The sequence below is a fragment of the Hyperolius riggenbachi genome, chromosome 2 (assembly GCF_040937935.1).
Source record: "Hyperolius riggenbachi isolate aHypRig1 chromosome 2, aHypRig1.pri, whole genome shotgun sequence".
In the NCBI taxonomy this organism is placed as follows: Eukaryota; Metazoa; Chordata; class Amphibia; order Anura; family Hyperoliidae; genus Hyperolius; species Hyperolius riggenbachi.
The window spans coordinates 428,078,088-428,366,445 of NC_090647.1; the positions used below are offsets into that span (position 1 = coordinate 428,078,088).

Sequence of the window (288,358 nt, forward strand, 5' to 3'; positions counted from 1 at the left end):
GAAGGCCTAGGGACAAAAAGCTCATCCGCCAAGCTATTATATTGCCCTCTGATGTATTTATACATGTTAATTAGATCTCCTCTAAGGCGTCTTTTCTCTAGACTAAATAAACCCAGTTTATCTAACCTTTCTTGGTAAGTGAGACCTTCCATCCCACGTATCAATTTTGTTGCTCGTCTCTGCACCTGCTCTAGAACTGCAATATCTTTTTTGTAATGTGGTGCCCAGAACTGAATTCCATATTCCAGATGTGGCCTTACTAGAGAGTTAAACAGGGGCAATATTATGCTAGCATCTCGAGTTTTTATTTCCCTTTTAATGCATCCCAAAATTTTGTTAGCTTTAGCTGCAGCGGCTTGGCAAAGTGTAAATGAGAGGTTGCTTTCCCAGCTTTCAGCATTCCACTGACGAGATCTCCCTTCAGCTGAGGGAACCTCTAGCTACCTAATACTTGGGGGCACCTGTAGCTACCTATGACGGGCAAGGGAATTAAAGGAGAAGTAACAGCTGGGACAGCCAGCACACTTGTGATGCAGTTCAACGGGGGTTCATGAAAGGCGAAGTCTAGGGTGCCAGGACATCTGTGCCTATAGGCTCCTGTGATGTAAATCCGGGCCTGATTTCATCTTTGCAGAGCAGCGTGCAGTGGGTAAAGACATACCAGAGCTCCAGGTGCTCCCTCTGTGCTCCTGCATAATCGGCGTGCCTCCTGTGACCTGATGCTGTGTCAGATGACACACATTGGGAGCCTACAGAGGGTGCTACAGCACAGCTGGCAGCAATAAAGATTGAAGAGGATGGTGCCTGAAACTCTGATATGTATTTTACACTGTGCTGCTTTACATAGCTGAAATAGAGGGAGAGAGGCAAGTTCCCATGACCCCTGAGTAATTGCTGGTTACTTAATAGTTGCTTGAGTTCTGGATAACCGGGACTCTGCTGTCATTGTCTATTTGGGGAGCACAAAAGTCAGTATGTTTTGTAGTAAAGCCAGGTCACCATATTTATTTATCTTTCAGATTTGTATTACCTACTGTAAGTTCATCAAAACTGGACTGATATAATTAAAATGATCTTTTATTAGTTTACAAGGGGGTGCAACTCTCACCTAGGTCATTCTGTACCATAACAACGGCTGGCAAATGTAATTGTTCTTTTGCAGCCCAGGTAGACACTCGCAAAAAGATTTTTTTTTAATTCTTGTAAACAAATTATTTATGAGGGAAAAAAAATGCTGTGTGTGGGTACATGACTGCTGATTCAATGCCCTTTCAACAAACTTTGTTATGGTCTGATATAGCCCACGTGAGGGTGGAAAGTTCGTGCCATCTTTAAACAGATATAATTAAAAACAAAAAAACAAACAAACAAAAGAAGAAACAAGATGTTTCCATATGACTTATGTGCTCCAATGACCACTAGCCCTGGTGAACCATGCAAATCAGGTTTTCTTGACATGCTATTTGTGGGTTAACCAGAGCAAAATATTTACACTTGATGCTTAATTGTTTTCTGCTACAGCATAGGAAGAAAGTGGATAGAGAGGGGAGCAACATGCATATCTCAGATAAGCCATGTTCAGAGATCAAGGGGATTGTTGCTTTGTGCAAAGACACCGTAATAATTTTGTATTGTAGAGAATATTTTGTCGCTAGTACAAATGATTTCTTCAGTTCAAATGAGGAGAAAAAATATCCACATATTTATATGTACAGATAAAGATTTTACTCCATGCAAAAAAATCTAACCTAATTGAAGTAGACTCGTTGGCCAATATTTAATTTCATTTACCTTTTACTCCTAGGTGTTATTTTCACACCCTAACAATAAAATCTCTTAAAGGACATCCGAGGTGACATGTGACATGATGAGATAGACATGTGTATGCACAGTGCAAAGCACACAAATACCTATGCTGAGCTCCTTTTTTTCTTTCTTTGCCTGAAGGAGTTAAACATCAGGAATGCAAGTGACAGTTTCTGTGCAATTGGACCTCATTGGGACCTGGTCAGACTATAAGTAACCCTCACTGATGAGGAATGACAGCCATAAAACATTCTCGTGGCAGAAAAAGTCTTCTGAGAGCATGAAAGAGCTAGAAAGGGTCAATAGTTAATAGAATTTTAGCTCTGGCACACTTCTGGGGCAAAGTGTTTGGCCTGCGCAGTACAGTGCATCTGATCGGGCTCGGCTATTTCCGCCTGAGCCCAAATAACAGCTGCAGATGCGCCTGTGCAAGTCTCTCACAGGATTGTTATGATCCTGGAGCCCGCACCGCCATTCAGGGGCTGTCAGTGCTGGATCATGGCTGCCGGAGAGGACAAGGGAAGCCTCATTAGGATCCAGAGGCATCCACCTCCCGAGGTAAGTATCCCCCAGGGGCTCTTTTATCATTACAAGTGTTCTTTAAAGGTTATTAAAGCTGTTGCTAATCTTTTAGAGCAGAAAGGAAGTTCTGAGGTTAGATCCAAATTAACCACAAAAGATATCCATCTGAAACCACCATTTTGTTAATAAATGAGGATCCCATACTTTCAGAACAAAAATCACCTTGTTTACCCTTTAAATGTTCCTCTCAGATAGGCTGTGTAACTCTCCTGACAGACTTACCTGAAAATGATGTTATATATTTTTGTACCGTAATTAAAGGTCAGGAATATGCATTGTATTCTGACAATCTTTGAAGACAATTTAGGTTCTTGGATTTCTCTGTTGTGCAAATTGTAGCGTATGTAACAAATTTATACCTGTTTAAAAAAAATGTTTTGCGAGGAATAGACTGTAGTGAGATATATTATTTAGACAATTGAAATCTGAAGCATCTGTTAGTGCTGACAGCCATATAATTACATAATAAAGAAAGAATACTTCACTAGTCCCATCAGTTGGTATTACAAGTAGAAATCCAAGTACCAGGCAATAGGGTAAATGCACTCCAAAGCAATTGATCTACATTTATTATGCATTAAGTTTACAGTGACTCCCTTAGTCTTGAGCTTGTGCCAAGTTTCTGACAAGCCCGCTGAACAAGATTTATTTCTTGTCTGTAGAAAAATAATTTGAGAGTTCTAATGGTAGAACCGAAGTCGACAAACATATTTATTTATTCACAACCTGATTTATTGTGAAGTTGCTTGCAGATCATTTAGATATATTATTTATTGTTTCTGAAAGTGTCAGTCATGAAGTAATGTGTGAAACAGAGATCTCGGCCTCTTAAAAATATCCTTCCACAAGAAGAATGAGATGTTGACAAAACTCTGCTGAACAAATTAATAAAATTGAGACATACAGAGATTTTCAAAAGTAATCCTGGTGACACCAAGCACTCCTATGGAAAAACAGACACTGCTCCATGGTTTGAATGAAACACAATGATGTAACTTATCATTTTCCTTTACATAGTGAAGCAATCTATAAATGGCATTTGGCCAACCAATTATGTGAGCCAATGCATAAGAAATAAATACACGATTTTCTGATGTCTTCACCTACAGGTGGAAATGGGCCACTTTGCTGCTTTCAGGTTGGAAGGGATCATCTGTGAACCCTAGGTGAAAATAAACTGGTGAGATAAACAATTATACAAAGTAGGTTGAATGTTTCTTACTGTCTCTAATCATTGGCAGCCTATTAAGTGTCCCAGAGTTAGAAAAAGGTCAATAGTTTATGTATTTTATCTCTCACTGCCCTCAAAAGTTATATTCTGCCAGGAAAGCTTTTATGGTTGTAATTTGCTTATCAGAGATGCTTACTATATTCCCGACAAGGTACCGACAAGACAGAAGCTGTCACTTCCGTGCCTAGAAATTAGCTCTTTCAAACAGCAAAATAAAACAAGTAAAACAGCCTGGTTATTAATATTTTTTATAGGTATATAGTTTTGTACTGTACATACACATGTTTATCTCATCATGTCACCTCGCGTACACTTTAAATCCTTAGGGGCCCTTTCACACTGAGGCGGTGTGGAAAGCCTGCAGTGTGAAGCCGACCTCAATCTACCGTACTTCTGTTTCTTGTGTCTTTCCATTGGGACAGAAAACATATTGATATATGAATACTTACAGTATAAATGTAATATATTTATCATGGGAGAAAACTACTGGTAGAGTATCAGAGAAACCAGTGCTATCAGTTGTTTTCAACCTTTTCATTATTAATCTGGTAGACCGAAATAGATATAAAGTAATACTGCCAGCTTTGCTGATGATGCAAATGCTGGAGAAAAGAAAGCAACAAAGCCAGATAAATGGCTAATGAATTTTCATTTTGATAAATGTGAGGTCATGCTCTTAAAGAGGAACTCCAGTGAACATTTTACTGTTGGCAGGTGATGTAGCTGCTACATGATTTTGGCAGTTGGAAACAGCTGTAAACAGCTACTTCCCACAATGCAGCAAGGTTCACAAACAGGAATCTGCCAAAAGTTCGAACTTTTCTTGTGGGAGGGGTTTCTTGTGGGAGGAGTTTCACCACAATATCAGTAATACAGCGCCCCCTGATGGTTTGTTTGTGAAAATTAATATATATTTCTCATGTAAAAGGGGGTATCAGCTACTGAATGGGATAAAAGTTCAATTTTTGGTCGTAGTTTCTCTTTAAGTCTTAGTAGTAATACTGTCCTTATGTATTGTATCAACTATGGTTAGGAAATCGAAGATGAAGAAGAACTTGGGAATATCAGTTAACAGTAATCAAAGCTGCAACACTCAACAAGTGGCAGTTCAATTAATATCTTGAGATACATAAAAACTTGTCTCAGGCACCTTAATGCATTTCTATAAGTGGTATGTTTTGTCACATCCTAAATATGAATGATAGTTTATTAATTTATATATTCAGTTTTCGAGGGAAATGTAATTATTCACATCAATGCGTGATTTCACAATCACAAACTAATGTACCTAACGTACTCTAGGATCAACTTTGGAGCAAAGCCAATTAAACAATTGTAGTTGAGTCTTCTTTGATCAATATAATGCAATCTAAATAGTAATAAGATAATATAATATACATCCAATAGGATTAATGGTGTATATCCCCAACATCTCATAATTATTTAGTATTAAAAATTATAGTAGACTTTGTTTTTTTCTACATACATAATTATTTAGTGAAAGAGACCAAAAACAAATGTGACTTTTAAGGGAAAAAAATATTAGGTACAAAATAAGTATGCCAAGAACATTTGATATACAGTATATAAAGATAAATATCTTACTTTTTATATGATATCCTATTTAAAAACAGAGGTTGCAAAAAAGGAAGATATTATTCCATAAATACATTGTTGAAAGTGGACAAATACACAAATGTTTATAAAGGGCTTTGCATAAGAAGGAAAAGAGCAAGAGACCCAGGATTCATTATCGTCTTGGCCATGTGCCTTCATTCCTGTTAGACTACAAGTTATTTATTATTATAGTATAGTATAGTATTTATATAGCAACGACATTTTCCCCATCACAGTACAAAGTATATTGTCTTGTCATTTAACTGTCCTTCAGAGGGGCTCACAATCTAGTCCCTACCAGTCATATGTATGTGTACTGTATGTATCGTGTAGTGTATGTATCGTAGTCTAGGGCCAATTTAGGGGGGAGCCGATTAACTTGTCTGTCTGATTTTGGGATGTGGGAGGAAACCTACACAGACACAGGGAGAACATAAAACTCCATGCAGATAGTTCCCTGGCTGGGATTCAAACCAGGGACCCATCGCTGCAAGAGTGCTAACCACTAAACCACTGTGCTATGAAACGGACTCCGAGCAGTGCAGTAACTATGGAAAGATGCATACCATTTTGAAGCTCTCTTTCTCCTCTTTCCAACGACATATAAACCACCGCCTTACACCTTTTAGTTTTCGATATTTTCGCAATCGAAATTGCGGTGGCCGCGATTTCGATTGCGGAAATAGCGAAAACTAAAAGGCGTAGGGCGTCGATTTATATATCGTTGTAAAGAGGAGAAAGAGAGCTTCAAAATGGTATGCATCTTTCCATAGTTTCTGCACTGCTCTGTGTCCCTTTAAGGATAAAGAAGAGCAGGAGGATGAAGGAGTCATAGCCCAAGAGAGGAGGAGGAAGGGGAGAAGGCCACACAAGGGACATTTCATCCATTGCTTGCACCAGCCATATAAGAGAAGCAGGCAGAGGGGTATTGTGGTGCATCCTGACCCAGTGAGATCTAGGTCCTGGCTGTCGTCAGCCATAAGAACTTTAAGAAATGAATGCTTTCATGTTGGAGTGCTTCAAGGAAGGCCCTCACATAGTACATATCAAAAGTTATGGCTACTAGATTGACACACTACTCAATCCAGGCTACAAGACCCACATGGGAGAACTTTTTTTTTTTAATCAGAGGAGAGGGAAGGCAAACGTATTCACCATAGGCATGTGACTGTAAAGCATTTGGGCAGAGCCTTCTCCTGCGACAACAAGGATAATGATAGGCATATATTCATTGAGCTCTGATTGATCTATAGAATAATCAATTTCTTTTACCAATAAATATATTGATCAAGAAGAAATTGATCAAAGCTTCACACACTGATAGTGATATTGGGTAATTTCATCCACATTATCAATAAAATATGTGTTTCAATCACTGAAAATGCAATGAGATCAAAGTTATAGCGCACTAAAATGTTCTGTCCGTTTGATGAACTGAATTTATATTTTCAGCCAGATATCAATCACTTTACATCGATCGAACAGCCAAAAGTGTATTTGATTTATCCTTGATTCAATTTAAGAACTGAATCTAGAAGTTGATCTACCAATAATATCAGTAAATGCATGGCAACTTAACTCTCACAGCTCCACAACCCATGTTATCCAGGCAACAGCAACAGAGGCATGTCAGCAATAAGGCTGAGGTGTCAGTGTTAAGTGACAAGCCTCATTTTTTAAGGACACTTTGGCAGCCTTCTGTTTCTGAGGCCTTTATACATTTTAAATAGAACTATTTAAGGACTTTCTGCCTTTAGACATGGGTATTTACTCAGGAAGGTCACTACAAGAGTCTTCTGTCTGTGCTCTGACCCACCTAATTTTTGATTAAAGGTGGCTATACACTGGTCGATTTGCCTCTCTGATCGAATCTTTAGCATGAAATCAATTCACCATCTTTAAAGCTGCCACTGCTGCCGCCCGCAATCCCCCCCCCCCCCCCCCCCCCGCATACATTACCTGATCCGGCCGGCGCGAGTCCCCTAGTCTCCACTGTCTTCTTCTCCGCTCTGGGCTTCAGCTTAACTGTACTTCCTGTCCGGGGAAGTTTAAACAGTAGAGGGCGCTCTACTGTTTAAACTTCCTGCCGGGACAGGAAAAAGTGAAGCCTGCCGGACTCGGAGCCCAGCGCGGAGAAGAAGCAGCGGTGACAGTGGGGACTGTGCGGCCAGATCAGGTAATGTATTGCCGCTGGCGTCGGTTGTCGGGCATTCGAACGCCGCTATCGACGCACTCCCAACCTGCCGGCGATCGAGTGAAATCTTCCGCACGGATAAATGGACGGGAATCGACGGGAACGATCGATTTCGGATGGAAATCGATCGTTCGTTCAGCGTTTGCGCAACAATTTCACAGCCGATTCGATCACAGTGATCGAATCGGCTGTATATCGGCGGGAAAATCGGTAAGTGTATGGGCCCCTTTAGACGTTCCCTCCAATGGCCTTTTGTCTTTACTCAGAAACCTAGAGAAATGTTTCCCAGTTGTTTAAAAACAACCTTGTTGCACACTGTCAAATTACAGATGTTGATTTTTTTCCCCCTGGGCGCACAACAATGCGCCGGCATCAGTTCCTAGAGTAATACCAGCAGGAGTTCATCCTACAAGAAAAAAAAAGCAAAAAAACTTGAAGTTAGACTAACATGATACTGGCTGCTGCAATCAAGATTTTTAAGCATCCTTGATCGGTCCTTTCAGAGACAGGAGGCACAGGGGGACAGGACGAGGCACAGAAGGAGGCACAGTAAGACAGAGGGATGCACAGGGGGGCAGAGGTAGCACAAGGGGACAGAAGGAGGCACAGTGGGACTGAAGGAGAAACAAAGAGGCACAGAGGGGCAGATATGGCACAGGGGGACTGTAGGAGGCACGAGGAGACATAAGGAGGCATAAGGGGACAGAAGGACACACGAAGCAGAGGTGGCACAGGGGACTGAAAGAGGCACGGGACAAAGGGCGGCACAAGGGGGAGGAGGTGGCACGGGGGGCTGAAGAAGGAACACGAGGACAGGACACACAGGGGGGCAGAGGTGGCATGAAGGACTGAAGGAGGCACAAGCCAAGAGGAGGCAAAGGGGGGAGGGGGAGAGGTGGAATGCCTTTGCTTAAAAATGACATTGTTTTCAAGGTTTTAGTTTTACAATATGATAAGGACTTATTTGGACTGCTTGATATCAGTACATTAGGTGCAATTCACCTGTACTAAATGAGCATTCAGAAACCTCACCAATATTTATTTTCTGTTTCAGCTTCTAGATAGAGGTCATTGCTAGGTCCTAGTGCACATCGCTGAAAGCCAAGTCTGACAATCTGTGTATTTGGCATCTGTTTCAGGGGATAAAAGTTTGTAGAAACCCTTGAAACTCACACATCCCTGGTATTTAGGGCTTGATGACATTTAGATCTGGTTCTGATCTTTTGAGTAAAAAGTGGTTCTCTGTGTTTTCTAAAGCCAGTACTCGGGGTGGACAGATGTTGGCCGTCAGGGATCAGGACCCAAACACTCGAGCGACACCACTGGGCCAACAGCTGTACAGATGCTGGGAGGTGGGCTGGCAGAGGGCCGATGGAGCAAAACAGATGTGATGTCACATGGCAGGCGGGGCCCGTGGTGGCACTAAGGGACCGCCCCTTGCTTGGCCAAATTGATCCACCTGGCAGGTCGCTTGCCGGGCGTCAATCTGGGGCTACTGTATACACGCCCTGTTATCAGCTGAGGCGGTCATTATTGCCTGCCCAAGCCTACTTTAATCAGGCCTGTGTATGGGGCTTTAAAGGACAACTGAAGTTAGAGCTGCATGGAGGCTGCCATATTTATTTCCTTTCAAACAATACCAGTTGCCTGGCAGCCCTGCTGGTCTATTTGACTGCAGTAGTCTCTGAATCACACCAGAAACAAGCATGCAGCTAATCTTGTCCGATCTACTGCATGCTTGTTCAGGGTCTATGGCGAAAAGTATTAGCAGACGATCAGCAGGGAAGCCAGGCAACTAGTATTTCTTAAAAGGAAGTAAATATGGCAGCCTCTATATACTTTTCACTACAGTTGTCCTTTAAGGGAACCTCTAGATTCTCACTTGGGGTGTCTAAGCTACATAGGCCCATACCTCTTTAGGTAATAACAATTATACCAATAATCTTTGAGTTAGGGCCGGTTTACATGGATGCTTGGCAGCGTTTACAACTAAGCATCTGGGACTCGTCGGCTAAACATTCCCATTCAAGTGAATGGGAGCGTTTAACATCGTGCGGTTACTGTTGATTACCTTCGATTGCACAAATGCAGAGATCCGATCTTGATTTTCCCCGTCGTTTCAGGCGACCCTGTACGCTACATGCAGCGTCCAGGGTTGATTCACCGTCGCATCTTTATGTCCCCTTGTGGGGAGAAAAACTGCCGATCGCGACGGACGCCGACTATTGCCTGCAGGAAAACCCGGCGCCACCCCCAAACGTGAGGACGCAGAACGGGGGGCTGGAGGACTCTGCCAAGTGTCAGTGTGAACCGGCCCTTTAGTAGTAGTGCTTAAACAAGGCCTGTTATTTAAGGCCAGTTATTTAGAAAAAATCCTGGTTTTGAGCACAAGTGCTTAGACAGTCCCTGCTTTTTGTGTAGAGGTAGCTGTCAGCAGATTATGGTGGAGTGTGGAGGGTTGATTTCTGGTGCTATGTTTGTTGCAGCACACTTACTATTGGGTATAACATTTCTGAGTGGAAAGCTCAGGCCATTTCATTTTCTTTTTTTTCCCAAGCAAATAATCAGACTATCCATTTAAAGATGACCTATACAGAGATATTTTGAAATCTTCAATTGTTGATCTCATTCTAGTAAATTCTAATTGGATGTCATGCTTATGTTTTGCTTTCAGTAGCTTGAGTCATACATCTGAAACGAGCAAGCCATTACATTTGGCATAGGTCAGCAGCATTAAGTCAGGACACCTGATCTGCATACACATTCTGGCCAGTGACTCAGAAAATATTACAAGCCGAGAATCAGCACAAGCAGCATGACAGGCAGCATATTTTAGAAGTAGGTGAGCAATTGCAGCTTCCACACCATCTCATTATAAATCCAATTTAACACCTTTAATCCAGGTTAGGAAAATAAGGGCAAATTAGGTTATGAGCAAAAAACAAACATTCTTTTAAATATTGTGAAAGATGAGACAGATGATATACTATATTAATACAGTGGTTCCATAGCATGAGGAAGGTTGAGAGGAGAAAGGGTGCCCCTCCATTACTTGATGTTGCGGCCTGATCAACCATCCATTTTGATTGAATTGGAAGGAAATCGGTGCCGCAACATGGCCATCCAATCGATCTTTCGAGTGATTTCAAGCTGAAATCAGTTGAACGGAACAATCTGGAATGCTGGTAAAATCTTGTTTGCAAGGGCTTGATTGGGTGCTCATTGGTAGCTTTCCATAGGCTTTCCGTATCGCAATGATCTAAGGACCCATGGTCGCCCCCCCCCCCCTCCCCCCAAGTGTCTTACTTGTCTACGGTTGCGACTCCTGGCTTCCTCTGGTGTCTGCCAATACCGCGAGCGCCAATACCACGTAAGACTGAGGCATGTGTAACAACACAACTTGTGCCGAGCCACATGCTAGGGTGCTCTCTGTGATGCTGAACACTGGAGGTGACCAAAAGTAATTCAGGCATGGGGGACACTTTACACTTGGGAGGGCACATCAGCGGCATGAAATCTATTGCAAATTGCAGTGCAGTGTATCAGCTGGCAATAAATCCTTCTCTGATCAGATTCATGCAGAGTGGGATTAATCTAATAACAGTATGTTGGCTATTTCATAGCCAACATAATGACCCATCTGCTACCTGATCGAACAATACATGGGTACCTTAAAGAAGCCGGGACAGCCATACTATCCCTGGAAAAAAAAACACATTTTGCTTTTGATTTCAGTGAATTTTATATAGTAAATGAAGAAAAAAACCTTTTAGGCATTTTCAGCCTTTACTGCTTCTGATTGAAGCCAATCCTGACGTAATTTCCTCCCTTACTCTTTTTTCTCATAGAAACTGCACTGTCATATCTAGCTTGCTTTGTAAACACATGTCAGCACAGCACATAGATCATATTTCAGCAACTTCTGCAGAGAGGTGAGGTGTACAGTATTTCCCTTCTCAGCCTTGTGTCACACTGAACTACCCTCAGCCAATTAGTGAGGAGCAGAAATGTGGGAGGGGAGACAAGAAGATTATTTCTCCTTGGCAATGTAACAAATAGAGCCAGGCTCACTGAGATGATATTTATTACAGCAGAAACATGTATGATTTATGCTTGCAATGCAGTGTCAGTAAATAGACTACATAATAAACAGAGCAGTGGATAAAAAGAATTTGATTTTAGGGCTGACAATCTCGCTTAAACAGTGTATGCCTGACCTAAGCACCAGAATGGTCAGGAACAGCTCTGCTTCTAAACCCAAGACAAGAAATAGATACACTTGCATATTTCTGGTCACGCTGAATATGTCCTCATGAATAATACATAGCATGCACTAGAATTAAACTTTATTTTCCCTTTAAAATGAACCCGATGTAACAAATTATATCTAAGTTAGTCCCTTGTGATTACAACCTATTTAGAATGAAAAAAAAAGATCCCTTTAGCATTTCTTCATTACACTCAGCGTGTCCTTATATTTTTTAATAGTCTTCAAGTGAAGAGGACTTGTAGTTAAAAGCTGTTTAACATGCAGATTTTCGCCCACAAGGAGTAATTAAGAGTTTCCTTCATAAATATCAGTAAATGGCAGAGCATTGCAGCCTAAACACCCACTGTCTTGCAGTTTCAAAGTCTCCAGCAAAAGTGGGGAAGGAAGTTTCACTCTGCAGACTGATACAGAAGATTACACTGACTCATAGAACAGGTGTCCAGTTGTAATGCTCATGCAAGCTGCAAATAAATCCAAGGCTGTATGTAGTCTGAAGACTGGAAGTAGATGAACAATTACACTGATAAATGTAAAATGTGATTTTCATTTCTGGATCACAGTTCAAAAGAAAAGTACACACAGGGCCGGATTTACCATAAGGCACTGTAGGCACATGCCTACAGGCGCCTGATGATGGAAAGGGGAATCACTACCCTCTCCTAGCGTCTCCCTCCCCCTCCTTCCCTATGCAGAGTCCCAAGCAGAATGTAAATGAGAGGTTACTCACGCTCAACTCTCAGCATTCCACTGATGAGATCTCCCTGTAGATAGGGGCATCACTAGGTACCTAATACTGAGGGTACCTCTGGCTAGGTAATGCTAAGGGACACCTGTAGTTACCTATAACAGGCAGGGAAACTAAGAGATAAGTGACAGCTGGGCCAACCAACACACTTGCAGTGCCGTTCGGTGGTGATTTGTAGGTTCATGGAGGGCAAGCCTACGGTGCCAGGACATCTGTGTCTATAGGCTCCTGTAATGTAAATCCGAGTACACACATACTTTTAATCTACTATGCAAACCTGTCATGATTTGCAGTATTCAGGACCAGTTCTGGATAAAATGGTGCTAGGGGAAAAAATTAATATGGGACCCCCTGATCCCGCCTGCCTCCATATAGCAGTAAACGGCCTGTTCACACTAGTCCACTCCGATCTAGCGATAATAGCAGCATCACATGGCTCCTTTTTTGCCCATCCCTGCAGGTAGAAGCACTAGGTGGCATTTGCTACCCCCCCCCCCCCCCCCCAAGATAGCATTAGGTCATGCCCCCTGTTTCACTGCAGAATGCTCCACCTTCTCCCTACTTCTCTCTAGTATTTCTAAAATGTAAACATCCAGTTTAGCTCAGTATTCTTGTTTATGAGTGTGATTGTTGTTGGTTGGCTTGGGGCATATTACCACTATATGCATCTCTGTCCAATTTTCAGAACATGTGTTTTGCTTGTCGAAAGGACACTTAGGCCCGGTTCACACTTGCGTTTTGAGTTCTGGATAAAATAGTGCTAGAGGAAAAAATTAATATGGGACCCCCTGATCCCGCCTGCCTCCATATAGCAGTAAACGGCCTGTTCACACTAGGCCACTCCGATCTAGCGATGTGGAACCACATGTGTAAGCGGATCCAATGGTAGGCATAGGATCCATTCACACTAGTCACCTGCAATGGAGTGAGAGCAGAACGGAGTGGAATGCATGTTCGACAGCATGATTTTTCCAAAGCCTGCATAGGCTGTGGCTGCTCATGGAATCAGTGCACACCTACAGGAAGGGACAATTTCCGTTCCCATTGGGCTGTTTTGCCCCTCTGTTCTGGATCTACTTACCATTCTTCTGCATCTTCGGTCGCCATGCACACTGACTGCTGCGGGGCTCAGGGACAAGCGCCAATATCGGTGTCCCGGCAGTGCCATAGGGCTATCATTGGATTGTAAAAGACCAATGGGAATCCTCCCTAGCACCACAGAGGATTTTCATTGGTTCACTGAGTGGTGGACTAATGACAGGGCTGTTTCTTGGGCAGTGCAGGCAGGACGACCGCCCCGGGCGCAGACTGGCAAGAAGTAGAAGGGGGGCGCAGGCAGAAGGACAAAACCGCTAGAGAGCTGGTGCAGCCAAAAGGAAGGAGAAAGAAGATCACCAGCGCAATCACCTTTCTTGACTCCTCCTGGGCTGTCTGCGTCAGACATCAAGTCATCACCACATCACCACCGCGTGATGACACCTGATGTTCTGTAGCGGTACTGCAGGCTGTCAGTGAGCGGCGCCCATAGAGCTTTCCGGGCTCTCTTCACCTGTGTGTTCTCCTGGTCCCTGCTTCCTCCTGGATGAGCGGCTGGTTACTAGTAAGTAGACAGATCTACTTGTGACCTGTGACTGTGTGACTGTCCCTGAAGAGTAAGGGTTCACAGGGGTGGGGGGAAGGGGGTGCAACTTTTACACCCTCGCCCTGGGTGCGATTTAGCCTAGAAACTGCCCTGACTAATGATAATCTTCCTTGCTGCGAAGTAGGATTCCCATCTATCTAATGGAAGCCCTGTGTTTCTGCTTGGGCTGTGAGCTTAGTGGCGCTTGTCCCCAAGCCCAGCAGCAGTGTCATCAGAGCGGAGGACTCGAATGGTGACCACAATGGTGGCAATGGCAGGCCGGATGCACAACAGTGCTGAGTGTGAATATTTCGCCAGATGCTGCAATGGGGAAGAGTGTATCTGCTCAGTATACGCTGTGAACTCACCATTGTTCATCCAGCATGAGTGTGAACCTAGCCTTAGTTGCCGAGAGACCCTCACCCTCAAGATAGCAGCATCACATGGCTTCATTTTTGCCCATCCCTGCAGGTAGAAGCACTGGGTGGCGTTTGCTACCCCCCCCCCCCCCCCCTCAAAGATAGCATTAGGTCATGCCCCCTGTTTCACTGCAGAATGCTCTACCTTCTCCCTACTTCTCTCTAGTATTTCTAAAACGTAAGCATCCAATTTAGCTCAGTATTCTTGTTTATGAGTGTGATTGTTGTTGGTTGGCTTAAGAGAAAATTACCACTATATGCATCTCTGTCCAATTTTCAGAACATGTGTTTTGCTAGTCATAAGGACACTTAGGCCCGGTTCACACTTGCGTTTTGAGCAAAAATGGTCAGTTGGAACAGATTCGTTCCGGTCCAAAAACATCTGTTTGCAATCAGGATCCGGTCCGTTTACGTTCCATTTCCATCCGGATTTTCATCCGTTCTGCACGCGTTTGTAATTAGCTTCCTTTTTTTAAAGAGATAAAGTACTGTATAAACACCTGGGGGTCTGGAAGGTCTGGAAAGCGCTAGGGTCATGTTTTGAGAGAGCCTGCTGTGTGGACATCATCCTTGGAGAGAGAGACTGCTGTGTGGACCATGGATCCAGTGATTGTATACAGCTTTTGGATTGGAGTAGCCTCGTTCCTGATATTTACCTACTACTATGTGGGAAGGAAGCGTGCTCGTATGAGGAGATGGTGGGTGCACCCTCTACTATCCAAGAGGCAGAGGAAGGGACAGTTCCAGACCCTGTACCGGGACCTGAGACGACACCCAGACAAGTTCTACAGCTACTGCCGGATGTCCGTAACCCTGTAAGTATCCATACCTAAACACCCCCCAACCCCTTCCATACCTAAACATTCCCACCCTACCACCACAACACCCTTGCTAAACACACCACCTACACCCTCCACACAACACCCATACCCCTCTATACACAGCTAAACACAAATTACCACTATATGCATCTCTGTCCAATTTTCAGAACATGTGTTTTGCTAGTCATAAGGACACTTAGGCCCGGTTCACACTTGTGTTTTGAGCAAAAACGGTCCGTTGGAACAGATTCGTTCCGGTCCAAAAACATCTGTTTGCAATCAGGATCCGGTCCGTTTACGTTCCATTTCCATCCGGATTTTCATCCGTTCTGCACGCGTTTGTAATTAGTTTCCTTTTTTTAAAGAGATAAAGTACTGTATAAACACCTGGGGGTCTGGAAGGTCTGGAAAGCGCTAGGGTCATGTTTTGAGAGAGCCTGCTGTGTGGACATCATCCTTGGAGAGAGAGACTGCTGTGTGGACCATGGATCCAGTGATTGTATACAGCTTTTGGATTGGAGTAGCCTCGTTCCTGATATTTACCTACTACTATGTGGGAAGGAAGCATGCTCGTATGAGGAGATGGTGGGTGCACCCTCTACTATCCAAGAGGCAGAGGAAGGGACAGTTCCAGACCCTGTACCGGGACCTGAGACGACACCCAGACAAGTTCTACAGCTACTGCCGGATGTCCGTAACCCTGTAAGTATCCATACCTAAACACCCCCCAACCCCTTCCATACCTAAACATTCCCACCCTACCACCACAACACCCCTGCTAAACACACCACCTACACCCTCCACACAACACCCATACCCCTCTATACACAGCTAAACACACCACGCCCACCCTCCACACAACACCTTGTCCCACAGCAAACTTTTCTTTCTTTTAGCAAGTTCTTCCTTTCCATCTCCTGTCAGGTTTTATGCCCTCTTGGAGATGGTGAAGGATGACCCAAGGAAGAAGGATACCCGGTTGAGCAGAGCTGTCCCACCCCAGGAACAACTAATGATCACTCTGAGGTATGTAAAAACATGTTTTTTTATTTTACAAGAAAAATATTCCAACATGGAAGACAACCAAAATGTTTTGCATTTTTCCAAAATACAATTTGGCCCCAATCTGGACAGTAACCGTGTGCCCATACTAGACATATGAGGGACAGTAGACCCTGGTATAGACTCCCTTGGGCATGGCCTTCAAATCCTGGGACACAGGAAAGTCAACATGACATGACAAGGCCTAGGTGTACTTTGGGCCATGCCATGTCATGTTGTAGGTTTCTTGCCTCACAGGTTCTGAAGGCCATGTCCAAGGGAGTGCTAAGCTTGTGTAGTGGATTGGTCACATAACTTGGCCCACTAAGGCCAACAAGTGCAAAACGTGGAGGTAACTTGGGCCATTGAGACCAACTAGTGCAAAACAATATTCAAAAAAGTGCAGGTAACTTGGGCCACTGAGGCCAACTAAAAACAGTCACAAAAGTGGAGTGAACTCAGGCCACTGAGGACAAAGCTAGTAGTGATTTGAGGGACACTAGGCCCTAAATACTATTACCGTATATACTCGCAAGCAAGCCGACCCGCATGTAAGCCGACCCCCCCACTTTTACCCCAAAAAACAGGAAAAAATGATTGACCCTCATGTAAGCCGGGGGTAGGAAACGCTGGCCGCGTGATCCCCCCAGTATGTCCCAGTATAGCTAGTATAGTGCCCAGTATAGGTAGGTAGTGCTCAGTATAGCAAGTAAAATGCCCCAGTATAGCTAGTATAGTGCTCAGTATAGCTAGTATAGTGCTCAGTATAGCTAGTATAGTGCTCATTATAGCTAGTATAGTGCTCAGTATAGCTAGTATAGTGCTCATTATAGCTAGTGAAGTGCCCCAGTTTAGCTAGTATAGTGCTCAGTATAGGTAGGTAGTACTCAGTATAGCTAGTAAAATGCCCCAGTATAGCTAGTATAGTGCTCAGTATAGCTAGTATAGTGCTCAGTATAGCTAGTATAGTGCTCAGTATAGCTAGTATAGTGCTCAGTATAGCTAGTGAAGTGCCCCAGTTTAGCTAGTATAGTGCTCAGTATAGTGCCCCATTATAGCTAGTATAGTGCCCCATTATAGCTAGTATAGTGCCCCCAGTATAGCTAGTATAGTGCCCCCAGTATAGCTAGTATAGTGCCCCCAGTATAGCTAGTATAGTGCCCCCAGTATAGCTAGTATAGTGCTCAGTATAGTGCCCCATTATAGCTAGTATAGTGCCCCATTATAGCTAGTATAGTGCCCCCAGTATAGCTAGTATAGTGCCCCCAGTATAGCTAGTATAGTGCCCCATTATAGCTAGTATAGTGCCCCCAGTATAGCTAGTATAGTGCCCCATTATAGCTAGTATAGTGCCCCATTATAGCTAGTATAGTGCCCCATTATAGCTAGTATAGTGCCCCATATAGCTAGCATAGTGCCCCATATAGCTAGCATAGTGCCCCAGTATGGGTGGGTGGGAGGGTAGGTGCTGTCCCTCCCCGCTCCCCCCGCGGCCGCCGCTGCTATTACCTTAGGCGGCGCCGCTTCCTCTATCCCCGTCCTCCTCCGGGCGGTAACTCATTCACAGCAGCGCGCCTCTCGCTGCTGTGATGACGAGGAAACCATAGAGAGCGGCTTCCTGTAGCGCGATGCCGTTACTATGGGAACCGCTCTCTATGGTTTCCTGCGTCATCACAGCAGCGGGGGGCGCGCTGCTGTGAATGAGTTACCGGAGGAGGACGGGGATAGAGGCAGCGGCGCCGCCTAAGGTAATAGCAGCGGTGGCCGCGGGGGGAGCGGGGAGGGACAGCACCTATCCACCCACCCATGACTCGCAAGCAAGCTGACCTCCCAACTTTTGGCCCACTTTTGGGGGGTCAAAAATTCGGCTTGCTTGCGAGTATATACGGTAAGTGGACAAATGTAGTTAGATAGCCACTTGGACATGCGCCTCTGAACCTGGGATGAAGGAAACAGGACAGTGCAAGACCCGTAAGCCAAGCCCTGTCCATAATGGGTCTCCTCCATCCCAGGTTCTGAGGACCATGTCCAAGGTTGAGGACCAAGAGTCAAGTTTGTGCAGATGCAGCAGACACAGAGCCCAAGACCCTAGATACTAAAGTGAACAAATGTTTGTAGATATCCTCTTGGACATAGCCCTCTGAACCTGGGATCGAGGAAACAGGAGATGGCAAGACCAGAGGCCAAGCCAGGTCCTCATACGTTTCCTTAATTCCAGGTTCTGAAGGCTATGTCCAAGGGGAATGACCAAGAGCTACATAGTCGTTTACTATTTGGGTTCTGCACCAGTTCCATGGAAAAGAAGGCTAGGTGAAGCTGGGAAATCTGAAGTGTCAGGGGTACTCACACTGGAAGTGCTTGACCCTCCTGTTGTCAACTGTGTGTATGTATCTCCTCTGTAACCCTGGTAGCTTTGGGACAATGATGTCCAGGTGACAGTTGCTGTTGCTCTGAACCCGGGCTGTTGACTGAATTGTTGTTCCATGTGCACTTTGACAGCCTCTAGTAAGCTGGAGTGGCATGCTAGCATGTTGATAGCTGGTACTTTGTCCAAAAACGTAATTAAGGACATTATGATTAGGGTATGGTAGCCGGGGTGTGTCTGCTGTCGCATCAGGTCACAATTTTGCTGCTGCATCTGCTGCATCTGCTGCTGCACCTGGGACACTTGTTGGTGGTGTTCAAGTCGCAATTGTTCGAACTGGGAACGATATTGTTCAGGCAAAAGTTTAAGCTGAGTCTCTAACTCTCTCTGCAGAGACTCAATATGTGCTCGATACTGCTCCATTAAATGCCCTCTGTCACCATCTGTCAGCTGCCTGGTCAGTATAGTCTCCTGGCTACGCAGAATGCCTAGTAGGCCTGAAACTGCCCCAGACATTTCTGCCTCCGTCTCTCTTCTGGTGGGGACAGGTCCAGGTCTACGCCTGCTTGGTGGTGTGTTGTCCTCAGTTCTGACTCTTCTTTGGGTGGGCATAGTGCGACGGGGCTGTTGCACCGGAATGTCCTCTGTTGGTGCTTCCTCACCTGGCTCATTGGTCTCAGCCACGTCAGGGGCTGGGGTATCCCCGACTTCTTGGTCTGCAGGACCAGGTTGGGAATAGTCCAACATACCACCAACAAACTCATCGCTAGACCTCCTTGAGTCGGAAGAGTCCTGTCTTCTTGTTGTTGGAACGTAGTCGGCATCTGTCACCGGATCGTCGATCGTCTCCTCCCCGCTTGTGTCTAGAAGCTCATGTGGTTCTTGGTCCTCAAAATTGTCTTCCGTCCTGTAGATAATACAAAGGAGAATGTTAACATCATATATTATGTTGTCAGTCATATCATATACAATGTCGATAAATGGTCAAAGTAGTGGTACTTACTCTCTCGCTTCCACCGAGTGTCGCAGGAAGGACAACTGTCTCGCATAGCAGTATGGTTGCCTTCTGGAGGACCCACTCCCGCTTCTCTGCTCCTTGTTGGTCAGCCTAAGGTCTTTGACGTAGGCGTCCCTGATGCTCCACCATCTTGTTTTGAATTTTTCCACTGCAAAGACAAAAAAATGAAATTTGATTTTTTCTCTCGTAGGTACATCGCAACTGGACAAACTTATGCATCGTTACATGTCACATTCCGGATTGGGAAGAGCACGGTGGCAGGCATTGTTGTTAGGACCTCCAGAATCCTATGGAGAAGGCTGAGGGCCAGATATATGCCAGTGCTGGACACCAAGAAATGGGAGGAGATCGCCCAGCTCTTCTTGACAGTGTGCAAGTTTCCGAATTGTGTTGGTGCGCTGGACGGCAAACACATCAGTATTCAAAAACCCTTGAGGAGTGGCAGCCATTACTTCAATTATAAAAAATACTTTAGCATTGTCCTAATGGCTGTGGCAGATGCGGACTATAAGTTTGTCTACGTGGATGCGTGGTCGTATGGAAGTTTCAATGACTCTGGAATATTCCAATGTACGACCCTGTGCCAGCGGATGGAGGAAGGAACACTGCAGCTACCCAGAGACAGACCGTGGCCTGGGAGAAGGGGACCCGCCTACCCCTTTGTGTTTGTCGGAGACGAGGCTTTCGCCTTGTCCGGCTATGTGAAGTGGCCATACCCAGACAGGGGCCTCAGTGCAAGGCAGACCCACTTCAACGCTGAGCCGTGCTCACAGAATGGTGGAGTGCACATTTGGGATCCTGGTGTCCAAATGGAGGATGTTCCACACGCCATTGCTGCTGAAACCGGCCAAAGCAGTCGACGTTGTGAAGGCAGCGTGCATCCTCCACAACTTTGTGCGCCAGGAGGAAGTGGACGTTCCAGATCCGCCAAATGCGCTTCCACTGCAGCCAATGAGGAGGTATGCTACAAGGGCCCGAACAGTCTGCCTCCAAAATAGGGACAGATTGGCAGACTACCTTGTGAGCCCTGAGGGACAAGCAATTTTGTAAATATGTATATACATGGTTTTATTTTATGTATACTTAGTTTTATTTTTGGTAATTTGTAATGTTCTTTTTAATATGGACAGATGAGGCCAAGCTTAAACTCCAGGCCTGTTTCGACTGTACCAATTGGGAGTCCCTGGAAGCGCCAAACCTGGATAAGTGGGCTGACAACATTGCCTCATACACTGGTTTCTGTGAGGACTCCTGCATACCAATCAAATCCTTCAAGGTCTACCCGAACAACAAGCCGTGGTTCACCAACAAGCTACGGAAACTCCGAAAGCGGAAGGAAGTCGCTCACAAGTCCGGCAACCAGGAGGACTACAGGAGGGCGAGGAACGACCTTAATCGAGAACTGAGGGCTGCAAAAAAGGACTATGCTGAGAGGATGGAGCAAAACCTGCGCTCAAATGATTCACGAGCTGTGTGGAGGGGGCTTAGGACTGCCACCAACTACAAGCCCCCCCATCAACACGCACCACCCAGCCCAGAACTAGCTGAAGAACTCGGAAAGTTCTACTGTAGGTTCGAGAGACAGGAAGAACAGGGGAAGCGCCTGGAACCTCTCACTCCCCCTCCACGCACCGAGGAGAACATCACGAGCACACACCCCTCTCTAGCGGTGGGAGAGGCCGATGTCCTGCAACTCCTGTCAACACTAAACATCAGGAAAGCCCCTGGCCCTGACAGCGTGACTCCAGCCTGCCTGAAAACTTGCGCCAGGCAACTCGCTCCCATCCTCTCCGCCATCTTCACCAAGTCATTAAGCGAAGGAAAGGTCCCCGCCTGCTTCAAGAGGTCGACCATCATCCCTGTCCCTAAGAAACAGGGGGTTTCCGAGCTTAACAACTTTAGACCAGTGGCCCTTACATCCGTCATAATGAAAACCCTGGAGTGTGCAGTTCTATCCAACCTCAAACTCTCCACTCTGCCCCTTCAGGATCCCTATCAATTCGCGTATAGGGCAAACAGGTCCACTGACGACACAGTAAACATCTGCCTTGAATCTATCTATGACCACCTGGACAAACCAGACACGTACGCCAGAATACTACTCTTGGACTTCAGCTCGGCATTCAACACCATCTGCCCACGCATTCTGCAGGAAGAACTAGCTGCACTGGGAGTGCACCCAAGCCTACGACTCTGGATCACAGACTTTCTCACCAACAGGACCCAAGTCGTCAGGCTGGGGGACATCAATTCACGAAGTATGACCACAAACACAGGTGCACCTCAAGGATGCGTCCTGTCGCCACTGCTGTTCTCCCTTTACACAAACAAATGCAGATCCAGGGCAGACTCAGTTAAGGTCATCAAGTTCGCCGACGATACTACTATCATTGGACTCATCACCAAGGACAATATCCAGGAGTACTGTCAGCAGGTGGAGAGAATCTCCCGCTGGTGCAAGGGGACCAGGTTGGTGCTTAACACCGCAAAAACTGTCAAGCTTATTGTCGACTTCAGAAGGTCCGCCTCCACCCCACCCCCAATTCACATTGATGGTACGGAGGTGACAAGAGTACCCTGCGCTCGCCTCCTGGGCACCACAATCTCCAGTGAGCTCACCTGGGGGCCCAACATCACTGTGTTACAGAGAAAAGCCCAGCAGAAACTATACTTCCTCCGCCAGCTGAGGAAGTTCGGCATGGCCCAAGAGATTCTGACCAATTTCTACTCCGCCACCATTGAGTCGATCCTCTGCTCATCCATCCTGTTCTGGTACGCTGGGGCATCCGTCAGCGACAGGCACTCACTTCAGAGGGTCATCAGGGCGGCGGAGAGGGTCATTGGGAGGCCTCTCCCCTCACTTGCCCTCCTACATAACAAAAGACTGAGATCGAGGGCACTGAAGATCGCTAACGACCCCTCTCACCCGGGCCACTGTTACTTTCGTCCGATGCCACTGGGACAGAGGCTTCGGGCCATCTCCACAAAGACGGCTAGGCATGGTAATGCTTTCTTCCCCTCAGCCGTCAGCCTTCTGAACTCCCTCCACATAACTCCCATCAGTGCACCCCTATGATATATAGCTCTGTTATGGACAGAGCTAACTGCCGCTATAGTATGTACAATGTAAATGCAAATGGTACGTACAATGTAAATGTATCTGTAATGTAAATGTAATCCTCTGCTACTGACATGTGTAACTGTAAACTTCTGCTCCTGCTGTTCTCTGCTACTGACATGTGTAACTGTAAACTTTTGCTCCTGCTGTTCTATGCTATCGATTGATGTCTCTTCTGAGCTGAATGTACTGTGCCAAACCCAAATCCAGGCATGACCCAGTCATGCTTGGCGAAATAAACTATTCCTGATAATAAATGTTGTTTTTTTTTTTAAAGTAGACATCCTGTATGTTGTGTGTGTGTGCGCAGAGCATGCGTGTCTAGGCCGCAGGACGATAGCCCTTGCACCTGCGGCCCAGACACACATGCATGATACAAAGGTGGCACTGAACGTGGGAGGGCCACGGGTGGCAGGGACACGGGTGGGTGGGCAAGGTGAAACACATCACAAGCAAACAAAACAGATGCAAAACCACAAGCCCCCCCCAAAACGGTGGTTGTACACCTACCATGTGAGGTTTTGTTGGCCCGACTCAGGTCGTCAAATCCCTCCACATACTCCTTGGCGATTTGATGCCATAGCTTCCTGCACAGCCATACATTACTGTGGTCTGGATGCCCCATGTCCCACAGGGCAGGTTTCCCCTGCACCTGGAAAATCAGGTCCTCAAAAGTATTCCCTGAGCTCTGCCATGTTCCCAAACAGCTCTATGAGAAACTGGGAGCTGTCCCACTCACACAACGCTGGGCACATGTGTCACTATCCAAGATGGCCGCCTGTACTATTGAAAACACACAGGAAGTGGGATAGAACGTCCGGCTTTTATCAGGCAGTGTGTTGTGACACTTCCGTTTTCTATTGGTTCCTGTTGTGCTGGGTTTTTGTCCGGATCCGTTCCGTCGGCGGTGGACAGAGGTACCGGTCAGGAAAAAGGCGCAGGTTGGAAAATTCCGGACTGCAGGCTGGACCGCAAAACGCATCCGGATCCGGTGGAACGGACAAGTGCGTACGGATCCATTGATTAACATTGGACCCTTTCTCATGCGCTCCATTTCCGTTGTATGCGGTCCAGGTGCGGTCTGCAAAATAACGCCAATGTGAACTGGGCCTTATTTTACAATGTAAATTGCATTGCTCTGTTCCCACTACTGCAACCTGATTCTCTGCAACTGAAAAAAGCACTGCATGCTATATTTTAGTGTATTTGCATTTCCATTAAAGGACACCTGAACTGAGAGGGATATGAAGAGTGCCATATTTATATCCTTTTAATAAGTACCAGTTGCCTTTCTTTCCCGCTGCAGTAGTAGGCAAATGCTGGTATGTTAGCCTCCATATCTTTCTCAGTTCAGGTGTCCTTTAAGTGAAACTGAATAAGACCTGCAAACATACTGCAAAAACACACATAAAATACATAGAAAAAATTGTGTGCGTTTGCATCTGCTTACAGAAAATGGCCCTAATTTCTGCAAGAATGACTTCTGAAATGTTGACATAAAAGTGCCTATTCAATACACGTCAGATAGCTCCTGTTTTCATAAAATCTGATCAGAGAGGGTTCTATTGCCTGCTTACAGATTTCTTACAGATTTCCAATAAATAATGCAATCTAATGAAAATTGTTTACACTAGCACTGCCCCTTTCCGGGCCCCCAGGTCTCCCCCTTGGTAATGCAAGCTGTACCCCCAAGCTCACCTACCAACCGACGTGCCTCTTTCAGTGTCCCAAATCTTCTCTGTATTGCTGCAGGGGTGGGTGGGGGCATCTGTACCTCTTGACCCGGTTGCACATGTGTGACCTTGTATATGCCATCAGGTCACATAGTACAGGTGCCTGGCATTGTTGTACAAAAAAATCAGGACACTCGGTGAGACATGCCGTTGGATAGGTGAGCCCCGGGTGTACACATTGCACATAGAGGGAGACCATCTGTGTCTTTCCAGCATGACAGATTGATCATTCTAATAATTTTGGACGGAAAACTATTGAAATTATGATCGGGTGGCCAAATTACGGCATTGATCTCTGGCAGATTTAATCATTATGATATTGATGCCACAAATCACGTAATGTATGGGCACATTTACTGCTAAAATAAAATAAATTAAGACAATTCTGTTTAATAAAAGGCAGTTGCAGCATTGTGCTCAGCTAAAATGTCAAAAACACTTGCGTAATATTGTGTAGGTCTCCTTTGTGCTGCTAAAACTGCTATGACTTGTCGAGATATTGACTCTACAAGATCTTTAAAGAGGCCCTGTGGTATCTGGCACAATGACATTTTTTAGATCCTGTAAGTTGTGATTTCCCAGAATAACTGCTCGATTGGACTGAGATCTAGGCAAGATTAGAGGCCAAATAAAATATGATTCATCAGACATGGCCAATCCAGTAGTGCAATAGTCTCTCTAGCCAATTAATCTTACCAGGGAGTTAACTAGAAGCATCTGGATCCAACAATGATGCAAAGTCCAATATTGATCAGCACAAAGAAAAACTGTGCTTGTCTGTACTTCTATGGTACTTTTATAAAAGCACACTGGGGAAATCCAGGTTGAGGACGAGATCTTTATTTGGTCATCAGACCAGGCCACCATTATTCATTGCTTCATGATCTAGTTCTGATGCTCATAGTATACCCTTTTGGCACTGGCCAAGAGTTAGAATACACAGTCCCACCGGTGGTGGCTATTTGACCACATGAACAGCCAGTTGTGATGCACTGTTTTATATGATAGAAGGTAATTTGCATACACACCTCTCGTGGGGTGCATGGCTGCATAAGACAACTCAAATAGTAAGGTAATAAAAAAACAGCACTCCAACAAATGAAGTAGATGAAATTTTAATCCATCACAAAGAAGATGCTAACATTTCGGTTCCACTTGGACCTCTTTTTCAAGGCAGTGTATGGACAGATTATGTAATGTACTTTTTTTCATCATTGATCCAACCGCACTAATGGACTGTTGCAGAGTCTCTGTATTTTTTTCTGGACAACAAAAACATATGTCAGATAATATATAAGGCATGCACTATCATCTGTATAGCCCAGAATGTGATTACTTTGCCCTTATCCGCTGGTTTAAACAATACGGACCAATCATCTTTGAGTGATTTGATTGACTATGATAAATTGACTTAGTGGTAGATTATGTGTGGTCTCAAATCAAATTGTACTAATGTATCAACCAATTGAAGAGTTGACCAGTGAGCGGCTGACTGGTAAACTAGAAGTTTATCATTAGAAGTTCTCCCAGCATGTTTGCCCAGCAATCTGCACCCATAGAAGTTCACCCATCACTTATCAACTGTTTTCCAGCATAGCATTTCAAAGTCCATTAACAAGGTGTCTGCTGTATCAGATCCAGAATCCATATCCAAGTTAGCTGAAAGAAAGAATTGCTTTGATTTGTTTGGGATTGTAGGTGATGGGATTGTTCAGGTTGTCTGGATGAAGATCTAACACACATGTTATATGTGTTTATAGCCCCTCCATGATGCCAGCGGCTAATTCGGAAGTAAGGGTCACCACATGTTTCTGTGACAGCCAGATTATCTTGAACAGTGGCGCTGAATGCTGCCCAGGAATCGGGACCCACCACAGAAATTAACACTACTGTGCCTTTTGAACTGGAACACCTTGGTCAGCACTACCAGATGTCAGCAATCGGGATACTCAGCAGTGTCAGCCATCACCGCAGGTGTCTATAAAGAACTGGGTCATCACTGCTGAGCCTTCACCTCCCTCTGCCTTCCCCCCCCCCCCCCCCCATGTCCTTAGGGACGACAGATGATTGGCAAGTGCGACTGGTGGCACCGTAGTATAGCAGCTTTGGCTCTTGACTTTCGGACATTATCCAGCCACCCAGTATGAGCCAAAAACAATTCCGGATACAACCCCCCGTTTGTACTTGGCGACATAAATGATTCTGATATACATTGATGAATTTTAGGAACTGTCCACCATCATTTACTGTAGCCCAATGATGGTTGTCCCTTAGACAAATCCAGTCGAGGGGTGCTGGATTAAAAATAAAACAAAAGTGCAATTGAGCTTTATGATTGGTGTAATTTGGGGCTAATGTGTAAAATCAATAATTGTATAGCATGGCACATTATATACACCACCATGATACTAATCAGGGTTGCCAACCCAATTTCTAATTTTTGACGGACAAAAGGCCCAAAAAAGCAGGACACTCAAAATTTTGGACGGACAGGGGGCGGAGTTGGGGGCGGAGTCAAAAGCGCACTTTTAAGTAGCTGTGGGTGGCGCTAAGCTCTGGGCATTATTATTTTTTGTATTTATATAGCCAGGGTTGTGGAGTCAGTCAGAGCAATTTTTGGGTACCTGGAGTTAGCAGTTTCATAAACTAAGGCGTCAGAGTTGGATGATTTTTGTACCAACTCTACAGTCCTGTATATTGCACTGACATCTTCTGCAGCACTTTACAGAGTACATGGTCATGTCACTGCAGTGGCGTAGCTAAGGAGCTGTGGGCCCTGTTGCAAGTTTTACAATAGGGCCCCCCAAGCACTCTATACATAACAATTGATACGGCGCACCAAAACCTGCCAATGGCAACTACAGTGTCTGAGGTGCAAAAAGGGGATGGGGAACAGTTTGTTAATGATTACTACTATTCAAAGTATCTATAGAAGTGATTATTATGAGCACAGGACCAATAGAGAGCGAATACTGTAGTTGAGGGAGGGCCTCTAGGGGCACCTCTGGCCCGGATGCGGTCTCTACCTCTGCACCCCCTATTGCTACGCCCCTGTATCACTGACTGTCCTCAGAGGAGCTCACAGTCTAATCCAGGAGTGGGTAAACTTTTTGACTTGAGGGCTACATTGGGTTCTTAAATTTGATTGGGGGGCTGGTGCAGAATAGGAGTGCAGTGCACGAAGCGTGCTGCGACAAAAAAAGGGCCTGACTGTAAGGTAACAGTGTAACGCAAAGACAGTGGGCCCAGGTTTTCTCCCAAACACGGGACATTTTTCCCCCACCCACAAACAACTAAGACAAGACAAGACAAATAACATTTATATCGCACTTTTCTCCTGGCGGACTCAAAGCACCAGAGCTGCAGCCACTAGGACGCGCTCTATAGGCAGTAGCAGTGTTAGGGAGACTTGCCTAAGGTCTCCTACTGAATAGGTGCTGGCTTACTGGCAAGACACGTAATGTGGCAGCTTTCCCCAGAAAATACAGATCATGGCAAGGCATTTACAAATATGGCAGCCTCCATATCCCTATTATATCTTACTACATCTATGTTGTACAAAGGCCATAGCAAAGTAAATTCAATCTGTAGGTCCTATCACATATAAAGTATGTTGCTAAGATTGTACTATACAATCTGACTGTAGTGTGTACAGTGTATGGCAAACTAGTTTCAAAACTGCTTTCTGGTCAACAATTAGTTTATGTAAGAAGCAGAGTGTGTGTGACATCTGGGCTGGGGATATACAGTAGTGTGTTCTCCCCCTGCCAGCCACTCTCTGTCCAGTTACAAGGCCAGTCCTTCTGCCAGACTGGCTGGGGGAAATATGCAGAGGGTTGCAGAGTGAGACATAAAGAAAGAACCAGTCTAGCAGAATGACTTGCCCTGTAACTGGACAGAGAGTGGCTGGCAGGGGGAGAACACACTACTGTATATGCCCAGCCCAGATGTCACACACACACTGGCCTAACAACTTCATACCTGGCTCTGGCTGCCATTATATTCTGGGGACAGGAAGACAGTGATGAACACGGTGGCTGCTCGGTGCTTGCTCTCTCTGTCCCCTGCAGTACAGCTGCTGCTTCCAGTTCCTGGACAAGAGTTGTGGACAAGAGTTGTGTGCTTCTACTCTTGCTCTCTCTTATTGGCTGGAGCGAGGCAGAAGCAGCAGAAAGAGCACTGCTGATTGGAGGGAGGGAAGAAGGACAGAGAAGCCCAGGGCAGTATGGGGCTTCATGCAGACCTACCTCACGTGCCGGCAAAGGGACCAGGCCCCAACCAGTCCCACAGACTCCCAGCCCTCAGGGGTGCCCCTCTCTCCCTCACAGAGAGAGACTCACAGTTAGTGTGCTGGCTGCTGGGTCGACTGTTTTTCTCCTTGGCCTGGTCACTCCTGGCAGCTTGCTGGGCTGTGGGTGGGGGGCGGGCTGCTGCTGTAGACTGCTTGGTCGGCTGTTTGTCTGCCTCCCCCTGTCCCGAACCAGTCAGTCTCTGTCCCACAGACTCCCAGCCCCCACTCCAAGCCAGGGTGCCTCTCTCTCCCTCACAGAGACTCACAGTAGTGTGCTGGGCTGGCTCCTCTGCTCCAGGCTCCTGTGCTCGGTCGGCTGTCAGCTGCTGCTGATCTGCTCCTGCCCTGGCTGCTCCTCGGCTCTGCTCTGCTGCGTGGCTCCGAGTGCTGTCTGTGCTCATGTGCCTGCGAGTCTGCGACCTCAGCTCCGACCTGACTCTGGCTGCAGTGCTGCCGCCCGTGTGACGTACTCCTCTCTCCTCGCCGGCGTCCTCTCCTCCTCGTCTCGCTGCTGTGCTCAGACTGAGTGGGCTGGGCCGGCTCCCTCCCTGCATCTCGTATTGGGCAGCGAGTGGCGCCGGTGCCAAAAAGAGGTTAGCTGATTGGAGGGGACACCCGGGGAGGAGAGCGGCGGCTGAGGGGAGACTGAGGGAGGGGGAAAAGAGCGTGCATAGCACAAGGCGCATGCGCAGAATACGTTGGAATAATATATGCACTTTTGGACGGACGACTGCCCAGGAAATACGGGCAGTACGGACAGCTCTTTTTTAAGAGCTTCTGTACGGACAGTCCGTCTTTTGACGGACGCTTGACTAATCAACTTTGCAGTTGAACCTCTATATAAAGTTATAAAGATACAATGTTTGTTTTGGCTGTGGACTGCAATGTTTAGTGTATCAGCATTAAAAATGTAGAGAAACTGTGTAAAAAATGTACAAAGAACTATGACTCTTATTCATGAAGTTGCGGTAAGATTGCTGTGCGCAAGCAGCTTTAGACCAATACAAGCTATGTACTTGTTTCAGATATCAGACATAGGGCTTGATTCACAAACCCGTGCTAACTGTTAGCAAGGGCGTGCTAAACAGTTAGCACGTGAAGTGCTGCTCGCGGACATTTGCGCGCGATAATGCGGGCTTTTGCACGCAATCGGCCGCCGTTCGCGTGCAAAAGTCTGCGTTATCATGCGCAAATGTCCGTGGATCACAAAGCTACAGTAAGGTTGTTGTGTGCAAAATAACTACCCAAGTTTAGTTTAGATTGATTTCCAGGCTGAATTAAATCAGCTATTGATTGCTCTGGACAAGATGATCTAGCTTGAAAGGGGACGGTCAGGTGGCGCGGCGGTAGATTTCGGGATGACTGACAGTCCCCCCTACTAAAATGTGATATTCTGGGGCCAGTGCAGAGTGTTGGTAGCTGAATGCACACTCACCTGTCCGCTGGCTTCCCCCTCCTGTGTCCTGTCTCCATTCCCGCTGTTGTATGTATGTTATGCAACTGCATACTGTACATGCTGCTGGGTCATGGGATAGAGTTGCCTGGCGAAGAGATGACAAAGGAGGAGCACACCAGCGGACAGGAGTGCGCTCCTCTGCCAACATTCTGTAAGGCACCCCGGGAGAGCAATAGATGGGTGGAAACCTGAGGGTTCAGCAGTCGAACCTTGAATGGCAGCGAAACCAGATTTTTTTTATTTCAAGGTCAAATCTATTAAAAGTATATTTGCAGTGTGTGGCAGTAATGGATACCTCCCTAATCAGATTTTGAAGAGAGAGGGATCTATCAATTGGTCTAATCTGGTGTCCATCTGTTAATGCATGACCACCTTAAAGTGTACAAGAGGATTTTTACTTCTTCAGCCCACTGTAGTCTGTCAGCTCCCACTGTGTCCTCCTGGTTGTGCTGTTGTCAGCGCTGTTATGGTCTGCAGCCCAGCTCAGTCACAGTCTACTGTGAATGCCCTATCCCACCATTGCACCTCCTCGATCACACTCCTATGGCAGGAGTGTCCTGCACATGCACAGTTCGTATAGACTTGTAACTGCACAAGGGAAGAACATTCCTGGTCACAAGAGCATGACTGTGGAGGCGTGTGGCCCAGAATAGTGTTTGTGCACTAGCAAGTGGTGAAATTGGCTGCAGCAGCACAACAAATTAACCCAAGAGGACTCCGAGGGAGCAGATAGGGATGAGTGAGAATTCTCTCGCTAAAAGCGAGAGCGTCCTGCAGAGAGCGGTAGGATAAGAAAGGGAAATGCAGGGGTTAACTCACCTGGCTTCTACCTGCATGCCGGTGCCTTCCATCAGCGTACGCTTACCCATTCAGAGATGGAACTTCTGGCTCTGAATGTGGAAGTGTATGTCCAAGGGAAGGGAACACACCAGAATGCAGGTGGAAGCCAGGTGAGTTATACTGGGCATACACAGCTCATTTTTGCCGCTCGATTCCCCCGTTCGATCGTTTCGGCGCTCGATTCTGCAGTCGATTCTATTATCCTCTGCTCGTTTTTCTTATCTTTTTTCATTCACTGCTATCACAAATCAAGCACGAAACGACAGGATGTTCTCGCTTTTTGGAAGAGCGTTCTCGCTTATCCCTACTGACAGACTACGGGGGCTTACTTGTCCCTACGAGTAGAGATGTGGCGAACGGTTCCCGAACAGTTCGCCGGCGAACATCTCCAAATCCCTGGGGCTTTTACTACTTCCGGGTCGCACTGACCCGGAGTAGTACGCCTGCGCTGCCCGGCGGAGCGCGTCCTCGATCGCGCTCCTGTTGCCGGGCACTTTCTGCGCGTGTGCGTGACGTCATGAACGACGTCACGCTCATGCACAGAGAGTGCCCGGCAACAGGAGCGCGATCGAGGACGCGCTCCGCCGGGCAGCGCAGGCGTACTACTCCGGGTCAGTGCGACCCGGAATAATATTTAATGTTGCCTGGAATTTCAGCAGCAGCAGGGTGAGGTGTCATTTGGCAAACCCTGTGCCTAACTGACCGCGTGCGCGATCTAATATGTGCTAGTGTTCGGATCATCGGATCTTTGATCCGAATCTCTTTTGTGAGTCGAATCATCCGAATCATCAAAATGAGTGATTCGGATCGCAAAAGGGGCGGGGCCAGGAGCGACACGCCCCCTCTCAGCGGGCAGCGGGGTCCTGGAAGCAGAGCAGAGATGGATCTCTCTGTTGGAGGGGAGCCAGGGACAGGTAGAGGAGAGAGAGGGGACATGGGTGCCACTGCCAGATATGTGTAGAGCACACATAGTGGCTGAAATGTGCTGCTCATTACAGGCTGTCTGTTCGTAGTTGTGCACAGTGAACACATGGGAAACGTTTGGCTCAGCACAGCTCAGTAACTTTGCAGGCACTGTGATTGCAGCGCAATATGATCCTCCCAGACTCTGCTCTAAACAGCTGCACTTATCTTCTGGGAATGCTTTGGGGAATGCTTTCTTTCACTGTGCGACGTTTGCATTCAAAGTGTACAGATGAACATATAGGTGAAATATATGTAAAGTATATGATTGCAGCATGTGGGTATTGTGTGCAAACAAACATTTCTGCTCTCTGCTCGTCCCTCCCCCCTTCTCTGTCCACTCCCTGCCCTCTGTCCATCTTCTCCCCTTCTCTGCGTGTCCGACCCCCCCTCCCCTTCTCCTGTCCTGCTAGTCATTTCACCCCGAATGCTTCCGTAGTAAAATGATCCGAGATTCGGATCAAAGATCCGGATCTTTTCAATGATCCGATTCGAATCATCCATATCATTGAAAAGATCCGAACTTCCCATCTCTAATATGTGCACTGGAAGAAGCCCCAGGTAGGTAAAAATCCTCTCCCTTCCAGGTTTACTTTAAAGAGAATCTGTATTGTTAAAATCCCACAAAAGTAAACATACCAGTGCGTTGGGGGAGATCTCCTATTACCCTCTGTCACAATTTCGCCGCTCCCCGCCGCATTCAAAGTGGTTAAAAACAGTTTTAAAAAGTTTGTTTATAAACAAACAAAATGGCCACCAAAAAAGAAGTAGGTTGATGTACATTATGTCCACACATAGAAAATACATCCATACACTAGCAGGCTGTATACAGCCTTCCTTTTGAATCTCAAGAGATCATTTGTTTGTTTCTTTCCCCCTGCATCTCTCATGCACTGAAGTTTCAGGCTGCTCTTTTCTTACTGCAATCAGCTTTGCCCTTGTCTGTAATTCCTCACTATGTGAAAGCCCAGCCAGCTCAGAGGACGATTTATCCAGCTTGTAAAAGATAAGAGAGAAGAGAGAAGCTGCTCTAATCTAAATAACACACAGGCAGTGTGCATAGAGGGGCCTGGAAGGGGGAGTTCATAGCAGAACCACAACACTGAAGAACTTGGCAGCCTTCCAGACACAGGCCTGACAAGTCTGACAAGAGAGAGATAAGTTGATTTATTACAGAGACTGTGATAGTACAAAGTGCTGCAGTAAGCCAGAACACATTAGAATAGCTTTTGGAACTTGTAGGATGATAAAAAACAGGATGCAATTTTTGTTACGGAGTCTCTTTAAGAATGATATAGGAGATAATAATCCTTTTATCTTGCAAATTCTTTTTTTTGCTTTTATAATACATATCCGTACATAAATAATCTAATATCATTATATGTATATAAACAGTGACTAAACGAAAAAAAAACATGAGACTCCAGAAACTGCTCCAAAGATGCAAATACATCAGTCACGCTTTCAGGAGCTGTCCAGCTACAACTTATAGCCCCACCTACTGACAAGATCGATCACGTGACCCTAACGTCCAGTTTAGCCTATGCCATGCCCTGCAGTGTGAGTAGGCGGCTCCCAGGACAGACTCCCCGCCCCTTATCGGCACTTTCGTTGTGTGAATGGCTGCAGTTTGAATCTAGAGGGAAGGGGAGGAGCTGGAGGCAATGTGCTAGACAAACACAGAATGAAGCACAGATTCTCGGTAGTACAAACTCTTTTGTCACACGTATTAACACAGCACTGTTTATCTTACTATAAATGTCATGTAATGGGGAGGTAAGACGCTAAAACACGCCTCATGTGATCTGCTAGTACGGAGCCCTAGGGGGACCCGAAACAGATAATATGGCATCCCCAGAGTCCCTTCAGACGTGCGAGGTCCTTGCCTGTCCTATTGTATTCGTTGAGCTCCGCATGAAGTACAGCGCTGACCACACAAAGCCGAGTCTTCTATTGTCATTTATGCACAAATGATACTATTTTAAAGGCTGATGGCTGTCAAGTATTTTTATATCACTAGACATTTTACAGCATTTTCTTTCATTTTTTTTTTCAGTATGTTATAGTATATGGGGAATAGTACATTTTGGTCCATTTTAGACAAGCATACTTTAAATAAAACTATATATATGCCTTGCTGTGCGCACTTTCAGCTATGCTTATGGTGTGCGACACTCAAGAACATCTGAAGTGCATAAGCTGCACTATTTCAAGTTCACACTTTATGCGCTGCCCGGCAGTGCGATGTGATATCGTACCGCTACACACATTTTTCGCCAAAACGTACACCCAGCAGTGCAACGGATGGCAATGCAGATGCACTGCGTTCCGATCACACAGTGATCTACATTTGCTAATGTGAACAAGGCCTAAAGTGTATCTGAAAAGAGCCAAAAGGAAAATGTTTGATGCCTCGTTAGAGGGAAAACTCTGGATAATCCGTATGGAGTCAGGTCAATCCGGCACTGCCATAGGCCATAATTTTGATTGCGATGCAGCTCGAATAACTGTAATTTGGGTGTCGACAATAGCTGGACTCCCAATTACGCTTCCTAAGGAATACAACAACAACAACAACAAATAACATTTGTAAAGCGCTTTTCTCCCGTGGGACTCAAAGCGCATAAGCATGGCTCCGACCATCGTGGTACAGAGGAAGAATTTTATAAATCTGGAAATGCCAGGCTAAACAGGTGGCTTTTCAGTCTGGATTTGAATAGCTCCAGGGATGGTGCTGTCTTTACTGGGTGTGGTAGGGAGTTCCAAAGAGTAGGGGCAGCATGACAGAAGGCTCTGTCTCCAGATTTTTTGAGGTGCACTCTGGGAGTGACCAAGTTTATAGAACTTGCTGATCTGAGGTTGTGAGAGGTGTGGTGCAGCTTCAGCAAGTCCTTCATGTATCCAGGGCCCAGATTGTGCAGGGATTTGAATGTCAGCAGTCCAATCTTGAAGAGTATTCTCCATTCTACTGGTAGCCAGTGCAGTGAGCGAAGGATCGGTGTAATGTGACAGTGGCGAGGCTGGTTTGTTAGCAATCTGGCAGCAGCATTCTGCACTAATTGCAGGCGACGCAGGTCCTTTTTGGGGAGGCCAGCATAAAGAGCATTGCAGTAGTCCAGCCGTGATGTGATGAAGGCGTGGACTAGGGTTTGAAGATCCTCTGGGGGAATCAGATGTTTAATCTTTGCAATGTTCTTCAGATGAAAGAAGGAAGATTTAACTACAGATGAAATTTGGTTTCTGAAACTCAATTCCCCATCGATTAGTACGCCAAGGCTGCGCACAAGGTTGGAGCTGTTTATGTCTGAATTCCCAATCCTGATTGGTGTTGCTTTAGGATAGAGCTGTTTTGATGGCGGGCACTGGCTTTGGACAAACAGGACCTCAGTTTTGTCAGCATTCAGTTTCAACCAGTTATCATTCATCCATGCCTGAAGCTCAGCTAAGCAAGAGTTTATTTTTGGGGTACATTAGCAATATATCTGATATATTACCCGAGATTACCTAGCGCAGGGGAGAGCTGTTCCTCTGCTTTTCCCTGCACCAAAATTACATGTGTTGGCCACAGTTCCAGTGCTGGAGCCTTGTGAACATAATCAACAAGAGCTTGTCTATTATGTTCGTGTACGATTGCCGCCAAATTGATCCTGTGTAAGTATGATCCATGTATGCCCAGTAGCATGGGCGTCTGCACATATGGGCAATGGGGCAGACACCACCCCTGGCCATCAGCTTCATTTTGGAATAAGGTGCTGTGGACTGATGGAACTAAAATTGAGTTATTTGGGCCATAAAAGGGGTGTTATGCATGGAGGAAAAATAACACAGCATTCCAAGGAAAACACCTGCTACCTACAGTCAAATATGGTGGTGGTCCCATCATGCTGTGGGGCTGTGTGGCCAGTGCAGGGACTGGGAATCTTGTCAAAGTTGAGGGATGCATGGATTCCACTCAGTATCATCAGATTCTAGGGACCAATGTCCAGGAATCAGCAACAAAGCTGAAGCTGCGCCGGGGCTGGATATTTCATTCATGCACAGGAACAAGTACAACATTCTGGAATGGCCATCTCAGTCCCCAGACCTGAATATAATTGAAAATCTGTGGTGTGAGTTAAAGAAAGCTGTTCATGCTCTGAAGCCATCAAACCTGAATGAACTAGAGATGTTTTGTAAATAGGAATGGTCCAAAATACCTTCAACCACAATCCAGACTCTCATTGAAACCTACAGAAAGCAATTAGAGGCTGCAATTTCTGCAAAAGGAGGATCTACTAAATATTCATTTAATTTCTTTTTTGTGGTGCTCAAATTTATGCACCTGCCTGCACACTTTCTGTTAATCCAATAAACTTCATTTGACTTCTCAAATATCACTGTGTGTGTCTCCTATATGATAAATTTAACTGACATTTTTTTTTATCATAACAACCAATGATTTATACAGGAAAATCATGATGATTAACAAGGTTGCCCAAACTTTCGCATCCCACTGTATTATGTGATCAGATCATCTGGTATGAGTATCTGTGTATATTGCTTTAAAGGGAATCTGAAGTGAAAATAAACATATGATATAATGACTTGTATGTTGTAGTACAGCTAAAAATAGAACATTAGTAGCAAAGATATGAGTCTCAGGCCTGGAACCCACTAGACCTTTTTTTTTAGCATTTAGAGAGGGTTTTCAATCGCTAGCGATTTCCCTAAACGCCCTGCCAATGTAAATGGGTGGGACAGATTCCACTAGAGCGATTGCGATTATGGAAATCACAAGACATGCAGGATTTTGGGAGCATTTACAATCTAATTAATTGTATAGGAGCAGGGCAATCGCTCCCAAAATCTCTTGCAAAACGCTATCACAAATCACTAGCGATTGCGATAGCGTTTTGCGCTTTCTAGTGGCCAGGCCTAATTTTGTTTCCAGTACAGGAAGAGTTAAGAAACTTCACTTGTTATCTATGCAAACAAGCTTCTCTGAGGGCTACAGTACAGTTTTCTGAAGCACTTATATATCAAAGAGACAGTAAAAGACAACTTTAGATAAGATTTTACTGGAAGGAAGGTGAAAGGGTCATTAGCTCTGTTCTGTTTCATAGTTTAAAATGCTGAGTGTAGTTTGTAAACTGCAAATATTAGAGAATGACACAATGTTATAAAAAAAAGCAATTGAAAATAAAAATATGAGATTCTTTTCTTTGCTACTAATGCTCTATTAATTTTCCGTACTACACATACAATTCATTATATCATACTTTTTTCACTTCAGTGTCACTTTAACCACTTCACCCCAAAGAGGTTTTTACCCTAACGCAGAGGTTCCCAACCGGTGTGCCGCGACACATTTATGTGTCGCGGCAGGACCAGCTATGTGTCGCCGCTCTCTGCTCCCCCTGCTCGTCTGGGCTCTCCCCTCCACAACATTGCGGCTGTGGCTGGCAGCGGCGGCGGTGGGCGGGACTTACCTCCTCCAGTGTACCGGCGAGTGGACGCTGTGCGTGCGTGCTTGCAGCTAGTCTGGTCTTCACTAGACCAGACTAGCTGCACGCATAGGCACAGCGTCCACCCGCCGAAACACTGGAGGAGGTAAGTCCCGCCCACCGCCGCCGCTGCCAGCCACTGCCGCCGCAATGTTATGGAGGGGAGAGCCAGGGAGAGGAGCCCCAAGGTGAGGGAACGTCCGCCCTTCCCCGCTGCTCTACCCAATGCTCCTCTCTGCTGCGCTGCTCCGCTCCAGCTGGGGGGCCACTATACACCTGGCTGCATATACTGGGGCCACTATACACCTGGCTGCATATACTGGGGCCACTATACACCTGGCTGCATGTACTGGGGCCACTATACACCTGGCTGCATGTACTGGGGCCACTATACACCTGGCTGCATGTACTGGGGCCACTATACACCTGGCTGCATGTACTGGGGCCACTATACACCTGGCTGCATGTACTGGGGCCACTATACACCTGGCTGCATGTACTGGGGCCACTATACACCTGGCTGCATGTACTGGGGCCACTATACACTGGCTGTATGTATTGGGGCCACTATACACCTGGCTACATGTACTGGGGCCACTATACACCTGGCTACATGTACTGGAGCCACTATACACCTGGCTACATGTACTGGGGCCACTATACACCTGGCTGCATATACTGGGGCCACTATACACCTGGCTGCATATACTGGGGCCACTATACACCTGGCTGCATGTACTGGGGCCACTATACACCTGGCTGCATATACTGGGGCCACTATACACCTGGCTGCATATACTGGGGCCACTATACACCTGGCTGCATATACTGGGGCCACTATACACCTGGCTGCATATACTGGGGCCACGATACACCTGGCAGCATATACTGGGGCCACTATACACCTGGCAGCATGTACTGGGGCCACTATACACCTGGCTGCATGTACTGGGGCCACTATACACCTGGCTGCATGTACTGGGGCCACTATACACCTGGCTGCATGTACTGGGGCCACTATACACCTGGCTGCATGTACTGGGGCCACTATACACCTGGCTGCATGTACTGGGGCCACTAAACACCTGGCTGCATGTACTGGGGCCACTATACACCTGGCTGCATGTACTGGGGCCACTATACACCTGGCTGCATGTACTGGGGCCACTAAACACCTGGCTGCATGTACTGGGGCCACTATACACCTGGCTGCATGTACTGGGGCCACTATACACCTGGCTGCATATACTGGGGCCACTATACACCTGGGTACATATACTGGGGCCACTATACACCTGAGCACCCCTCATTGTGCCTGCAGCATCATCAGATTGTTACTGAGCCCCTCATTGTGCCTGCAGCATCAGAAGATTGTTACTGAGCCCCTCATTGTGCCTGCGGCATCAGCAGATTGTTACTGAGCCCCTCATTGTGCCTGCTGCATCAGCAGATTGTTACTGAGGCCCTCAGTGTGCCTGCAGCATCAGCAGATTGTTACTGAGCCTCTCATTGTGCCTGCAGCATCAGCAGGTTAGTACTGAGCCCCTCAGTGTGCCTGCAGCATCAGCATATTGTTACTGAGCCTCTCATTGTGCCTGCAGCATCAGCAGATTGTTACTGAGCCCCTCACTGTGCCTGCAGCATCAGCAGACTGTTACTGAGCCCCTCATTGTGCCTGCAGCATCAGCAGATTGTTACTGAATCTTTTCTATCATACGGGACGTGTCATGTGTATCTGAATGTTTGGCATGATGTGACGTGTCACGGATATCTGAATGTTTGTCGTGATGTGTCACGACCTGGAAAAGGTTGGGAACCACTGCCCTAACGGATAAAAGCGATTTTCACCTTTCAGTGCTCATCCCTTTCTTTTGGCAATAGCTTAATCACTACTAATCACAATGAAATGATCTATATCTTGTTTTTTTCACCACCAATTAGGCTTTTTGGGGTTGATATTTGTTTTCAGTAATTTTTTTTATTTTCTATGCATTTCACAGCGGCAGCAGCGCTGCTTAACTTATAAAAACATCCTGGAGCCGTTAAGAGGCTCCAGCAGGACGTTTTAATACATCTGCTTGTCTGGAAGTGGTTAAGGAGTGCACTCCAATTATCACCAAGGTACCGACATCTCAAAAAGTTCTTGATTCCCTGATTTTCAAATAAACCACAAATGTATAACATCCACAGCAAGGATCTGTATCCAGCCTTCTGCCTACCCCGTGTGTCAAATAACACACCTCTCAGTATGCTGCTGATACATTATCATTACTGACATGTTGTAATAAGTGTCAAACATCTAACCATAACAGAGGCCACCATGTGATGATTAGTGTGCTGCTAATTTGGTGCATTCCTGATCATGACCCTCAGCAGCGCTAGCCAGATCCATCCCCTCGGACTTCTGATGGCTTAACCTTCATACTGCCACATGTGTAGAAGGAAGGGGGTCTCACGTGGCTCTCAGTAACGTGGCTGGAAGGCGAGGAAGAGAGTGGAGGCACGGGGGCAGGGGACACGCAGACCCAGCCTGGACGTCCAATTACGTGATGTGTTTCGTCCAAAAGGACTTCATCAGAGGTGTAACATAGGTGATTGTGGCAAGCCCTTTTATAGGCCAATTAACCTAGCTGTATGTTTTCTAGGATGTGGGAGGAAACTAGAGTGCCCAGAGGAGACACACACAGACACAGAGAACATACAAACTGTGCAGATACTGCCTTGGCCGGGATTCAGTGCTGCAATGTGAGAGTACAGTCCACTAGGCAGTGTTCCATTGTAAAAGATTTAGCATCTTTATTAGGACATTGTAAGAGTTAAAGGATACGAGAGCCGAATCAAGATGGAAAAACAGGGGGAGCAGCCATACACTGTCAGCTGTCCTGATGCCCACCGCTTCCCGTTCTCCTCTCTGCTCCCGCATCCAACCGAAATACCCTCCAGCAGCCTCTTCCGGGGCGCCGGAGCGGGCATTAATGATTTGGCCAGGCTGCACCCATCCTACAGTGCGCGACCGTAAGTGCACTGCACATGTCGTCATGACTACGTCATGAGCTGTGCACTCCCGACCACGGACACGCGCTGTAGCCCGACCAGCTTCTGCCTAGTAATGCTTAACTCTGGCAACCTGAAAGAGGCTGCCGGGGGGCATTTAGGTAGGATGCGGGGGCCGGACACAATTGATATTTTAATTGAAGCTATCAAAATTCATCATGTGCAAGCTGATATTAAAGGACCATTGTCACAAAAATTACTGTTCTCCTATGTTGCTGTCACAGTAAGTAGAAATCTGACAGAACCGACAGGTTTTGGACTAGCCTATCTCCTAATGGTGGATTTTCAGGGCTTTCTTTTCAAAAGCACTTAGTGAATGGCAGTTGCTCTGTCCAACTGCCAAACAGTGTAAAGCGAGCGAGGAGGCTGGCCAGCATCTCTGTATAAATCTTTTTTAAGAAGTGTTTTTATAAAGAATAAAGGCTATGCTGAGAATCCCCTATGGACAGATGGACTAGCTCAAAACCCGTCGGTATTGTCAGATTTCTACTACCTACTGTAAGTGACAGCAGCATAGGAGGAAAGTAATTTATGGCTCATTTTACTCTGGAAGAAACATGCTTCTTATTTGTATGTGTTTACATACTGTATGTAATGTTCATTTGAAGTTACCTCGTGTGTTTATTTTAAATAATTTTACTCAGTTCAGGTTCCCTTTAAGGAGAAAATATATCAGGCTCTATTGGTTATTGAATGCGTGTTAGTAGTCGTGTGGGTTTCCTGTATAGTTGACATGTTAGGGGTATATATCTTTTACTCAGCGAAAGCTTTATGCCATCTTCTGACACTAAGAGAAATAATTTTACCCATAATGATTATATGGACTTTCTCTCAGTGTACCTTGAATTATAGTATCTTTATGGCTTAGCTGCCTTTCCTGTAGAAATCAAGAGTGTCAAACTCAATCAATGGGCTAAAATCTAAAACAAAGTCTAAGCTGTGGGCCAAATTATTTAGTTTATAACCATGTAAAGTACCTCTGAACCAAGGGAAAAATAAATGAAGCCCTTGGTGGGCTGGATTGCCTCCTCCAGAGTGTCCTGACGCTGCTTGTTGTCTTCAGGGTCCCTCTCATCCGATTTCAAGTATTTGACGGGATCCTTCAGCTGTTCACCCAGGCAGTTCACCCAAGCAGCGCCGCGTAAGTCAGAACTGCAAAAAACAAATAGATCCAAGTGCATTGGGCACAGCTGAGATTTTATTTGCCAATTTGAGTAATTCAGCCACAAGCCAGCATGGCTGTGGTGGTTACAAGGAATAGGTTCCGGGTGCAGGTGGGAAGTGAGAGCACTAACCATATGCTGATGTTACTTGTAACCACCTAAGCCATGTTGGTTTGTGATTGTAATACACTGGGAAATAAAGTCACGGTTGTGCCCAATAACTTTTGAATTTATTTGTTTGAAGAATCCTCTTTCTTCTTGGATGGTGCATGCTGGACAGGATGCCTTGGATACTACATGATGGGTGAGATGCATATTGCTTTGTTGTCGTTCCTGACCTACTACTGAGTGATTCAGAATTGCGTAGGCACAGTTCCGAACCATTCCATGAACAAGTGCTTTCATTTACATAGCATGAGAAGTTTGAAACTCATGCCTGAGCAGATCAGAAACACTGTGCGCTGCTCAAAGCAACTTCTGGAAGGCTCAGAGGGTAAGAGGACTGGGAACGAGAGGTAACCCGAAGACAACGAACAACGTCAGGAAGCTGAGGAGGTAATCTAGCCCACCATGGGATTCATTCAATAATTTTTCCCCAGATTCAGGGGTACTAAAACTGAAATTTAAAACAGTCGCAAGCTAACAATGTATCCTTAGTAAACATTTCCTGTTGTGATTGCAGTCTGCATTGTAGCTCTTCAAAAATGTGGCAATTTTCTTGAAGGGTATAATTAGCATACTTGGCTCCATATTTAGTGTCAAAATTCCAACGTATAATGTACTCCTTCATCAGGAGCACTACTTCATAACCTCAAATGCATACAGGCTTATGTTCTTGAACATATATGGTGTATGCTTTCTCATTTTTCTTTAAATTGTCTTCCTTCTGTGTCAACTTGTTGGACATTTTGGAGTTGACTGTTGATATTTCTAATCTCCAGCTGTAAGGGTCGGTTCACACTTGCTTTAAAAACATATCCGTGAGATATGTTTTTAAAGCTCCTCAAAATAACACAGGAAGCGGATCCTAGGACCTGCTTCCACTTGTTAAAAATGTGGATTGTACACAGATCTGTGTGTCGCAGAACACAGAGTCGGGGTTTGGCACATTTTACCAGACCGGACTGAAAAATATGTCATCGCCGCCTCTCGGTCCCTTCTGAACAGCCTGGAGGCCGGGGGATTTTCCATTGGGCTGCAACAGACCAATGGGAATCCTCAGCAACAGGGAATTTTCATTGGTTCATGTTGCAGTCTATGTAGAGCCATACTTCTGCTGGCCTCAAGGCTGCTGAAGGGACCCAGCAGCGGGACGAGCGGCGGCAGAGAGACAGGTGAGCGGCGATGCGTACCAGTTAAGATGAACGACACTGCGGACGCTTAACGGTCGGGTATTTTGCACAATGCGGATGCAGAGTCTAGGGAATACATCTGCCTTACTTTTTCACGTTCCGTTTCCATTCTTCATCCTCACCAATGTGAACTGAGCCTAAAACACTGGAATACAAACACTTCACCCTAGCAGCGGGACACCCCTTCTCAAAATTGAAGTGCATTGCGGTAGAAATAGTTTATGGGCATTGTGTCCTTTGGATCAGCATAAACCTTAACCAAGGCAAGAATTTGCTTTTGAAGCTCTTGCGGGCCACATAAAATGGCGAAGTTGGACAGATTTGGCCGGTGGGCTTTGGGTTTGACACCTTGACACCTGTGCTGTAGATGTAGTATCAAAATAGCAGTTCAAGCATAACATTACAATGTGTCGTACTCCGGTCCTCCCCATGTCTCCTCCGCTCCTTGTATGTAAATTAAATTAGCGGCAGTGTGGCTCACCTAATCCACAGTTCCAGTGGCGAGTACAGACCTTTTCTCTTCCGCATGGCTCCTTTAGTGACGGCTTCTGTTGATCGCATCATCAACAGAAGCCGTTACTAGGGGAGCCGTGCAGGAGATGAGAGGTCTGTGTTCACTGCTGGAACTGTGGATTAGGTGAGCCATGCTGATGCTAATTGTATTTACAAATGGGGAGCAGAGGAGACATGGCGGGACCAGAGGATGACACAGGAGGACAATACAGGGAATCGCCGATGTCGCGGCGGGTCAGCAGCTCGTATCAGTGGGCGATCGCAAGTTGGGGACTCCCTGTATTTGGCTTATAAGACGCAGGGAATTCCTGCTTCTTGTATGCTGTGTTCCTGTCCATGTACGAGCACGGCTGTAATGTGCATGTGTAAGTAGTGGGCTGCCGAGGTGCAGCTGCATGACCTGCCTGCATGCATGCAGGAAAAAGCTGTGTGTTAGAAGCTTTGTGCTACTGCTCAGAATGTGCTCACATATGTGCAGTACAGTTGCGTTTGAACACAGATGGGTGCACGGCCACAAAAGAATATTCAATAAGCCCTTGCTGAATATGCTTAGAGGGACCATTTGCTGGAAGAGGGCTGTGTCAATATCATCCCCTCCTCAAATTGTCATAACTGCTTCTCTGCACAGGTGCATAACAGTTCTGCACCTGCACAGTTTGATCCCCAGCAACCACTCCATATCCCTTTGTAGCTTATCGATCTGCGCATCTTGGAGCTTGTGTAGCAGAGAAAAGTCATGTGGATGGTATTGCAGCCAGAGAAACCTCTTAGGCCTCTTTTCCATGTACGGTTGAACTACTTGTTTGTTGAGTAGGTCAGCCGCCTGGCTGCTAGCCACAAGCGCCATTCGGCTGCAATTACATGCAGAAGAATGGTAGCATTCGGTAACACCACTTGTCACGTTTGACACACAGCAGCATTAACCTGTGGCAAAAAAGTCTCATGTTGTGTCTGAGCATGGCAACTGCAGAACCACCGCTAGAAAGTGATTGGTCAGTGGACAGGAGCAGCTGACAGGTAGTAAAATCACCACCTTCAGCTGCTCATGGAAAAGAGGCCTTAAAGAGGAACTCCAGTGAAAATAATGTAGTAAAAAAAGTGCTTCATTTTTTACCATAATTATGTATAAATGATTTAGCCAGTGTTTGCTCATTGTAAAATCTTTCCTCTCCCTGATTTACATTCTGACATTTATTACATGGTGACATTTTTACTGTGGGCAGGTTATGTAGCTGCTCCTAGCTGTTTTGGCTGTTAGAGACAGCTGTAAACAGCTAATTCCTGTCTGTGAACATTGTTACATTGTGGCAGTTTGCCCAGAGTACTGCAATACTCAGAGCTTCTTGTGGGAGGGGTTTCAGCACAAAATCAGTCATACAGCGCCCCCTGATGGTCTGTTTGTGAAAAGCATTATATTTCTCATGTAAAAGGGGGTATCAGCTACTGATTGGGATAAAGTTCAATTCTAGGTTGGAGTTTCTCTTTAAAGTATACATCCAAGGAGAATAAAAAACAAAAATCCACTTACCTGGGGCTTCCTCCAGCCCCTGGCAGCCGTCCTGTGCTCTCGCCGCAGCTCCAGTGGCTCACGGTCTCCTCCGTTGCAGATGTCGACCTCGCGAGGTCGGCTTCCGGGTCAGCTTCTTCTGCGCTCCACTGTGCGAGTCCAGGGGCTGGAGGAAGCCCCAGGTAAGTGGATATTTGTTTTTTATTCTCCTTGGACGTATCCTTTTAAATATAAAGGTACGTTTTTAATATTTAAAAAATCAGATCTACTTACCTGAGGCTCCTTCCAGCCCCTGGAAGCGTATGTGTCCTTCGCCGCAGCTCCACTCCAAGCCAGTCTCTCGGGATCCCCTCCGTAGCAGCTGCTGACCCACGCCACTTGCGATCACACCTCCGTGGCCAGGGGCATTCTGCACAGGCAGAGAAGTACTGTGCCTGTGCAGAACGCTGCCGGCCACGGGAGTGTGATTGCGAGTGGTGCGGCCTTGTGCTCGCACATACGCAGAGGCTGCCGGCCTGGCCGGGTCGGCGGCTGCTACGGAGGGGACCCCAGGAGACCAACTTAGAGCGGAGCTGGGGCGAGGAAGACATAGGCTTTCAGGGGCTGGAGAAAGTCCCAGGTAAGTAGATCTGATCTTTAAAATATTCCCTGATGTTTCATTTAAGGGAATAAATAGCCCCTATAACTGCAATACAAGTCCCAGCCAACCCTACTATAGCTTGTCTGCTGCAATGTGGAGTAGAGATGGCCCGAACGGTTCGATCATGGAGAACTGCGAACTGTTCCGGAAGTTTGGTTCGCCCCCATAGTGCATCATGAGGGTCAACATTGACCCTTTACATCACAGTCAGCAGGCACATTGTAGCCAATGAGGCTACACTCCCTCCTGGAGCCCCCCCACCTTATAAAAGGCAGGCAGCATCAGGCATTGGACTCACTCGTGTGCCTGCAGTAATTAGAGAAGGGATAGATGCTGCAGACTCTCATAGGGAAAACTTAGTTAGGCTCTTGTAGGCTTGTTAGCTTGCTCCTTGCTGATTCCTATTGCTAAAAAAGCACCCCTCAACAGCTCTTTTGAGAGCTAATCTTGTTCTTGTGATTTTTTTTTTTTTGGTGTGGCCCACTTGCATTATATACAGCACTGTCAGTCAGTCGCAGCTGGCCTTTGGCCCCTTGGTGGTATAATTATTAGTACTGTGCCAGGTACACATTGTAATACCCATCACTGCATATACCTACCTGTTGTTCACAGTGCACCCACCTACCTACGTGAGCGCACGCCGTGTCACTGTGCCTGTCCAGTACCTGTCTGTGTGTGACAGGTGCACATTGTAATACCCATCTGTCAGGCCTGTAGGGATATCCACTCACAAATCATCTCCAATGCCCCAATCTACCTCCACACGCTTCACCCTATGTAGCGCGCCGCCGCTTGAATGAGAGGTGAGAGACAACACCTACCCGACTTCGGTTACACCCAGGCCTTTAGTGTGCAAGGTATTGGAGCTGAATGCAGGGTGAGCGAATAAACTTCCAGGCCAAACAAGGATTCAGAATTAGCAAAGTCCAGAAACAGTCCAGGGTCATACATGGGTAAACAGATATATTGCAGTACAGGAGGGGTAGGCAGGAGAGAGGTCAAGAACGGATCCGAGGTCAAACCAGGCAGCAGACAAGGAAGGTCCAATAACAAGCAGAGGTCGAAGTCCAGATAATCCAATATAACAAGAGCAGGAACACAGAGCAACCAGCAAGCTAGAGCTAGAAGCTATCATGAGCAATGACAGGAAGTGCTCAGCAAGTTTAAATACTACATGCAACCAATCAGTGGCCGGCCACATGCACACAACAGCCAATCACACGCAGGCATCAATCAGCTGACAGCAAGATCAGCTGACACAGATGACCACAACAGCATGATGACGCGGAGCGTCACCGTTCAGGAAGTGTTGGGCCGACACTTGGGTGTCACTGTTAATGAAGTCGCCAGGAGGATGCCAGGTAAGTACCGATTTCATTTTTATCTACTGTTCGTGGTCCCTTTAACCAAGTAGATTTGAGTGTTAAAATACATGTAGTTATTGTCAGCTCCTGTATCAATTCTACATGATTTTCAGACTCCCTTTGCTCAAAAAATCAGTTAATATAATATGTTTGTTAAATTTGGGGTTTGTGACTACAAATCCACCGTGATGACGCGCAATGGCCGGCATGATGATGCGGCCCGGATGTCGCTGGTAATGAGGTCGCCAGCGGGACCGGGAGAGTATTCAGGAGGCTGCCCGGGGATCTCCGCGGCCTACAGTGGGCTTCAGGAAGCCCCAGGTAAGTACCGATTTCATTTTTATCTACTGCTCAGGGTCCCTTTAAAGAGAGCCGGAGGTGGACCCCCAAAAAACTAGGCTACCTGATCAGGGGGGCTGGGGTACATTTTATTTCGGCGCCGCTCAGTTCGGCGCGGGGAATTCCGAATGACTGCTTACCCCACTGCTGCTAAACTCTGAGGCGGTGTTAAATACTATTCCCCCTCCGAGTTGTCGCAACTCGGAGGGAGATGTAATTCAGGGTCTGGCAGCCGCCAGAGCCCCAAATTACTGCTACGTGGGGCGCGCATCATAGCATTGCTGCTATCACGCACCCAGTTTCGGCGCTCAGCTCTTACAGCCGCACGCCGAAATGAACTGATCCGCGGGGGGCTGGGCAGATGAGGTAGCCACCATCCTCGCCGCTCTCTGCCACTCCGTTGGCCTGCAATGAAGCATTTTTGTTTTTGTGACCTCTGGATCACGACGCTGGAAGGAGAGAGATCTCTCTCTCACAGCATGCAGGGAGGCGGGGGAGCAGCTGGGGGCGTGACCAGGGAGAGAGAGCTGTCCAATGGCAGCTCTGGAAAGCCTGCAGGAAAGCCCCTAGTGGGGTTTTGAGCAGGGAATCCCTTTCCTCCCATTACCCTCCAAGATAGTGACAAATATTGTTGCTAATTTTGGAGGGCTACAGCACGGCAGTGGGGGGGACAGAGAGCGGCGGTCGGGAGACACAGGCATGTGATGAGGCAGAGAACATGCCTCTGTGTCTCATCTGCCCCCACCACCTCAGGTTCTCTTAAAACAAATTACAGCTCATATAAAACTTTTACTCTTTCATAATGTACTAAAATACATATTAAAACTATATTTGAATGTCAGTTTCCATAATAGCTGGGCATCGCAATAGTGACTATGGAATATCATTGAGATGCAAATAATTCTGAGTTGAAGCTGGATTATGCAAATTTTGTATGAAAATGTATGAAGCTTGAAAATAAACCAATCAGCTCCTGCAAAGGTGGAATTTGATTGGTCCATTTTCAAGCTGCATAAATTTGCATACAAATTTTGCACAAACCTACATCAATGCAAAATGATTTGCATCTTATTGACCATTCTTACTAGTGACGCAACTACTTATTGGGCTATATTCTTACAGCAGATATGTTCTTTATTATATATAAAAGATTCCTGTGTACATACACATAAATTATACAGTCACAATCAGATATGTAGAGATATAAAGATCTTCATTTAAAAATACAGGGACAGCTTTATTGCAGCAGCACAAATAACGTATTTTTTGATTGGTTTATCATTTCATTTTTTGTGGACTGAGCACTGATATTACTGTATATGAAAGTTATTTACGATGACTATTGTTTGAGAAGTAGAACATTTTTGTCACTTTTTGTTTTTATTACAGTTCAAACGTATTAGGAGTCGGTGCATTTTTGTAGAACTCCGACTCCAGATGCCCAAAACTTGTTCCTACTCCTCGACTCCGACTTCACAGCCCTGCTTTATGGTGGCACTATATGCACAAGCTGCCATTATTACTGCAACACAAGTCCTAGCAAACTCTCCTATAGCCTTTATGGTAGCACTACATGCCCCAACAGTCCTTATTGCTGACCACTAGAACACCAGGACATCTGTATGGGCGGGTAGAACTGGGGATGAAGGACTACTAGATCATCAAAGATACTTATACGTTAGTACAACTCGATGAACGAGAATATTTTGACATAGTACCCTGTCGATTGACTATACCACTTTAGTTTGGGTGGTATAACTTGGCAAAGTATAACTAGACACATCGCCGGCCGGTCTTTGGTACTCTTTGGAAGTACTCATGTCCCTGAGTACTGCTGAAGATGGGTGCATCCGTACTGCATATATGCGTGAGCCCAGACTTGCGCATGTTCAGTATAGAAAATTCGGCTTCAGAAGTACTTGGGGACACAACCTTCTGAAGGCTGCCTGGGAAGTGCCAAAGAGGTACTTCAATGGGGGAAGGAGCTTGAACAATGTCAAGGACAGAGGACCATAAATGCTCTATGGTATTCAGAGCTTCCCTGCTACATAGGGAAGTATCTAACCTGAAGACAAGGCAAATAACATTTATATTGCGCTTTTCTCCAGGCAGACTTAAAGTGCTTGAGCTGCAGCCATCAGGTCGTGCTCAGTAGGCAGTAGCAGTGTTAGGTCTCCTTGCTGTATAGGTGCTGGCTTACTGAACAGGAAGAGCCGAGATTTGAACCCAGGTCTCCAGTGTCAGAGGCAGAACCCTTAAAGAGGGTCAGAGACTAAATAAAGTACAACAAAAGTTTGCTTTCTTAAAACAGAAAGAATTTGCGATAATTCAGGTTGGAGTGAGCTTGAGATGTCTCCCAGTGCATCACTGCTGAATATATGCATATTAACGTGCTTCCTCCTGCCCCATAAACACGTCGAAGTCCCACGCCGTCCTCCCGCGGTTTGCCGTTCAGCCGCACTGTGCTCCGTTACCAGCCTCAGTGACGTCAGTCTGGGACTACTGCGCATGCGCGGGAGGTCAGTGCATGCGGAGTAGAGCCTGACTGGCATCGACTGAGGCTAGTAACGGAGAATGATCGCGGCTGCTAAACGGGAGGACAGTGTGGGACTTAGACATGTTTATGGGGCGGGAGGAAGCCCCGGGTAAGTATCAGAACTGTACTTTCTTTTGTCTCTGAGTCTCTTTAAAAAAGGACCCTGAACACAACTTATAAATGGAATTTGAATTTACCTGGGGCTTCCTCCGGCCCCCTGTAGTCTGTGAGTTTCCAACGCTCTGCGCTCCCTCCTTTCTTAACGATGGCAATTTCCTCCATGCAGCTGCCTAGCTCACGCACCTGTTGCCTTGAGCTTTCTGCGCATACGTGGTTCTTTCTTTCCAGAATCGGGCATGCGCAGAATGCTCACAGTGAATGGCCTGCTATTGCGCACGATTTGCCAGTGGAAGAATGGAGGGAGCCCAGAGGGTGCCAAAAGAATTCACCGACTGTGGGGGGAGGCTGGAGGAAGCCCCAGGTAAGTTCATATTCCATTTTTAAGTTGTTCAGGGTCCCTTTAACCATTACACTGTCAAGCCACTGTTACACTATCCAGCCTATTCTTACTTCAGATTCACTTTAATAATGAATAAAAGAAAGAATAACAAAAGTAGAAATCATTTTTGAGTAAAATAAGATAGCTTTCTTATGTTGGTCCTTAGTGGGGTGCAGCAGCCGAACATGCAGCATGTGCACATCCCAGCTCAGGGAGGAGCATGCACGTCTACAGGGAAGCCGGGGATTCCTCATCAATTCACAACGGCTGTGGAGAGACAAGAGAGCCCTCTTCCCCATTCCTTTCTGATACGTCAGCCGCCCATAGCCGTGGCTGAGCAGGCAGGGCCGGGTGACAGCGGGGCCGACACTCATGCTATAGGTCAGTTCAGGATAGTTGTGAGCGGGGCAGGCATGAGCTATACCGTGGATCCTGCCATTGTGCTATCTAATGACTAGCAGCAGCACCCCCCACTATTGTCAGTAGCGGCAATGTGCGCTCCTCCAGGCAGTAGCCAGACACAATGCCGGGGTACGGGTGCAGACTGATCAGCGCTGGCACTGCCCTCAGCCCACGCTGGAAGCGCTGCTCGTCTTCCGAACAGTAGCAGGACAGACTCGTAGCAACTCCGCTGCAGTTATCAGCACAACTATTCTCGGGTTACTCCACAGTGACTGGCTGCGGCTGTTATCAGACAGGGGCATCCTCAGATGGTGATCGTTACCTGCCACTGAAGTCTCAGCGAGGAGTCTTATATATGAGCTGCTCACACTCTCTCATCACTCCGGGCGTCAGGCTGTGATGGAGGCGGCTGCAGCCGGGGCAGTGAAAGCCAGATCTGGCTCCAGAAGTAACGGCAAGGGAAGCTGTGATGGGGGAGTCGCCAGCCCTAGCCCGGGGTGCCTGGGGCACAACTCGCCACCTTGCCCGGAGCACCAGCCGCACTACAAGTTGGATGACTTTGACACTGTAGCTACTGTGGGTGAGTGTTCATCATCATCACTAAACATCATTATGTAGTACAGCGCTCTGTATGGTGACATCTACATGCAATGTTGTGGTCTTTCATGTTAGTATTTATTATTTATATTATAGTAGTTATGTACAGCCCAGAAGTTTTGAATTAGCTTTCACAGACACCACAGGTCTAACATCACACCAAGTTCAAAGCAGTGGATGTACCTAACTTAATCTGCCAATAATGTGTGTTTGCTCCACAAATTATCATCCCCCCCCTTAATCTCTCCATCCCTGCCACATTGCCACCTCCTGCCCTCCACAATAATGGTCTGTGTGTCCTCCCGGTTCTGACGCAGCTCTCTGTGCTCTCCTGGAATTGCTGGTACTCTGTGTGCTTTCGTGACGGAACTTTGTGTGCCCTCCCGCTTGTGACAGAACTTTGTGTGCCCTCCCGCTTGTGACGGAACTTTGTGTGCCCTCCCGCTTGTGACGGAACTTTGTGTGCCCTCCCGCTTGTGACGGAACTTTGTGTGCCCTCCCGCTTGTGACGGAACTTTGTGTGCCCTCCCGCTTGTGACGGAACTTTGTGTGCCCTCCCGCTTGTGACGGAACTCTGTGTGCCCTCCCGCTTGTGGCGGAACTCTGTGTGCCCTCCCGCTTGTGGCGGAACTCTGTGTGCCCTCCCGCTTGTGGCGGAACTCTGTGTGCCCTCCCGCTTGTGGCGGAACTCTGTGTGCCCTCCCGCTTGTGGCGGAACTTTGTGTGCCCTCCCGCTTGTGGCGGAGCTCTGTGTGCCCTCCCGCTTGTGGCGGAGCTCTGTGTGCCCTCCCGCTTGTGGCGGAGCTCTGTGTGCCCTCCCGCTTGTGGCGGAGCTCTGTGTGCCCTCCCGCTTGTGGCGGAGCTCTGTGTGCCCTCCCGCTTGTGGCGGAGCTCTGTGTGCCCTCCCGCTTGTGGCGGAGCTCTGTGTGCCCTCCCGCTTGTGGCGGAGTTCTGTGTGCCCTCCCGCTTGTGGCGGAGCTCTGTGTGCCCTCCCGCTTGTGGCGGAGCTCTGTGTGCCCTCCCGCTTGTGGCGGAGCTCTGTGTGCCCTCCCGCTTGTGGCGGAGCTCTGTGTGCCCTCGTTCTTGTGGCGGAGCTCTGTGTGCCCTCGTTCTTGTGGCGGAGCTCTGTGTGCCCTCGTTCTTGTGGCGGCTCTATGGCTTGGTGAGGTTCTGTTTGCCCTCCTTCTAGTGATGGAACTGTGTGCCCTCTCACTTCTGGCAGAACTCAGTGCTCTCCTGCTAGTGGCAGGGTTCTGTGTGCCCTCCGGCTTGTGGTGGGGTTCTATGGCCTGGCGAGGCTCTGTGTACCCTCCTGATTGTGGCAGAGCTTTGTGTGCCCTGCCGCTTCAGGCAGAGCTTTGTGTGCCTTCCTTCTGGCGGTGCTCTGTTTGCCCTCCCGCTTGTGGTGGCTCTATTGCCGGGTGAGGATCTGTGTACCCTCCGGCTTGTGGTGGGGTTCTATGGCCTGACGAGGCTCTGTGTGCCCTCCTGATTGTGGCAGAGCTTTGTGTGCCCTGCCGCTTCAGGCAGAGCTTTGTGTGCCTTCCTTCTGGCGGTGCCCTGTTTGCCCTCCCGCTTGTGGCGGCTCTATGGCCTGGCGAGGCTCTGTTTGCCCTCCAGCATCAGCTGGTGCTCGGAGGGATAGAAAATTGGAACAGAACTGGTACAAAATTGGAGAGGATGGCCAGTCCTTGGACTGGTTGCTCTGAGCAACTGCTCCACTTGCACCAGATTTCTTCCAACTCTCCTTGCACTGGTTTTGATAAATCTGCTCCTGTGTGCCCTCCCACTTCTGCTGGTGCTTCATGTTCCCCCTACAATCTGCATATGCTTAAAGGATACCACAACTGAAATGTGACATAATGAGATAGACATGTGTATGTACAGTGCCTAGCACACAGATAACTATGCTGTGTTCCTTTTTTTCTTTCTCTGCCTGAAAGCGTTAAATATCAGGTATGTAAGTGGCTGACTAAGTCCTGACTCAGACAGGAAGTGACTACAGTGTGACCCTCACTGATAAGAAATTCCGCTTTTTTACCTCTTTCTTGCTCTCAGAAGCCATTTTCTGCTAGGAAAGTGTTTTATAGTTGGAATTTCTTATCAGTGAGGGTCACACTGTAGTCACTTCCTGTCTGAGTCAGGACTGAGTCAGCCACTTACATACCTGATATTTAACTCTTTCAGGCAGAGAAAGAAAAAAAGGAACACAGCATAGTTATCTGTGTGCTAGGCACTGTACATACACATGTCTATCTCATTATGTCACATTTCAGTTGTGGTATCCTTTAACCTCCTTAGCGGTAACCCCGTGTGTGACACGGGGTAAGCCGCCGGAGGGTGCCGCTCAGGCCCTGCTGGGCCGATTTGCTTAATTTTTTTTTTGCTGGACGCAGCTAGCACTTTGCTAGCTGCGCCAGCACCCCGATCGCCGCCGCCGCGCGCCCGATCGCCGCTATCCGGTGCGGCGCGCGGCCCCCCCCCCCCCCCAGACCCCGAGCGCTGCCTGGCCAATCAGTGCCAGGCAGCGCCGAGGGGTGGATCGGGTCTCCCAATGACGTCCCGACGTCGCTGACGTCATCCCGCCCCGTCGCCATGGCGACGGGGGAAGCCCTCCAGGAAATCCCGTTCTTTGAACGGGATTTCCTGATCGCCTATCGCCGGAGGCGATCGGCGGGGCTGGGGGGATGCCGCTGAGCAGCGGCTATCATGTAGCGAGCCCTCGGCTCGCTACATGATAAAAAAAAAAAAAAATTAAAAAAAACTGTTGCGCTTCCCCCTGGCGGTATTTTTCATACCGCCAAGGGGGTTAAAGTTCAGTCAACTCTCCCTTCAATCTGTCAGCAGTCTGTATAAGGTGGCCATACACTTATAGATGTATAGAAGATAGAAGATTCGACCATAGATTTGTCAGATGCATGTCAAGTCTAATCTGACAGGAATCTATCTGATGTGTGCCACACACTAGGAACAGATTTCCAATAGATTGGAATGAAATCTGTTGGAAATCTATTCAAAATCGAACTAAATGCATTATTGGATCCAATCAGCGGGAGGGAAGGGACGTGGGCGGGTAGCGCCGATACGGAGGAGGCGGGGGAGCGGCGCTAACAGACAGGCGAGAGGTAAATATTGTGCTGGCGACACGCTGCGTGTCGCCAGCACTGCGGGGGGTATAGCGGCGCGCAGGGGGGATCTTGGAGGCACACCATGGGGCAACAGAGGCTGGTGTTAGTGTGCACAACCAGCCTCTGTGCCCCACTAGCATAAGTAAATCCCACCTCGGGTTCTCTTTAAGGTCACATTCACAGTGGGATGTTACGTTGTGATGCGACCTTAAAGTTACATCGCAACGAGGAGAAAAAAGAAAAAAAAAGTGTTAACGCACATGAATGCTGCGTTACTGTCATATGCAGTAGGTACAGGAAAGCATACAGGCAATGAAAAGTATGCTTTTCTGTACCTGGTAACGTGTGAGTTACCATAACGATACACGTCACAATGCGATGCTAACGTTGCACTGTGACCGTCCCATAGGATTAGCATTGCACTGCGGTAAGCTGCTTTATAAGATATTATAACGCAGCGCCGCAACGTACCACTGTGAATGCGGCCTGAATGAGCATTAAAGAAACAACCGTGAATAAAGGAAAGCATGATAGTTGTGATTTATAACAACTCTCCACTGTTAGTCAATGTTTTGTGAGGGGCAATATGCGTATCCCAGCTTGCACCATCTATTGGCTGCCCGAAAGGGAGGAGCATCTATATCTGTAGGGTGAACCAACTTTTGCTCTGAAAATCTCAAATGTACTGCAATGCAGTTGCAATTTTTTTTTGACCCCCAGGTATTAACGTTCGGGTTTTCAGTGCAGTTCTGCTTTATTATTTATTGATTTCATTTTCGATGGCATGTGTGCGTGTTCTGATTTTGTTAGTTAAAAATAGCAACGTTTCGTGTGTGCATTTTTTTTGTTTTTGTTTGTTTGCATGTTATTTTTATTTGTGCTCTTGTTGACTTTAACCCAAATGCAATTGCAGAAAAAAACTGTAGCATGTATTTGGGGAACCATCACATCTCATATTAGTGACTGCAATGGAAATGGCGCACTGTGATTTCTAGTTTTCCAGTGGCGGCACTGTCGGCCAGCTGCGTGTGTTCCTTAAATCCGATTAAGACGCATGCAAGGGAAAGGGCTCCATTTCATTCTGCTATGTCAACTGCATAGTGTAGTCCTGGCTGAGCAGGCAGGGTCGGGGCACAGCGGTGCTGCCACTCACTCTCTGAAAGATGTTACAGGTCAATTCAGGATAGTAGTGGGGCAGACATGAGCCAAATGTGAATCCTTTTCATTGTGTTCTCTACTGATTAGGAGCAGCACCCACCTTTGTCATCAGCAGCTTCCTGTATGTAGTCCAGTCAGTCGCTAGACACGATGCCGGGCTACAGGTCCAGACTGATTAGTGCTGGGGCTGCCCTCAGCCCGTGTAGTAAATTGCATACATTTTGCGTGTACAGAAAATCCCTTACTTGCAAGCTGAGAAGAAACAGCAAATGTTATGCATAGTTTCCCCTAACTGTCCCAGTGTGGAAACTATGTAAAACTTGTGCAGAAGTGTCGTAGAAACAAGTGGCTGATGCTACATCTAAAGAGTGCATTGCTTTACAGCTGAGGTATTTATACAAAACTTGAATGCACCCACCTTGACAGTTTTTTCATGTGATGAATTCTTCCTATGTTGTGTATAACGGTTCCACACAGTCTTCCAGTAAAGCTCTGCCAGCAGCATTCATTTGTTTAAACAAGATTAACCCTGTAAAGCAGGTAGTGGAGCACCCCTCTGTAGTAGCAGTGGATGTGCCTTGGTATAGCCAGCTGCACCCTGGGTCGCTGTATAGTGAACTGAGAAGAACCGGCACCATCCAATATAATTAGCTCTTTTATTTGCTTGTAGTCAGCAAAATAGCAACGTTTCAGGGCAGCCGCCCCTTTATTAAGCTGTGCCGCCCCTTTATCAAGCTTTATCAAGCTGTGCTTCACACAACAAGATTAACCCTGTAATGCCTGGTTAGCATCCTTCTTTTTGAAGAGCTGTGTTCTTCATATCCGTACCACTTCCTCACTGCATTAATACCTTAACCTTGTAGTCTCTGGCCATTGCTGTACTATGTGTATCTCTATTGTACTTCCTGTAAATCTTTACATGCACCCTCCTGTACCCCCATCTCTCTTAGGGCCGGTTCACACTTGATCGGAGGCAGAACAAAGTTAAGCGCATCCACGAGGCGGATGTGTTCCGTCCATTCTGCAACCGCATGCAATGTTTAAACCCGTCCGCACCCCGTTTGTTCTGCATGACCGCCCCTGCTTCAATCCCATGCGCATCGCCACTCATCTGTCCCGCCAACGCCGCTCAGTCCTTTCTAAACACCCCGGAGGCCAGCAGAACCCTGAGGCTCTCCATACGCAGAATCAGGCCAATTCTCCCTAGCAACAACCTGAACCAATGAGAATTCTCCCTGTTGCTGAGGATTCCCATTGGTCTTTTGCAGCCCAATGGAGATCCCCTCCCAGCCACCGGACTGTTTTGAAGGAACCGAGCAGTGGTGATGGGCAGCGGGACACTTGAGTGTTGTGGTTGTTGGTGATGCAGATGCGGCGACTAGCCTAGTGAGAACAGACAGTGTCTGTTCTCATAGGCTATCATTGGACACATTTTCCCATCCAGTCCAGGAAAATGTGCTAAGTTGGTACTCTGCGTTCTATCTTGCAACACACGGATCCGTGTAGGATCTGTGGATTTGGATCCCTTTATCAACATAGGACCTGCTTCCTGCGTTTAACTGGAGCTTAAAGTACTCCTTCCCCTCCCCCCCCCTCCCCTTAAACTGTTAATATTGTTTTATTACTGGTGTTGCGACTAGCACACAGCACCAGCCTCCCCCCTCCTGTGCCCACTCTGACCCCCATTGTGCTCAAAGTCTTCGACTGAGGCAGAACGTCAGATATTTTCTGGGAGGTAGTGACAGTTCTTCCTCCCCACTGTGCGTACATAACGCCACCCCTTCACTTGCCGCTTTAGTTCCCTATGTGTTTCACTGCACACCGTGCGCAAGGGAGCAGCGCTGTGTTCGGACTTGTAATAATTGAGGCCGGATATTCTTCCGACCTCAATTAACATGAGCCCACACACAGCGCAGCTCCCCTGCGCACTGTGTGCAGTGAAACACATGGGGAACAAAAGCGGCAGGTGGAGGGGCGGAGTTATGTACGCACAGCGGGGAAGAAGAACTGTCACTTCCTCCCCGATCATAATGATCATATATGCTGCTGGAATGGGCCACAGGGAGGTGCTGGAGGGGGAAGGATGGTGCGGTGTGCTGTGAAAAAGTCACAGCACCAGTAATAAAATAATTTTAAGTTAGATCCAAACCAGTTCAGGGGTACTTTAAAGTCCCTTCATGGTACCCCCCTCGTTGTTTTTCCCTTTTTTAAAATGCATAGAAAATAAAGTAATTACTGAAAACAAATATCAACCCCAAAAAGCCCAATTGGTGGTGAAAAAAACAAGATATAGATCCTTTCATTGTGCTTTAGTAGTGGTTAAGCTATTGGCAAATGAAAGGGATGAGCACTGAACGGTGAAAATTGCTCTTGTCTGTTAAGGTAAAAACCGCTTTGGGGTGAAGTGGTTAAAGAGAACCCGAGGTGGATTCTAAGAATCCTAATAGCAGAAAGAGGCTGGCTGTGCATATCCTCACCAGCCTCTGTTGCTATATATCGTCCCTCCAGGGCCCCCCTGCGTTCTGCCCCCCATAAATCACAGCCGTGCGGTCAACATGCAGCGTGTCACCAGCCGACTGTTTACAATTGCCTATCAATCTCCGCCGCTCCCCCGCCTCCTCCATAGCTCCGGGTCCCCGCCCGCGTCCCTTCCCTCCCCCTCTTGTAGCCTCTATAGCAGGGGTGCCCACACTTTTTCGGCTCACAAGCTACTTTAAAATTTGCCAAGGCCAGGAGATCTACCGACGTTTTAAATGCCCCCCCCCCCCCCCCGAAAGGTAGTGAGATATATGTGCCTTCAGTATAGGTTATCTGGGTATATGTGCCTCAGTAGAGATGAGTTGTGCCTTTAGTATAGGGCGGGCAAGCTTACCTCCCTCCAGCGGTGGCGTCCTGGCTTCACTCCCTCAGCCGCAGCTGCTTGGGGAGGCTCCGGCGGGCAGCCTGAGTGGAGGTTGAAGTTTTGCTTCAGGTGCCTTCCCCAGCCATGACACTTCTCAGCCGCACCTTTCTCCTCCCACGCTATCAGCGACCAGCAGAATGTTATGGAAGACCGATTCGGATGTGCACCCGTGCTGATGCAAAAAAAGCAAATAGCTGTGCCAATGTACGTCAGTCTGGATTTGGATGCGATGTCTGAAAAAAATGCAGCAGGCCCACCTATTTTCCTGCAGGCAAATTCAAAAGCAACCAATTGATTTTAATGGGTTGTAAATGCACATCTGCATTTGGGTGAAGGGAAATAGAAACTTAGCCTAATTGTCCTATGTTGTTAAATAATTACTAGAACATGAACAAGGATAAGTTGAATACTGTGGGCATCATTCCTTCTTAATTTCTTCTAGCCGTTTCAAAATTACATCTTGGGTGTTTTTGACTTTTATTGTTTGACAGGCGTGGATGTATTTAGTGCAGTTGCTATTAATGGCTTAATTACGTTTGAGTATACTTCTCTGAAGGACTTGCCAACACCATTTTTTACTGTTGTATCTTTTAGTCCTGAACAGAGCTAAGGAAGCTAGCTAGCTAGCTAGATAGCTAGCTAGATAGCTAGATAGATCGATCGAGTTTTCAGACGATTTTCAAGGAGATCAATCGATCAATCTCCTTGAAAATCGTCTGAAAACCAGGGCTGTGGAGTCGGTCCAAAAATCCACCGACTCCGACTCCTCAGTTTAGGATTCCACCGACTCCGACTCCTCGACTCCGACTCCTCTAATTTGCATATTACAATTTTGTTGATTAAAAGTATGTAACATGAAATTAGTCTCTTAACTGCTAACGCTTAGGAATTTTATAAGACAACTGAAGTGAGAAGGATATGTAGACTACTATATTTATTCCCTTTAGACTAAAACTAGTCCTTGGTAAGAGTACTTGTAAAAGGTACAAACCCGGAACAAAGAACATTTATCAGGCCCTAGGCAATGTAATTGTGGATACATGTAAGAATGATGTGCAGGTACTCTGCAGGGGAATGAGGAGATTGTAAACAGACAACACCTCTGTGTTCAATGTGCACAGCATTCTCAGTGGATTCCCTGCAGCTCTGTGGGGAGTGCATATGTATAGTACTACTGTGTAACAAAGTAAACCTGAGACAGATGAAATTAAAGTTTTATACATACTGTACCTGGGGCTTCCTCCAGCCGCCTTCAGGATAATCAGTTCCTCGTTGTCCTCCTCCACCACCTGGATCTTCTGCTATGAGTCCAGGTACTTGAACCAGTCGGGCGTAGTGCGCATGCACACACTCCGCCGCCAGGAGCATACTACACCTGTGCAGCACTATTGCGCAGGTGCAGAATGTTCCTGGCTGTGGGAGCGGCATGCGGCCGGACAGCGCTGACTGGCTGAATTACCAGGACTCATAGCAGAAGATCCGGGAGGTGGAGGACAGCGAGGGACTGATTAGCCTGAAGGGGGCTGGAATAAGCCCCAGGTATGTATAAAACTTTACTTTTCATCCGTCTCAGTTACCCCTTAATTTGTAGTCACCAAACCAAATTTTAACAACATATCAAATTATTTGATTTCATCAGCAAAGAGAGTGCATACATTTGCATAAACCAGCATCAATGCAGAATTATTTCCATCTCATTGACCATCTCTATTAGTGACACAGCTACACATCAGGCTTTATTCTTACAGCATAGATGTTATTTAGTATATATAAGAGATTCCTGTGTACTCATCATATATACAGTCACAATCAGATATGTATATCTGACCTTAAAAATACGGGGACTGCTTTATTGAAGCAGCACAAGTAACTAATTTTGCTTGGTTTATTTCATTTTTGTGGACTAAGCACAGCTATTACTGTATATATACATTATTTTTAATGACTATTATCTGAGAAATAGAACATTTTATCATATTCTCTATTTTAATTACAGTTACAAATTCATTAGGAGTCGGAGTCGGTGCATTTTTTCCCGACACCGACTCCGACTCCAGGCACCCAAAATTGCCCGACTCCACGACTCCGACTCCACAGCCCTGCTGAAAACTCAGGGGTCGTCTCATACGCCGGGTGTCATTGCCGGTTGATCTGCCCTATCCTGTTACTGACTCTCGGATCTCGCTGCTGAGGACTGTAGTGAAGCGGCGCAGGTGCACGTGTGTGAGATCTGAGAGGCAGAGAAGGCAGAAAAGGAGGTAAATGGGATACAAGGGCGGGCCAGACGGGCGAAAGAGGCGTGTTTTTAATGGCACAGCGCAATCTATTCATACCGCTCTGATAAACGGGTAGACAAGGAGAGCTGACAATACATTTAGTCAGAGGGAGAGTTGATCAATCCAACTAGTCAATGGCCTATATACTGAGTAACACGTACAGCATCAGTATATGATTTCTTTATTTTAATTGGTGTGCGTTGGAAAAGGGGTATTCTTATGCCGCAAGTATATCCCAAACTCTATAGTTTAACTGGAAAAGTTGGGTAGTCGTCTTATATGCCGGAATATACGGTACTTTATATTATATGTATGTAATCCATCTCATTACGGCATGGATTTTTAGTTTATTTTGGATGTTAGTTTTGAGTAGATTGGCAGGGCCATGGAGAGGGTATAAAAATAATCTGACTCAGTTTATGAAACCTCCAACTCCAGGTACTCCCGACTCCCCAGCTCCCGCCTCCACATCTCTGGATAAAACTCAGATAAGCATGCCATACACACAACGATTTTCTTGTTTAATTCAAGTGTTTTGCAGTGGCTTTAATGATCGGACAGGACAGAAACTCTCCAGCAAATGGGGGCAGGTGTGATGGTAGATTGATGGCCCATAGCATTGCATCACTCTAGTCCAATTTTTCTTTTCTCTATATAATTCCATCTGAAATGTATTAAACTGAATATGCTGAGTATGGTAGAACTCAATCCCTCTCTGTTCAGATTCTGAACAGAGAGGAATTGATTGTTTTGCCACATTGGGTGGCAATCTGTGTGTATGGCCAATTTAATCAGCAGGACTCAAAACAGAAATTGTGATTGCTGCTCTACAATAGTTCAGATAGTGAAAGCTCTGCTGTGCTCTGCTGATTACTCCTACAGAAAGATGGGAACTTTGTAGATGGTCCATATTTCACAAAAACTATAGGTTCCAGGCTCGCAAAAGAATTGCCTATGGAAATGTCGCAACTGGCTGCAAATTCAAATGAAAAGATACTTTAAAACCATTCTATTATGACATTCTTGTGGAGCACTGATATGGTTGTAGCAATTTCTAGTGAAAGTGGAGTTTCACTATAGTTGTAATAGCTGACAAAAGAAAGTGTACTCTGGTTTATTGACATTAGTAGGAGGAAGTTATTTTACTGGTAGAACGTCAGACACAATTCCTCTTTCACTACAGAAAACGTGCCTGGTGTCTTGCCAGCAGTACCAGTATCGCTGCATACATAACTCTGGTAGATATTCAGTAGTCAAATCACAATAAAGAGGAACAGTAGTGACATAAAGTAGAATGTAGTAAATGTATTCAGGATGCCTACTTTTATGTTAATTTTTGTTTTGTATGTTTGACAGTGTACATGCACGTTTCTTATGTCACGTCAGCTCAGGTACTGTTTAAGCCACATACACACTTTAGATGGAACTCAGCTGAGGTGGGGCTTCAAAGCCATCTTGGGCATGTATGTTGTGTGTACAAGTGTCATTTGGAATGCAGCGCCCTGGATCTCTAAATGACACCAAGCAAGCATATTGTTCCCCACTTTACCCTACCTTCCAAAAGCTGTCATACCGTATCCTTTTCACCTCTCGCCCCTCTTCATAGAAGCAGTATTGGCTACTTGAGTATACCAGTTGCTTGTCAGTTCTGCAGATCTCTTTGGCTGCACTGGGGGCTGAATCACTCACCTGAAACAAGCGTGCAGGTAATCCAGTCTGACTTCAGTCAGCACCTGATCTGCATGCTTGTTGAGGAGCTGTGGCTAAAAGTATTAGACACAAGATCAGCAGGAGAGTCGGGCAACTGGTATTCTTTTAAAAGGGAAAATCCATATCCTTCTCAGTTTAGGTTCCCTTTAAGTGCCCATTGCTCACAGTGTTGAGCTAACAGTGCATGTGTATGCTTTTTAACCTTTTGGGGACTGCCTATATGAGATCCTACGCCGCACTTGTGGCTGTTTTAGCCTGATGCGGCGTAGGATCTACACCGCCTGCTGTTTCCGCTCCTGACGCGATCGTGCGCACCCGAGAGGGGAGATTAAGCTGTCATATGGCAGCTGACATCTCCCCTCAGTGATCAGAAGTCCTCGCGTATGGTTTCTGATCACGTGATCACTATGATCGCCGGCGGACCATAGTGATCGACAGCCGCGGCGGTAGGGGGAAAGAAGAGGATCCACTCGCCTCCCTAAAGTTCCCACGACGATCGGAGCTCCGCTCTGGCCGGCATCCCCGCTCGCTCTGACGTCAGTGCCATTTTATTTTTATTTTTTGTGTCCTTTTCACCCCTTTTTTATTTTGTATACTGTACATTTTCATTTCATTTATTTTTTTTTTTTGGTTGCAGGAATGCTTCAGGCTGATTTTTTTTTTTTTTTTTTTAGAGGATGAAAAGAGTGTATGTCCTGTCCACTTCAAGGTTCAATCGAGACCATTTAAAATGTTCCCCACACTGGCAAAATATGAATACATACTGTTCATGCCTCCCCCCCCCCCCCCCCCCCCTTTTTTTTTTCTTTTCTTATTTTTTTTTTTTCATTCATTCATTGTTTTCAAATGCAGAGGCTTTCTTTAGTGACTTCACTAATTACAGTATAGTTAAAGCTCTGATGTGAATAAAGAATCTTGGGTCAGGTGCAACAGAACCCCGTGTTTTTTGCATGTTATATCGTGGCATTTCTCAAAGACTATAGATTTTATTTAGCCTGACAGGTCATGCACTAAATTCTCATTTCACTTTTCTGACCTTTTATATAATAAGGTGACTGTGCAATGTGTAGCAAGCCATACAAGAAGTCACTTTTCATTCCTGATAAAAACAGAAATCTTTAAAGGACCATTATCACAAAAAATGTAAAATGCATGTAAACACATACAAATAAGAAGTACATTTCTCACAGAGTAAAATAAGCCATGAATTGCTTTTCTCCTATGTTGCTGTCACTTATAGTTATGTAGTAGAAATTTGACAAAACCGACAGGTTTTGGGCTAGTCCATCTCGTCATGGGGGATTCTTAGCATGGCCTTTAGTCTTTATAAAGACACAACCTGAAAAGGATCTATACAATGATGCTGGCTAGCCTCCTTGCTTGCTGCACACTATTTTGGTAGCTGGACGGAGCAACTGATATTTACAAAGTGCTTTTGAAAATAAAGAAAACCCTGAGAATCCCCCATGAAGACATGGACCAGTCTAAAACCTGTCGGTTCTGTCAGATCTCTACTACCTACTGTAAGTGACAGCAACATAGGAGAAAAGTAATTTATGGCTCATTTTACTCTGGACAAAAAAGTACTTCATATTTGAAGTACATGTACTTAAAAATGTTATGATTTTCACGATAGTGGTCCTGTAGGTAACAATAACATTTCTATAGCATTCTTCTCCCATAGGACTCAACGAGCTTAGGCTCTCTCAGATTCAGTAATTGGTAGTAGGATGAAGTATTAACACAACAGTAACAGCATATCACTGGTCTTTTATTCATCAAAGGCCCTATATTCCAGTAGTATAATTCTTACATACCTGCCTTTAGACCACAATAATCATCGCATATCCGCTTCTCAGGCCCGACTGCCAAGCTATTTCTGCATAGCCCACAATCTTTTGTAAAACTGACTCTCGATATTACTTTAGATTTCAAGGTAAACTTTAATTATCATTACTGCATTGGATATAATTATATTTTTTAGAGGCTCACAGGTCCCCGATTTCTCATAGCTGACAGTCTGTTACCTCCTCCAACCCCCTCACATGAAGGCCACAGTGACTTGTTACCCACAGCGACTTGTTACACAGAATGGCAGCAGCTTCATCTGCCCTTTCCACAGCTATTTTTCCCTGTGGCTATTGGCCAAAGTTTACCTTAGGCTGTGGATGTCATAGCAGTTTTTTTTTTTTTTTTTTAGAATAAAAGGCAGTTCAATATCCTGCTAGGTTTTGTGTTCCATGACTTTGGACATAAACTAGGCTTATTTCTAAAAGTATGATTGTCACTGGAACAGTAGTTTGATACTGTAACTCTCATGGGAAAACCTTTTCTGGTAATAACTATTGATGGGATACTCCAATCCCCCCCCCCCCCCCCATCTTTTTGGGGAGATGTCCCCTAAGTTCCTGATGAACTTCTGAGGATAAATCTTTTGTTCTTTTAAATAGATCATCAGGGATGTCTGCATGACTGACATTGTGGTGAAACCCCTCCCACAGTGTGATGTCATGACCATGGTCCTGACAGTTTGTTGTCTATGAACCTCGTTGCATTGTGGGAAAGAACGTCTTTTTCCAACTGCCAAGCAACCACTATCTCCCGCTGTGCATAGAGCTCTCAGTAGCAAACTTTCCATGCAGATCACCTGTCGGAACTAAATAATCTATGAATGAATATTGTAAAAAAGAAGCAATCGTTTTTCACTACAGTTCCTCTTTAAAATTAATGGGAATCTGATAAAAACAAAAAAACAGATGTTTAAGGAGAAGCAAGGCTCTGGGACCTATAGAGCCTACTCTCTCCTCTCCTGGTCTCATTGCTGCTGCGGCAGCTGCTGCGATTGAATCCCCTGCCACGGGGGACTTTGTAAGTCTTCAGGAGCCGAGTCCTCTTCAAAGCTGGCCACTAACGGTCCAATTTCTAGCGAAAAATCGTTCGAGCGATCAGAAATTCTGATCGGACGAAAAATCGTTCACTACACCATCAACTAACCAATCATTGCTTCCTATCTATCACGACCACCAAGAAAATCCAAATTTTCGTTCGACGAAAATTCATTCGGGCGACATTTTTTTCACTCGTTCATAATCGATTGTCCATCAATGGAGATTATTTACAACCAATCCGATCAGAATTTCTGATCGCTCTAACGATTTTTCGCTAGAAATTGGACAGTTAGTGGCCAGCTTAAGAAAGACTGCTCCATACTGCACATGCGAGTGCGCTTGCGCGAGCGCAGTGTGGTGCGACCCGTCTTCGGGAGCTTTCGGGCTCGTGAAGACTTCCAAAGCCTCCCTTCGGTGGCGGAGACAGCAGTATTTGATCATGAAGCGTGAATGACGGCACTCCTTCCCTTCAAAATTCTTCTAACTGCAAAGACACAAACTGCACTTAGTGTATTACTGTTATAATAACTCAGCCCAACACACACCACTAGTGACTAGTGATCCACACTTGTTCCACTCCGTGTACACAGCACTCCTTACCCCCTCAATATATCAGCTTACCATATGTTAACCACCTCAGGGTGCAGGTGGGTCTAGCCCACTATTTAATCCAGTTCAGATGCCAATCCACAAGGGGTAATGCAATTTTATCAAATTGGTTGAATATAATCTGCTTCTCATTCAATATAAGGGCTGATGCACACCAAGAGTGGTTCTGAGCTTTTTTTAAAATGCTTGGGGGGGTGAAAACCGCTTGGCTAATGAATGTGAATGGGATGGTGCACACCAGAGCTGTTTTTTTTTTTTTCCCCAAACGCAAACTCAGGTCCTGCAGTATTTTTATTTTAGATTTCTGAGGGTTTATGCCTCCATGCAAAGTATAGGAAAGTGGAAAATTGCTCTGGAAAAAGCTAGATCAGAGCGATTTTCTAAGTGTTTTTGTTACAGAAGCTGTTCAGTTACAGCTTTACTGTAACAAAATATAAAATCTGCTACACAAAAACACTAGGCATGTTTAGAAAATCTCTCTAAACATGCCTAGAATCGCTCTGAAAAAACCTTTTCAAAAACCACTAGCATTTGCGGATCCGCTAGCGGTTTTTGGAGTGCACTGGCCATAAGTCTGTATGGCAGAACAGGCTGCAAGGCCCCGTTCACACTGCACGCGTTTCCAGCCGCGTTTTGGAAACGCGTGCAGGTGGCCGACACGCACGACATCAGACATTGCATAGAGTGCAATGTCTGATGTTCACACTGCATGCATTCCGGACCTGTGCGGTCCGGGAACGCATGCTGCACGCATTTTTGCAAAAACGCATGGCTGTCCCATTCACTTTTCAGTGATGGGATCAGCCACGCAACGCCTACAAACGCGGATGGCGTGCGTTCGTACGCGTTGCGTTTCGTGTGCGTGCCCGTCCGCGTTTGTAATGTGAACGAGGCCTAAGGCTTTTTGTAGGAAGGGTGAATGGTTGCCTGAACTTGGACCTCTCCGGTAAGGTCTAGTAGAGAGAGGGGGAGTGGAAGATTGGGCTACTCCTCTTCTCTTCTTATAATAAAATACAGGATGTAACATATTTTCTTCTGTTGTGGTAGGGAGCATAGCAAGGTACTAGCCATTTGTTACGTGTTCATTAGTCATGCAAGGCAGAGGTGCACTGTTTTCAGCCTAAAAATGTACTAGTCAATTGAATTGTAATATTTTTTTTTTCTTTTAAAATGTTGTTCTGTATTGCCTTTGGGGAGTGTCATTTGCTCAAGTCTAGTTGGCTATCACTGCTACAGGAGATGAGCGCGAGTTGCTGTCATGACCTGATTGAAGGCTGGTTCTCTGCACGTTGTTTAGCGCCAAGATCCGCATTGTGATGAATGACAGCAGTCATGTCAATGTGTTTACTGGTGATTGTGCATGTGCCCTGGTCAATCGAATTTTCTGAGATGCTGCATGTAGCTTCTAGGGTCTGTTGCGTTCACGGTTTGTATCCCTTTAGGGGCTCAAAATGGAACGATGGAACTGATGCCAAATGCTTTCTGCACAATAGAAGAAAAGCGTTTAACATTTGCAAAACCAGCTGTCGGCAGTTGCCCATGTATACTGTTATCAATGTTATTCAAGACTTGACTGAAATGTTGACTAAAATTGTGGCTTCTAGTATTCAATAGATCATAATACCAGTGTTCTCCCCAGAATTTTTTTTCAGCCGGGTGGCATGAAAAAGTAGCCGGGTGGGGAAGTAAGGTCACAATGAATGGAGGAGGGGGGTCACGCGGGGGGGGGGGGGGGGGAGAGGGGACAAGGGTGTGTGTGTGTGTGTGTTCACGAAAAAAGTGTCAGGTGGGGTATTTTGATCACCCTGGGTAATAGGTATGAGAGAAGATTGTGCTGAGTGCTACTGGATATGGAGATACCACTGACAGCTATCAGGTGCGGAGGGAGATCTCACCCTTGGTGCAGCTGAGGGTGAGGGGTTCATACTAGATGCCTCACACTTTGTTGCTAGTGGATTGAGGGTACATGACTGGCTGCTGCTAATGGACAGGGAGCCATCTCCCTTTGGATTGTATGGAGGAGGGGTCTCGCACTGTGTGATATATATCAGCTCCTCCCTGGCTTGCATAGGCAGAACAGACCCATAGGAGTCCAGGAGAGATTTATTTATGAAGGATTGCAGTCTGGGCTTTCACAGGACACAGGACTTTCACGTCACAAGCACACATATAGAACAACATAGCCACTGGCTCTCACACAGTTAAGTCTGCAGTTTAAATTGCGGCTGACTCCAGACAGCATTCTATCTCTCACCGTGACCTGCCCGGGATCCTCCTGCTATAAATCACAGCCCACCACACTGCTCCGTCCTGCTGTCAGCTCCCCTATGACTCCAGCACGCACGTGTTTCTCCCCTGTGCTATAAATCATAGACCACTGCACTGCTCCGTCCCGCTTTATGCACTGAACTTCGTGCACATAAATTAACACGTTCAGCCGGTCAACGATTGCGTTCTGCCTGCCTCTAGTCTCTGCCCAGCACATCCCTGCACAGCTTACACTAAAACAGTCATGAGTCTGCAGTGACAGTCAGTAGCGCTATGGTCACACCTCTTACCATACGCTGAGCCAATCAGTGCAGGAGCTCGCCGGGAAGCACGAGATCTCGTGTGCAGAGGGGAAGAAGCACATCCTGACAGCCGAGCACTTGTCAGTGAAGAGTGCGACTAGAGGTGATAGCGATTTCATCAGCCGGGCGGTAACTTATCTTACCTGGGCGCTCCGCCCGGCTGATTGATCCTGGGGAGAACACTGTAATACCATATATATACTCTCATATAAGCCGACCCACGTATAAGCCGAGGTACCCACTTTTCCCTCAGTAACCAAGAAAAAGTGATTGACTCGGCTATAAGCCCCAGTATAGCTTTTTCCACAATAGCCATATGTGCCCCCAGTACAAGTCAGCCCCCCTCCCCATAGCCAGATGGGCCCCAAGGATGGTACAGCTGTGTCTCAAGCTGTTACTAGATGCTGCCATAGATAGACAGTGCTTGCCACACAGAAAGAACACTCGGATCATTGCACCCCTGACACGCTGCTCCACAAGCCAGGGCACACAGATAGTCCTGAGCAGTGCACTCTGCACACCATGTTGCAGGGGATGAGGGGCACGGACACAGCAGGGAGGCAGCTGGCAACAGAAGGTTCACTAGTGCACAATCTTTATGGTCCTCTGCCAGTAACAAAACCTGCTCCACCATCCATTCTTCTCCACTGACTCGCATATAAGCTGAGGGGATAACTTTTCAGCACATTTTTGTGCTGAAAAATTAGGCTTATACGATAGTATATACAGTAAGTTTGCTTAATAAGCATGTGAGGAAATCATGTGATCAAGTGAGCATTTCAGTTTGTTTTCACAGCTCATTGATTAGAAAACTCCTTAAAGTATACAGTGCAATAGCCATGCAATTGCCATGTTGCTATGATCAGTCAGGTCTCTGGATACTGGTAGAAAGGGGTGTCAAAGTTTGCTGTTAATAATTGGATTAATCCAGGTGTTAAATTGTGAGTGAAATACTTTTGCCATATGCAGATAGTCACTCCTGTAGCAAGGTTAGAGTTTGTGGATTCCTAATGCAACTGCATTCCTAATGGAGTACAGAGAGTACTGATGCTAATGCAGCAAAGAAGAGCAGATCAAACTTGCTGGGAATTTTGGAAATTCTTAGCTGGCTGAAGATTGAAATGGAAATATCTTCTTCTTTCCTCCCCCGCCCCCCTTCCCCATGGTCAGTTTGGGAGCCTTGTGAAAGCATATACACAGTGGTGTTCTCCCCTGGCTCTTTTAGCCAGGTGCTCCACCCGGCTAATTTTGGTGAGCACCCGGCTGTTATCGGCTCACCTCCTTATCCTTCTATACTGTAAGCAGAGTTGCTCCTACTGCATTCCCCTCCTTGCATCCCACTCTGCTACTTTTTCATGACACCCAGTTGGAAAAAAATTCCGGGGAGAACACTGTATACAGATGTCCCCAGTCCCCACCCAGTGCCTGCTAACTGCTTGTTAGTGATGAAAAGTGCTTGATAAGCCGTGGCCACTCCTTCTTGTCTCTCCATAGAGTAGAACGTGGTCTGGGTCGGATAACCGATCAGTATGTAGGCTTGGAGAAGGCTGCCTAAAATGGTCAAGAACCATCAGTCTGGGTGACCCTGTGTGGGCTTTTAGCTTTGTCGATTGCTGGAAAATACTTTGCAGTCTTTTGCTCTGAGTATAGTTTATCTGAAATATTGACCGTATGAATAATCAGTCCAGTTAAGCATTATATGGGCAATTAATAGTCATCACTCTGTTGTGTAATTTTTTTTTTTTTTCCAAACTGAATTTAACTTCCATGTTTTTAATATTTTAGATTAACTTTGTCACACATTCCTCTAAACATGAATTCTTGCAATGAAACCCTCGGGAAGCAGTGACCTGTAATAGTGTAAAGGAATATATTTTTCCCATCTGTAAAGGTCAGAACATACATGACGTCCCGTGTGGTTTGTTACATGCTGGAGTTTTCTACACCAGGAGCAGAAGAACGTGGGATTAACCATTTTGTGTTCTTGGTGATAATGTATGTTTGAGTAATACATGTGATTATTTGAAAGTTGAAGATTTAAGAAGGAGACGATAAGCCTTCCATTGATAGGCACATGCCTGAGATTAGAGGACCTAAAGTCAGTGTATAGTCATGTACATAAGCTGAAAGACTTTCAAAGGCTCTCCCCCCCCCCCCCCCCCCATATCCCCACGTGAATATTATGCCATTAATGGCTGGTTCTTAGGCCTTTGCCTGGGCATGTTATATTTATATACTGTGTGTGCGGTGATTGGTTTCATTCTGTACTGAAATAGCAATGTGACATTTGCTTCAGGTAATAAAATTGGTTACTTTTTTTCAGGGCTGTGGAGTCGGTCCAAAAATCCACCGACTCCGACTCTGACTCCACGACTCCGACTCCTCTAATTTGCATATTACAATTTTGTTGATTAAAAGTATGTAACATGAAATTCGTCTCTTAACTGCCAACGCTTAGGAATTTTACAAGACAACTGAAGTGAGAAGGATATGTAGACTACTATATTTATTCCCTTTAGACTAAAACTAGTCCTTGGTAAGAGTACTTGTAAAAGGTACAAACCGGAACAAAGAACATCTATCAGGCCCTAGGCAATGTAAGTGTGGGTACATGTAAGAATGATGTGCAGGTACTCTGCAGGGGAATGAGGAGATTGTAAACAGACAACACCTCTGTGTTCAATATGCACAGCATTCTCAGTGGATTCCCTGCAGCTCTGTGGGGAGTGCATATGTAGAGTATAGTACTACTGTGTAACAAAGTAAACCTGAGACAGATGAAATTAAAGTTTTATACATACCTGGGGCTTCCTCCAGCCGCCTTCAGGATAATCAGTCCCTCGTTGTCCTCCTCCACCACCTGGATCTTCTGCTATGAGTCCAGGTACTTGAGCCAGTCGGGCGTAGTGTGCATGCACACACTCCGCAGCCAGGAGCATACTACACCTGTGCAGCACTATTGCGCAGGTGCAGAATGTTCCTGGCTGTGGGAGCGGCATGCGGCCGGACAGTGCTGACTGGCTGAATTACCAGGACTCATAGCAGAAGATCCGGGTGGTGGAGGACAGCGAGGGACTGATTAGCCTGAAGGGGGCTGGAGGAAGCCCCAGGTATGTAAAAACTTTACTTTTCATCCGTCTCAGTTACCCTTTAATTTGTAGTCACCAAACCAAATTTTAATTACATATCATATTATTTGATTTCATCAGCAAAGGGAGTGCATACATTTGCATAAATCAGCATCAATGCAGAATTATTTCCATCTCGTTGACCATCTCTATTAGTGACACAGCTACACATCAGGCTTTATTCTTACAGCATAGATGTTATTTAGTATATATAAGAGATTCCTGTGTACACATCATATATACAGTCACAATCAGATATGTATATCTGACCTTAAAAATACGGGGACTGCTTTATTGAAGCAGCACAAGTAACTAATTTTGATTGGTTTATTTCATTTTTGTGGACTAAGCACAGCTATTACTGTATATATACACTGTATATATACATTATTTTTAATGACTATTATCTAAGAAATAGAACATTTTATCATATTTTCTATTTTAATTACAGTTACAAATTTATTAGGAGTCGGAGTCGGTGCATTTTTTCCCGACTCCGACTCCAGGCACCCAAAATTGCCCGACTCCACGACTCCGACTCCGACTCCACAGCCCTGCTTTTTTTGTGCCAGATGGTCTCCCTATTTATAGAGTTTGAACCTTTTATCTAAAGGTCTAGTTCAGAATTCTGTTTTTAATGTATATGGTGGTAAATCTACTTGAATTAGTAATGCATAATGTTTTTGCAGGAAGTACGGTATATGGAGATTTCCTGGCTAGTTAGGTCCTATAGTTCCCTTTTCTGTTAAAATGGTGGTTCAGTTTTACTGGACAGTAAGTTGCCCACACACCTTTTCCTATTCTGTCATCACCCACGTGAGATGGTCAGGGAGGGGTAAATCTAGCCTTTCCCTGCTGGCTTTAGGGATGCCGCGGTATGAGGGTAATCATACCATGCGCAATCTCGTTATACCGGTTTCCGCGGGGGGCTGTGACGCAGCGGTGGGGAGGCAATGCAATAGCGGGCGCACAAAGAGCAGCAGGGGGGAAACAGATACTTGCCGGGGATCCTGCACGTGTATCACTTACTAACTTCTTCCTGTTCTTGTGTTCCAGCTCCCTGTAACGGCTCCCTCAGCACCTATCCTAGCTACCTATACTGCGGCCACCTATTGCTGGCTACAGCTATTCCTGCGTACTTATAGTGGAGGCACCTATAACTGGCTACCATACGGAGGGAGTGGAGCTCTGTAAAAGCAGCGCCAAAGATTTGGGCACAGCCGGCGCTGTAATAGGAATTACGGCTATTGTGGTGTTCAGTGAGTAATTTGGGCGCCATTAAGACAGAGCACAAATGATTATAAAAACACTGTAATTCGGCTGCCAGCAACAACTGGAAGCTGAATTACATCTTTCCCCACTATCCATGGCAATCTGGATAGTATTTATCGCCACCAGGACCTTTGCAGGAGCAGGGTGAGCCGGTTTACAGCTTTACCCTGCACCCAAATCTCCCAGGCTTAACCATATGTATGCTGAGGGAGTGGGGTACATCTGGCTACCATACTGGTGTGGGGGGGTGGGTGTACACATTTAATGTAAGGGGGCGGTCTTGGTTGAAATAATTGTGTAATACCATATACCGTAATACAGTGGTGGTTTCTTTTTTGTTTTTTGTTTTTTTTTGTTGTTGCTTATCTCATACCGTGGAAATTCATACCGTTGCAACCCTAGCTGGCACTTATCTGGCCCAGCCCACCACTTCCCTCTGCTAGTCGCTAACATGTTGGGGGGGGTGTATTTTGCAACAAGCGAAATGGAGGGCTATTTTGCGACAAGCAAAAGGACGTGTGAGTGAAGTCACACCATGGGGTGAGTGGGGAGGAAAATTGGCCGAATCAATCTACCAGGCTGATCACTGGCTGAGGTGTTGAGGGGCTTCAGGGCTGCTGTACCTTCTGTGTTAAGAAGGCAAAATAATATTTAATAGTGCAGAGATGATCGTGTGTAAATTGTGGCATACATTTCATCATAGTGTCCATCTTTTAGACGCGTTCCCAGTGACACAACTGTTACAAAAATGTACAGCAATTGAAGAACTTTTTGTTAATTAGTGTAATGCTGGGAATACGCGGTACGTTTATTCCCGCATAATCGAGCCGCTGATGGCTCGATTGATAATTTCCGACGTGTCCGATACCCCGCCGGATCCATTCCGCGCTCAATACCGGCGGGCAGGACAAAAGAAGAAACAAGCGGAAGATAAGGAAGCGCCCGCGGGGACAAGTGGGAATCGATCCGGGCGCCTGCGGGGACGCGCCGGAATCGAGCCAGTGGCTCGATTATGCGGGAATAAACGTACCGTGTATTCCTAGCATTAGGGGGAGGGGGGGGGAGGCTAAATTCTGGCTTTTTTTTTTTAATTCTCAATTCTCATTCTTGTCTACCTCTTTATATAATTTTCCAAGACCATAACCACATAACCACCCTACTCTGTCTGGACCTCTAAAAAAACAATCTTTGATTAAATTTCTATTGTCACAGAGGAATGTGAAAGTCTGTAGTTGTTGTGGCCTATTTTTGCTGCTAGATAACATCTTTTGCTAATCTGTCCTGAGGAGATGTTTACCAATAAATATTCAAAACTTGCTGGAGCACATTTTGTAGGTTGTCCTCTGCAGGATTTTTAAGAACGTGGACTGATGTTCTAGACTAGAGAATGGTTACATAACCTACTACTAGTGAATTCCAGTTTTTGTTTTCAAACACTACAAAATGTCATTGCGAAAGCCTCCTTGCCTGGCTATTTCAGTTGTCACTGAGATCAGAGTGATTTGCTTTAAATTCCGGTATGTGTACATACCTGGGATAGGGATTAGATTGTGAGGCTCTCTGTGGGACAGTTAAGTGACAAGACAATATACTCTGTACAGTGCTGTGGAAGATGTCAGCGCTATATAAATATTAATTCTACCTTTTTATTTACCCAGTATCGTTGAGGACTTGTAGGATCTCTACTCCCTGTGGAGCAAATGTCTAATTTCTCTAAATCTAGCTATGCAGTTGGGGTGTGAAGAGATGCAACAAGGTTTACTTTTTTACCTCTACAGATTTGTGAACCAATAGCACAAACTGAGCATAATTCAGGATCTGTTCTACACCAAGCCATATACCGCTGCTGTGATTTCCAGCAAGTTGAGAGTAGAACCTAATGATAAAATTGCATGTGCTGTGCGATGAAATGTTCCTGCCCGTGTTACATCGCAAGGAATGGCAATGCACAGCTGTACTGTGATCTGTAGCATGAGTGCAAAGGCACCATTCACTCTTGTCTATTTTCTGTGTGTTTTACTGCATATTATGGCCCAGATGTAATTCATTTTTTTTCTCAGGATAATTTTTTTTCCTCTTCTGGATATCTTTTAGCATTTCATAATTGAAACTGTGCAATCAAAGTTATTGTGCTTGCTTGCTGATGGTTTAAGAGGCATTTTGTTGACAAGGTGTAAAAAATATCGCCCAGGAGAAAAATTGAATTGCATATGGGCCATCAGGTGTGTATTGTATGCAGTAAAACAGTGTGTGCGTATTCACAGCAGCTAATGTAACTGATAAGAAAAAATACAGTGTGTCGAAAATGGGCTTGCGTCACATTGCGTCTGCTTCAGTGGTGTTTTGTGTCTGGAGTAGATGCACTTTCACAGTAGACTTTCTATGGGAATTTAATATCCGGAAAAATAGTGCAGGTTGGATTTTTGGGTTTACTGAAATGGATCAAACATATCCATTCTGGACTGACAATGTGAATGGATCCTATTAATAAAATAGGACTTGTCGACTGTCAGTCTTTGCAATCTTTTGCGTTCCGGCAAAATGAGCCTTTTGCCTTCCAGTGTGAACTGAGCCTTAGGCCAGGAACCCACTAGCAGCATTTTCTAAGCACTTGCAAATTGTAAAGCTCTTGCTAATGTAATGCAATGAGTTATTTTTAGAAAATCACATCCCTTAAGTGGGAACACACACAGCATTACATTAGCAAGAGCTTTTCAAATCGGATGCTTAGAAAATCTCTGCTAGTGGGTCCCAGACCTTTTTTTTGCTTTTTTTTTTTTTTCTGCTGAGTTTCATCTAGCGTGTGTGAGAGGTTCAGGTCTGGATAGTGTACTGGTTAAGGGCACTGCCTTTGACATCGGAGACCAGGGTTTGAATCCTGGCTAGGGTTAGTACCTATTCAGTAAGGAGTTCAAGGCAAGACTCCCTAACCCTGCAGGGTGGCCTCTTGAGCGCGTCCCAGTGGCTGCAGCTCTTGAGCACTTTGAGTCCGACAGGAGAAAAGCGCTATATAAATGTTCGGATTATCAGGTCTGGGTTTTATTTGCCTGCACCCTTTTACCTAGGTTTCTCCTCACCCTAGTCCTAGAAAATTAACCATCTAAAGCGGAGGTGAGGTTTGATTGTTCCCTTTTCAAACTGAATAAATGTGCATAATTCTGCACCAACTCCAAATTATTTGCATCTCCTTGACCATCCTTTTTAGTCAAGCCTCCTACACTTGAAACCATTAAGACCCGGCAGGGATCCAGGACACAATCCCTCTGGCAATGAGGTGGAGACCGTACAGAAATGTCTTAGTTCAAAGGCTAGCTACACATTTTCACTTTGGAAGGACACACACACACACCTACACACACACGTTCACACACGCGCACACACACACACACACACGCACGCACACCTAAAAACACCTACACACGCACACCTACACACACCTACACACACACACACCTACACACACACCTACACACACACACCTACACACACCTACACACACCTACACACACACACCTACACACACCTACACACACCTACACACACACACACACACACACACACACACACACACACACACACACACACACCTACATACATACACACACACACCTACATACATACACTCACACACTCACACTCACACACACACCTACACCTACACACAACTACACCTACACCCTTACCTACACACACACACCTACACCCACACACACACACCTACACACACACCTACACACACACACACACACCTACACCCCTACCTGCACCGTTGTGCAGGGGACCCAGACAGCTCTGCTGTGCTGGGGGGCCTGCCAGGCTCTAGGTACACCCCTGAATACTATCATGTAAGTAGGCTGAAATTAGGCCTGCTACTAATCAGTGCAATGTGCACAGCTAAACTGAAGGGATTACTTTCTTCACAACAATAGTGGAATTTCACTTCTGGTTTGTTTCACACATAACTGATACATTTAAGGCTTTTTTATGTCTTTTCTCCATTACATAAATTGCATTAGTATGCATTTAAAATGTCTGTGAAGGGGGCCGCATAGAGTACATTAGGTAAACGATCACGGCTGACAATGCAGCAGGTTTTTTTTTTTTTTTTTTTTTTTTTTTTTACTACAGCAAATGTGAAAATATAATAAATGTGAACAGCCCATAATGCATTCCCACTTGGCAGTAAAACAAGAAGGGGAAAAAAATATAAAATGAAGAACAATCACCTCCTAAGTAAGGGTTTGTTGGAAACCATGGGTGATTCTGCCCAATATCACGCGCACAAGTCCGGGTCCATAATCAGTCTATTATAAATCAATAGCAATAGGCTGCTTCTAAATTTGCTTGTGTGAATAAAGAAAAACTTGAAGTATTGCTTTAGAATTCTGGACAACACATCCAAATCTCTTTAGCCGTGCATGGCACAGCTACAGGTATTCAAATGCGGACGTGTGCTGCACAAGTGCTGGCGTCCATCTCAGAGATTGACTCTTGGCCTGAAAGCGACACACTTTTGTGGATAGAAGTAACAAGTTTATAAAAAACATTTTTGACAAAGCGTTTTGTGGGTATTCTTCCCGATTCCTCAGGTCTTTAATGCGACAGTATTTGGTAAAAAATCCTCATGAGCCGAGAAGTTGCTCATCTTGCCATCCAGTTGTTAATGATTTTTAGAATGTTTATTAATAGTGGGCTCCTCCTTCCTAGTCTATTTTATGTTTTTTGTTCCTCATAGTGGTTGGTTTATTGGTTCTAACTGGTCCGCCGGTCCAGTTACTTAATCCATGGGGAGTGACAAACATCCAAAGGACATTATAAATGCTGACAATGTTGTTCTTTCCATCCAATTACACATTGGTGGTCTTGACAACAACCAGTGTTTGTGAGTCCCCTAATGTACCTTTTTGCAGACGTATTGCTCCATTGGTTCTTGGAATTTGACTCTTCTGTTTTGAGGTCATCCGTGTAGTGTGAAGAAGGTGTTTAAGGGGCCTTGATCCTTCTGCAATTCCTGACACTAAGAGAAGTCACCTCTAACAACTTGTTTGCGGTGTTAGTGTTACTATTCATAGAATTTCCAGGATATACACAGATGTAAACAGGGCTGACCTCATACATTTGTTGGCCTCAATCATTAAGTCTTGCATACAGATGACTGTAAAAATAGTAGATGAACTTGTACGCAATATTTTGTTAATTTCACAATGTCTCTGATTCATGGAGGAAGTAAAGCAACGGCTGTGATGAAAGCAAGTGATAAAGAACCAGCTGCACCACTTCCTGAATCACACAACCCTTCAATTGGAGAAGCAATTGCTGTTTTTATTTGCACAGGTTTACCATCTTCCTAAAAGAGATTACATGGCTGATTTTGGAAGTCGATGACAAATTGGCTTATGGCACGATTTAGAAAATATTTAACTTAATTACACCCTTGATTGTTGTTTTTGCAGCAGTGGTTGTGGCTCTTCCCTACACTTTATTGTATCTGGGAAATTGCAGATTGCGTACTTTATTGTTTTTACATAATAGGAAAATGATGTTCAAGGTGACTCTTAAGGTGTGAAGTAAACTCCCTGCAGGTCATTCAAAAATAGCACAAAACTCATTATAGATGTACCCATTTTATTTATTTATTTATTTTTTCATATGTGGAGCTCAGCCAAGTCTCAGTGAGGCATATGCATTAAACCGCAGCAAGCAGAATAAGTTGTGTAAAGTCTCACCACATTAGGTAGAGCAGAATGCAAACCATTATATGCAATGCATTACACTACTAAAGAAGCAAAAAGATTGTACGCACGTTGTTCTTCTTACTGCAGTTTAGTGAATATACCCCCTTGTTTCGTTTGAATATAGTGGGTGTTACTTGTACCTCCACTGGGGAGATTTATTTTGTGACACTTAGTAGTAGATGGACTGGAAGTAAGAGAAATTACCTCATCTAAAGCGCCATACTCGCTGAAAGATGGATCTGGGAACCCTCAGCGATGTGACCCAACGTACGAGCGTTCCCTGATCCATCTTACTACCCGCAGGAACATGTGACTGCACACGAACAAGACTTCAAACAATCGCGGCACTTAGTGCTGGAGTGGTCTGGGATCTTAATGATCCGCCATGCAATGTGGGGGGAAGCGCAGATGTGGCGTCACACAGTGGGCAGGGTGAGCGGCGAGGGCATAGCCGTCGGCCTTCGCTTGGTGGAATTGATCTGCCTGGCGGATCGCTGGCCGGTCGGGGGCTGTTGTAGAAACACTGAATTATTGGCGAAGGCAGTCATTATCTGCTGCCTCAGCCAACTTCAATCTAGCATGTGTATTGGCCTTTAGACTTGGGTCACACTTAAACTGCATCGCCAAGGCCAGCTGTATTGGACTGTGCAGTATCCAGTCTGGTGGTCTGTTTAGAGGTCGGAGGCGCATGCATTCTAGCTTCTATGGGAAACTTATGCCAAAAAATTGTACAGGTGAGGGCTTTGCTTTATCCTGACGGACTTATTGTCATATAATCTGTTAAAATCTACATTTCTGATCCGGCAAAATCGACAAAAAATGCCAGTTTTGCGTTGCAGTGTGAACCTACTTGTTAGAATAAAGTTCTATATTTGGGGAGTTTAATGAAGTTTTTTCAGTGACCCTCCAGGACAGGTACACTTTCAGGGCTGGAACCCACAAGAGCGGTTTTTTGAGCATTTTGGCAGCGCTGCGATACGCTAGCGTTTTGCCACAACGCTCAGCTGATAATGGATGGGGCAACTTCCACAGGAGCGTTTGCGTTTCCCAGAAACGCAAACGCAGGACCTGCAGCATTTTGGGAGCGTTAGCGCTTCAATGTAAAGTATTGAAACGCTAGCAGAAACGCTCAGCAAAACCTAAACTGAGCGGTTTTGCTAGCGTTTTGCGGTTCAGCACACTGTAACAAAATTAAAAATAATTCATAGGACCAATCAGGATAAAAACGCGAAACGCAAAACGCTACACAACCGCTGAGGAAAAAAATACTGTTGCAAAACGCGACCGAAAACTCGCATGAATCCGCTTGCAAACCGCTCATGCAAAACGCTAGCGGTTGCGTTTTGCGTTTGCGGATTTCAGTGGGTTCCAGGCCTCAGACTTTGCTCCTCCCAAGAATAGGAAACATCCGTTGGCCTCTAAATTTTATGGAAACCAGAGGTCTGGCAGTCCCAATCAGATGGACCTAATTTTTTTCTGGCCCCGTCCAAAGTACATTTTGGGAAATCTGAGTATTTAAAAAGGACATGAACATTGACTGCACAGTTTCTGTTAATGCCACAATGCAGACCCGTGCTTGATGCCATATGGGTATAGGTATACACTTGGTAAACCGTTCACACTGTGGGTTATGATGCACTGCAAGTAGCGTGTGATATATATGGTAACATGAGTCCATAGACTTTCATGTTACCGTTCATAATACCCATTCCCATGTGTTGAGATCTAACTCAATTTTTGTGGCCAATGCATGCGATTGCATGTCATTCTAATGTAATGTGGCAGCCAACATCCATTAATAATGCAAGTCAATGTGCATGGTGTGTGTCCTAAAACGCATGTGCAAAATTGCATTTATGCATGAAGTGTAATTGTCCCACTATTTATTGGATCATATCTCAGCATACCAGGGTGATGCTAGCATGTCCTACGCTCTCCCGTCTTCACAGCATAGAACATTCTGTTTGGCCTGGAGCTGAGTCTGAGCATTGTGTCTGTACTGCACTAGCTCCTCAACTGCTGCCAGTGTTAGATTACCCAGCAAGCTCATGGTGAACTAGGATTCCTAGGAGTGTGTAGGGGGCTGGAAAAGGTCAAAAAAGCCTCCTTACTAAAATGCTATGCTGTTATACACTTGACGTCCAGAAGGACATAGCCCTATAGGTACAAATAGTAAACATTGATAAATTTACTCTATCACTGTAACGTAATAGTTGCATACATGAGTACCACAGTCTGAGTACTCTCCTGTGTGGGTCTCAATTCTGTATCTGCTGTCCGGGTGTGGGGGTCTTTGCTCATCCCCCTTAAAGCACAGCATGTAATGCTGCGTCCAAGGTGCAGCTATTCCACACTCCTGCGACTGCTATCCCCACACAGATGGGTGGTTTGTAACTGAGACAGTGGATGCTATCTGCTAAACAAGATATGTTAGCTGGTGCAACCACCTATAGTCCGGTCCCCCTGTACAAACTGGCCCTATGACGGGAGGGTAAAAACATATACAAAGTGCTAGGTGCTGTACAAAGACTTTAACATGAGCATGTTTCACCAAAAGGCTTCTTCAGAAAGAGTGCTGTACATATATACATTGCCTACACCACATATTTACATATATTACAAAATTCCCCCCCATCATCATAAAAGCCCAAGTCAGAGTTGAAGTGCCCCATCAGGCACAGCCATATTTATAGAGGAGTATGGGAGGAGAGGGAAGCAATGAAGTGGGTGTGGTAAACATGTCTCCCATACCACCCAACATCTGATCAAATGCAGGTTCTGGGGCGGTATCAAGTCCCCATGTCTTACCTCCACGTGTGCTATACATACTGTAGAGATGTATGGGAAAAACGGACGAGAGTCCTCATCCTGCTGCGCAGTGGGTTTGCAGGCGGGGCGCAGGGCGTGCTTTCAGAGAGGAGAGGGAGTGTACCCTGGGGCGCCTACCTCCAATTGGTTGGCCCCTCGATTCAAAAGGTAAGTAGGTGTAACGGCTGATTGGCAGTGTAGACGGCGATGCGTCGGTGACGTCACTTCCGCCCACACGCTCGTCTACTTCCTGTCCTCCCGAGTCCCGGAATGCAATGTGCGCATAGCGTAAAATGCTATGCTGAACAGTATTTTGCCTTAGAACAGAAGGTATTGGTGATCTAAACTTAATTTTAAGTGACCTAAACTGAAAATGTGTATGCAGTATTAGAGATAAACATTAACATTTTTAGAGTCACATAAAGTGTCAGACACAAAATGGGGGATGATTCATAAAGCTTTTATTTATTTATTTTTTAACCTGTTTTCGCCTTATCGATATTACATTTTTAAAGGTAATCTGAAGTGAAAATAAACTTATGAGATAATGAGTTGTATGTGTAGTACAGCTAAAGGTTTGTACACATGTCCAACATGCACACAACCAACACGACAAACCACACAACCTGTATGTTCACACGCCTAGGCGGCTAAACGACCAACTCAATTAACATACTGCGCACGCAAGAGGAATGAGGGCCTGTACACACTGCTGCACTTTTAAAATCGTATGCAATTTTTAAATTGCAAGCCTTTATGAGAATAGAAAAATCGATTTGCGCCAGTGTGTACAGGTCTTAACGATTTTCATTATTTTTCAAAAGACCTTGCGATTAAACAGCGCATGCGATTTGAAAAGCGCAGCGCGAGCGCAGCAGTGTGTACAGGCCCTGACTGACTACATATTTAAAACAAGTACAAGTCTTTCAAACAACTTGTACACACGCACTAACTGCGCACCAACTGCATGATATCAGACCAACATAGATCCGACAGTTGTTACCTGTTGCTTGTCAAGTTGTTTGCATACATACACATGCCTGATTATCGTCCAACTGACTATAAGTCAGATGATAAATCAGGCTGCAGGTTGGTCTGTGTGTGCTTAGCTTAAGAAATAGAACATTATTGGCAAATACAGTGGCTTGCAAAAGTATTCGGACCCCTTGAAGTTTTCCACATTTTGTCACATTACTGCCACAAACATGCATCAATTTTATTGGAATTCCACATAAAAGACCAATACAAAGTGGTGTACACGTGAGAAGTGGAATGAAAAATCATACGATTCCAAACCTTTTTTACAAATCAATAACTGCAAAGTGGGGTGTGCGTAATTATTCGGCCCCCTGAGTCAATACTTTGTAGAACCACCTTTTGCTGCAATTACAGCTGCCAGTCTTTTAGGCTATGTCTCTACCAGCTTTGCACATCTAGAGACTGAAATCCTTGCCCATTCTTCTTTGCAAAACAGCTCCAGCTCAGTCAGATTAGATGGACAGCGTTTGTGAACAGCAGTTTTCAGATCTTGCCACAGATTCTCGATTAGATTTAGATCTGGACTTTGACTGGGCCATTCTAACACATGGATATGTTTTGTTTTAAACCATTCCATTGTTTCCCTGGCTTTATGTTTAGGGTCCTTGTCCTGCTGGAAGGTGGACCTCCGCCCCAGTCTCAAGTCTTTTGCAGTCTCCAAGAGGTTTTCTTCCAAGTTTGCCCTGTATTTGGCTCCATCCATCTTCCCATCAACTCTGACCAGCTTCCCTGTCCCTGCTGAGGAGATGCACCCCCAAGCATGATGCTGCCACCACCATATTTGACAGTGGGGATGGTGTGTTCAGAGTGATGTGCAGTGCTTGTTTTCTGCCACACATAGCGTTTTTTGCATTTTGGCCCAAAAGTTCCATTTTGGTCTCATATGACCAGAGCACCTTCTTCCACATGGTTGCTGTGTCCCCCACATGGCTTGTGGCAAACTGCAAACGGGACTTCTTATGCTTTCTGTTAACAATGCCTTTCTTCTTGCCACTCTTCCATAAAGGCCAACTTTGTACAGTGCATGACTAATAGTTGTCCTATGGACAGAGTCTCCCACCTGAGCTGTACATCTCTGCCATCCGCTTTTGTATGCGTTGCGAGGCTGATCCCATCACTGAAAAGTGAATGGGACAGCCGCGCGTTTTTGCTAAATCTGCGTGCAGCATGCGTTCCTGGACCGCACAGGTCCGGAACGCATGCAGTGTGAACATCAGACAGTGCACTCTATGCACTGTCTGATGTCGGGCCACCCGCACACGTTTCCAAAGCGCGGCTGGAAACGCGTGTAGTGTGAACGGGCCCTAAGCCTGCTTTAAATTTCTCAATAACTTGATCCCTGACCTGTCTTGTGTGTTCTTTGGACTTCACGGTGTTGTTGCTCCCAAGATTCTCTTTAGACAACCACTGAGGCCCTCACAGAGCAGCTGTATTTCATTAGATTACACACAGGTGCACTCTATTTAGTCATTAGCACTCATCAGGCAATGTCTATAGGCAACTGACTGCACTCAGATCAAAGGGGGCCGATTAATTATGCACACACCACTTTGCAGTTATTTATTTGTAAAAAATGTTTGGAATCACGTATGATTTTCGTTCCTCTTCTCACCTGTACACCACTTTGTGTTGGTCTTTCACGTGGAATTCCAATAAAATTGATTCATGTTTGTGGCAGTAATATGACAAAATGTGGAAAAATTCAAGGGGGCCGAATACTTTTGCAACCCACTGTAGATCTCATATTTTTTCCAGTACAGGAAGAGTTCAGCTGTTTATCTATTCAAAAGAGCTTCTCTGGGCTCTCTGACTAATTTAGCTACAGTGCTATTTTCTGAAGAACTTATACATCAAACAAACAGTGAAAGACAACTTAGATAAGATTTTACTGAAGAGAAGTTCAAAGGGTCATTAGCTCTGCTCTGTTTCATAGTTTAAAATACAGAATGTGGTTTGTAAACTGCAAATATTAGAGAATGATACAATGTACTTTTAAAAAAAAAGTAACTGAAAAGAATATGAGAATATTTTCATTGCTACTGATGTATCTATTTATCCATACTACACATACATTTTGTTATATCCTAAGTTTTTTTCCGCTTCAGTGTCACTTTAAGTTACCAAAGAGCAAAACATTTTAGAATTATGGTAAGAAAAGTAATATTGAAGTGTTTTATGCTTGCAAATGTGCTGTACATTTATTTCTATTAGGTGAAAAATAAGTCATTTATGTAAAGTTCTCTGAATTGACTTTTTTTTTTTTGCTTGATATCAGGAAATGAAAGCACTTGTTCTGGAGCTCTGGCCAAATGCTATCAGCGCTGGCCAGCTTGGTTAGATGGTAACGTGCATCTGTAAACAGCCCTATTTATATAAGTTGAATATGGCAGCGTTGAGATCAAGAGAAGGAAAGTGTTTTTTGTTTTTTCTTTTTTGTTTTGTTTTTTTAAGTTCAGGTTTACTGAACACATTTTATTTTTGTTAATTTTACTTTTTTATGTATTTTGTAGCTTACAAGTTATTGTAGTCTCATGCTCATGCTAGTCATGGCTATTAGCAGCAGCAGGTATGTGAAGAATGCATTCTGAGCTTTTTCCCATTCAGTTCCACAACAGAACAAACACTATTTATTTATGTTGTGTATTATGCACATGGTGTCCTGCCACGCTAATATACATCAAAAGTCGGCGCAGGTTTAAAAAGTCAATGGCCTCAATTCACTAAGATCATGCTGGAGATAATAAGGCAAGAGAAAACTTACCTCCACACATTAAGAGAGTTATCTTATCTCTTAATTCCTTAAGTTACCTCCTCTGTAGTTATTTTCACACGCAGTTAATAAACAGCCTGTCTTTAACTGTGGAGTTATTTTAAGGATTGAAGAGTTAACTTAGACAGAAGAGTTAACTTTAGGTTTGCCTGAGGTAAAATGTTTCCTGAATCCTACATGCCTTATCACCATGGTAACAACTCTAGAAGAGTTATTAAAGACAGGAGATGCGCTTAGTGAATTGAGGCCATTGTATGTAGGGAATGATAGATTCTTCACCACAATACATCAAATGCTCAGAGGTAGGTATCCGCCAAACATCAAAACAAGAAAAGGCTTACCAGCTCCCAAAAACCCACATTATAAGGTTGTAAAATGGCTCAAGTCACAAATCGCGTCCAGGAAACATCAGACGTCGTGAAGATCCAGTGGACATCCGTATGGAGGTAAAGTTTCAGGAATTTATATAGGAAAACAAAAACGGCAATATCTAAGCGTAACCCGTTTGTGTAGATATTTCTTTAAAAGATCGTAGATATAGAAACAATAACTCACATACGGGGTCCATAAACTGGGAACCCCGGAAGATTAGCGCGCATGTAATGGTCCATCGTAGATCAATAGACAGTGGTGCTGCCTGTTGTCTTCCCGTTTTGCAGTCTTGTGTCATCAGGGGAGTTGTTGTTTTTATATCTACTGTCTTTTCAAGAAATTTTATCTAAATAAACTGGTTACGCTTAGATGTTGCCGTTTTTGATTTCCTATGTAAATTCCTGAAACTTTACCTCCATACGGATGTCCACTGGATCTTCACGACGTCTGATGTTTCCTGGACGTTATCTGTGACCTGAGCCATTTTACTATACAATACAATAACATTTGTAAAGTGCTTTTCTCCCATAGGACTCAAAGCGCATAGTTGTGTCTCAGATTAATACAGGGTTGCAGGCTGGGTTGTGTTACAGAGGAGATAGTCAGATGTTCATGAATGCCAGATGGAAGAGGTAGGTTTTCAGTTTAGACTTAAATGCTTCCAGGGATGGAGCTGTCCTAATTGGGTGTGGCAGGGAGCTCCAAAGTGTAGGGGCAGCATGACAAAAGGCTCTGTCTCCAAAGGTTTTGAGGTGGACTCTGGGGGTGACCAAGGGGTTACGTCCTTTTGATCTAAGATTGTGGGTGGTGTGATGCAGTTGCAACAAGTCCTTCAGCCTTCTAATGTGGGTTGTTGGGAGCTGCGTAAGCCTTTTTTTGTTTTGATGTTTGGCGGATACCTACCTCTGAGCATTTGATGTATTCTGGTGATAGGAATCTATCATTCCCTACATACAATGACTTTTTAAACCTGCGCTGACTTTTGATGTATGCCTGACTAATGAACTTTTGGACATTGTTCTTCTCTGTGGCGGTTCCATTGTCCATTGGCGCCGATATATTTGCTATTATATACTGCCACTCTAATAACTGTGGTGTTTAGGGTGTTTGTCATCTAATGTTGTAACATATCATCCCATGCAGTGCCATTTATATTTGTAAACAGACATATATGGTACATGATTAAAATCATAGAATTGTGTATGTGGATGGATGGATGGATGGATAGATGCCCACAGTCATATTTTATGTTTAAAAGCTAAAAATACAAATGTTTTTGTCTTGACTGACACAAAATATACATTGAAAAGTTAAAAACAAAGTGACCTATAGGAGCGCTACTTAAACAGTAGTACAACAATGTGGGCATAACTCGATGCACATGCAGCATGCTATGACATGCACACTACTTTTTCACAGCATAAAGAGTTTAAAGCGCAATTAAACTCTCTATATACAGCAAAGTTCCTGTTATCTGGAACTCAGGCAACCAGACGTCTCAACTAAAAGGCATAGCTGAGGGGATCACGTGCGCTGTGCTTTGTGGGGTTTGCAGGTATTAAATTACTCACCGAGCCTCCAGCACCATCTTTAACCTTCCTGTAGCTCCTAGCGGCTTTCCGGCGTCCATGCATGGCTTCCGGTGTGTCACATGACTCGCTCAGAAACATGGAAGTCCTCTGTCCAACAAGCATGTTGGTGAAGGTAGCTAGAATGACGCGCATGTTGGTGAAGGTAGCTAGAATGACGCGCATGTTGGTGAAGGTAGCTGGAATGACAAGCATGTTGGTGAAGGTAGCTGGAATGACAAACATGTTGGTAAAGGAAACTGGAATGTCAAGCATGCTGGTGAAGGTAGCTAGAATATCAAGCATGTTGGTGAAGGTAGCTAGAATGACGCGCATGTTGGTGAAGGTAGCTGGAATGACCAGCATGCTGGTGAGGGTAGCTAGAATGACATGCATGCTGGTGAGGGTAGCTGGAATGACATGCATGTTGGTAAAGGAAGCTGGAATGACATGCATGCTGGTGAAGGTAGCTAGAATGTCAAGCATGTTGGTGAAGGTAGCTAGAATGACAAACTTGTTGAAGGTAGCTAGAATGACAAGCATGTTGGTGAAGGTAGCTAGAATGACAAGCATGCTGGTGAGGGTAGCTAGAATGACATGCATGCTGGTGAGGGTAGCTAGAATGACATGCATGTTGGTAAAGGAAGCTGGAATGACATGCATGATGGTGAAGGTAGCTAGAATGACAAGCGTGTTGGTGAAGGTAGCTAGAATGACAAGCATGTTGGTGACGGAAGCTAAAATGACAAGCATGCTGGTGAAGGAAGCTAGAATGACAAGATCATTAAGATGTTAAAACTGCTTTAACCATTAAGGCCGCCTGGATGTAGAGGCTACGTCCAAAAGGCCATGTGCGCTCCCACGCGCTCCCGGGCTGCGGTTCGTTAGTCCAGGGATCAATGAATCGGGACATGGTGCCCGATCATTGATCCCTTTCCCCGGCAGAAAAAGCAACTGCTTCTCTTGGAAGCCTCGCTCTTTCTACCTCTTACGCCCCCCCCCCACCCCCCCTAAGTGTAGATTTTACGCTTAGTGATGTCATGTAAACAAACTCATGGTTGCCATCTTGTGGCCAAATAGTAAAACTACATATACATGTAAAACAATAAACAAACACATTTACATAAAAAAAATTACTATTTACATCCAACCCTCCCAAAAATACCCAAATAAAATGTTTAATTAAAAAAAAAAAAAAAAAAAAAAACCTAAATATTTACCTAAGGGTCTAAAGTTTTTAAAGAGACTGTAACACAATTTTCAGCCTTATTTCTTCTATCCTATAAGTTCCTATACCTGTTCTAATGTGGTGTGTCTTACTGCAGCCTTTCCTAGTTGCACAGTGGCTGTATTATCTCTGTTATACAGTGGCTTGCAAAAGTATTTGGCCCCCTTGAAGTTTTCCACATTTTGTCACATTGCTGCCACAAACATGAATCAATTTTATTGGAATTCCACGACCAATACAAAGTGGTGTACACATAAGAAGTGGAACGAAAATCATACATTATTCCAAACATTTTTTTACAAATCAATAACTACAAAGTGGGGTGTGCGTAATTATTCAGACCCCTTAGTCAATACTTTGTAGAACCACCCTTTGCTGCAATTACAGCGGCCAGTCTTTTAGGGTATGTCTCTACCAGCTTTGCACATCTAGAGACTGAAATCCTTGCCCATTCTTCTTTGCAAATCCACTCAAGCTCAGTCAGATTAGATGGACAGCGTTTGAACAGCAGTTTTTTAGATCTTGCCACAGATTCTCGATTGGATTTAGATCTGGACTTTGAGTGGGCCATTCTAACACATGTGTACACCACTTTGTATTGGTCTTTCACGTGGAATTCCAATAAAATTGATTCATGTTTGTGGCAGTAATGTGACAAAATGTGGAAAACTTCAAGGGGGCCGAATACTTTTGCAAGCCACTGTATAATCTAATCTTCTTTCCTCTGACGGCTTTGTCGGGCTCAGGCTGGAATGTGCAGCTCTGCTTGTGAAAGGATAGAAGCTATACACACCCTGTCCACGCCCCCTGCAGGCTCTGTGTGAGTCACAGACTAGGTTCCTCTGGGCCTATCACATTCTGGTAACAGCCATGTCTTTTGTTTGTAAACACTGCCTAAAACTGGCAATTAAAAGCCAGGATTGCAGCAGGGAGTGGCAGAAACGGCACGGAGGGGCCCAGGAGAACATAATGCATAGAATGATATGCTTTTTATTGCAAGAATTTTAGAGTACAGATTTTCTTTAAAGCGGCACTACAGCGAAAAACTGTAACATTTAAAATATGTGCAAACATACAAATAAGAAGTATATTTTTTCCAGAGTAAAATCAGCCATAAATTACTTTTCTCCTATGTTGCTGTCACTTACAGTAGGTAGTAGAAATCTGACAGAAGTGACAGGTCTTGGACTACTCCATCTCTTTATAGGGGATTCTCAGGGATATATTTATTTTCAAAAGCACTTGGTGAATGGCAGTTGCTCTGACCAAGTGCCAAAAACCCGTGTAGCGAGCAGGGAAGCTGGCCAGCATCATTGTTTAACCTGCCTGGCGTTCTGATTCCTGCGGCCGCAGGAAAGTTTTTTTTGCACTTTTTTTTTATTTTTTTATTTTTCGTGTAGCTAGCCTAGCGCTAGCTACATGATTGCCCCCTCTGTGCGGCATCCCTCCCTCCCCTCCGATCGCCGCCGGTGCAATGGCCCGTCCGGAAATCCCGTTCTGAACGGGATTTCCTGGAGGGCTTCCCCCGTCGCCATGGCGACGCACGGCGTGACGTCGGCGACGTCGTGACGTCACAGGGAGACCCGATCCACCCCTCAGCGCTGCCTGGCACTGATTGGCCAGGCAGCGCACAGGGTCTGGGGGGGCGCTCGTTACGCGACGGATAGCGGCGCATCGGCGGCGAGCGGCGGCGATCGTCTCCAACACGCAGCAAGCAAAGTGCTTGCTGCGTGTTTTAAAAAAAAATGATTAAAATCGCCCCAGCGGGGCCTGAGCGGCACCCTCCAGCGTCTCTGGACGAGCTCAGCTCGTCCAGAACGCTAGGGAGGTTAAATCCTTTTTCAGGAATATCTTTATAAAGAATAAAAGCCTTGCTGAGAATCCCCTATGAAGAGATGGACTAGTCCAAAACCTGTCACTTCTGTGAGATTTCTACTGCCTACTGTAAATGACAGCATTATAGGAGAAAAGTAATTTATGGCTCATTTTACTGTGGAAAAAATGTACTTCTTATTTTGTATATGTTTGCACGTATATTACATTTTTTACATTTTTTTTTTTTTGCTGTAGTGCCCCTTTTAATATCCATGTAAAGATGAAATATTTCTATTTTTTTTATTATAAGCTAAATAGTGATGGATGCAAAACGGTAAAAAATGCACTTTTATTTCCAAATAAAATATTGTCGCCATACATTGTGATAGGGACATAATTTAAACGATGTAATACCCGGGACTATTAGGCAAATACAATACGTGGGTTTTAATCATGGAGACATGTATTATTTTATAACTATAATGGCCGAAAACTGAGAATTTTTTTCCTTTTTTTTTCTCTTATTCCTGTTAAAATGCATTTACAGTAAAGTAGCTCTTAGCAAAATGTACCACCCAAAGAAAGCCTAATTAGTGGCGGAAAAAAAACAAGATAAAGATCTCTTCATTGTGATAAGTAGTGATAAAGTTATTGGCAAATGAATGGGAGGTGAAAATTGCTCGGATGCATAAAGTGAAACACTAGTGAAGGCTTAAGTGGTTAAAGGGAACCTTAACCCTGCCCTCGCAGCTCGTCGAGTGTCCTCTGGTCCCCGCTGCGCATTCGTTTTGTTTCTGGCTGAATGAGTTGGCCCCCGACCACGCGGATTGTCCGCCTTGCTGGCGTCAAGAGTGTCCTGCTCAGGCGTACCTGCACAGGACGCAATTGATGACGGCGGACAAGAATATGCGTGGCCGGGGGCCAAATCTCAGCCGGCCAAAAACAAAACTAATGCGCAGCGGGGACTGGAGGAGCTGCGAGGGCACAGGACGGCTGCTTGGGGGAGCCCCGGGTAAGTGAAACTTTTTTTTTTTTTTTTTTTTTTGCAGGGTTAAAGAAAACCTGAACTGAAAATAAAAATTCTAAATAACCATACACAGGTCATACTTACCTGCTGTGTAGTCTACTCCTCAATCTTTTTCTCCTCTCCTGCGTCCCATTTGTTCACTGTGATCAATGGAATTCTCCGTCCTCCATTTTAAAAATGGCCATTAACCCCTAACCCGCTTCCTGGTCAGCACACTGTTAAACCATAATATCACACACTTGAGCCATAGGGAAACATGGACATTACCTTGCACATTCAGTTGTAACTGACAGCTGCAGATGTATAACTGACAGCAACTGGTATATTTCAGTTCTGACAAAATCTTGTCAGAACTGGAAGTTCAGTAAGTAGAAAATGGTGAGATTGGTGTGTAATATTCATTTGCAGGTATGTCATGTGTTTATTTTAAATAATTTTCCTCGCTTCAGGTTCCCTTTTAAGGTTCCCTTTAACCATTTCAGCCCGCACGGATTTTTCACCTTATGCATCAGAGCAATTTTCACCTCCCATTCATTCGCTAATAACTTTATCACTACTTATCACAATTTATTGATCTATATCTTGTTTTTTCCGCCACTAATTCGGCTTTTTTTGGTTGGTACAATTTGCTAAGAATTATGTTTTTATAAATGCATTTTAACAGGATTAATAAAAAAAAAAGAAAAAAATCATCATTTCTCAGTTTTCGGCCATTATAGCTTTAACCTTCCTGGTGGCAAGCCCGAGCTGAGCTCGGGCTATGCCGCCGGAAGGCACCGCTCAGGCCCCGCTGGGCCGATTTGCATAATTTTTTTTTTGCTGCACGCAGCTAGCACTTTGCTAGCTGCGTGCAGTGCCCGATCGCCGCCGCTACCCGCCGATCCGCCGCTATCCGTCGCGCCGCAGCCGCCCCCCCCCCCCCCAGACCCCGTGCGCTGCCTGGCCAATCAGTGCCAGGCAGCTCTATGGGGTGGATAGGAATCCCCTTTGACGTCACGACGTCGGTGACGTCATCCCGCCCCGTCGCCATGTGTATTTTATTTGCCCGTTTGTGTCGGTTATGACACCAATTAAATTTTATCCCTATCACAATGTATGGCGCCAATATTTTATTTGGAAATAAAGTTGCATTTTTTCAGTTTTTTGCGTCCATCACTATTTACAAGCTTATAGTTTAAAAAACGTTTGTAGTATACCCCCTTCAAATGCATATTTAAAAAGTTCAGACCCTTAGGTAAATATTTTTTTTTCCCATTAAAAATGTTATTTGGATAATATTTTGGTGTGGGAAATAAACAGTTAATTTTTAATGTTATGTGTAAATTGTATTGTAAAAAATATGTAGATTTAGTTTTACTATTTGGCTACAAGATGGCCACCTTGAGTTTTTAGTTTTTTTTTCCAACTTGTGCTTCTCGCTAAGCGGAAGCACAACGGGGACGTGGAAAATTTTACGTGCAGAAAGACTGAAGCCTCTTGTAAGAGCGCTTCGGTTTTTCTGCTGGGGACACGGAACGCTGATCGGGAACCATGTTTCCATTCACTGATCCCAGGGCTACCGAGGGACAGCACGGGGGCGTGCCCGCGATGGAGCGCGCCGAAGCGCTGCACCGCAGCAGAGCAGCCACCCGGACGTGAGCTTCACATCCGGGCGGCAGAAATGGTTAAAACGTCATTGACTATTTCATTTTTTTTCATGTTCAGGGTGAACCTAATTGGAGGAGTTTCAGGAATTTTGTATGGTTTTAATTTTTCTGAATTAATTTAGCCTGTAAGGTAAAAGCAATAAGTTTTGAATCAGGATGATACCATTTATTGGCTAACTTAAAAGGAAAAGAAAAATAAGCTTTTGGCCAATAAGCCTTCTTTAGACTATTAGCCAATAAATGGTATCCTCCTGATTTAAAACATCTTGTTTTAAGGGCCTGATGCAGATTTCCCATAGTCATTCATTGGAGTTAGTTTTCTACATCCAGAATCTTTGTGTAGTGGAAATAGGCCCTTACTAATGCGTAACATGGTACAGTACCATGTGTAAAATGGGGGATTTTGTATTTATTAATAATAATAATATTACAAGTTAGATGATGCAGGCAGTGCAGGTGGAAAATAAGAATTAGGTGATACTGGAAATTATTTTTTTGTTTAATATTTCTGTATACAGCTTCTCCCAATACTTGAATACTGTTCAGTTTGAATTATACAGTATGTCATGAGAGCTAGATTGTACCATATGGAGTTCTACTAAGTTCTCCTCCTCTGCACTTTAATGATCTGTGGAAAGCTGAACTCTGATAAACTTGGCGTGCACAATAAAGGAGAAAGTGATAAGTTGTGGTGGGAGGAAGATATTTTCTTAATTCTTAAAGGTCAACAGCTGTGTTCCATTATATCACATTAAATTAAGTAACTGCTATAAAGAAAAATGACTAAAACATATCCTGCAATTGGTGATCAGATTGGAAGGTGGACTGAAGTGTTTTGAAAAAAAAAAAAAAAAATCAGCATTTCTCAAATTGGTATATACTGTGGTGATCTACAGTGGTATATTGTCATGAAATCAATTCAGCAGCACCATTTCAAAGCTTGTGTTAGGGGGAGGGATGTTAGATCCGAAGTTTGCTCATATTTTGTGTAACATCTAGTGGGTTATTGTGGTACATTTGTGCTGGTTATGTCACCCTAATGGCTGAGCAGCCCTGCCCAGGGAAATGCCAAGTGTAGGCACCAGTGAACTGGAGAAGAGGCAGCACCATCAAGGAAATCTCTAATTTGGCAATGTTTCTGGTGCACTGAACCTTCCTAACATTATGCTTTATTTGGGATCACAGTGGATGATGGTAACATACCGTATATACTCGCATACAAGCCGAATTTTTGACCCCCCCCCCCCCACCATACTGTGCACTTTACTAGCTACTGGGGCACTACCTACCAATACTGGGGCACTACTGGCTATACTGGGCACTTTACTGGCTATGCTGGGCACTTTACTGGCTATGCTGGGCACTTTACTGGCTATGCTGGGCACTTTACTGGCTATGCTGGGCACTTTACTGGCTATGCTGGGCACTTTACTGGCTATGCTGGGCACTTTACTGGCTATGCTGGGCACTTTACTGGCTATGCTGGGCACTTTACTGGCTATGCTGGGCACTATACTAGCTATGCTGGGCACTATACTAGCTATGCTGGGCACTATACTAGCTATACTGGGCACTATACTAGCTATACTGGGCACTATACTAGCTATACTGGGCACTATACTAGCTATACTGGGCACTATACTAGCTATACTGGGCACTATACTAGCTATACTGGGCACTTTACTAGCTCTACTGGGGCACTACCTACCAATACTGGGGCACTATATTAGCTATACTGGGGCACTATATTAGCTATACTGGGGCACTATACTAGCTATACTGGGGCACTACCTACCCAGACTGGGCACTATACTAGCTATACTGGGCACTATACTAGCTATACTGGGACACACTGGGGGGATCACGCGGCCTGCACCAATCCAGCATTTCCTACCCCCGGCTTATATGGGGGTCAATCATTTTTCCTTGGTTTTTTAGGTAAAAGTTGGGGGTCGGCTTATATGCGAGTATATACGGTAGTTTGTTTGTAGACTGACATCTGTCCATCAAGACCTGTATTGGGAGCCCTACTAGTGCTCCAATGAGAGTATGATGCCACATGCACTATGTGCTTCATTGCTTTGTAGGAGTTTGGAAGCAGGGTTGAATGATACTGGCAGGCTTGATATCTGCATACTGCACAGTATGTGGGAGCAAATCTCATCTGGATGAGTGAGGGTGGCAACAGTGAGGGCCACAAGAAGAAGGTGTCAGTAAAACTAATGAGGGGGAGGATAATGGGTGCCGGGGATGTTGGTAAGGGCAATGGGAAAGGTATATCAGCGATACTGATGAGAGATGCAGGAAGGAATGTTCATTGATAAGTGAGAAGAGAGGTGGAAAGATGCTATTGGTGTCATTGTTGAATGGAAGGTTAAGGGGGGGTATCTGGAAAATTGGTAGAAGGAGCGAGAAAGTATTGGTGGGGAGATAGAGGAAGGAGACCTCAGCCATGTAGTTGTGGTGAGAATAAATAGGATGTCATTGGTAAAGATTCTTACTGCATATTTCTATAAAACTGATTTTGCACATTTTTTTTTTTTTTTGGGTTTATTGGGTTTACAGTACTGTCTTGTTACAGATAGTTAGTTTAGTTGAAAAAAGATCTCCATTAAACTAGAAAAAAACAATGTTAATGCCATGTCAGATAATGCTAGTAAGCTGTCCTAACTCCTCGCCCCCATAGTCCAATTAACACCCATCTTAGACATCCAGTAAAGGGCTGGAAGATGGCTTTCCCGCTCTGCACAGAGTTCACCCTCCAAACCTCCTTTTTAAACGAAGATGGAATACAAGTTAGATGGGCAGAATAACCAGTCCAAAAACTGGACAGATAAGACTGAGATCGGTGTTCTGCAAATTAGGTTTCCTCATCTGTATTCAAACTGCTGAAATTCCAAATCTTGTATCCAGAGATCTCAGTTTGTGAAGTTGAATGAGGTCATTGCTTGGAGGAGAGGTAGCGTTCAGAAGACCTATTACATTGTGAGCAGAAGGGCTCAAAATAATGCAGGCTTATTTTTTCACATTTAGATTTTCTGTCTAAATAAAGCTCAGCTGCAGCATTTTTATGGAACAAGGGGTTACTGCATAGAGCAGTAGCAATGCAGAGAAGTTATGAGCTCTCACACACACTGCCAGCATGACATGGAGGGAAATTAGGAGCACTTTTCCCCTGTCACACTCTATTAACTTTGCCAACCCTTGCTCTACTTTTTTGTAATCCGATGCGCTGTGATATCTGAAAATCTTACCTTGCACTGAATTTTGGTATATTTGCCAGGACATGCTCTTGAATGTGATAAAGGAGAAGGCTGTTTATTATTTATAATATTCAGAGCTGCAGTTACATTGACTGGCAGACGACCTCTCTCAATGCCATGTGAACATTGTTGACATTCAGCACTTCAACACCTCTGAGCTCCAGGGAATAGCACTTAAAATTATACTCTAGTTGCCACCTGGTTCCTAACTCAAACAAAAAAAAGCTGAGCTAAAGTCTTAAGAGAGCTTTTTTAATGTTACTTAGTTATGTAAGTTAAGTACAGCAAAGCACATTTAGTCTTAAAGCAAAACTCCTGGGTGTTGCATTGAAAATGATCCCAGATGTTTTAACACTGGTGTATTTATTTCTGTGGCAATTTAACAAAAAGAAAATTCTAGATATTTTGTTTGTTTTAATTGCATCTAGTTTTAATACCTTGACATCTTGGTTGGAGCGATAGATAGATAGTAAAAACCTCACCTTGCCCATTGAGGCTCAAAGCGTTATATAGTGCATCTAAGTAGCATTTAAAGCCATTAGGGCCTATTTTCACTAGGATATTAAATTTCACATATGTTTTTCCCATCAGGGCTGTGGAGTCTGTATAAAAATCACCCGACTCCTCAGTCTATGAAGCCTCCGACTCCAGGTACCCAAAATGGGCTCCGGCTGCAACTCCGACTCCATAGCCCTGTTTCCCATATGCAAATTTTTTTTTTTGGGCTAGGTTTCCACTTGTGCAATTTTTCCTTGACAATTCGCATTTGTATGAAAACCAATGATTGTGAATGGGCTAGTTTCCATTTTGTGCAAATCTTAGCATGATGTTGTATGCATGAAAAAAAGCCGGTTCTACAGTTTCGCATGCCGTGTATGATTTTTCATATATATTGTGAAAAATTGCATTTAAACACGTCCATATTCTCACCAGAAAAAGGAACTTGTCATGTTGTTACTAGGCAAAACATGTAAATTACAGGCACATTGCAAAAATGTGCATGCAAAAATTCACCTAAACACCCATGTATAATGCCATGCATTTTTTTTTTTTCTGAAAAATCGCATATGATTTTCAAGACGTGGAAAAGTAGCCTTATTGCAAATTTTAATGCACATTTTTGTATGTGCCTAACTGTTATTACATGAGAAACGTAAGCAGCACGCCATTAATATTTTATAATAGAAATCTGCAGCACGCCATTAATATTTTTCTGCATCATACCACATGCAAAAATTTGTATTCAATATAACGGACTCCATTGACATTGGTTACATTTTCAATACAAATATTCGCATTGCGAGTTTGCGTGTAGTGGAAACAGGATCTTACAGTGCAACAGACAGCAGAGCTCTCATCTGTGGGGAAGCGCTGCATATTCGGCCCAGATTCGGGCTTAGTGGCAGTATGCCCAAGGGTACTTTCACACTGCATTTGTTGCAGTGCACTGCAGATCGCAACACAATGCAATTATATTGCAATAGCAGATTCACAGCGGCACGGTAGTGACAGTGTGGAGGATTCCGGCAGAATGGCATGGGACATGCCGTGCGTTTAGTAGACCGTGTGCATAATTACGGTTACTGTGATGTGTGCAATTACAGTTGCCATGAAGTGTACTTCTATGTAGGGTTGCAACGGTAAGAAATTCCACGGTAAGATAACTGTCAAAGAAAAAGGTATATGGTATTATACAATTATTTGAACCTGGGGCCCTCCCTTACATTAATGTGACCCCCCCCCCACCCCAGTAGTAGGTGGCTGCAGCATAGGTAGCCAGGGATAGGTGTAGCCAGTAGTAGGTGGCCGCAGCATAGGTAGCCAGAATTAGGTGGCCGCAGCATAGGTAGCCAGGGATAGGTGTAGGCAGGATAGGTGCCTGCAGTAAAAAGAATGCGGGGGGGTGGGGGGTTGTGAAGGGGGAAGCAGTGGCGGGAATAAGTACCGTATTTTTCGGACCATAAGACGCACTTTTTCTCCCCCAAAAGTAGGGGGAAAAACTCAGTGCGTCTTATGGTCCGAATAGTACTTTTAGGCTAGCACCCGGCATTGCCCCCTCCCATTAATAATGTTTGCGGTGTTCTCCTGCACTGGGAAATGTGTGAAAGAGGTGGCGGCAGAGAGATCCCATACTGCAGGGTGGGCGGGTAGCCTCCCATACTTTCATCTACCTCTAACATTTGTTCCGCCCTCCTGGCAGCTAAGTGGCTCCCCCGCAAAGCCTCCTATGTCATCCGGCACCAAAGCGGCTCACCACCAAGTCTCCCGGCACCTCCAACACGTGAGCACCCACCCCGCTAAGTTTACCGTCACCCCCAACACATGAGCGGCCCCTCGCTAAGTCCCCCGGCACCTCCAACACATGGGCGCCCACCCCGCTAAGGTTACCGTCACCCCCAACACATGAGCGGCCCCTCGCTAAGTCCCCCGGCACCTCCAACACATGGGCGCCCACCCCGCTAAGGTTACCGTCGCCCCCAACACATGAGTGGCCCCTTGCTAAGTTTACCGTCACCCCCGGCAGCTCTCGGAGTAAACTCTTATCGGACCTGGCTGTTCTTTGGTCCTCAGTCCGCTCTCGCTTGCATTCTCTCTGGCGCTTCCAATCCCGGCTGCTCTCATCCCCGCTGGCGTCCTCTCTCTGCGTGACCCATCATGTGATCATCATGTGACCTATCATGTGGTCACGCTGAGAGAGGACGCCACCCGGGTTGCGAGCAGCCGGGATTGGAAGCGCCAGACAGAATACAAGCAAGAGCGGACTAACACAGAAACGGCCGGATCAGATGAGAGTTTCCTCCGAGAGCTGACAGAGGTGACGGTAAACTTAGCGGGGGAGCTGCTTAGGTGCCGGGAGACTTAGCTGGGGGCTGGGCTGCTCAGGTGTTGGGGGTGCCGGGAGACTTAGCTGGGGGCCAGGCTGCTCAGGTGTTGGGGGGGCGGGAGACTTAGCTGGGGGCTGGGCTGCTCAGGTGTTTGGGGGTGTCGGGAGACTTAGGTGGGGGCTGGGCTGCTCAGGTGTTGTGGGTGTCAGGAGAGTTAGCGGGGTGCATCACAGGTGTCTGATTCACAAGAGACTTAGGTTGGAGCCGCTTAGCTGTCGGGGGTCACTTAGCTGGGGAGCTGCTTAGCTACCAGGGTCATGGATGCTTAGCGGGAGAGGGGGCAAGTGTCAAAGGTAGATCAAAGTATGGGAGGCCACCCACCCTGCAGTTCATGATCTTCCTGCCTCCCTCAGGTGCCCCCTTTTTCACACAGATCACACTGCCAGGGCTGCAGGAGGCTTAGTGGGCCTGGGGGGAAGTTGGGGCTTCTTAAGCTGGTCAGTGCAGCTTAGACACAGCTAGGGGGAAGCTCCACAAGATGCCCCTGCAACATAGACGCACCAGGTTTAATTTATATTTTTTCCCTGGTTTTTGTCCCCCAAACCTAGGTGCGTCTTATGGTCAGGAGCGTCTTATGGTGCGAAAAATACGGTAAATACTCGCCGGGTCCTGCATGCTGTACTGGCTTCATTATACTAACTGTTCTTGCATCATCTCCTTGTAATAGCGCCCAGGGGGCGCTGTGTCAGGGAAATGTAACTCAAGAACAGGAAGAAGAATGAAGCCAGTACAGCGTGCATGACCCGGCAAGTGAGTATTCACTTATCCCCGCCACGCCCGTTCTTGCGCCTGCCGCTATGATTGTGCATGGTATTACCATGCACAATCAAACTGCAGTATACCGTCATACCGGTATACCGCAGCAACCCTAATTCTATGTCCTTTGCTTCTCTGTGACATCACACTCTTTATGTGACTTCTCAAATGCATTGCGATCCTATTTTTTGGGGAGAGATTTGTAATAGTGTGTATAATGTGAAAGTATCCTAGGGCCTGGAATCCACTAGCAGTGCTTTCTAAGCGCCATTGATTTGTAAAGCTAATGCAGTGCTAAAGGGATTTTTAAAAAATCATATCCCTCAAGTGGATACACACATAGCATTACATTAGCAAGAGCTTTCCAAATCACACGTGCTCAGAGAATACTTAGAAAAGCGCTACTAGTGGATTCCAGACCTAAGGCCCAATGGGCGTCTGAACTGCTTTGTTGGGGAATTCAGCCGCCCGACTGCCGGCCACAAGCGCCATTCCACACAAGTTACATACAGCCAAATGGCAGCTTTTGGTAACACCCTGCGTGTCATTTTTGACTTGGCATTTAAAAAAAAAAAAGTCCCATGTTGCATCTGCACCTCCATTGGAAGGAGGGGGGAAGGGGGGTCACATGACTGCTGTCTGTGCTGAGTGCTACCAAGCACCAGGTCAATGGAAAGGAGCAGAACAGGTATTAAATTCACTGCCTTCAGCAGCCTGTGGGGCCTAATGCTGGGAATACACGGGTCGATTCTGGCGCTCGATTCTGCGCCCGATCGTTTTGCCCGCTCGATTTTATCTTCCACTCGTTTTTCTTATCGGTTTTCAATTCACTTCATGATGAATCAAGCGGCAACACAATGAAACGGTGATCGGACACGTCAGAGATTATCTATTGAGCCATCTTAATGGCTGAAAATCGAGTCGTGTATTCCCAGCATAAGACTTGTACACACAATTTCTGTTGTCCTAGGATGACCGTTTTAGAAGCAAATGATCTAAAGATATGCTGCTTGGCTATAGCCTGTGAAGAGAAACCATTGCAACCAAGCAAGCTGCATTGAATCATATGATGAATATGATGAATCAGATGCCTCAGCCCAAATCACTGAAGTCCCCTATGTCACATAAAGAAATCCTCATCCAGCAATGAAAAATTGATATGATTTATGTCAGTGCCACACAAGTCAGTTATTGAAATTTCCTTTACATTTTGATGTGCAGCTACATTTGAGCCGTCTTTCGTGCAAGATTTAAAAGCAGAGATCACTGATGTCAACAGCAAAGACATTATTAGGGTAAGGTAGCATTTTTCAAAGTCTACCACAAGACACTTAAATGCACTAGGCATCCAATGGTACTCTGTTAAAATAAAAGCTCTTCAAATAGTTGTTCCAACTCACTCATTCAAGTAAATGAATAATACATTACAATGCATGTGTACTTTAGTTCAATTTCCGTTAGCCAAGCTAAAGGGAAAATTGAAAATGCCAGGCTTAGCATTTTTCTGAAAAGGGATTGAGGTTTGTGTGCTCGTAGACCACCATTCTCGTGACTCTTGTATCTTAAGTCATGTGTATTGCTTGTCAGCTGACAGTATTTATACCAGGAATTCTTACAAATTTAAAGACACAAGATTTTTTTTTTTTTTTTTTATCCATTGAAAGTGGCTTTGCAGAATAAATGAAAGGAAGACCCCGAATCCTGCGTATTATACAACTACTTCCTCTACTGCTGTTTATATAGCCAGAGTTCGAACAGCCTGCAAAGAGAGATTCATACAACCCATCTTTTTAAATCTAGGCTTCGATACTCTGTTTCACCTGCAGGAGGTCTGGAGGCAAATTGTGAAACTGTACATTTTGGTCTATTGAAATGAAGCCCTTTTAACTACGCCTGTTCATGTGTATTGAAGTGCTGGCTACTGTCTGTAATGATCGCTGCTGCAGCAGCTATTACTGGAAGTAGTAGTTCTGCAGCTCAGGCAGTTCTGATCTATTTCCATGCAATTTGCATAGCTTTGTCTGTCTTTCCCTGCTGTCAGCTTGTGACTGATTATCATTCACCTGTGTGGGAATCTGCATGTCTGCTCCCATTGGATGACCTCAGTATAAAGATCTGCTTCCTGCAGGGTTTCCTTGGGTTTTCATAGCTTCAGCTTTAGCCTGCCTTGCTGTCGCTTTAGCCCCCGATCGTGTTTCTTGTTATAAAGATACTTTGCTGGTCTTTGCATCATATATTGGTTCATTGCCAATATATATGCATACCAGCACGTTTATTATTTTCCTTGTATTTGTGTTACGTTGATACAGCAGTGTCGCTGATGTATACGTACACGAACTGTTTATATCCTGTGTGCAGTTAGTCAGCTTTCCAGCACGTTTTGGTAGGTTGCGCGTACCGTGACCACCCGTGCTGAGGTAGTTACCCTGCTCCTGGTTCTGTTTGTGGATTGCGTTCATCTCTGCGAAGAGATAACGAATCCTTCTGAATCCTGTCCTGTTACCGTTTGTGGATTGCGTTCATCTCTGCGAAGAGATAACGAATCCTTCTGAATCCTGTTCTGTTACTGTTTGTGGATTGCGTTCATCTCTGCGAAGAGATAGCGAATCCTTCTGAGTCCTGTTCCCTGTGTTACTCCATTCCTAGTCAGCGTTCCTGCCTATGTCATATATCGGTTCATTGCCGATATATACATATGTTAGTCAGACGTTACAAATAGTTTCATTGATAGCTGTAATTGTAATACGCTAGGAAAACATACTTATTGTATATTTATCTGTGTTACGTTCATCTATCTTAATCCTGCTATTTCCTCACTATCCTGTCCTGTCTTTGTGAGGCACGCCATCGCCGCATCGCATTGGCTGCCTCATTCCAGTCTGTCTGGTTTTGGACGCTTGCTGTCGCTAAGTAGCCGCTAGCTAGCAAGCGTTCATTCTGTCTACCTGTCCTGATCTCCTCAGTTCTGGTTTGTGCGCTCAGCGCTACTTTGCGCTGAGACGTTATAACGAAAGCATTGTTTGTGGCTGTCAGATCTGCACCGGCTCTGTGCGCCACAATCTCCTATTGGAGTCAGTCCTCCCCTCCACTATACTAGGGATAGCCTGTTTCCTGGTGCTAGTGTGTGTACCTCCTCCACGCCAGCTCATGCGTTGCATGCTGACTGTGGAGAATACACCACCAAGCCTTACATTATGAAAACCCCATTACCAATTTCCATTGTGGGGGGGATTCCCAGAAAGTATGACACTGTTAATTATGGTTCCTGTTCCTTTAAGAAATTTGAAGAACTTAGCTCTGAAACAGAAAATGAGTTTTTCTCTGAATGTGCCAGGTTCCTGGCCAATCCTGATCTCCAAGCGACTCCTGTTTCAACCTGGGCACTCCAACTAAGTTATATTTTGTTTAAAGGGGAATTATTCCAGTGGGCATTTGATGTTCTCAATCATTCCGATTTGAAAGAGAGACCACTGGAATTTCTAGCGTTTGTGATCCATAACTGGTTGCGCATAGATCCATTGCCTTTTCCTCTTAATGAACTCCTGGCAGCAGGCCAATCAGCTGCTCCTTCAATTGCTTGCAAGAATGAGCTGCAAGCAGAAAGTGTTACTGATAATTTTCCTGCAGCTTTGAATAAATCACCAAAAACCGCAAGGTCAAAGGCAAAACGCAAACGTTCTAAGAAACGTGTCCAATCTGCAGAATCGTTATCCTTAGCGACTGAGACCTATAATGAGATTCTGCCATTAACAGATAATGAAATGCAATTGTCTTTCAGGGGAGTTAAATGGACTTATGAAACTACTAATGAACTTTCCTCCCTGGCTAGGGAAAATAAAGATTTTTGTTTAAAAAAATTATCTGAGTATGATTATGAGGAGATATTACAGAGTATTGAACAAATCAACTTATTTGTAAAGCAAGGAAAGTTTGCATACACTACAGTTCAGCACTTGCTACATGTATTGGAGATTCTTAGGAATAAGGAATCTGCCAATCACCTGCTAATTAACCCAATATATGTCCCTGCTACAATCATATCTGCAAACCATGATCTGCCTGTTAAGTATGCTTGGAATCCTCCATTTGAGAAAGGAGAGACGGAAGCTCTGGTCAATGAATGGAAGAATGATTCAAGTTCATTTTGTCAATTTTACAGTGCAAAAAGTGAATTGGTATTGAATGCATGCATTAAGTCTGCCTATAACCTAATAAAAACTGGTGTGTGTGAGTATGACTTTGTGGCTCCATTGATTGATGTGTGGGAACTGATTTTGGATGATTTTTTTGTGACTCCGAATTCGCAAATTTGGCGTTCTGACCCGCCTGCTTCAGCACCTTTGGCTGATTCAGCAGGTGATTCGGAGCTCTTTTTGTGTGAAGTTGAAGTTCCTGCAATTCCACCCTGTACCATGGATAACTCAGTGTTACTTCCCAGTAAAACAGAAGCCACTGATACATTCTTAACCTTGCCCTGCGCAAATTTCTCAGCAGAGAATCCAGAGGTCCTGCTGACTTCCGAGTCCAGCCTAGCCAGTACTCATGACTCTTTGTTTAGTGAAACAGACACCAGAAAAATCTTGCCTGTCTCTGCAAACACTTCTGCAGAAATTACCTGTGTTAATAAAGTTCAACTCCTGTCTGATCCAGCAGATGCGCAAACATTGTGTCTTGATCTTCCTGTTTCTACACCTCGCTCTAGTTTCGTGAATAGCTCAGAGCATCTGCTATGTGAACCTGAAATCGCAGAATTATTACCTTGTTCAGAAAATTTTCCAATAAATTTGCCCTGTACCATGAATTGTGCAGTAGATCTCTCCAATGAAACTCAGGTCACAGAATCATTATGCTGTCCAGCAGGTGCTTCCATGGTTTTGCCCTGCAATATGGACTGTTCAGTGATCCTGTCCAGTGAAGCTGTGGTCGCAGAGTCTTATGCTTCACCCAGTATGTTGGATACTTTAAACCCTCTAGCAGAGGAGGCTGAAGCACTGCTTACCTCAGTTGGTGTTGCAGTAATATTCACTTGTCTAGCAGCTGTTTTGGAATTACAGTCTGCTCTAATAAAACTTGATGAATTTCTGCCCAGCAAAGCAGAAGCCATTGAAATATTGTCCTCGTCAGCAAGTGTGTCAGATACCTTGCCCTGTACACAGTCTGATTTAACCAATGTTGTTGAGTCCCTCTCCAGTGTTGTAACAGCCGAGGAACTCCAGCCCTGTCCTCTGAATGTTTCAGAAGTCTTGCCCTGTAACATGGATAATTCTGATTCTCTGGTCAAAATAATAGAAATCTCAGAATTTCAGTCCGGTCTGATGAGTGTTCCTGAAACCCAGCCCTGTATCCTGAAAGATTCTAGTTCTCTGGCCGCTGTGGCAGAGGTTCCAGAGTCCCCTTCCTGTCCAGGGAATTCCTCAGTTTTGCCTAGTCCAGTGGGGGCTGCTGCAATACTGACTTGTTCTGCAGCGCCTCATGAGCTCCAATCCAGTGTATTAAATGAGTCTCTGTCCAGTCCAGAGGTAGTTGTGGAGTCCCTATCTGGTTCAGTGCATACATCAGAAGATTTGTCCTGTTTTGTTGGTGCCCCTGAATCTGATTTGTTACTGACTTTGCTGGAATCAGCGACATCTAAGTCTGATCCAGCATTCTCGTGTAAAAGTCCAGTGGTTGCGAAGTTTAGTCATGATGATTTTTTTTTGGCCAGTCCTGGTTTTGGTCCTGTCTTGGCTGACCCTGAGGCTCACAGTTCCTTGACATGCCCAGAGGTTTCTCTTGTGCCGGTGTGCCCAGATGTTCTTTGTGTGCCAGAATGCCCAAGTGTGTCTAAGGTGTTAGCGTGCTCTGATGCTTCCTTAGTGGGAACATGTTCTGATGTTGCCAGTCTGCCTGCATGCCCAGAGATGGTTCTGGTCCCTGAAAGCCCTGATATTGATGTTTGTCCTTGTGGCCCTGACTCGGGAATTGCCCTAGGTTCCATAGGGGTTCTTGATAGTTCTCCATGTGAGCCTAAGGGGCGTTCTGACCTATGGGGATCTCTTTGGAGCTTCAAGGTGTTCTGGGAGGTCTCTGAGAAAACCTGTCCTGGTGCCTTGGACTGGTTCAACAGTGGGTTTTGTGTTGGTAAAGACAGTACCGGTGGGCATTGCAAAGGCTTTGGCGTTTCTGAACGGTTCCTGGAAGGCGGTGGGTATCGCTCAGGGAATTTCGGAGGGCTTTCTTCTGGAAATCATGGTTCTGATGGGTGTCACACTGGGGCTTGTGGTACTGATGGGCGTGGTTCTGTAGGTTCTGGTTCTGATGGGTCCAGTCTTGTGGGGACTGATTCTGGAATTCGGTCTTGCCGGGCTGTCCCGGTCATCATGAATTATCAGTCAGACTGTTTTGTTGGGAATTTCGGTTTTGAAAAGCGTCTGGAATCCGCTTTTAAAGGCGGGGGTACTGTAATGATCGCTGCTGCAGCAGCTATTACTGGAAGTAGTAGTGCTGCAGCTCAGGCAGTTCTGATCTATTTCCATGCAAGTTGCATAGCTTTGTCTGTCTTTCCCTGCTGTCAGCTTGTGACTGATTATCATTCACCTGTGTGGGAATCTGCATGTCTGCTCCCATTGGATGACCTCAGTATAAAGATCTGCTTCCTGCAGGGTTTCCTTGGGTTTTCATAGCTTCAGCTTTAGCCTGCCTTGCTGTCGCTTTAGCCCCCGATCGTGTTTCTTGTTATAAAGATACTTTGCTGGTCTTTGCATCATATATTGGTTCATTGCCAATATATATGCATACCAGCACGTTTATTATTTTCCTTGTATTTGTGTTACGTTGATACAGCAGTGTCGCTGATGTATACGTACACGAACTGTTTATATCCTGTGTGCAGTTAGTCAGCTTTCCAGCACGTTTTGGTAGGTTGCGCGTACCGTGACCACCCGTGCTGAGGTAGTTACCCTGCTCCTGGTTCTGTTTGTGGATTGCGTTCATCTCTGCGAAGAGATAACGAATCCTTCTGAATCCTGTCCTGTTACCGTTTGTGGATTGCGTTCATCTCTGCGAAGAGATAACGAATCCTTCTGAATCCTGTTCTGTTACTGTTTGTGGATTGCGTTCATCTCTGCGAAGAGATAACGAATCCTTCTGAATCCTGTTCTGTTACTGTTTGTGGATTGCGTTCATCTCTGCGAAGAGATAGCGAATCCTTCTGAGTCCTGTTCCCTGTATTACTCCAGTCCTAGTCAGCGTTCCTGCTTATGTCATATATCGGTTCATTGCCGATATATACATATGTTAGTCAGACGTTACAAATAGTTTCATTGATAGCTGTAATTGTAATACGCTAGGAAAACATACTTATTGTATATTTATCTGTGTTACGTTCATCTATCTTAATCCTGCTATTTCCTCACTATCCTGTCCTGTCTTTGTGAGGCACGCCATTGCTGCAAACGCATTGGCTGCCTCATTCCAGTCTGTCTGGTTTTGGACGCTTGCTGTCGCTAAGTAGCCGCTAGCTAGCAAGCGTTCATTCTGTCTACCTGTCCTGATCTCCTCAGTTCTGGTTTGTGCGCTCAGCGCTACTTTGCGCTGAGACGTTATAACGAAAGCATTGTTTGTGGCTGTCAGATCTGCACCGGCTCTGTGCGCCACAATCTCCTATTGGAGTCAGTCCTCCCCTCCACTATACTAGGGATAGCCTGTTTCCTGGTTCTAGTGTGTGTAACTGCTCCACGCCAGCTCATGCGTTGCATGCTGACTGTGGAGAATACACCACCAAGCCTTACACTGTCCTACAATGTTCTAAGGTTTGATCCTTTTTGTGATCAGGTCACCAGCAGACATGATCACTGAGATACAAATTGTATGCTACTTGACCCCTAGCAAATCCAAGGCACATACAGATGATTTTCTTTCCCTTGTTTCTACACTACATACAATTTGCATGCAAGTCAGAAAATAAGCATCTGATTGATCTTTCCTGGTTAGTCTAAAAAGCATCTGTGCAAAAAGATAATTCCTTTTTTTGTATAGCGCCTTTCTCCTATAAGACCCAAAGCGCTTGCGAGGCAGCCACAAGAGCGCACTCTATAGGCAGTAGCAGTGTTAGGGAGACTTGCCCAATGAACTCCTTACTGAATAGGTGCTGGCTTACTGAGTAGGAAGAGCCAGGATTTGAACCCAGGACTCCTACATCAGAGGCAGAGCCCTTAACCATTACACTATCCAGCCAGCTTCCCTACTTGTTTGCACACAATTTTGGCAGAAGGACTGCGCACTTGCAATTCAGCAAGTGCTTTTGTAATGAAAGAAAACCTGTAACAGAAAAAGTGCCCCTGGGGGGGAACTTACCTAGGGAGGAAAAGCCTGGATCCTATTGAGGCTTCCCCGTCCCACGGTAGTCTCGCTGGACCCCTCCAAACAGCGGCCATGTAAATATTTATCTTTCCGGCTCCAGCGCAGGAGCAGTAGCGGCTCTCTACTCCGGATCAGACGGAAATAGCCGATCCCAGTCGGGTCCACTCTGCTGCGCAGGCACAAGTCGCCTGCGCAGTGCAGCAGAACCGATTGGGATTGGCCCTTTCCGATCGGGATTCGATTCAAGTTCGATTTGCCATTGTTTTGCAATGACAAATCGAATTGAATCGAATCCCGATCGGACATGTCGGATTTAATCGGATCGTAAATAGAATAGTAATCGAATCGTATAAAGAATCGTATCGTGTAGATTGGGCTTAAAACAAGTGGATTTATAAGAATGGATACTGTAGACCAAGCGAGAAGGAAACAACCGCCTAATTTTTCATAGCATGGGAAAGATTTATCTGCGCCATTCTTGGAGAGATTTGTCCTCATTATCCTTGGTGACTGTTGTTGAAACCGGAAGCGTTGACTATCCCACGATTTCCCTTTACTTCCTGTTCTCTATGATTCAGTCACCGGAACAAGAAGAGGATACACGATGAGGGTAGGGGTTACACAGCTAGTACTCAACCCATAATGAAAATCTGACAATGGTTCAAATCCTTCCTTGCGATTTCAGTCACCAGAATAAAAGATTATATTGATTCTCACTTAAAGGGATACTGTAGGGGGGGTCGGGGGAAAATGAGTTGAACTTACCCGGGGCTTCTAATGGTCCCCCACAGACATCCTGTGCCCGCGCAGCCACTCACCGATGCTCCGGCCCCGCCTCCAGTTCACTTCTGGAATTTCTGACATTAAAGTCAGAAAACCACTGCGCTTGCGTTGCCGTGTCCTCGATCCCGCTGATGTCACCAGGAGTGTACTGCGCAGGCACAGACCATACTGGGCTTCTGCTATACACTCCTGGTGACATCAGCGGGAGCGAGGACACGGCAACGCAGGCGCAGTGGTTTTCTGACTTTAAAGTCAGAAATTCCAGAGGTGAACTGGAGGCGGGGCTGGAGTATCGGTGAGTGGCTGCGCCAACACAGGATGTCTGCGGGGGACCATTAGAAGCCCCGGGTAAGTTCAGCTCATTTTCCCCCGACCCCCCTACAGTATCCCTTTAAAGGACCACTTTTGAGAAAAATTGTACATTTTAAAATACATATACATAAATTTACATTTCTGCCAGTGTAAAGTGCACTATAAATTACCTCTTTCTAATGTTGCTTTTAATTACTGTTGCAAAAATGTGACAGAGCTGTCAGGTTTTGGACTAGTCCATCTCCTCATAGGGGATTTTCAGATATTTCTTTAAAGAGACTCTGTAACAAAAAAAGTGCCCCTTTTGAGGTACTTACCTCAGGAGCGGGAAGCCTCTGGATTCTGTCGTGGCTTCCCCCGTCCTCCTCTGTTCCACGGTGGTCTCGCTGGGCCCCTCTGAAGCCACAGCCAACAATTAGTCAAGCAGTAGCGCCTGCAATATTTACCTTCCCTGACTCCAACGCAAGCGCAGTAGCTGCTCCCCAATGGGCTAAGGTGGAAAGGGCCAATCCCAATCGGTTCTGCTGCACTGCGCAGGCGACTTGTGCCTGCGCAGCAGAGTGGACCCGACTGGGATCGGCTATTTCCGTCTGATCCGGAGTAGAGAGCCGCTACTGCTCCTGCGCTGGAGCCGGAAAGATAAATATTTACATGGCCGCTGTTTGGAGGGGTCCAGCGAGACTACCGTGGGACGGGGAAGCCTCAATAGGATCCAGGCTTTTCCTCCCTAGGTAAGTTCCCCCCCAGGGGCACTTTTTCTGTTACAGGTTTTCTTTCATTACAAAAGCACTTGCTGAATTGCAAGTGCGCAGTCCTTCTGCCAAAATTGTGTGCAAACAAGTAGGGAAGCTGGCTGGATAGTGTAATGGTTAAGGGCTCTGCCTCTGATGTAGGAGTCCTGGGTTCAAATCCTGGCTCTTCCTACTCAGTAAGCCAGCACCTATTCAGTAAGGAGTTCATTGGGCAAGTCTCCCTAACACTGCTACTGCCTATAGAGTGCGCTCTTGTGGCTGCCTCGCAAGCGCTTTGGGTCTTATAGGAGAAAGGCGCTATACAAAAAAAGGAATTATCTTTTTGCACAGATGCTTTCTAGGCAGTGCTTTTGAAGTGAATAAAGTTAAAGGGACTCTGAGCACCTCTCATGGGCATGCCTTTAAGCCAGACGACTTCCAACAAAGTCGTGCTATGACCCCTCTGGAGGAGCCTCTTGCAATGGTCATGCGTGTCACTTCCTCTTCCTGCTTCATTCAGTGATGCATTGCTCTAACAGAGAAGGCAGGGGTGACCCGGAAGTTATAACATAGCCAAGATGGCAGCCACGATTTTAGAACTGAAATTGAACAAAAACTATTTGGTTAAAAACAGCGATTCAGGCATCAAATGAAAGAGGAGAGCACAAGCTACAGAAAGGTATGCATCTTTAATTACTTTGCAGTCCTGGTCCTGGTTTTTGACTACCTACTATAAGTTACAGCAACATAGAAAAAAAATATTGTATTTTATTGGGGGGCGAAATGTACATTTAACATGTATTTTAAATGTGTTTTACTTGTATTTAAAATTTTAAATTTTTCACAATTAATTAAAAACTGTACATGAACGCAAGTAACAGCGGTGAAAACCCTTTTATTATGTGGCTGTTTTTTTTTTGTTTATGATGTGCGGAATGCATGACTATGAATGTCATTTATAGTGCAGTTCTTACACTTTAACAGAGCAATGTTATTACACAATAACTTTTTGTTTTGATTTGTCTCCTGTTGCCTGTAAGTAGGAAGGGAGTGCTAGTGCTAGGCACACTCGTACAAATTTCCTAATAGCAAATTGCCAAGTGATGAAACTAATAGGCCCTGGATACGGTGCGGCAGACTGGGTATTCCAATTTTAGACTGCATTCTCAGTGGAATTACAGGAGCATTGCAATTATTTCAGTGACACAATTTACAAGCTGATGATGTGCTCTTAACCCTTTTTTTAAGCACTTTCATTACATCATAGGCCTTTATTTAATACAGCAGTGCGCAAAGTGCCGCATAATGCAATTAAACTTGTTTCTTATTGGCCTGATTACATACAATTGCTGAAAACTGATATCTGATTGGATATGCTGTTATTACACCCTTATTAGCACTGCATTATTGCTTCCTGCTTGCTATGTGCTGCTTTAAGCATTGGTGTAGTTATATGGATATATAAAAACCGGACCCACGTTCTTTTTGATCAAGGGTTATTTCAAAATGTTCATCTTTGTGGAGGTTTGTAATCCCTCTGGCTGCTCAGCGTGTCTCCGACAGAGTAACGTCTAAGTTGTGTACGTGAAATAGCAGTACTACTGTGTGACGCAGCTGGCTTCTCGATGGCTTTCCCTGTGACCTACAGATCTGCTAATGTTGACCATTTGTGTTAAAATTGTACTTGCATACTTGTGTTCTGTAGTCATGCCTTGCCACTGCATATCGCTACACTTATTAAAAATCAAGTGCAGATTGCTGTTTTGCCAAATTTTGATTGTTGCACATGTAACGGGAAGTCAATGGAGAATTGCATGACAGGTTAAAAATTGCAAAACTACATTTGCATTTTTTGTATACATAGAAAAAAACTTGCAGCATAAATGTACGCACCATGTGCAAATTCCCACTGACTTTCACTGGCTTCTGGGATAGAACGCATGCAGAAAAACGCATGTTGTCCAGAAAAAAAAATGTGCATTGTTTCTGGCATGGACAGGCAGGGAACCCTGCGCTGTGGCTGAGACACCATGGGGGCACTTCGAGTAAGAGGATGAATAGCAGTCATTAGATGGACAAGTCTTGTGATTAAATGCAGCCACACTGTTATGTGGCTTTATTAAATTCAATGTGTATTTTTTCCCCAAGCCAGGCTTTTATTGGATCTGTAAAACACTAGGTTACCTTCACCTGGTGTTTGAGCAAACTGCCAATCAAGCTTTAATTAATTGGAAGTACTGGTTCTTTGGTCAGTTGATTCTGGTGGGAGCGAAGTGCAGGATCACTATGTGATCTACAAAGCTAGTGGTGGTGGTGACAGTGATATTTGATTCAATTTTTGTGAATATCTAGGCTAATATCTGCTGGTGCAGATGGTCAAAACTGGCAAAAAAGATCTTAAATTGTTTACTTGTCTAAAGGTGCCCATTAACGGTACAATATTTCCATCAGATTTGATCTTTCAATGTGATTTGAATGATCAAAACTAGTTGGAAGGCAGTTATCAATTATTCCCATTAACGGAACGAAATCCAACTTTCAGATCGATCTTTTTCCCTTTTCCAATCAACCATTGTCAGATCTGACAGTAATGTCAGAAACACCTGATCTGCTGCATGCTTGTTCAGGGTCTATGGCTAAAAGTATTAGAGGCAGAGGGGTCCGCAGAATAGCCTGGCAACTCGTATTGCTTAGAGGGAAATAAATATGGCAGCCTCCATATCCCTCTTACTTGCATGACCTAATAGAGCTCTCTGATTTGACCTTTTTGATGGAGACCTGGCTTGGGAAACATGCAGGCCCAACTCTTGAAGCAACCGTGTCGACCAATTATTCAGTCTTGCACTGTGAGAGGCAAGACCGCAAGGGAGGGGAGTTGTCATATGCTTCAGATCCTCTTTGAACATAAGGTCACTGGCCATAGGCCTCACTGAATCCTTTGAATGCCTGGCGGCCCAACTCTCAGCAGAGAAAAACATCAACATATTGCTCATATACAACCCCCCAGAAAATGGCTCTGCCTTTCTTAAAGCTAATGTGACCCCATATTTAAATTAAAAAAAAAAAAGTCAGATACTCACCTAAGGAGAGGGAAGGCTCGGTCTTAATGAGCCTTCCCTCTCCTCTCCCGGTGTCCTCGGTGCTGCGCTGGCTCCCCCGTTCGCATCCGCCGCGGGACTTCGGAAGTCTTCAGGAGCCGAGTCCTCCCGAAGACAGGCGGCGCACATGCAAGTGCGTCATAGAGGGCGTGCGCAGTGTAGAGCGGCCCGTCTTCTGGAGCACTCGGGCTCCCAAAGCATTTCCGAAGCCTCCCTTTGGCGGGGGAACAGCGGTATTTGACCGAAACGGTCGAATACCACTACGGGGGAGCTAGCGCAACGACGAGGACTGGGAGAGGAGAGGGAAAGCTCTATGGGACCCAGAGCCTCCCTCTCCTTAGGTGAGTATCTGACTTTTTTTTAAAAAAAAAACTGGTTCCCATTCACTTTTAAAGAAATCTCTGAACTTTTATCCTGCCTAACAGTGGAACACCCTAGATGGATCATCCTGGGAGATTTTAATGCATGAGTGGATGATTACGACTCACACCTAGAAAGCGAACTACTTCTCATAATGAGTGAACTGGGTTTCTCTCAGGCTGTCAACCTCCCCACCTACAAGAAAGGGCACACCCTGGATCTTATATTTCATTCCGGACTTCTAATATCACACATGGATATAAACCCAGTAGTATGTCAACGTCTCTCTGACAGCACCAGCGATAAAACACAGATGGAAAGAACTCCTAAAATACTGCTCTTTGAAAGATGTCTCACCCCAGCACATTCAGAATATCCTCAACTTCAACGGACTAACCAATCATTGCACAGACCCAGACTCCATGGTCCTGATGTACAATCATGTGGTGTCATCTGCTTATGACGCCCTTGCTCCAATTCGCATTAAACGGTCTACACCACTGCACCATGTACGGTGGTTTGATAGCTCACTAAAGGACCCAAAGAAAGAAGTGCGCAGACTAGAAAGAAAATAATGAAAATCTCAGATTTCAAAAGATAAACACATCCTTGTCTCTCACCTGGGAAGCTACCAAAATGCGATCACTAAGAAAAAATCTTACTACCGATCACAGGAGATCGCAAAGGCCGCCAACAGGCCAGCCCAACTATTCCGCACTGTTGATAGCCTCTGTAACCCATCCTGTCAAAATCCTACCATAAATCCCTCAAAGGAGCTATGTGAGAAATTTGCTTGCTACTTTGCTGACAAAGTATCCTCTATTCGGTCACTCATTCAGTCCACAGCGCCTAAAGGCCCGTACTCACGGGCTGCAAATGTTGCCTGTCGCCAGCACACGTGAGCGTGTGGGCGACAGGCCGGCGACAGCTTCTCGCCAGGTCCCTCCGCGTACACACGCGGAAGAGGGACCAGCGGCGAGGCGGAAGCTGTCGCCGACGTTCCTCCTCCCCCCGCCGGAAGCTCCATTTGATACAATGGAGGTTGCTGTCGCTAGTCCGCGTACTCACGCGGACTAGCGACAGTTGCGGGGGAGGTGCGGCGGCGACTGTCGCCATGCGATTGAAACTTTCAATCGCATGGCGACATGAGCGGCGGGCGACAGTTCGGGGTGCGCGCGCGTGCGACGGCCCATACTCACGGGCGACCTGTCGCCGCAACACGCGCGCGCCGCGTGTTGAGGCGACAAAAGTCCCTCGTGAGTATGGGCCATTAGACTTATTCAACTCCTGGAAATAGTTGCAAGAAAACCCTAAAGGCCCGTACTCACGGGCTGCAAATGTTGCCTGTCGCCAGCACACGTGAGCGTGTGGGCGACAGGCCGGCGACAGCTTCTCGCCAGGTCCCTCCGCGTACACACGCGGAAGAGGGACCAGCGGCGAGGCGGAAGCTGTCGCCGACGTTCCTCCTCCCCCCCGCCGGAAGCTCCATTTGATACAATGGAGGTTGCTGTCGCTAGTCCGCGTACTCACGCGGACTAGCGACAGTTGCGGGGGAGGTGCGGCGGCGACTGTCGCCATGCGATTGAAACTTTCAATCGCACGGCGACATGAGCGGCGGGCGACAGTTCGGGGTGCGCGCGCGTGCGGCGGCCCATACTCACGGGCGACCTGTCGCCGCAACACGCGCGCGCCGCGTGTTGAGGCGACAAAAGTCCCTCGTGAGTATGGGCCATTACACCCTGGACTGACTTCAAAAGCATTAGTGAGGAAGAGATCTCAGACATCCTCCGTCGCCTTCACCAGACAACCTGCGACCTGGACCAACTAAGCATATGCTGAAATGCCCTGACCTGCTTGGTCCAGCATTTCACAAAATAGTAAATTGCTCTCTGCAAGCAGGGAGGTGTCCTACCTCTCTAAAAGAAGGAATCATCAAGACCCTTCTTAAAAAAACCTTCCATGGATCCAGATGCAATGAGCAGCTACAGTTCTGTCTCCAACCTCCCCTTCTTAGGTAAAGTTATTGAAAAGGCTGCCTATCTGCAACTTGAAACCAGGCTCTCAGCAAACAACATCCTGGACCCTCTACAATCTGGCTTTAAGAAACACCACAGCTGTGAAACAGTCCTCATCCAAGTCTGCAACGATCTGTTAATGGCAAGGGACAGAGGGGAATGCTCCACCCTAATCCTGTTGGATCTCTCAGCAGCTTTTAATACAGTTCACCATGAAATCCTGCTCAACAGACTGCAGGAGTACTGTGGCATCAATGGATCAGTCCTCCAGTGGTTCAGATCATTCCTGACTGACAGAACACAGAGAGTATCCCTAGGACCTATCATGTCCAACCCTGCACCTCTAAAATTCGGAGTTCCACAAGGATCAATTCTATCCCCTCTGTTTGCAATCTACATGTTACCACTCAGTACAATTATCCAACAACATGGCCTGACTTACCACTGCTACGCTGATGACACACCGCTATACCTGTCCTTCAAACCTGATGGAACAGACCCTACTCCAAAAAATAAATTCTTGCTTAGCTGAGCTACAGGCATGGATGAATAACTGGTTGAAACGGAATGCTGACAAAATTGAGGTATTTTTTTTGTTCAAAGCCAGCGCTCACCGTCAAAACAGCTCTATCCTAAATCAACACCAATCAGGATTGGGAATTGAGACCTAAACAGCTCCAACCTTGTGCGCAGCCTTGGTGTGCTAATCGATGGGGAATTGGATTTCAGAAACCAAATTTCATCCGTAGTCAAATCTTCCTACTTTCATCTGAATAACATTGCAAAAATTATTCCCCCAGAGGATCTTCCAACCTTAGTTCACGCATTGATCACATCACGGCTGGACTACTGCAATGCCCTTTATGCAGGCCTTCCCAAAAAGGACCTGCTCTGCTTGCAATTAGTGCAGAATGCTGCTGCCAGATTGCTAACAAACCAGCCTCGCCACTGTCACATTACACCGATCATTCGCTCACTGCACTGGCTACCAGTAGGATGGAGAATACTCTTCAAGATTGGACTGCTGACATTCAAATCACTGCACAACTTGGGCCCTGGATACATGAAGGACTTGCTGAAGCTGCACCACACCCCTCACAACCTCAGATCAGCAGGATCCATAAACTTGGTCACCCCCAGAGTGCACCTCAAAACCTCTGGAGACAGAGCTTTCTGCCATGCTGCCCCTACTCTTTGGAACTCCCTACCACACCTAGTAAATACAGCCTCATCCCTGGAGTTATTCAGATCCAGACTGAAAAGCCACCTGTTTAGCCTGGCTTTTCCGGACTTATAGAATTCTTTCTCTGTACCATGATTTACCAATCAACCAATAATTGGTCTGAGCCATGCTTATGCGCTTTGAGTCCTACGGGAGAAAAGCGCATTACAAATGTTATTTGTTGTTGTTAAGCGACAATTATATTGATGTTGTTCAAGGCTGAGGGCTTTGTAAAGATGAATAGTAATTGTGAAATCAACACTATACCTTTTTTAAAATCGGCAAAGAATTCTATGCTGCTTTCTAAGTGCCATACTATAATACAAGTCATTTGGAACGTAGAGGGCATGAACTCTCCCCACGCGGAATCTGTCACACTTTTGGGAAATTATGTGATGCATGTGGTCTATTTAATACCCAGTTCTAGAGAACTTTAATGAAGGAACATTTGCCATTTACCTTGGATAGGGAGCACACTTAGGGCTGGTTCAGACGGACGTCTGCGTAGCGTCGCTTCTGGGGGCGTTGCGGCGGCTGCGCGGTCAGGCTTTCAGTAGCCTTCGGTCGCGTCGTGATGCGGTTGCGTTTTTTTTTCCCCGTAGGGGAACATTAGCCGTCGCGGTTGGCCGCTCCCTGGAAGCTACATGTTGCTTCCAGGGGCAGCCCGAACGCTCGCGAAAATCGGGACCCGAACGCCGCGTTCGGGTAAAAGCGCGCAAAAGCTCGGTGTAAACGCTCCGATTCACTTGAATGGGAGCGTTTACCGCGACGGTCCGAACGCTTGCGGTAAACGCTCCGCAAGCGTCCGTCTGAACCAGCCCTTAACCAGGTGTTTTGCTGTTTGATTCCTTGGTCTGTGGCCTTTTGTCTGTCCTGTGATCGCGTTTACTCATGTGCAATTTCCCTTGTTCTTGTGCTTTTTCTCAGATGCAGCAAAATGCATTCGAATCGGAAATGTGTGCGTCATACTAAAGAAAGCAGAAAGCTGTCAGATTTTAAATTGCATGAACAAATGTGATCAAAGTGTGATTTCTGAGTGTGATCAAGCCACTTTCAGGCTGGTCTAAACATGTTTACTTTTATCACACTTACCCCCTGTGTTCAAATCTAAACTAATTCAAAACTAAAGGCAGCCATACACTGTTCGATTGCCACAAGATCGACCAACAGATAGATCCCTCTCTGAACGAATCTGATCAGAAAGGGATCTAATGGCTGCCCACACACTGCACACAGATTTTTAATTTATTTCATCATGAAATCGATTCCCAATCTGTGGAGCTGCCGCCTGCCTCAGGTCACGCCTGCTCCCCCCGACAGCAATAATCTCACCTGTTCCGCTGGCGCGAGTTCCCAGGTCCGTGCTGTCCTTGTCTCCTGCTGGCTTTCTACATCTCCTCTTCACTTCCTGTGAGAAGGGGAAGTTCAAACAGTAGAGCGCTCTCTACTGTTTGAACTTTCCCTTTCTCACAGGACAGGACATGAAGTGAAGAGGAGATGCAGAAGACCAGCCAGAAAAATGGACCGCACGGACCCGGGGACTTGCGCCGGTGGAACAGGTGAGATTATTGCTGTCGGTCATCGCCGAATCGAACGCTGCTAATGACGCACTCCCAACCCACAGGCGATCGAGCTAAATTTTGCACCTGGACAGATCGATGGAATCGATTTAAGGATGGAAATCGGTTGATCAGTCTGTGCTTGCGTTATCGATTTCACAGCAGATTCGATTACTGTGATCGAATCTGCTGTCTATCGATGGGAAATCAAGTTAGTGTATGGGCACCTTAACTCTGTCAAGTTAGTTAAACAGCATGGCAAATGATAGACACGATGACATAGACTTGATTAACCTGCATGCCACAGGCATCATTAACATTTACACTTCAATGTGCAGAGAGCAGTGTGATCAATCACAAGTCCATTAGTCACTGAACAGTAGATCAAAAAGGCACAAAATGTTTTTAATATTATATAAGTCACGCTCTCTGTTCAGAAACATTAAAACACTAATATCCGAAAAAACAAGACTTTGATGGAAAGAGGCTTTTCAGGCAGTCGGTGAATCATTACCAAGTATAATGTGCAGAAATGATTCCTCTGCGCTTGTGATGGGCCAATTAGTAACCACTAAGCATAAAAAGTGTAGTGTGTAAATTTAGTCCACTACATTGAGTAACAATAGACTTTTTAATTGATCTATAACTTCTACACTGCTTAAATTCTGATGCAAGGCAGTTGGGCTAAGTGCTTAGCACTTCCATCTTTAACCACCGGAGTACCTGATTGGAACTTTAGACAATTATCTGCATGGAGTTTTTGAGTCTGATTTACTGAGCTGCACTTTTTGAATGAAAGCCTAAACCCAGAACTTCCTCTCTGCTCTAAGGCCTGGAACCCACTGAAAACCGCAAACGCAAAACGCAACCGCTAGCGTTTTGTCTGAGCGGTTTGCAAGCGGATTCATGCGCGTTTTTGGTCGTGTTTTGCAACATTGTATTTTTTTCCCCAGCGGGTGCCTAGCGGTTTTTGCGTTTTTTGCGTTTTTATCCTGATTGGTCCTGTGAATTATTTTTCATTTTGTTACAGTGTGCTGAACCGCAAAACGCTAGCAAAACCGCTCAGTTTAGGTTTTGCTGAGCGTTTCTGCTAGCGTTTCAATACTTTACATTGAAGCGCTAACGCTCCCAAAATGCTGCAGGTCCTGCGTTTGCGTTTCTGGGAAATGCAAACGCTCCTGTGGAAGTTGCCCCATCCATTAACATTAGCCCAGCGTTTTGGCAAACTGCTAGCGTATCGCAGTGCTGCCAAAACGCTGCCAAAAGCGCTCCTGTGGGTTCCAGCCCTAAAAGATAACCATTTATTTGTTGCAGCCCACATAACTCCTCCTGAGATTTTGCAGAGTGGTTACTTCCTGGTTTCATGGCAGCAGAGAAAGAGTTCAACTCCTGTGTTTACATATTTGTACACAAGTCGGCACACCTACAGCACAGAGCTGGCAGCTTAAATTGCAGTGGCTCATTATGTGCAGATAAGGGAGGGTTATGCTAGGTACACACATTGCGTTTTTGCGGTCGATAGATGCGTTCGATAGATAATTTCCGTCATGTCCAATATTACCGTACTTAGATTCGTTTTACTGCTCGATTTCTCATAGAAGTGAATGGACATTGATAAGAAAAGATTAGAGACTTGACTGGGAAATTGAGTGGAAAAACGAATTGAAAATCGATTGAATAGGAAATCGGCCAATCCAACTCCAACTCTGGATACCCAAAATTGCTCTAACTCTGGCTCCACAGCCCTGTATGCTAGGTTCTCAGCAGAGGCTATCTTTATTGTGAAACAGATCAGTTTTTATTTGGCTTCAGTTTTTGCTCCATTCCTCCTGTTGCTCCGGAATTATTGCAGCCTCGCCAAACTTGCGGTCCGTTCATTGGAACGTGCCAGACAGATCCATTCTAATGGAGCGATGTGAACGGATCCTATGTATTCAAATAGGATCCATTCACCTCTGTTAGGAATGGATCTGGTTTGTTTAGTTCCGCTAAACGCACCGGTTTCTGTGCCAATGTGAACCGGGCCTAACTCGTGTTGGTTAAACATCTTGTGTAATTCAAACGACATGGCTTATCTGGAATATCATGTTGTTCTGTTATTTTAAACATATAAAATGAGACCATTCAGTAAACTAAAAGCATGCAACAAATGATTTGAAATGACTTGGATATTCCTCTATTGCTGAGTTTCCCAAAGTGGCTTAGATACATGAGTGTTTGCATGTAGTTTTATGATGATGCATGAGTAAACTGCCTGTCTAGTTTATGACTGGGGTTTTCAGATAATAAAAGGAATTCTACTCATCTTTAACAGAAAAATGTGAAGTCCGTGTTTCTCTGTCGTCACTGACTTGCTAATGTACGTCATAGTATGATTTACAATATTTTCAATTGTCATGCTTATGATAGGAGCGTTAAATTATTATGGATTTCAACTGATAAATGTGCCATTTCACTGAACAGTAGTTGAGGAACTCTTTTTGTCATACAAGTATTTAATGCAAATGTTTTTTACTGGTAACAATTGCCAAGTAGTCTGGGCTCTACAGTAGATGTGTCCCGGTAAGTATGCATTTCTGGGCTTACCTACTAATATTAAATTCATATTTGGGCACTTTTTACTCTAGATTTTATGACACATTATTTTGTATTCAACCTTCCTGGCGGTAACCCAGAGTCATGCTCTGGGTGGAAAAATGTAGCCAGGAGCGATCATCCCGAGCCTGACTCGGGGTAGCCGCCGGAGGTATAGGGAGACAGCGGCAGTGTGGTGGCATTTCAACTCTTCTCCACCAGAATCCAGATACTGGCAGCCATTCTCTTTCCTGTCCTCGGAGGCTCTGGATCCCTCGGGTGAGATTGCAGTTTGTCGCCATGGCGACGGATGGCGATCTCACTGTAGAGTTACTTATCCTCCACCTGAAGGACGGAAGGAGAATTGCAGTGCTGCATCCTAGGAGGTGAGTAAGTGCAGGACTGCTGCAAATCTCTCTGCGGTGTGATTTCCCCCCCCCCCCCTCCCCACCTAGTTTTAGAGTCTAAAAGCATGTAAAAAAATGGCACTGCTTTTAGACCCCAAAATCGAGAAATCTTCATACCGTCATACCGCCAGGGAGGTTAAAGGAAACCAGAGACCAGTTAACTTAAGAGTTATGCATGCCTTAGGCTTCCTCCAGCCCCATCCGCACAGATCATTCCCACTCAGTTGTCCTCAGCCTTCTCCAGCACCGGGTCCCGTAACTTCGGCTAGTCGCGGCCAGTCTGACGCAAGAGAAGTGCTCTCTCTACGTTTCTCTTCGGCAACCCCAAGTATGTATAAACCTTTTATATTAACTGGGCTATTTTTTATTATAGCAGTATTAAGCTGGCCATACACATATAGATTTTCACCCAATGTTCCAAAAGGATTTCACTTCTCAAAAGAACCTATTCAGAAGGAATAGATTCCTACTACACACTGCACATCAATTTCCAATAGATTTGGAATCTATTGAAAATTAAAAAGAACCCGAGGTGTGTTTAAAGAATGGTATCTGCATACAGAGGCTGGATCTACCTATACAGCCCAGCCTCTGTTGCTATCCCAAACCCCACTAAGGTCCCCCTGCACTCTGCAATCCCTCATAAATCACAGCCATGCTGTGTTTACATCTGTAGTGTCAGTCTCAGCTGCTCCCCCGCCTCCTGCATAGCTCTGGTCCCTGCCCCGTCCCTTCCCTCCAATCAGCAGGGAGGGAAGGGATGCAGGCGGGGACTGGAGTTCTGCAGGAGGCGGGGAGAGCAGCAGACTGACACTATAGAGATAAACACAGCCAGCTCTGACAAGCTGTTTGTCAGCAGCGTGGCTGTGATTTATGAGGGATTGTAGAGTGCAGGGGGACCTTAGGGGGGTTTGGGATAGCAACAGAGGCTGGGCTGTATAGGCAGATCCAGCCTCTGTATGCAGATAATATTCTTCAAACCCACCTCGGGTTCTCTTTAATGGAGCCACAGTGTTGCACTGTTCGATGCAGTGCACCACTATGGGCCATCAATCTACCAATGTTCCCGTCCCACACCCGGTCAAACTAGATTTTCCGATTGATACTTTTGAATGATTTTTGGTTAAATTCCATTAATATGAGATTTTGGGTAATCAAATCTGCAGAGATTTGAATGAGAAAATCTGAGTGTATGGGCATATAACGTTTAAACACTATGCAAGTGTAGAAGTGCCAAAAAGTAGGCTAGAAAATACTGGCAATGTTGTTCTGAGTATTTTCTTGCTTTCTGGTGGCTTAAAATGCATTTTATTGATAAAATGTGAAAAGTCAACTAGGAAGAAAACTCAGGAGAAAAAGGTGAATTGGATCGGGCCCTATGTATAGTTGTCCTGTGTTTTTGTTTTTTTTTTTGTCTCCCTATACGTCCCTGATTGGGCATCATAGCATAAGATGCAGTGTACAAACTAATGAATTAATATAGCTGAACAAATCCCAGGAACCAGGGCTCTTTAACCACTTATGCACCCCTCCCCCACCGGTATAGTTAAGGAGCTAATAACGTGGATGGCTAAGTATGTCTCTACTCTCCTGGTTCCTGCGGCGATCAGCTCTCTCCACCTCTCACTCATACCATCGGACTCTTGTTTCAGTATTTATTGGGTCCCAGCTTGATGACATCAGCAAAAGGCCAGTGATGAGAGAGGTGGAGAGAGATGGTCACTGCAGAAACTATACTAGTCTGTGTGACCTTAGCTTTACTTATCTTCAGTTGTGCATAACCTTCAGATTTTTAGTCCCCAAGTGAATAACTCTACATTTTTCCCCCACATTGAACCTCTTTTGACAAATAAAAGCCTTACCATTTAGTTTATACAGGTTACCCCAGATTCTTTTGAAGTTTTGTGTGTGTGTATACTCTGAAAAAACACAGACAGTACTTTAAAACTCTCCCTCAAAACCATTTATAAACAAATTGTGTAATGAACGTTCCAAAAGCCAACCTTGTGAGATTCCACTTTCAGCATCAGACAAATCAACATTTGAATTATTCTCTGGATACCATCTGTAAGTCCATTTTCTGTCCATTTGCATACTGCCTACCCAACCTAGTGTCTGCCAACAGACCGTTAAAAATAAATTAGGCCATCAAAGAGAAACACTGCCAAAAGCTTCTCCAAAAGTTCAGAAAGGCTACATGTGCAAGCACCCTTACATCCTACAGTCTATTAATAGCTTCATACAAAGAAAATAGGTCTGCTTGACATCTTACACCTTACATTATAAGGTTCCTTTAGTAACTCTTCAGATACCGTATCTGTAAAACAATTTAAACGAAAGCCAATGAACATGGTAGATGGAACTTGGCTGGCAGTCTATTATCTAATGTGTGTGTTTAGGTGTCCCACAAGGTTGCTTAAAGATCTCTATCAATGACACAGATAAATGAACACGTTGTTTACCTACATACCTGACCATATATACCCAAACAAAGTGTCTGTATAGCACTTGTTCCCCACAGTGTCACCCTAAGTAGAGTTCCCCAACCCTGTACTCGAGGCCCACTAACAGTACATGTTTTGCAGAAAACCACAAACGTGCACAGACAATTAGTAGTCTCAGCAGAGCTCATTATCTACCTCTGTGGATTTCCATAAAACATGCACTGTTGGTGGGCCTTGAGGACAGGGTTGGGGAACCACTGACCCTTAGGATCGAGCTCTCTCCTTGTAGGTGACACTTCTTGAAGGTGTGTATGCACCTTCATGGTCCTATAATACATTTTAATAAATACAGTGTGTAGCTGAAGACTTGAATCCTTTTTTATTTATTTTTTTATACTGGAACCACATTAACTTAAAGAAAACCTGAGGTGGGCAGATGGGACGCAGAGGCATGTTCTCTGCCTCATGACATGCCTCAGAGATTAACGACAATATTTGTCGCTATCTCTGAGGTAAACACACGGAGAGGGATTCTCTGATTAAAACGCCCGCCAGGGGCCTTCAGGGTTTCCAGAGCTGCCATTTGTCAGCTCTCTCTCCCTGGCCCTGTGTCTCCTTGCAGCGTCATGACCTATAGGTCACGAAACTGGGGTCAGTGCGGCCCACGGGAGCCGCGGTCTTTGCGGCTACCTGATCAGATCTGCCCCTTGTATTAGGTAGATTACTTTTTTGAGCCCACGTCAGACTCTTTAAGACTCGTCTACAGATGGTGTCGGTATTTAAAGATTATATGTATAATTACTAAACTTTTCCTACAACTAATAAAGCAATATTTATTGCCGTCCTCCTTCCTTGTCAGTGAAGTGGGACACCATGCTTTTCATATCAGTAGCTCATGTTTCAACTCCCTAAATATGTCCAATCTCGTCTCCAAATCATTCTTCTTAATTCATGTACCTTAAAGGACAACTGTAGTGAGAGGTATATGGAGGCTGCCATATTTTAAACAATACCATTTGCCTGGAAGCCCTGCTGATCTATTTGGCTGATGTAGTGTCTGAATAACACCAGAAACCAGCATGCAGCTAATCTTATCAGATCTGACAATGTCAGAAACCTCTGATCTGCTGCATGCTTGTTCAGGGTCTATAGCTAAAAGTATTAGAAGCAGAGGATCGGCAGGCTAGCCAGGCAACTAGTATTGCTTAAAAGGAAGTAAATGAGGCTGGTTTACATGGGTGCCTGCTGAGCTTTCGCTTGGCGTGGTGTTCAAACGCCAGCGTTTAAAAGCTAGCTTTTGAAGGCTTTTGGGAAGCATTCAAGGCTAGCAGTTCTGGTCTCTGCTATTGTTTCCTGGCGCTTACCGCCTCTATAAGCAACATGTTGCTTTCGAGACTGGACGCAACGCCGGGATCTACCGCCAGGCTTTCATGAAAGCCTGCAAAAGCCAGCTCTAAACGCTCCCATTCACTTGAATGGGACAGCGGTATATCCCAAAAAACGCTGCTTCTGAAATGCCCATGTGAACCAGCCCTAAATATGGCAGCCTCCATATACCTTTCACTACAGTTGTCCTTTAAGGCTGGTTTCACAGTGGGACATTAAAGTCACACGTTACAGCAGCCAGTAACGCAGCCTAACTCACAGCACTGTAAAATCAATTGTGCTGTTCACAGTGCCCACGTTGCGTTACATAGTAACGCAGCACGTTTAAACAAAGTGCTGCATGCTGTATGGTATACTGGGCTAAGCAGCGTTAGACTGCTTGCACATGCTCAGTAATGTTGGAGGAGGAGGTCTCCCCTCCTCCTCCGCAGCCAGCCACATGGCTAATTAATATTCACTGCACTGTGATGACTCGTGGTGGGACTGTAGTGTTGTCCGGATCATGAACGAATCGTTCATTTGATCCGGATCATTTTTTGTGAGTCGAATCATCCGGATCATCACAATGAAAGATTCGGTTCACAGTGGATGTCTGTCTGGAAGAAACAGAAACATACAGAATGTACAGTGCAGGGAAAGTCCTGTCCTGCTAGTCATTTCACCCAGTCTGCTTCCCTAGTAAAATGATTTGGTTCAAAGATCCGGATCTTTTCAATGATCCGATTCAAATGATCCGAATCCTTAAAAAGATCCGGACTTCCTATCACTAACCTGGAGCGGCTGCTTTAAGAGCTGCATAACGCAGCTCAATCTGACGTCCAACTTCAACACCACCATACGAAGCGTTATGGGCACGTTATGCGACATAACGTCCCCTAAAACGCAACGTCTTGGTGTGTAAGTAGCCTGAAGGGAACCTGAGGTGAGCGTGATATGGAAGCTGCCATATCCATTTCCTTTTAAACAAGTCCAGTTGCCTGGCAGCCCTGCTGATGTTTTTGGCTGCAGCAGTGTCTGAATCGCACACCTGAAACAAGCATGTAGCAAATGTAGTCTGACTTCGGTCAGAGCCTTTGATCTGCTTATTTGTTTTGGGTCTTTGCCAAAATGTGTGGGGCAGAGGAGCAGCGGGACTCCCAGCAATTTGCATTGGTTCCCTTTAATGGGCCTGCAGTGAAGGTCTGCACATACAGTATACTGGGGAGGCTGCAAGGGTTGGAAGTACCATTTTTATATTGCCCAAGCTTGACCTTTAATAAATGTAGAGTAATTTAAATGTGGGTTGTTGTGATTTAGAGAATGTTAATTATTTTTATTTATTGTACACATGAGGTTATATTTAACATTCCTGTAAGAAACCTGTGCTTGACCAGGTGTTGCAAGAGAACAGAAATGGCTTGGAGCTGACTTGTTGAAAGTTTGCATAAGGGCTAAACCCTGTATGGACCTGGGCTTGATTCCAATTTCAATTAGAAAAGGACAGGTGTTTACTAATGTGTTCACTTGAGTAGCTGAGAAAATGCTCCCCTCCCTCTACACTGTAGCCAACATATCTCTACTAATTCTGCTACTGATTGGCAAGCAAGGACTGACCTGGGCAACTCACTAGAAAATAACTAAGAGCAAAATGTGATCCATATCATTATGTCAGTACAACAGAGTAACCAAGCAGCTCAGGGTGACCCAAACTATTTCTCTAGTTTTGCTTACAGGTGTCCTCGTGCTATCTAATGACTGTTCTCCTCTTACAAGTTCTGAAATTTGTGCAATGGTTGTGCTATCCTGGAAAGGTGACATTAGCCCAAGTAGTCATTTAACACTTCCATCCATCAGCCTAATACTGCTTATTTACATAATTCCTCAAGGACCTTTTTTAACAATATGTTCTGCCCTTGGCACTGAATACTATATACAGAGTGCAAGCAGTCACTACATGTCAGAGGAAGAGGACTAATTGCTGCGTGTCCCTCCCATTAATGGTGACACTTGAACTTGACTGTATGCTTCAGAACATGAAATACACCAGTGGTTCTGCAATGAGGAGGTTATTGGAAGTGCTTGCCCTCTTCTTTAGGCTGAAAACTGTAACTTCACTGTTAAAAATAAATGATACCCAACAAAAGATTCACACAGCCGCACAGCGGTTGTTAAAGAGAACCCGAGGTGTGTTTAAAGAATGTTATCTGCATACAGAGGCTGGATCTGCCTATACAGCCCAGCCTCTGTTGCTATCCCAAACCTTACTAAGGTCCCTCTGCACTCTGCAATCCCTCATAAATCACAGCCGTGCTATGAGGCTGTATTTACATCTGTAGTGTCAGTCTCAGCTGCTCCCCCGCCTCCTGCATAGCTCCGGTCCCTGCCCCCGTCCCTTCCCTCCAATCAGCAGGGAGGGAAGGGATGCAGGCGGGGACTGGAGTTCTGCAGAAGGCGGGGAGAGCAGCAGACTGACACTATAGAGATAAACACAGCCAGCTCTGACAAGCTGTTTGTCAGCAGCGTGGCTGTGATTTATGAGGGATTGCAGAGTGCAGGGGGGCCTTAGGGGGGTTTGGGATAGCAACAGAGGCTGGGCTGTATAGGGAGATCCAGCCGCTGTATGCAGATAATATTCTTCAAACCCACCTCGGGTTCTCTTTAAAGGGATACTTAAGTCAAAAATAAAAAATGAGTTTTACTCATCTGGGGCATCCCTCAGCCACCTGAAGCTGTATGGTGCCCTCGCAGCCTGGCTCCGATCCTCCTGTCCCCGCTGGCGGCTACTTCCGGGTTCGGCGACAGCCGCTGACAGGCTGAGAACGCGAGTGATTCTCCGCGTTCCCAGCCGCTATATCACCCTCTATGCTGCTATAGCATATAACATATACGCTATAGCAGCATAGAGGGTGATATAGCGTCTGGGAACGCGGAGAATCACTCGCGTTCCCAGCCTGTCAGCGGCTGTCGCCGAACCCGGAAGTAGCCGCCGGCGGGGACAGGAGGATCGGAGCCAGGCTGCGAGGGCACCATACAGCTTCAGGGGGCTGAGGGTGAGTAAAAATCATTTTTTATTTTTGACTTAAGTATCCCTTTAAGGGAATTATCACTCTTGTGTCTGTGGGAACCGTAGACTATTCTCTGCACGCATTTTGCCACAAAAATTTGCATTTTGTGTCCGGTTTTAATGCATGTATTAAATTACAGTAGCCAGTCATTTCAGTGAGGAACTGCATGCGTGTTGCGTGGTATAGTGCAGGTTGTATCTTTCTCTGAATGCTATGCAGTGTCACAAACGCCTGAAAAAAAAAAAAGATTCTGATTCTGAAAATACAGCACCTCCATATATGTTTTCACATTGTGGCAAAACACTGCCGAAATGCACTTGTGTGATTGCCCCCTAAGAGTTTATTCGTATAAAAGAGATACACATCAGGAGCCGTGCACCACTGCTGGTTTCACAGTAAGCATGCTCACTCATGGGTCATGCAACACAAGTTATTTAGCAATTTACTGTTATTAAAAGTGCCTTTTTAATTTTCAGTTTACATCGGCGTATACTTTTTAAGGTTTTCACGAAACATAACTGGCTGGATAGTGTACTGGTTAAGGGCTCTGCCTTTGACATGGGAGACCAGGGTTCGAATCCTGGCTAGGTCAAGTACCTATTCAGTAGGAGTTCAAGGCAAGACTCCTTAACACTGCAGGGTGGCCTCTTGAGCGCGTCCCAGTGGCTGCAGCTCTTGAGCGCTTTGAGTCCAACAGGAGAAAAGCGCTATACAAATGTTCGGATTATTATTATTATAACTGTAGTCAAGGCTTGATAAAGTGACTACAACATGCTTTTTCTTTTTAATGTTGCTTGGTTGAATTTAGAATTTTTATTTTTTTTTGAACGTTTGGATAAAGATGATGTTAAAAGGCACATGCCTGGGACCCTTTGAGATGGGAGGGCTGGTATCAGGATTGGGTGAGTAGGTTGAAGATCTTTCCTTTGTTGGCAGCTCATCTGGTGTTGTAAGCAGTTCTTTGTGTGTGCTGGGATCTCCCCTCTTGCTGCGTTTCTTTCACCTCTGTGTGAAAGAAATGCAGTGCAACAGTACATTGATGACACGACTAGAGTGATGGCTGCTAAGGCCGTCCCACCACAAAACATACAGCCCCTTTTTCCAAACCATACGCACATCTGCACTAGCGCACGGAAGGGGTTGTTCCGGGTGTCTGGAACCACCCCCTTGCACCTAGACCGGAAGTGCCTCCGGAATCTGAGCAGCGGCAGCCACTGAATGTATGTCCTATTGAGGTTTCAGCAGACCTTGGATATTTTTTTTTCTGCCTCTTTGAATTGTGTTTATTTCTTTAGCCCTTTCTTAAACAGAAGCCTCTGCGCATCCATTTTTCTTATACTTTTGCATTTTTATTTATTTTTTACATTTTTTTTCGTTTTATCTAAAGATGTGCTAGTTGGTTGTCATTAGTTTTCCAAGTTTCACTGCTTCCTTTTTTTTTTTTTTTTTTTTTTTTTTTTTCTGTCAGCCCTGCTGTGTGTCAAGGGGAAAAAAAAGTCAGACTGTGCTGAGCTAAGAGATTTAATAGCCTATATCACAGCTTTCAGACTACGCTGCTCTGCTTTAGCAGTACAGTAAAAACAATGTTGTTTACAGGTTTAGTCATGTTAGGCTTCTGTGCTTTGGGGATTTTATCACATGATTAATTTCTCTAGGGGACCTAGACACTTTTAAATACCAAATAAAAAAGAGGCTTTAGCACTGCAAATATTCTTCTCACTGCAATACTCCATTTTCTCTGTTGGTTTGTTTTACTTCCACAAAAAAAAGTAAAATAGCTCTCCCTATTTATCTACCTATGAATATGGAGTCTGCCATTTTCATTCCACAATGCCAGATGCAGGGTTTCGATGCTAATGTTCTTCCTCTGTATACTTTAGGTCATTGACCCAGAATAAGTATGCAAATCAAATGCTGCGACTGGTCTGACTTCACTGGCTGCATGCTGTTGGCATGCGATTTAAAAAGAACTAAAGACATAAGATTTGCATTACAGCTAAACAAAACTGTAGCTCCTGCAAGCACCCACTTGCTGGAGAAAGAAGCGTGCCAAGACCAGGGGCATACATGTTATGAAGGTGCAGGGTAAAGCTGAAAAAAAATCTCACCCTGCTCCTGCATAAGTCCTGGTGGCATTAATTACAATATTCACTCCAGACCGCCATTGACACTGGGGAAAGATGTAATTGGCCTTCCAACAATTGCTGGCGGATCGATTATGCTGGTTTTTGAAGGTACGCAAATGACTGATTGAGCACCACTATAGCTGTAATTCACATTATGGCCTATGACAGAAGTGCCAGCTTGGAGCTGACCTGATTGGGAGACTGCATCTGAGCCACTGATTTCTGCCCTCCTCGTGCATCACCTAAGCAGGAGGCGTGACCAAGTAGGGAAATGACGGCCACTAGAGGCACTGTACCGTGGCCTAAGGGCAATTCTCCCATTGATGCCTGTGACATGTGCAGGCGGCTCCAACACAAAGTAAATAAACAGAGGAGGTGTCCTGGCTCTATACTGAGAACAGTACAGGCGGTGCAAAGCCAGCCCTACAGCCAATCTATCTCCTGTCACAAATAATCTGCCAGACACTCCTCCATACACGCACACATATATCCAACCAAGATTTATTTTGTGTTGGTGTGATCTAGAATGTGATTGGCTACTTTGGTAGCCTGACACTACTTAAAGGGGGACTTCAGCCTAAACAAACATTCTTTCATGAAGTTACATTAGTTATGTTAATTAAAATATATATAGGGAATATAATCACTTGCCCACCCTGCTTTAAAAGAACAGGCAAATGTTTGTGATTTCATGGGGGCAGTCATCTTTTTGGTTGAAAGGAGGTGACAGAGAGCATGAGACACAGTTCCAACTGTCCTGTGTGCTGATCACCCCTCCTAGCTGCGCGTGCTAGGTTTAAAATCTAAAATTCAAAAAACACAAATTAGCGCCAAAACAGCAGAAGAACAACATCCGAAATCCCATCACGCTTTGCACAGCATCAGGGAAAAATGCCCGGGCAGTTTTCTTCTGTGCAGCTAAAAGTGAGGCTTGGGTAAGAAAAACAAAGTTCTGATGCTGTGAAACAGTTAAAGAAACACCAAGCCTTTTTCAGTGCTGCTGAGTAGATTTTTAGCCTGGAGGTTCACTTTAAGCAGATGTTCGTGTGCTTCATTCATTGTGCAGCTTTACAGCAAGAGAAATGTGTGCTCTCCAGAACAGTGGCTTGTTGCTATAAATGGCTGCTTGTATTTGCATGCTTTCTCTCTCAATGGGGCTAGCCTGCTATCATAATTTGCAACTGCAATCACAAAAGTTATTTTAAACAGAACATGAAAAGTTATCGCCTAGGAGAAAACTTAGGCCGGTTTTACACCGGATATTTGTGATTTGAGGCACGCACTGCAGAAATGAGGCTTCATATGATCCTGAGCCATGGTACTGCAACAGGGTAATATGCATAGGTCCCCACCCCGCTAGAGATGTACTCCCTGCAGGAAGTAGGTCACTGGGTTTCCCATCAGTCCACGCTTGTGCACACTCCCTGCGTCGCCCATTGACTTAGGGCCTGTTTCCACACAGATTGGATGCAGAAAAACTGACTCCAATGAATGCCTATGGGAAAATCTGCATCAGAAAAATCGTGTTTAGTGGAAACAGTCCCATAGGCATTCATTGGAGTCAGTTTTTCTGCATCCAATCTGCGTGTAGTGGAAACGGGCCCTTACATTACTGCATAATCCATGTGGTAAGCCCAGATCATATACCGCATTGCCTGCGGCGTGCAAGTCTCCATAGACGTGCATGGGCCTTGCGGCATGGAAGAGTACTGGAGTGCAACGCATTGTGCAAGGGGCCTCAGTCCAAAATTCATTGTTTACTGAAAGTAAACATTTTTCTTTTTTCTTGCCTAAGATCAAAGGAGGTGATTGACTCACTTCATACACCTCATACACTTTCCAGTCAAATTAACAAACCGAATTATGGTTGTACTGGTACATCTGGAAAATTCCTGTTTGTTACCATTTACAGCAATTGGACAGCTTAATAACACAGAGCATAATATTTCAAGCCAGTATCTGTATCGAAGACCTCTTGATGGAGGGCCTTAGTCAAAAACCTAATGCTCTGTGTAATGTGAGCTATACCATTGTCACTTGCTACAGTAAATAGGATTTTCCCCAATCAGCAGAGTAACCATTTAATCTACTCATATATTTCATACGTAATGCAATCTACTACCAAATCTTCTGAAATATTACACATCTTTGACGAAAGAACATCCTATATCTCACTGTGAATGCTTTGCAAAATATATTATGAAGTTAAACATTTAGAAGGTCAGCCTATTTTGTCCTATTTAGTGTGAAGTGAGCAAAGAGAAAAATGTGCAGTGACTTACAGCATTCGTAATTCTGTTGAATAGCCATACTGAAAAATATTGTAATTTTATGTGTGGAAGAACCTATTGTTGATGGACTTGTGCTGTCAGCTGTCATCACGATTCTACCAGAAATTTGTTTAGCCAGTTGGGGTGAAAGTGTAGCAGAAATGGTTCCAAAGAAAATAAAGTGACTGTTGACAAAAGTGAGTGAGGCCACATGTGACACATTTTGTGTTCTAAACCAGTGTTTCTCAACATATTATTGGTATGTACCCCTTTTAAAGCCCTTTACTCACCAAGTACCCCCTAGCATAGGAAACATTATCACAAGTACCCCTGACAAATATATATTTAATTGTAGTACATGATAAATGGTTCTAAACAATTTCCAAGCATTTACTATTGCCTTTAATTAGCTAAAACACTAATTTGGTGCTGTTTAAATAAGATTTATCATTTTCTAAATCTCTAAATTTCTTATTCCTGGTTAAGTATACCAAGCCTGAGTGCCCCCTGGAACCATCAGAAGTACCCCCTGGGGTACGCGTACCACACGTTGAGAACCTAGGTTCTAAACAACCAGTGCCGCTAGTAGGATGTTGCAGCGGTCCTATTTCTCCTGTACTTGGTTGAAGCTTTCTGATGCTCATATGCTCCTTCATTTTGTGGCCTAACTGTCCTCCCATATTCTGCTTCAACTCCCCAATGCCCCTAAAATGTTTCTCAGATTTCTTGATCTCTAGATCTTGTCCAGTGTGTCCTCAACTCTAGGATTCACTGTGGACGTTCATTCTGTTGCCTTGGTAGTACTGTATATACAAAGCTACAGAGATCAAGGGGTCCTGGAGGCTCCAGAATTGCTTTCTGATGTGATGGAATTAGACTCGGGTCACAATGCATGGGTCAGAAACTGATCCTGTAAAAACTGATCAGACCGCCCAGCGGGAGGGTCCGGCGGACCCGTTGTTGACTTTTGTAGTGCGTGTGTATGCACCTTAAAGGTTTAAGGGATAGGACAGTAGGTAAAGGGAAGCTGTGTATGAGATGTAGAAATGATGGTCTTTGATTAACATAAATTCTAACGCCAAGCAATCTGACATTGTAAAAAGCAGCCAAAGTAATAGAAAATGCAGCTAAAATAGGATGATGACTAAAGTTTTCATAGATCTTTATAGAGCTTTTTGTATTTCAGAATTACTATTACTTTTATGGATGTCAGGTGGTGGGAGAGCTGCACTGTGCATTACTACATTGTCACATGGCACTTCTCATTCCAGTAATAAGTCCTTTTTTGGCCATATACTGCATATAGGGAGTGAGGGTGCAGGTCCTAATGGCTTAGTTTGTCCAGGGTTTTGCTATGAATGGTTGCATTTACAGATTGCGCAGTTGCTCACTTTGGAACAGTAATGTTAAAGACTTGAGTGTACTTTGCACTTTGCTCTTTTCCTTGCTGTAACTGGCACTGATAAAAGTATCTAAAGTTATATGCTCCCAAAATATATATTTTGCAGCAATTCCTTTAGTTAATTCCTATCCCATATGCCAAGTCCGTAGAAATGGATCTTAACTGCTTGGCTAGGTTTTGCCACTTGCTTTTTTTGTCACTTTGTAGTGGTTCTAAAAATGACTTTGATACCGGTACAGCTCTGCTGGCTGGACACTTGCCTAATCTCTTGGGTAAATGACTTTCATAGCGTGATTCCTGCAGGACCTGTGTTGTAAGTAGCTATGTGGTTCTTTTCATTCTCTGGTAGAATAACCTGACCCTGGGGATACATTTTACTAGATATTACTAGAAATCATAAAGTCCAGTCTGCTCCAGGTACAAATGTTTTTCTAGTGCTGCGTAGGTAAGGTTTCAGAGCCTGTGAGCAAAAACTATTTAATACACTGATGTTAAATAAAATGCTTGAAAGGAACAAAAGTTAGTGGCCACTGCCTGTGACCGTCACATATTAGCTTTGCCATCTGACCTGCTTATCATAATGCATCTATGTCCTGCGCTCTGTTGTGTTTCATTTATATGGCATGTATTCTCTATAACTTTGTCACCATGTAGACAAGAGCGGCTGGGCACATCCAGTTAAAAAAGCTTTTATTATAAACTTTTAAAAATAAGCATCAGCAGCACAATAATGCCAGGAGAGAGAGGGATAAGCATGTAAGAATGGTCAACAGCCGTTTCGCACTATACAGACTAGTGCTTCCTTGGTCCTGAGGAAGCACTAGTCTGTATAGTGTGAAACGGCTGTTGACCATTCTTACATGCTTATCCCTCTCTCTCCTGGCATTATTGTGCTGCTGATGCTTATTTTTAAAAGTTTATAATAAAAGCTTTTTTTAACTAGATGTGCCCAGCCGCTCTTGTCTACATGGTGACTGGCTTCGTGGAACTGGTATCTTTTTGGCTTTGAACACTCTGGAGTGTCGCTCTGCAGTGGTCCTGTGCACCTCTCTCTCTATAGTGGCATTCTCTATAACTTTGTTCTATAACCAGGCTATATTTATTTATAATTCACATACCTCAGTCTCTTTTCATATTCTGGATCACTGATGCACATGAGCGATTGTGCCGGCACCCAGGATTTCTATTGTTGTGAGAAAGTGTTTGAAACTGTCACACCACAATGGTGGATATTGTGTGATTTTTAAATATTTTCATATGATGTAGTTGGTACTGCAGCCAATTTTTAAAGCGTACCAATAGCACATTTAAAAAAAAATTAGATGCGTGCCTAAGTAGTTGGAAAAACTTTTGGATAGTCCAGATGTGGTGATCTTACATGTCAGCGACTCCAGCGAGATCACAGCCAGCTCTGGAAACAGAACTTCGCAGTCTTCTTCTGGCAGCGGCATCCCTGGCTCCCCTGCGCTTGTGACTGAGCGCTCCTCCACTCTCCCCAGGCAAATGCACGCATCTCTGAGAGGTTCTTATACTCTTAGATGGGCCTGGTGTAATTAATTAGTCAGCTGACATGCTGGTCAGCTGACACCTTGCTTAGGAGATTGCCTTTGGTCAGCTGGGTCCTGTATGCTGCTCTGATTGGTTAGTTCCTCCTGGGGGTTGGTCTATGCTCCTTGCCGTCTGTACTTAAACTCCCTTGCTGCAGTCTCTCTTGCTCGTGATAGCAATCAGTACGCTGGTTTTGCTAGGCACTGTACCACTCTGTGATAAACGTATTGTGTTTCAATGCGACTTTAATTACTCAATTATTGTATTTCAGTGCAACTGCCAGACTGACTTAGATACGACTTTAGCTTACTGACCATTCTTCCGCCTAATCCTTTGTACCGCAGCCATCTGATCTAAGGTGTATGACCTTAGCCTGTTACTGACTCCGATTCTGCCTAGTCCATTGTACCACAGCCATTTGATTTAACCCCCTTGCCGTTCCAATTCTGACGGCAAGGGGGCAGCGCAGCACTTTTAAATTTTTTTTTTTTTTAAATCATGTAGCGAGCCCAGGGCTCGCTACATGATGGCCGCTGACGAGCGGCATCCCCCTACCCACTCCGATCGCCTTCGGCGATCAGAGTAAGCAGGAAATCCTGTTCAGAACGGGATTTCTTGCTGGGCTTCCCCGGTCACCATGGCGACGGGGCGGGATGACACAGACGTCGGGACGTCACAGGGAATCCCGATCCATCCCTCGGCGCTGCCTGGCACTGATTAGCCAGGCTGCGCAAGGGGTCTGGAGGGGGGGGGGGGGGGGGGCGGCGCGGCGAATCAGCGGCGAGCGGCGGCGATCGGAATATGCACGCAGCTAGCAAAGTGCTAGCTGCGTGCAGTAAAAAAAAAAAAATGTGAAAATCTGTGCAGCGGGGCCGGAGAAATCCTTCTGCGCAGGTTACCCCGAGCTGAGCTCGGGATAACCGGCAAGAAGGTTAACGTGTATGACCCTAGCCTGTTCCCAACTACGTCTGTCTCATCCATTGTGGATTGTATCACATAGCATCTAGAGTGATACCAGAAGCTTTCCCAATTCTTGAGGGCACCGCTTCAGTGTTGAGTCCCTCTGAACATATTCAACGGAAGCTTGTAGAATATGCTCTTGTGGCCATGCTTCCATCCTTGTACGAGCTTCTTCGTACTGGGCAGGCGCGAGTATTACCCACACATGCCCTTTAGAGTAAATCCACAAGTGCACAGCTTTTTCCTCTGTGCACAAGTGGCTTTGTCTTACCTTATTCACACACGCCCAGTATGGAGATGCTGGCACTCAGATGGGAGCGCGACCATGAAGAAGAGGGTCCCCGCAGCAGCGGGCTCGTGGACGACCAGGGAAGTCTCAGGACCATCCAGAGGCTTCTCACTACTTGGGTAACTATCTAGCTTTTAACATTTGGCTACTTAGAGGTTTCCTTTGGGGACCTTCTATTTCCGCAGTGCATAAAGACTGTTACTGCTGTAGGCTGCAATCATCTCAGCGAGATTAAGTCTGTGCCCCCCATGCAATCAGTCTGAACAGCAACCTAATGCAATCCAAGCACCACCTATAGAGTTTGTACTCGCTACTGGTGGTCATGTGATTAGAATTTCTTGTCTGGAATTTTAGCTGCAGAAACCTTATTTCATGAAAGAGGGCAACATTTTCTCACTGTGTTTACTAAGCTATCTGATGATATTTTTAGATCTGTGTTTTGAAGATGGGCTTTGAAACTGTCACAATCACTTGACATTAACCTTCATTCCCCTGTGGAGAACAAATCCATATATGTTTCTTTTTACATTACTTTGAATCATTCACACTAGTTTCTTCCTTAGCAGAGTTTTCAGTCTGAGATCTATGGTATATCAGGAATTGTCAAGCAGGAATTCCGTTGGACAATTCCCAATCATTTCAACAGAAAGTTTGATATTGAGGGCCTCTGATTAAAAAAAAATGTATCTTTAAATTAACTTGAAAATCAGAAAAACAGGCTATCAAGTTGAACATGGTAGGAGTTTGAATGAACAAGAAATCATCCACAAAAGTGGCTACCGTAATTTACATTCTGTGCTACAATGTGCTAACAACCCGAAAATATTGCAATTTGCCCTAATCATAATGAGTGGTGAAGGCTTTAATGTAATAACAAACGAGTCGAGAGGGGGCACCCCTGCCTCCTACAATTAAATATGCTAACTTGGCCTGAAAGTAGCCTACTGACACAGGCTGAAGAGTCGGAGTTGTTTGAATCCAAGTCATCAATTTGGTCCTAAACCTTGTATCTCTCGAAGTGGACATTATCCAGTCCTGAGCAATGCTGTCAAATGCTTTTTCAGCGTCAGTGGAGAGTAGCCTCTCTTCCGGCAAATGCTTTTGCGTGTGTGAAATTAACCCTTCTGATTTCAGTGTTAATTTTCCCCTCTCTTCCTCTCCCAGAATTTGCCAGATCAGATGAAAGGGTGGGCAAACACAAGAGTAATCTGTTAGCAAAGGTCTTGGTAAACAGTTTGCTGTCCTTGTTAAAGTGGATCCGAGATAAACTTTTACTCATTGCATAATTGCGTTCCTTTCATATAGTTTATAGGGCATTCCCCAAGCTAAATACTTTTTTTTTTGTTTCAATACTCTTAATTCCCTATAAACTAAACAAGCCTCACCCACAGTTTTTTTACAGCGCCTTGGCACTGTAGCAAGGGCTTATGGGAGCTCAGTCTGGGCAGGAGGAGGGGGAGCTTACTAGCCATTGATTTCCGAGGCAGAGGGGAGGCGGGCGGAGGAGAGGGGACTGAATTTACACACAGGCAAGCTGATAGCATCTCCAGCCCTCAGCCTGTGACAATGTGACAAACAGAACATGGCTGCCCTCATTGTATCACAGGAATAAATAATCATAAACTTTTGAAGCTGTTTGCAGCTAGATATGCTGTGTAAACCATCTAAACTTTATTTAAGATACATAGACAAGTTACTTGTTAGTTTTTCATCTTGCATCTGCTTTAAGGAAGGAGATCTGTTTTGATGAGTTAACTGAATTTGAGATGGCTTTAAATGCAGCAACAAATTTATGGGCCAGGATTCCTCTAAATCATTTCTAGTATTGTTGGTGAACCCGTCAACAAAGAACTCCTCAGTAGGAATCAGGTATAAGGTTCAAGCTGAATGTAACATTCAAGAAGCCATGTGCAGGGGCAAAATGGCATTCACATCTAGTACAAATGCGAAAACTCCTCCTGAATAGCTTAATTTAGTAGTAATCTACCTGGAAAAAATAGTTAAGGATAATTCCTTTTAGACTCTATTAAATATAAAGAAGATGAGTAAACAAGATAAGAGTCAGCATATGGACGCCCATGTTGTATTACATGCACATAACCAAAATTATTTTGTAGCTTAAATTGAACCTCCAGACTAAAAATTTACTCAGCACCACTGAAAAGGCGTGGTGTGTCATTAAGTTTCACAGCATTGGAACTTTGTTTTTCTTACCCAAGCCTCATTTTTAGCTGCACAGAAGCAAAGCTCTGCCCCAACAAAGAAATCTGCCTGGGTATTTTTCCCCTGGTGCTGTGCAAAGCATAATGGGATTTCGTAAGTTGTTGTTCTCGTTCCCTAGCGCGCACAGCTAGGAGGGGTAATCTGGACAGTTGGAACTGTCTCATGCTCCCCTGTCACCTCCTTTCAACCAAAAAGCTTGCTGCCCCCATGAAATCACAAACATTTGCCTGTTCTTTTAAAACAGAGTGGGTAAGAGATTATATTACCTATCTATTTTAATTAGCATAACTAATGTAACTTGAGGTGCATACACACATCTGATTTTATGCCCAATTGTCGTTCAAACCGGACGTTTGAACTACTTGTCATTCAGACAAAAAGTCATTCAGACTCCTTGTACACACAGACCACAAAATGTTTGAAATGGTAATTACAGCTAATTTACATGTTTGACTGGTCAATGGCCTTGATAGAACAATGGATTAGATCAAATGACTGATCAAACGACTTGTTGTTTGAAAGTCTATTCCTGTCAAACTAATAGACTTTCAAACAACAAGTTGTTTGTACACATATGTATCCGCCGGGCGGATCGCTCAAAATCAGTCTTATCACCCGAACGACAGTCTGTACACACGCCCGATTTCGCGTGCGGACGACTGAACGACGGGACGTTCAAACGACCCGTCGTTCGCAAAAGTCCGACGTGTGTATGGGCCTTTAGTCTACGGATCCGCCAAGCGGATCAGTCAAAAATGCTGCTATCGTCTAATGATCGTTCATACACACGCCAAACTGACGTCTGAACGACAAGTCGTTCAGAAATATCAGACGTGTGTACGTACCTATAATGACAGTACATTTGTTTAGGCTGAAGTTCCTCTTTCAGAAGAGCTTTGTGCACAGGTCTTTACAGTACATATCCAATGATGTGATTCTAGAAAACCGATAGGCATTACTCAAATCCCATAGGTCGCACATGAAAAGCGCATTCAATATGAAGGAATGCAGACCAATATATTACAGCAGTTAAAATGCACAGGGGTATGATGGCAGTAATAACATATATTGATGTAAGGGGGAGAAATAGATTATAGGGTCATTTATGCAATCAACTGTGAATAGATAGCTTAGGTGATGCATATGGAGCAGGTTACCAAAGGCCTTAAAGTCAGAGTCCTGCTGTCCTCTTGTAGAAGCAGGTGCTATTCTATCCTCTGGGGAGTCAGAAGGGCTGGATTGGGCTCTTCTGTCATGATGTTAAAGAGACTGTCCCCAAGGTTGGGATCTCTGTTTTAGATCCAGGTCCATCATGCAGCCTGAGATCCTCAAACCAGGCCAGCAGGTAAGGTGTAAACTATTACACTGAGGAACATTTGATTTTTAATTGTAATGGGATTTTTGCTAGTGGAAAACTGTGATTGTGACAAGTGTGTGGTTCTAGCCTTATGCCGTGTAAGTATGTGTGGGGCCCGATTTACTCAGTGCTCAGGAAAATAACTTTGATTTTGAATGTACTGAATAAAACAATGTGCCGGCTCAAGCCCTGCTGCCAGCAAGGATGGATTCCCAAGTCTCACACTGCAGGCCCCAACACATTTATTTTAGAAATGATGTGAGTCTGATGCCTGGCAATAATTAGGGAAACCTGCACATGTGTGCACTATGCTTATACTCATTTCACTGGCTCCTTACACCATCATGTGATCACATTGGGTTGAGGAAGCACAACATGAAATCTCTAGGCTTGATAAATTAGATGTTCATACAATACTATAAAGGAGGTGGGATTTTTGGATGCCTGTTGTGTAAGGAGGGAAAATCGCACTATACAGCAGGCGAGCGGTCTCTATGGTAATAGAAATGATCTACTAACTGCTGACTTGGAAATAACTATATGACATGTTGTCACAGTAGGCTTGGAAGGATGTTTACTGTTTGACCCCTGTGACCTATTATTAGTGACCTTTTATCAGTGACTGTTTCAGTCATTAGTTGTATGTTGCTGGTAGTGATGAATAGATTAGAAAACAATCAGTTACATTTTACTTGTCTGAAAATAACAGTGACTTCAGCCATAAATCAACTGTAGTTCAGGCTTGAATACACCACAGTGCTTGTAATGCTACAGCCATAGGGCTGGAGTCAGATAAAAGCTGGACCACAATATCATATTTCACCTCCAGCAGTTTAGGAGAGTGGAAACCCCATTAACCAGTACTCCCATTACTGTAGCAAGAGCTACCCGGGCGTACGCCCTGCTTTTTAGTGTATTTACAGCCTTAGGATGCCTGCCTTCCTAGTTTTCATTTCTCAAAAGGAAGCCTAGATGATGGTCATATTTTCTATCCCCTCCTCCTATATGCTCAAAAATTACCTTCTTGCAAGGTTCTACTTTATTTGCAAAGAGATTTCAGCTCTTTCACTCTGTACACCTTTTTACTGGACTGAGTCTTCTTGCTCTCTTTGATGGGCTAAACACTGTATAACACTTAACCAGGGCTGTGGAGACTGCACAAAAATCATCCGACTCTTCAGTTTGATTCCATCGTCTCAGACTCCTCTAATTTGCATATAAAAATCTTGTTACATAAAGGGCATTTTATCGCAGCCAAATCTTAGGAGTTTTAAAGCTTTATTATGATGGCATCTGCTTTTCGGAACAAAAAAGCTCCTGGCCAGGAAGCTGACTCTCTACTCTGCCGGCCATCCTGGCCTGTTATTGCCCCAGCATGTTGTATATTGTTGTATATAATAAGACTCATCAGAGCCCCGTATCAGTCAGGTTCTGGTGTGTAGCCATGCCACCTTGCAGAAAAAGACCTCTGCCTTTTCTATATCCAATATGGAAAATGTCAGAACATATTCTGCAAGGGGGCTGATCCATGCACAAGAAGCAACCTGATACTGGGTCTAGTGAATCTTATTAAAAATACAAGTTGTTAGGACATTCTAACTTTTAAACATTAGCAGTTTTGCTCTTTTATATACACCAAAGATGAGGTTTATCTAAACTTACAATATAGCTATAGAGTAGTTGTTAAATAGAATTTAAAACTACCATAATCCTTGGTAAGAGCATTGTTAGAGGGTACAGACAGGACCAAATAACATAGAACGGGCGCTAGGCAATCTAACTGTTGGTATATCTAAGCATGATATGCAGGTACTCTGCAGGAGAATGAAGGCATTCTTCCTCTATAACACATTTTTCATGCAAAATCTGAACCAAGTTTACAGGTGTTAGGCCATACTTCTGCGTTCAATGTGCATTCACAGAGGATTCACAAGAGCTCTGCGATGAGAGCATAGGTAAAGTATATTACTTGATTTGTATTCTCCAACCCCTATTTAACAACATATCAAATTAATTCATTTCATGAGCCAAGGGAATGTATACATTTGCATACACAAATTGCATAAACCTGCATCAATGCAGAATTATTTGCATATCATTGACCATCCCTACTAGTGACATAACTACCTATCAGGCCTTATTCTTAAAGGACTCAGTAGGTGACATTAAAAAGCAATTTTTACTTACCTGGGGCTTCTTCCATGCCCTAGATGGCTTCTGAGTCCCTCTCCGCAGCTCCGTTGGTCTATGATGTCCCGCTGACCACCTGTGAAGCTTGCCAACCTGCTGGCCGATCGTCACTTCTGCACATGTGCGGACACGCCCTTATCTGGCGCAGACCGCAGTTAGCGCCCAACCATGTGGGCACGCTTGTGCAATGCTGGGCACCCGCATGTGAGCAGAAAAAAATGACATCTAGGGGCTGGAAGAAGCCCCAGGTAAGTAAAAATTGCTTTTTAATGCCGCCTCGTGAGTCCTTTAAGGCTGGTTTCACAGTGGGACGTTACAGGCGCACGTTAGAGCAGCCTGTAACGCAGCCCACCGCACAGTAATGAAAAATCAATGGGGCTGTTCACAGTGCGGACGTTGCGTTACATTGTAACGCTGCGTCACAAGGCAACGTACTGCATGCAGTACTTTAGACGCGGCTGAGCCGCGTTAGACTGCTTGCACATGCTCACTAATGTTGGGGAGGAGCGGAAAGCGGCCAGGCACATGGCTAATTAATATGCACTGCACGTTATGACGTGCAGTGTTTACTTCCTGGAGCAGCCGCTCTGTGCGGCGATTGGCCGGCGGGACCACGTGATGCCGCATGCGCACAAGAGTGCGCATCACGGCATCACTGACGCCAGAGTGAGCTGCACAACGCGGCTCACTCTGACGCCCAGATCCAGCACCACCAGGCGTTGAGTTAGGGGGACGTTATGCGACCTTAACGCCCCCTCTAACACAACGTCCTGGTGTGAAATTAGCCTTAGGCTTGTACCCACTATGCACCCACTTTTTCCGTCGATTTTTACGGCCGGTGGTTTTTTTTGAGTGAAGTGTGATTGTTTCCACAGTCTTAGTACAGGCGTGGGATTATGCAAACGATGTTTGGCGAGGCGGTAATGATAGATAATGGCGGATTGGATCTTTTAAGAACCTTGACAACTCCGTACAAAGTATTGTGATCGCTTGACTTCCTGTTTGTGGCGTTGCATGTACCCGCACGCAGAAAGATGGATTGGAGAGCACTCTTCGTCGAGGAACTTTGCTGGGATCCTTCTTCCTGGGTCATCAGGTGATTATTCAGCAGAGATGTTGTTTATTATATATAAAAAAAATCCTGTGTATACATCAGATATACAGTCACAATCAGATATGTTTTTTAAAAAATATGGTGACTGCATATAGTGCCAACATGTGGACTAAGCACTGCTGTTGCTGTATTTATATATTATTTCTGATAACTATTATCTGAGAAATAGAACACGTTATCATATTTTCTCTTTTAATTACAGTTTAAATGTATAAGAAGTCTGAGCTGTTGCTTTTTTCCCCAGAAGATTTGGAATAATGCTGATCAAATGTGACTTCTCAATGTGCAATAAGGAATGAATCTTCCAACACATGAGTTTGCAAGGCTGTAGCTAAAGTGCTGACCACAAAGAGCAAATCTCTTAGCGTAAGGAGTACGATGAAGACTGGGTTGTTGCCTATTCCCAGCTCCTCCCACTACTTCATGTGGGTGTTGATGGAGTGGGGATGGGTGGAGGTGGGTTCAGCCAACTTTCAGACTGCTGATCGTTCTAACCAGTGAGCATCTGACAATCACACAGGAAAACAGTTTTGCCAAGATGGTTTATTTTCAATGCAGAAAACTGTGTATTGCACATTTTAGGATCTATTTCACTCAGTAAAAAGACATGAGCCGGTACTAAAGCTTTCCACTCTGTTGAACATAATTGAAGCTGCATGTTCAAACAGGAACCAGCAGAGTTGTCCTCATTGCTGTGGTAACTGGTAAACCACAAGGCAGCGTGTCATAATTGACTAGGGTTACACACATTATAAATATTGTGCAATATGATAAAGGTTTTGTTTTTTCTTTCATTATTCAATTTCCACAGTTTCAGCTGTTTGGGATCTTTGTAGCGTATACAATTTACCTGTACTCTCTAAATGAGTCTGCTATGCAAATAGGCTTCTGCAAAGTACATTTCCAAGATGATTTCAGAATGTTTTGCCAACTTTAACGTTAACGTTTGTCATTTCAAGCATACCTGTAACTTTAAAGAAATAAAAAAAGTGACTGACATACTTGCATCAGTAAGGGTTAAGGTCCGTACACACGCCGGACTAGAGGCAACGACGGGTCCGTCACCTCCCGCTGGGTGGGCGTTCCAGCGACAGTCCGGCGTGTGTACGCACTGTCGACGGACTGATACGGCTGTTTCTGAGCGACTCGCCCTCTGGAGTATTTAGATCCTCTATAACCCCCTCCTGTGCCGGCCGGTGTAATGCCGATTTATGCTTCCTATCGAGACATGCTGGAATCCGATCTGGGCATGTGCACCAGCACTTGAGCTCAGTTTGCCTGATATCCTTCCGCCGGCTTGTCGATACTAACTACTACTAAGCATCCCATAGGAGCAGGTTAGGAGAGGTTGTAGGTTAGTGTTAGGAGTAAAAAAGGGAGGTTAGCATTAGGAGAACAGATGGGAGGGTTAGTGTTAGGATAGGAGAGGGGGTAGAGTTAGTTACGAGTGGAGAAGGGTGAGTTGTTAGGCAGGCCAGTAGCACATACCGATAAAATTGCATATTTAGACACCTTGACTAATCGATTGACGCTACCAGATTAGACCAGGTAGTACATTTCGACAAAGTATAACAACTCGGCACTACACCGGGACCCTGTTCATCTTAGTGGTTGCGCTCTCATCCATATAAGCGGGGCTGCACTGTGCAAGGGACAGTGGGTTCACAAGTAAACAGTAACACGGAGCCGCTCATGCAGGAGGAGCTCTGTGCTGCTGCCCTGTCATGGGTTGTATTTCCCGCCTGTACAGTGCGCCCGCACTTGTACGTGAACAGGAGCACGGCTGCCAGAAATCTTCAACATAAAGTAGAGGTAGAGGATTGTTGACCGAGTTGAAATGAGCAAAGGAGGGGCAGAGGAAGCTCCGGACGGAGTGGTGAGATACTGCATACATATTAAATTCTAGGCCAAGTGACTTTACATAACTGCTTGCTGGATATTGCCTTGCTTGCTATTGCTGCTACAGGACTAACATTTATAGCTTGCTAACAAACTGTTGTATGTATTGCAACTATACAGCCCCAGTGTGAACCCACACTTGCCGTCCCCCAGAGGGTTTTTTTCTTACAAATTTCCATTAACCGGTTAGCAGTTTCAAACAAAATATTTATTTTGAAATTGTTCAGATCAGTGAGAGCAGATGGCTGTGCGATCGGAACGCATCTGCGCTGTGCTGCTGATCCAGTTCATTACAATGAATGGGTCAGCGCTGTTGTTCTCGAAAAATTCACGCATCCCACTGCTGCGCAGCGCATATGATGGGAACGCTGTCTATGCACGTCTACCATTCTTGCTTTTCGCGCACTATACGCGTTGCCAAAATGTGTACGGCAGCGCGTATAGTGGGAACGAGGCCTAAACCTCTGCGAGCAATGTGGGCTGCAGAGAGCAGTTCTCGTTATCTGTTCCAGCTTCTTCTCTTCCTCTACTGACTGCTCCGAACTTCCGACGTGTCTTCTGGGTCCCGATCACATTCAATCACATGATGTGATCAGGATCAAGAAGACCTTGTCAGCGTTACAGTGCCGCCCGGTGGTGGAAGAGATGCGCACCGCCGTGGTGGAGGAGAGAAGCCCCCGATCCAGCCATCTGGATGGACAGGTAACTATAAACGCTCCCTGCTGCCCACTTTGCACAGCTTGCCTAGCCCGCTAGACTGGGGAAGGCACACTCCCTCAGCAGCAGGAAAAGTTTGGCACAAATGGTTAAAGGATACCCAAGATGAATGAGGGAGGAAGACGACAGCGTGGGACATACAAGCCTACAGGGGTTGGAAGAGGCCCCAGGTAAGTAAAAGAGCAGTTTTTTTTTATTCACCTCAGGTATCCACTATGGAACAACTAAAGCTAAGATCGGTTCAGCTTTATTTCGACATGTCTGCAAGTAAGCAGGTAGGGATTCTTTATATTCCCAAGGCTCCAAGCCTACAAGCTTTCTCAGTGATGAAGATGTTTGGTTCATTTCTCAGCTGGATAACCTAAGTGATCAGAAAGGATGTTCATAAGTACTGTTGCCTGATCGAGGCCTAGCCTGCCCTTTCCTATGCACTGAATAAATAGCAGTGTGTTAGAATCCGTTCTGTGGTATTTACACTGTAGTGTACATAGTGACACAAGTGAACATTTGTTTATGAATGAGTGTGTTTAAAAATAGCTGCTGAGAATGTCTCTCTGTGCAGGATTAGATAATGTGTAGCTCTCCAGCTGTTGTACAATTTCACATCTCAGGATTTCCAGCAACCCGAACGCCATATGATGAGGTGTAGCTTGAAAGTGGATACAGAGCTATCATATTAATCCTGATCTTTTTTTTAAAGTGTATTGTAGTCCTATAGTAGTATCCGCATAAGGCCTAAACTGATGGTTTGTCTGCAGGATAGGCAACCGTGTCACCTTGTGTGCATTGCCTCTGTTAAAATGGAATTCAAACTTGACCTCAGGAACTAGATTTGAGATTGACATAAGAAAATGACTATTTCAAGGCTTCAGAGAAATACAAAGTACTGTAATATGAATGGCCTTTTTCACATCGGACGCTGAAGGAGGTGAATTTGCCGCCTGTCATCTGCTCCTGTTCCCCAGCCAGATTTTTGCTAGCGCTTGGCACATGCGAAGGAGAGATGGAACCACCTATAGAATCACATCTGAGCTAGACACTTGCTAGTGCTCAGCACAGACTGAAGAGAGGTGGCCCCGCCTATAGGGTCACATCTGAGCCAGGTGCTTGCTAGCGCTCTGCACAGTAGGAGATGTGGTCGCACCTATAGAGTCACATCTAAGCCAGACGCTTGCTAGCACTTGGCACAGATGGAGAGAGGTGGCCCCACCTATAGGGTCACATCTGAACCAGACTCTTACTAGCTCTCAGCAGAGAAGAGGTGGCCCCACTTATAGGGTCACACCTGAGCCAGATGCATGCTAGAGCTCAGCACAGGTGGGGAGAGATGGCTCCAGCTATAAAGTCACATGTGAGCACGGCTGTTCTCAGTCAAGACATTACACAGTATCTTGCCGGTGGGTAATAACACCATATGTCATGGGGTTACAATCGCTGCCATTTGGCTGCATGAAATTACAGGTGAAAGGTGCTCCTGGCCAGTAGCTTAGAGGCTGAACTGCCAACAAGTGCGCAGTTCAGCTGCTCGTGTGAAAGTATCCTAAGGTAGGGAACAAGCTTGTCCTTGGAATTTAACGGGTGGTTTTGTGTCCTTCCACAATAACATTTTTCAATTTGTGGCAAAATGCATTGTAATTGTAATGTGGAATGTGATGTGAGAGAAAAAGCAGAAAGTTGTCCTTTTGAAAACGCAGAATAAAACAGAATGTGAACCACTTCAGCTTAGAACCGTCTAGTGTTAATACTGTCCTTAGTTCAGGCAATGTTGTGGGGGCATTGTTGTGTCCCCTGGTACAGCGGAGGGCCTTCTGTTTCCCCTCGCCACAGCGTCGTATGCGCCATTCTGCTGAGTGTACATGAACTGTGACAGGGCATTCAGCATTATCACCCGTAACAATCACTGAGGCTGGCAAAAGTGTTAATTCTGTACAAGACTTGACAGACTTTCACACGTTAAATGCATGGTGCGACGTATTGCACATTAGGTGCAAAATGTGTGGTGCGCTGTTCCATGGCACGTTACACGTGTGGTACGATGTTGTATTGAACGTTTAAAACGTGTGGTGCGACACAGGGGAACATACAGTTCATTGAATGAATGAATATTCTGCGTTATTCTGACAGATTAATCAAGTCAGAACATCTGCTGTATCAACCTTTCAGGAATATTACATCATTCTAAGAATTACAAATACACTTAAACTGCATGCTTGAATCTATGTGAATGCCATGTTTTATAAACTCCCAGTGACTTGGCTGTGTTCTTAAAACAGGTTTTTCCACTTGTTGAATTGTATCTGCTTTTTAGCCCACAAAAAGTGATGGATTGTCTTTGTTTTCATGTTTTGCACACACTTATGTAAATAGCTCTGTGCAGGTCTGTTTGATGTTGCTTTCTTGTGGTTTTCTCAGTCTTTTTATGACTCAGGATTCAGGAATATTATTTAGTAGTCTCTTCTTCAGTTTGTCCTTCAGATGTGTTTACTGATAAAACACTTCCTTGCTGATCAGCCTGTATAGATGAGTTACTTGATGCAGTAGCACAAGCACATGGGTATAGACTGACAGCAGCCCAATTAGATTAACTATGTAATGTAGTAATCAATAATGCACTGTATAGCTGCAGCAATTTTTGAAGAGATGTAAGTGGGAATCTATTGCACTACTCCTCTGCTTGTTCAGAAAATTATGAAACTGCAGATCGACCTCATACATGGAAAAAAGTTGTGCGGTAATATTGATGACAAGCATAGCCGCTAGTATAGTATTGGTAAAATGACCTCTATTCTATTATTGGGCTCTATGTAATTACGAATGTTTTACTATTGCCTAACCTGACCCCATTATCACTTGAACCCTCCCTCTATCGATGCTTAACTCTAACCGATCCCTGCGCTGCAATCCCCGCTGATGTAAACTTTGGCACTAAATTCACCCTTCGCCAGTATCCATTAACATTAGTCTATGAGACGCCCATTTTATGGAATTGCCCAATGGCACCCAAATTACATACCTGTTTTGGATTGAACTGCCACGCTTTTGATGCTAAATTATACTATTGATTAGATTCAATTTGTTAAATGGTGGTCCAAGATGCAAGTGTGTGTGCGTGCTCTGTTCTTCAACATTGCGTAATTAACATAGAGAACTGGTTTAAAGGACTCTTTCACATGTGAGGATGAGGGGTGTGAATTCACCGCCTGGGAGCTGCTCCTGTGCCAGTCAGGAGCTTGCTATAGCGCCCAGTATAGAATGTGACGCGGTAGCCCCCCAATGAAATCCTATCTGAACACAGGCATGCTCAGACGCAGAGTGTTGCTGTTCTCTGTTGCTGATTTCTGTTGCTGTAGAGCATGGTGGAGAGTTGGTACATGATGGAGCGGAATAGGTAAGAGGGAGAACGATTTGCTTGGCCAAGTTTATCCAGCACTCCCGTCCATTTGGCAAGGATTTTGACCATCCTACACACATTAGATCCTAGGCAGAGTTGCCAGGTCGCTAACGGATCATGAGGACAACTTTAACTTGAGCGCTTTATGAGTGGTTGGGGGGGGGCTATCCAGACCAGTTTCTAGGGGCCGTGCGGCAGCCCTGAGCGCAGACAGCCAAAGGGCGCTGTGAACTCTCCCTCCCTCTCCCCAGGGGACTGCAAAGTAATTAGTTCAGGGAAGCACTGTATACAGCTACACTGACTGGCCAGGGGGGAAGGGGGGCAATCTCCCCCCAGGCCACCTTTCATTCAGTGATTTAGGGCAGGTCTGGTGTCTGGTGTATTTGGGTTTGTTGTGAAACTTGAGGCTAGCTGATAAAAGTGCAATCAGAGGACAGGCAAGCTGGTAAATATACACAGCATGAATGATGCAGAGCTTGCCTGAAGGGTCTGTGGGCAAACATCTGTCTAGTCTCTCCCCATTGTTATTATCACTGCATGTGTGGGTAAGGTGTTATACAAGTTGAAAAGTTTTTGACAGTCCCTAGACTCCAGGAGGGCTGCTTTCTGACTTGTGTGAGGGACTGTCAGGGACAGGAGTCCTATGATAGGCAAGTAGCCTCTGTGTGATGTGCAATACAGATAAGCTCTCTGCTCCATCTCAGGCTATTCTCAATTTCTCTCCACTCCTCTGGGCTAGCGCACGCCAAAATCGCAATAGCAATCACTAGCAAAGTGTGATTTTGTGAAGCGATTTTCAGAGCTATTTTTTAATGAATTGCTCCAAAAAATGCTACACACTGCATGTAGCATTTTTTGGAGCAATTCATTAAAAAAAACGCTCTGAAAATCGTTTCACAAAATCACACTCACAAATTGCTAGCGATTGCTATTGCGATTTTGGCGTGCACTAGCCCAGAGAGAGGAGGAGTGGAAAGAAATTGAGAATAGCCTGAGATGGAGCAGAGAGCTTATCTGTATTGCACATCACACAGAGGCTACTTGCCTGTAATAGGACTCCCTGCCAGTCTCTCACACAAGTCAGAAAGTAGCCCTCCTGGATTCTAGGGACTGTCAAAAACTTTAACTTGTATAACACCTTATCCACACATGCAGTCATAATAACAATGGGGAGAGACCAGACAGATGTTTGCACACGGACCCTCCAGGCAAGCTCTGCATCATGCTGTGTATATTTACCAGCTTGCCTGTCCTCTGATTGCACTTTTATCAGCTAGCCTCAAGTTTCACATTGCCTTACAACAAACCCAAATACACCAGACCTGCCCTAAATCACTGAATGAAAGGTGGCCTGGGGGGAGATTGCCCCTCTGCCCCCCTGGCCAGTCCGCCCCTGAACTATACTGGATACCTATACTGGAGGCACCTACCTGGCTAATCTATACTGGGGGCAATTATACTGGGGCACCTATGCCTGGCTACCTATATTGGGGGGACCTATAGCCCACTACCTATACTGAGTGCAACTAGACCTAGCTAACCTATACAGCAGGCACCTATACCTGGCTCCGGCATGGGGGGGGGGGCGCAATTTTTACACTCTCGCACTGGGTGCATTTTAGACTAGAAACTGCCCTGGGGCTATCCATACTGCTTATACACTGCTCTGCCACCAGTTATTCCCCACGTGCCTGTGATTGCTTGGTGTTCACCCCTTTATGGTGCTGCAGGTCAACTAAATAAAGAAAATGAATCAAGGAGTAACCCATTACTTTACTTGATTTTGTGCAGTCTCCAGGAACAGGGTAAAAATAAGGGAACACTTTAGCTAAGTGGATTGCTTTCTTGCCTTGCAGTCTCAGTATAGAAAGTGATTTTCTATTATCCCTGTGTTTCCCACACAGCATAATGACTTGCTGAAAGATTACATATCTGACCACCTCATGTCTTTTCCTGCATGTGAGGATGACTCTGGTAAATATTCCTTTGCAAGATCCTTTGGGGCCCTGTGTACTTGGTAATAACTGTATAATACTGTATATCAGTATTCTATAAATACAAGGCAATTAAGGAATACATTGCATGTAAAGCAGAGTGTGTGCACTGGTTAAAACTGTGTACTATTTGTCCTTCTGTACATAGTGTCTACTAACCAAGGAACACTTTCCAGAGTGGGTAAAACCAATTGCACAAGCCCTTGATGTCCCACAAGTGGTCTTACAAACGAACATCCCTACCACAAGCTTGAGCCAATAGGAAAGCTTGGTTAAGCTGTTCTCCTAATTTCTACATACGACATGATGCCAAATTCACTCTATTTATGACTATCTATGAGGTCACCTCCAAACAGAATTTTCTATACATACCGTTGGTGAGTAATGCCCCTTCTATACATACCATTGGTGAGTAAGGGTTACAACTTTTTAATGTTATCCTGAGGTAAACTATAACAGTAAAATTATGCTGGTTACGTCTAATTACTAGAGGTCCACCTTGTGGCTTCATTATGCTCATGTGTTTGTGTAAACTTGGGTCTAAAATATGTGGTAGACCAGCAACTCCATCATATGCTTGGCCTTTAGTATCCCATCCTGCATAGCAAAGCAGGCATTTTTGGTGCCCGAGCGCTTGTTGTGCTGTGCATTAGCTACTCCACAGGGTGTAATATAAATTGCGGCCATGGGGTGCTGAAGACCTAAATTTTAGCGCATGGTTGGAGCACTCAGCTAATAGCCTAGCACTCGATCGTTTAGCCAAACTATTTGACAATTGGACACATTTTTAAAATGGTGTGGACAGCACTAGTATGAGGGCCAACAGATTTTGAATATTATGTACAGATTTTGTTGGTAAGCTCTCACACTACATGGGCATGGTAAAATTGCCAATCAAAATTAGATGTGTGTATGCAGCCTTCGACGAGAATAGGAGAAGGAATAAGGAAAAAGTATTGCCAAAAATCAAGACGCAGCAATATCTTGTGCCAAAAATCATGCTCGACAACCACAAATGTACGCCCAGCAAAATGGTTTCCTTTCTGCTACATAGAAGAATGATGTGTTTAGTTGATGTCCCAAACAGCTAAGACTTTTGAAACGAGCTTCTTTTCTCGTGTGCCAGGACTCCTGATCTCCAGATAATCTCATTTAATAATTTAATGAACCAAAGAATCCCAACACAAGACAGACTGTTAATGCGAAGGCAGCAAGCTTTTACTCTAACTTCTACACATTTTTTTGGCAGTTTTGTAAAAGCAGCTGCAGAAATTCTTTTTGCCCTCAAAACAATTAAGATTCTATTTATGTTGAATGTTTGTATCACGTTTTTGCAAGCTCGCCAGGCTTGTCATCTTATTGAAATCCACTAAGGAGACTGCTGCTAAACACGAACATGTACAATGGCTATAAATTAATTATAGTCTAGAACCTGCGCCGGTTCAAGTCATTTGACACGTCTTGTCTCCCGACTGCCTAATTCTTTGGAAAGCTTAGCTCACACACACTTGATTTTATCTTTGTGCCTTTCAGACAGCTGCTAATGATTAGTTTATGTGAGGCTTGTCCCTCCTATGGGTTTTCGGACAAGTGTTCTGCATTCTGAGTGGAGTGATTTAGCTGGAACAGTAGCCAATTAATTGCCCTCCTTGTGTCTTGTAGAAACATTTGGCTGGTAGGCTGCAGCTCCCCCTCTCACCTGTGCCATATATTCTTTCTCTCGTGACAGGTGTTTAAATAGCCTTCACCAGAAACTAGATCTGGGTGTCTGGATGAGGCCCTGCTGGATCTGTAGGAGGAACAATACTGTCATACTGTATACAATCTTAAGAAACCGGATAGTGTTTCTTCAGCAGTCTTCTCAAAGTATTGTATTCACAGTTGACCTTTAAACAACATATACTTAAAGTCCTTAGGAAGCTTTTTATTATTATAATCATCATTATAGCTGGTGTTAAAATATACGCCTGCCCACAGTATTCTCAAATATAATTTACCTTTTTTTATTTAACTGCGATATCTGTGGGAAATGGATCTAGATAGCACAGATATTTGAGTGAAAAGCCATTTCCAGACACAGATCTAAAAATACTGCCCGATACCTTTATTTAAGCTTCTGCAGTTAAAAATCATACTCTAAAGGAGGCCTTACATCTCGATTTTGCATCCAGATCAACTATCCAATGCAATTATTATTTTTTTTATATCTGATGGAAATCAATGCTACAACAAGCATGCTCGATTGACGGTCGGTTGAATGTTTCGATTAGGCATGCTGTGAAATCTCTGGCCAATGTGGTCTATCTGGTGCATGGTGGTAATACAGTACGATATTGGTACAACTGACGCAGCCATGTGGGGTGCCAAAGGGGAGCAGCACCAGCTGGACACTTGCAGCAGCCAGAACATGCAAGATTTTAATGCAGGGTGTGGGGGGAGACTTTGGGGGACATCGACCAGGTGCCAAAGGCGGCGTCAAGAGGCCAATTCCCAAGAGATTTCGTGCTGAAATAGATCTGGAATTGGCCAGCGGTGTACAAGCAGCCAACAGATCTCCCTCTGATCAGAGTCAATCAGAGAGAGATCTTTCTTTCGGTCGATCTGTGTTGGGGCAAGAGGTCAATGGCTCATAGCGTTGCACTTTATTGAACAGTGCAGTTCTGCAGTTCCATCAATTATCAATAGATTTCAGAATGGATGCCTCTCTGATTAGATTAAGATCAGAGTGTGATCAGTCTTTTTGCCACATTGGGTGCCAATCTACTTCCGTGTGGGTACCTTGAGGCAGCATTCACACTTGTCCATGCCAATTTTGGTAGTTATTTTCCACGCATTCAATTCTGTGGATAGATTTATTTTTTTCAGGTTGCTAGTCAAATGGGATGAAAGTGAAATACACAAGATGCGTGACTGAGGCACACAAATTCTAATAAGTGTGTGTGTGTGTGTGTGTGTGTGTGTGTGTGTGTGTGTGTGTGTGTGTGTGTGTGTGTGTGTGTGTGTGTGCGCGCGCGCAAAGAAGAGTCTGTATCCACACCGCCAGGTGAAATCAGCAATAATAGTTATTGGAAATGTGTATGCCATAAACAGGCAGCATGTTTTGGGCTAAACAATGGACTTAATCGTGACTCAAGGCCATAGTTTAGGTCAAAACATATTGAGTTTTTATGGCATACACATTTCCTAAAGATTTTTGTGTGTGGATGCAGAGTTCCCCTTCAATTTAACTATGTCCTTGGCTGCTCCTCTGCATCTTTTCAATGTACATGCTCAGCAGCAGGGTTCAATGGCATCCTTTTATCTACCTGTAGTGGGCTTTCTTAAAACAGAAGGTATTTGCGATTATTCAGATTGGTGTGAGCATATGATGTCTCCCACGATGCATCACTGCTAATTATGCAACTCCTCTTTTGTTGTCCCTGTAAGCTAACCACACCTCCAGAACCGCTGGAATGCAATGATCGGTCAGCTTGTTAATTGTACAGAGCCACAATAATCCAACATGTTTGAATTGGTGGATCCTCACCAGTGCATGGCATGGATTAATGTGGCTCCCAGAGTTACCAGTAAAAACAGGGCTTTTTGTTTTTTTTTTGTAGCCCCTTACACACTCCAATGAGTTCTGGTTCACCATGAGGTTGCTGGGTAGTCTGTAAGGGACCGTTTCCACAAGCGAGGAAATCTGGCCGAATCCTCATAGTTTCCCTGCAGGCAAATCGTGCAGGGAAACTCTACTATAGGGAATAATGGTGCTGCCGGCTGAATTGCTTGCCATAGCGATTCGGCCAATTATGCTGTCAATTTTCGTGCAAGTGGCAGTGAATCTCATAGCCGTGCATAGCACGGCTTCTGGGATACGGCTGTACACTCACAGAAGAGGAAGTGCCGCCATGCGTCTTGTAGGACTTATGGTGGCTAGTGGAAACCCAGCCTAAGGGCTCATTTCCATATAGCGCGCTTTCAGGGTATGCTTATGGAAACGCAATCGCAGGGACATCAGAGAGTGCGTAGAGTGCACTCTCCATTCATGCCGGCAATTCACTGCTGAATCGCCACGCATATTTGCCAGCATTTCTGGGCGCTTCAGCCCACGATCCCATTCAGTAATGAAGGGGATCGCAAGTACCCCCCCCCCCCTCGCCTGGAGGAGTGACATGCAGAGGCATGGGGCTCTGCGCTTCAATGGAAATGAGCCCTTACTCTACCTGTAGTAGGGCTGAATGAGTAGGCGTTGTGGGTGGTAGTGCAGCTTGGCTTAGTATCCTACTGCTCGAATTGCAGGGTGCAAGGCTCAGACTGAACTCTGAGGAAAATTATAACCTACAGCAAAATAAATTTGTGTTCCATGAAGTGATTGGTGAAGGTACTTCTGAACAGTAAAGAACATCCTTCACTAGTCAGAAAACTTTTCAATCATCATACAAGGCTAAATAAACAGATGTGTGGAATGAAGGCGAGGGACCAGGAGGACTTCAGGGGGCTGGAAGAAACCCCAAGAAAGTATCTGGTTTAGTCACAATTGACTGTTTTATCAGAACGTTTCCAACCATGGGAGTGCAATGTATGAGGGGGTGTGACATGGATCCTTCGCATGCAGCATTTGAAGGGGAGGAACGGAGCAGTGTGGAATGAAGGCGAGGGACCAGAAGGACTTCAGGGGGCTGGAAGAAGCCCCAAGGAAGTATCTGGTTTCTTTGTGTCACTTACAATTTCCTTTAAAATAACCCCTGATGTTACCTGCAGACAGCAAAATAATCTGCTTCAGGAAAGCATTGTTTAGTGAAATACAGTTCTGTTTTATGGCAAAAGCATATTGTTGTTATTGCTGGGAAAACACTGTTTATTGCTGGGTAAAAACACTAAGAGGAACTCCAGTGCTTTTTACTCAACCAATGAGTAAATCATTAATGAAGTGTAGAGAATAACTTAATAATTTAATTGCAATTTCCTTGCAAGGGGGCGAGGGAGCTATAATTAGTTAAAGGGAGCCTGAAGTGAGAAGGAATTGGACGCCGACATATTTAATTTTAAACAATAGCATGCAGATTAGATGTTTCTGACAAAAATATCACAAAATTAGCTGCATGTTTGTGTCGTGTGTGATTCAGACACTACTGATGCCAGAATGTTGCTGGGCAACTTGTATTGTTTTTAAAGGGAATTAAACATGGCAGCCTTCATATACCTCGCCCTTCACGTTCCCCTCAATTAGCGGGTCATCTGACTTGAAGTTGCATTATATGTACAGGTCTAAACTACTCCCGATCGTTAACAGGATCGATTTTCACATTACTTCGCAAAACCCTATTATTGATGTGGAGCAGATCAGACAAGTTGCAAATAGTTGTTGCGGCCCAACGATCTGACGGGACGTTCCACCGTGTGTACCTAGCATAATTCTTCAAAGGTCCCACTTGTCACAAAAAAAAGTTTGCTCTATTGAGACACGGACTTCACACAAACTCTTAGGCTGGATCCACACTATAAGTGCTTTTGTGATTGCTGAGTGCTTTTTCCCATTCACTTTCGTTAAAATCACGGTAACTAGGAGGATTACTTGGAGGATACCAGAGATGAAATACTGTTTTTTGTTTTTTTGTTTAATTTACCTGGGGCTTCTTACAGCCCCCATAGACCAAACAGTCAATCGAAGAGGAGGACAGCAAGGGACATACCATTAGATCAGGCCACTTTCTTTTATTACTACTAAGTGATATTCAAATGCCTATAGTAGGGGCTTTCAGTAGTGGTAAGGTCAGCATGGGTGCTCTGCCTAGTCTGCCAGGTGCAACGTATTGTTTGTTCTGACACACAGCCTGCAGCGAGATTTTCAATAGTTGATGCTACGATAGCTGTTTTGGGTAATTGATCCGCACTGGTTACCCTTTGCCCCCCACATGCAACACTGACACTATGGTGCCCATGACTCTGTCATCAGTCTACTGGTTGTCCATCCCTGAACCACTTTTGGTAGGTGCAATGTACTGAATTACAAGAGCCCCCCCAAGAGGCTGCTGTTTTGAGATGTTGTGGTCTGGTCATCTAGCCATCATCACATTGGGCTCAATTCACTAAGCTTTATCGAACGTTTGATAATTTACCTCATGAGTAAAATCTGATTTTGAATGAACAAAAAAAACTGTTAGTTATTGAACATTTTATCGATAAGACATTCGATAAATCTATAACAGTTTTTTTTGTTCGTTCAAAATTAGATTTTACTCATGAGGTAAATTATCAAACGTTCGATGAAGTGTTTGATAAAGCTTAGTGAAGTGAGGCCATTGTCTCTTGTCAAAGTCACTTAGATACTTATGCTTGTTTATTTTGTGGTTTCCGAAACGTCCTCTTCATGAACTTTCTATTGACTTACGTCTTAAAGGACTTTCGAGGGGGAAGTAAAACTATTTTTTACTCACCTGGGGTTTCTTCTACTTCGCTTCGGAAGTCCTTTAATATAACCCACAATTTGACAGGTGCAAGACAACAAGATAATGCTTTTCACTTGTTGATTGTTTTGATATTGCATCTCATCAATGTATACATAATCTTCACAAATTTTTTTTTTTTTCTGGTGACAGAGGCCTCCTGCACACTGCAAATCCAATGTGCGATTCTGATTTTTTCATGGAATGCTAGCAACACAAGAAGAAAAACGCAGCTTGCTGGACTTTTATTTTAATCACATCAGAATCGGTTGTAAAATTGAATCAAAATTGGGAATTACACGTAATATAAAAGAGCCCTGAGGCAGCATCAACAAGTTATATTTCCGGGGCCTGATTGCTTCAGACACAGCACCATGCACTAATTACTGCATTAATGTCTAGCTTAGCAGTACAGGAGCCTTCCACTTATGCCGCCCTGTCTGCAGTACGTAGCATCATGATGTCTGTGAGCGTGGGTTAGCAGTGGCCCTTTTACTCCATTTATAAGCGAGAACCTGCAAGTTTCGTTGAGCTAATTCAGTGGTCCTCAAACTAAGGCCCGCGGGTCGAATGTCGCCCCCTGAAGCTTTTTTACCCCACCCCCCAAAATGTATTATAGATGCGGTCGATTACATCTTTAATTATTGGTGGTCTGCATATTGAATGAAGCCAGAAAGCAGTAATTCGCTGGTTTCCAATCAAATTCCACATCAGGTGACACTGTTGTCCAATTGGACTGCAGGTTGTCACCTGGATATGCTTCACTGTCTGGCAAAGATTTCTTCATCATTTCAAGTATACTCCGGCCCCCCAGCAGTCTGAAGTATGTTGACCCGGCCCTCGACCCAAAACGTTTGGGGACCCCTGAGCTAAATTGTCATATTTGTAAGATGATCTTTATTGAGAAAATCAGTGGTAGTTGGGTTATGCTTTGCATTTTTCACTAGCACTGTAAGTTTGTGGTTAGCATTACAAAGTAGTCGAGATGATGAGAGAGATGGATACTTTTCTTGTTAATTGCATTGAGCTTGGGATTCAGCCAATAAAATGCTGTTGAAGTCCATTTGGGTTGGCCTATTTCTTAGCTCCTTGCATTTTGGATTAACCTAGAAATAGTTGCATCTTATTGATCACCTTTTAATAAGCAGCATCTTCACAGTGATGGGATTTCAGAAACTCTATAATCTCTGTTTGAAAGGACATCTATTGCTAAAAAAAATATATATAAAATACATATAAATGTACATTTCTCCAAGGATAAAATGCGCTATAAATTATTTTTTTCCTATGTTGCTGTCATTTACAGTAGGTAGTATTAATCTGACCGGTGTTGGCCTAATCCATCTCCTTGTGGGTATTCTCTGTACTTTTTCTTCTTTTTTTTTTTAATCTATAAAATCACTGACTGAATTGCAGTTGCTCAGTCCAACTGCTAGAATAGTGTGTAAGTAGGGAAGCTGACTGACATCTTTGTATAGATCCTTTCCAGGGAATGCTTTTGTAAAGAATACATTTAATACTGGGAATCCCCCATGGAGAGATGGACTATTCCAAAACCTGAATAATCTGTCAGAATTTCACTACCTACTGTAAGTGACGGCAACCTAAGAAAAAAGTAATTCATGGTGCATTTTACTCTGGGAGAGATTAACATTTTATTTGCCTGTATTTTTTAAATTTTACAACTTTTCGCTATAGATGTTTTAAAGATGACCAAGAAATGTAATATAAATTCAAACATTTCACATCCAGTACAGTCTGATCTTTATAGCTAGACTAAAGAGATTTGGCTTAATATGATCATTAGATGTTGTCAACACCTATGTAATGGAGGAAATTTTCCCAGCATACACATTTTTCTCACAAAGTTCATTGGTGTTATTCATGCAGTCAGTGCAGAATAGGGTGTTGACAGCTTGGACAGTGCATGGAACTATATATATATATATATATATATATATATATATATATATATATATAGCAATCATAACAAACAGGTGAAATTGTTGACTGTGCCTTGGGATCTGTGTTTGTTTAGGTCCTAGAGCGATCAGAATGCAAATACTATTTCACTAAAGGAAAATTATGTTGGAATTCGGTTTATGTAGCAAAGCTGACAATTTTGCATAACTTAAATAAAACAATAAACGTGTAAAACACTTATGGCAGCTTTTTATTTTTGTATCTGACACTACAGCTACATCTTGTATAGGTGAATTACGGTAAATGTTACTGTTGTTGATTCACACATACATTGTGAAAGAATGTTTAATCCTTTAAAAGAAACTTGTAAAACGTAGCCCAGTGAGTCACTGTAATTTCGATGATACCTGTAATTTTAGGTGATGCATAGTTATATGGACTCCTCAGACTGGACTGTCTTGTAGCCTCCCTTTTATTCTAGTACTCTTCAAAATAAGGTTTGGGTGGTGTAGCATACATTTAAATACAAGAAAATCTGTGTGTGAATGTGGTTGTTTTATGAATCCATTTACAATCTGCCCTGCGTTACAATAATGTGAGGCTTTCTAATAAGGGAATAGCAAAATTGTCACTGGCAAGTTTGCAACATTTTTGCCAAACGTCCGATCGGTCCACAAGAGTTTTGCAAATCAGTTTCTTTAAACCTGCACACTCAATTAAAGAATCATAGACTGAAGTAAAGTATCCAAAATCTTAGTGAAACAATTGATAAATTGCATCTTTTGATAGTAAGGGCTAAAATTGATTGAGAGATCGTGCTAACTGTAAACATTTATCGTTTACATGGAAAAAAAAAACCCTGACAAATCATTGTTCTCACCTAATGCAGTGGCTGCTGATTTCATGAGAATCTGGCTGATTGCATTGTTGATTTTAAAAACTGATCGGATCGGCATGGGAAGATTTTTTTTTTTTCCCATATATTCGATCGCAACTGGCTTTGAGATCAGAAGTAGTTTTAATCCTCTTATTTCTGTGAATCGATACATACAATCTTTTCTTTCAGTCTAAATCATCTACTTGCATTAAGGTCGTTCACTATAATTTGCTCCATGGGCACCTTTACAGAATCCTGAATTCATGATGAGAAATATAAATGTATTTGTAGCACTTCTTGTTAGGGCTCAGCATTTCTCTTTTATAGCTGTTGGCTTTGCTATGACCAGGGCATTTCTCCTTATAGCTGTTGGCTTTGCTATGACCAGGGCATTTCTCTTATAGCTGTTGGCTTTGCTATGACCAGGGCATTTCTCCTTCTAGCTGTTGGCTTTGCTATGACCAGGGCATTTCTCCTTCTGGCTGTTGGCTTTGCTATGACCAGGGCATTTCTCCTTCTAGCTGTTGGCTTTGCTATGACCAGGGCATTTCTCCTTCTAGCTGTTGGCTTTGCTATGACCAGGGCATTTCTCCTTCTAGCTGTTGGCTTTGCTATGACCAGGGCATTTCTCCTCCTAGCTGTTGGCTTTGTTATGACCAGGGCATTTCTCCTTATAGCTGTTGGCTTTGCTATGACCAGGGCATTTCTCCTTATAGCTGTTGGCTTTGCTATGACCAGGGCATTTCTCCTCCTAGCTGTTGGCTTTGCTATGACCAGGGCATTTCTCCTTCTAGCTTTTGGCTTTGCTATGACCAGGGCATTTCTCCTCCTAGCTGTTGGCTTTGCTATGACCAGGGCATTTCTCCTTATAGCTGTTGGCTTTGCTATGACCAGGGCATTTCTCCTTCTAGCTGTTGGCTTTGCTATGACCAGGGCATTTCTCTTATAGCTTTTGGCTTTGCTATGACCAGGGCATTTCTCTCATAGCTGTTGGCTTTGCTATGACCAGGGCATTTCTCTTATAGCTGTTGGCTTTGCTATGACCAGGGCATTTCTCCTTATAGCTGTTGGCTTTGCTATGACCAGGGCATTTCTCCTTATAGCTGTTGGCTTTGCTATGACCAGGGCATTTCTCCTTATAGCTGTTGGCTTTGCTATGACCAGGGCATTTCTCTTATAGCTGTTGGCTTTGCTATGACCAGGGCATTTCTCTTATAGCTGTTGGCTTTGCTATGACCAGGGCATTTCTCCTTATAGCTGTTGGCTTTGCTATGACCAGGGCATTTCTCCTTATAGCTGTTGGCTTTGCTATGACCAGGGCATTTCTCCTTATAGCTGTTGGCTTTGCTATGACCAGGGCATTTCTCTTATAGCTGTTGGCTTTGCTATGACCAGGGCATTTCTCCTTCTAGCTGTTGGCTTTGCTATGACCAGGGCATTTCTCTTATAGCTGTTGGCTTTGCTATGACCAGGGCATTTCTCCTTCTAGCTGTTGGCTTTGCTATGACCAGGGCATTACTCCTTATAGCTGTTGGCTTTGCTATGACCAGGGCATTTCTCCTTCTAGCTGTTGGCTTTGCTATGACCAGGGCATTACTCCTTATAGCTGTTGGCTTTGCTATGACCAGGGCATTTCTCTTATAGCTGTTGGCTTTGCTATGACCAGGGCATTTCTCCTTCTAGCTGTTGGCTTTGCTATGACCAGGGCATTTCTCCTTATAGCTGTTGGCTTTGCTATGACCAGGACATTTCTCTTATAGCTTTTGGCTTTGCTATGACCAGGGCATTTCTCTTATAGCTTTTGGCTTTGCTATGACCAGGGCATTTCTCTTTATAGCTGTTGGCTTTGCTATGACCAGTGCATTTCTCCTTCTAGCTGTTGGCTTTGCTATGACCAGGGCATTTCTCCTCCTAGCTGTTGGCTTTGCTATGACCAGGGCATTTCTCCTTATAGCTGTTGGCTTTGCTATGACCAGGGCATTACTCCTTATAGCTGTTGGCTTTGCTATGACCAGGGCATTTCTCTTATAGCTGTTGGCTTTGCTATGACCAGGGCATTTCTCCTTCTAGCTGTTGGCTTTGCTATGACCAGGGCATTTCTCCTTATAGCTGTTGGCTTTGCTATGACCAGGGCATTACTCCTTATAGCTGTTGGCTTTGCTATGACCAGGGCATTTCTCTTATAGCTTTTGGCTTTGCTATGACCAGGACATTTCTCTTATAGCTTTTGGCTTTGCTATGACCAGGGCATTTCTCTTATAGCTTTTGGCTTTGCTATGACCAGGGCATTTCTCTTTATAGCTGTTGGCTTTGCTATGACCAGTGCATTTCTCCTTCTAGCTGTTGGCTTTGCTATGACCAGGGCATTTCTCCTCCTAGCTGTTGGCTTTGCTATGACCAAGGCATTTCTCTTATAGCTGTTGGCTTTGCTATGACCAGGGCATTTCTCCTTATAGCTGTTGGCTTTGCTATGACCAGGGCATTTCTCCTTATAGCTGTTGGCTTTGCTATGACCAGGGCATTTCTCCTTCTAGCTGTTGACTTTGCTATGACCAGGGCATTACTCCTTATAGCTGTTGGCTTTGCTATGACCAGGGCATTTCTCTTATAGCTTTTGGCTTTGCTATGACCAGTGCATTTCTCCTTCTAGCTGTTGGCTTTGCTATGACCAGGGCATTTCACTTATAGCTTTTGGCTTTGCTATGACCAGGGCATTTCTCCTTATAGCTGTTGGCTTTGCTATGACCAGGGCATTTCTCCTTCTAGCTGTTGGCTTTGCTATGACCAGGGCATTTCTCCTTCTAGCTGTTGGCTTTGCTATGACCAGTGCATTTCTCTTATAGCTTTTGGCTTTGCTATGACCAGGGCATTTCTCTTATAGCTTTTAGCTTTGCTATGACCAGGGCATTTCTCCTTATAGCTGTTGGCTTTGACCTATTGGTATGACACAGAGGTCAGACTGTGATATGAGTGTAGGGATGTGGCAGCACTTTTACCACCTAGAAGCCTTGTACAAACTAGGACTATTGCAGCTTTGCTAGAGCCCTGGTTCAGACACAGTGCTGCAGGTATATTTCAAAGGCCTCTTTACATATGGCTTATATCTTGCATTTCCACTTCATCACAGGTCACAACAGTAGGTCATTACTGCTTTCTTTCTTTTAGCCAGGCAGAAATCCAGTAGCCTAGGCTGTGGCGCAAATCTCAGTCCCCAGAAGACAAACATGCCTTAATCTTCCACTTGAAGAGCTACCAAAAGGTAATCACGGGAAAAAAATCATCCTTTCTATCACAAGAGATTGCAAATGCAGTTAACAAACCAGCCCAACTGTTCCGCACAGTGGAAAAACTCTGCAACCCAGCATGTCAAAAACTTAATATCGAGTCTTCAAAGGACCTCTGTGACCAATTTGCCCATTTCTTCACAGACAAAGTCTCCGCTATAAGGTCCGCCATCCAACTTACAGCATCTGAGCCTAATATAGCGCCGAAGACCATTAGCAGAGACAACGTAACACCTTGGTCAAACTTCAAAGAAATTGATGAAGAAGTCACATCAAGCATCCTCCTTCACGTCCGCCTAACTACCTGTGACCTGGATCCTGGCCCAACACAGTTCATGTTGAACTGCCCCGACCTGTTCGTACCGGTATTCCTCAAAATTGTTAACTGTTCCTTACAATCAGGGATATTTCCTGCTTTACTGAAGGAAGCAATCATCAGGCCTCTCCTCAAAAAACCCTCCCTGGACCCAGATGCAATGACCAGCTACAGACCTGTCTCTAACCTCCCCTTTCTGGGAAAGCTAATTGAAAAAGCTGTATACCTCCAGCTAGAAGCCAGAATCCTACAAAATAACAGTTATGACCCATTCCAGTCTGGCTTCAGGAAACACCACAGCACTGAAACTGCCCTCATCCAAATATGCAACCACCTGCTCATGGCAAGAGACAGCGGAGAGTGCTCGATCCTCATACTGCTAGACCTTTCTGCAGCCTTTGACACAGTTGACCATGACATCTTGATAAACAGGCTACAGGAATACTGTGGCATTGATGGCATAGTACTTCAGTGGTTCCAATCCTTCTTGAGTGGCAGAACCCACAAAGTGTCTATGGGGCCCTTCCTGTCCACCCCTGTAACACTTAAGTATGGGGTGCCCCAGGGCTCAATCCTCTCTCCCCTGCTTTTCACGATTTACATGCTACCGTTGGGAAAACTAATCCAAAAACATGGCCTGACATACCACTGCTATGCAGACGACACCCAACTATATCTTTCCTTCAAGCTTGGTGTGACAGACCCAACTCTAACTATAACCGCCTGCTTACGTGAACTACAGCAATGGATGAATGACAACTGGCTGAAACTAAATGCAGACAAAACTGAAGTCCTTCTGATTGGAGGGCAGAGCATGATAACAAAACAACTTAACTTGCAGTCTTCACCACTGGGAATAGGAGGCACGGATCTACGCAGCTCTGATCATGTGCGTAGCCTGGGAGTTCTAATTGATGGGGATTTAAACTTCAGAACTCAAATCTCTGCTGTGGTGAAATCATCCTATTTTCACCTGAAGAACATTGCAAAAATCAAGCACCTCATACCCCCAGAAGATCTGCCAACCTTAGTCCACGCCTTCATCACATCCCGACTGGACTACTGCAATGCTCTCTACACTGGCCTTCCAAAAAAGGCCTTGTACCGCCTACAGCTGATACAGAATACTGCTGCCAGACTGCTAACCAACCAACCCCGTCACTGCCACATAACGCCAGTCCTGCATTCCCTTCACTGGCTACCTAGAGAATGGAGGGTCCTATTCAAGATCGGCCTACTGACATTTAAATCCCTGAATAATCTAGGCCCTGGATACATGAAAGATATGTTACAGCTGCGAAGCAATCCCCGCATTCTCAGATCCACAGGTTCTAATAATCTAGTCATACCCAGAGTCCACTTAGAAACTTTTGGTCCCAGAGCCTTCTGTCATGCTGCCCCTACGTTTTGGAACTCCTTACCTCAACAGATCAGGACAGCCCCATCCTTGGACGTGTTTAAATCCAGACTGAAAACCCACCTGTTCAGTCTGGCATTTGCAGAAATATAACTTTTGTTGTGTGAATACTTCATCCTACTAATTACTGAATCTGAGAGAGCCTAAGCGCTTTGAGTCCTATGGGAGAAAAGCGCTATAGAAATGTTATTGTATTGTATTAAATATATTATTCCAATGTATCCTTAAATTTTGAACCTCAGAGTGCTGAATGACATCAGTTACTGTCATTGTGCCTTTAGCAAAGAGGGCGGTTCACACTGGCAATTAAGTGACAAACTGGTCTATGAAAACTGATCTGATTACCGGTCGATAAGATCAGTTTTCACTCCATTGCTGTTAAACTGCCTCCGTTTGATTTCCCCATACATCTAATTCACCCCCCCCTCCCCAAACGCCAAAGTGTATTTTGCTGTGTAGAACGGTCCGATTTTTCATCAGTGTGAAGAAATGTTCAGTTTTTTCATTTGCCCCCAATGCAGTGCTTCAGCTTCCATCTCTGTTCTGCTGGGCTCAGCAGTCCAGAAAAATTGCTGCAGCACCAAATTTGCAATCCGTTCAGCAGATTGTGTGAAACAGATCCGTTCTAACAGACCGATGTAAATTGATCCATAGGTTAACATTGCATCAGTTAGGATCCGCGAACGGACCGTTTTTTTTTTGTGTGAACCGGTCCTTAAAGAGAATCTGTATTGTTAAAATCGCACAAAAGTAAACATACCAGTGCGTTAGGGGACATCTCCTATTACCCTCTGTCACAATTTCGCCGCTCCCCGCCGCATTAAAAGTAGTCAAAAACTGTTTTAAAAAGTTTGTTTATAAACAAACAAAATGGCCACCAAAACAGGAAGTAGGTTGATGTACAGTATGTCCACACATAGAAAATACATCCATACACAAGCAGGCTGTATACAGCCTTAAGGTGGCCATACACTGGCCCGATTCCCGGCCGTTTCGACAGCAGATTCGATCCTGGGATCGAATCTGCTGCCAATCGTTCGCGGTAAACGCCGCCGACGATCCGATTTCCTCCCGAAATCGGATCGGTCCGTCGATCGCGCCGTGCGGGAAATTACCCTCGATCGCCCGCGGGTAAAGTGCGCGTCGCTAGCGGCGGCCGATCCGATGAAAAATACATTACCTGATGCGGGCTCCCGGGCGTCTTCTCCGCATCTTCTCAACGCTGCACCCGCTCCATCCCGGCGCTTCCTGGGTTACTGCAGTGACCCAGGAAGTTCAAATAGAGGGCGCTCTATTTGAACTTCCTGGTCACGGAGTGACACAGGAAGCGCCGAGATGGAGCAAGAACAGAGCGGTGCAGCGTGGAGAAGATGCCCGGGAGCCAGCGTCAGGTAATGTATGCGCGGGGGGAGGACAGGCGGCAGGAGCAGCTGAACAGATTGTGATCGGTTTCAGGCTGAAATCGATTCACAATCTGTTTGCAGTAAAGGCAGCCATACGATCCCTATCTGATCAGATTCGATCAGATAGGGATCTGTCAGCTGGTCGATCTGATGGCACATCGACCAGTGTATGGCTGCCTTTACTTCTGAATCTCAAGAGATCTCTTGTGTGTGTTTACCTTCTGTCCCCAGCTTCTCTCATGCACTGAACATTACAGGCTTCCTGCAGACAGCTCTGCCTATGTCGTTAATTCCTTAGTATGTGACAGACAAGCTCCTTTCACAGCCTCCAGAGGAGGATTTTTATCCAGCTCTCTTCTATCACTGGAGTGTGCATAGAGGAACAGTTCAACACTGAAGAACTTGGCAGCCTTCCAGACACAGGCCGACAAGTCTGACAGGGGAAAGATACATTGATTTATTACAGAGATGGTTATAGTAGAAAGAGCTGCAGCAAGCCAGATCACATTAGAATAGGTTTAGGAACTTGTAGGAAGGTAGAAAAAACGTTGTAATTTTTGTTACAGAGTCACTTTAAACTAGACATAAAGTCTACTACTTTTCTTTAGATTTGTTAAAAACATTTAAAATAATACAAATCTATGAAAAACCATTCACAGTAATTGATGAAAATGTAATTTATATTTTTATAATACAGATTGTGTTTTTATTCTGTTTTGTTTTTTTGTTTTTTTTTTGTATGGATCTTGTTCTCCCAAGGGAACTCTTGAGTTGGTCATGTAATATTTTTTTTTTTTTTTTATAGATATTAGTGATTAGAGAGTTCATAACAGGTGATGCTGCATTTGATGCATCCTTTTTCTGTATGTATTTGCATCAGATTTGCATAAAATTGGTAGCATTTCACTGTCCATCCCTAGATCTGACTATGGATCAGATATGGATGCAAAGTATTCATAGATATATTCCTGTACACAGTTCTTTTCTGTCAGATTAATGGGTCAAATCCATAATTTCTGGCCAGTGATTCCGAAACGCGGCTAAAAGCTCTCTAGTCCAAACAGGGAGTATCATGAGGTTTTCCAAGAGAGATATACCCCTTATATGGCTGATCCTGCTTCTGCACAAGTCTGGGCTGATTTAATTACTATTCCCCCTCCAGGCCGCCATGGATAGTGGGAATGATATAGTTCAGCTTCCAGCAATTGCTGGAGGCCGAATTATTGAGTTTTAAAAGCAACTTCGACTCAGTCTTCTGACGGCGCCGACGTTACTCACTGAGCGCCACTATAGCTGTAATTCCTATTAGTCTATGGTGGCGCTGGCTGCGCCCAAATCTACCTGCGCTGAAAAGCCTGCTCAGCTGAAAAAGTGCCAAAAAGTAGCCTAAAAAGTACTATCAAAATTATTTTGAGTGTTTTATTGCATGTTTGTGGTTTGAAATGCATTTTGTCAAGTTTGAAAATATCACCTAGGAAAAAACTCAGGAGAAAAAGTTAATTGCTTATGGGCCGCTGTCTTCTTGCAACACTCTAGGAAACACTGATTGCTGGTCAGGGTCTCTTATCCGTGCCCCATGAGAGATTAGCAAGCCTTTGCCTTTGCTGCTGAGATATACATACTTATTTTTTACGGAATGCAATATGATCCAGAATTGTGTGGTTTTGTTCATCACTATATACAGGCTGCTACGGAAGAGAAGTGCTTGCAAACATTATCACGTTAAGTTGTTTCTGGATCTCCTGCAAAGCAAAATCAGCAATACACAACAGCTGCATTATTGATCAGGGAACAATTTGGGACTAATTTTGTTTATTATGAATTCACTTCTCTTTATGCTTTGCAGAAATGGTGAGGTGAGATTCTGATTTACGGGTAGAAAAATTACAGTAGCAGACATGAGAGCCAAGGTACTTCTGCTAAAACAGACTTGCAGGTGCAGTAGAGTAGTTCCTGTACCATGCGATTAGCATAGCAGCATTTTGTTGTAAATGGAGGGCAAAATGTGGAGAAACTACTCTTTAAATGTGTTGATTTCAGCAACTTTCTATGGAGTAAAATTCTGTTGCATACTGGAGATAAATCCAGAGGTAGAAAGACTGTGGCACCTTCTCGTGCGGAGTTGGGAATATAAGGGTTTGTGACAGCACATGCAAAAATAGCTATATATTTTTTTTCTATTAATAGTCATCACATCAAAATGTGTCTGTCCCCCAGGGAACACTTCTGGTTAGCCTGACCTCAAAGTCTTCTCTGAGATGTGTTGTGCGTGAGAATAGAAACACTACTATAATGGGTAGACTGCTGTTATAATTATTATTAGAGGCATTTATTGTTCTGTTATTAATAAGTAATTATTCAAAATGTGTGTCTATTTAGAGCTGTCATGGAACAAAGTTATATTAGATAGAAAAGGAAACTGAATCTCTTGGATGAGTGTTTCTGTGCTCTGTAGATGTTTCTCTGTAGTCATCAGTCAGACTGTACTGGAAAATGATGTAATCTGAATGCTTGAATCTGTTATGCCCTGGAAATATTTAGAATCCTTTGTATCTTTTGTACTGGGAAAACTGTCATTTATTTATTTGGTACCCAAGGTGAGAGGTGTACGGAAGCTGCCATATTTATTTCCTTTTAAACAATACCTATTGCCTGGCAGTCCTGTTTATCTTTCTGCTCAGTAGGGTCTAAATCGCACTCCTGAAACAAACATGATGCTAGTCTTGTCATATTTGTCATCTGTCTTATGCCTGGTAGACACCATGCAATTTCCCATCAGATACATGGGTTGATACAGTGGTTTGCAAAAGTATTTGGCCTCAACGTTTTCCACATTTTGCCATGTTACTGCCACAAACATGAATCAATTTTATTGGAATTCCACGTGAAAGACCAATACAGAGTGGTGTACACGTGATAAGTGGATCGAAAATCCTACATGATTCTAAACTAGGCCTGAACGATTTTAGGAAGTCATTGAATTGGGCGACTTCTATCCAAAATTGCGATTTCAATTCACAATTTTTTTTCAATTCACGTTTTTGCAGCAATCGTTTCGGTTTAAAACCGCCGAACCATTCAACTTTTATTCCAAACATTAAAAAAAAACAAAAACTGCAAAGTGGGGTGTGGGTAATTATTCAGCCCCCTGAGTCGGGGTTGTAGAACCACCTTTTGCTGCAATTACAGTTGCCAGTCTTTTAGGGTATGTCTCTACCAGCTTTGCACATCCAGAGACTGAAATCCTTGCCCATTCTTTTTTGCAAAACAGCTCCAGCTCAGTCAGATTAGATGGACAGCGTTTGAACAGCAGTTTTCAGATCTTGCCACAGATTCTGGATTGGATTTAGATCTGGATTTTTACTCGGCCATTCTAACACATGGATATGTTTTGTTTTAAACCATTCCATTGTTGTCCTGGCTTTATGTTTAGGGTAGTTGTCCTCCTACAACGTGAACCTCCGCCCCAGTCTCAAGTCTTTCACAGACTCCAAGAGGTTTTCTTCCAAGATTGCCCTGTATTTGGCTCCATCCATCTTCCCATCAACTCTGACCAGCTTCCCTGTCCCTGCTGAATAGAAGCACTCCCAGAGCATGATGCTGCCACCACCATATTTTACAGTGGGGGTGGTGTGTTCAGAGTAATGTGCAGTGTTAGTTTTCCGCCACACATAGCGTTTTGCATTTTGGCCAAAAAGTTGTATTTTGGTCTCATCTGACCAGAGCACCTTCTTCCATGTTTGTTGTATCCCCCACATGGCTTGTGGCAAACTGCAAACGGGACGACTTATGGTGTTCTGTTAACAATGACTTTCTTCTTGCCCCTCTTCCATAAAGGCCAACTTTGTGCAGTGCACAACTAATAGTTGTTCTATGGGCAGATTGCCCCACCTGAGCTGTAGATCTCTGCAGCTCGTCCAGAGTCACCATGGGCCTCTTGACTGCATTTCTGATCAGCGCTCTGCTTGTTCGGCCTGTGAGTTTAGGTGGACGGCCTTGTCTTGGTAGGTTTATAGTTGTGCCATACTCCTTCCATTTCAGAATGATCGCTTGAACAGTGCTCCGTGGGATGTTCAAGGCTTTGGAAATCTTTTTGTGTCTTCATGGTGTTGTTGCTCCCAATATTCTCTTAGACAACCTCTGAGGCCGTCACAGATGGAGCAGTGCTTTTCAGCGCTGCTAGATTTGGGCGCAGCCGGCGCCTTCATAGACATGAGTAGGAATTACTTGTATCAGGCTCTCAGTGAGTAACGTCGGCTCCGTCAGAAGACGGAGCCGAAGTTGCTTTTAAAACACTATAATTCGGCCTCCAGCAATCGCTGGAAGCCGAATTATTTAATTCCCCTTACTATCCATGGCGGCCTGAAGGGGTAATAGTAAATAATTCGGCCTGGACTTGTTCTGAAGCAGGATCAGCCATATACAGGCTGTATCTTGCGCCTAAGTCTACCAGCGCCGATTTCATATGTATGTGTCACAGAGCAGCTGTATTTGTACTGACATTAGATTACACACAGGTGCACTCAGACCAAAGGGGGCTGAATAATTACGCACACCCTACTTTGCAGTTATTTATTTGTAAAAAAAAAATTCTGAATCATGTATGATTTTCGTTCCACTTCTCACGTGTACACCACTTTGTATTGGTGTTTCACATGCAGTGTTCTCCCCAGAATTTTTTTCCAGCCGGGTGGCATGAAATAGTAGCCGGGTGGCATAAAAAAGTAGCCGGGTGGTGTGAGTTGAAAATGCAGGGCAACTGTGCTTACAGCATAGGAGGAGGTGAAGAGGTGAGCCGCTGACAGCCGGGTGGTCACCAAATCTAGCCGGGTGGAGCACCCGGCTAAAAGAGCCTGGGGAGAACACTGACATGGAAATCCAATAAAATTGATTCATGTTTGTGGCAGTAATATGACAAAATGTAATATGATAAAACTTCAAGAGGGCCGAATACTTTTGCAAACCACTGTAGATAATCCGATCGGATTTCCGATAATTTTTCTGATAGATTTTCTTATCTATCTTTGCATAGAGCAAATCGATCAGAAAAACGATCAGAAATCAGATCGGACCTGTCGAAAATTATCTATTCGACCCATCTATCTGATGGGAAATTGCATGGTATGTACCAGGCTTTAAGCCCCGTCTACACGCAGCCATCCGGCGGCTCGATTCGCCGCCGGATCGCCTCTTCCGCATCCCCGCGCGCCCATGTAGTGTAATGGGATGCCATATCACAACACTCTGCATGCAGTGCGTTAGCCTCACTGCACTGTCAACACACGCGTTATGAGGTATACTTGTCATTAACTGTATGCTCGTTTTCATCTTGCATTTAGTTCATTGTAACAGTGGGAATGCAATGCAACTCACTGTGAACCTAGCCTCACACTATACTAAAGATATCTAGTAGGGGCGATGCCATGAATACGAACGTAGTGTCGTCGTCGTGTCCCCCCCCCCCCAAATAAATAAAAGTAAAAGCCCTTATAAATAAAAATAAATGTGATAAGACTGCTTTTACAGAAAGGATGCAAGTGGTTCCAGGATGAAGAGTTTTGCCTAGAGAACTGTGTAGTATTCATATAATAAAAAAAAAAGTGAGTTTGTAGTTTTTAATGAAACTTTTCTTCTTTTCCTTGCAGGAACGGGGACGTTCGGAAGGGTTCATCTGGTAAAAGAAAAAACAGCAAAGAACTATTTTGCGCTTAAAGTAATGAGCATTCCTGATGTCATTCGTCTAAAGCAAGAACAGCATGTACACAATGAAAAATCTGTCTTGAAAGAGGTGAACCATCCATTTCTAGTCAGGCTGTAAGTATACAAAATATTTCTTCATTTATTTCATATTGCTGCTGTCATCACAGCTCTTACTGGTAATAAGAAAGGTGTATTATTTATTCCGTACCGCGCTGGTTAATCTTACTATCTTCACTTTATAGTGTTTCATGAAATGTGGCATAGTAGCATTTTATTATAGATGACCTTTGGTATGGTATATTGTTTTTGTTACTCTTATCTAATTGCTTTTAGCTTCACATGCTCAGTATTATTTCAGCTGGATTTATAAATATTTAGAACATCACAGTAATCGGCTTTAGCATTTTAATGTTAAAACAAAATGCCAGGGAAATCAATAACTTTTTTTTTTTTTAATTGACTTGATGTTTTAGGTGAATGTTTGTGGATTTACCTACTTAAAAAAAAATGTATTCTCATAGGTTTGCTTTAACGGGAACCTAAACTGAGAGGGATATGGATGTTTTCTTTTAAACAGTACCAGTTGCCTGGCAGTCCTGCTGATCTCTTTGGCTGTAGTGGCTGAATCACACACCTGAAACAAGCATGCAGCTAATCCAATCTGACTTCAGTCAGAGCACCTGATCTACATACTTGTTGAGGGGCTGTGGCTGAAAGTATTAGAGACACAGGATCAGCAGGAGAGTCGGGCAACTGGTATTATTTTAAAAGGAAAAATCCATATCCTTCTCAGTTTAGGTTCCCTTTAAATGATATAGGTCATACAGAGGGACACCGTGGAGGCAGAGGTGGCACCAAGGGAAATGGGTGTAGGGGGGCAGAGGTGACACAGTGGTGGAGGGCAGAGATGGCACAGAGGGGGACACTGAAACCACAGGGGAACAAAAGGGGACACTGGAGGGACAATGGGTCACAGAGGAGGTACAGGGGACAGAGCTCAATCGGGTGTAGCTGATCCCCTTATTCATTGTACACAAGGGTAACTGGCTACCAATATTGACCAGCTGTGGTTATTTGAATTACTTCAGCATAATAACAGCATTCCATTGCATGGTGGTACAACTGAAAGCAAGCAGTGACAGGTCACTGTTGAAAGATCTCGGGGATAAAGTTGTGAGCATGTGTAGAGCGCTATCGGCCATGGACGTGGTGCATACTTTCAATCAACAAGATTGTAATATGCAAATTAGAGGAGTCGGTGGTATCCTAAGCTGAGGAGTCTGAGTCGATGGATTTTTGTACCGACTCCACAGCCCTGTTTACTAGACGGGAACCTTCCTCCACTCGTCTGTTATGATCCAGGAAAGGGTTGCACTATTCCCACATAATAGCAATTTTTAAAAAATTGAGTGCATGTTGGGTTAATCATTTATACTCTCCAACTTCTGTAAATAAACACTATGACTCTAAGGCCAAACAACCAGGACCATCATCATTCACACTGTGCAGTGCTGTCAGTTTTGATTCGCTGCACATGGTGTGCGATCTGTGTGGTAACCTGAAATTCCAAATACTTTCATATGTTAACATTTACAGTACAGTGCATGTTCCTGAGCATGTAACACGTCTGGAAACCTTTTATTGAACGAGCACAACTCGCCATGCACACTGTCTGTGCCCGGACTCTGCACATTTAGCAGTGCCAGCTCCATGTTCCTTTCCTCACGAGCTCACATTACTCCTCTCATTGAAGCAGCTGCTTTTCTTGTACTACTACCGTAGTAGTTCAGCTGCTATTGCAGGAGATGTGAAGCCATCTCAACAGCTGTGCCTCCATGTCACAGACTCTGCTCAGATGCATGCAGTGAGGATACACACCACATCATAGATGCAGAATTGATATGGTCAGTAAGATGAAAATAATTGTGGCTTGCCAAATGTAATGCAAATTGTGTGTACTGTGGAACTGGGCCAGTCAGATGCCCCTGATGTTTTTAATTGGCCCATTTCCAAGCTGGATGCAGTTTAAATTACATTTGGGGCATTCAACAAACACTACCACAAATACAAGGACTACAAGAGAATACAAGAGAATCAGAGATGAAAAACTAAGAAAAATGGATAATTACCCAGGGTTCCTCCAGCCCCATAAACGCGTGCGTCCCTCGCCCTCCTCCTGCGGTCTGCCGTTAAGCCTCGATCAGTCCCGGTAACTTGCTCAGTCTGGATCAGTCTCGGTCTTCTGTGCATGCGCTGGACCTTCTGCGCATGAGCAGTAGACCTGGACTGACGCGACTGAGCAAGTTACCGGGGGTTATCGCGGCTGAACGGCAGACCGCAGGAGGAGGGAGAGGGACTCGCACATGTTTATAGTGCTGGAGGCAGCCCCGGGTAAGTATCGATTCTTCTTAGTTTTTCATTGATTCTCTTTAAACCCCTTTACATTCAAACTTTTCATAACCCTGCTGTCTCCTTTCTCCTTCCACTAGTGATTTAAGACTTGAGTGAAATGATGAAAATCTGGTCGGTCAAGAGGGACTGCTGCTCCTTTTTGTCAGTGACAATACTCTGGTCCTGTATCTCCAGAGTCTGGAAAGGAGTCTCCTTTGCAGACTCTGGAGATACAGGACAATATCATATTAACTTTTCTCCTGAGTTTTCTCCAAGTAGATATTTTCAAAACTTATCAATAAAATACTTTTGAGAATCCCACGAAGCAAGAAAGTACCCAAAATAAATGTGATATGAGCTTTTTACCTACTTTTTAGAACTTTTTAAAAATAATTTTTTAGATGAGATGAAAAATTATCTCCTTGAAGAAAACTTGGGAGACAATATAATAGACCATCCCCCCCTTCTCTTACCACTCTGCTGACACCAACTACATTAACCACTTCTCTCTATCTGGACGGATATATCCGTCCAGATAGACACTGCTGCTGCAGCCGTGTGGTGCGCGCGATCGGGCGCACGCCCGCGTGTGCTCCCGCAGCCTCCCGCTGCCCCCCCCCCCCGATCAGTGAATGGGAATATTATTCTCATTCACCGATCTAAGTCCCCGGCAGAGCAGAAATACCGACGCTTTCTCATCAGAGAGCGCGGTATTTCTGCCTGTACAGAGTTTCCCCAGCCTCTTTGTACTTCCTGGATGCACGATCGTTCGCATCCAGGAATTTTTTTAATGTGGCCAAATAGTAAACTGCACCCACATACATTTTTTCAATAAATAAATACATTACATCTAAAATTAGCCATTTACCTCCCAAACTAAAATTACCCACATACATTTTTTTTATTAAAAAATTTTTTTTAAAAAAATTACAATAATTAAAAAAAAAAAACTACATAAATAGTTACCTTAGGGTCTGAACTTTTTAAATAAACATGTCAAGAGAGTATCTTATTCAATTTTTTTAAATTATAAGCTTGTAAATAGTGATGGACACAAATTGAAAAAATGCACCTTTTATTTCTAAATAAAATATCGGCGCCATAAATTGTGATAGGGACGTAATTTAAACGGTGTAATAAGCGGGACAAATGGGCGCATAAAATGCATGGGTTTTAATTACTGTAGCATGTATTAATTTTAAACTATAATGGCTAAAAACTGAGAAATAATAATTTTTTTCCATTTCTATCTTAATTTTCTAGTTAAGAGGGATTTTAAAAAAAATAATTCTTAGCAAAATGTACTACCCAAAGAAAGCCTAATTAGTGGCGGAAAAAACAAGATATAGACTTCCAACTGATGTGCCTTGATACAGCACTCTGGAAACAGCCTATTCGTTAAGAAATTTCTTTCTGTGTCTTACCCTCTTGCTTGAAGGTGTCAATGATGGCCTTCTGGACAGCAGTCAGGTCGGCAGTCTTAGGGCTCATTTCCACTGTTGCGGTGCGGAATCGCCTGGATTCCACCGCAGAAGAAATCGCATGCGGCTGCGTTTCCGCCTGCGGATTTACCCGCGATTTCGCATGCGATTTCGCATGGCAAGGAGCCAGGCGAATTTAACCATGTCACTGCCTGAGTAAAGCTCCATAGCAAACCATGCGAAATCGCGGGGAAATCCGCATGACAAAGCCGCATGCGATTTCCCTATTAAATGCATTAGCGGCAATTCGCCTGCATTCCTCCCGCAGTCGAAATCTGACGGCTCTGCCGTGCAGATTTCTGCCGCACCGAAAAACGCTCCCGCCGCCGCACAAGTGGAAACGGCCTCATCCACTTACATTGACTATGCGAATCCGCATGCAGTGCCCGCATGCGGATTCGCTATAGTGGAAACGAGCCCTTACCCATGATTGCGGTTTTGAGTAATGAACCAGGCTGGGAGTTTTTAAAAGCCTCAGAAATCTTTTGCAGGTGTTTAGAGTTAATTAGTTGATTCAGATAATTAGGTTAATAGCTCGTTTAGAGAACCTTTTCATGATATGCTAATTTTTTGAGATAGGAATTTTGGGTTTTCATGAGCTGTATGCCAAAATCATCAATATTAAAACAATAAAAGGCTTGAACTACTTCAGTTGTGTGTAATGCATCTAAAATATATGAAAGTCTAATGTTTATCATTACATTACAGAAAATAATGAACTATCATAATATGCTAATTTTTTTAGAAGGACCTGTATACACATGAGTTTTACATTTTTATGTTTTTTACCCCTCAAAAATTTGAAAAAAATGCAGTAAAGTAACTTTTTTTTTCTTGGAGGTTATCAGAATTTCCAGTGATTGAATGATTAGATTGAACGGTTAGTTTATTGTGTAAGTACCGTTTTCAGAAGATCATCAAATGATCATCGGATTCTTGAAAGAGGCATAATTAGTACTTATTTTTACAAGAATTAAGACCCTGCCTTTATGTTGTGACAGATTTTGAATTGATTTCTCATCTGTTTAGAATTTATAATGGGGATTAAGTCCCTTGTGCTCTGCTCAATGACATTACACAGTGCTTTCTATGGTTTAGTGACTGCTGCAGGATATTTTCTATTATACAGATGGCACATTATTTTATCCTCATCAGATTCCAGAGCAGCTTGCATCACAATAGCGCGTTGTTATGCAACATGTCGCCAAGCTTTTGGGCAGTGGCACAAGTGTCATAAATGTGACCTTTTGTGTTGCCAGAGGCAGTGGATACATGCAGGCGTACAGGACAAGATGATTAATCCTGTAGATTACTGGATAGTGTGTAATAAAGGCGTGCACAGCACTTTTCCCTGCCTGTGTCCCTGGACACTGAGAAACAGGATTACACATCCTGTACTTTTTGTTTTCAGGGACTTGCCATCCCAGCACTGTTCATTTGTGGGCATAGTTTTTCTAGTGACTGCTTTGATACTTGGGGTGTGTGTGTGTGTATGTGTTTATATATGTATGTGTATGTATGTATGTATGTATATGTATGGTTTTTTATTTCCCTACATATATTTGTTTGAATAAGGATCAGTAATTCATAAATATGTGGTAGCTGGCCATTTTGAAACTGAGGTAGTTAAGGTACTCCTATTTTAATGCATCGAATACGCATATGAGGACAGTTGCATGCGGGATTGGGATCCGATCCATTGGGTGACAGTTTGGGGCAGAGTGCTGTACAGAAGCATTACTAAGCCAATAGGCTAGTGACACATCTGTTGGATGGGGAGGAGGCATGACACGCAACACACAAGGAGGCAGAGTGAGTAGGAGAACAATGCGCTCGGGGTTGGTCTAACTTTGGAACGCAGCTAAAAATGTAGAATGCCGGATCATTACATGACATCAGGGGTCTAAGGACACTCCTGTACGAATTCTAGATTCTCAGTAGCACTACCATTTTAATTTTAATACTTTTTTTTTTTTAAATTAAACATTTTTTTTTCAGTAATGATTGCTGCTACTTGCTGTGGCAGCAATCATTCACCTTTGAATGGGTGCACCAGCAACGGGACTGCACAGCAGTAACTTTATTCTTAGCCTTAAATTAAACATCCATGAACCCACAGGGAGATGCAATTGGATGTGAAATGAACACCTCTGTGGCTTCTTTTGAATCGTATTCAGGCTCTGGTGTTCAGCTTACGCTCTACTTCCTGGTAATTGGGAAGTAGATCGCTAGATACCAGGTAATGCTGCTGTTGTGGTTTTTGTTTTTGATTTTCTTTGGGGGGCACTGAACACTAGGCAACTGCTATATGGGGGAAGGGGGCAGCTAGACCACCAGAGAAGTGATATGGGTATGTTAAAAGTAGTGACTGGGGCTTCTACCCTAGGTTTATTTTTTCGTGAACAACCTATCTGGTGTCTGAAGTAAAGATATACCTGACCTATCTGGTGTCTGAAGTAAGGATATCGGTTTATGCTTGGATTGGTTTATATAAGGAATTAGAAGTGGAAAAAATTGGTGATGACCTTGGGCAAATTGTGGCAGTACTTAATAGACCATTGATGGCACTTTCTCCTACTGACTGCATTCTTGGTAGAGGGGACAATAACCTGTTCTTCATAGGCCATTATCACATTAAGTTGGTTTCTTTTTTATGCTGAGAGGTTGATGCTGTTCAGAGCCACCAGCATTGCTCTAAAGAGTGGCAGGAACAAAATTGCCTGTAACCTCTTTCACGTTACACTTCTTTTACTTACACCCCGGAGCAGATCCTGCAGAGAAAGATAGTGAGAGATGCTGACTTCTGTGCACAAGAGGGTCCACAGGACATGGTGGCTATTGCTAGGGGTATCTTAATTTTATTTTATTGTTTTGCCTCGCTGCAGAAAAAATGTACATTTTTATTAAATTGTGTTCCTGTTTGAGAATGGATTTGTTTTCATGAATTTTAAATACTTGTAATTGTTTTTTTTTAGGTTTTGGACCTCCCACGATGATCGCTTTTTATATATGCTAATGGAATATGTCCCTGGAGGAGAACTTTTTAGCTATTTACGTAACATGGGACGTTTTAACAACAGCACTGGACTGTTTTATTCTACAGAAATTATTTGTGCTATAGAATACCTACACTCCAAAGAAATAGTTTACAGAGACTTGAAACCAGAGAATATTTTGTTAGACCGAGAAGGTCACATCAAGCTCACAGATTTTGGATTTGCAAAGAAGCTTTCAGACAGGTATTTTATTGCTTTGTTTTTTTTAGATATATTTTTTTGTGTTGCCGTGACCCTGAATTACCCTTGCTTATATTTTTGTGTATTCATTTAATCTTACGAGTTTTCTCTGGAAGAAAAACTTTGGCAGATAGCCAGATATTGTCTTTGAGCTGAATACTGCTAAAGGATATGAAGTCAATTGTGTCTAGTTGATCGATGTAAGCGATTCGAACACGTTTATGTCAAAAGTTGATCAGTATGCAAGATTGATGAATGTCAGAGGCAAGTATAAAGCCTTTTCAGCGCACATGATCCCACATCTTATATGCACAGCTTTTGTTACTTTATCATGTCTGTCATAAGTGTGGATTACCTGCTAGCATCGGTGGTGTAGATACTGTTCATATTAATTGCTCCATGGCTAAGCGTCTTGCCGTGTTGTAGCTCTAAGAGCATTGCCAAAGCAATAGGGATTGGAGCTATTTCAGCACCAATTGTGTATGATGCCATACTTAACCTCTTAATGGTAAGAACTAGTAGAAAACATGCTAACACCCCAAATCTGATTTACCCTAACCCTATTGTGTAGTAACGCCTGGACTGTACCTGAAGCGCCACGGTGGGGGGGGGGCAGGGGAGAATCGTTAGTATGAGGGGGAAGAGAGGTGGCTAGACGCCAAGGCATGTTTCCTTCTCTAATGCTATGTACACACGATGCAATTTTCTGGCAGATTTAACTGCCAGAAAGATTTTTTTCCAACATGTCCGATCTAAATTTCGATCTATTTTCCCGATCAATTTCCGTTCACTTTTATGGAAATCGAATGGAAAATCGATCGAAATTCATATTTGCCTGCTCTGCCTCCATTCAGATCTGTTGCTCTGCCTCTATTCGCGCCCATCAGCGCTGATTGCCACCTCTCCCCCCCCACACTCTCAGTGAAAGAAGACTGGGCGGGGAGAGGCAGCGATCAGCACTGATTGACGCGAGTAGAGTCAGAGCAACAGCCCAAAGCTCTGCCTGTACTCGGAAGTGCCGCACAAATCTTCTTCAGGGGATTTTGGGGGTTATAGTGAGTATTCAGCCGAGGGTATGCAGCGTTTCAGGTGGCCCATTAATGCTATAGAGCAATCTTTTTTTTTTTATTTATAGACTTAAGTCTCTTTAAGCAGCAACTTTTGACAGTGCCCAGACTCATACTCTGTAATAATTTAACCACTTGCTGACCGCCCACTACCTATGGGCGGCGGCAAAGTGGCACCCCCAGGACCGTGTAACGCTGATAGACAAAAAATAAAATCTTCTATGAACTCCCCATACTCTTAACAGAATATCTTGGGGTGTCTTCTTTCTAAAATGGGGTCATTTGTGGGGTTCCTATACTGCCCTGGCATTTTAGGGGCCCTAAACCGTGAAGAGTAGTCTAGAAACCAAATGCCTCAAAATGACCTGTAAAATCCTAAAGGTACTCATAAGACTCAAAAAAAAATCTTCTATGAACTCACCATACTCCTAACAGAATACCTTGGGGTGTCTTCTTTTTAAAATTAGTAGTCTAGAAACCAAATGCCTCAAAATGACCTGTGAATAGGACGTTGGGCCCCTTAGCGCACCTAGGCTGCAAAAAAGTGTCACACGTGGTATTGCCGTACTCAGGTGTAGTAGTATAATGTGTTTTGGGGTGTATTTTTACACATACCCATGCTGGGTGGGAGAAATATCTCTGTAAATGGACTATTTTTTGCAGCCTAGGTGCGCTAAGGGGCCCAAAGTCCTATGAGCACCTTTAGGCTTTACAGGGTTGCTTACAATTTAGCACCCCCCAAAATACCAGGACAGTAAACACCCCACAAATGACCCCATTTTGGAAAGTAGACACCCCAAAGTATTCAGAGAGGTGAGTCCGTGGCAGATTTCTTTTTTTTTGTTGTTGTCTCAAGTTAGCAGAAATGGAAACCTTTATTTTATTTTAATTTTTTTGTCACAAAGTGTCATTTTCCGCTAACTTGTGACAAAAAATAAACTCTTCTATGAACACACCATGCCTCTCAGTGAATACTTTGGGAAGTCTTCTTTCCAAAATGGGGTCGTTTGGGGGGTATTTATACTATCCTGGAATTCTAGCACCTCATGAAACATGACAGGTGCTCAGAAAAGTCAGAGGTGCTTCAAAATGGGAAAATTCACTTTTTGCACCATAGTTTGTAAACGCTATAACTTTTACCCAAACCAATAAATGTATACTTAGGGCTGGGGCACACAGAGTGGCTTTTTGAGCGTTTCTGCTGCGGATATGCTTGGTCAATGTATCTCAATGGGGTGGTTCACACCAGAGCGGGAGGCGTTTTGCTGTAACGCATACTCCCGGGGTGAGGCATTTTTTGGATTGCGGAGGCGTTTCTGTCTCCAATGTAAAGTATAGGAAAAACGTAAACCGCTCTGAAAAACGGCAGTTCAGAGCGGTTTTGCAGGCATTTTTGTTACAGAAGCTGTTCAGTAACAGCTTTACTGTAACAATATATGAAATGTACTACACCAAAAACGCTTCACAAAACCGCAAAATGCTAGCTGAAACGCTACAGAAAAATAAAATGTTTCAAAATCTGCTAGAATTTTGCGGATCTGCTAGCTAGTTTTGGTGTGCACCAGGCCTTATTGGATTTTTTTTTAATCAAAGACGTAGCACAATAAATTTGGACAAAAATGTATTTAGAAATTTTACTTTATTTGAAAAATGTCAGCACAGAAATTTTAAAACATATATTTTTTTTTACAAAATTCATGCCTTTTTTAATGCATATAATAAAAACTAAAAATCACAGCAGCAATCAAATAGCACCAAAACAAAGCTGTATTAGTGACAAGAAAAGGAGGTAAAATTCATTTTGGTGGTAGGTTGTATGACCGAGCAATAAACCGTTAAAGCTGCAGTGGTCTGAATGGAAAAAGTCTGGTTCTTAAGGGGTTTTATGACTGCAAGTGGTTAATATGTGGTACAAAAAGGATATCAGTGCGGATAAACAAACTTTTTCACACCCACATTTTGTGTGTAAAGTGAGGGGTCGGCTTGTTCACAGGTGATATACCAATAGCAGGCTCCACCTATGGAAAGGTGGTGTTGGAGCGTTCTGCTACTTTTTAGGTCCAAATTAGTGGAAGGGCTTATCTGCACGTCGGCCTATGCACAAGTATATACATTAATTCATTACCGTGCATATCTTTGAATTTTGAAAAACTGATGAATCTGAAAAAAATGGGGTTTTACATTGCAGATATTCTCACATGCAGAGCCTTGTGAGTGTGAAAAATTTCCAATTTCAGGCTACTGTGCATCTAGGTGAACAAACTTGTTTGCCAGGTATCTTGTTGGACAGCTACTACCCATTCATAAATACACCATAGTCATGCATATGGAAGCAGTACAGTGTCGGTGCACTAACTGGTATTGATTGCACTACTGTGGAATTGTACATGAGGTCCTATTTATTTCAATGTTGGAGGCAGATGATGATTTTAGTGGCAATTACCTGTAATGTGTGTTTTTTTTGGCGAATACAGGTTTTAATGTGGAATTACTTCAAATTCACAAAAATTGCAATGTTTTAAATGTTGTTAAAGTCAGTAAAATGAAGGAAATTCACTATTTGGTTAGCTAAGGAGATGAAATCCGCATGCTGTGCATGGCTTGCTAATGCTGGGAATACACGGTTCGTTTTTGCCTTCGTTTAAACCTTCGTTTCGATTGTGCCTTTTGTCCTTTTCGATCCCGAAATAATCGGTCATACGGTTAATATCACCACCCACGGTTTGGTTTTTTTTTTCGATTCTGATGGTTTCGTTTTTCCAATGATCGAAGGCTGCAAAGAAACGAAACGAAAATCCCTTTTTACAGGGACGGACTAGCATAAACGAATATATAATCGATCTGAACAGCCATCAAGCCTACCAATGGCTCGATTAGATGGATAAAGAGAGATAATATCAAACATGTTCGATCACTAGTCGTTCGTTTTTGGGGTCTATTAATCGAAACTATAATGAGATTATGACTATTTTTACATACGTTTTCAACACTCGATTCGTTTACCGAACGAATCGAAGGTTTAAACGAAGGCAAAAACGAACCGTGTATTCCCAGCATAACACTCCATACCTGGCCACCGCAATTTATGGCCCAGCTGAAGGATTTCTGTTTGTGATGCTTGTTTTTAGTAAACCAGCTGTGTTTCTGTTCAGAATACAGACTCGGGCCATTTACTGTGTAAGGCCTGGAACCCACTGAAAACCGCAAACGCAACCGCTAGCGTTTTGTCTGAGCGGTTTGCAAGCGGATTCATGAGTGTTTTTGGTCGTGTTTTGCAACATTGTATTTTTTTCCCCAGCGGGTGCCTAGCGTTTTGCGTTTTGCGTTTTTATCCTGATTGGTCCTGGGAATTATTTTTCATTTTGTTACAGTGTGCTGAACCGCAAAACGCTAGCAAAACCGCTCAGTTTAGGTTTTGCTGAGCGTTTCCGCTAGCGGTTCAATACTTTACATTGAAGCGCTAACGCTCCCAAAATGCTGCACGTCCTGCGTTTGCGTTTCTGAGAAACGCAAACGCTCCTGTGGAAGTTGCCCCATCCATTAACATTAGCCCAGCGTTTTGGCAAACTGCTAGCGTATCGCAGTGCTGCCAAAACGCTGCCAAAAGCGCTCCTGTGGGTTCCAGCCCTCACTGAGCTCTCGCTATAGCTTGGATCTTTTATCCTTTGGCAGTGTAATTCAATGCGCCACACTTTACCAGTGTGAAAATATATTGTGCTACTCACTAACATACCAGTGAGTATGACAGTATTCGGTGTCACCTCTTGGTAAATTGAGTTTTTTTTCTTTTGCCTGCCTCACATCCGTATTTATTTATAGATCAGTCTGCTTCCTGAAAGAACAGATTATTCTATGTTGCCTGGTAAAAAGAGGCAATTAGATGATATGTTCATTTTAGATTTGATAGAACCTGGAACATCTCGCTGGACTGTCACTCTATTGGCCGTACGTGCCCCGAAAAATGAACCTAAAATCTGCAGCTTTGCAGCTCTATCTTGTTTGGCAGAGGCAATGCTTAAAGGTAACCTGAAACGAGAGGGATATGGAGGCTGCCATATTTATGTCCTTTTTAACCAATACCAGTTGCCTGGCATCCTGCTGATCTTTCATGCATCAGTCATTTCTGAATAACACACCTGAAACAAGCATGCCGCTAATCTTGTCTGAATTTTTTTTTTTTTTTTTTTTTTTTGGTCATGGACACCTGATCTGCATACTTGTTCAGGATCTATGACTAAATGCATTAAAGGCACTGAATCAGCAGAGGCAGCCAGGCAATGTGCATAGTTTAAAAGGAAATGAATATAGAAGCCTCCACATACCTTTCACTTAATTTGTCATTTAAAGTTTTGTAACTGCAGCTTTGCCGGAGGCGGCGCGGGGGCAAATGGGACACAGAGGCATGTTCTCTGCTCTGTGCCATGCCTCTGTGTCCTCTCCGCGCCACTCTCAGCCCCCCGTGCTGCGCTGTGACCCAAGCATCTACTGACATTGAGCTCATCGTTACATCATTATGGGAAAGGGATATCCCTTGCAGGAGAGGCACTCCTGATCCGACCAGCTACACTCCCCCAACCCCCAACAGTTTTGTTTTTTTTGTTTTTTTTGCTTTTTGAAAAAAATAATCTGGCTCTGCTACTTTTTAAAGGACCAGGTACAAGCAAAAAAAAAAATCTACTTACCTGGGGCTTCCTCCAGCCCTCGCCCTGCCACAGGTCTGGTATCCCGGCAGGTCGGCATCTTCTCTGCGAGCATGCAGCCGTGCGCACAACGCTCCAGGCCACGTGACCACGAGTGGTGTGGCCTGGCAAGGTTGGCATCTGCAACGGTGGGGATCTCGGGACACTGGAGCTGCGGCGAGATACAGATACTCTGCAAAAGGCTGAAGGAAGCTCCAGCTAAGTTGTTTTTTATTTTTTTTTATTTCGCTCACACCTGTTCTTTAAGAACGAATTAATACATCTACTGGTGGCCACACACTAGTCGATTTTTGTGTTCAGTTGAGCAGTACATTGAGTAGTTTTCTCGAATCAAATTATAATCGAATGCCAATGTGTAGGTCTGACCAATGTAAATCAATCAATATATGTCCGTTCGAAAAATTGATTTTTTTTTTATTTTTGTTTTGTTTCTGATAGCTCCTCAATGAGTTCTTTCATTTTGAGCATGCACAGAATAGAGTTGGCCTTATAACCTACTTCCTGTCACTTTTGATTGACAAGCCAAGCAGGAACACCCATTTTAATCCCTTGCTTCACTAGTGAGGCTCTGTTTTTGTGGATGTACTTGTTCATGTCACATAGGGTTGAACACTGGCTTGACAAAGGAAAGGCATACACCTTGCATATGAAACCTACAAACCCCCCCCCCCCCCCCCCCCCCCACACACACACACACACACACACACACACACACACACACACACACACACACACACACACACACACACACACACACACACACACACACACACACACACACACACACACACACCAGGCCAAGGCACACTAAAATCTTTTAGGCTTTGTTCACATCTAAATTCAAGATTGCAGATGCCAGAGGTTTTACATTTTTTGTGCGCGATTTTTTTTTTTTTTTTTTTTTTTGCGCCTCCCAGCGCTTACCTAAGCGCTGCAAGTCAGGAAGTGAACTCTTTTCACCCGGAAATGAAAAAATACAATGTATTTATTCATGAAAGCGTTGGGGAAATCTATATACAAAGCGTTTTTCCAAGCACCTTGCGATTTCCCTATACGTTCCATTGAGGCAAACCGCCCCAAAAATTGTACAGGCAGTGCTTTGGTGAGCGGATCAGAATCGAATCGCTCAGATGTGAACACTCTCATAGGCAATCATTGCACAAGCGTTTTTAGGGTGATTTTGAAAATCGGTGGCGCTTAAAATAATGCAAAAACGCCCTAGGTGTGAACAAGCCCTTATTCCAGTGTCACACTGGTGTGTGATGATGCAGTTTAATATGAAGCTTGTCAAACAAATGTACACAGTTTAGAAAAAACAGTTTTTTTTAGGATGGCTTTGGAAAAAACAATTCAAAGCATAAATTTGTCGTCTTAAAACAGAAGGTATTTGCGATAAATCGGGTTGACGTGAGTTTTGAGTTGTCCCTCAGTGCATCACCGCTGAATATGCAAATTGTCCCTTTGTTCCTGTAAGCTGAACACACCTGTTGTGGACCCAGTTGAACTGCACCCTGCCCATCAAGCCCCTTTCACGCTTGCACTGGAATCCTGCGTTGTTACCCATTTTACTGCAAGGGGCTGCAAAAGCAATGCAAGTCAATGGATCCTTGCACACTTAATGCGCGTTGACGGAAGCTGCCAATATGACACAAGGCCGGCAGCGCATTACTGCATGCACTGCACTTGATCCATGGAGCATGTTATAATGCAAGTCTATGGTAGTGTAAACAATGAAGTGGCAGAAGTCCCAGTGATGTACTTCCTGTCCAGCAGGAAGTTTGTCACTGAGTGCGCGGCGTGCCTGTGCAAATGACCCTGTCGGCGTGCTCTGCCTCAAGGTCATATGGTTGACTTCTGTTTTGGTGCGATGCAGCAAGAAATGTGTAAAACTGGTCTCAAGGAAACGTGCCCAACTGCGCCAAACAGGCAATGTGTGTCTGCTGGGAAAAGGGCTGAGGAGTCGGAGCAGTTTTGGGTACCTGGAGTTTGAGTCAGTGGTTTCTTAAACTGAGGAGTCGGATGATTTTTGTACCAAATCCACAACCCTGGTAAGTATTTGACTAAGGAGTCTGAGTTGAGGAGTCTGAGCCATTTATGGTACCTGGAGTTGGAGTCAGAGTTGGTGGTTTAACTGAAGATTTGGAGACTATTTTTGTACTGACTCCACAGCCCTGACTGTGAAGTGCACTTTTTCCTCTATTTTGTACGAAACACGTGTCAGGTAGGGTGCCAGAGGGTGTAAAGGCCCTGTGGTGTGGGTGCACTCCACTGACAAGGACTATGTCAGGGTAAACGCTACATACCGTAAGAACATAAAGAAATGGGGTGATGCATCTGTGGCTTGCATTACACCTACTTAATTACTGAACACATAAAACAAAAGATTACCACTGACTGGGTGAAACAAAACTATCCCAGAACATAACCGAATCAATTTTTTTTTCAAAAACAAATCTCTATGGGGCACAGCTTGACCAGTGAAAGGTCTTCATTTTTTCCTTGGCGTATTCCTTGGCATATTGGATAAATTGACATGTCAGGTGTCAGTCTAGCAAATGTTTTGGCTGTAGATTTATTTCCCCCACTGATGCCTAAGCCACGTAACTGTTCTTAAACAGGTAATTTGTTGTGAATCCTTTGTTTTATTCATTCACTACAATTTGATTAAAAAAAAAAAAATATGGTAGATATTTGAGAAACATATAAACTTGTTTCTGAAATTAGCTAGATGAACTGGTAAATTTTGCAACTAGGTTTAACTAAGGTGTAGTGATCAGTTCATTGTGAGCAAGAACACTGAATTACTGCTATCCAGGTTTTGATACATTACATACTTTACAGCAGTAAAGTAAGGTTTGGTTTATTTATTTTTTTCTCTTCTCCCCCCCCCCCCCCCCTCATCCCAGCCAGGAGAGCTAAATTAAACATCAATGCTGTATATGAAATACACCACACATTCCCTCAAACTTTTATGCTAAGCTTCATATTAAGTCACTAGCATGTAACACTGACACATGTAATCTTAACAGTAAATTGCTGTGGAATTTCTGGACTGTTCCACTATTTACAGAGGTTCCTTTTCTTGCCTTCCTCTTTCCATTAGAAAAAAACACATAAAAAAATGTCTGAGCTAAGAAGGCAAGTGTGTAGACCAGGAGTCCCTTTTAAGCTCAACACACACCATACAATCTTGGTTGTACAGATTTACCAAATCTATTTAGTATAAGGGCCAACAGATTGAAAATACCTTGAATGATTGATTGGATAAGCTCTTATACTACATGAAAGTGGTAAGATTGAACAATCAAGATTGTATGGTGTGTGTTGAGCCTTAGGTGTACGTGACATGGTAGTCAGACTCGCATTGCTTGTTTTAACAGTCCTTTCTCCAACTAAGCAATAACGGCTGTACACGCTTGCCTTCTTAACTGGGCCATTTGTTTATGTTCTTTCCTATGGAAGGGGGTGCCTAGTAAAATGGGTGTGAGAAAATGCCAATAGTTCATTTTACTGATGTTCTATCCCCAATGGTAGAATTTCAGCAAAATTCTACAATCTACAATAGTAGAATATTGGTCATTGTAGTGATATTCTACTATCTCCACTGTAAACTAATTCTCACATTAAAGCTAACCTCTCCCCACCTACTGCCCTTAATGCTAACCCCCCCCCCCCCCCCTCCATCTTCTTCTCATAACTCGAACCTTCTCTTATATATGTCTACTACAAACACCCATCCCCTACCCAAGCTTCTGTAACATTGCTAATTAAAGCAACTGTAAAGCGAAGGCGCAATTTACCTAAGATATAAATCCACTCAAATTGGATAGACTGAGTTTGGCTTCAGTGGTGCACTCCTGTGCCTGGTGCCGCCATAGCCGCTAATTGCATTGCAGCCTATGGTGGCACCCAAATTGCTTGTGCCAGGCTCAAGATACAATGACGCCTACATTTTTCATCCTGTCTGATCGATCCTTTCAATCAGTTTGATGATTACAGGTGTATCGAATCTGCAGGGGATCGAATAAGGAAATCAGTGAGTGTATGGGTACCTTAAATTAATGAGCCACCTGTAGTCCATATTATTCCATACAGAATCCTCTGAAGTACTGATAAAAGCTGTACAGTGAGACGATAATCATTCTTATATTTGTATATCGCTTTCCTCCTGTCGGACTCAGTGCTTGCGCTGCAGTCACTAGAGCGCGGAGCAGTGCTTTTCAGCGCTGCTAGATTTGGGCGCAGCCGGCGCCTCCATAGACTACAATAGGAATCATTCCTATTGCAGCGCTCAGTGAGTAACGTCGGCTCCGTCAGAAGACGGAGCTGAAATTGCTTAAAAACATAATAATTCGGCCTCCAGCAATCGCTGGAAGCCGAATTATTTCATTCCCCCACTATCCATGGCGGCCTGGAGGGGGAATAGTAATTAAATCGTCCCGGACTTGTGCAGAAGCAGGATCAGCCATATACCGCTGTATCCTGCGCCCAAGTCTACCGGCGCCGATTTCAAATGTACTCCTAGAGCGCACTCAGCAGGCAGTAGCAGTGCTAGGGAGTCTAGCCCAAGGACTCCTTACTGAATAGGTGCTGGCTTACTGAATAGGAAGAGCCAGGATTTGAACCCTGGTCAGTGTCAGAGGCAGAGCCCTTAACCATTACACTATGCAACCACAGAAGCAGGTTATTTAATTAGAAATCTTAACTATGTATATGCTGTGTGTAAGCACAACATAACATAAATTATCATTAAAAAGCCAAAGACAAAAAAAGTCGTCACAACTAGTTCTATGTTTGCACTCCATTAAAAAAAAATGTAATTCAGGCAACACTGGGTCAAGGTTAAATTTTAATCATAGACGTTACATATCCAGATGCAGAAGATCTAAACAATGTCCAGCCAATTCTGTAGGAAATATCGTAACATTTCAGGCGCAGTGGGCGCTGAGAACTTCATGTCTGTCTTGGTTTAAAAGTAAGATCTACAGTGCAAAGCATGAGAAAGTGATGATTGATTAAATGCAATGTCGACTGTTCATGCTTGTCATTTAGCACCATCTAGTGGCTACTTTAGGTAATGTAGCAGGTTTGTTTTTTTGTTTTTTGTTTTTCCTTAATTTTTTTTTTCACAGTTTATTGGAGAAGTGACTGACTTTTTTATGACACATATCATAATTACAGAGTTCTGTTGCATCAGCCGATGGTATTTGTAGCAAGTGTGGCCTTTTGGCAGCTTCCTCTCATTCTGTAACATCTGCATTGCCTCTGTAGAGAGTCAGGTTCGGCAGTTCTTGCTGACAGTGGTATAAAGACTGTGCTGCCTGCCAAGTAACTTCATAACTGAAGCATGTGCAGAATTTTCATATCCTAATAATATGCATGGCTCTAAAGGCAGCAGAACAATATGTAAATGTTAATGAAAAAAAAAAACATTTATATTTTATCAAAATATTTAAGATTGAACCCATTTTGTATGTTGCCTAAGAGCCGTATGTTTTAATATATGTCAATATTCAGTGATTTTGTCCTTGCGTGGTTCGGAAAACATTTATACTGAATGTATTTCTACTGTGGTAAAGATATAGCAGAAAATGCTGGGCTGCTTTATAGTACTCGCTATTTTGCTGTAATTTCTAATCGCTTGCAAAAAGCAAACCTCAGCAAAATTGATAATCACAAGACCCCTTTTATGCTCGTCTGATGTGATTGCCTGAGCGCAAAAGTCCTGTATGCAGCGTTTTGTTTCAGCATTTTTTCCTTGTGTTCCTTGCATCCAGTTGAAATCGCATTGCATTTGCGATTTGCAATTTTACAAAGCCCTAAATTGTTGTCAACAGTGTCTGCTTTACAGGTATACTGCTTTTATGCTGCATACACACGCAAGACTGAGGCAGCAGATAACCACCTCAGACAATCCGGAGTGTGTACAGCAGTCCCTGGCGAACGGGGATCAACTCAGCCATGCGGCGGCCAATTGCTATGTCCATGCCGAGTACTCCGTTGCCCCCACATAGCAACAGAATGCGTCATCCTGCATCTGTATAGCCTGACCTGGCCTGTTGTTGCCGAAGGGATTGGGTCTCGATCCCCGCCGGGCAACATCAGTCAGCCCGTGTGTACGAGACTTTGTAGAAAGTTGACCTTTGAAACTCTTGCCTCTTGATATGTAAATAAAATTGATGCCCAGTGTCTTTACCGTCACGTTTGTTTCCCAGTTGAGATAGATATATTGTGCATTAACCCCCCTCCAAGGTAACCTCTCCTTGTACTGGAGATCCTAATAAGCCAGTGACTGTACTCAGCAGTGCTTTAGCAAACCATCTCATGTTTGGGCAGCCTTCAATGCACCCACAAACACAGAATGCCCTGCAAGCTACTGTTATCATTTTAGGGAGGGAATCTGGTGTGGTGTGCAAGGCAGTAATGATAGAAAGGGAGTCCCTACACTGTAATTATTAGCCCCTTTTTAGAAGACAGTGCACTTTCTTCCAGGGCTGTGGAGTCTGAGTAGGAGCAATTTTGGGTATCTGGAGCCTGAGTAGGTGGTTTCAATAAACTGAGGAGTCGGATGATTTTTGAACCAGATCCATAGCCTTTGTAAAAATTAGACTAAGTAGTCTGGGCAATTTGGATTACCTGTTGTTGGAGTCGGTGGTTTCATAAACTGAGGAGTCTGAGTCGGATGATTTTTGTACCGACTCCACAGCCCTGCTTTCTTCTCGTGGTTGGACTTGATGGATGGATCTTATTTTATCCAAACTATGTAACAGACCAGTACTGTAGGACTGCATAAGGCAAAAAATGGAAAAATTGCAGAAAAAAAATAAGACAAAACTCAAAAAATCGAAAGCACAGAATCAAGCAAGCAGTAAAATGCATGAATAATTTGCATGGATAAGCTACCTTTTAACACACTTCCTGTTTTTGGTAGGTGGAAAGCTTAAGCAATTTTAATGCACACAATTTGCTTTTCTCATCAGAAAACAATTCTCAGGGAATCTGTTACTGAAGCTGTAAGAGTTTTTGAGTGAAAATGATGCAGACTTTCTTTCTTTATTAATCTGGTGTAATAATTTAACTGGAGTTGCCAATTTCCCAGCTTCATGCATCAGGCCTGTTGTCACAGAACCAAGCCACTTATCTGAGCTGTCAGCATCTGATGAAGCGGAATGTGATCACAATACACAATAGGTGTTTCTTCTCTGCCTTGTACAGAATTGCTTCTGGCCTGTTTTCTCGCTATCTCTGGCTAATATACGTTGTTGTTGGATTGTAGTGCTTGTCTGTCTCTGTCGTCTTGTGCAGTATTTACTTCTATGCTAATGAATATAATTTGTATGCATATTTGTTCCACTGTTTTACATCTATATGTATGCATAATAGGATTATTTCTGAGTATAAGCAGGATATTTTTTTTCATCTTTTAATATTGAGAGCAATAATCTTCTTCTAGTAGCCAAACAGTGCTCTTCTCTTTCTCTTGCCTGGCCAGTTCTTTTCAGATAACTTAAGTGTTGATTAATCTTACTATGGATTGTTGATGTACAGACTAACCAGCAAGCTCATGGTGAACCAGAACTCATTGGAGTGTGTGAGGGGCTACAAAGGTCCTAAAAGTAGTAGTGAATTTATGACTATGGTAGAGATTAGCTTGTGAGCCCCTGTAAAGCCCCATACACATGCTTGACTAATGCTAGGTACACACCATACAATTTTGTGTTAGATGGATGGTTCGATAGATAATTTCTGACATGTCCAATCTTATTTTCGATCGTTTTTCTGATCGATTTCTCATAGAAGTGAATGGAAATAAGAAAGGATAACCGAATCGGAAATCAATCAGATGGAAAATCGACCGAAAAATGCATAGTGTGTACCCAGCATAAAGTCAGCTGGTGCAGCTGATAAGGCGTGTGTACTGCGGTCCCTGGTGGATCAGCTTGGCTGAGCGGCAGCTAATGTCTTTGTGCACAACACTCCCCGGCACCCTGCATGAGGTCACACGCGCCCCTATATCCCACACACACTCGCACACAGACGCACACTCACTCGCATTTACCTGTGTAGCAACAGGATGCGTTGTCTGCTACCTTTTAAAGAGAATCTGTATTGTTAAAATCGCACAAAAGTAAACATACCAGTGCGTTAGGGGACATCTCCTATTACCCTCTGTCACAATTTTGCCGATCCCCGCCGCATTAAAAGTGGTTAAAAACAGTTTTAAAAAGTTTGTTTATAAACAAACAAAATGGCCACCAAAACAGGAAGTAGGTTGATGTACAGTATGTCCACACATAGAAAATACATCCATACACAATCAGGCTGTATACACCCTTCCTTTTGTATCTCAAGAGATCATTGTGTGTTTCTTTCCCCCTTCTGCTCTCATGCACTGAAGTTTCAGGCTGCTCTTTTCTTCTTGCAAACAGCTTTGCCCTTGTCTGTAATCCTCAGTATGTGAAAGCCCAGCCAGCTCAGAGGACGATTTATCCAGCTTGTAAAAGATAAGAGAGAATCTGCCATAATCTAAATAACACACAGGCAGTGTGCAGAGAGGGGCCTGGAGGGGGGAGATTCATCACAGAACCACAACACTGAAGAACTTGGCAGCCTTCCAGACACAGGCTGACAAGTCTGACAAGGGAAAGATACATTGATTTATTACAGAGACTGTTATAGTAGAAAATGCTGCAGTAAGCCAGAACACATTAGAATAGCTTTTGGAACTTGTAGGATGATAAAAAACAGGATGCAATTTTTGTTACGGAGTCTCTTTAAAGAGGAACTCCAGTGAAAATAATTTAATATAAAAAAGGTGCTTAATTTTTACAATAATTATGTATACATGATTTAGTCAGAGTTTGCTCATTGTAAAATCTTTCCTCTCCCAGATTCACATTCTGACATGTATTACATGGTGACATTGTTACTGTGGGCAGATTATGTAGCTGTTCTGGCTTTAACAGACAGCTGTAAACAGCCATTTCCTGTGTGTGTCATTGTTACATTGTGGCAGTTTGCCCAGAGTACCGTATGGTACCAGAGCCTCTTGTGGGAGGGGTTTCAGCACAAAATCAGTCATACAGCGCCCCCTGATGGTCTGTTTGTGAAAATCATTATATTTTTCATGTAAAAGTGGGTATCAGCTACTGATTGGGATAAAGTTCAATTCTTGGTCGGAGTTTCTTTTTAAGGAAGGTGTGGTGGCACATTTAACTGCCTCTTAACTGGTAGGCAGTTGCTGTCTGCACTACTTCATGGACTGCATTTGAGCAGCCCTGGCAAATGCACAAGGGTAGTGCTGAATCTGGCAAGGCTACTAGTGTGAATGGTGACCTACTGCATACATCTTTAATGTATGGGTAAAGGTGTTTTTATGTTAAAATTCTTTTGCCATATTGCTCCTTGGAACATGGATGCCGCATAGACCACAGTAGTGGGGTTCAGTGGACAGTTTGGGTGCTGAATATTTCCAAAGGGCAGCGGAGATAGCGGTGATGGGGTAAGTTACAGAATGCTAGTCTGTAGGTTTTGATTAGTGCTAGGAATGGGTAGGAATGCCTGTGTTTTGCTATATCAGAGTGCATGCTATATGCGTTTAACTAAAATCTTTTTCACAATGCACTGCTATAGAAAAAAACGCATACCAACGCATTAAGTGTAAAAGGGCCCTTAGTGTTAGGAATTGATTAAGGGAGGGTTAGTGTGAAAGGAAGGTTTGGTAAAGGTAACGTTTAGGTAAAGTGATAATGGAATATCTGTAAAAGTACCAATATATTATTATTGTAATTAGCCAGCTTCCAATAGCAGAACATTGGCAGCATTTCCGGTATTCTACTGGTGGCTTCTCCGGCACCCTTTTGGTATGTGTATGGTTTTTGGGTACCTAATCCTAACCTCTCCACTAACACTAACCACATCCTGACTCTTGACATCCCTTTTAATCCTTTTCCTGATGCCCAACCTTAATCTCCTAAGCAGAGTAACAAAAACTAACTTCCCCAAACCTGCCAGAAATGTAATTTGTGCCCCAATCTAGCCCTCTATACTAAAATCTAGACATTGGCCTCGATTCATAAAAGTGTGTGCGGTTAATGAAATCCGTGCGGGAAAACTCTGCGCATGGTATTTCACACTTCTGGGTGGTCATTCATAAAATTTTGTCAGTTGCGATAACAGAGCGGAGATCTCCCGCTGTAGGCTGGCGGAAGGCATGCGTAAACGTAGGAAGCTGCCGGAGTCCCTCCGTGCGCTGCTCTCTGTGCTGCTGCTTGGGAGGTCTGTCCCAAATCCAAATCCAAAAAAGCTTTATTGGCAGGACCAAATACATTTAGCATTGCCAAAGCAAAACATTAACATGGGGGGGGGGGGGATTGTGGGAATAAGGGAAGGATAAAGGGGGTTGGGGTATATAGTCCATAGGTGTGTGGAGGATGTAAGGGACAGCATGGGGGACTGGGATATACAGTCCATAGGGGGGTATTGGGGGGAATACAGTCCATGTGGTATCATGTTCCTCTCAGTTGGTGGCAGGCTGTGACATATCGGGCAGCTATTTGCACGGTTGTTTCCTCCTCCCCCAGTAGGATGTAGAGTTTCCTCTCCATCTGTGGAGGTAAAATCCTGGATGTGGGCGGAGAGTCTCTGGAAGTGGGCGGTCCTCACAGGTGCGTATTTGCTGCAGTGTAGCAGGAAGTGGGCCTCATCCTCCAAGACCTCCTGGTCGCATTGTCTGCACAGTCTCTCCTCCCGGGGCTTCCATGTCTGTCTGTGCCGCCCTGTCTCTATCTCCAGGCTGTGGGCACTCAGACGGTACAAACTCAAGACCTGTCTGTCTTTGTGGTGATGTAGCCTCCCCAGATATGGAGCCATTGTGTACTCCCTCTGTAGTGATTGATAGACAGCGAGTTTCTTGGAATTCTTTATGTCACTTCTCCATTCCTCTATGTATTGTTCCTTGCAGCTTTCTATAGTCTGTTTTATTTGGGCTTTTGTCAGCCTGTGTTGTTGGCCTTGGCTGGGCTGGCTGCTGATGCTTTGCTTGAGAGCGCGTGGTACGGCCTCGCCCCCCTGGCTCAGTGAGGCTTTATGGTGGTAAGTGCTGGGGTTGCTGCTCTGTATATGCGCCCAGTATGAGAGCGCCCTCTGCTGGATAGTAAGCCATAGTGGGAACCTGCCTAGCTCTGCCCGGCAAGCTGAGTTTGAAGTGCTTCGATGGACTTGGGGGAGATACTTGCAGAACTCTAGATGGAAGATTTCTGTTGGGCTGGAGTCCCATTTTGAATGGTCAGGGTAGGTGACCGGGCCCCATACCTCACTGCTATAGAGCAGGATTGGGGTGATGATGCTGTCGAATATCTTTGCCCACACTCTCACTGGTGGTTTTAGGTGGTAAAGCTGTCTTCTGATGGCATAAAATGTTCTGCAGGCTTTGTCTTTCAGGGCCTGTACTGCTGGTTTAAAGCTTCCTGAATGGGTGATCTCCAGCCCCAGGTAGGTGTAGCTGTTAGTGGACACCAGTGGGGAGCCATTTAATATAAATGAGGAGGTGGGGGTTTTATTTACATTCTTCCTCTGGAACACCATCACTTTTGTCTTCTTTGGGTTGATTGGCAGTGCCCATGTGGTACAGAAAGTCTCCAATACTGACAGGCTGTCCTGTAGTCCTTTCTCTGTTGGGGAGAGCAGCACAAGGTCATCTGCATACAGCAGGAACTTCACCTCACGGTCATGCAGGAGGAGGCCTGGAGCTGGGGAGGATTCCAGGGCTACAGCCAGTTGGTTAATGTATATGTTAAAGAGTGTTGGGCTCAGACTGCAGCCCTGCCTGACTCCTCGACCCTGCTTGAAGAACGCACTTCTCTTCCCATCTACTTTCACACTGCATTGGTCCCATTCACTTGCATGTATTCCGCATGCCTATCGCTACATCCCGAGGTAGCGGTAATCCCCGGCCGCATACCACTTGCGGTGATTTTTATGAATGGGCATTTTGTTACTTTTATTAACATAATCACTGCACAAGGCGGTGATTTATCGCTCTGCTCGCGAATGTCGGCTTTTCATGCGGAAACAGCCTTTATGAATACACATTTTGCTTAGTTGTCGGTAAAGTCATCTGTTTTCAGCATTTCCGCATGCGGGAATGCTTTATGAATCGAGGCCATTGTGTGCTTAATTCTCTTACATCTATTCTGCAATATGAATGCTGCTTGTTTTTTTTTTTTTTTTTTTTTTTCCTCCAGTTGTGATTTTTTAATTTCACATACTGTAAATTCCTTTTTAATTTCCTGATTCTAGGGTGTCTATAAATTATCTTTATTATCACTGACACTATATTGCACCATAATCTTTTATAGTGCTGTATATGCATATTATAATAACATTAAATTGATTTGCTGCATTATTTACTTTACTCATTTGTATTGTAGGACATGGACACTTTGTGGAACGCCGGAGTACCTTGCGCCTGAAGTCATTCAGAGTAAAGGGCATGGAAGAGCAGTGGACTGGTGGGCTTTAGGCATTCTAATATTTGAAATGTTATCTGGGTAAGTGTTTTTAGTCATCAAAGTTGAAATGCAAGTTTGGCCTCACCAAAGCAACATTGCGATGTTCCCAAGCACCCCACTATGTCAACCAGTACTTTACATTTTACCTTTTCATTTTGTTTTTAGATTGTGGCTGTGCTGTGTTTACATTCAGTGGCTAAGAAGCTGTTTGTGTTGTGTAGTAAAAGTATTAGATCATTTAATCATTTGTCTGTAGCACTCCTTCTGCTCTCCATGTGACTTGTGTAGTGTAAGGCCACATACACACATCAGACCATAGGCCACATACACACATCAGACCATAGTCTTTTGAAAATGAAAGATCACAGACCAATCTTACCACCCTTCCTGTAGTATGAGAGCCATACTCTACACAGTCTTTTCTATGGAGCTGAAATCCACATCAGAAAAAAATCTTTGCAAGATGCTGCACACACAGATGCTGTACACATGCAACAGATCAGTATCTGCAAAAGATCTGTTCCTGCCAAAAATCCATTCATGCAAATTGCAATGTTAGTCTATGAGATCTGCAGATCATCATACACACATGATTTAACTGACATTCATCTGCAGATCAGATCCACCAGGATGGATTTTCAGATCTGCAGATGATTGCTTGATCTGCAGATGAATGTCAGTTAAATCATGTGTGTATGATGATCTGCAGATCTCATAGACTATCATTGCAATTTGCAGGAATGGATTTTTGGCAGGAACAGATCTTTTGCAGATACTGATCTTTTGTGTCTGTACAGCATCTGTGTGTGCAGCATCTTGCAAAGATTTTTTCCTGATGTGGAGATTAGCTCCATAGAAAAGACTGTGTAGAGTATAGCTCTCATACTACATGAAGGGTGGTAAGATTGGTCTGTGATCTTTCATTTTCCAAAGACTATGGTCTGATGTGTGTATGAGCCTATAGTCTTTTGAAAATGAAAGATCACAGACCAATTTTACCCCCTTCCATGTAGTATGAGAGCCATACCATCACAGTCTTTTCTATGGAGCTGAACTCCTCATCAGAAAAAAATCTTTGCAAGATGCTGCACACAAAGATGCTGTACAGACACAAAAGATCAGTATCTGCAAAAGATCCGTTCCTGCAAATTGCATTCATAGTCTATGAGATCTGCAGATCATCATACACACCTTGTTTAACTGACATTCATCTGCAGATCAGAAAATCATCTGCAGATCTGAAAATCCATCCTGGTGGATCTAAACTGCAGATGAATGTCTGTTAAACAAGGTGTGTATGATGATCTGCAGATCTCATAGACTATGAATGCATTTTGCAGGAACGGATCTTTTGCAGGAACGGATCTTTCGCAGGAACGGATCTTTTGCAGGAACGGATCTTTTGCAGGAACGGATCTTTTGCAGGAACGGATCTTTTGCAGGAACGGATCTTTTGAATGTCTACAGCATCTGTGTGTGCAGCATCTTGCAAAGATTTCTGTCTGATGGGGAGTTCGGCTCCATAGAATAGACTGTGAAGGTATGGCTCTCATACTACATGGAAGGGGGTAAAATTGGTCTGTGATCTTTCATTTTCCAAAGACTTTGGTCTGATGTGTGTATGAGCCTTTAGTGTGCATATTCAGCAAAGTAAATTATTTCCTCTACAGCACCAGTTGCTTGTGATCTAGCATACGGCTAATCTGGTAGGATTTTTGACAGACAAATGCATGCATTGTCCAGGGTCTATGGCTAAAAGTATTAGAGGCAGGAGATTAGGACGACTGCCAGGCAAACGGTATTGTTTAAAATTAAATGAATATGTCATCATCTATATCCCTCTCACTTCAGATGTGGTGACTTGCATTCGAATTCTGTTCGGTTTGTGCTTAATTTTTCTAAAAGTATTCTGTTTTATAGTCCTGCATTTCAAGTCCTTTCAAATGGTAATTTGAATGGATAATGGAGACCAAATGCTATTCAAATGCAAGTGAATGAAATGTAAACAACCATGTTTACATGCCAATAGAGAGACACACAGAGGCAGCTGAGGGATGGTTTTGTATGTGACTGCAGAAGGGAAAAAGCTGCACAGGATGGTTGAAGTAAGCTGTATACTTAATGAGAGGGATATGTAGGCTGCCATATTTATTTCCTTTTTAAGCAGTACGGGTTGACTGGCTATCCTGCTAAACCTCTGCCTCTAATACTTTTAGCCATAGACCCTGAGCAAGCATGCAACAGATCAGGAGTTTCTGACATTATTGTCAAATCTGATAAGATTAGCTGCATGCTCTTTTCTGGTGGTATTTAAACACTTCTGCAGCCAAATAGATCAAGGCTGCCAGGCAACTGATATTGTTTTCTAAAGAAGCCTCCATCTTCTTACTTCAGTTAGTTACTTTAACTACAGAGCAGGAAAAAGATTTCTTTCCACAACTGGACAACTGGTTAATTTTAATTCCCAAGCCAATGCTTACTGGTTTCTTGCCCAGTTGAATGTAGACACAGCATTGCTGTTCAGACAAGCCCTATGAGTGCTTCCAAACCGAAAGGATATTTAGAATGTTCAGTATCGAAAATTCAGTATGATCATCTCTATATGTATAAATGACTAGCAAATCCTTTTTTAGATTGCTCACTCTCTACCTAATCCCAAGCCGCCATTCTCTCAAACATCTTATTTATTGCATACCTACAATTAAAATAGTGTCAACAGTGTACTTCTACCTCAAAATCTAACGATGTAAATCTAATAACATTTAGGGCCTGAGCCCACTAACGCAGTTGTGCGCAGTTGTGTCCGCTTCTGTCTGCTTTTCAGCATCTGTAACATTGATGTGTTGCTGAAAAGCGGACACAAATGCGCACAACTGCGTTAGGCCCTGAATTAGTCACAATAGGGATATAGGAAGTTAAAAAATACAAAAAGATAAGGGTTGATGCACATTTTGTGTATCGACAGGAAGCATTTGCTAGGCAAAAGCTGTCTTTTGCCTTAACCCCCCTGGCGTTACAATTAATTCGCCAGGGGGGCATATTTTTTCTTTTTTAAATCCTGTAGCTAGCCTAGCGCTAACTACATGATAGTCGCTGAGCAGCGGCACCCCCCGCCACCTCCGATCGCCTCCGGCGATCAGGCCCATCAGTAAATCCCGTTCTAAACGGGATTTCCATTAGGGCTTCCCCCATCGCCATAGCGACGTGCGTAATGGCTTCATCGATGTCGTGACGTCAGAGGGAGTCCCGATCCACCCCTCAGTGCTGCCTGGCACTGATTGGCCAGGCTGTGCAGGGGTCTCGGCGGGGGCACCCTCTAACGCGGCGAGCGGCGGCGAATCGATGAGTTCAGGCGGCTAGCAAAGTGCTAGCTGGGTGCAACAAAAAAAATTATGTAAATCGGCCCAGGGGGGCCTGAGCAATCCTCCTGCGCGGCATAGCCCGAGCTCAGCTCTGGATTACCGATAAGGAGGTTAATAGACAACTGAAGGGAGAGGAATACAGAACCTGCCATCTTCATCCCTTTATAAATCATGCCAGTTGCCTGATTTTTCTTTTAAATTTTTTTTTTTTTGCTAATGCTCTGCCTCTAATACTTTGGCCTCAATTCACTAAGCTTATCTCCTGTCTTTAATAACGTTTCTAGAGTGATCACCATGGTGATGAGGCATGTCATATTCTGGAAACCTTTTACCTCAGGCAAACCTAAAGTTAAAGGCCCATACACATATGGGATTTTTCCAAACGATGGGTCGTTTGAACGTCCCGTCGTTCAATCGTCCGCACGCCAAATCGGGCGTGTGTACAGACTGTCGTTCGGGTGATAAGACTGGTGAGCGATCCGCCGGGTCTTATCACCCGAACGACAGTCTGTACACACGCCCGATTTGGCGTGCAGACGACTGAACGACGGGACGTTCAAACAACCCGTCATTCGGAAAAATCCCACGTGTGTATGGGCCTTCACTCTTCTTTCTTTAAGTTAACTCTTCAAATCTTAAAATAACTCCAGAATTCTAAAGTTAAAGGGATACTGTAGGGGGGTCGGGGGAAAATGAGCTGAACTTACCCGGGGCTTCTAATGGTCCCCTGCAGACATCCTGTGTTGGCGCAGCCACTCCCCAATGCTCCGGCCCCGCCTCCGGTTCACTTCTGTAATTTCTGACTTTAAAGTCAGAAAACCACTGCGCCTGCGTTGCCGTGTCCTCGCTCCCGCTGATGTCACCAGGAGTGTACTGCGCAGACACAGACCATACTGGGCCTGCGCTGTGCGCTCTTGATGACATCAGCGGGATCGAGGACACGGCAACGCAGGCGCAGTGGTTTTCTGACTTTAAAGTCAGAAATTCCAGAAGTTTTCCGGAGGCGGGGCCGGAGCATCGGTGAGTGGCTGCGCAGGCACAGGATGTCTGTGGGGGACTATTAGAAGCCCCGGGTAAGTTCAGCTCATTTTTCCCCGACCCCCCTACAGTATCCCTTTAAAGACAGGCTGTTAATTAACTGCATGTGAAAATAACTACAGAGGAGGTAACTTAAGGAATGAAGCGATAAGAGAACTCTCTCACTGTGTGGTGGCAAGTTTTCTCTTGCCTTATTACCTCCAGCATGATCTTAGTGAATTGAGGCCTTTGTCACTTGTCCAGAATAAGCATGCAAATCAGATGCATTGGTTCTGGTCTGACTTCATTGATTATATGCTTGTTGTAGGCATGTGACTCAACAACAAGTTGAGTCACAACCTCAGCATGGCAGCCAGACAACTGTCATTGTTTATAAGGGAATGAAGATGGCAGTCTCTACATTGCTCTTACTTCAGGTTTCAACAACAACCAATGAACTTCTAATGGTGGGGCCTATCACACATTTAAATGAGAGGGATCATGTAAGGAAAAGTTCTGCGCAAGGAGTGAGATGCGTCATACAAGGAAGTGATGGCATGTCATCATTGCAGTTAATTCTGTTGCTATCTTACACATTACTGAATGTTGCTCAGTAGCTGTAGGAAGCTACTGACACTTGAAGCGAGAGTATTATGGAGGCTTCCATATTTATTTACTTTTTAACAATGCAAATTGCCTGGCTGTCCCGCTGATCCTCTAATATGTTCATAGACCCTGAACAAGCATGCAGATCAGATGCTTCTGACTAAAGTCAGATACCCAGAGTCCACCTGAAAACGTCTTCTGTCATGCCGCCCCTACATTATGGAACTCCTTACCTCAGCAGATCAGGAAAGCTCTATCTTGTAATGAAAACCCACCTGTTCAGTTTGGCATTTGTAAAAATATAATTTTATCCTCTGTGTTAATACTTCATCCTACTACCAATTACTGAAACTGAGAGAGCCTAAGAAATTTGAGTCCTGTGGGAGAAAAGTACTGTAGAAATGTTATTGTTGTTATTGTAAAGTCTAACTGTATTAGACACAGGCTTGTTTCAGGTGTGTGATTCAGACATTGCTGCAAATGGTATTGTTTAAAAGAAAAGATAGGGCAGCCACAATATGTTTTTCACTTCAGGTGTACTTTAATAAGATTTCAATTTAGTTTAGTCTTATCCTATATAATAAAATGCAAGTATGCCTGCGTCAGTCCTTGTGTCATTGCTTTGCGCTACTGCGCGTGTCAAGCACTGACAGCCACTGGGACAGGACGCAGGGTGGGCCGAGCAGGCGGACGTGTGTGCGTGCGGCGGACGGGTGCGCACACTGACTGGTGGCGGTTTGAAGAGACCTAGAGCCCGTTTTTAAACGGGCTTAGGTCAACTAGTCAATTATAAAATGATTGCCATTTTTAGATCATCGTATTTTTTCTGAAAAAGATCAGCTTTTTATACTGCGCCACACTTCCTTAAAGGCTCTTTCAACATTTTACAATAGTGGTGAAACAGTTTTAAATAGTTTTGTTACAATATTGGTTATTTAAGCGTGTTTTTGTATGTACTGACAAGAATGAATGCATTAATACAGTGTAATGAGATGGTTGAACTGCAGTTGGTGTTTTGAAACACTAGGTGGCAGAGATTACCTGCCAAACTAAATATAACTTCTCTGAAAAATTGTTGTTCTAACCTCGCTTGCACACATGTAGTAGAATTGGACATCAGAAGTAAGATGATTTAATGTTTCTTGTTCACCCTGCTTGATAATCTAGCAAGCTGTGTCCTGTAGTGCAACTACCATTTGTTTATGCAGAAATAATGTAATTGTAAAACTTTTGCAGACCATACACAAACATAAACTACCGTATACACTAAAAAAAGTTATGAACCTGTAATTAAACAGAATGCAATTATCTGCAAATCATTTAAACCTTACATTTAATTTAAAATAGTACATTGTTAAAATAGCAATAGTGAGAGTGAAACCTATTGTTTGGTTTGTTTTTTTAATATGATCATTTTGAATTTGATGCTGGCATCGACCAACAGCAATTTTATAAATCCACAGTTAGTACATCTTCATTGCACTTCCTCACAGTGTTATGTGAAGAAGGTGTCGGCCCATCATATGTTACTTCTGCTCAGAGCCTGGACAAGGTCCTCCAGCAGCTGAGGCTGAGACACCAAAGTGCCCCCCTCCATCCATCCATCCCTCCCTCCCACCTCATCCGTCACACACTGATTGCTATTAGACTAAGAGGCACCCCAGGGCCCCCAACACCTTAATCTCTAGTTATCTGGCTTGCAGTCACTCCCTTTTCTTATGGAATGATAGCTGAGTGAGTTGTCCACCCCCTCCTACACTGCGCCCTGAGGCTGGTTCCTCTCTGCCTCGGCCCGACCCTGCTTCTGCTGTAATTTTACTCCAGAAATGAGAAGTTATCTCGCGTCCAAGGCCAGTTACAAGGTTCCCACAAACAACGCCTTCGTGACATGGCTATAAAACATTTTGGATCTAAGATTTATGTACAAAGTGATTTGGCTGTAATAGTGTACTGGTTAAGGGCTCTGCCTCTGACAAACGGGAGCAGCGTTCGAATCTTGGCTCTTCCTGTTCAATAAGCCAGCACCTGTTCAGTAAGGAGACCTTGGGCAAGACTCCCTAACACTGCTACTGCCTACTAAGGATGCCCTAGTGGCTGCAGCTCTGACACTTTGAGTCTGCCAGGAGAAATAAATATTTTGAGTCTTATCTTCATCTTGATTGGCTGGAATAATATTTTCTAGCGACTACAACTTCCCTCTTGATGAGCAGACACTAATTACCTCTCCCTCCATCCATGGAAGAAAATGGAACCCTTTATCAAGCTGAATTGAATGGTCCTACCTAGTGACAGTTCAGCATGTGTATATGATTGCCCTTGCCTCCATGTCTCTTTCTGGTCATGACACCTTGTGCACTGCACATTCCAGCTGGTTAACATAATAAAATCCATTCTTATAGGTTATCTAGCCTGTGAATATATGACTAATCTCAGCACTCCTCTTGTCATAATTATAAGTTATATATGGAAAAAGATTAAGCTGTAAGTCAACTAACAGTACCTGGAAAAGATTAAATCAGGTAGCTTTCTCAAAACAGATGTATTTACATTGAAATTCTGTGGTACATAACTAGTCATAACTTACTGTAGCAGACATCAATACATCATCTTCCATGCAGCATTGAGGCCGTTTCCTTCAGGTCTGCCCATGGAATGTAGGCAGTGAGCTCTCCCACACAGCAAACTATATTATCTACAGTAGGAGTTGTTTTATAACCTCACTTCATCATACAAAGTCACATATATCAACGTTCTTTGAGGCTCACACTAGTGTCAGGCTGTTATCCCATGAGATAAATTGAATAAGGCCATATAGTAGTATTCATAATGTTTTAGTAACATTTATTGCCTGACTGAACTATCTCTAATTCTTTAAGGACATAAGTCATTATTCCACCAAGCTCCTTATGTATGTGGTGTGTGTTTATCATGCTTGAGCTTGACAATTGTGTACTTGCATGTGCAGTGTAAAGTACGGTAAGTCTGGGTGCATTTATTGTGTCTATTTATGTACTGATGTGAACTTATTCTGTTTCTAGGTTTCCTCCATTTTTTGATGACAATCCCTTTGGAATATATCAGAAAATTTTGGCTGGGAAGATAGATTTCCCAAGGCATCTAGATCTATATGTAAAGTAAGTTCCACTTTCAGATTAATTTCAAGTACCCTGAAGCACCCCGTTCCTGATGCCTTAAAGGATACCCGAAGTGACATGAGATAGACATGTGTATGTACAGTGTCTAGCACATAAATAACTATGCTGTGTTCCTTTTTTTCTTTCTCTGCCTGAAAGAGTTAAATATCAGGTATGTAAGTTGCTGACTCAGTCCTGACTCAGACAGGAAGTGACTACAGTGTGACCCTCACTGATAAGAAATCCCCCTTTTTATCTCTTTCTTGCTCTCAGAAGCCATTTTCTGCTAGGAAAGTGTGTCATAGTTGGAATTTCTTATCAGTGAGGGTCACACTGTAGTCACTTCCTGTCTGAGTCAGGACTGAATCAGCCACTTAAATACCTGATATTTAACTCTTTCAGACAGAGAGAAAAAAAGGAACATCACGTAGTTATTTGTGTGCTAGGCACTATACATACCCATGTCTATCTCATTATGTCACTTCGGGTATCCTTTAACTTAACCTTCCACCCCCATCAACTCCAAGCCCCCTCCCACCCCCCCCCCCACCCCCTGAACCCCTTTAAAAAAAAAAAGTTACTACCGTATATACTCGCATACAAGCCGAATTTTTGAGGGGCCAAAAGATGGGGGGTCGGCTTGTATGCGAGTCGTGGGTGGTGGTGTGTATATTACAAGTCAACAGTGTGTATATTACAAGTCAAGGACATTATAAGTATAGTGGCAGTAAGCAATGTGAGAATTGTTCATTTACAGTTCTGTGCTGATTACTATCAAGTCCTAGCAGCTCTAACGTGGTTCAGCATTAAGTATGGCTACCGCTTGAGGAAAAAAGCTGTTCCTGTGTCTGGAGGTTTTGGTAGCGATTGACCGGAATCTTACTCCTGAAGGCATGCACTGGAAGATGGAGTGAGCTGGGTGAGAAGGGCACTTAACTGGCTATACTGGGCACTGTACTGGGCACTATACTGGCTATACTGGGCACTTTACTGGCTATACTGGGCACTTTACTGGCTATACTGGGCACTATACTAGCTATACTGGAACACACTAGGGGGATCACGCTCCTGCACCAATCCAGCATTTCCTACCCCCGGCTTATATGGGGGGTCAATCATTTTCTCCTGGTTTTTCAAGTAAAAGTTGGGGGGTCGGCTTATATGCGAGTATATACGGTACATTAACTGTAATATACACTGATATTAAATATATATTTTACTGGGCACCCACATTTCTGCTTGGGTGTCTGATTGCAACTATTAGTGCCCAAACTGTCCATTTACTGCAGGGGGCCAAATTTCCTGCCTTCAACCACTCCTCCCTGTCCTGAACACTTTCCCCACCAGCTATTTTATGCTGTAAATGATTGTAAATCTTAAAAGTAAAATAAGGCTGTGGATGATCAATCTCTACAGTGTTTAAAATTCAAAAAAAATACTGTAGTTTTGTATACGTAAACGTCTTAGTTTTGATTCCTGGGACAATCTTTCACAATAATTTGGGTGAAAACTTTCAGGTGTCCCCGATATCTTCTGCAACCGGTAAAACTGGAGAATCCTTATCCAACACTTGCAAACTGTGCAGTAGGAGAGCCTTCTGCTCATCCTCTCCTCTCTGTAGCTATGAGATCAACATTATTCTAATGTGCTCTAATCATATTTGTTCTGTATATTTATTAGAATTATAAAGAGTCTCAATGCAATAAATAGAATAAATGTTGTATAGATGAAAAATAATAATGCAACACCAAATGTTCTGAAAGAAAATCAAACCATCTATAATACAAATACCAAAATGGTGTGTAATTAAACAAACTGCAACTGTCCATAAAATACATTATCCATTGAAAAGTACGGTATGTCTTTGTAGAAGCCTCCGTGTTCGGAATAGACAAAATATACATTTGCTTAGCATTTATTTCCGTAACACAGATAAGTTAAAATGATCAATTCTATCTCAGTTTGAATAAAAAGGATTTGATACAAGTACTAGGATATTGTATTGTAGAATATGTGAAAAAATGTATTAACTGTGGTTGCTGAGGACATGCCATGCTCATTTTTGAAACTATAATTAGGCAAAATTGTACAGAACAACACAAATAGACATGATGACAAAACTGAACAGTTGCAAACACAAATGGAGAAGCAAGCAAGTAAATAAGTTTATGCTACTTATCTCTGAAAACATGCGGTAGGTGTCTATCACAGACTTGCGTTCACATCCAGTCACCCTGGCCACTCAGTTAAAGCGGATCTGAGATGAAAAAGTAACTATAACAAGTAACTTGTCTATATATCTTATCTAAAGTTTAGATAGTTTACACAGCAAATCTAGCTGCAAACAGCATAACAAGTTTGATTATTTAATGCTGTGATACAATGAGGGCAGCCATGTTCTGTTTGTCACAGGCTGAGAGCTGGAGATGCTATCGGTTTGCCTGTGGAAAAGTCAGATGTAGCTTGGTTAGATGGATCAGCAGTCTGTGAACTGCCCACTCACCTCTCCCTATCCTTTCAGGACCCCAGTAGGAATACTGATATGTGTCATATTCCTGCCATTTTAGCCAGCTACTTCTTCTGGATGGCCAATCTGCTTTCTTATACCTGTACTAATGTTTTAGCAGGTAAATCTTGCTTTCCTTACCCCCTTCTCCTAGGCACTGTCAGGGTTAAGACAGGTTTTATTTCTAATATTCACATTTTGTTTTTCCTCGGAAAAAGTGATGGTGATATAATGTCCGGAAGGTAATTCTGTTCTTGATTACGAAGCATTACTGCATCTATAATGTTTAAGGCAGGAAAAACAATTGAAGGTGTTATTTTACTACACCTTTAGTTTGTTTAAATCCCTTTAGAATGTGTACTTTACTTGGAGGCTTTTGTGCCTGGTATGCTGCCAGTATGTAGCAATATGACAGAGTTCCTGAACCCAGATAATAAGTACAGCGCATTACTGTAGATCATGACTGTAAAAACTACAAATCAATAACATCACTTGCAGAATAGATCTGGTTTGAATTTTCTTTCTTTACTAATGATTGGAGGGATGCCTCCTGGGTATTTTTTGGTGGGAAATAATCGCAAACATTATGGAAGCAGGCAGTGGATGAAATTATGTGTGCCCGGGTCATTGCATAAACGCAATGGGTTAGTGGTTCAGCTTCTCATCACTATAGGTCAGAACGACGTGTATTTATCCTTTTGTTAAATACAGAAACTGTTCTTCTGTTTCCATCCACTGATTACACTTGCAAAGAAGAAATATATCATTATGTAATCATTGTACAGTATGGTTATTTACAGTAGAATATGCATGCAGAGTACATGTGGCTGGCATATCTGTGCAGGGGGCTTGTCCACATATTACAGTCTTAATTCTTGTTTATGCATTCACTTGGAGCATTTATTACATTCCTAAATCCAAGCAAACTTAAATTGCTGTTTAAAGAGACCCGGTAGTGAGTGTGATATGGAGACAGGAATATTTATTTGCGTTTGAAGTAGAGTTGAACACAAAATTTGCTCTAAAAGATAAGCCAGACCACATAAAAGACCACTATCACGAAAAATCGTAAACATTTAAAATACATGTAAACGCATACAAATAAGAAGTATGTTTCTTTCTGAGTAAAATGAGCCATAAATGACTTTTTTTTTCCCAATGTTGCTGTCAATTACAGTAGGTAGTAGAAATCTGACAGAACTCCTCATGGGGGATTCTCAGGGTTTTGTTTATTTTAAAAAGCAGTTAGTGAAGGGCAGTTGCTCTGCCCAACTGCCAAAAATGTGTGCAAACAGGTAGGGGGGCGGTCTGCTTCTTTATATAAATCCTTTTCAGGGATTGTCCCTTTAGAAATAATAAAAGCCTTGCAGAGAATCCCCTATGAAGAGATGGACTAGTCCAAAACCTGTTGGTTCTGTCAGATTTCTACTGCTTGCTGTAAGTGACAGCAAAATAGGAGAAAAGTCATTTATGGCTAATTTTTCTCTGCAAGAAACATTCTTCTTATTTGTACGTGTTTACATGTATTTTACATTTTGCAATTTTCAAGATAGTGGTCCTTTTAAAGGACACCCGCGGTGAAATTAAACTAATGACATAAACAATTGTATCTATACTTCTCCTAAATATGACTTTTTTTAAATATTCCACAGTTTTATTTTATATTTAAATCTACTTTTTAAATGTTTACGCTTTTATTGTTTTTGCTCAATGACACATTAATTGAAGTATGCCAGACCTAACATCTATGAACTATTGATCCTTTTTATCCCTTTCCTGCTCTCAGAAGCCATTTCTGCTAGGCAAGATTTTTATAGTTGTCATTTCTTATCTGTGAGGGTCACATTGTAGTCTTACCCAGTCCTGACTCAGACAGAAACTGCCACTTACATACCTGATGATTAACTCTTTCAGGCACAGAAAGGAAAAAAAAGGAACGCCGCATAGTTTGTGTGCTAGGCACTGTACATACCCATGTCTATCTCATCATGTCTCATGTCACCTAGGGTATTCTTTAAAGTGTTAAAGTGACCCATAGATGAAGAAAACTGCAGTTTTTTTTACTTACCCGGGGCTTCCTCCAGCCCCATAAGTATGGATGCATCCCTTTTGGAATCTAAATGCAATGCACGGTCACAGACATATCAGAAATGCATAGACTGCACTGTCTGATGTTCCCATACATGCGTTGCGATACACTGCGCAATCACAGTGCATGGTTGCATGAATTTTGTCGCGTTTGCATGGCAATCTCTTTCATTACAAATGAACAGGAACTGCCAGCACATCTACGAGAATCGTGATGCAACACAGAGCCGTCCGTCACCACGGCCGTCCTCGTTACAAGTGGAAACGAGGCCCAAAGGTTGCTGAAAGTTTTTAATTGTTTAGGGGTGGTGTGTTTACAGTTGTGTTAAGCAATCTAAAGTGAAATTTGCTTTAAGGGCCTGAGGCCACACAGTTGTGTCTACTTTTCTGAAACACATCAATGTTACAGACGCTGAAAAGTGGACAGAAGTGGACACGTGTTAGTGGGCTCAGCCCCTTAGAAATCCAAGTGTGCCTAACTTCACAGAAGATAAAAGGGTTGCATGCATGACTAATAACAGAACTGCTAATACGCTTACCTTTTAGCAGGGTTTCTGATTTTTGGGGTTTCAGATTTTTGTCACCTTATCGGCTGGCTGGAATTGGTGGCTGCCCTGTGCTATTCATTGAAGGGGAAATCGCCAGATCTAGTGTAGGAATTTAAGAAAAGCAGCAGTACAGATTGCTATGCGTCGCTCCCTGTAACTCAGTAGTTAAAACAACAGAAAGTCTGAGTTCATGATTGCTTTAATGTGTTTTTATCCTTTAAATATATGGCGATAATAAGCAGAAGAGAGCTCAGTAAACTTGTTCACATGTGCATAACTTTATTTTACCGATGCAGTATTTTGTAGTAGTTAAACACAGTCACATCTGGTAAGTTTTACAGCAAAGGGGAGAAAATTCAGTTAACAAGCTATAATCTGCATTCCAAGGAGTTCAGGAAAGGTGGGAAAGAATGACAATATTATGCTTTCTACCAAAATGTTTTTTGGTTTTAGTTATGAAATGTGTTAAAAGCCGAGTATCAGACATTAATATAAAATCCAGTAATTAACTGATAAGGCATTACAGCCATAAAACTTTCCTGCAGAGAAGTGCCTTTTCCTGCAAAGAGCAGGGGATAGATAAAAAGAAAAGGTCAATAGTTTATGTATTTTAGCTCTGGGGCACTTAATTGGCTTCCATTGAGCAGAAACAATGAAACATTAAATCTACTTTAACATAAAATAAAACCATGGAATGTCCTTAAAAAGGTCATTTTTAGGAGTAGGCGTATAGATCCGTTTATTTTCACCTCTGGCTCACATTAAATCAGTTATGTTTTTGCAATATAAAAAAAAAAATGATGCACTAATTAGTATAAATATCTTTCCTCCTTCTCAAGCTCCAGATGCCTGCTCACTCGCCCTCCATCCAAAATGTTCCTACGTCTTTCTACTAGCGAATGGCAGCCTTGATGTGCTGCCAGTCAGCAAGGTGGCATGGCTCATATAATAATTCTGTGTCTGAGCTGGGGTTTTAACCCCTTCAGAACTGACCATTCTCGCCCGCTTAATGACCACCAGAGCAGTCTAGTGCTCCCCCCGCCCTTTTACAATATTATCCCCTGTGATTTAGTGCGCCTCCCCCTTCCCTAAACATTCCCCTGGTTGTCTAGTGACCCCCTCCTCCGCCCACCTTCTCCCTGCAGAGATCAACAGCAGGAAGTGAGGATATGTATGTATTACCCACCTTCCTCCTCTCTCCAGCAGCTCTGACCCATACTGACACCATAAGTACGGGGTCCTTGCTTAATGAAATCTTCAGTCAGTATGGGGCTGGATGCCTAAGGGGATGGTTAGGAGCTGTGATTGTCAGTGAAACGTGGAGGGAAAGTGACGTTTTTTACATTGTGATCTCTACACTATGATCACTGGCGATCATAGTGATCAGGAGCCAATCGGCACTACTCGTGATTAATGCCAGGAGATTAATCTGTCAATTGACAGCTTAATCTCCAGTCTTGAGTGCGCACAATCGTGGTGGAAAAACGCGGACCACATAGTGTGAGATCTACATTGTGTCTGAGGCTTACAGCCATAAATACGATGTAGATTTCAACTAAAGGGTTAAAAGAGAACAGAGTTTTCTGTTATATTTAGAGTGCCATTTATTTCTATCTATTAACAGTATACTACATACCAATTCTCTGTCTGAATCATTTACCTAAAACAGTGGTTCCCAACCTTTTTGATGTTGTGACACATCACGCCAAACGCTCAGATCTCAGTGACACATCACATATGAGTAGGTAGTATAGCTACCCCAGTATAGATAGTATAGTTCCCCAGTATAGGTAGTATAGCTGCCCCTGTATAGGTAGTATAGCTGCCCCTGTATAGGTAGTATAGCTGCCCCAGTATAGGTAGTATAGCTGCCCCAGTATAAGTAGTATAGTATAGTTGCCTCCAGTGTAGTTTAGGCAGGTGATGGCCAGCCTGTTTCCCTCTCCGTTCCAGCGGCCGCTGCTCGTACATCCTTATTAGCTGGCGGCCGCTTCCACTATGTGAATACCCGTCTGTCCCCTTCCCCTCCGTCACAGGCTCTTCACTCCCTGCTTCTCCCCGCCTCCTTTCCGTCCGTAGTTAGCTACAAGAAAATGGCCGCGGATGTCCGCATTTGTTGACATCGGCGGCCATTTTCTTATAGCACTGCTCTAATTATAGACAGAGCAGAGGCTGTGAGAAGCTGGGAGAGACAGAGCGAGCGGTGACACATACCTGATGCTGCCGCGACACATTCATGGCACACGGGTTGGGAATGACTGACCTAAAACAAGCTATGTATGTGTGTTCTGACTCTGCCATGACACCACTGGCTACAATGCTTGTCCAGATTAGGGACTTAAAAATCTAGTGCTGCATTATGTTTTTTACTTTATAGTGGTCTCTGGGGAAGCGGGCATCCCAAGACACACGTGTCCCGGGGTCAGCTGCGGCGTCTTGGAGTGGGGCGGTTTTGCAGGTAATTTGGTGGCTTACTTGATTCCGTCGGCTTTATGCTCAGATCTTCTTAGCTTAGGAGCTTTATGAGAGGCGGCTGTTTGGAATAGGGAGACTCCTGTAGCGTGGTCTAATATTGAGCTGTACTTCAGATATATAAGGCACTTTATGTATCTATTCTATTTGGTTTGCACGATTTATCCATACTGTTAATCATTGACTGGTGTATTTGGTACATTGACATACCAAAACATATTGTTTTAAATGCATTTGCACCTTGGTATCTGCACTGTATGGGTTGCACTTATGTATATTGCATGTGCACTCTTTTTTTCAGTGTTTGGTTTACAATTTCAGCACATATTTCAGACTGTGCCTCATCCCCCATTTTCCTATGTTATGTGCTTATTTTTAACTTTTGAAGTGATCAATATTCTTTGCATATATTTCTGCCAATTGGTGCATTCATGGGCTTTTTTTTTTGTGGGGGAGGGATCTGTGATACTACTATAGCTGGACGCACAGTTGAGCGATCGATTCATCATATATTGTATTAGGTGGTGCTCTCTGGTTATTCTTCTTGTGTACTTTATAGATGAAATATAACACTAAAGCTAATAGATCAATAAGACATCTGGGCAATTTGCATATTTTGAAGCTGACTAACGTGTACCTGAACTCTTGCATAGCACAGAAGGAAAACACAGAGAAATGCACCCTTTATGTATTTAGAGAGTTTAGCCTGTCTAATTCCCCCTCATCTGTATCTAATCACAAGTTGTAATTTGATCTCTCCCGTCACCTGACTGCAATGGCAGATAAGCTCATTAGAATGCACAGGATGTTAACAAAAGCACATTAGTTATAGTTGTTGCTTGCTTGCATGTATAGTATAGGTTTTCTTTGTTTAGTGTAACATTAATACTGTTTTACCACTCCTGCACTCAGACTGTTCATGCTTCTTTCAGACTTCCTAATCCGACCTTCTCTTGTGCCCAGGCAGCAGGCTTTTTACAGGAAGTTGCAGCTCAAAACCAGCAATTTTAGCTATAGTAACTCGTAATTCTGATTTCCATCTTAATGGTTCGTGAAATATGTGGTTTTAGTGACAGGCCACTTTAAAATAATGTATTGTTTTTCATTACAGAGACTTAATCAAAAAGCTCCTAGTTGTTGACAGAACAAGACGACTTGGAAATATGAAGGTTTGTAAAATTAAAGTACAGATCAATCTATATTTTTGTCAGTGAATGCACTTGAACCTATATAGAGCCTGGAGCCATACACATTGATAAGGCTTTCCAGATACAGGAATTATAGAAATAGGAAAGTTTTATATTTAGTGGGGTTGCTTTCGGCAAAAAGTTCAGTTAGATATCCTTTTTGCCACAATTGGAACATCTCTGTGAACATCTTAGGACCACAAGGACCTCTGCTGGTCCCAGTGCCATGTCTGAGGTCCTCTTCCCTTTAATATTAATTCTTATGATGGGCTATTGGAGCTAGGATTACTAGAAGTGGTGCTGTAAATGCAGAGTTACTGTACATGTAGGCCTGTGCTCAGGCAAGTCCCTTGCAGTGGGCAGGATATCTTGTTTAGTGTATTTTTGGAAGCAGGCACCATTACAGTCTAATGGTTGCCACTAATGATCCAATGTTTTTCATCCAATCTTTCCATTTCTATTTAACATAAGGTGCTGCCTAAATTATCCATTCAATATATTTACTCAATTGAAACTCGGACTACGTTTCCACTGTAGTGTTAAATTTTCGCATCCAAAAAATAGTATGTAATTTTTCTGATTGGTGAAAAATCACATGTAAATTTGTACTCGTTCTTATGGAAATTTTCATACGTGGAAATTTGCATTAGTCAAAATTAACATAATCTACCTAGTAACAGCTTAGTCATGATTGCTGACAACTTCCTGTAACAATGCATTTAATGCAAATTTTTTCGCAAATAAAGCGAAAATTCATGTTACTATGCGATGCTATTGCAAAGCATTGTACTCAAATCGCAAAAGATATGCGTAAAATGTCCACAAAAACGCAGGACCTCAGACCTTTTCGCGTGTTTGAATGTGTACAAAAATTTGCATTGCATTGAAACACATTAACAACCATTTGTTGACAAATCAATGTGACTTTTCTATGCGAAAAATCTTTAAAAAAAACACACACACAAGTGGAAACCTAGCCTTATACTACATAGATCTGGGTAAATCTGATGACAAAGATTGGATCATTAGTGGCCACCTTATGGCTTATGTTGCTTTGCATTGTCCAGTGTAGAAAAGTCTACAAGATCCCTTCCACCTTTAAGTGTCCAGTAATGTGTGAATAAATGTAACCCTAAAGCCTACCACTATCGCAGGATGGCAAAACTTAGAAAGGCCAAATTGTGATTAATTCAACCATCGGATACTTGAACAGGTTGGTATTTCTTGAACCAATGATATCAAAATAAGTCTCATATGAACAGTCTCATATGTAGAAGGATTAGATAAAGTGACATTATTTTTTTTCAAAGTAAATGGCGCTTATCCAATATCTAGACTTGAAAAAAAGTAGGGAGCAGCTTAAATGATGGCCACTTTCTGTGAGTTGGACACTTTCCCATTATTTAATGTCAATTTAATTGTCAAGTTTATTAAGCGGCAGTCATATTGATCTTATTTATTGAGGGCTAGCCGGTGTGCACAACTTTTATTGTGATAATCAGCTGAGAATAGGGGTATTTGTCAAGCAAGAAATCTCCAAAATGGTGTACAGGTTGTTTAAAACAAACATAGCCAATGAGAAGCAGATCCAGTGGAATCTTGTTATACTAAAGTCTTGATATAGTAAACCTGGCTATAGTAAACTCAGCTCCCAGGCCCAGACCATGCGCCTTTATGAATATACAATGTATGACCAATTCTGATATAGTAAACGTCTTCTGTAGTTAACTGCTTGGCCATGTCCTATGGAGTTAACTATAAAGGGATTCTACTGTTAAGGTGCCCATACATCAGGCAATGTATGGGCAGATTGACCAAGAGACAGATCTCTCTCTGATCAAATCTGATAGATCTGTTGCCTGCCCATACACAACAGGCCGATTCCCGATAAATTTCAGTATGAAACCTCTTGGGAATCAGCCTTGTGATGCCGCCTCGCCTGCTGTCTCCCCCTAGTGTTAAATGTGCCACCTGGTGCTCTGTACTTCACCTGTCCTTGGCCGCCGCTGGCTCTGTCCTCCATCCACACCCCTCCATGTGGTTGCCGGCATATATGTGGGCGCCTGTGTGGTGACGTCACACATGCGCCCATTTTACTCCAGCAACCACATGAAGTGCCTGGTGCCAGCGGCGGACGCGAACTGATAAAACATCGTGCATCGGGGGGCACATTTAACATTAGTGGGGAAGGAGCCGAGGGTTTCGTTGTGTTCGCCGCTCACCCCAACATCGCTCACAGTTACCGCCGCAAAGCCGATCAACCACGACAGCCTGACATTTGGCAGCATGTCCAATTGACCTGCTTGGCCCAAAATTGGTTGCATCCTCAATTTGGCAGGCACTTGGCGGCACAATTTTTCAACCTATTGGATTAGAATTATCGAAAAGGATGGTTGATCGGCCACCAAGTCTCTACATGTATGGGTACCTTAATTCTGAATTGATGCAATTTTTACTGTGTATTTATTGTATGTAAATGTATGCAGCTTGAATACAGACCAATCAAATGCTGCTGCTGAGAAATGGATTGGTCCATTTTCAAGCTATATGAATTTGTATATGATTAGCATACATATTTGCATCAAGTAGTAGCGCACAACCAAAGTGAATGTTTTAGACTGCATACCCCTATTTCGTTATACCAGTCATAAGTGGTGATCAGGTATGTCATTCAAGTGAATTGATTACCACTGATTACCAGTTTTAGGTAATTACAGGGTACACCCTGTTCTCCACATGAATAACCAAGGAACAAAACCTACTCACCCTTATATAAATATGCTATATGGTATTATAAAAGTGGTTATCATGTTTTGAAAATGTAATAATAAGAATGTAACTATTTGTCTTCAGATTACTACTTTCTGATTGTCAAAGTAATTAACCACTTCACCCCCAAAGGTTCTTACCCTAACGGACCAGAGCAATTTTCACCTGTCAGCGCTCCTTCTTTTCATTCACCAATAACTTTATTACTACTTCTCAGAACCCCTGCATGCTCTATGGTATATTTAGGTTGGTTTATTTTGCCACAAATTAGGCTTTTTGTGGGCGATACTAGTTTTCAGTAATTACGTTTTTGTGCATTTTATAGGATGAAAAAAAATACACTATTTTTCCCATTCCATCCCCTTCAGTTTTAAAATAAGCAGTGCTACTATAGATAAAACTCACCCATTTTATTTGCCCATTATTCCCGGCTATCACAACATGTTAAATTACTGTATTTTGGGGAATTCAAGACACTCTGGATTATAAATTGCAACTAGCTTTAGAGGTAATAAATCAGGGGAAAAAAATACTAAACCTAGGTGTGCCTATAGTTTAGGGGCATCTTATGGATCTTAGCTGTCTCTAAGCTAGTCTATCTAAGCTACACTACACTAACCCCTGCTGCCCTTACCAGTTACACTGCACTACACACTACACAACACTGCACACTACACTACACACTAGACCCTAGGTTCTGAACGTGTGGTACGTGTACCCCAGGGGGTACTACTGATGGTTGCAGGGGGTACTCGTGCTTCATATACTTAACCAAGAATAGCAAATTTTGAGTTTTAGGAAATAAATCTTATTTAAACACCAAATTAGTAATCAGCTAATTAAAAGCAATAGTAAATGCTTGAAAATAGTTTAAAACCAATTGTCATGTACTGCGATTAAATATATATTTGTCAAGGGGTACTTGTGATAATGTTTACTATGCTAGGGGGTACTTGTGATAATGTTTACTATGCCAGGGGGTACTTGGTGTGTACAGGGTTTTAGAAGGGGTACATACCAATAAGATGTTGAGAAACACTGCACTAGACTATACACTACACTAACCCCCAGCTACCCTCCCAACTAAGCTACACTGCACTAACAAATCAGGTCTTACCCATCAAGTGCCGCACGCCTCACGCTCCTCTCCCACCTCGCTCTTGCTTCTCCAAGGGTTCCGCTTCTCCCTGGCGTCTTTCAACATAGATGTACACAGCGGCCACCTGCCACTGTACAGCTCTAGGTTCTCCGATCCCCATGGCCTCTATACACTTCTGCATTTCTTCAGTTGCTGAACCGCAAGCTGTGCACGTGCGCTTGACATGAAGCTTGACCCGGGCGCTCGTGTGCGCCTTGCAGTTCAGTAGCTGAAGAAATGCAGAAGTGTATGTTGGCCATGGGGATCGGAGGTGGCCGCTGTGTACAGCTATGTCGAAAGACGCCAGGGAGAAGCAGAACCCTTGGAGAAGCTAGAGCGAGGTGGGAGAGGAGCGAGGCACTTGATGGGTAAGACCTGAACATACATTTCACAACACTTTACCGTATATTCAGAATAGAAGGCGCACCCACTTTTTACCCCCAGTTTTGGGGAAGAAAAAGTGCATATTATATTCCAAAAAATAGGGTATGTTCCTAGTATAATGTAGAACGACAATATTTTATTTGGAAATATAGGTGTAATCTTTCTGTTTTTCTGTTTGTGTCCGGTCCATAATTACAAGCCCTTACGTGCTACAATAAGTTATATACCTTCATGACATTCATATTAAAAAGAAAAAAGCGGAGTCCCCAAGGCAACTATTTATTTTTTATAAACTCTTTTTTTTGGCGAGTTCACAAGTGTTTGGGGAGGGATGATGGCCTTTGGAAGGGATTCATTTTATTTATTTGTAATCATAAGTGTATGGTATGTGTGTAATTGTGTAATTTTACTTTTCTGACACTAGATGGTATACCAGGAAGTTTTTTTGGTTTTTTTTTTTTACATTTGAATAACTTTTATTACATTCTTTATTCTTATTAGGGCATGGCCCCTGATCGGGGCAAGTGATAGCTGCCATATTTTTATCCTTTTATACAATACTAGTTACGTGGCTGTCCTTCTGATATATTTGGCTGCAATGGTGCCTAAATCACAAACTTGAAACAAGCATTTGGCTAATCCAGTCAGACTAGTTATAAACATCCGCTCTGCATTCTTGTTTTGGGTCATACACATCATAAACATGGCAGCCTCCATATTCCTCTGACTTCAGGTGGACTTTAATTCCAAACAAAATTTGTATGAAGTAATGTGTAGTTCAGTGCTGATCTGTGTCAGTCACAGGTTTCTGGCAGTCTGGCGTAGTGCAGGAGGTGAAAACATATGCAAACTTTTCCATCACGGAAACCATATAGGTGTCACTTATTTGAATGATAGAATATAACTTTTTTGTTAGATTTAGCTTTTTTAATAATTCAGATTAATACCCTGGGTTCTCTTAATGCTGGATGTATTTTTTTTTTTAGTATTCCACAGTTTCTTGTATCCTTTTTTTAATACTGACTGTTGTTTGTAGAGTGTATAGTGTATGCCAAAATCTACACTATAACTTAAAATAAATGTAATGGCTGTATTTTTTATATATTAAAGAATGGAGCAGATGATGTCAAACGCCACAGGTGGTTTAGATCTATAGACTGGGATGCCGTACCACAGCGAAAATTAAAGGTAAGAAGATAATGCAGTTGAATTTGGCACTGAAGCCCCATTGACTTTAACCATCCTGGCGGAGGCTGCCGCTCAGGCCCTGCTGGGCCGATTTTCTTCAAATAAAAAGCAGCACACGCAGCCGGCACTTTGCCAGCCGCGTGTGCTACCTGATCGCCGCGATCCGCCGCGTGCAGCGGCGAAAGAGGGTCCCCCCAGCCGCCGGAGCCCAGCGCAGCCGGAACAAATAGTTCCGGCCAGCGCTAAGGGCTGGATCGGAGGCGGCTGACGTCCATGACGTCACTCCGCTCGTCGCCATGGCGACGAGGCAAGCAAAACAAGGAAGGCTGCTCATTGCAGCCTTCCTTGTTCATTCTGATCGCCGGAGGCGATCGGAATTATGCTTCAGGAGCGCCCTCTAGTCATGTAATAGTTTTTTTTTTATTTAAAAAAAACCCTCCCGCAGCCGCCCTGGCGATCTTAATAGAACGCCAGGGTGGTTAATTGCAGGCGCACATCAAAAACTTCAGGGCATACCAGCAGCTAGAAGTTGTTTTAAAAAGGTGCACAAAAACTAGGACAGTGGTGTGGCAGAGGGGGATCAAGGGTGAAATGTTCCTTAAAAAATGTATTTTACACAGAGGCTTTTTTCATGAGTAAAGGCCAAAAATCACATATAGTTTCAAACATTTTAAAATAAAGGTCTTTAGAATGGCCACTGTGTTTACTTGCCTAAAAATTATGTGCATCCACTGTCTGAGATGCCTGAAAAATGTTGCATTTATCAGCATAATTGCAGCCACAGTATGTGAGGCCTGACAAATTTGTCAATTACCTGCCTAAAACAATTTTTGGCAGCCACACTGGAGGCTTTAAAAAGTTGTCAATTACCTGCCTAAAAAAAATTGGCAGCCATACTGGAGGCCTTAAAAATTTGACACTTTCCTGTCAAATAAATAAATTTCAGCCTCTGTATAAGACAGAAGGCTGAAGTAACTGGCATGCGCTAGGGTAAATTTTCCTTCTGGGAACACAGGCTGCAATAAAATATTTTTAAAGCGGAACTGTAGATAGAAAATAAACACATTGTTTCACTTACCTGGGGCTTCCCCAAGCCCCCAGCAGCCGTCCTGTCCCATGCCACTCCTCAACAAGCCTCCGTTCTCCTGCCGCCAGCTACTTTTGGTTTCGCCGCCGGGCCACTGCGCCTGCGCGGCTCTGGCCACGCGTATCCTTTTTTCGCGTTCCCCGCTATTGCAGAGGGGAACGTGAAGAAAGGATACGCTTGGCAGGGCTGCGCTGGCCTCGACTTACAAGCCGAGAGACGGAGCGGCGGCGGGAGAACGGAGGCTCGGGCAGGACCGCCGCGGGACAGGACAGCTGCTGGGCGCTTGGCCCCAGGTAAGTGACACAATGTGTTTATTTTCGATCTACAGTTACGCTTTAAAGGACATTTGCAACTTATTTTCAAAGTATTCAAAGCTGACAAAAAATATCTGAAACTTTCTTTTAGTCAACAAATATCTAATCTTTTAATAATATTTTACTATATTTTTATATCCTTTCTTTCTTTCCTTGTGACTAGCCTCCAATAATGCCAAAAGTGTCCCATGAAGGTGATACATCTAATTTTGAAGCATATCCAGAAGACGATTGGAACAAAGCTCCACCAGTACCCCCTAAAGAATTAGAAATGTTTAAAAACTTCTAATGTGGTGAGTTTTTATATAAATCTATATGTGTTGTGCTTTTTTCCCCCTTATAATATGCAGTTACTTTTCTGTTGCACTGATGGAGAATGCCATACAGTTGCTGGTGAGCATCGTGAGTCCAAAACAAGAAAAATCGTATAAGGCAATTTTGGGCGCCGCCAGAGGCTGTTATGCAATTAGCTGCTATGGTGACACCCAGTGTTTAATTTGGGTGCCAGAGTAACTACAGCAATCGGAGGAGCGGGAAAGCTAGTAGTTAGTGTTGGGTGTAAGTCAACGTGAGGTTGGTGTTGGGTGTAGATAGGGGAAGGTTAGACATAGGTAGAAGGGTTAGTGTGAGGTTTAGGTTATAGAGAGAGAGAGTACAATTTCAGTATGATTATCGAAATTCTCTGCCTGTACTGGTATTGCCCTGCGCCCTTTTTTTATTTGGTGCCTTTATTAAATGTACATCCTTGAGTAATTTGCAGATTAGGCCTGCAGATCAACGGGCGCTATTCCTACTAGGTCGGTTTTGTTGACGAAAGGCGGTAATCCACTCTTATCACGGTTTCCATGAATAATTAGGTAATTTACAATTACCAGCATTTCTAGTTGCAACTTAACTATACATGTTCAATTACTGTAATACGTATTGGTACTTGGAGTTTTGCTGAGTTTAGTTTATGATAGTTTCGCTGATGCACCTATTGGGAACATAGTAAAAGTCTAGTGTCCTTATCATAGTCAAATGCCGATTTTGGAAGATTATTCTTGGGGTGTGGAAAGAAAACTGAATGCTGGAAGGAACACCACGCAAATCACAGTGCCTTTTTGCATTTGGCAAAATGCATGCACTTCGAAAATCTGATTGAAGCACATGAGGGCCTGAAATGACCACCAGCCAAGGTGACCCTTTGTCTTCATTGCTGCAGAAGATTTTAGTCTTTTTATTAGGTAATTAATCCCTCTGGGGTAGTGGCGTTTGTGAATGTTATGCTCTCTATGATGTACTGTTTAATATTTCTGTCTTATATTAGTAAGGTTGGTAAAATGAATAGGTGATTTATTATTTTTCTGTGCCTTTGTATTCCTTTATTTACTTTTTGCAAAGGCTGGAAGAGAAAAACAAGCTTTTGGAATAAAATGGAAATCTTTCACAGCTGGAAAACTCTGTCTGGAGAGAAGATACCTCTGCTAAATATGCTTCTCATCAAAACACGACTAGCAACTGACTTTTCTAATAGCTTGCTGATATGACTGGAGATTCTGGACAGATCCCAATAATGCAACTCTTAACTGAAGCTTCAAGCAGAATCCTTTGCATTCCAGTACTAGGGTCACTAGTACCAAATGGATGGCAATTGACATGGGATATGTAGTCAGTGGCATGTCAGATAACGCAGAATCCAGAGTCTGCTGGTGGATAAAATGCACGTGAAGCACAGGTGGTCCTCTCCATCCCAAGCATTTTAACAATCCAGTGCTGATTAATTTTTTTTTTTTTATTTTTTTTTATTTTTGGGAGGTTGCCTCTAGAGGTGATGAAAGGGATTGTATTTTGACCTCTACTTTGGGCAATGTCAAGTTAAAAGGAAATGAACCTTTGCTACCTTTTGGGATATATCCATTTTTTTTTCTTTTTACCTTCTCTTTATTTTTATTTAAATTGAGATGGAAGTGCAGGCAGGAACAAATACAGAAAGCAATTTTGCAAATCTTTTGGTAAGCTTAGCCATCCATATAGAAAAACACACCGACACACACACGTAGCTACCAGCTATGTCCCTTTAGCATCGACTCAAAGCTATATCAATATACTTCTATTGTAGTTGCTACAACAGTGGATATGTGCAAGTGTATGTTTAAAGCTTCTGCTACTTTTAGATAGTTGGTAGCTATTATAGTGGACAGTAAGTGCAGTACTTGTGCTAATGAAACGTTGCTGCTTGTGTGCCCTTTAACCCGGCCTTTGTGAGACACTTGGTGCCAATGCAGAGAGTAAGGTCATTTTAGAAGCTTTACCATGCTCATTAGAGATGGTCAGTGAGATGGTATTTATTTTTTTCCGGTTACATGAAAAATTTCATGCTAACAGTATGCTGCTTGTAATTGAACAAATTTAAATCAGAAAGTGCAATTCCAAGCTGCATAGAAGGCATAAACTTTAGCATCTCATTAAAGTGTACCAGAGACAGCACACTATAAAGATTTTTTACTTATCCTGGGCTTCCTCCAGCCTCATAAGCACGTCTGAGTCCCTTGCTGTCCTCCCATGGTCTGCCGTTCTGCCTCAATCAGCCCCGGTAACTGGCTCAGTCGCGTCTTCCCGCCTGACGCAACTGAGCCGGTTACCGGGGCTGATTGTGGCTGAACCGCGAGAGGACAGCGAGGGACTCAGACATGATTATGGGGCTGGAGGAAGCCCCAGATAAGTAAAAAAAAATCTTTTGTCTCTGTTTCCTTTAAGCATCTCTTGTTCTCAGAATATTTATAGTGAACTACTTGGACAGGTTTCTTGAAGTTTACTTCAAAAGGATTCTACTGTAAATGTGTTTATTGCAAGATTCATCTCCATTTTGGATCCAAGAATAAAAATGAGTCCTGTTCTGGAAGAAATTTGTATTACTCCCATTGAGCAACAAATTCAGTTCTAATGCATGGAAATGTTTCTCAAGCGTTTTCTAGCAATGTTTGTCATTTAATCCAGTCAAGAAACAGTTAAACTAATTGAAATTAGTTATACAGCTATTTTTAAAGTGCCTGACTGAAAATGTGCAGTGTCTTCAAAATAACAGGTAAGGTTGATGTTACGGAATTGTGTGGATAAATCGTGCACCTCTGTTAAGGAACTCTTCCAGTTTAGCTTAGATGGTGTCTTTCAGCCTACATAATTGTGACCTGCAGACTGAGCCTGCTGAGTGTACAAATCTATGCTCTTCTCAGTACACTAGACTGCATCCACCAAGTTGCTTTGGGTGTCTGAAACGTCCTGTAAGAAAAAAGTCAGATGCTCACCTATGGAGAGGGAAAGTTCTGGATCTCATAGAGCCTTCCCAATCCTCTCTTGGTGCCCTCGTTCCTCTGCTGTCCACCATTCAGATTTGTTGCCCCTGGAGTCCCCAGAAGGCATTGGAAGCATTTGCTTCCAAAGACATGCAGCTCCGTACTGCGCATGCATGAGTGCACTCGTGGATGGGCTGTATAAAGTCACCCGTCTTAAGAAGCACTCACGCCTTCAGATCCACACAGGGACATAAGTGTTTTTGGCGACCCCTGAAGGCATATTGGACCAGTTGGTCGGATATCTTCAACATGGGGGACAGCAGTGGACCAAGGATGTGGGTAGAGGACCAGGAGGGCTCTATGGCAGTGTTCCCCAACCCTGTCCTCAAGTACCACCAGCAGTGCATGTTTTGTGGAAATCCACAGAGGTAGTTGATCAGCTCTGCTGAGACACTAATTGCCTCACCTGTGCATGTTTGTGGTTTTCTGCAAAACATGTACCGTTGGTGGGCCTTGAGGACAGGATTGGGGGACTCTGCTCTATGGGATCCAGAGCCTTCCCTCTCCATGGGTGACTTTTTTCCCAGGATGCTTCAGTATTACTTTGATGTACTTCTGGTTTTGCAGGAAATGAACATGTAATGTTAAAGTTTCCCACTGAGATTCTCCAGCTGCACATGGCATTGGAGAAGCAATCTGACTTACAAAAGAAGTGAAATAGACCCTTGTTAAACTGGTACACACATCCCTACATCAGAGGTGGTCCTTGAGCAGCATTTATCATTGTGTAATGCCATTCTGTCATCCTAATATGTATTTTACAGACAATACACACATTTAGCACCTCATAATGTGTGTGTTGGCTACATTGTTGAAAGAAAACCTGTAAAAAAAAAAAGTTCCCCTGGGGGGTACTCACCTCAGGAGGGGGAAGCCTCCGGGTCCCAATGAGACTTCCCCCTCCCTTGTAGCTGCAGGCAGTCCAGCGCTGGCTCCCCCAAAGTGTCCCGGAATCCTCGCTCAACAAGCCTGACAAGCGCTGATTTATTTACCTTTCCTGGCTCCAGCGGGGGCGCTGTTGCGGCTCTCCGCACGGAGATAGGCAAAAATAGCCGATCTCTGTAGGGTCCGCTCTACTGCACAGGAGACTTGCGCCTGCGCAGTAGAGCGGGCCAACAGCGATCGGCTATTTCCACCTATCTCCAAGCGGAGAGCCGATACTGCGTCTGCGCTGGAGCCGGGAAGGTAAATATTTACATCCCTGCTGTTCGGGGAGCTTTATCGCTGCCGCTGTGGGACCGAGGAGGATGGGGAAGCCTCAATGGGATCCGGAGGCTTCGCCCCCACCCAAGGCGAGTACCCCCCAGGGGAGGTTTTTTCGTTACAGATTTTCTTGAATGGCGTGTTCAAGTGTGTTACCTTTACTTATAAATATCTGGGAGTCTACTTTACTCATTAGAGCTGAAGAGGTTAATCAGTAGGATGGATGAAATATCTTCTGGTACAATAAAAGATGTGCAGTTGAAGCTACCATATTTTTTTCTTTTGGACACTGGCCTAGATAAATAACAAGCTCCTTCTCTTCAGTTTTCTCCTTGGAGATCATTTTTCATCTGGTTTTAAAATAACTTTTTAGCACTCTGCAATTGAAAAAGTACCAAACAGTAGATGAAAAAGTAGATGTCAAAATTATTCAGAGTATTTTCTTACTTGCTGGTGGCTTAAAGGGCATTTTATTGATTAAGGGTAAAGATATCACTTCTGAGAAAAAGTGAATTGAACATGGTCCTGAGACTCTTACAACCTTCCCTGCACAATCCCCATTATGCAGGGGCATTAGTGATAAAGCTGGAACTGCGTGCATGGTCTTCTGTGGATGTCTGTCTCCAGGACTACACGCCAACTTGCAGTCTCTGCACCAATATATCTGGTCACCAATTATTTGACCACCAGGACTAGCCAATCACAGTGATCGTTTTTTTTTCTGAAATCAAGATTTCCTGGTAATTTATATTTTTTATAAAATTGTGAAACTACTTACACACTTGCACGATTTTTCACCCAAGCTATATTATTAAACCATTTTGGGCAGCAATTATGGAATGCTATTTGTACAGATGCGTTCTTGGGCCTCTGTCAATGCAGCATGTGCTGCTCTATGGAGAGATCAGGGAAGAAACACACTGACACAGAAAATAGTTTTAACCCTTAGACTGCTGCTGATGTCTATAGGTGTTCTGTGTTTGGCATCCCTATGCCAAAAACATTTGAGGGCTTTTTTAATACAGAACTACTTCCGCCTGTAGCAGTTGTCTATAGGCATTTTTTTTGTGTCCCCATATTCCTTGTACTAAGCGCCTTTTAGAAGTCCGTGACAAAGTTTGTTTTTGGTTCAGTGCCAACCTTCTACTTTTATGAAATATGCAAAAATAAATAAAGAAATGTGCAAGTATATGCAGCTTGAATATGGACTAGTAAATTGCTTTTACTGCAAGATTTGATTAGTCTGTTTTTCAATAGATTTTCATAATAATGAGTATAATTCTATATCATAATAATTAGCATATTTCTCAATCATCTCAAAATAATTTGCCCCTTTATAACAATTGTACTGGCTAATTTGGATTTTGGTGCATGTAGATTTTGGCAAGACATTTAATAAACAGAATACAAACATAGCTGGCTCTGGCGCGTAGCTTTTGTAAAAGAAAAAAAAATAGCTGGCAGTCTAAGGGTTTATATTCCCTCAGGTGACATAAGAAATGTAGGTACAGTAATCTGACTTGGCAGATTGCTGGCAAGAGATCAGTGACCTCTTACGAAATTATGTACACACGTTATAATTTCCTTGTACAAGAAGATCATTCTGACCAAAAATCTAAAGTATATGTAGCTTTAAATCAATGTTTCCCAAACTTTTTCTCACTGTACTATGATTCTAGATCCAAATTAGGATTAGGTTATTCTCCTGTATATTCAATATTACAGAAGGCTATAGAATCTGCTTTACATGTTCTCAGTGGTTCCTGTGTCTAGAGTCGTCCTATTTTCCCATAAAACTGTGCTGCATAGACATCCTGAACCATTCAGTGTGCTACCTACACAGGGAGTCATTTGGGGAACACTTCTTTACACTATAAGTATGTGTTGTAAAAATGCCATGCTTGTGATACTTCCAGGGTACATGAAAATTATTTAGTTTTCTTCAGTCATTAAAATTTCTATTTCTTTTTACATTTTCTAAAACATATTCACCTAGCAACACTTTGTAATGCTTAAGTTACATTTACAGTGAAGCATTGTGGTGAGACTTTATGGAGACATCTTAGCACAGAAAGCCACACTGCAGTACCAAATCTGTGCAATGTTTAGAATGCATCTGGTGCGCTGCGTTCCAATGGACGACAGTATCCCAATGCAGTCCATGCAGTGCGACTCTTCCGCTCCATTGCGTTTTTGTTTCCACCGAGAAAGCAACGCAGCTCCCACTGTGAACCTAGTCTTAACTGGTTTGTGTGTGAAAAAAGGCAGCGGTACAGATGAAAAATGGTCTGATTTACAAATACTCAGTAAGTACATTGCCCATGTTTGCACCATATTTTCCCAGACTTGAGCATTTAGAATACTATAGGGGGTCATTCAATAAGCACAATGCTCAACCTTGGAATTGAAATAACATTTGTTCTTTTTGAAATCTCCAGTTCCTGTTCAGTTTGTGTAAAGAGCACATATATATTATGTACATAAAAGAATATATTAAGACCTGAGCACAGAACATGTGCAAAGATGTAAATGTTTGTACTTTACAAAGTCTGAGTTTTATTTTTTAATTTTTTTTTCAAAAACTTTGTTTAGGGGATGGGCTTGAGGCATTTTTTTAAAAATGTGTTTTTATTTTCTAAGACCATGTTCTTTTACACATATGTGTGTGTATATATGGTATATAAATAAGTTGTGCCTGATGACCCTTGAGTGATTTATTGTAATGGTTCAAGGAATTACAGTCAGGTCAAGGTACTTCAGGGGAAAGGTGTTACCGTGTTTAGTAGGTTTAGCATTTCACAAGGGTACACATTAGTAACGGACGCAGTGTGAAAACCTTGCGGAGCGATAGAGCTTTTCCTTCCACTGTGATTCTGAATAAACTTCCATTCGTTATGGAAGTAGTTAAAGTGAGATTACAATCCAGACACTTGAATTGTCAAGTTTAGTAGCTACTTTGTATCGATCAGTTTAATACGGTTGGTTAAACTGGTGACTATTTCTAAATTTGCACGTGACCTATGTACAAAAAGAATCTGCTTTTACGTTTGCTGGTTGTATTTTTAAAACATAGTGTTACAATTGATTTACAGTATGTTTTCCTAAATAATGCAAATCGTCAACGATTTTTTTTTTTCCTTTTTTTTTTTTCTGGATATTATTTATTAAAATGTATAAAATATTAAAATGATAAAAAAAAGTCAAACGTTCCAGTTGTCCTTCTTTTAAGAATTGATTGTACAAATTAATATAGCTCATTGTGATAAAATCCTTTGTTACAGGCTATGGCTACGTCTATACTATTCCAAATGCACAGCGGTGTGCTACAATGTATTCTGAGCAGATACACTGCGCCCCATTGCAGTCAACTTAATTATTTTATTCAGCGTTGTGCATCTGGGTTGCTGCTGTTGCCTCTATTCAGGTCTTCCACCGCTGCTTCCACTGCACAGCACATGCGCCAGTCTACAGATCAGCATCTCTACCGAAGCATTAGGCTCTTATTGCATTGCACGATATGTATTTCCTAAAGAAAGGGATAGGCTCATAAACACACTAAAACGTAACTTTTATTTGATACGAATATAAACAATATTATTCACGAGCAACAAAATATCTATATCAGTCCAATCAGGTAAAAATATATAGTGTGTCCCGAGTATTGGACGCACTGGTGTGTGTTTGTTCACAATAAACTAGGGATGAATTAAGCATGTGGCGTGGGGATTTCGCCCCCCGCACACAAACATACAGAGCTCCAGTATAATACAGGCACACAAACATACAGAGCTCCAGTATAATACAGGCACACAAACATACAGAGCTCCAGTATAATACAGGCTCACAAACATACAGAGCTCCAGTATAATACAGGCTCACAAACATACAGAGCTCCAGTATAATACAGGCACACAAACCTACAAAGCTCCAGTATAATACAGGCTCACAAACATACAGAGCTCCAGTATAATACAGGCACACAAACATACAGAGCTCCAGTATAATACAGGCACACAAACATACAGAGCTCCAGTATAATACAGGCTCACAAACATACAGAGCTCCAGTATAATACAGGCTCACAAACATACAGAGCTCCAGTATAATACAGGCACACAAACCTACAGAGCTCCAGTATAATACAGGCTCACAAACATACAGATCTCCAGTATAATACAGGCTCACAAACATACAGAGCTCCAGTATAATACAGGCTCACAAACATACAGAGCTCTAGTATAATACAGGCTCACAAACATACAGAGCTCCAGTATAATACAGGCTCACAAACATACAGAGCTCCAGTATAATACAGGCTCAGAAACATACAGAGCTACAGTATAATACAGCCTCACAAACATACAGAGCTCCAGTATAATACAGCCTCACAAACATACAGAGCTCCAGGATAATACAGGCTCACAAACATACAGAGCTCCAGTATAATACAGGCTCACAAACATACAGAGCTCCAGTATAATACAAGCACACAAACATACAAGGCTCCAGTATAATACAGGCTCACAAACATACAGAGCTCCAGTATAATACCGAGCTCCAGTATAATATAGGCTTACAAACATACAGAGCTCCAGTAGAATATAGGCACACAAACATACAGAGCACCAGTATAATACAGGCTCACAAACATACAGAACTCCAGTATAATACAGGCTCACAAACATACAGAGCTCCAGTATAATCTAGGCTCACAAACATAGAGCTCCAGTATAATACAGGCTCACAAACATACAGAGCTCCAGTATAATACAGCCTCACAAACATACAGAGCTCCAGTATAATACAGGCTCATAAACATACAGAGCTCCAGTATAATACAGGCTCACAAACATACAGAGCTCCAGTATAATACAGGCTCACAAACATACAGAGCTCCAGTATAATACAGGCACACAAACATACAGAGCTCCAGTATAATACAGGCACACAAACATACAGAGCTCCAGTATAATACAGGTACACAAACATACAGAGCTCCAGTATAAAACAGCCTCACAAACATACAGAGCTCCAGTATAATACAGGCTGAACACACTGGAGGTACATTGCCGCAGTGAACACGAAATTCGGCTGTTTCAGCTGGCTTTTGCATTAGCCTTCCATGGAGCTTTAAGGTTGGGGGAGCTGGTAGGCCCCAATAGAAGTAGCGGGGGGGGGGGGGTACAGCGGAAGGATATCTCGCTAGCTCAAGGCAGCTTATGGGTACGCATCCCCAGGTCAAAAACTGACCAAAGGGCCAAAGGAGTGACCCTTAAGCAGTTGGCTGATGGTGTAATGGTTAAGGGCTCTGCCTCTGACACAGGAGACCAGGGTTCGAATCTCGGCTCTGCCTGTTCAGTAAGCCAGTACTAATTCAGTAGGAGACCTTTGGCAAGTCTCGCTTACACTGCTACTGCCAATAGAGCGCGCCCTAGTGGCTGCTGCTCTGCTCTGGCGCTTTGAGTCCGCAAGGAGAAAAGCGCAATATAAATGTTATTTGTCTTGTCTTGTCTAGGCTGAGGGAGATGGCCGGGAGCAGGGCTTGCCCGGTACAATTGTACACAAGTTTTATGCAGGGGCAGTCTGACCAAACCGGTCCGCTCCTGCGGCACGAAGACGGAACGACGCTGTCCAGATTCCAGTTTGTAGCCCTGCTAAAGCGCACACTCACAGGCATCGGGTGCGTCGCGGCCGAATACGGGTCACACTCGTTTCGCATCGGGGCTGCAACCGAGGCAACCAGATGGGGCCTCGGCGCCGAAATGATTAAAAAAATCGGCCGATGGGAATCTCATCGGTTCAGGTCTTACATTCGCCCGCACCTAGCGGAGCGATAAGATTAGGGCGCAAGGAAGAATACAAAAAAAAAGAAAAAAAATGGTTAATGTAACATGTTATAATAACTATCATCCCTCACAGGCCGGCTAAAATGTAGAGTATGGATAATGGGGCATTTATACATAGTGCGGGCTGAGCGACGAGCTGCAATGCGAGACAGAGACCGACACCTCGGGCAGGTAAGGGACAACGTGGAGGTCCACTGGTTGGGCCAGGGAGGACTGACAGTCGAGTGGCTGGCCCAAAAATTCTTTAAGTTAGTAAAATCAAGGGGGTCCCCCGATAAACTAATGGTTCATATAGGGGGTAACGTCGTCGGGTATATGCAGCAGCATCCACTGATGCAGGAATTAATATCACTGTACACGCGGATGTGGTCACTCTGCCCCCACATGACCATAGTGTGGTCAGAAATCATCCCTAGACTAACGTGGCGCCCGCGCATGCCCGAGCAGGTCCTAAACCAATCTCGGGCGAAAATCAATAGAGCCATTTCGAAATTTATGTTCAGGTCTGGGGGGTTTGCGGTCCATCACACGCTGCTCGAAAAGCCGGCAGGGCACCTGGAAAGGGACGGGGTGCACCTGAACGACCTGGGCAACACCATCTTCATATATGGCTTGAGAGAGGCTCTCGAGGCAGCGCTCTGCGTGTGGGCGGGCATTCGTCCTTGAGAGGGCAAGGACGAATGCTATGGCGGGTCCTTGACAATGCCGTATCTTTGGACATCGAGAAAGTATTCACCACTGAGCTGGCATAACCAAGGAATGCGTCGAAGGAGGATCCCATAATGAAATATACATGATAATGGATAATGCATAATGGAGTGAGGAGTGGGGGTGTAATGTGATAATGTAAGCCGAAGGCTGGTGGCCAGCACGCAAGGGCATTGTCAAGGGACCTGCAGAGCGCTCAAGCGCCCCGCCATCTGTTAATGGAAATATGTTTGTTATTGTAATATGTTTTCTCCCCCCTTACCCATCTTTTTTATTTCAATGTTTTTCTTGTCACAGCTCAGCTAATGTTTAATGTTAATACTGTAATAAAGCTGTGGCCTTACAACTCCAATTGGGTGTCATAGCTTTTGTTACGGTAATTAAGAAGGTCGGCTCAAATAGGGCCCTACCCTGGTCAAGTATAATACAGGCTCACAAACATACAGAGCTCCAGTATAATACAGGCTCACAAACATACAGAGCTCCAGTATAATATAGGCTCACAAACATACAGATCTCCAGTATAATACAGGCTCACAAACATACAGAGCTCCAGTATAATACAGGCTCACAAACATACCGAGCTCCAGTATAATACAGGCTCACAAACATACCGAGCTCCAGTATAACATAGGCTCACAAACATACAGAGCTCCAGTATAATATAGGCTCACAAACATACAGAGCTCCAGTATAATACAGGCTCACAAACATACAGAGCTCCAGTATAATACAGGCACACAAACCTACAGAGCTCCAGTATAATACAGGCTCACAAACATACAGATCTCCAGTATAATATAGGCACACAAACATACAGAGCTCCAGTATAATACAGGCTCACAAACATACAGAGCTCCAGTATAATACAGGCTCACAAACATACAGAGCTCCAGTATAATATAGGCTCACAAACATACAGAGCTCCAGTATAATACAGGCCCACAAACATACAGAGCTCCAGTATAATATAAGCTCACAATCATACAGAGCTCCAGTATAATACAGGCTCACAAACATACAGAGCACCAGTATAATACAGCCTCACAAACATACAGAGCTCCAGTATAATATAGGCTCACAAACATACAGAGCTCCAGTATAATACAGCCTCACAAACATACAGAGCTCCAGTATAATACAGGAACACAAACATACAGAGCTCCAGTATAATACAGGCTCACAAACATACAGAGCTCCAGTATAATACAGGCACACAAACATACAGAGCTACAGTATAATACAGGCTCACAAACCATGCTCAATTCATCCCTAGTTATCAGTGAAAAAACACACACCAGGGCGTCTACTACTCGGGACACACTATATGTTTTTACCTGTTTAGACTGATATAGATATCAAGTTATGTTTTAGTGCGTTTAGGGGCCTATCCTTTTAGGGAATACGCATTGTGTATCTGCTCCCCCTAGTACTTAATATTGTATTTTGTCTTATTGTATTGCAAAAGACCAACCAATGAGAATCTTCCGGGGAGGGTGGATTCCCTTTGGTCTGTTACAATCCAATGGGATGCTTCTGCTGAGGCTTCGATCTGCATACCAGTGCTTGTCCCGTGGAGTGGAGCCCAGTGGCAGTAGTGAACCCAATATGACTAAGACTCCCTGCACACTGCATGCGATTCTGATTTTTAATCGTTTTTTTTTTTACATCAGATTCCGGTTTTTAATCATTACTGCATGCTGCGTTTTTTCCTCCATTTTTCTGTTGATTGTATTCAGCGAAAATCTGAATCGAAAAACTGATGTGCAGTGTGCAAGGAGCCTAAGGCCTCTTGCACATTACATGCGATACCAATTTTTTTAACTAATTAAATTTTTTGTTCCGATTAAAAAAAAAAAAAAAAAAAAAAAAACGTACTGCATACAGTACTTTTTTTAAATCGGAATCAAAAATCGGATCAGATAAAAACTCTGAATCGCGTGTAGTGTGCAAGAGGCCTTAAAGCCAGGTAGAAAACAGGTGATAAAAGCAGGAACCTATGGGGAAACAGCCTGGGGGGAACAAACTGCCTATTCCTATAGGCTTTAACTAACTCTGTTGGTATACACAGTGTTTGTGATGCAAAAATTGCACTGGTCAGGTGTTCCGATTCCTGGATATTTAATATTTCCTGTTAAAAAAAATATATATATATTATATTTTGTTTGACTTAGAATTAAAGGATACCTAAACTGAGAAGGATTTGGATATTTCCTTTTAAAATACCAGTTGCCTAACCCTCCTGTTGATCCTGTCTCTAATGCTTTAAGCGACAGCTTCTGAACAAGCATGCAGGTTGGTTTCTCTGGCTGAAGTCAGACTGGATTAGCTGCATGCTTGTTTCAGGTGTGTGATTTAATTACTACTGCAGCCAAAGAGATCAGCAGGACTGACAAATGAAAATGAAAACATCCATATTCCTCTCAGTTTAGGTTCCCTTTAAAGCTAGTAGAAATAAATAATATACAATGACCTTTGTGAAGCATTTTTCTCCCATAGGACTCAAATCAATTCATAGTTGCAAGGTGGCCTGTCTTCCAGGGGAAAGAAGAAATCTGCTTACATACTTCTAAACAAGCTGTGACAATATAATGGTACATTTTGAGAAAAGGCATCTTCGATTTGGCTGGACGTTTGTTCCCGCTAGGAAGCTGGGCTGTTTTATGACAAAACTGAAGCAGTTCTGTCACAATACTTTTGTTTCACATGTGTTAATGGGGGGAAAAATTATTTAGCTGAGAAATCATTCGGGAAGCCTGTAAGGTCAGCCTTGCAGGAAATGATGATTAAGAGAACATGTTTAACACTTCACTGGAAAACAGCAGTGTGACAGACCATATGTTCATTCTGTGTGAAATATGTAGTTGGGCAGTGATGCAGCCAATAGGTAGGTATGTGTCTGCTGCGATGTCAAGGAGTTATGGCCCCTTCACCTACATATGTTGTGCTAAGACGTATTTATTGTGACGCACATCTGTTATGGATGCTTTGCTGAGGAGGGTGTTGTTTGTTTGATGAGAGAACGCATTTTACTGTCCAAAAAAGTGCAGTGCTGTATTATATCACAGCAGGAGGTAAAGCCTTGGACATGTGAAAGAGCCCATGGAAACCATAGAAAAAATAGGCACAGCGTATGCCCATTTTGCATCTGCTGTATGCTGCATTGTAACGCAATACACCGGACACCTTGTGAAGGTTACCTTTAAAGTAAACCCGACACTTGCCTAAGAAGAGGAAAGCCTCTGCATAGTTTAGTGGCTTCCTGTGTCCAAGGAGTCCAAGGCCACAGCCTGGAACCCTCTTGTAAATGGTGCGTCATGCTTCACCAAAGCGAGCACGGCGCAGTAAGGCCATGCTCGGGCACAAAGAGGAGTGGGGCCATATAAGAAAACCAGCAAACACTTGCCTTGTGTTCCTGGGGTCCCTGCGTGGCAACAGTGAGGACGTAGGAGGGCTATGCAGGATCCAGAGGCTTCCTTCTTAGATATGGATCTGTTTTTGATGGGGATTTTAAGCTTTTTTTTTTTTTTATATACAGGGAGTGCAGAATTATTAGGCAAATGAGTATTTTGACCACATTATCCTCTTTATGCATGTTGTCTTACTCCAAGCTGTATAGGCTCGAAAGCCTACTACCAATTAAGCATATTAGGTGATGTGCATCTCTGTAATGAGAAGGGGTGTGGTCTAATGACATCCTCCCTATATCAGGTGTGCATAATTATTAGGCAACTTTCTTTCCTTTGGCGAAATGGGTCAAAAGAAGGACTTGACGGGCTCAGAAAAGTCAAAAATAGTGTGATATCTTGCAGAGGGATGCAGCACTCTTAAAATTGCAAAGCTTCTGAAGCGTGATCATCGAACAATCAAGCGTTTCATTCAAAATAGTCAACAGGGTCGCAAGAAGCGTGTGGAAAAACCAAGGCGCAAAGTAACTGCCCATGAACTGAGAAAAGTCAAGCGTGCAGCTGCCAAGATGCCACTTGCCACCAGTTTGGCCATATTTCAGAGCTGCAACATCACTGGAGTGCCCAAAAGCACAAGGTGTGCAATACTCCGAGACATGGCCAAGGTAAGAAAGGCTGAAAGACGACCACCACTGAATAAGACACACAAGCTGAAACGTCAAGACTGGGACAAGAAATATCTCAAGACTGATTTTTCTAAGGTTTTATGGACTGATGAAATGAGTGAGTCTTGATGGGCCAGATGGATGGGCCCGTGGCTGGATTGGTAAAGGGCAGAGAGCTCCACTCAGACGCCAGCAAGGTGGAGGTGGAGTACTGGTTTGGGCTGGTATCATCAAAGATGAGCTTGTGGGGCCTTTTCGGGTTGCGGATGGAGTCAAGCTCAACTCCCAGTCCTACTGCCAGTTTCTGGAAGACACCTTTTTCAAGCAGTGGTACAGGAAGAAGTGCATCCTTCAAGAAAAACATGATTTTCATGCAGGACAATGCTCCACCACATGCGTCCAAGTACTCCACAGCGTGGCTGGCAAGAACGGGTATAAAAGAAGAAAAACTAATGACATGGCCTCCTTGTTCACCAGATCTGAACCCCATTGAGAACCTGTGGTCCATCATAAAATGTGAGATTTACAAGGAGGGAAAACAGTACACCTCTCTGAACAGTGTCTGGGAGGCTGTGGTTGCGGCTTGCACGCAATGTTAATGGTGAAAAGATCAAAACACTGACAGAATCCATGGATGGCAGGCTTTTGAGTGTCCTTGCAAAGAAAGGTGGCTATATTGGTCACTGATTTGTTTTTGTTTTGTTTTTGAATGTCAGAAATGTATATTTGTGAATGTTGAGATGTTATATTGGTTTCACTGGTAAAAATAAATAATTGAAATGGGTATATATTTGTTTTTTGTTAAGTTGCCTAATAATTATGCACAGTAATAGTCACCTGCACACAAATATATCCCCCCTAAAATAGCTAAGACTAAAAATCTACTTTCAAAAATATTCAGCTTTGATATTAATGAGTTTTTGGGTTAATTGAGAACATGGTTGTTGTTCAATAATAAAATTATTCCTCAAAAATACAACTTGCCTAATAATTCTGCACTCCATGTATGTATTTATTTATTACACTTTAAAGCCTGTTAATTACATGGTTTGAGCTTCTTGTGCACTATGCAGTCATTGCTCAGCTGTACAATGTCTTTGTTGTATGAGGGTCACCAGACTGAATGTACTTTGAACATATTTGCTTCTCTAAAAACTAGTAAATACACTAGGATGTTCTCAGCCATTTGAGTCTGCTTCTGCTGAGACTGTAGCGTGGGCATGGGCAAACTTGGCCCTCCAGCTGTTAAGGAACTACAAGTCCCACAATGCATTGCAGGAGTCTGACAGCCACAGTCATGACTCATAAAGGCAAATGCATTGTGGGACTTGTAGTTCCGTAACAGCTGGAGGGCCGAGTTTGCCCATGCCTGCTCTAGCGGGTCTGCAGATGCCATAATGAGGGAGTGCTGGATTGTTTAGTCCGTGCACATTGTTCCCGCTACTTACCCCTCCTGCCGGAAGGTGCTTATTGTATACTGTGCTGTTTCTCCTCCTGCCTCCATAACCTCAAACCATCTCTACTGCATTTGGACCAAAATTGTCGCTCCAGAGATTAAATCCTGATCCCTGAGGGTGACTGTTTGTGTGTATGTATACTGTATGTATATATCTTTATTCTGCAATACACACGTGGAGGATTGAACAAGACTATACACTCAGGATTGTACAGAGTGTCTAGCTTTTTAGAGATAATGCAACCAGATCTTTAAATACATATCAGTTAAATCCCTATATCATACTCTGAACACATGCACACACTTGATAATATCAGTGTACACAGCATATTCTGAGGGTGTCAGGATGGTGACACTTCAACTTGCAGCTGAAGCACCAGTGGGAGCACTTTCAAGTGGGGATGCACAGAAGGGGCAGAGCCACGCTGAAGGAAAGCTTGGTGTTCTCAGTAGCATCAGCTCTTGGAAAGGAAAGATTCTGAGAGAACTGAATGTGAATTGCCTTTATTAATCAAGTAAGAAGCCTTTTGTTTAGGTATACAATGTTTTACCTACTCTCACTGGCAACTTTATTAGATATACCCTGCTTGTACTGGGTTAGATCCACTTTTGCCTGCATAACTTCCTTTTAAAGAGACTCCGTAACAAAAAAAAAAACCTCTGGTAGATATTTGCCTCGGGAGGGGGAAGCCTCAGGGTCCCATTGAGGCTTTCCCGACCTCTGAATCTAGGGGAGAATCCAGTGCTCACCCCCCTGCAACTGCCTCCACAAGCTATGATATATTTACCTACCGCGATCGTACGCAGGTGCACTAGGGGTTCTTCCTTCAGGCTAAGATGGAAATAGCCAAGCCCGATCGTATCCGCTCTACTGTGTGGTAGGTAAATATTTACCTCACCTCAGTTCGGGGGATCCTGGCACTCTAACGGAGGGACGGAGGAGGATGGTGGAAGCCTCATTAGGATCCAGAGGCTTCCTTCTCCCAAGGTAAGTATCCCCCAGAGGGGGTTTTTATCATTAAAAATTCTCTTTAATTCTTCATGGTTTCGACAAGGTGTTGGCAACATTCCACAGCCATGATGCAAGTCCTTGTAACACCACACCCCAGGTGCTCTGGTGGATTAGTACCTGGTGACTGTAAACTTGTTATGTTCATGAAACCAGTTTGAGATTAGGTGAGCTTTTTGACATGGCCTATTATCCTACTACACGTCTTGAAATTGCCATCAGGAGACTAGTATACTGTGATCATAATGAGATGGACCTGGTCTGAAACAATGGGCCATATGCAATTCAATTTTGCACCTGAGTTTTCTCCTAGGGGATATTTTTAAACTTGTCAATAAAATGCCTTTTTTAAGCTGTCAGCAAGCAAGAAATACTCAAAATAATTTTGATAGTACTTTTTCACATACTTTTTGGTACTTTTTTAGTTGAAAAGTGCTGGAAAGTTATTTTAAATTGAAGATGAAAACATCTCCTAGGAGAAAATTCAGGTGAAAAAGTGAATTGCATATGGGCCAATGTGTTCAAAGTGCGCCAAGAAAATCCTTTCCAAACTATTACATCCCCAGCCTGAACTGTTGATACTAGGCAGGATGGATCCATGCTTTCATGTTGCACTAAATTCTGACACTACCATCCGAGCTCTATAAATCCAGGTTGTCCTTGTTTTAGCTGTGGGTGTATGCATATTATTATTCTGACTTATTTATATAGCGCTGATATCTTGCATATCACTTTACAGAGTATATGAGTGCCTGCCCAGATTTAGGACAGCAATTAGATTGGATCGGGTTTTACTTGTTGGGGTGATGGTGAGGGACTGGAGACAATGGCAAGATAAAAAAATATAAATATATTTGCATTTTATTCTGTAAACTATACTCTCTTTGGACTATCGGCTGTCCACACATTCTAATCTTTCTGGAGAAGTAATTGGCTGCACAAAGTAGGAACTCATGTCACTCATTTTGCACACTTGCAATAATCAAAAATAATAATTTTCTGATTTTCCTGGGCTTGGCTGCCCGTGATCCAGCACTGTCTCTCACGGTGCGGTGGAGCGGTACCTCCAGTTTTTGTCTTAATAATCAATCGATAGCAGGCTTTGATGGGTGCCGGTAACCAGGGTGCCAGAGATGGCCGCAAGTAGAATTCTTCAACAACATTTCTATGCCAAAACCTAACCTTATTCACGCACAGAGCCTCTCGCTTGGTGCCTTAAAGGACCATTATCGTGAAAAAAGTAGGCAGTTAAAATCTGACAGAACTGACAGGTTTTGGGCCAGTCCATGTCCTCGTGCGGGATTCTTAGGGTTTTCTTTGTTTTCAACAGCATTTCCTGAACAGCAGTTGCAAAGTATTACAAAATAGTGTGCAAGTGAGTAGGAAGGCTGCTTGGTATATTACTATTTTGGCAGTTAAACTGCTGTTCAGACATTGCTCTGGAAAAACAAAGAAAACCCTGCGAATTCCCCCATGCGGAGTAGTGCTTTTTGGCGCTGCTAGATTTGGGGCAGCCATAGACTATAGATTTGGGCGCCACCATAGACTATAATGGGAATCAGTCTATAGCGGCGCTCAGTGAGTAACGTTGGCACAGTCAGAAGATGGAGCCGAAGTTGCTTAAAAACAATAATTTGGCCTCCAGCAATCGCTGGAAGCCGAATTATATCATTCCCCACCATCCATGGCAGCCTGGAGGGGGAACAGTAATTAACACGGCCTGGACTTGTGCAGAAGCAGGATCAGCCATATACTGGCTGTATCCTGCGCCCAAGTCTACCAGTGCCGATTTCAAATGTACTCCCCCATGAGGAGATGGACTGGCCCAAAATCTGTCAGTTCTTACAGATTTTAACTGCCTACATTTTTTGCGATAGTGGTCCTTTAAGACCTGTACCAACTACATGATTTTACCATTGACCATCAATTTTATTTTGGAGCGGCAAGTAATCATTTCCAGGATCTTGCTATGTGGGCACAGGCGCATGATGATGATGCTGATTATGCGCCGCAATAATTACCTTCACGGTGGGTTGGATGTTTAAGATCCTCGATGACTCCTGTGCAAAGATCGTTTGAACTCTTGTACATGGCTGTTGTATGTACCTAATATCAGCGAGATGAATCGGGAATGCAGGTCATCGTGGACATCGCTATGGTCCCGCTTCATGCGTCGCTTGATAAGTATTCAGCTTAGCTTTGACCAAAGCCCCCCTGGTGATGCCTAACACTAAGAACCCACACCCAGGTAGTGTCTACCACCAACTCCCCAGGTTGTGCCTAACACTAAGGACCCCCGTGGTGTCTAACACTAAAAGCCGCAATTGACAGCAATTAAATTACTTTTGAATGCCTGAGGCTACCGTTAAAATATCCATTCAGATTGTGATGTGGCACACCTTACCCGTATAGTGGGTACTGGGCCTTGGGTGGTAAGCCACGTCACCGTTCAGTCATCAAGTGCTAGTAGGATCCGGTTCGCACACCAGTTTCAAGAATGCAGTGTTTCCTTTTATTGCATTTGTCAGCACAGATTGACAATTGTTTCAGGGCCTTAAGAGGTCCCCTTCATCAGAAAAAGTGCAAACATATAAAGCATACATAGTGTACTCATACCATATATATAACATTGTGAAAGCAACCACCCTTGGTAATTGGGGAGGGGTTGCCATCATCCCATCTCCAAACAATTAGCATACAATAACATACTATTAACCACTTTACCCCTGCCCGTACGAATTTCTCCGTCCCTTTTTCCATCCTTTAACCCCCAGGGACGGAGAAATCCGTACTTTCCGTGCTCTCGCCGCTGCCCGCGCTCTCGCTTGTAAACACGCCGCCGCCCGCTCGCCTGGAGATCAATGAACGGGAAAATCCATTCCCGTTTGTTGATCTAAGCCCCGCAATGATCCGCTGCTCTCCGATGGGCAGCGCGATCATTGTGAAAAAAACAAACACAGCCTCCTAGTACTTCCTGCGAGCGTCCGGAAGGACGCTCGCAGGTTGCAATAAACAAAAAGTTACTGTTGCCATCTTGTGGCCAAATAGTAAAACTACACCCTAAGCATTTTTTACATAGAAATAAATTAGTGTTACACAAAAAATTAACTCATTACCTCCCACACTCCCCATTTATTTTTTTTTGTAATTAAAAAAAAATTAAAAAATTTACAATTAAAAAAAATACATAAATAGTTACCTTAGGGACTGAACTTTTTAAATATTTATGTCAAGAGGGTATAACACTGTTACTTTATAAACTATGGGCTTGTAATTAGGGATGGACGCAAAACTGAAAAAAATGCACCTTTATTTCCAAATAAAATATTGGCGCCAAACATTGTGATAGAGACATAATTTAAACGGTTTTATAACCGGGACAAAAGGGCAAATAAATTTCATGGGTTTTAATTACAGTAGCATGCATTATTTAAAAACTATAATGGCCGAAAACTGAAAAATAATTAATTTTTTCCCACATTTTTCCTATTTTCCCATTAAAACACATTTAGAATAAAATAATTCTTGGCATAATGTCCCACCTAAAGGAAGCCTAATTGGTGGCGGAAAAAACAAGATATAGTTCATTTCATTGCGATAAGTAATGATAAAGTTATAGATGAATGAATGGAAGGAGCGCTGAAAGGTGAAAATTGCTCTGGTGCTCAGGGGGTAAAACCCCTCAGTGGTGAAGTGGTTAATAATCAGCAATACTGCTAATCATCAGTGCAATACATGCATCACTAATCCTTCCCTGTATACATACTGCAGGGATATGCGAAAGGAATATGTGCCAGGCTGTGTCCAAGTACTGCAACTCACCATAATTGAGGGACAATGTGCACTGTCACTCGGCCGTGGGGTGGGCGGGGACAAAATGGCCTTTCAAATCTATTGGATCTCCCGTGCACGCCAGACCTCGCTGACCGTTCAGCTCGGTAACCGCATAGGCTGATGGGTGGGTTGGTGGGCGTTAACTTCCTCCTCACGTAAATGTCACTTCCGGTTCGTCCAGGCAATCAGCGTGAAGCATAGCGTGTTGCGCTGGATACTATGGAGCGCGCCGCCTACCAATCACGTGGCTTAACACTGAGCCAATTGCCTCACACCATGATTGCCATGGTGATGAGACACTGTACCGCTGTGCATTACATCGTCGCACGCATCTTAAAGGGGCACTATGGTGAAAAATTGTAAAAATGTTAAATATGTGCAAACCTAAACAAATAAGAAGTACGTTATTCCAGAGTAAAATGAGCCATAAATTACTTTTCTCCTATGTTGCTGTCACTTACAGTAGGTTGTAGAAATCTGACAGTAACGACAGGTTTTGGACTAGTCCATCTCTTCATAGGGTTTTCTCAGGGATTTATTTATTTTTAAAAGCACTTAGTGAATGGCAGTTACTATGTCCAACTGCCAAAAACTGTGTAGCGAGCAGGGAAGATGGCCAGCATCCTTGTTTAAATCCTTTTTGGGGAATATCTTTATAAAGAATAAAAGCCTTGCTGAGAATCCCCCATGAAGAGATGGACTAGTCCAAAACCTGTCGGTTCTGTCAGATTTCTACTACCTACTGTAAGTGACAGCAACATAGTAGAAAAGTAATTTATGGCTCTTTTTACTCTGGAAAAAACATACTTCTTATTTGTCTATGTTTGCACATATTTAAAATTTTACAATTTTTCGCCATAGTGCCCATTTAACCTCATGGAGCCCATCCTGACCAGCGGCCGCCCCCTAGAGGCCAAACATCTCGCATTGGGTGCAGGAAATGAGCGCCTACACAACTACACCGTGCCGCCATCCCTCACCGTGGGCTTAAAGAGGCTCTGTAACAAAATTTTCAGCCTGATTTCTTCTATCCTGTAAGTTCCTATACCTGTTCTTAAAGAGACACTGAAGCGAAAAAAAATATGATATAGTGAATTGGTTGTGTACTATGAATGATTACTAGAAGATTAGCAGCAAAGAAAATATTCTCATACTTTTATTTTCAGGTAGATAGTGTTTTTTCTAACATTGCATCCTTCTATAATATGTGCAGATTACACAACACTCAGCATTCAAAATGAGTCTTTCAGAGCAGTCTGTGAAGTAATGACCTCTCCCCTGGCAGAGGAAAAGTAAATAGTCCAGGAGCAGTTGAGATAATAAGTCAGATAACAGCCCTCTCCATGACTAACTTAGTCGGAGAGCTTAATGGCTTGTTTGCATAGAGATAACAACTGGAGTTTAACTCTTCCTGTACTGGAAACAATTAGACTGATGTATCTGATCTTAATGTTTTATTTCTTAGCTGTACTACACATACAAATCAGAATATCATAATTTTTTTTCTCGCTTCAGTGTCTAAGTGGTCTGGATTACTGCAGCCTTTTCTAGTTGCACTGTCCCTGTAATAGTAATCTTCTTTTCTTTGTCAAGCCTTATCCAACCAGGGAGTAATGTGCTGCCTCTGCTGTGATAGGAAGAAGTTATGCATACCCCCTCCTCGCCCCCTGCAGGTTCTGTGTGTGTGCTTTGTTTATTAGTCACAGACAGCTCTGCTCAATTTCAGCTTGTCTGAGGGGGAAGGGAGCCTCCTATGCTGAGAAACTGAGAATACCTGACTGGAGTTCATTATGTAATAAAAACTTGTAGTATACTGTAACTATATATATATATATATATATATATATATATATATATATATATATATATATATATATATATTTTTATATATATATATATATTTGTGTGTGTGTGTGTGTATCACTTCCTGGCTAGCGGTCATGTTTTTTGTTTGTAAACACTGCCTGATACTGGCGATTAAAAGCTAGGATCATGGCGGGGAGCGGCAGAAATGGCAAAGAGGGATCTAGGAGATCACAGTGACTCGATTGGTATGTTTTTTATTGTACAAATCGGACAGTACAGATTCTCTTTAAGGGGAACTCCACCGCTTCCACAGGTTAAAGGGAAACCCCGCTCCTCCTCCATACCAGCCATGCGCAAAATTTACAAACATTTTTTGGGTGAGCTGCTGCAAGAATCACAGCTCAGCACTTCAATAGACTGCACCCCATGACAACCCAAATGATGATGTCACAAGACGCAGACCAAACGTCCCTAAGCAATCAAAGTAATCAGAGCGCTGCACCGTTACATGTTAGATGGGGGGGGGGGGAGACGAGGAAGGTGGGAGGGAAGGGGGGGGGTTAGGAAAGGGGAATTGGGAGACAGAGAATCACCATGGGTTGGTAAACGATAAAACCTGTGAAATGAAATTTGTTAGCACAAAGAGACACGTTAATGGTTCTACTCTATGTTTTGCCTAAAAAGCACCTGGGGGCCAAAGAGTCCAATGTATATATCCAGAAACATTCTATTTGCAGTAAAAGCTTGTCCCAATTGCCACCTCATCTGGGTTTCTTAACCCGATCAATCCCTTCCTAGTCCCTTCAGTTCACTAGCCTGGTGTCCTCTGTCAGCAAAATGAACTGCCACTGGTTTAGTGACATCCAGTTCTTTACCTTTCTCTTTTGCCTCTATTGCAATGTGGATGTCACTCTTTTGATGTTGGAAACAGTCTTTACATGGGCCATTGGTTTTCCCCCACATACACAAGCCCACATGGGCACTTAAGCATGTACACACAGTACTCTGTTGCAATTAAAATATTTTTTGTGGTGAAAACATCTGCCGCTCCTAGGGTGTGAGAAGTAAGTACCTGTTAATAAACAATCACATATGTTACATTTATAGCATCTGTAACATCCCTTTTTAGTAGAAAATACAAAAGGCATTTTGTCATATTTGCCACTAGGGTCAGCCCGCACCAACATATCATGTAAACTCCTGCTTGATCAATACGAAAATAACGGTCGCTCATGTAGAGCAGGGTTTAACGACGTATCCGATCGCAAAACCGCAAAATTCTTTTCAATGATTTTTTTTTTACTTCAGCCGACCTAGGACTGAAGTCCTGTACAAACGCAATGTTGGTTTTGGCTGGCCTTGTGTGACCCTTCTCCGCAATTAATCTTGCTGCAGGCAGCGGAGGACGGCGGTGTGGGAGCGATCTGTGTGCATGGGGCAGGAGGAAGCCCCAGGTATGTATAAAACTTTTTTTTTCCCCCCTTCTTTAAGGATCCATAGATTGCTCGATGTACAACAAATAGTGTATATACATAAAACAAAATGGGTAATTGGAAATAATGTTTTCCCTTATTTATTTATTTCAAAATAAGGGAATGCCTTTCTCTGAAAACGAAAATGAACTTGGGTTTAATAGGTAAAACATTTAATATATACAGTATTTCATCCATGCTCTGCTGGGGAGGATGTGGGCTCCCTCGTGGATTTATGATGGGTAAATTGTAATATTATAACTTGTGCAGCTATTGATTACATTTCACTGCACAAAACAATTAGTGAAATTACGTCTGATTATATACTTAACCGATGGCCAGAAAAACGTACAAATGCAGACATTCATCTCAAACCTATGTAGCGTAGCAATATTGATCTTTGGAACAGTTCACTACCTAGGTCAAGTAAATATAAACAGATGATCTTTGTGTATTTAAAATTCAGAGTAGACAGGATGTCTATGTAAAGCTCAATGAGTTCAATATGCAGAAGCTGTGTTACTTCCATGCAGCTCTGTCCTTTTTCAACTTCTTTTCAAGTTTCTCTATTAGGACAGGTTTGAATATGTATTTCTGCATTATCGGTTTTCTTTCTTGAAATTATAAATATGGTACATTCTAAATGTCTAGGGATAATTTAATCCTTTTTTCGTTTTACTGTAGTTTTCTTGGAGCAATAAAACAGGGATATTTGGCGAATGTGCAGCTTGTATTTTTACCACTAGATGGCATGTGTACACCTAGCAAATATTGTGGTTCTTTACAGGCAATAGACTTGAAAAATAAGCAAAGGAAAATTGCACGGCTGTAAAGGGGGAAAATGCATAATCCTATCGCTTCATTAAAGGATAACTGACCTGAGTGATATGGAGGCTTCCGAGGCTTCCATATTTGTTACCTGTTAGATAATGCACATTGCCTGCCTGTCCTGCTGATCCTCTGCCTCTAAAGCAAGCCATACACTTATAGATTTCCACCCAATGTTCCAATGATGATTGCTTTCTTTAAAAGAGGAATTGATTCAGAAGGCATCTATTCCTATCACACAAAGCACATAGATTTGTAATACCTGCAGGAAGCCATTGAAAATGTATCAAATCGCAGCACTGCTCTGTTTGATGCAATGCAACGCTATGGCCTATCGATCGTCAAAACCAATTGAATCGAACATTTAAAATAATTCTCTTCTGATTAGAACAAAGTGATCAAATCTGCAGAGGGTTCAATGGGAAAATTGATGTGTGTTTGGGTACCCTATTACTTTTAGTCGTAGACCCTGAACAAGCATACAGATCAGATGTTTGACTTGTTTTAGGTGTGGGATTCAGACACTACTGATGCATGCAAGATCAGCAGGATGTATTGTTTAAAAAGAAATAAATATGGCAGCCTCCATATCCTCAGGTCAGTTGTCCTTTAAGAAAAAATGGGATGCATTTGCATGTATGTTGTTTTGATATTAGGCATTGCTTATTGATTTATCTATACACATGTGGCTGGATGGTGTAATGGTTAAGGACTCTGCCTCTGATGCAGGAGACCAGGGTTCGAATCTCAGCTCTGCCTGTTCAGTAAGCCAGCACCTATTCAGTAAGAGACCTTTGGCAATTCTCCCTAACACTACTACTGCCTATAGAGCGTGCCCTAGTGGCTGCTGCGCTTTAAGTCCGCCAGGAGAAAAGTGCGATATAAATGTTATTTGTCTTGTCTTTGTCATACACATGCTGAGCAGCTAAAACATTAGTACTACCTGCCTTAACCACTTCCCGACCGCCGTATGTACAATTGGCGGCCGGGAAGTGCACCCCGCAAGGACCGCCGTATTGACAATTGGCGGCGGTCCTTGTAGGGGCATGGGCGGAGCGATCGCGTCATCAGTGACGCGATCCTCCGCCTCCGCCTGGCGCCGCTCACCCGCCGCAACATCCCGCCGGCCATACGGAAGCGCCGGCGGGATGTTAACCCCGCGATCGCCGCATACAAAGTGTATAATACACTTTGTAATGTTTACAAAGTGTATTATACAGGCTGCCTCCTGCCCTGGTGGTCCCAGTGTCCGAGGGACCACCAGGGCAGGCTGCAGCCACCCTAGTCTGCACCAAGCACACTGATTTCCCCCCCCCCCCCTGCCCCAGATCGCCCACAGCACCCATCAGACCCCCCCCTGCCCACCCCCCAGACCCCTGTTTGCACCCAATCACCCCCCTAATCACCCATCAATCACTCCCTGTCACTATCTGTCAACGCTATTTTTTTTTTTATCCCCCACCCTGCTCCCTGCCCCCTCCTGATCACCCCCCACCCCTCAGATTCTCCCCAGACCCCCCCCCCCCCAGACCACCCCCCCTGTTTACTGTATGCATCTATCCCCCTGATCACCTGTCAATCACCCATCAATCACCCGTCAATCACCCCCTGTCACTGCCACCCATCAGCCAGCCCCTAACCTGCCCCTTGCGGGCAATCTGATCACCCCCCCACACCAATAGATCGCCCGCAGATCCGACATCAGATCACCTCCCAAATCCATTGTTTACATCTATTCTCTCCTCTAAACACACACTAATTACCCATCAATCACCCATCAATCACCCCCTATCACCACCTGTCACTTTTACCTATCAGATCAGACCCTAATCTGCCCCTTGCGGGCACCCAATCACCCGCCCACACGCTCAGATTGCCCTCTGACCCCCCCCTTATCAATTCACCAGTGCATTAATTACATCTGTTCTTCCCTGTAATAACCCACTGATCACCTGTCAATCACCTGCCAATCACCTATCACCCATCAATCACCCCCTGTCACTGCCACCCATCAATCAGCCCCTAACCTGCCCCTTGCGGGCAATCTGATCACCCACCCACACCATTAGATCGCCCGCAAACCCGCCGTAAGATTACCTCCCAAATGTCCAAATGTATTGTTTACATCTGTTATCTTCTCTAAACACCCACTAATTACCTATCAATCACCCATCAATCACCCCCTATCACCACCTGTCACTGTTACCTTTCAGATCAGACCCTAATCTGCCCCTTGCGGGCACCCAATCACCCGCCCACACGCTCAGATTGCCCTCAGACCCCCCCCTTATCAATTCGCCAGTGCATTAATTACATCTGTCCTTCCCTGTAATAACCCACTGACCACCTGTCAATCACCTGCCAATCACCTATCACCCATCAATCACCCCGTCACTGCCACCCAACAATCAGCCCCTAACCTGCCCCTTGCGGGCAATCTGATCACCCACCCACACCAATAGATCGCCCGCAGATCCGACATCAGATCACCACCCAAGCGCAGTGTTTCCATCTATTCTCTACCCTAAACACCCACTAATTACCCATCAATCACCCCCTGTCACTGCTACCTATCAGATTAGACCCCTATCTGCCCCTAGGGCACTCAATCACCCGCCCACACCCTCAGAATGCCCTCAGACCCCAGCCCTGATCACCTCGCCAGTGCATTGCTTGCATCTATTCCCCCCTCTAATCACACCTTGAGACACCCATCAATCACCTCCTGTCACCCCCTAGCACACCTACCCATCAGATCAGGCCCCAATTTGCCCCGTGTGGGCTCCTGATCACTCGGCCAATCCCTCAGATCCCCCTCAGACCCCCTTCCGATCACCTCCCCAGTGCATTGATTGCATCTATTTTCCCCTCTAACCACCCCCTGAGACACCCATCAATCACCTCCTGTCACCCCCCTAGCACTCCTATCCATCAGATCAGGCCCAATACAACCTGTCATCTAAAAGACCACCCTGCTTATGACCGGTTCCACAAAATTCGCCCCCTCATAGACCACCTGTCATCAAAATTTGCAGATGCTTATACCCCTGAACAGTCATTTTGAGACATTTGGTTTCCAGACTACTCACGGTTTTGGGCCTGTAAAATGCCAGGGCGGTATAGGAACCCCACAAGTGACCCTATTTTAGAAAAAAAGACACCCCAAGGTATTCTGTTAGGTGTATGACGAGTTCATAGAAGATTTTATTTTTGTCAAAAGTTAGCGGAAATTAATTTTTATTGGTTTTTTTTCACAAAGTGTCATTTTTCACTAACTTGTGACAAAAAATAAAATCTTCTATGAACTCGCCATACACCTAACGGAATACCTTGGGGTGTCTTCTTTCTAAAATGGGGTCACTTGTGGGGTTCCTATACTGCCCTGGCATTTTAGGGGCCCTAAACCGCGAGGAGTAGTCTAGAAAACAAATGCTTCAAAATGACCTGTGAATAGGACGTTGGGCCCCTTAGCGCACCTAGGCTGCAAAAAATTGTCACACATGTGGTACCGCTGTACTCAGGAAAAGTAGTATAATGTGTTTTGGGGTGTATTTTTACACATACCCATGCTGGATGGGAGAAATTTCTATGTAAATGGACAATTGTGTGTAAAAAAATCAAACAATTGTCATTTACAGAGATATTTCTCCCACTTAGCATGGGTATGTGTAAAAATACACCCCAAAACGCATTATACTACTTCTCCTGAGTACGGCGGTACCACATGTGTGACACTTTTTTACACCCTAAGTACGCTAAGGGGCCCAAAGTCCAATGAGTACCTTTAGGATTTCACAGGTCATTTTGCGACATTTGGTTTCAAGACTACTCCTCACGGTTTAGGGCCCCTAAAATGCCAGGGCAGTATAGGAACCCCACAAATGACCCCATTCTAGAAAGAAGACACCCAAAGGTATTCCGTACGGAGTATGGTGAGTTCATAGAAGATTTTATTTTTTGTCACAAGTTAGCGGAAAATGACACTTTGTGAAAAAAAACTATTAAAATCAATTTCCGCTAACTTGTGACAAAAAAATAAAAACTTCTATGAACTCACCATACTCCTAACGGAATACCTTGGGGTGTCTTCTTTCTAAAATGGGGTCATTAGTCGGGTTCCTATACTGCCCTGGCATTTTAGGGGCCCTAAACCGTGAGGAGTAGTCTTGAAACAAAAATGACCTGTGAAATCCTAAAGGTACTCATTGCACTTTGGGCCCCTTAGTGCAGTTAGGGTGCAAAAAAGTGCCACACATGTGGTATCGCCGTACTCGGGAGAAGTAGTATAATGTGTTTTGGGGTGTATTTTTACACATACCCATGCTGGGTGGGAGAAATACCTCTGTAAATGACAATCTTTTGATTTTTTTACACACAATTGTCCATTTACAGAGGTATTTCTCCCACCCAGCATGGGTATGTGTAAAAATACACCCCAAAACACATTGTACTACTTCTCCTGAGTACGGCGATACCACATGTGTGGCACTTTTTTGCACCCTAACTGCGCTAAAGGGCCCAAAGTCCAATGAGTACCTTTAGAATTTCACAGGTCATTTTGAGAAATTTCGTTTCAAGACTACTCCTCACGGTTTAGGGCCCCTAAAATGCCAGGGCAGTATAGGAACCCCACAAATGACCCCATTTTAGAAAGAAGACACCCCAAGGTATTCCGTTAGGAGTATGGTGAGTTCATAGAAGATTTTATTTTTTGTCAAAAGTTAGTGGAAAATGACACTTTGTGAAAAAACACAATTAAAATCAATTTCCGCTAACTTTTGACAAAAAAATAAAATCTTCTATGAACTCACTATACTCCTAACGGAATACCTTGGGGTGTCTTCTTTCTAAAATGGGGTCATTTGTGGGGTTCCTATACTGCCCTGGCATTTTAGGGGCCCTAAACCGTGAGGAGTAGTCTTGAAACGAAATTTCTCAAAATGACCTGTGAAATTCTAAAGGTACTCATTGGACTTTGGGCCCTTTAGCGCAGTTAGGGTGCAAAAAAGTGCCACACATGTGGTATCGCCGTACTCAGGAGAAGTAGTATAATGTGTTTTGTGGTGTATTTTTACACATACCCATGCTGAGTGGGAGAAAGATCTCTGTAAATGGACAATTGTGTGTAAAAAAAATTAACAAATTGTCATTTACAGAGATATTTCTCCCACCCAGCATGGGTATGTGTAAAAATACACCCCAAAACACATTATACTACTTCTCCTGAGTACGGCAATACCACATGTGTGGCACTTTTTTGCACCCTAACTGCGCTAAGGGGTCCAAAGTCCAATGAGCACCTTCAGGCTTTACAGGGGTGCTTACAATTTAGCACCCCCCAAAATGTCAGGACAGTAAACACACCCCACAAATGACCCCATTTTGGAAAGTAGACACTTCAAGGTATTCAGAGAGGAGCATGGTGAGTCCGTGGCAGATTTCATTTTTTTTTGTCGCAAGTTAGAAGAAATGGAAACTTTTTTTTTTTTTTTTTTTTCACAAAGTGTCATTTTCCGCTTACTTGTGACAAAAAATAATATCTTCTATGAACTCACTATGCCTCTCAGTGAATACTTTGGGATGTCTTCTTTCCAAAATGGGGTCATTTGGGGGGTATTTATACTATCCTGGAATTCTAGCCCCTCATGAAACATGACAGAGGGTCAGAAAAGTCAGAGATGCTTGAAAATGGGAAAATTCACTTTTTGCACCATAGTTTGTAAACGCTATAACTTTTACCCAAACCAATAAATATACACTGAATGGGTTTTTTTTTATCAAAAACATGTTTGTCCACATTTTTCGCGCTGCATGTATACAGAAATTAAACTGTCAGCACAGAAAGTTAAAAAAATCATTTTTTTGCCAAAATTCATGTCTTTTTTGCTGAATATAATAAAAAGTAAAAATCGCAGGAGCAATCAAATAGCACTAAAAGAAAGCTTTATTAGTGACAAGAAAAGGAGCCAAAATTCATTTAGGTGGTAGGTTGTATGAGCGAGCAATAAACCGTGAAAGCTGCAGTGGTCTGAATGGAAAAAAAGTGGCCGGTCCTTAAGGGGTAGAAAGCCCTAGGTCCTCAAGTGGTTAAAGGGGAACTGCAGCCTAAACAAACATACTGTCATTAATTAGTTATGTTAATTAGAATAGAGAGGTAATATAATTTTTTACCCACCCTGTTTTAAAAGAACAGGCAAATGTTTGTGATTCATGGGGGCTGCCATCTTTGTCATGGGGCAGCCATGTTTTTGGTTGAAAGGAGGTGACAGGGAGCATAAGACACAGTTCCAACTGTCCTGTGTCCTGATAACCCCTCCCTGTGTGCCCTAGGCTTCAAATGTCATATTCAAAATGTAAAAAAAACAAATTGCACAAAAACAGCAGAACGAGAACAACAACATCAAAAATCCCATCATGCTTTGTACAGCATCAGGGGAAAAATGCCCGGGCAGTTTTCTTCTGTGCAGCTAAAAATGAGGCTTGTATAAGAGAAACAAAGTTCTGATGCCGTGAAACTGTTAAAGAAACACCAGGCCTTTTCAGTGCTGCTGAGTCGATTTTTAGTCTGGAGGTTCACTTTAAAGCCCTTTACACACAGGATTATCTGGGACCTCTGTGGCCTGGTGGGAATCGGTACATGATCTTTCGGGTGACAGAATAGAGCTCATATTATACAGACACATCATCGGCCTCCTGCTTAGTGGTGCATCAGTTTCTATGCGAGGGCTAGAGGGGGAAAGGGCGGCGAACGACGGAGCCAATTCCCACAGCGGGGGATTGAGAACAATGTGATCGGGTATTGGACATTCAGCATGGCAGCTCAGACCAGTGTGTGTACGTAGCTTAAAGAGGAGCTGTAGTGAAAAAAACATAATAAATAAAATTGCTTATATTTTACAATATTTATTCATAAATTATTTAGTCAGTGTTTACTCAGTGTAAAATCTCTCTTCTCCCTGATTTACATTCTGAAATGTATCACAGGTGGTGACCTTTTTAGTTCTGCCAGGTGATCTGTACAGAATGTTCTTTACTAAGAGCTCTTTGCACAGAGGGAGATACTGCTTGCTTGGCAGTTGGAAAAAGCCATTATTTCCCACAATGCAACAAGGTTTACAGACGGCAAACTGTCAGGGCAATGGTCATGACATCACTGTGGGAGGGGTTTCCCCACAATATCAGACACACACAGACCCCCATCCCCATGATCTGTTCAAGAAAAGTTAAATCTTTCTCGGGGGGGAATCTCGGCTCTGCCTGTTCAGTAAGCCAGTAATTCAGTAAGGAGTTCATTGGGCAAGACTCCCTAACACTGCTACTGCCTACTGAGTGCGCTCTAGTGGCTGCCTCGCAAGCGCTTTGAGTCCGACAGGAGAAAGGCGCTATACAAATACTGCCATTATTATTATTATTATTACTGATTGGGGTGATGTTCAAGCCTGAATTAAAGTTCCTCTTTGCAGCGGACTCAAACTCTTGCACACCACACACAATGAAAAGTTTGCTTTTGCCATATACATGCTGTAGAAATCCACTGCACTGAGTTGTGTGTTTCTTTAGCTATATCAGAGTGTAATTAGCCTTATGAGCAACTGTGAATGAGAGTTCTGCAGCTCTGCCTGTACAGGAAATGACTGAGGCTTAACCCTTTCTATGCTCCCTGAATGTTAATCCAGTTAAAATTTCAGGTTTTTCTTTTTAGGATTTCTGTAAAATGTAATGAAGAAAAAAAAAATCACGAAAGGTTATCATGCTTTGCCCAATCTTTTAGAGCAGAGAAGAAGTTTTGAGTTTAGATTCACTTTAATATTGTGCAGGTCTCTCTTGTGCCACCAGACGTCCTCTTATTGAGCCTGCTACCACTGGTTTCTCTTATAACACTAACTGCAAGGAGTAAAGCAGACCATCTTCTTCCCTTCCAGCAGTGGCATTCCTGCCTACAGTGGTTGCCCCATTTTTAGAGTAATTTGTAATGGAGTGTGCCTGAGAGGAAGTGTAATCCTGCTTTCCCAGATGCCAAGGATCCTGTCTTCAGGGATCCAGAGCAAGACTGGAGGACTTTGGCTACAGAGAGAAGACAGAGCATCAGATGGATGAGATGCAGGAGACAGCAGCTCAAGAGAAACACTTGGTCAGCGGGAATTAGTATTTAGGTATTCTATTCTGTAGCATGATTATACATAGTATTTAGGCAATATGTAGTTATTTTACCCCTTAATTAAACCCCTTACCAAATACAATGGGGAGATCTACTTTTCTACATGGAGCCAGTTTTGGGGGATATTTCAGGGTCTTTGTTCGCTTCATCACTATAAATGAAGTATGGTGCAAAAATTGTTGGATTTTCAGTTTATAAAAATGCACTTCAATTTATTCTGGGCTGCCTCAATTATCTAACAATGCAATTAAGGCATTTCTATTTTATATCCCCATTCACGGGAGAGGCTGATGAATATGTTTTATGATGTATTTTGTGGCCTGCAAACAATGTGTGTGCATTATGTGCTTCCAAAGTAGCAATTTGCAGAAAAAATTATAATTTTACCCCATTCTTCCAATCAAAACTGAGAATAGACCAGAGGGTCAAATCCAAAACATAACACGTTCTGAATAAGTTGGGGGGGGGGGGGGGGGTGTCTATTTTTCTAGATAGTGTCAGTTTGGGGGATATTTAGGGGTCTTGGTCTTGAATAGCTATAAATGAAGTATGGTGTAAAAAATTTGCTTTGGATTTTCAGTTCATATAAATGCAAAATGCACTGAGCATCCCAGGTCTCTAACTGTAATGCTGGCTGTGATACTAACTAACCAGTTACACAGAAAATACGAAATCGAGGCCAGATCGTTAACTGAGGTCATACACGTGAAGTCTGAGATTTGCGGTACAAAGGGGCTAAGACAGAGCAATGTCATTTACAGGCTAGGATAATACACATAAATCAGATGTCTGAGGTACAGTTAAGGATGAGACAGAGACGAGGTAGATAGGCTAGCCGAGGTCAATATCAGATGACACGTCTACAGAGGAGCCGGGGATGCCAACATACTGACTCATGTCTACAGGGGAGCCAGGGATGCGACCGATCAAAGAAGCGGAGGACATTCTCTCCAGCTGCTCAGCACTATCAGAGCACCCTGCAGAGACTACACCAGGTAAGTTTGTTACATTACCCCACCCTCCCCCAAGGAGTGGACTCCGGACACTCCCTACCTGGCTTATCAGGATGTTGACAATTAAATTCCTGAATTAATTCATCGGCATGGACTCGCCGTGCAGAAACCTAACTTCTCTCCTCTGGGCTATAACCTTTCCAATCTATGAAATACTGTAAGGAATTGCAAAACTTCCCGAGAATCCAGAATGCTCTCTATTTCATACTCAGGTTCCCCATCCACCTAAATCGGAGGAGGTGGATTAGAAGATGAAACATTGACTGCCGGTTTCAACAAAGAGACATGAAATGACCTCACTCTTCTCATGGACTGAGGTAAAGTCATCCGATATTCTACATCATTATTTTTTTTCAGCCACAGGAAAAGGACCAATGTATTTGGGACCTAACTTAACAGATGGTTGGCGTAGAGGAATGTTGCGAGTGGAAACCCAGACAAAATCTCCTGCTGAAAATTCATAATCTCGAGATCGATGGCAATCAGCATAACGTTTCTGCTGAGATACTGCTTTTTCTAAATTCTCTCTGACCTGAGCCCAAACTGCATCTGAGAGATCCAGTCTGGAGAAGGAGGTGAACTTAGGACTTCGGCCCGTGACTACCTGGAATGGCGACAGTTTGGTGGAAGAACTGGGAAGATTGTTAAAAGCAAATTCTGCGAATGGCAAAAACTTAACCCCCTTGGCGGTATGAAAAATACCGCCAGGGGGAAGCGCAACAGTTTTTTTTAAATTTTTTTTTTTTTTTATCATGTAGCGAGCCGAGGGCTCGCTACATGATAGCAGCTGCTCAGCGGCATCCCCCCGCCCGCTTCGATCGCCTTCGGCGATCACCGATCAGGAAATCCCGTTCAAAGAACGGGATTTCCTGGAGGGCTTCCCCCGTCGCCATGGCGACGGGGCGGGATGACGTCACCGACGTCAGCGACGTCGGGACGTCATTGGGAGACCCGATCCACCCCTCGGCGCTGCCTGGCACTGATTGGCCAGGCAGCGCTCGGGGTCTGGGGGGGGGGGCGCGCGCCGCACCGGATAGCGGCGATCGGGCGCGCGGAGGCGGCGATCGGGGTGCTGGCGCAGCTAGCAAATTGCTAGCTGCGTCCAGCAAAAAAAAAATTAAGTAAATCGGCCCAGTAGGGCCTGAGCGGCACCCTCCGGCGGCTTACCCCGTGTCACACACGGGGTTACCGCCAAGGAGGTTAAGCCAAGTCTCCTGACGGTCAGACACGAAACACCTGAGATACTGTTCTAAGGACTGATTTGTCCTTTCCGTCTGACCATTGGTCTCCGGATGGAAACCCAATGAAAATGACAACTCAATCCCCAATTGAGAACAGAATGATCACCAGAACCAAGAGACAAACTGAACTCCCCGATCAGACACAATGTTCTCAGGAATACCATGTAATCGAACAATGTGCTCAATAAATAATTCTGCCAACTCTTTCGCAGAAGGTAATTTGCATAAAGGAATGAAATGATCCATCTTACTAAATCGGTCCACGACTACCCAAATAACACTCATACCACCGGAAGAAGGCAAATCCACTACAAAATCCATAGCAATATGTGTCCAGGGAACCTGGGGTATAGGCAATGGTATCAGATTCCCTCTAGGGGCGCTCCTAGAGACCTTACTTCTGGCACAAATATTGCATTCGCCCACAAAGAGTTTGCAATCTCTCCTCATAGTTGGCCACCAAACATGACGAGCCAACAGTTCCAGAGTTTTGGTCTCACCAGGATGTTCAGCCAGTTTGGTATCATGGAATTGATGAAGTACCTGTAGACGTAGGTGGATTGGTACAAAGTATACATCCGATGGTTTCCCAGGTGGACAATTTTCCTGAAAAGAGGACAATAATTCAGGCAAATCATAAGGAATTCTGAGTGTCTGTAGCAGCGACTACACAATCTTTGGGAATTATTGGAACTGGATTCTCAGGTTGCGAAACTTCTGAATCAAAATATCTGAACAGAGCATCAGCCTTCACATTTTTACTACCCGGTTTGTAAGTTATAATAAAATTGAAACGTGAAAAAAATAATGCCCATCGAGCCTGCCTGGGATTGAGTCTTTTCGCTTTTTCCACATACTCTAGGTTCTTATGATCACTGTACACAGTGACAGGCTGTTCGGCACCCTCCAACCAATGCCTCCACTCCTCAAAAACCATCTTAACTGATAAAAGTTCCCTGTTTCCTATATCATAGTTTCGCTCTTCTGGCAAAAACTTTAGAAAAAAACGCACAAGGGTGTAATCGTTCAGGCTGACCTGAATACTGAGAAAGAACTGCCCCAACTCCTACTTCCGAGGCATCAACTTCCACACAAAATGGTAATGCAACATCGGGATGCATCAGGATGGGGAGCGGAGCAAAAAGCTGTGTCAAAGGCTTTGCAGGCTGAAGGTGGCCAATTAGCAGGATCAGCCCCCTTTTTTTTTTGTGAGATCTGTCAATGGGGCCACCAGAGTGGAAACATTCTTAATTAATTTTCTATAGTAATTGGCAAAAACCGTTGTAATGCCTTAAGGTCTCCCGGCTGTGGCCACTCTAAAACTGCCGAAACTTTCTTTTTGTCCATAGACAAACCAGAGTCTGAAATCTTATATCCTAAGAAAGGTACCTCAGTAACCTCAAAAATACATTTCTCCAATTTAGCAAACAGTGAATTTTCTAGTAACCTCTGAAGGACCCATTTTACATGGTCTCGATGTTCTGACAATGACTTGGAATAAACGAGGATATCATCCAAATAGACCACCACATATTTGTCCAGAACATCCCTAAATACGTTATTGACGAAATCCTGGAAGACTGCTGGGGCATTACAAAGACCGAAGGGCATCACAAGGTATTCATAATGCCCCTCTTGAGTGTTAAATGCTGTCTTCCATTCGTCCCCCTGCCGAATCCTGATCAAGTTATATGCACCCCTCAGATCTAACTTACTGAAAATGTTTGCCCCAGATACTTGAGAGAACAGATCGTAAATAAGAGGAAGTGGATATCTGTTTTTTATTGTGATCTTGTTTAGACTTCTGTACTCTATACATGGCCGTAGTCCACCATCTTTTAAATCGTCGCCCTACGCCTTTTAGTTTTCTCTATTTTCGTGATCGAAGTTGCGGCCATGGCAATTTCGATCGCGAAAATAGCGAAAAATAAAAGGCGTAGGGCGGTGGTTTATATATCATTGGAAAGAGGAGAAAGAGAGCTTTAAAATGGTATGCATCTTTCCATAGTTTCTGCACTGCTCGGAGTCCCTTTAATGTATTTTTATATTTGCAGCTTGTAATATTATTTTTAACATCTTTTTTGGTTTGGAATACATGTATACCTCTTGTCTAGCATACTATGGTAGATACAAAAATATGTCAGTCATTATTATGGAATTTTATGGTTTAGGTCAGTCTGTAGGCATATAGTGCAAGTGTACTATAATAAAGACTCTTGGGGGGATCCCATTTTTGAAGGAGGAGAGGGTATTATTATGGCCACACTTGTAATTGGTGATTGGCCACATTTGCTGGGGGATTCATGAGGAAGGTTATAGAATAGTTACCATGGGAAGGAAAAGAGATAGAGGTGGGTGGAGTTTTGATAGGAAGTCCCACGATCAGCACTACACACATACATACACCCCAAATGACAAAAACTCGCCAATTTATCTTCAATGAATGTTTATTGGACAAGAAGTTAGTTATTCAAATATATATCCTGAAGCTTACAAAATATAAATAGCAATGTTATATTACAGATTAGTGTATAGTTTATGAGTTGTAAAGAAACCATTGTGACGTACAAAGATATTTGTAATTGTGATTAACACATATACTAAGCAGTAGAGGGGGGATGCAAGTGGAATGCAGAAATACAGGACAAATAAAATATAAAAAATCAAAAATTAGCAAGAACTATGAGTGTCCAACCCTTTTGTAATATCGCACTACTCCGTAAGGAGGAGCTGTACAGGTAGAAAATGTTTAAACTGTTGCAAAACAAAAAATTGAACCACCAATACTGCTGCCCGTGCTGGAAAAATACAAATTTTATTAAGTGACGCTTACCACAAATTTATGGCCATGACAAGGACAATATTATTAAAAGCTTGCCTAAAAACATGAATCAGCATGGTCAGCACATGTGGAAATAATTAAACAGACCTAGGATATGTGTAATGCAGCCCAAGTGATCAGGTCACCACAAACCTATACATCCAATTGGGCCGCACTCACAATCTTCATCGGTCAGACAAATATCCTATGTCTCTATGTAACCACTGACCAAGAGATGGTGCATTACCGATCCAAAATCGCCCAGCGTTAGCCTATGCAGAAAATGGATGGTCCACTCATCTGTATAGGTCATGTGTGGCCCCACCACCGACGCACACCCAGGCCTCAGAGCTAGCTCAGAATCTTGATTTTTAGCTTCAGTGCACACTTGGATTAAATGGACCTCATAAGAACCCAGAGATTGATGGAATGTCTATGGACATATTCCTGTTTGAAACAGCTTCCTCCGACATAATGTCTATATGAAACACCATGGTGGTTATTTAACAAATCGCTGGAAGGGGTACTGTGCGCATATTTTTTATGAAGGCAAAAAGGCCGAGCTGGCAAAGTTCTTACCACCTTTCTGTGGCTGTTACCAATAGACTCACGGTTGTGTGGCGTTTTCGTTGCGGTGAGGATAATCTGTCGCGTCAGTGCGTGCGTCTGGCCGCATACACGTCCATCAGACACTTTAAGCCAGGGCTCTCCAGACTTTTTGGGGGCTTGCGGAGAGGCGTCCCTACTATCCGCGCCGCTCCCCTTCCTCCGGGTCTTTCCTTCCGGAACGGTATGGTTTACTCCCTGTTGGGCGCAATTCAAGCGGCTATGCGGCCATGCGTCTAGACGTCCACAGGAGTGCCCACCATGCTGATTCGCCGCCTCCTGCTGACGCGTTTCGCCCCGCCCACGGGGCTTTCTCAAAGCAGTGACGTAGCTGGCTTACTCGTGATCCCTTCCTTTTTATTTTCAACAGTGTGGGAGGTTTTTCCTTTTTATATATATACAGCAGACTTCATAATGACATTTGTTAGCATTAGCAAAATTCACAACCATTATTAAGTCTTCATGGAGAGGCTTAACAGGGATTTTGATGCACAAGGAGATTTATTGCAGAAAATAGACCATATTGAGATCGGAATTTAATCCATATGGGATTCTTGTTCCCAAGCGATAAATCCATCCTGCCTCTATTTTATATAGTTCATTTTCTATATTGCCACCTCTTTTAGGGATTCTTTGTTTAAATATCCCCTTAAACTTTAAACCCTTTGGATCTTTGTTGTGGAATTTTTCAAAATGTGAGCCCAAAGGGCTATCCTTAGTGGCATTTTCAATATTGTTTATATGCTCGCCAATTCTGGCACCCAATCTTCGCTTGGTTTTCCCCACATACATTAGATCACAGGGACAGGTGATGCAATAAACGACTCTTTCAGAGTTACAGTTTATATTATCGCGTATCTCATAGCACTTGTTACCTTTTGCATTTCTGAAAAATTTAGTTCTTTCAACATATTTACATACGGAACACCCACCGCACTGAAACATCCCAAATCTAATAGGCATGTTACTAAGCCACGTCTGCTTAAGTTTAGAATTAAATTCAGATCGTACCAACAAATTCTTTAAATTAGGGGCCCGCCTTGCCGTCATGTAGGGTCGGCTTCCTACTAATCTTTCTATTCTGGGATCTAATAAAAGGACATTCCAATGTTTTTGTAAAGTTGCCTGTAGCTCATACCAGTGACTGCCATAGGTGGTTATAAACCTAATAGGGCCAGGCTTTTTTTGTTTTCTTTTCCCCCCTAGTACTTCCTTTCTATCTTTATCCTTTGCTTTTTGAAACTCCCTTTCTACTAAATCCAAAGGGTACCCTCTTTCTTTCAATCTTTGACTCAAATCTTCACCTTCTTGTGTGAAGTCATCTTCCAGGGTGCAGTTTTTTCGTAACCTGTGAAACTGACCTCCTGGCACCGCTCTCTTTTGTGATATCAAATGATGGCTTTTATAATGGAGCAAAGTATTGCCCGCTGTGGGCTTTCTGTAGGTGGAGGTGACAAACTTGTCGTTCACCTTACGGATTTTTAAATCCAGAAAGGATAACTCATCCCTACTATACTCATATGTGAAACGCAAGTTTCTTCCATTGTCTGACAATTTCATCATGAAGACCTCCAACTCCTCAATGCTTCCCCGCCAGACCAAGAGCACGTCATCTATAAATCTCAACCAGAGGCCGGCGTACCTCTGGAAGAGATACGATCTGAATTTAATTCTAAACTTAAGCAGACGTGGCTTAGTAACATGCCTATTAGATTTGGGATGTTTCAGTGCGGTTGGTGTTCCGTATGTAAATATGTTGAAAGAACTAAATTTTTCAGAAATGCAAAAGGTAACAAGTGCTATGAGATACGCGATAATATAAACTGTAACTCTGAAAGAGTCGTTTATTGCATCACCTGTCCCTGTGATCTAATGTATGTGGGGAAAACCAAGCGAAGATTGGGTGCCAGAATTGGCGAGCATATAAACAATATTGAAAATGCCACTAAGGATAGCCCTTTGGGCTCACATTTTGAAAAATTCCACAACAAAGATCCAAAGGGTTTAAAGTTTAAGGGGATATTTAAACAAAGAATCCCTAAAAGAGGTGGCAATATAGAAAATGAACTATATAAAATAGAGGCAGGATGGATTTATCACTTGGGAACAAGAATCCCATATGGATTAAATTCCGATCTCAATATGGTCTATTTTCTGCAATAAATCTCCTTGTGCATCAAAATCCCTGTTAAGCCTCTCCATGAAGACTTAATAATGGTTGTGAATTTTGCTAATGCTAACAAATGTCATTATGAAGTCTGCTGTATATATATAAAAAGGAAAAACCTCCCACACTGTTGAAAATAAAAAGGAAGGGATCACGAGTAAGCCAGCTACGTCACTGCTTTGAGAAAGCCCCGTGGGCGGGGCGAAACGCGTCAGCAGGAGGCGGCGAATCAGCATGGTGGGCACTCCTGTGGACGTCTCTAGACGCATGGCTGCATAGCCGCTTGAATTGCGCCCAACAGGGAGTAAACCATACCGTCCAGGAAGGAAAGACCCGGAGGAAGGGGAGCGGCGCGGATAGTAGGGACGCCTCTCCGCAAGCCCCCAAAAAGTCTGGAGAGCCCTGGCTTAAAGTGTCTGATGGACGTGTATGCGGCCAGACGCACGCACTGACGCGACAGATTATCCTCACCGCAACGAAAACGCCACACAACCGTGAGTCTATTGGTAACAGCCACAGAAAGGTGGTAAGAACTTTGCCAGCTCGGCCTTTTTGCCTTCATAAAAAATATGCGCACAGTACCCCTTCCAGCGATTTGTTAAATAACCACCATGGTGTTTCATATAGACATTATGTCGGAGGAAGCTGTTTCAAACAGGAATATGTCCATAGACATTCCATCAATCTCTGGGTTCTTATGAGGTCCATTTAATCCAAGTGTGCACTGAAGCTAAAAATCAAGATTCTGAGCTAGCTCTGAGGCCTGGGTGTGCGTCGGTGGTGGGGCCACACATGACCTATACAGATGAGTGGACCATCCATTTTCTGCATAGGCTAACGCTGGGCGATTTTGGATCGGTAATGCACCATCTCTTGGTCAGTGGTTACATAGAGACATAGGATATTTGTCTGACCGATGAAGATTGTGAGTGCGGCCCAATTGGATGTATAGGTTTGTGGTGACCTGATCACTTGGGCTGCATTACACATATCCTAGGTCTGTTTAATTATTTCCACATGTGCTGACCATGCTGATTCATGTTTTTAGGCAAGCTTTTAATAATATTGTCCTTGTCATGGCCATAAATTTGTGGTAAGCGTCACTTAATAAAATTTGTATTTTTCCAGCACGGGCAGCAGTATTGGTGGTTCAATTTTTTGTTTTGCAACAAATAAAATATAGTCTATAGGATATTGTATAATATATCAAAGGCCCAATTTGTTACAAGCGAGATTCCAAGATTCAAGACCTAGAGTGTTAAGTCAGAATGTCAAATTTTGGTGGACGAGCTCTGTGAGAATACTGTATATTATCTTTTCCATTATCAATACTAAAGACTGGATATCCAATCAGTTGCGGAAGGTGGAGCCACATCTTTATAATGTTGTGGTACTAGTTTTGAGCTTGAAATAGGGCTCTTGAAATAGTGAATGTTATACATGGGTCATCAGTAACAGATGAATCTATATAACCAAGGAGGACAGTTAATTCATCTCTTGGTGGTTCAACAAAAAAAAAAAGAATGATCTATAATATTGAGTATATAAGCTCGATGTTTGAAGAGTTTGGGGCATCTCCAAACCATATAAGTTACCAACCTATCTTCAAATCCTCAGTATCTCCATGCCTTTACCCCTTCTCTTATCCGTGCTATACCTAATGGGCATAGCGGGTAACAATGACAGGCACACTGCACCATGGCACTTACAAAATTAGAGGCACACTGAGATGTAATAGTATGTAACAAAAAATAGCAGCACTAGTATTTTCTATAATTGGAGCTTCCGTTTAACTTGAAATACTTTCAACTTGAAATTTTAAATTGGCACCTTTTAGGTATTTTATTTTAACACAGCAACACAGACTTGAAAACCTGAAAACCTTTGAGAAATGTAAACAGCAGGAAATGTAGAGCTGGGAAAACCTGGGTGACGGCATGAGAACCTTTATTGAATCAAGGGAATACAAACAATTCTTCTTCAAAGGATTCTCAGGGAGATAATGGCAACCATTGAAGGAGACAGACACGTTTTATACATTTACAAAATTGGTAGTTTCCTTTTACACAAGACAGGATGTTTACCTTTATTACAGTGAACTCTAATAAATGCATTACTGGAGTAAGGTGGCACCAGCAGACAGCCTTAACCCCTACTGGCTTTTCCTAGAAAATTGTAAATCTGCTTTAGAAATACAAGCTATACAAAGGTATGTTGCCTTTACTGTTATTTATTGCAATTCGTACAATTTTCTTTATTTTTTTTATTAGCATTTTTGAAATTTAAATTGCGTAGTGGTTAGCACACTCCTCTTGCAGCACTGTGTCCCTAGTTCAAATCCCAATATCTGCATCGAGTTTGTATGTTCTCCCCTTGTCTGTGTGGGTTTCCCCTGGGCACTCTGGTTTCCTCCCACATCCCAAAAACATATAGATAAGTTAATTGGCTTCCTCCTGAATTGGCCGTAAACTATGACATACACTACACAATACATACATAGATATATGAATAAGGTAGGGATTAGACTGTGAAGCCCCTCTGAGGGACAATTAAGTGACAAGACAATATACTCTGTACAGTGCTGCGTAAGATGTCAATGCTTTTTAAATACAAAATAATAATATATGGAACACCATGGGGTTAAAAACAAATAAAAGCAGATATTTCTCCCCAAAGGCATACCTGGAAAGAAGTAGCAAGTTACAAATAAATAGAAAACTCTCCACATCTGCACCAGGCTATATACCAGATTATCTGCATGGCTGAACCGTAGTATCCGATCAAGGTTGTCAGGAAAGTTGCAAATTACTTGTTTTACTGTACCTGTTGGTGGCATTTTGTTCCAGTACTATTTTGTATGTAGCTACAGTGGCCACCAGCAATGGCTTGCTGAAGTTTTCAACTACAACTGTGTCTGTGGACCCGAACCCTTGCACAGCACACAATGAAATGTCTTTATTCTACATGTAGTTGCAGAAGAAATGCACTTCTCTGTATGTGTGTTTGTTTAGACAGATAAACCTGTCTAATTCATTCTTAGCAATTGTGAATAGACTGCATGAGGGCTCTGCCCAGGCAGCTTTCCATAAGATAAAATCTGAGGCTTAACCCTTTCAGAACCTTCTGAAATGTGAGGCTAAGTAAAAAGTTTTTTTTAGGATTTCCGTAAGTTGTAATTAAAGGAGTCATCAGGCAAAGTATAGTAAAATGAGTGGTACTTACCGGGGGCTTCCTCCAGCTCCAAGCTCCCAGGATGTCCCTTGCCGCAGCTCTCCCCGCAGCAGTTTGCCGCAGGTCTGTCCCGGTACCTGGCGATGACGTCTGTACTGCGCCTGCGTGAGCGGCGCTGTCAATCACCGCCACGTGGGCCGGAGCGGACTGCGCAGGCACAGTAGTTCTGCGCTTGCGCAGTCCGCTCCGTCACACGTGGCGGTGATTGACAGCGCCGCTCACACAGGCACAGTACAGAGCGACCTCCAGGTCGCTCTGACATCATCGCCGGGGACCGGGTCAGAGCTGCGGCGAATGGCTGCGGGCAGAGCTGCGGCGAGGGACATCCTGGGAGCTTGGAGCTGGAGGAAGCCCTTGGTAAGTACCACTCATTTTACTATACTTTGCCTGATGACTCCTTTAAGATTTGTTTTTCTCCATAAAGGTCAGCATGCTTTGTCTAATCATTTACAGCAGAGGGGAATTTCAGAGTTAAGTTCCACTTTAAGCAAGAACTGTGTCTCTTTGCTGAAATGCCTCTATATTCTAATTGTTCTCTTCTTAAGTACTGCCATAGCATTTTAACTCTGATCTTCCCTATGTTTTGCCTATGTTATGACTTCATGATGGGGATAAATTATGAAGGTAGCAAGATGGCATAGGAGTCCTAGAATGTTAGAATGCTATAACCTGATGATACTAATAAATAATGCTCAATGGCATGCCGCTGTGTCCTCCCTGCACTGCTTTCTCTTTCTTCTCTCTTCTGCGCCCCCTGAAATGACAAGCAAACTGCTTGTCGCTGGCTGGAACAGGGAAGGATTATCCTTTGCAAGAGAGGTACTCCTGCAGAACGCCCCTTCTGGCTTTAGGAATGCCCCTTCTTTTCCATGTTCCTTCTTTTCCATGCCCCTTCCTGTACCCTTCCACTTCATGTTTCTTCTCCACATCTCTCCTGCCTCTCTGCACTCTGAGAGGGCTGAGAGCTCAAAGCTGCATCGGTGTGACCAAGGGATCACGGCCATTTTTGGGAAAGCGGGGGAGGGGGAGAATGAAGCTAACAGTTTAAAGACTACGGGAGCAGTGATGTTCTATGCCACCTGATGCGGACAGCCCCCAGATCAGGTAGCACACTTTTTTATGGGGCGCTAATGACTCGGGTTTACTTTAATCTGATTTTGTTTTCGCCAAAAAAATGGCTGCAACCCTGGGGTCATGATACTGCAGCTTTCAGCTCTCTCAAAGTGCAGTGAGGTGGGGGAAAGGCAGTGAAGGAGTGAGATACAGGCTGAGAAGGGGCACAGAGAGGCAGGGAAGGGACGTTCCTAACATCAGAAGGTGTGTTCTTCAGGAGTGCTTCTACAAAGGATGCTATTTCCCTGTTCCAGCCAGTGACTAGCAGCTTGTCGGCAATTTTGGAGGTGGGGGGACACATGCAGGGGAGAGAAGAGGGAGCAGAGAGGGAGGACACAGCGGCATGCCATTGAACAAAGAACATACCTCTTGTGTCCCATTTGTAATTATAAATCCTCCTCAGGTACACTTTAAAGGGACACTTAAGCCAGAAAACAAAAATGAGTTTTACTCACCTGGGGCTTCTACCAGCCGCCTGCTTCAGTCCTGTGCCCTCGCAGCCACTCACTAATCCTCTGGTCCCCCGCTGCCAGCTAGTTTCGTTTTTGCTGACAGGCCCGTCAGGACTGGCCAGGCGTAGCTTTCTCCGCATTCCCGACTGTAATTAGCGTTATTGCGGGCCGCAACGCATACAAAATTTTTTGTACGCGTTGCGGCCCGCAATAGCGCTAATTACAATGGGGAATGCGGAAAAAGCTACGCTTGCCCAGTCCTGACGGGCCTGTCGGTAAAAACGAAACTAGCTGGCAGCAAGGAACCAGAGGAGCCATGAGTGACTACGAGGGCACAGGACTGCTGCGGGGGGGGGGGGGGGGGGGGCTGGTAGAAGCACCTGGTGAGTAAAACTCATTTTTGTTTTCTGGCTTAAGGTTCACTTTAAGTAGATATGGTGTGCTATCCCTGAACACTCCATGCTGCTTAGCTGGATGAATCTGCAACGCCCGTTCCCCACAGCTGGATGAGGAACTTGAGGTGCCAGAGGAGAAGGTTAAAACTGTCCAATGTGGACAGTGGTTCTGAACACATTTGTAGGTCTTTCTGGTACCTAAATGTCCCGCTAGGGGATTGTCATGGGGTGCCTTGAGTACCTGTGCCTGGAATTCACTAGGGACTACCAGCTGCCTTGTGTTCTCACCTGCACCACCTTAGGCTGTACTGAAAGGAGACCTGTGATTGGTAAACAAGTTCCACCCCCTGCTGAAAGAGAGTCTATCATTAGCTGGCAGGCTAGGTTTCCCCATGCCTTTGCTCATCTAGGATTCTATATTGTCCCGGAAATAAATTATTGAACAGAAGTAATGCAAGGAATATTGTGATTGTATATCCCATTACATTCTATATAAGTCTGCATTTGCATGTCTAAACATTATATATAATATCTAAGAATCTGCTGTAATATGTGTTGTTTGACCTAACTGTAGTGTGCAAATAATTTCCATTTGTATGCTGAATCAGAATAAAGCCTCTTGATTCAAGACAAGATACTTATTTTACAACTCATGTCTTTGACCATTGCCAGAACAAGTGATCTCTGTATTTGATATATGCATAGTTTAAGGCATATTTGAGGCATATTTCAATGGTTCGATAACCCTCATTATAGAAGAGCCTGGAATGCAAAGCTTGGGCCTACTCTCTGCAATAATTTTTGGAATGCATTTACTGAGGCCATGACCAAAAAGTATTTCTTCTTGCAGGCTATGTACACTGCAGCTTGGTTGAATGCAGGGGCGTAGCAATAGGGGTTGCAGAGGTAGCGACCGCATCGGGGCCCTTGGGCCATTGGGGCCCCATGGGGCCCTTCCTAAACCAAAGTAAAAGCTGTTTTTTGTTCCTCTGGTGGTAATAATCACTTCTATAGAGGCTTTGAATGGTAGTAATCATTAACACACGGTTCCCCATCCCCTTCTTGCACCTCTAATACTGTAGATGACCTTGGCAGGTTTTGTTGCGCCGTATCAAGTGTTATGTACAGAGTGCTTGTGGGGGGCCCAATGTTAAACTCGCACCGGGGCCCCGAGCTCCATAGCTACGCCACTGGTTGAATGAACTTACTTTAATTCTGTGTCTCCACCTCTCGTTTCCAACGTACAAATTGGAAATTCTTATCTCTCTGAAAATGGAAATGAAAAGACAATTTTTAATGATATTAAATAACAAAAATAATTGTGCAGCGCTGATCTACCCATAGTGAAATTTGAATCAGCCTTTAAAATATACTTTATAGTTTGAGTCCACTTCAAACTATTTATTATGTCTGCATGCTATGCTTCTCAGCCAGGAAACAAAGCAGAGCTTCCTTGTTTCGGAACACCCACTGTCATTTCATAGGCAGCTCTGTTTGGCTGCATAGTGAAAGTATCTGAGCCATTTTTACACTATGCATATATACAGCAAATTCCCCAAAACTCAGTCTTAACTAACCGGCATGTCTGAGGGGATAACAGGGACTGTGCTTTGGGAGGGGAACACACTAAGAGCCATACACAGAGGACGCTGGAAAGTCACCAGGAGCTACAGGAAGGTTAGAAGACGGTGCCTGAAGGATTGGTAAGTATCTGCTGCTGCACAGGGGAAAGGGGGGGGGGGGGGCGGGCATCAGGCAATCCCCGCCTTTGCCTGGTACAGGGGACTTTGCTGTGCTTGCTTTATCATTCAGGCTTGTCTGTTGCGTACATTTAAAAAAGTCGTGGTCAAATTTAGGCGCGATTTATCGGGAAAAGAAAAATATCGTAATTTAGAAATAACAATAATTTAACGGTATTTGTAATGTAAAATCGATAAAATCGATAATTCTGATTATTACAGTTTTAAAACAGATGTAAGTTGTAAACGAAAATATAATAACGTTAAATATCGTAATGTAATTCGACAACACAGCTTAACCCAACCCTACTCTCACACAGAACCCTCCCTTGGTGGTGCCTAACCCTAACCCCCTATGGTGGTGGCTAACCCTAAGTATACCTAACCCTACTCTGACACAGAACCCTCCCTGTACCTATCCCTAACCCCTAGGCCCCCCTGGTAGTGCCTAACCCTAACCACCCTCCTGGTGGTGCCTAACCCTAACCACCCCCCTGGTGATGCCTAACCCTAAAACTCCCCTGGTGGTGCCTAACCCTAACCACCCTCCTGATGGTGTCTAACCCTAAAACTCCCCTGGTGGTGCCTAACCCTAAATTATCGTAAATACTTTATATATTATCGTAAAATAGAAATGTTAAATATCGTTATTACATCCGTATGGTGAATGTTATTTTTTCGTAATTACAAAATTATCTGTATTTGGTCAGAATTTGCTTACATTCCATCATTAAACATATTCATATACCGTTATAACACCAATAGACTTTTTAAGTTATCGTTTTTATTTAGCGTTATGATATTCGTTCTGATATATAATCATAAACTTAAAATTACCGATATTACCGATTCAACAACAAAATTAGGAATACTACCGAGTTTACTTTATCGATTTACGTAAAATATCGATTTTAGGCACTTGCACCCAAACATATGCAAAATTGAGTGTACATTTACAAAAACGATAATTAACATTAGAAATATAGCCGTGCCCAAATCTATTAGCGCTATTTTTAGCTGATTCGTGTCTGTTGGTAGCTTGAGATTATAGTAAATGCAATATATTTATTTATAAGGATTAGGATGCAGGCCTAGCTTTTTGAAGATGAAGAGATGGGAGACAGAGGATCTCTCCACTGACAATCACCTGCAAAGGTGAGAAACTGGTTGGACCAAAAACTCCCTTGTAGGTAAAAAGAATCGCAGAGTGAGAGGAATAGAGATGAAAGTGGGGTACAATACACACAAGATAGGCAGAAAGATTTGAGTAGCAGGGAGGGAGGACAAAGAACCCAAAGGCACATAGGAGATACAGGTTAGAAGATGGACATCGTATGATTGTCTGTATGAATTGGTCCAATCAGTAGAAGAAGGCTCCAAACTTGTGTTTGACTTGTTTATTGAGCAACAGCACACACTACATGTTACGGGTACACTGACCCTTCATCAGGTGTCTGTATGAATTGGTTACTGTTGTACCAATTCAACACATACTCATGCTGATACTCAAACACAGAATGCTATGCTAGTCTTTGTTTTTCCATTTGGGTTTTTTCTGTTCTCTCTTACTAAACTACCTAACGACCGCGCCACACCAATGGGCGTGAACGCGGCGGCGGCCCCAGGACCTCCTAACGCCAATTGGCATCAAGTCCTGGAGCTGCAGTTTCCCAGGGAACGGCCGCGCGCATGCGCGATTGTTCCCTGTCCGTTCACGGAGCGGAGCTCTCTGATTTTCTTCCCCTTGCGTTTACAAACAGCCTGCTAGCCGCGATCGGCGGCTAGCAGGCTGTTTGTAAACGCAAGGGGAAAAAAATCCCCTTTGTTTACATCCGTGCAGCGCTGCGGTCTGCGGCAGCGCTGTACGAGATCGGCGATCCCGGCCTCTGATTGGCCGGGGATCGCCGTCCTCTCATAGGCTAATGCTATGAGAGGCGGAACAGGACGGAATCGCTGTCCTGTTCAATTCTGGGGAGGAGGGAGGCAGAAACAGCCGTGTACAGGCTGTAAAAAAAAAAAAAAAAGACGGCCACAGCGATCGGACACCTCAGGCGGTATGTCCCCTAAGGGACAAAAAAAGGAGGAGAGTCCGATTGCTGGGCTCCATAGCTGGGCTCTGCAGGAGGCTGAAAAGCCTGCACAGCCCAGCTGAGCAAAAAAGAGCCTGGTCGGTAGGAAGGTTTAATACTGTGGTCCTCAAGTGGATAAAGGGAACATGAGGTGTGAGGGATATTGTTTCCTGGCTGTCCTCCTGTTCCTGTGTCTCTAATACTTTTAGCCATAGACCCTGTACAAGCATGCAGCAGATCAGGACTCGGCTGACTCAGGTTTTAATTGCATTAGCCATATGTTTGTTCCAGGGTTTTGATACAGATACTACTTATGCAGGGGCATATCTGGGTAATATAGAGCCTATGGCAAACACCGTTATGGCAACCCACTTTAGCGCCCCTTTCACCTCTAAAACAGCATCCTTACTCACATACATTTGTTGTGGTTGTCTGTGTTTTTTGGCTTGTGATATTGCCAGAGTTACTTTTTTGGGGAAATATTTATTTTCATTAACTCTTTGTACTCTATTATAGCACTAACCTTTCCTTCTTTTATCACCTAACACCTACAACTCCGGTCCTAACCTTCCCCACTCCTAACACTAACCTTTTCTCTCACCATCAAAGCTAATTTGTTTTTGCTCACTACTTTTCTCTGCCATCCCTGCTTATTGGTTGAAAGGGTATTTAGGCTGGTTGGAATATCTCAGTCCAACAAAAATGGGAGCTCACAATTCAATACTGCCAGAGACTCTGTTTAACTTTTATCTGTAGGGCACACTACTGGTAAGACAAAATGTGTTGTCCCTAGATACCAGAATTAAGATGCTGGGTTACCTAAATACCATATTTTAATATGCCATGGTCCCCTAGATATTAAAATTAAGTAGCCATGGGCCTTACAATTAAATAGTCACATACTTCCAGAGAAAATAATTAAGTAGGCATGTGATTCCAAATAAACAAATCAAATATCTCCATGCCTCCAGATAATTCATCAAGTAGTCACATGCCTGCCAATAAAAATATAGAAAAGTAGTCACAAGCATACAGATAAAAGAATCAAGTAGTCAGGTGCGTCACGATAAACAACTTAAATAGCCAGGTGTATCAAGATAAAATAATTAAATACAATAGCCAAGTGCCCCCTACATACAGTGGTTTGCAAAAGTATTCGGCCCCCTTGAAGTTTTCCACATTTTGTCATATTACTGCCACAAACATGAATCAATTTTATTGGAATTCAGCGTGAAAGACCAATACAAACTGGTGTACATGTGTGAAGTGGAACGAAAATCATACATGATTCCAAACATTTTTTTTACAAATAAATAACTGCAAAGTGGGGTGTGCGTAATTATTCAGCCCCCTTTGGTCTGAGTGCAGTCAGTTGCCCACAGACATTGCCTAATGAGTGCTAATGACTAAATAGTGTGCACCTGTGTAATCTAATGTCAGTACAAATACAGCTGCTCTGTGACGGCCTCAGAGGTTGTCTAAGAGAATATTGGGAGCAACAACACCATGAAGTCCAAAGAACACACCAGACAGGTCAGGGATAAAGTTATTGAGAAATTTAAAGCAGGCTTAGGCTACAAAAAGATTTCCAAAGCCTTGAACATCCCACGGAGCACTGTTCAAGCGATCATTCAGAAATGGAAGTAGTATGGCACAACTGTAAACCTACCAAGACAAGGCCGTGCACCTAAACTCACAGGCCGAACAAGGAGAGCGCTGATCAGAAATGCAGTCAAGAGACCCATGGTGACTCTGGACAAGCTGCAGAGATCTACAGCTCAGGTGGGGGAATCTGTCCATAGGACAACTATTAGTCGTGCACTGCACAAAGTTGGCCTTAATGGAAGAGTGGCAAGAAGAAAGCCATTGTTAACAGAAAAGCATAAGAAGTCCCATTTGCAGTTTGCCACAAGCCATGTGGAGGACACAGCAAACATGTGGAAGAAGGTGCTTTGGTCAGATGAGACCAAAATGGAACTTTTTGGTCAAAATGCAAAAAGCTATGTGTGGCCCGAAAACTAACACTGCACATCACTCTGAACACACCATCCCCATTGTCAAATATGGTGGTGGCAGCATCATGCTCTGGGGGTGCTTCTCTTTAGCAGGGGCAGGGAAGCTGGTCAGAGTTGATGGGAAGATGGATGGAGCCAAATACAGGGCAATCTTGGAAAAAAACCTCTTGGAGTCTGCAAAAGACTTGAGACTGGGGCGGAGGTTCACCTTCTAGCAGGACAACGACCCTAAACATAAAGCCAGGGCAACCATGGAATGGTTTAAAACACAACATATCCATGTGTTAGAATGGCCCAGTCAAAGTCCAGATCTAAATCCAATCCGAGAATCTGTGGCAAGATCTTAAAACTGCTGTTCACAAACGCTGTCCATCTAATCTGGTTGAGCTGGAGCTGTTTTGCAAAGAAGAATGGGCAAGGTTTCAGTCTCTAGATGTGCAAAGCTGGTAGAGAGATACCCTAAAAGACTAGCAGCTGTAATTGCAGCAAAAGGTGGTTCTACAAAGTATTGACTCAGGGGGCTGAATAATTACGCACACCCCACTTTGCAGTTATTTTTTTTTTTTTAAATGTTTGGAATCCTGTATGATTTTCGTTCCACTTCTCATGTGTACACCACTTTTTATTGGTCTTTCACGTGGAATTCCAATAAAATTGGTTCATGTTTGTGACAGTGATATGACAAAATGTGGAAAACTTCAAGGGGACCGAATACTTTTGCAAACCACTGTACATAAATTAAGTAGCCATGCTCCCCAGATAACAGAATTAATCTGATCTAAGGATTGAGTAATGGGAAGAAACATGGGAAGGCATGGCGGTGCATCAGAGGGGCAGGCATGGTGCCCATGGTGCTTTGGCTCCCATGGCACGGGCCATGCCTGCACCCCTCTAGATATGTCACTGTACTTATGCCAGAAGATAAACAGGGTTGTCAGGCAACTTGGCATTGTTTGCAAGGAAATAAATATGGTAGCCTCTATATTCCTCTTACCTCGGGTTCACTTAAAGCATTCAAAAATATTTGACCAACAAATAAAACTATGGCACAAACGAAGGACCCATAAAGAGTTAAGTGATGAAGCCAATCATATACAGCCGGGTCAACAGATAACAGAGTTTGAAAAAAAACAACATATACAATATTTGTAATTGGATGCATGACTGGGAATGAGAGAAAGCAATGTCATATGGAGGCTTGTTTCAGTATGAAGCTTTTGATTGGCCATATCTGGTGCTTACTGGACATAGGTATGTACCAAAGTTTCTGGACTTTTAAGGGCTGGTGCACACCGAGCGGCTTTTTTAGCGTTTCTGCAGCCGCTTGCGGCTGCGGAACCGCTTGGTCAATGTATCTCAATGGGGTGGTGCACACCAGAGCGGGAGGCGTTTTGCAGAAATGAATCCTCCCGGGGTGAGGCATTTTTTGGATTGCGGATGCGTTTCTGCCTCAATGTTAAGTATAGGAAAAACGCAAACCGCTCTGAAAAACGCCTGTTCAGAGCGGTTTTGCCGGCGTTTTTGTTACAGAAGCTGTTCAGTAACAGCTTTACTGTAACAATATATGAAATCTACTACACCAAAACCGCTACACAAAACCGCAAAACGCTAGCTGAAACGCTACAGAAAAATAAGAAAAAGTGTTTCAAAATCTGCTAGCATTTTGCAGATCTGCTAGCGGTTTTTGGTGTGCACCAGGCCTTAAAGAATACTTTTTCATACATCCAAATATAAAATTGAACCATATGCTGAAGAGTTACAAAAAAAGACTGCCATTCCAGAAACTTCTGAATTTATGAGTTGAAGTAATCCCTAAGTAATCTGTCTTCGATGAGTTATAAAGAATGACTCCACTTCTATTCACCAGGGAAATCATCTATACAGTATACTGAAGCCTCAGACTAGCTCACTTAACCACAACTTCAAAGGAGGCTGTGAAAATTATCAGCTACACTGTAGTCAGCTGTCATCCTCACACAGAGAAAATGACCTCATTATCCTGTGCCCATATGTCTGAGTACTGGAGACAGAATGCAGTTGTTCTGCTTCACAAAGGCTGAAATAGTAACACAGTGAAACTGTTAAAAGCAGAGAGGCCATTTTAACCTACAGGAGAAGTGATTACTTTTCCTGTTGTATCATTAGGCAGACGCATACTAGGGCAGAGGTTTTGGTTCTGGGGCACAGCTGAGCTATCCGGTGAGGGCAGACACCATTATAGTAATCATATGTTCTGTGTATAATAAAAAAATATAGGGGAAAGAAAAGGAAAAAAGTGTGCTTTAAATTTTACATGTTGTATGAGTACAGATTACTATAAGGACATAAATTGTTATAATAACCCATTTTAAAAATTGTGTGCACAATTAAAGTACCCAAAGGCTTTCTTTTATGCATTTGTTACAGTTATAGAGCCTAGGGGTTGATTCACTGAAGAACTTTATTCTTACGTGCGCAGATACCAGCATTAAGATTACCGGTGTTTAAGCAATTTGCATAGCGAGTTATGCAAATTGCGTAATGCACTATATACATGTTACACAAGCAGCGTAGGTGGTGTATGTATATAGCACGCTAATTCTGAGTAGATGTATCTGGACTTTTAGCTCAAATCTGCAAAAAAAAAAACGATACCTATAGATCCGTTGCTATACCTGTTTCATTATGTAGCGACTGAACCAACCACTAAGAAGAAACCTTCAATTCCTGACATTGCCCATATGATATGCATGGCAGCCAGAAGAACAATCTTCAATCACTGGATTTATCCCACTCCCCCCTCCCTGCACGATATCCATGATGAACTCTCTCATATACTGCGTCTGGACAGGCTAGAAGCCATTCTCCATATAGATAAAGGCACAAAACGCTTCTTCAAGAAATGGAAACCTTATATATTACACATACTACAACCAGAAGAGGTCAAGCCTTTTATGGTACCTTTTAAATACTCAGAATGGTACGCAGAGGAACATTGGGAAAACTTGAAATTCTAACTGACCAACCTTCAACTGCAGTCTAAAGTTACTTGTCTCTAGGTCTATAACTAAAAACAAAATGTTAAAATGTATCTTTATCTACATAAGAGAGCAATGGGGAGGGAGAGGGTCTTTTTATATTTCGGGGGAGGGGGAGTTTAGGTGGGAGGGTCTAGGGAGGTTATTCTATGTTTACTTCGTGCGCAAATGCCATGATAAGTGTGATCGTACTGAGATTGTTCAAAATGTTTTTTTCTTTTGGTTATTTTATATACTTAGTCTGTACTTATGCTTCTCTGTACAGCATGGTGTCAGACACATTTGTTCTTTTATAAACAAAAATACAAAATAAAACATTTATAAAAAAAAAATGCAATGGCAGGTTTCAGGGCAGATAAACTGCACTTTGGAAACTTGTAATTTGTAGACAGACAATATTACTTATGCACAAAAGCAAATATGATAACTGTATGAGTAATAAAAAGTAGGAAAACACATTTTTATTGAATGTTATGTCGGAGTTTCAGACCACTTTAAGCCTCAGTGTTTACAGTATGGGAAGAGATCCTGGGCGGTGCTCCTGCATTCTATTCACAGCTGCTGCTAAGAATTAGACACTTTAATCTGAGTAAACAGAGAATAGTGGATTTGTGTTTTTATGCTACACGTCATGCAATTTCCTGTTAGATTGAAGGGTCAAATAGATCATTTCCAGCAGGTTTCCAATCGTTTTTCAGATCACTTCTGCACAAAATCGATAGGAAACATGATGATTCATCCATTGTTCCAGGCATAACCTTTAGTAGCAATATCCTAGGGAAGGGTCCTACATCTAATTACATAAATGAGACATATAGTATATTGTTATAATAAACTCTGATATAGTAAACATTCTAGTATAGTAATCTACCTCTACAGGTCCTTGCCAATCTCCATTATAAGTCTATGGGAACAACTCCTGGTATAGTAAACTCTGATATAATAAAACGTCTGTTATAGTAAACATGATTTTTGGCCCCTACGTGACGCAGACTCTGGATATAGTAAACAGTGGGCGGTGCATGCCTCATATGTCAGTGTGAACCCCACGGTCGGCTGCTCTCTTCAGGCTGATTGCAAGTGAGTTGATGCCTGATAACATTTGTAAGATGAGAAGAAGCGCTGAATATACATTACTGTACAAATAAGCAGCCTGGTGAAAATGAGGAATAATGTGAATGTAAACAAGAGGATGCAGTGTTATCACTTCCACTTTGCAATCACTGATAAAACGATCACCACAGTCCTCCCACGGGATTGTACACACTCCTGGTATCTCTTCCCTTGTTAGTGATGACGCTTCTGGTAGCATGTGGAGCATAGTACAGGCTACTTTTACTTGTAGTGCAAGTCAGAGTGGCCCCACTTGCTGCAAAACTAAGAGTGGAGAGAAGAGTGTCCTGCCTGTGGAGATATCGGAGCCACTCACATTATAGATATGAGTGGCCTATCAAGATTGGCTGCATTTTTAAGAGAGAGGCTTCATGATTGGCTCAAGTGTCCTGCATAAAGTTTTGCAATATATATGCTGCAAGTCCCACCTGCAGAGGTATCCGAGCCACTCACAGGCAGCAAGTGGCTAATTCTGTTCAGTGACGGATGCAATTTTTAAGGAACCCTGGATACTGTACTAGCAATGTGATCAGCCTGGCTATGCAGCCCTAAGGTATACTTAACCTTGTAGACCGCCAAATGTGCAAGTGCTTGTACTTTACCTCCAATGAGAGGTTAGAGTTGGTCATTTGCAGCAGAGAATGTACCAGTGCATGCTGGGCCATTTGTAGGACAATTTCTGATATGGTGAACAGCTTTTCCAGTCCCTTGAAGTTTACGAGATTATATTGTACAATGGATGAAAACCATGTGGTACTACTAGATAATCCTATATTTATCTTGCTATCTTCACTGAAATCAGCTGAATCTCCCCCCCCCCCCCACACACACACACACCATATAAGGCTGGGCTGGGCTCTGCACCCATCACAAGCAGTGATTTATTCTGTGCTTCATTTCTCTCATTGTAGGAGGTCCATGGATTTATGCGGATGAACACCTGTGTCCGAGCTATTGATAGGTTAAGTAGAATTTTCGTGGGAAGTATATCTTAGAATTGAAAAAACAATTGCTTAAATATGGCAGGTAGGATGCCCATTAGAACTAATAATGAAAAAGAAAAACCCCTATAAATATCCCACATGCACCATGTCAACATTAAACAGTATGTGCACACAGGAAAAGAGTTGACTCTTGGGTGCATATGAGGTAGAAAAAGTTACTTTATTTGAACACTAATAGTTATTAATTAAATATCACTTAATCATCAGTAAACACATACAACATATAACATAGACACACTGATTAAAAATGGAGGCAAAAAAGGTGCTGTGCAGAAGGGAAAAATAAGTGGAAAAGGGGCTGCAGTCCCCAAATTCCACAAGGACTAAATAACCCAAAAGTGGATTTAAATAGCTTCAAAGAGTCCTATTCCACCAGAGAACTTGTTATGACCTGATTCAAAACAATGTCCGGCCCCAATCGCAGGTGAACTTGAATATCAAATAATGCAGCTCAAACAGACAAGCAGGCTATTAACTCTTTCTTGAAATATACACAGTAGGCTCCAAATGCAGGCAGTTCATTGATTATTCCCACTCGCAGAATCCCCAAGTGTAGCAAGCCAGAAGCCAGTAAGAGTTAATTCAATGCAGCAAGCTAGAACCAGCAGTGGAATAGCAATGTAGCAGGCAAAGCAAGTTGTTAATGAGCCAGCATCCTATATCGCTTAAACATAGTTCATGACCACACAATGGGTCTCAATATGTGAGTTTGATATTGCCAGTACATGGTTTACCCGTCCTGGGATCTTGAAATGAATTCAGGTCAGGTGGTCTGAAATATTCACATAAGAAGCGTGAGAAGGGGTTTGAAGTCCATCCTTGCACAGCAAAAATCAAGCCTCCATGCAGGGGAGAGGCCTAATTACTCAACATGTTTCGCTGCTATAAACGGAGCAGCCTCATCAGGAGCAAGCAACCCCCAAAAGACAATAGACAAACACTAAAGAGTGAGAGATTCACCCTTAAATCCATGAAGACTCCGTAGATATCCGCCTTCCAAAACGCCGCCGCCGAGTCACGCCCACCTCTGTAATGCAGGTCTTCCATGCACAGCCATTGGCTGATACTCGGTGACAGTGCTGTGCGTGCCATACTCCAGGAAAGAGTCCGAGGCGTGCGCTCCACACACTGTGCGCACGCCCTCAGGTCATCCCAGGGGTGGCATTGCACCAATCGGAGGAGGCGAGAATCAGTTTGCGGCGGCGTGGGGCACAACACGGAATACATAAATGTGGCATAAGTAATGTATATATATAAAGCTGTAACCCAAACAAACTATAAATCTATGATACTAATAAAGTCCAACTGCTGGTAAACCGCCGCTCCAACGCCAGAAAAACTGGGCATGGCAGCGCGGGGAGACCAGCAGAGAACAGCAATAAACAAAGGGATGTTGGATAACCAACAAAAAAATGAAAAATGAAAAAAATGGGAATACAGGCAGGTGCAGAGCCCCTTAAAGAAAGGCATAAATGTAATAAACACTGATGCCAAAATCTAGGGGCATGTGACTCAGCAGGAGGAAAGAGCACACCAGGGCATGAAGGCGAGCACGAGCACAAAGGGAGCCCAGGGAGCACAACATTAAGGGGTCATCACAACTATTCACCGATTGCGCAACAAATGGTGCAACTATTTCGGTAAAAACGCGCGATAGTTGACACTATCATTTAGACCCTTTTCCTTAGTAGCATTCAAATTATAGATCCAGCGCGACTCCAATTGGAGTAACTTTTGATCCACATCTCCTCCTCTATTGTGTCTGTGGATTCTATCCAGACCCACAAAGCATACAACGCTGGGATCTCCTCTATGATCTAAATTTACATGACGTGAGATGGGGGATTTCAAATTGCAACATCCAATATCGCCAATGTGATCCTTAATTCTCTCTTTGAAAGCTCTGTGGGCTCAATTCTGGTAGCTCTGTGAGGTAAATATTTTTTGGTAGGTAAAATACCTCCTGAGGTATTTTCCTCTTCTTTTATCAATTCTGAAAGATTTTTCTCCATTTCAGAACATGAGGTAAAACATGTGGTAAAACATGAGGTAAATGCATAGAGTGAGGTAAAGAATGAGGTATTCAGTGGTAAGCCTGCAGCAAATAAGTAATAGTCTTTAATTGTCTTCCATAAGTTAGGATAGTCTTTGGAAGATGTTTTGTATTTGTTTTGAGGAGGGAAGGTTATGTAGCAACCTATGAAAAGTAAATTTATAGGCATCCATTACAAAAAAAAATCCAGCTCATTTACCTTTAAAGGCTGGGGAGAGGGTGGTAGGAGCACTTTTAGAGGCTGGGTGGAGGGGGGGGGGGGGTCGGAGCACTTTTAGAGGCTGGGGGAGGGGGTCAGCACTTTTAGAGACTGGGGGTGTGAGTACTTTTACTTTTAGAGGCTGGGGGTCTGGAGGGGGGGTTACAGCACTTTTACTTTTACAGGTTGCTGGGGGGGGGGGCTCGGAGCACTTATAACCAGAGGAGGAGGGGGGAGAAATCGGTATTTGCCGCAGTTTTACTTAATTTTTTCTAAAAATAGAGGCTGTGGGTTGGAGCATTTTTACTTTTTGTTTTCTAACCAGAGGTTGGGGAATGGCAATGTTGAGGGGGGGGGGGGGAGGGGGGCAGCAGATGAAGGATTGTACAGGGTTTGGAGCACTTTTTCTTTTTTAAAACAAAATGGAAGCTAGGGGGAGGGGATTGTTGGTCAGATCACTTTTACTTATTTCAGCAAAATATGGGGGTCCTGAACACAGAACAAGCTAAAAAGGCTCCATGTTATGTGACTGATATCACAATTCTGTCACAGCACTGCATTTATCATGTGGTAGAGGTAGGTCTAATTATGTGAGGTAAAAGACATGCAAACACGCACCTTATTTTACTTCAGAATTCAAGTGTGAGGTATTTCACTACTAAATACCACACATTTTTAGTAGAAAATTACCATATGAATTGCATCATGAAATTACATAAGGTAAAACTTTACTTAAACTACCAGAATTCAAAAGTTGATTTCCCTCATGAGGTAAACCCAATTCCATGAGGTAATTATTTACTAAACACTACCAGAATTGAGCTCAATATGTCTTACCAACGTAAAAACAGCCACATCTACATAATCGCAAATAAATCACACTGGTGGTATTGCAGTTAACAAAATGGCGCAAAGCCCAGCGTCTCCCACCAGACAGGACTATCTCTGAACCGACTAGCAAATACCGACAGTACACACAACCTCCACAACTAAAGGTCCCTCTAGTTGTACAGTGTTGAAATTTGGATTTGCGCACAAAATGACTAGACGTTATGTTTTCCTTTATCGTTCTTGCACGTCTAAAAGTTAACTGCGGCCTAGCCGGCATGAATTCTTTTGCTAGAGCGTCCCCATACAGAATATGCCAATGGCGTCGGAGTATACGGTCCAGTTGGTCCACCTGGTCATTAAACCTGGTGACCAGTCGCACTACACCCCCAGAGTTTGCTACGCAATCTCCAGTGGTGTGCTTTTTATTCCTAATTAACTGACCGCGATCTGAAGATTTAGCCCGTTTGTAGGCCTTTTTGAGCCATCTATCTTTATAGCCTTTCGCCTGAAAACGAGCACGTAAAAGTTTAGCCTGTTTTTCAAAAACACCATCCTCCGTGCAGTTCCTTCGAAGACGGAGGTACTGCCCAGTCGGTATACCCCGAATGACATGTTCAGGATGTGAACTATCCGCCCTTAAAAACGCATTGGTAGCGGTACTTTTCCTATACAGTTGAGTAGTAATATATCCGTCCTCGTTGATATTGATACGAATATCCAAAAATGGAATAGTTTCTTTATTAAACTCAAAAGTGAATTTCAGATTGCGGTCATTCTGGTTAAGCAAAACGACAAATTCTTTTAATAGATCAACGCCCCCCATCCAGAAAATGAGCACATCGTCTATGTACCTGTGCCATGACAAAATATGGCACAGGTACATGACGAGGGAATCGCTGCCAAACAGGGAACGCTCCAAATCCCCCAGGTACAGGTTTGCAAGCGACGGAGCACAAGTTGTGCCCATCGCCGCACCCTGCACCTGGAGGTAATGGATATCGTCAAACACAAAAACGTTATTCTGTAAAATTAAGGTCAATAAGTCTAAAATAAACCCATTATGTTCTTGTTCACCTTCCTCTAATTCAGATAAGAATCTTCCCACCGCCTCCACTCCCTTGTCCTGTGGGATGCTGGAGTAGAGGGCCTCCACGTCAAGGGTCACCAGGAACGTATTCGCCGGCACCTGCAAACCATCCAAAATTTCTAATAAGTGCATTGTATCACGCACGTAGGATGGTAACCGATGTACATGCGGTTTTAGGTGCTTGTCCACATAGACACTGATCTTTTCGGTCAAAGACCCACAGCCCGATACTATGGGCCGGCCAGGAGGTCTATGTGGACACTTATGCACCTTAGGTAAAGCGTAAAAGGTGGAAGTCACCGGACTCTCCACCTTTAAAGAAGCCATAATAGCAGGAGTGATAATTCCCGACCGCTCGGCTCGCTCCAGGATGTCAAACAGAGCCCGTTGATTCCTGATGACCCTCAGATAACAATCACGGTGGCCAAGAATTTTTTGACACATAAAAGTATACTGCTCCACATTCATCACCACCACGTTTCCCCCCTTGTCCGAGGGTTTAATAACAATGCGATTGTTAGAACGAAATTCATGGAGTGCCTCAGTTTCAATAACAGAAAGATTGCCATTAGATTTCTGTTCTATCCATAGTTGACGAATATCTTCCTCAACCAGGGATACAAATGTTTGTACACTCGGACAAAGGGAGAATGGAGGAAAGGATGTGGAGCGACGCTTGAACTGTCTGTTAATTTGTAAGCTAGTCCCTTGTATATTACTCGTTTCTTCCTCATATCCATCATTTTCATCACTTAATTTGATCAAATCCATTAGAGCCCTATAATCTCGATTGGCCCAATCCTTCCAATCGGTAATAGCTCCTCCTAGGGGGGCATCTTCTTTCTTTTTATGTAACATTTTTAGAGTCAGGTTGCGTCCGAAGAGATGGAGGTCCTTAACAAATTCAAACCTATCCAGAGTGTTATTGGGGCAAAACCCCAAACCTCTGGAAAGAAGATAAGTCATATCCAAGGGTAATTGCTCCCCTGAAATGTTGATAATTTGCATATCATCCTTTGCCTCAAACAGTGGGTTACCTCCCAGTATCTTATTTCCAGAGACCTCCACCATCTCGGATTTGCATCCCAACTCTAGATTTCCTCTAAAAAAGGAGTGCATGATGAGTACTGTGCACAGGAGCCTCCACATGCTCCCCGCACCTCTCCCACCCTGTCTTCGTCTTCCTGAGATCCCATATCTGTGCTGCATTCTGTCAAATATTTGTTGATGGGACCTTTCTTTTTGGTCTCCTTTAAATCCTTTCTATTGTCCAAACGTCTCTTATCCTTATTAGTAACTTTTTTTGTCTGGTTCTGAGATCTAGTGTGCGGTCGGTTGCCTGTCGCAGAGTCCTGGCCAACAGAAGACACAGAGGTCGCGCTTTCGACTCCGACTGATGAGTCGGAGTCCTCAACAGCACTTGAGCTTACCGGTGTACTTGGTACACCGTTTATAGGGGGCTGATTAGGGGGTTTTCTTCCTCTATGATTAGGGGGTGTTTTACCCCACCTATATGCGTACCCCACTTTATACACTAACATATCTTGTTCAAATTTATTGTCTTTTCTAGTTACTAATTCCTTATTATATTTTTCAATGTGTGATTTTCATTTGTCATTTTTTGTTTTAAATAATGGACGTTCATTAACTTGTTTCAATGATTCTGAAATAGCTGTTATTTTCTTATCTATCTCTTTTAAATCTTCTTCTTCTAATTCCTGCATCAATCCCAACATCACTTTGGAGCATAGTTCAAAATTATCCTCCCATCTTTTTTAAAAAGTATCTGATACTGTTTTTTTTTTATGGAAAAATCTGAATCCGTAGCCACAAGGGGGTCCTATGTTCTAACAAATAATTCTTATAATATTTAATGGTCCACCATGCTCGAGATTTCTGTTCATAAAGCTTTTCCAATTTATTGAAGCCTGATTTAATTAGCTATTCAGTGCTCCTAGCCTGTCTTCCCTGCTCGCACTCCCTTCCCACCTGGGATACAATCTCCTCCCACTGAAACATGTCCCTATATCAATAATCCCAGAAAAAATGTATGGCTCTGCATAAAAAAACTCAATCCCATAAAATTCTAGGACATCCATCCGCCAGGCTAAGTGCCTCAGTAGGTAAATGAAAAAACAATTGCTTAAATATGGCAGGTAGGATGCCCATTAGATCTAATAATCAAAAAGAAAAACCCCTATAAATATCTCACATGCACCATGTCAACATTAAACAGTATGTGCACACAGGAAAAGAGTTGACTCTTGGGTGCATATGAGGTAGAAAAAGTTACTTTATTTGAACACTAATAGTTATTAATTAAATATCACTTAATCATCAGTAAACACATACAACATATAACATAGACACACTGATTAAAAATGGAGGAAAAAAAGGTGCTGTGCAGAAGGGAAAAATAAGTGGAAAAGGGGCTGCAGTCCCCAAATTCCACAAGGACTAAATAACCCAAAAGTGGGTTATATTCCGCTTTAAAGAATGAAAAGTTCAAACAGCCAAAAATCCTGTGGTATTATAGTTCTAAGATATAGTATGTGTACACATACTATATCTTACACATCACAGGTGCGTCGGCCGCAACTGTGATGTCAGCCCCTGATGAGTCCGCACGGACGAAACGCGTAGGGCGGAGCCAGGTGCGTCTGACGTCACGGGATGCGGAAGTGCTAGCCGGCCGCACTGACTATACAGAAATCGTGAGCGGGCACGCCGAGGGGGAACTACGGGACGCCGATTCCACCCGGAGAGGAGTGTCACCACTGGGCCCTTGAGCCCGATACGCCTGAAAATCACTTTGCTACGTAAGTGCGCTCTATAGGCGCAGGTTGAAGTGCATTGATTTTAGTTGTTACGCTATGAGAGATTTTTATATTTGTGTTTTACAAGCCTAATCTGGATTAAAGCTTCTGAGTTTACTGGAGAGCTGTTCGCCTGGTTTATACACTAAAACACTAGATCCACCTGTTATGTGAGGTGGCAACCATCTGGTGAGCAGTTTGGTATTATTCACTGGGTTTGGCACGGAGGCACCACTTGTTTTTTACAAGGTGTTCACAAAGTCTGGGACAAATTGACTGGCAGTAATGCACTATGTGCAGTGTGTTTGCTTTTTATAGACTAAAGAGTTTGAAGAAGAGGAGCGCTGACATACATCATCTTATATCTCCAGGACCCTCGACATAGACAAGACCATCGGCGTCACTACACTCACGGGAGAGCTGCCGACCCAGAGCTCAGCGTCCATGTGGTCCACCAGCACTGCAGGAGCACCCATCCTCCGCAGCCCGGGATCGATGAGGCTGCAGGATCCCCCTCCACCACGTGGGCCGCTGCGTCAATGTTGCCTAGGAGTCCAGGACGCCAGCCCAGAGCAAGTGGGACACTCCACATGCACAGGAGGCCTGACCATCGCTGCTCCTCAAGCCACCATAGAAATGCAGCCTCTTCACCAATGCGACCAGAGGGCCTGACGCTGCTGCTCCACAGAAGAGGAGAAGCTGCCGCTCCTCCAGATGGAGCTGCAGCTGCCTGCTGCGCTAGTGTCCCTGCTCATTTCAGCCTAGCCACCACTGCTTGGGACACCACTGCTGCCATTGCCTGCAAAGACATGGAGCCACCTCAAGCACACACAGGTCTGCCTCAACCCTCGGTGCTGGCTGCAGCTAAAGGACTCCTGCCAATGTTGCTGCTGCTGCCCAGGTGAGCCGAGGGAGCCAGACCACCATCTTGTCCCCTAGTAAAATCAGGCCTTCCACTGCTGAACTTGCTGGGTGCTCCCTCGCTGCAGGACTCCGCTCCACTAATCTTCCCAACTGCATAGATCTGTGCGGCCACCTTCTCCACATGGGTCAGCCAACTACTCCAGCATCTCGTGCTGGCATGGCAAGGTCCTTCCACACTTAGGTCGACGTAGCCGTGGACCCATCTCAGCCACAAGCAATTCATCAGGGACACTACTAACCAGGTTTATGCTGCAATGCCAAGGAGTCTCACTCTCACTGCTCTATCTCGATCTCTCCCTTCCC

At 43.8% G+C, this 288,358-nt stretch overlaps 1 protein-coding gene across 1 annotated transcript; it reads left to right on the top strand.

Annotated features, from left to right (window-relative positions):
- The first annotated feature begins 50,859 nt into the window (after positions 1-50,859).
- On the top strand, positions 50,860-224,978 carry PRKX (protein kinase cAMP-dependent X-linked catalytic subunit). Its single transcript, XM_068265622.1, has 9 exons — positions 50,860-51,563; positions 173,181-173,349; positions 180,083-180,346; positions 198,542-198,661; positions 206,646-206,741; positions 215,467-215,524; positions 220,944-221,021; positions 222,586-222,715; positions 223,806-224,978. Exons 1-8 carry the CDS (start codon positions 51,383-51,385, stop codon positions 222,709-222,711), a joined length of 1,092 nt encoding a protein of 363 aa, XP_068121723.1. The 5' UTR covers positions 50,860-51,382; the 3' UTR covers positions 222,712-222,715; positions 223,806-224,978.
- The last annotated feature ends 63,380 nt before the right edge of the window (positions 224,979-288,358 follow it).

Coding starts and splice junctions, on each gene's coding strand:
- PRKX (XM_068265622.1), top strand. CDS start 51,383: ATGGAGGCGGCTGCAGCCGGGGCAGTGAAAGCCAGATCTGGCTCCAGA. Junction 180,347..198,541: donor GCAAAGAAGCTTTCAGACAG/GTATTTTATTGC, acceptor TTTGTATTGTAG/GACATGGACACTTTGTGGAA. Junction 206,742..215,466: donor CATCTAGATCTATATGTAAA/GTAAGTTCCACT, acceptor TTTTCATTACAG/AGACTTAATCAAAAAGCTCC.